Source organism: Hemitrygon akajei, chromosome 6, assembly GCF_048418815.1.
Source record: "Hemitrygon akajei chromosome 6, sHemAka1.3, whole genome shotgun sequence".
In the NCBI taxonomy this organism is placed as follows: domain Eukaryota; kingdom Metazoa; phylum Chordata; class Chondrichthyes; order Myliobatiformes; family Dasyatidae; genus Hemitrygon; species Hemitrygon akajei.
The window spans coordinates 71,402,242-71,690,599 of NC_133129.1; the positions used below are offsets into that span (position 1 = coordinate 71,402,242).

The 288,358-nt window shown below is 41.3% G+C and overlaps 1 protein-coding gene across 2 annotated transcripts; it reads right to left on the reverse strand.

Annotated features, from left to right (window-relative positions):
- Window positions 1-3,659: 3,659 nt before the first annotated feature.
- Window positions 3,660-191,245, reverse strand: grin3a (glutamate receptor, ionotropic, N-methyl-D-aspartate 3A). 2 transcript variants are annotated; one of them, XM_073048632.1, is made up of 9 exons: window positions 190,320-191,245; window positions 127,429-128,027; window positions 89,188-90,232; window positions 64,067-64,212; window positions 38,107-38,222; window positions 28,648-28,799; window positions 9,950-10,114; window positions 6,920-6,993; window positions 3,660-4,751 (listed from the first exon to the last, which is right to left on the reverse strand). In XM_073048632.1, the coding sequence occupies exons 1-9, from the start codon at window positions 190,893-190,895 to the stop codon at window positions 4,415-4,417; spliced, it is 3,210 nt and encodes a 1,069-aa protein (XP_072904733.1). In that variant the 5' UTR covers window positions 190,896-191,245; the 3' UTR covers window positions 3,660-4,414. The 2 variants fall into 2 exon arrangements, with proteins under 2 accessions (XP_072904733.1, XP_072904734.1); XM_073048633.1 differs by lacking the exon at window positions 190,320-191,245 and adding an exon at window positions 144,042-144,146.
- Window positions 191,246-288,358: the final 97,113 nt, after the last annotated feature.

Sequence of the window (288,358 nt, forward strand, 5' to 3'; positions counted from 1 at the left end):
ATGTCTCATGGTGGTGAATTTATTTCACTGAGGATCATGGGAATCTCATGTGGCAAGGCTATTATTACAACATCTCTATGGATGTTTCCACTTCTGGCTGGGTTACTTAATTGAATGATGAATGGTTCTCAGGTGCTTTGATGGTGATAAAGTCAGTCCCAGCTGTTTTAGTAATGCAAAATGGAGAGTGCCTATTGAATCTTAAAATTTATAACATAAAAGTTACAGAAGACAAGTATGGTATAAATAAAAAATTAAATTTGATTCTCCCTTGGTATATGCTGAAATGTGTAATACAAAATGGAAGTCTGTAAGACAAGCAACATACACAAAATGCTGGTGGAACGCAGCAGGCCAGGAAGCATCTATAGGAAGAAGCGCTGTCGATGTTTCGGACTGAGACCCTTCGTCAGGACTAACTGAAAGAAAAGATACTAAGAGATTTGAAAGTAGGAGGGGGTGGGGGAAATGCAAAATGATAGGAGAAGACCGAAGGGGGTGGGATGAAGCTAAGAGCTGGAAAGGTGATTGATGAAAGTGATACAGAGCTGGAGAAGGGAAAGGATCATGGGAAGGGAGGCCTCGGGAGAAAGAAAGGGGGAGGGGGGGAGCACCAGAGGGAGATGGAGAACAGGCAGAGTGATGGGCAGAGAGAGAGAAAAAAACAAACAACTAAATATGTCTGGGATGGGTTAAGAAGGGGAGGAGGGGCATTAACTGACGTTAGAGAAGTCAGTGTTCATGCCATCAGGTTGGAGGCTACCCAGCCGGTATATAAGGTGTTGTTCCTCCAACCTGAGTGTGGATTCATCTTGATAGTAGAGGAGGCCATGGATAGACATATCAAAATGGGAATGGGACGTGGAATTAAAATGTGTGGCCACTGGGATATCCTGCTTTCTCTGGCGGACAGAGCGTAGGTGTTCAGCGAAACGGTCTCCCAGTCGGGTCTCACCAATATATAAAAGGCTGCACCGGGAGCACCGGACGCAGTATACCACACCAGCCGACTCACAGGTGAAGTGTCGCCTCACCTGGAAGGACTGTCTGGGGCCCTGAATGGTGGTGAGGGAGGAAGTGTAAGGGCAGGTGTAGCACTTGTTCCGCTTACAAGGATAAGTGCCAGGAGGGAGAACGGTGGGAAGGGATGGGAGGACAAATGGACAAGGGAGTTGCATAGGGAGCGATCCCTGCAGAAAGCAGAAAGATGGGGAGGGAAAAATGTGCTTGGCAGTGGGACAAATGGTGTCAGCTTGGAGTGTGGCAATAGCCAGAAGATGTGCATGGATACACATCCTTGAGATTAAGTACTGATGAAGATTGGTTTCTTCTTTGTAGACCTGTTATCCTGTTACTAAGTTCTGTGCCTAGGCCAATGGTAGCAAGAGTTAAGGAGGTACAGGCTGGTAGCACCAGGAGTGGAAAAGTGAAAAGTACTGGGTTTAAAAACTATTTTAGATTTTTGATCATTTTGTGTATGTTGCTTGTCTTACAGACTTCCATTTTGTATTACACATTTCAGAGGGAGGGAGAGAGAGAGAAAAGGAGAGAAGGGGAGATGGAGGGAGGGGAGGAGAGAGAGAGAGACTTGAAAAGCCCTCGGACATTTGTCGTTCCCTCTGGCACTATACTATTTGGCGTGGCTCAATGATTGGTTGATAAGTATTATTTTGTCTCTTTTACTACTTCATTAACCATTTTCTTTGCTTTTTTATTTGTTCTTTATATAAATTTAATAAAGAAATTGCTATGAACTTGAATAAATATACAGTGAATCTTCAATGGATACCTCTTGCTCTTGGTTCAGGAAAGAACCAGGAACAAATTTAAAAATATTTTCATAACACCTGGATAAAAATAAAGCCATGTAGTTTCTCTAGAATACAAAACCCAAGGGAAATTAGTGTAATACAACCTGGAGTTTTTCGTTTGTTGGTCTTGATGGCCAGTTGCTGGTTTCATGACATTTCTAGTGGGTCACCACTTAGCAGAGTGGACCAACACACATCAGTCCAAGCCAGCACCGTTGTCTGGCTGAAATCCTTTCAAACATTGCCCAGTTGCATAACAGTCAGTGTGATAACTTCCCAAGAACCTCAACGGATAGAAAGTAATCCTGACCTAAAATTAATCTCAAATACAATCTTGGAGAAATTACCTTATGACCTCTATGTTAGCATTTTTGGGAAGAAAGACCAGAATGAAACAACCATTCAAAATCATTTAAAATACCTTATCACATACCCAACAAACAATCCCACTGGCCATCCCGGAAAGGAATAGAACTTGCTGAAATAAGTAAGGACAGGACTATGGAGATGCATCCAACTTATACATATGTGGAATATTAAGGAATCCTTACCTTACAGGTCAGCAAAGTGGCACTGCTAGTAAAGCTGTGCCTCACAGCTCCAGCAACTCAGGTTTGACCCTGACCTTAGGTGTTCCTTGTGTGGAGATTGTACATTCTCCCTAATGGTGTAGCTTTCTTCTGGTGCTCCAGATTTCTGCCATTTTCCAAAAATGCGTCAATCACTCAGTCAATTTAGCACTGTAAATTGTCCTAGCATATAGATGTGAGGAAAAAAATCTAGGGTGGAAATTGCTGCAAGTATGGAGAAAGTAAAATGGGTTAAGGTGGGATCAGTGTAAAACGTAATATGGGTGCTTATTGGCCTTGCAGACTTGGTGGGCTGAAGGATGTGTTTCGATGCTCAGTCTCTATAATCTTATGTGTGGCAAAGTCCAAACGTCAGACTGAATGGTCAGAGCACCAAATTTCTAAAAGAGGATAAAATAATCATAACTAATGTTTAGTTTTTTTAGTATTTTGTGAGACTATTCTGTTGCTATGCTTTTGCCATAACATTGCATGTTAAGCTACCATATTCCAAAGGTGCACAGGGCTCAACCTTCGTGGTTATACCCTTCTATAATTCTTTGGCAGTGGAGGGGTGAAAAGCGGTAAAGGCTTCAATGACTCCAGGAAACAGTGTAAAACAGTCAAGAGATTATTTTGACGAGACTTATTTGCTGGTGAGAATGTGAAAATCAAGAGAAAATTATGTTTCTTAACATTATTTAACAACAGAGATTTTAGTAATAAGATGAAGATAAAAACTGTATTTCCTTTCTCTTCTAGATGCACAGCACTGACATGTTCTCAGTGTCTTGTGTTATTCTTCTGGTCAAATGTATCAGATGGAATCAAAGGCAAGTTCTCTGCTTATATCACAATTCTAGATAGCAATTCTTGAACCATGATCAACAAAGAAACGGCACCACACTGTCAACCAAAGCTCCTGCCACCTTCCAAAAGATAGCTAAGAGTATTCTCTGAAGAGTTGATTCCTTGAGGGAGTAATAACAGTGAACTATATTATACTTTCTGGAAAGTCTGTCCCATGGAAGGCACACTTCAAGCAATCATTCACTTGAAGAACCTGCCCTGATATACTGTCTCTGGGAATAAGTCCCTTGGAATGAATAATGACTGGGGCAATCATTCCTAGGGAAGAAGGTCTCCTAGCAGATGCCCACAACAGGTCCAAATCCCCCTACAGTGGACATGTTAGATACAAGTGCTTCTGGGAATAAATCAGAGTTAGTGAGAAATCACAAAGTTTGTGAGAAAGTTGGGAATTTGTGCAGACAATGAATTAATACAAATCAGGGCTTTACTTTCAAAACCATATACAAATTGACACTTTTCACAAAGATTTAATGACTTCCAGGAATGTCCTCTTTGCTTTACAATGTGACAACAAAACATCAATAGACGGATTGTCAGGAAAGATTCACGTCCCCACAGACTGTCAGGCAGGTCAATATGAAAAGCTACACAATAATTTAAAGCTTTCATTGTTTCCAGTGTACAACATCCTACACAAAGTCTTAAGGGACCTCATTAGTCCTGACTGGTGGTTCACTAAAGAGATGGGTTTCACTGATCCAACTTGTAAGTTTCTGGCAGTGTACATTGCTTTGACCGAAGCTCACCAAATGTTACAATCAGTAAAGAATCTATGGTGTTTACAAAATAGTCCAATATCATCTTGGCTGCTTCTTTTCTGATCACCTGATGGGAACTGAGAGGTTTTAGAAAAGGCTGCACCTACAGTGCAGGTTAACTAAATATTAATTTGTGACCAAGCTGTATATAATTCCCCACAAGATCTCTTCTGCTAACCTTGGTGTTTATGGGTCTTTTGAGATGAATAAGAAGAAATTAAAATCGAGAGTGGAATTCTGATACGAGTTCTAGCTTCTCCTCTTGGACAAGGCAGTGACTGCATTTGTTGGGGAGAAACTGACTATGTATCATGGTTTTTATGCCAAATACAACTCTACAAAGAGGGGAAAGTTCAGAAAAAAATAGAGTTTTTGTCAACATTTATTTTAACCAGTTCCCATTTTATGGTTCTGCTTTCTTGACTGTTCTCTGATACTCCTCCAATTCATTTTTCCTATTCATTGCTTTTTGTAGTTCTTGTTTGATGAGTTGAATCTGCTGCTCTAATTCTGTCAGCTCATGAATGACTGACTGCCTGGCTTTCACAAGTGGCTCAGGTTTGCCATTGGAATTGATGGCACGAGGCAGCTCTTTTGCCAGTGATGGCAGAACCTCAGCCTCGGAGGACTTCAATCTTATTTCAGGCTGTTGATCGTCTTTGAAAATATATTTCTGTTTGTTCCAGCTTGCATGGGTGGCTGTGTTCCACACAACTTGCCGGTTATTCCTTACATTACACCTGAAAATGAAATAAATCTGTTTTGAATCAGTCCTAAACCAGAGAGGCATGTCCATAGAAGATGCATTATTGTACAATACTGCTGCACACACAATGTGGGTTTTACTTCTCTCTATCTCGGTAACCCTCTCCTGCTTCACAACTCTTTTGAGATATCTATGCTCCTTTAATTTTAACCACTTGATCATCTGACTTCATAGTGGCAACACTGGTGGTTCTGCTTTTGCTAGCTAAAACTCAAGATATTAAAGTTTCCGCTCCAAACTTGCCCCCTTCCTCGCTCTCTCTTTAACTGGTGCTTAAAACCTCTAACTCTTAGTCACAAAATCCCTTTACATAGCATAAAATTGAAATTTGTCCTATAATGTAACTATCACCATTTTGGGACATTAACTGTGACAAGGCAGACTAAAAGATTATGCAACCACAAATAACATCTCCAATAGCGACATACTGAAATTCAATTAACTCTACAGTATTTCTTCCCATGTGCAAAAGACTTTGCATAACATGGAGAATTTTGACCCAACAAACTCTTTTTCTGTCTCAATATAAAAATGCATGAGGAATTTTATTGACTGAAATCATAGGGTAAATGGAACACTAACTTTGTAATTTCCATACAGAAAAAATAACTCAGTTACATAACTCTGCACTGTATAGATCTGTTTATAGATATGAGCATTGCTACTGATATTTAAGAACAGCTTACAACAATCTTTGGTCTGGTAATCTGTGGTAAATTTATGTTCATGTAGCAAAAGGGATTCATAAGGACATGATGCATCTCCGGAATTACATCTGTATCAGAGTTACTGTCCATTCATTGTACAGAACTGCAAAAAAGAGCCGGTTTTAAAATTAAGTTAATCTCCCCAAAGGTCTATTTGATAAAAAGGGGCATATAACATCATCAGGAAGCCAGTGTTTATTCTCTCTGATAATTGTAAGAATTTCTGCAAGGAAGTGAGAAAAATACTTGTGAAATTTGTTTTCATTATTATTATATTGAATAATAAAGAATTTTAGAATTCTTAAAATTAATTAAGATTAGAATAAAAAGGACACATATTGTTTTTCAATAAAATTTGGCAATTTCATTCAAGTGAATAAATTGAACATGTATTTGAGCCAAGCCATGTGTAAAGTTAACGTAAAGTACAGCCAGCTTGGAATGTAGCCGCTCGAACCTGAACGTGAGAGACCAGTGGTGGGACAGGAGGTCAGGCGCGTTGTTCACTGCATCCCGCTTGTTTCTGCCTTTCATAAGAGGGTCAGGAACAGGCTGACCTGCCACTGCAGTTAACCAATAAATTATTCTCTTAAAATGCATTACATTCCAGACCATTGTTCAAGTTGCTATTTTTAAAAAGTTTCTAAATCTCCCATATTTTGTTGGTTTAATGTCTTTTTCAAAATAAATAATTCCATTTAAATTTATCATGGCTCATTATTCATTCCACCAGTGGGATTCCAGCCTCTCAAAGACTAATATATGCTTGACTGCTAGCAATTCAGTTCTCTCTATTTATAGCATTCTGATTTTAATCATCTGCTTTTCCTATTTACTACTATTTAATAAATATTTTGATAGCTTCCCATTTCTTTACAAATGAGGCTATCATTGATCTGAATTATCACATCAGAAGAGCTTATTAATTATTTTAAACACTTCCCACCAACAATTTCTAATTGTCTGTGCAGTAATAGCAATTTTCATTCATATAAAACCTTTAGCGTGGAAGAAAGAGCCAACAAGATATTTCACAAAGTCACAAAAAAAAGTAAGAAGACATTATGGGTAGTGTGGCCAAATGCTTGCATAAGGGGTGAATTTTCAGCATCTTATGTATTGAGAGGGAACTCCAGAGGCTACTTAACAGGCATAGCTGAGAGTGGTGAAGAAAAATAAAGGGATTGAACAGGAAAGAGACCAGGTAAATATAGAGTTTGACTGAGGTATCAGAAATGGACATGGTGGTTTCTATATGGTTGATATTGGTGAAGGCACACTAGGAGAGAGCTTCAGCCACTCAAAGCATTGGCATGCTACCTACACTTCCACTGTAAAACAAGCTCTTACCACTTCTTTGTCTGCATTATTAAGCAGGTTTATTAAAAAGAAATGCAAGTGCATTAGAGCTATTGACATCACCAAGCTTTCTTACCTCTTTTCCAGTCGATTCAATTTGTGCTGAAACTCTTCATCATTGAAGGACGTATTCAAAGCACGATGAAATCTCTGAGAAGCATAGAAACTCTGGTTAGAACCTAGGCTTTCCTTTCATATGCCCAGAGGATGAGGTCAACACTTTGATGGCTAGTGTTTATTGGCTTAACCCAATGGCCCTGAGAAGGTGACAATGAGTAATGTTTTATAAACTGTTGCCACCCTTCTGATGAAGTTACTCCTCCAGTCCTGGTGGGTAGAGCGTAAGCTGGCAAGCACCCATTGACATGGTTCCAACCCCAGCAAGCGTAAAACTTGGAATGAAAATCTCAGAAGGCAGCATTCCCATCCAGTGTCCTTGTCTTTCCATATGGTACAGGAGAACAACTTGAAGGTGCTGCCAAAGAAGCCTTAAAGAGTTGCTCTAGTGTACTTTGTGATTGGTACACACCAGCAGTAGAAGGAGAGAATAAATAGGACACCGACCAAAGAGGGTGTTTTGTCCCAGATAATACTGCACAATATTAGTTTTACTCTAATAGGGCAAGTCAAGATTGTTCCATTACATATCTATGTATATGTGGAGATCTGAGGGGAGATCTGATAGAGGTTTATAAGATTATGAGAGGTATAGACAGCTAGCATCAATTTCCCTGGGTAGAAATTTCTAATAGCAGAGGACATGCATTGAATGTGAGAGGGGGTAGGTTCAGAGGGGATGTGAGGGGTAAGCTTTTTACTCAGGGAATGGTGGTTGCTTGGAATGTGCTGCCTGGTATGGTGGTACAGGCAAATATATTAGATGCTTTTAAGAGACATTTAGTTGGACACATGAATGTGAGGAAGATGGAGGGATATAGACATTGTTTAGGTAGAAGCAATAGGTTTTTGAGGATTTTAATTTAATTTTTAGCTGGCCTAACACAACATTGTGGGCCAAAGGGTCTGTTCCTGTGCTGTACTGTTCTATAGGTGTGATAAGTGTGAGATAATGCACTTTGGGAGACAAAATTCTTGTAGAACGCACAAAGCATATGGTAGGGACTGAGGAGAGTTTACATACAGGGAGACCTTGGGATGCAAGTCCATATCTTTGAAAATGTTGTCACAGAAACTGAAGAAGGCATTCAGTATGTTTACCTTCATACACTAAGGCATTAAGTATAAGAGATGCGATGCCATGTTGCAGCTATATAAAACTTTATTTAAGCAATATTTGGAGTATTGTGTGCAATTCTGGTTGCCATGGTTACTATGGGAAGGATGTGGAGGCTTTGGGAAGGGAGCATTATACTACCTTAACTGTAGTTATAAGATAAGATTGGATGATGGGTTGTATTTATTCTCAATAGAATGTAGATAGTGGTGAGGAGAACCCACAAAGATTCATAAAATTATGAGGACCATAGTTAGGATAGATAGTCAGAATTCTTGTCCCAGGGCAAGGTGGCCTTGAACTAAAGGTCACATATTTAAATTGATAGGGGAGAAATTTCAGGAGAACTGAAGGGTAAGCCTGTTATTCAGAGGGTGGTGAATATCTGTCAGAGAAGGTAGTAAAGACGGGTATAATTATACTGTTTAAAAGGCATTTGGACAGGTACTTGGATAGGGAAGCTGCGGAGGTACGGGTGCAAATGTAGGGAAATGGGATTCATGTGAATAGGCATCAAGATTGGCATGAATGAGGTGGGCCCAAAAGGGCCTATTTCTGTTACTTATGGTTCATTTATAGTGCCGCTTGTGTCTTCCTGCGGGTAGAAAGGCTTTGGGGAATAATTGAATGGTGGAACAAGTCCAGTGGCAAGCTTCTACTTCTTGTGTTCTTGTAAGGAGACATTGGGGTACAGCACCAAACTCTTTGGCAAAGTTGGAATCTCAAAAAACGATAGAGAGATACAGAGAAGGAGATACTTCGCGAGGGATCACCAGAACCAAGTTGCCAGCTAAATATTTAGCTGTCAAGTGTGGAACAAAAAAAATTGAAAATGATCAAGAGGGTAAAATTAGAAAAGCTGAGATACTGCAGTGGGTTCAATGGTAGAAAGAAGACATTGAGGTGGCGATGCAGTAAGCCGTGAAGGAGTTTGAATATGTAGAGAACTTTAAAATTGGGCCATTTCTTAACCATGACTGATTGTACAAAGTGTTGAATGAGTTGCAACAGCAGCAGCACATGTCAGAATAACTAAAAGTTGGTGAAGAACAAAATGAGGGAAGCCACCAAGACTGTGCCTGCTCAAAAGTTCTCAAAGGCCTGAGTGAGCCAAGGTAGAGCTTATGTCAGGAGATGTCCTGGTGGCTGAAATAGAAAATCTCAGCAACATGGTGTGAGGTTCAACTTGGGGTCCAATATGTCATCAAAGTTGGGAACACATAGGTCTGATAACAGACCGAATTAAGATCAGTGCTTTAACTGGGGCAGAAAAAGAATTGTTAAGAGATATTCTAAACAGTAAATGACATGAAGGCTTGGGGAAAGCTCCAATAGTGTCGCATTAGGTGGAAAAATTGTGTGTAGAGGATGTTGTGAAATTATACACTGATGAAAGCTTTGAATTGATAATTTTAGAATATTTTCCTTTTAGATTTGAGATGGAATTTATCTAATTTCTCATTCAGGCCAGGTAAAGTCATCTCCTGGTTGTACTCCCTTGATAATTTTTTGACAGTTGGTTCTCTACTATATCTGTTACTTTCTAATTTCATAGAAGTTGCTTTATGTGTATCCAAAAATAATTCATAAAACTATCACTGTACAGAATCTCTAAGGGTGTTGTGTTGTATTTCAGCGAGTGAATTCATCACAGTTATATCATTTCTGATTTCTACCCTAGAAATACACACAAGGTCTAAAAATGTTCCTGAACCTGTTTCGTTTCAAAGGAAATTACAGAAATGCTTGCTAAGAAATGCAGCCCCATTTGGTGGCTATCCTCCACTTCTAAAGTTCTGCCTAATTGAAGCTGATGGTGAACACCAGCTGCTGTTATCAATAGAGGGCAGATGCATTTACACTGGAGCATACCTGGCTTGTATGGAGCCAGTACTTCAGCCTTGGCTTCCTCTTGATCCGTGGAAGAACTAGCCTATAGATGATGTGCTCGCCAACTGTTGCGAAAAGGGAACCAGCAACGCCAATACAAAGCATCACAAAGAGGCCGGAGAAATGCTTGATACCCATTTGTAAAGTCTGTGGACAGAAAGGAGATTTTACTGTCAACCTTGGTTTAATTACTGCATATATAAGAGGTTTGCCATTGTGCATTAATTTGCTGCGCCCAAACTTCTACCACCTCAACAAATCCCTTCAAAAAAAAGCTTCAGTTACAGTGGTAGCCACCTAACAATGCATGGCTGAAAGAACATGTTGGCTGAATTAAGTTTTAGAGGACTGTGTTAGATTTGATCATATGCAATAAAAAAGTAAGACCATAAGATATAGGAGCAGAATTAGGTCAGTTGGCTCATTGAGTCTGCTCTACCATTTCATCATGGCTGATCCATTTTCCCTCTCAGCTCCATTCTCCTATCTTCTCCCTGATAAGATCATAAGACATAGGAGCAAAATTAAGCCATTTGGCCATTGAATTAGGCTATCTGGATGATCGATTAAGCCATTTAGCCCATTTTTATCCATCCCAATGAAGCAGCTGATGGAGTTGCTTCCTGAATACCATTACCTCTTGCAAAGTTGAATTGAGCGGCAGATGAGCAAAACACCTGTTATGCTCACTTTGACCATCAAAACATGGAGGAACTGTCATGAACTCGCACAGATCCTGATGATCCTGTGATTTCAGACTCTGAGGCCGACATGCGAGCAGGCTTTAGGAGGGTAAACCCATGAAAAGCATTCAGTTCTGATGGGACATCTGGCCAAGTACTAAAAACCTGTGCTGATCAACAGGCTAGAGAGTTCACTGAGATCTTTAACCTCTCGCATCTGTAGTCTAAGGTAACCACCTGCTTAAAGCAGGCATCAATTATACCAGTGTCTGAGAAGAACGTGGAACCTGCCTCAATGATTATCATCCAGTAGCACTTATTGTACATCCACTCTGAAGAAGTGCTTTGGACAGGTTGGTGAAGCAAGATATCAACTCCTGCCTGAGAATCAATTTGGTTTTGCTGCAATTCGCCTACCAGAGCTACAGGTCCACAGCAGGTGCCACTTCATCGTGAACATTTGGACAGCAATAATGCATGCAAAAGGATGCTCTTTATCAACTTCAGCTCAGTGTTCAATGCCGTTACCCCCTCAAAACTAATTTATAAGCTTCAAGACTTTGTCTTCAATACCTCCTTATGCAACTAGATCCTCGATTTTCTTACACGCTGACCCTGGTCAGTTTGGATTGGCTACGACATCTCCTCCACGATCTCCATCAGCACAGATGCATCACAAGGCTGTGTGCTTACCCACAGCTCTACTGGCTTTACACATATAACTGGGTGTCTAACCACACCCTCAATACCATATTAAAATTTGCCGCTGGTACCACTGTCGTACGCCAAATCAAAGGTGGTGATGATTGAAAATCTGGCTGAGTGGTGCCATAACAAAAACCTTTTGTTCACTGTTAGCAAGACCAAGGTGCTGATTATTGACTTCAGGAGGCAGAAACCAGAGGTCCACGAGGTCCTCATTGGAGAATCTGAGGTGGAGAGAGTCAGCAACTTTAAAGTCCTGGGTGTTATTCTTTCAGAGGACCTGTCCTGGGCCCAGCCCGTAAGTGCAATTATGAAGAAAGCATGGCAGCCCCTCTACTTCCTTAGGAATTTGTGAAGATTCAGCATGACTGCTAAAACTTCAACAAACTTCTATAGATGTGTGGTGGAGAGTATATTAACAGGCTGCACCACAGCCTGGTATGGAAACACCAATGCCCTTGATTGGAAAATCCTACAAAAAGTAGTGGACAGAACCTAGTTTATCACAGGTAAAGCTCTCCCCACCACTGAGCACATGTATACGAGACATCACAGGAAGGTATCATCTATCATAGTGACCATGACCCCCTTCACCCAGGACATGCTCTCTTTTCACTGTTGCCATCAGGAGTAAGGTACAGGAGCCTCAGGACTCACACCACCAGGTTCAGGAACAGTTATTACCCCTCAACCATCAGACTCTTGAACCAAAGGGAATAACTTCATTCAACTTTACTTGCCCCATCATTAAAACGTTCCTACAACCTATGGACTCATTTTCAAGGACTCTTTATCTCATGTTCTCAATATTTATTGTTTACTAATTTCTTCTTATTATTTCTTTCTTTTTGTATTTGCAGTTTGTTGTGGGTTTCATCTAGATAGTCTAGTTTCCATCCATCTCTCAAAGACATGCAAATTTGTAGGTTCATTAGCCACTAAAATTTGTGCAGGTGAGTGGTATTTTGGGTGGTGGTGAGGGAGTTGATGGTAAAATGGGGAGACTATAATGGAAGCAATATATATAGGTGTTTGATGGTTGGTGTTGATGCATTGAGCTTCAGGGCCCGTTTCTGTATTGTGTAGTATCTCTCTCAATTTAGTCAGCCAAGCCTGCAGAAGTGTAGTAGAAATCACAAAGTGGAAACAGAGATGGAGTGTGCAGAATTACAGATAAATACAAAACAGAAATAGGCAGACATGTTGAATAAAAGATACAATATAGAGGAAGTTAGGAAGCCACTCATGACCCTGTTTAAAGGAGAGAGCCTTTCAACTCATCTAGACCTCCTTAAGTGCTTTACAGCCAATAATATTCTTTGAAATATAAACACTGTTGTAATGCAGGAAATGCTGCAGCCAATTTAGGAATCTTCCCCAAAACTAATATGATCATCTGTTTTAGTGATGGTTACTTGAAGAACAATTATTGGGAAGAACATGGAGGATGCCCCCCACCAGCGTGTGAAATAGTACCATGGATCTTAATCATCCAGTAAAGAATGAAAATGGAACTACACTTTAAATTCTCATTCAAATGACCTAGCTGTCAGCAAATTGCATTTCAGTTTGAATGTATAAACATAAGAAAGTCTGCAGGTGCTGATAATCCAAAGCAACACACACAAGTATTTTTCCCGTTTCATGGTTGTAGTTTTAAATTTATACGGAAGGTGGCAGCAAAAGCTCTCCACACTGACCATATACGAACATTATTTTACATGACAGCAATTAATTGATGCAGAGATACAGCTGGCAGCGATAAAGTCAAAGAGTGCAAGGAAATAAATGGTTTGCCCAAGTCAGTGCAGCAGCAGAATTTAATTTTTGCACTTTGCATTGGTAATGAATGCAACCCTACTAGATATTCCCACCTGCTACTGAAGAAAACAAATATCTGACAGAAAAAGTAGAAGAAATTTGGATGTGAGCACACTGAACAATTTTTGCATTATTTAATGCATTATATGCATTGCAGCTCATTATAAATGTTCTGCACCCAGGTTCAAGAGCCATATATGAAAATTTCCTGCTGTAACTTTGACCAAAATGGGTGTAAAGTTTGGTGTCTGTGACAATTAGAAGCAGAAGACGTTTTTTTTTTGCTGGCTGTCGGGGGGTGGCCTGGCATGGGGGTGTGAGGGAGCTACTAAGGAGAGAAGTTGCCATTTTTATCAACTTGCTTTGAGTTACACTTATTCTGAATTACTTATTTTAAAAGCAATTTTCTGGCATCATTACATGGCAGGCATTCCTACACCGGCACACAGCGCAAGAACAATTTGCACTGGTAACTTGGCTTGGCTAAGTTTTATTTTAGTGACACAGAAACCTGTTGCTGAGGAGATACACATATTTTCCATTACAGGATACAGCATCACTAGTAATGCCAGTCCTAATTGGCCTAATATCTAGTATGCGAGGTCATTTCAGAGCTTAAGAGGCAACCTAATCACTGTGGGTCTTGAAACAAATAAAAATCAAAGCAGGCAAGGACAGCAGATTTCCAGCTCCTAGTGCACTAATGAGCCTGCTAGGCTTTTAACATCAGTGTCTTTTCAGTTCTAGATAGATCCATCCCTACCACTGGAAGTATCTGTACGAGATGCTACCTCAAGAAGGCAAGATTTGCCATCAAAGATCCCCAACGAATGGATCATTGCAGCTTTTGGCAGTTACCATCAGGCAGGTAGTACAGACATTTGAGGCTCCATATTATCAAGTTCAAGAACAGCTACTTCATTTCTCCCATTACATTTCAGCAATAAATGACCATTTCAATCACTTCACCCTAAAATGGACTTTATTTGTTCTAACATGTAAAAAATGGATATAATTTATGTTTTTCTTGTGAATGCTGCTTATGTGATGTTCAGTGCCTATGATGCAAGTAAGGATTTCATTACACCTATGCATACAAGTACTTGTGTATATGACAATAAGCCTGACTTTGATCATTTACTGAATTGCCAATGATAGAATTTGCACCTGTATCACCATATATTTAATTGAAACCTCTTATTGAATACTCCACATTAAATATTCCTTCCTTTCACAAGTGGAGCACATATCTCCTAAATGCATCATCTAGACTGCATTCACTCATTAAGAATACTTGGCATCATCTCTCAAAATATTTTGTATGACCATTGCAGTTTCCAAAATTCACACAGCATCCTAGTTAGAAAATAAATGCCAGACCCTTCGTTGAGCTGGGTCAAAATTCTCAAACTCCCCATCTAGCAGTACTGTTGGAGAACCTTCATTCCAAAGCTTGAGGGGTTCAAAGTGCTGGTTGCTCAGCATGTTCTCAAGGAAAATTAGAAGATGGGCATTAAATTCATTTCTATTAGTGATATCTGCATCACATTCTTAAGGAAGAGTGTAAAATGAATGTTAGTGTCTGAGAACCCATTTTACAACCTTCTAGGTTTTTGTCTCCGTGAACTTTAACAACACACCATTGAGGGCTATTAATGGGGTAGTGTAGTTACTGGGATGATTATTTTACTCTGCAAACAAGTGATCTTGAACTTATATTAGTATTAAATCCATAAATAACAAGAATGAATGCAATTGAGTTATCAAACTCACTTAGCACTCTATATATAGTGACTTTTTTCTTAGATTCATAATAATTGGCCGTAACCACTCTAAGATGTTATGATAATGGTAAAAGAACATGAATAGAACAAAAACAACTTGTGCATAGCAAGCTCCAGAAGGAATATGAGGTAATAGCAATTCTTTTTAATTTTCGTTGAGAGAAAATGTTGACGTTGGTGGGAAGAGTCTGATTTCTCATCTGAAAAGTTCCACCTCCAGTAATATAGTAATGCTCCATTGAACTGTGAGTACAAGTTATACTCTCACATCTCTTTAATGAGGGTATCGCAGCCACATTTCTTTTCTGAGCAAATTGGAGAATGCAATCTGAAAATGATCTCCAATTGCAATTAATTAAGCTTAATTCCAGTGGTTGATTCTGCTCTTAAAATTCCATCTATACATTGGTACTGAGTGCTGTATAATTTTGAAATGTGCCTGCCTCACCACAAAATGTCTGTGCGGTATTGAGCACAGGCTGTGCCTGTCAGTAATTTCAAGCAGCCTATTAAATATTTTGCAATTCTTTAGCTGGCTGAGTTTCATTTCATGGGCTGAGATGGATAGACTATATTTTGTTCAAATGCTCTGACTTTCACAGACTAATAAACATGTTTTTTTGTCTATTTTGATGTGAAGTTCCTTGCAACCCTTGCTACCCTTGTTTAATCCGGGGTGAACAAACCTTACTGAAGCTCTTGTGTGTGAGAAGAATTACTTAGAACTCTCAGGGGCCTGGTGAAAATTCTCTTTTATGAAGTTCAACCATGCTGTAATTAAAACAAATTTTGATAGTAGCACACCTGGAGCTATGGATTATGTCCAGGTCAGGTCAGGTTCACCTAAGTGTCACACAGACTGAGTTCCGTCCCAGCGTACATGGAAAGTAAGGGCACCCTATTGTGGTTTCAGATGTATCTGGCAGTGTTGGAATACCAAGATCATGAAGGTACCCCAAACCCTTTCAGGTTTTTAGGAACATGAGAACTTGAAGCTGACTGAGCTAGCTAAAGGTTAATTTGCTCTTTACCCATTTTCAGGATGTGAGAATTACTGGCAAATGTGAGCATTTATTATCCATCTCAACTTGCTCTAGAGAAAGTGATGTTGAGCTGCCTTCATTAAAAATTACTGACCTTCCTTGAAGGTCCTTTAGTAGTTCAGGTAGGAAGGAAACTCCAGCGTTTAGGCCAGTGATCATAAAGCAAAGGGCATATGTTTTCAAGTTCCTGGATGGTGGGGGTTCTTAATGATGTATTCCACCTTTGTGAGGGATCGCCTTTTGAAGATCTCCTTGGTGGTGGAGAGGCTGGTGTCCATGAATTTACAACCCCCTGCAGCAATTTCCAATACAGTGCATTGGGGCCTCCACACCAAATAGTGATATAACCAGTTAGAATGCTCTCCACTGTATATCTGTAGAAATTTGCTGAAGTCCTTAGTAACATACCAAATCTCTTCAAACTCCCAATGAAATACAGCCAATGGCATGCCATTGTAATTGCATTAAGGTGTTGGGCCCATGTGTGTCTGCATTAATAGTCAGTGAGGAGATACGTTATTTTCAGTCCACACTGACTGTGGTCCGCCGATGAGGAAGTCGAGGATCTAGTGGCAGAGGGACCTAGTTGAAGCTTGAGGATTAATGCTGAGGGGATGATGCTGTTGAACGCTGAGCTGTAATCAATAAACAGCAGCCAGGTGTAGGTATTGCAGTCGTCCAGGTGGTTCAAGACCGAGTGGAGAGCATGCGAGATTGCATCCACTGCAGATACTTTGAGCCAGTAGTGAATATTGCTAACTCTGACCTTATGATTGATAGAAACTGTTGACAAAGCAATTGAAGATGGCTGAGCCTAGAATGATTGTCCGGGGCTGAGATAAAAACACAATCACCCTCCCCCGTGCAACAGTGAATTAAAGTGCTTTTGATTCCCATTGACTAGAGGTTTACTTGAGTTCTACTGTGCTACACACTATGTTCAGAGAAAATTTCAGCACTGATAATATCTAACAGCTGAACATCAATCCTTTGTGGTAGAGAAGTGCACAGACTTATAATCATCTGTGTAAATGTTCGTCTTCTCAATGTGAGACTGTGCCCCTCCAGCTTCAAGAAACAGCATCTAGCCATTTATTCTGTCATTCATACTCAGAATATTTTCTGTCTCAATGAGCTCACTTGGTATCTCCTTCCACTCTAAGTTGCCATAGGCATTCCTCCTCTTAATGCTGAATCATTCAAAATTACTAAAATTAATTGAACTAAAGTAATGGCGTCAACATTTTCCAGGCCAGCTACCCCTGCAGATAAGTTGACAGCATAAGAACTCACTTCCTCCTTTAAAGATGTTTTCTTAAATTCACCACTCCAAAAATGCAATGGATCATTTTTGGTCAAAAAGTCAAATTAAATTTCTGCTCCAATTATCTGCAATTACATTTTGAACCTCAACAATTAAAATTATAAATAGCACTATCAGCACAATAAAATTTGTGAGCAACATGGTGAGGTATTATGCTTTAGACTCCATACTTTTTTCCAGGATTAAATCCTACTAAAATAATTGTCCTACTCAAAGGGGGAAAATACCAAAGGCAGTATTGGGTTTTCAGTGACTGGAGAACCAATCAACCATTACCATTGTCCCACTTCCATCAACTTCCATCTGCTAGGTAACTGTTGAAGATTTAACTCCTGCTCTTCTACCTCTATATTTCTTTCATTCCAGGCTTCTAAATACTACATGTGAAACAATGATTTACTTGTATTCTTTTCAATTAAATGCATCTTGTTTACTACTTATGATGCAACCGTTCTCTGTTGGGGAGACAAAATGCAGGTTTGCTGATTCGCTTGTGGTCACCTTTGTTTAGGCTGCAGGGGCAACACTGGACTTCCACTTGCCTGTCAGATTCACCTAATTTTGCTAGACATAAAAGACCAAGATCACATGGTAATACAGCCAATCCAGATACTGGCATTGTCTTACACTATTAACTTCATCAACACTCAGAACCAGGAACCCTCTCAGAAATCCCATTATGATGGTAACCTCCCTGTTTGCTGGAGAAATTGTGGAAATCAAAATGCAAATTATTATCATACTTTTTGGGACTGCCCTGTTATCAAAAACTATTGGAGGGGGATACACAATGCCCTACAAGACATCTTTAAATGTGAAATACCTTTGGAGAGTAAGACCATATATTTTGGATATATACCTCAAGAATGGTTGAAAAGAGATAACTATTTAATGAATATACTGTTGGTGGCTGGTAAAAAGACTCTTACTAGGAAATGGTTATCACAGGAGAGCCCAACTTTAAATACATGGATGGAAATTACAATGGACATTTACAAAATGGAGAAGATAACAGCAGCTGTTAATCATAAGCTGGAACAATTTGGTTCATACTGGGAAAAATGGTTTAACTACATAATGCCTCATAGGCCTGATTTTATTCTCACAAATCAATGAATCTGTTGTACAAAAAAAATCACTCCCTACTTGTACATAGTTCTTTCCTTTTGCTTGTTTTTTCTTTCCACTCTTTTCTATAAGTGTATACCCCAGATAAATACTTTGTGGAGATTTTGTGATATATATGATTATATGATGTATATGTACAATGTCTGGAATACATCTTATGGAAATGCTTGTTTGATGAACTTCAATAAAAAAATAAATTACAAAAAAAAAAGAACCATGGTGGCAACAGAAAACATATTTCAGGAGAATCGGTGGTGAAGCTCTCAGAGCCAAAGCCTCAGAAATAACCCAGTGCCTCTCATACAATAGGAGCCACATGTTATTCAGACCATTCGGAGAGCTCTGGTACCCAGCCTAATTAGCTCCTGTGAAGAGATTCTTGCTTTCTTCATCAGAAAACACCAGGATTGATTAGATGAAAATGACCAGAAGAGCTAGTGCAAGTATCTTGGTTTGGAAGCTTTACCTCTTTTCAAGAAAAGAAACAACTCTTTAAGCAACCAAAGGCTGTGGACTAATAGAAAACCAGTGACCTAAATAACAAGTGGGTGGAAAGAGTGCAAACAATCCAGAACTTCACTAATAACCATGACATTCTTGGATTCTTCAGCAATGTCAAGGTTACCTACAGACTAAATATCCAAATACCCCACCCCCCCGAGAGCCAAAGATGGAAGTGAAGTGATCTAGGAGAGAGAGGCAGTCAGAGCCCACTGTAAAGAACAGTTCACAGCACACAGTGAACTCCTTAACTGTCTTTGAGATGAGTACCCTTGACTTCCCAAGCCACATTTCAGTTTGTTACACTCAGACAAGGCATTGAAAAGTGACTATGCCAACTGAAAAGTAACAAACCCTCTAGAGCAGATGCCACATACACACAAAATGCTAGAGGAATTCAGCATGTCAGGCAGCAACTAAGGAGGGGAGTAAGCAGTCAATGTTTCAAGCTGAGACCCTTCATTGGGACCGGAATGGAAGGGGAAGAAGCCAGAATAAGAAGGTGGGTGGAGAGGAAGGATTACAAGCTGGCAGGTGATAGGTGAAACCAAGTGAGGAGGGAGGTGGGTCAGGGAGGGGGAGTAAAGTGAGAAACTGGTAGATGATAGGTGAAAAAAGTAAAGGGCTGAAGAAGATGGAATTGGATAGGAGAGGAGAGTGGACCATGGAGAAAGGGAAGGAGGAGGGGCACCAGAGTGAGATGATGGGCAGGTGAGGAGAAGAGGAGTAAGAGGGGAACCAGAATGGGGAATGAAAAAAGAAAGAATGTTGGGGGGGGGGGCTGCAAAATTACTGGAAGTTAAAGAAAGATTAACAGAGCAGTTGGCATCCCTGCATTAGTGCTACAACTTGGCAAAGTTTGGTCACGCACCACAATCTCATTGTCTACTTCTGGGATGAGGAGGACCTACCCGGTAATTCCAATATGGTGCCACTATGACTGACTTTAAGAAAGGTGGCATCTTGTATTTACAGAGATGTCTCTCTGCTATGTGCCACTGGGAAAGTCACCATCAAGTTCCTCTTCAATCAACTCCTCCTAGAAAGCAAGTTGCTGGTCTATGAATATGATGTAGATTCCTCCCTTCTAAAGGCACTATGGATATGATCTTCACCATACCTCAACAAGAGAAGTGCAGGATGCAGCATCAACTGCTATATATGGCACCTTTTGAATAGCGCCTCATTTTCTGATTGTGCACATTTCTGCCTTTTGGACTTTGCACTGAGTTTAACAATGTCAGAGAAAATGCATTGTTTAGCTTTTTTTGGATTGCAATATTCTACAATATTTTTCTTTTCTCTTTCAGATTCTAATTCAGTGTTGTTAATTGTTTCTCTGGTGAATTGATATTGTCTCCTTCAGTCATCTTGTACAGTATCTTTTTTATGATTTCATCTCACCTGATTCACCCGAACATGAAATTTCCCTTTCATTTCATTCTTTCTCACCTCATCAACTGTCTTTGCATTTTAATATATATTGAAAGGTCATGAAATTGAAACATTACCTTTGTTCCTGTCATTACAATGATAACATTATAGTAAGTATTGGAGCTATTAGTGACACCCAAAACCAATAAATCTTCAGGATTTGGTTCCTGTACCTCAGCATCATCTGTTAGAAAAGAATCATGCAAATGTACAGTCAACATGATTTGTGGAAGAGAAATCATCTTTCACAATCTGTTAGGTTCTTAGGGCTGTAATCAAATGTATAGATAAGGAGGAACAAATGGATTTAATATATTTGGATTTTCAGAAAGCCTCCATAAAGTGCCACAGAATAGGTTATCAAACAAAATTAGAGCATATGTTCTATTATACTGATATAGACGAGGAATTGGAATAAATGGGTCATTTTCAAGTTGAGAGACAATGGCTAGTGGGATGCAACAGGGATTGGTGCCATATGCAATCTATGCCAAGATTTGGATGAGGGGACCCAGTGTGATATATCCAAGTTTACTGATGATACAAAACTTGGTGACAGTAACAGGTAATGAGGAGAATGTAAATAGATTTAGAGGGATTATAGGCATGTTAAGAAAATGAGAGGCATCATGAACGATGGAAAGCAACTTAGAAATAGAAAAAGGTCATCAGCATTAGTACAGAAATAAATGGAAAAATGGACTGTATTTTACACGGCAGTAGACCAAAAGTTGTCAGTATTCAGAGGGACCTGGGAGTCCTTATTCACAAGTCACTGGAAGTTTACATGCAGGAATAGCAAGCAATTAGGAAAGGAAATAAAGAAGAACATATATCATTGAATTTATATTTGGCTCCTGTGCATTTACACTGGAAATTTTATGTATTGGTCTCTTCCCTATTACAATGGCTCAGTAGATTGATTACTGGGATGAGGAGACATTAAGCAGTTTCTGTCTCTATTCTGAGTTTACAGGATTTCATTGAGGTAGTAAATATTCCTGTGTGGCTTTCTAGGTTTGTCACAGAGCTGAAGATGAATTTAGGAATCTCTGATTAGGGAGATGGCTATTCAAGACTGAGACCTCTTCAGCTAGATGGTAGTGAATCTTTGGATTCTCTATCCAAACAAACTATGGAAGCTGTATATTTTATAATGAAGATTGCTTAGAGTAACGATTGCATATTCAGAATCTTCATGGGATACAGGGAAATAATGCTACTGAGGTAAGAAATCAGCTGAATTCTGGAGAAGGGTTAAAGGTTAAGTGCTTATTCCTCCTTCTATTCCTCATGTTCTTCTAGTCATAGAAAAATACATTTGGAACTAGTTCAACCTAAATTCCTCAGTTTCACTTTATACTTTTGAACTGGTGCTTCACAGCAACAATCTTTGGCAACTACTTTTGGCTTCTATCAGTAGAGCAGAAGGTGCAGGCAATGTTTAGCTCAATGCCATACAGCATTGTCGTGTGATTTCTCGGCATGTGGCTCACCTTTGGGAATCCAACAAACAACACCAACTGTACTTGAGCAGTTTGCTTGAACAGGGAATTGGAAACACACTGTCTTCAATAAAATGCAATGCAACTCATCTGCTCACAGGCACTACATCCTCTCCTTGGAGACTGAAGGTCATGGGGTCAATACACAGTTCAAGGACTCTGCTCTGCTAGACGAACTGTCCTACAAGAATGATTTTAAACTGATCTGACAGGTGAATCCATGAGACCTCAAGGGAATATCTCAAAGAAGTGTAGGTGAGGTTTTGCTGATGCCGAGTGATACAAATCCCTTGAGCATTATCTCTAAGACTGATGCTATGGTTCTGGTCATGCAAGTGTGTGTAAGCCGACAGCTGCTTCTCCAGTACTATAACAGTGATTGCACCTCTGAGTTGCTTCATTGGCTTTCAAATGCTAAGGTAATAGGGAATGAGTTTTGGATGAAAGATTGTTATCTCCTGAGATTTTAACATGCACTCCTCTGGGGGGGGGGGGGGGGGGGTGTGTGTGTGTGTGTGTGTGTGTGTGTGTGTGTGTGTGTGTGTGTGTGTGTGTGTGTGTGTGTGTGTGTGTGTGTGTGTGTGTGTGTGTGTGTGTGTGTGTGTGTGTGTGTGTGTGTGTGTGTGTGTGTGTGTGTGTGTAAAAGTCAGTAAGCTCAAGGATAATGAGTGAATGGGATATGATGAAAATTAGGAGAGGAAGAGCATAATTTTTAGATGGCATTCTAGCTCTTTGTCATCTAGCAATTAGATTGGTCATTGCTGTAACTGAATGATTGGTCTCAGTGAACTCTTTAAATTTGATGCATTAGCCTGCTTAGGCTACATAGAGGTGTTACTGTTGGTACTGAACGAAGAATTTACCAGATATACATTGACCAGCCTTTGACAGCTTTCAAATCCAATCCAGGTCATTTTACCTGGGAATGCAATAGATTGTAGCAGAAATTCAAACTACTATAGCTTAATGCCAACCTGTCAGTCAAGGCTGCAACAGAGTTCCCTGTACAGGAGAAATTATCTCTGAAAGAAGCCAGCTCCCTGTTGCCTCACAAAGCACACGTTGTACGATCAACCTCCTCCCAGGCACCATCCCTCCTCGAGGTCATCTCTTCTTCTTCTCCCCTCCTGAGACCCAGGCCATGAATGACTACATCACTAAAGCACTACAGCATGGCTTCAGCTGAACATCTCAGTCCTCAGCAGTTGCAGGATTATTCTTTGTCTAAAAGAAAGATGGGGGACTCCATCTCTGCATTGAATACCATAGACTCAATAAAATCATCATTAAGAACCTTCACTCTCTCTCTTAGATGGATAGCACATTCAAAACACTACACAGAGCCCAGATTTTCACAAAACTGGATCTACAAAGCACATACGACCTGATCTGCATCCGCCAGGGAGATGAGTGGAAGATGACATTTATAACACCCCTTGGCCACTGTGAATATTTGATGATGCCTTGCAGACTTTCCAACAGTACGGTCATTTTCCAAGTGTTCATCAATGAGGTCCTTCAAGACATGCTACACAGGTATGTGTTCGTCCACTTCAACAAGATCGTCATCTTCTCCAATGACCCCCAAGACCACTTCCTTCCTGGGTTGCATCCTTTCATCCCAATACATAATCAGAGAAGCAGATAAAGTGTGTGATGTCGTTTAATGGCCCCAAACGTGCTCCCTCAAAGAGCTACAGCATTTCTTGGACTTCACCAACTTCTCCCTGCAGTTTCATCTACAGCCAAATTGCCCCCGCTCTTACCCCCCTCACCAAAACACTCACCTCCTGGATAACCTGGTCTGCTGCTGTAGACTACCCTTTCAAGGATCTTGAGAGATTCTTCAACACCGCTCCCATTCTACCCCATCTGAACCCCTCAGGACCTTTTGTGGTTGAGGTGGATGCATCTGACTTGGGCACCAGGGTCATCCTCTCCCAGCAAGGACTTCATTATGGATCCTCTCCCAGCATGGATTTCATTATGGATTTGCCACCTTCTGCCAAGGCCATAGTGATCATGACAGTGATGGACTGGTTTTCCAAGGAGGTCCACTTTATTGCTCTCCGCAATATTCCATCAGCCACTGAATCTGTGGATCTGGCTCTCCAACATGTGGTTCACTTCCACAGTGTCCCTCAGGACATTGCGTCAGATTGGAACCCACAATTCATTCCCCGCTTTTAGTGAACCTTCTGTTCCTTCCACCGCGCCTCAGTGAGTTTCTCCTCTGACTATCATCTGCATGCCAATGTTCAATCAGAAAAAGCCAACCAGAAAATTGAGAAGTTTCTGCTGTGTTTTGCCACCTCTAACTCTTCCACATGGAAGAAGTATCTGCTCTGGTCTGACTTGTCTCAAGATCTACACAGCTCCTCTGCCACAGGATTGTCATCCTTTGAAGTGCTTCATGGCTTCTAATGCCTGTTGTTCCCCACAGAGAAGACAATGGTAGAGGTCTCATTCAGGTTCAAGGTCCTGGTTTATTGATGCTGGAACGTTTGGAAAAGGCCACAGAGGGCCATTCTAGCTGCTAATTGCACTTACTGTAACCAGGCAAACCAACATCAGCACCCATCCTAACTATTTTAACCTGGGGACCGTGTCTGTCTGTCTACCCGAGATCTGTCCTTGTGTATTGTCTCCTGCAAGCTCTTGCCCCAGTTCATTGGTCCATTTAAGATGCTGTCTTGAAGAGGCTGCTGGGTTCAAGTCACTTCCCTCAGAGAGGCCGCTGGGTCCTGATGCTCTCGGAGATGTTATCAAAAGTTTGTGATTTATGGATTGGACTGCAGTGCTTATTGACTTCTTTCAGTTCTATGTATTTTTTTGTGTTCACGTCCATCCTTTGTAATTGGCAACTGGCGAGCAGGGGTGGGGTTTAGGTGATCAGGTAGTTTTGTGCGAGGAAGGGGTTGGGGGATGGGGTTGGGATTTGTGAGTTTTTGTTTCTTTTTCTTTTCATGCTGGGGGGTTGATTGATGTCTTTCTTTCAACTACTTCTGGTTTCTATATTTTATGGCTATCTGGAGAAGACAAATCTCAGAGTTGTATTCAGCATACATACTTTGATAATAAAATGAACCTTTGAATCTAGTCACTTACACAAGAAAATCTGCAGCTGGTGGAAATCCGAATGCTGGAGGAATTCAGCAGGTCAGGCAGCATCTACGTAAAAGAGTAAACAGTCGACGTTTTGTCCCTTCTTCAGGTTTGAGATGGAAGGGGGGGATATGCCTGAATCAGAAAGGAGACTAGCTGGAAGGTGATGGGTAAAGTCAGGTGGGTGGGAAAGGTCACAAGGGCTGGAGAAGAAAGAATCTGACAGGAGATGATAGTGGACTACAGGAGAAAGTGACCCAGAAAAAAATAGTAACCAGGTGAGAAGAAGTAAAAATTCAAAGTGGGGAATAGAAGAAGGATTGGGGAGGGGGGGGGTGAATTTTGTTCACCGGAAGGAGAAATTGATATTCATGGCATCAGGTTAGCAGGTACCCAGGTGGAATAGAAGGTGTTGCTCCTACACCCTGAGGGTGGCCTCATCCTGACACAAGAGGAGGCCATTGGTTGACATTTTGGAATGGATATGGGGATCAGAACTAAAATGTTTGGCCACTGGGATGTCGTGCTTGTGGTGGATGGTGCGGAGGTGCTCGATGAAGCAGTCCCCCAATTTACAGCGGGTCTCACAATGTAGAAGAGGCTACATTGGGAGCGCCAGACACAATGGACAACCCCATCAGATTCGCAGGTGAAGTTTTGCCTCAACTGAAAGGTCTGTTTGGGGTCCTGAATGAACTTGAGTGAGGAGGTGTATGGACAAGTGTAGCACTTAGTCCACTTGCATGGGTAAGTGCCTGGAGGGAGATTAGTGGGGAGACATGAGGGAGGGAGTGACTGTAATTAATTGAAACACCAACTATTACCATCCTAGTTGATGCCAGTATATGGAAAATGGAGGAGATGCGGGAGAAGGCAGCATCAATAATAGAGGGAGTGAAACCCCGTTCTTTAAAGAAGGAGGACATCTCTGATGAACTGAATGGAGAGCTGCATCCAGAGAACAGGTGCAGTGGAGGAGAAGACACTGGGAAAATGGAATTGAATTTTTACAGGAGATAAGGTGGGAAGAGGTATGTATAGTTTAGATAACTATGGGAATCAGTAGGTTTATAAAAGATGTTGGTTGACAGTTTGCCTCCAGAGATGGAGACAGAGAGATCAAGAAAGGGGAGGAAGATGTTGGAGATAGCCCAAGTGAATTTGTCCGTGTGGAATTTAGAGGCAAGGTTGATGAAATTGCCAAGGTCAGCATGGGTGCATGAAGCAGTGTCAAAGCAGTCATCAATGCAGTGGAAGAAGAGTTGGGAGTATAACTGGGGAAGGCTTCGAACATAGACTGTTCTACATAGCAATCAATCTCCTTCCACCATCACACTCTTCTGTCTGACAGAACTGGTTCTCATACTGAACTATTTTCCTTTGGCTCCTCCCTCATTCTCCAAACCCAAGAGATAGCCATGACTACTTACATGGGCCTAAGCCACACCTGCCTTTATTCAGCTATGTTCTCAGGATGTGACTCACTCTATCTTCCTACTGTAGTAATAGCTATAGAGTCCCTTTTTTCCTTATTCTACCATCCCATCAGCTTTTGCATCCAACGTTATCCTTCACAACTCCAAAGTACCATTAAACATACCTTCACCTACCCTCTCCACTTTCCATTAGGATTACTTCCTCCAATTGTCTCTCCACACTTATCTCCCTCCAGGCACTTATTCCTGCAAGCTGTCCAAGTGTTACATCTGCCCATATCCCCTCTCTCACCTCAATTCTGAGCCCCAATCAGTCCTTCTAGGTGAGGTAACACATCACGTGCAAATCTGATGGGCCATCTACTGTGTCCAGTGCTCTTAATGCAGACTTGAGACCCATCATAAACTGAGGACCCTTCATCAAGCACCTCAGTGTTATCATCCACAAGCGAGACTTCCCGATGGCCTAACATTTTAATTCTGATCCCCATTCCCATTCTGACACATTGACCCATAGCCTCCTCTTGTGCCAAGATGAGGCCACAGTCAGGGTGTAGAAGCAACACCATTTATTCCGTCTAGGCACCCTCCAACCTGATGGCATGAATATTGATTTCTTGTACCGTTGAACAAATTCCACCTCCCACTTCCTCTATTTCTCACTCTGACCTTCTCACTCTTCTCACCTGCCTATTACTTCCTCCTGAGTCCCCTCCTCCTTTGCTTTCTCCTATTGTCCACTCTCTTCTCCTATCAGATTCCTTCTCCATCCCTTGACCTTTCCCACCTACCTGGTTTCACCTGTCACCTTCCAGCCAGTCTCTTGCCACCCCCCTCACCCCCACGTTTAATTCAGGCATCTTCCCTCCTTCCATCTCAGTCCTGAAGAGGAGTCTCGGTAGGAAACATCAACTGCTTGTTTTTCTCCATAGATGCTGCCTGACCTGCTGAGTGTTTCCAGTATTTAGTGCGTGTTACTTAACCTAGTCACTTACCATCTCCAGCTGCCATGGTCCCTCAGGGTCACACCTACCTTCCATGTGTCCTGCTTCACGCCTGCTGTCCATGGACCACTCACCCCAGCTGAGCCTGCACCTCCGGAACTAAGGATGGTGGAAGGTGATCCAGTGAACACAGATTGCTGTTTGATGGATTCATGTCACCTTGGATGGGGTGTGCAGAGCCTGGTCAACTGGGAAGCAGGAGGTCTTGAATGCAGACTATTTTCATTATGCATCCATTTTTACCTGAGGAGTTCTATTGGACTCATCTGGTTTGTCATAGGCCATTAGGAGCTGACCATTAGGGGCAGGATCGCTGTCAAACTTGCACAAGCAAGCACCTCACAGTCTCCACCCTGCGACCAGAAATCACCTGCCACTTGTTTCCAACATATATCCTGCAACCTATTTAAACCCAGCCCTCAGTCAGATTTCTTTGTTCACCCATCAAACCAGCCAGCCTCAACCAGTTGCTCTTAGCCTTCAGTTAGCTTGTTTCCTTATTGTGTTGAGCATCTGTTCTCTTCTATTGTGGCCCATTATGGCTTGCCATCTTGCAGTTTATTAGTTACGTATCATATATTGCTAAATTGTCTCTGCTGCTCTGCATCTGGGTCAAACTTCTTCTGACTGCCTCTACTCTCATACTCTCATCCACTTGCAAATCAATGCATGATGCACCTTTTCTATTCCTTCATGGACCAATATGTTAACTTTCCTAGGGTTACCTTTCCTGGTACAAACACACCTCTTTATTTCTGGACACTAGCATGTTATATTACTTACCTTTGAAGAAATACCCTTTTTTTCTATCAAAATGAATGATAACAATTTTTTCCATGTTATACACATCTGACATGTCCTCACCCATTCACTTAGACTGTCTATAAACCCCAAGGTCTATCTCCATTCTCCGTATTGTCTATACTACCACCTTGGTTTATCCTGACCTAACTTCACAGTAACAGCTAAAAGGTCAAACCTTAACTAGTCTCTAAATGGGTTATTCACTTAGTTCAAAGGTGATTATGAATGAGTAATAATTTTTTTCTCTGACATGTTAGGTCCCTATCTTTTGGATGAATAATGAAAAGGAAATCCCAGTCTTTCGGAGTGGCTGCCACAGGTATTAATATTACCAACCCTTCTGCAATAATTAATAATGTCTTTTGAACCCAGCACATTGATTAATCTCAAAAATATTACTCACCTCCGTCACAGTAAAGCTTCTTTTTCCACACGGCACAACTTTATACCATTTGTCATGAAGCACATCCATAAACCCGTCAGACTTGTACTGGCTAATTAATTCCGAAATGTTTGATGTCAATGGGGAATTCTGCAAAAGGCCAATTCCATACCCTAGGAATAGGAATCACCAAAGAAAGCAGGAAAATTAGTTGCTATGTGATGTCTGGCACTGTAAGTGAGTCATCTCAAAGATATTGAGGAAATAAATGAGTAATAATGCCTAAGAGAATAGTTATTTCAATGGATCAGGGAATACATGATAACTGAGTAATTATGCAGCAGCAATTACATTCAGACAATGCGATTGTACAGCTCACCATGAGAGTAAGGCTACAGCAATTTCCTATTATTATCTTATACTGAGATGAGAAATTCCTTAAGGAAGCAGAGTAGGTGGCTAAGATAGTTAAGAAGCCACAAGGCATGCCTACATCTATTGACTGAGAATCAAAACAAAAGAGAAGGGCCGTCACTCTAAATTACTTGACTAATAATCGACACAGCTGGACCAAATATCCAGACGCCTGAGTTCAAATCGTGTGAGAGTTTAGGATTTTAAATTCAGGCAATGTTCTGAAGAGGAAAAAATCCAGGAGTTAAAATGACTATGGAAGTACAGAGTGTCTTAAAAACATATCTGATTCACTACTTCCCCTTATGGGAGGAAATCTGCCCTTTTACTCAGTCAGGCCCACGTGCAACTGCAGACTAAGTTATGTGGCTGACTCTTAATTGCCCACTTCAGTAACTTAACAGGATTCTCAGTTCAATGGCAATTATGGATGAGTAGGAATTACTGTCATTTATTAGTTTCCACTAAATGAATAAGTAAATTAATCCATAACCAGAATTTCATCCCTAGCTGGGTGACACTGCAGTACTGCAGATACTTATGGTCACTGGACAATAAGAAAGACATCATAACAATAGAAAAGGCCCAGAAGAGATTTAAAAGGTTGATATTAAGACTACAGGATTTAATTTATGAGAAATATTTGGTGAGGTTGGGATTGTATCTTACTAACAGCTGCGATGAGGGTGAACAAAATGAAATTCTACAGATGCTGGAAATCCAGAGCAAGACATTCAAAATGCTGGAAGAACTCAGCAGGTCAGTCAGTATCTACGGAAATGAATGAACAGTGGACATTTCAGGCTGAGACGCCTTCTTCAGGACTGGAAAGGAAAGGGGAAGATGCCAGAATAAGAAGGTGGGAGGGGGGAAGAGAAGGAGGATGAGCAAAAAAGGTGATAGATGAAGCGAGGCGGATGAGGAAATTAAAGGGCTGGAGATGAAGGAATCTGATGGGGGAGGAGAGTGAACCATGGGATGAAGGGAAGAAAGAAGGGCACCATAGGTGAGAAGAGGTAAGAGGCCAGAATGAGGAATAGAAGAGGGAAGGAAAAATCAGTAGTCCTGCCATCAGGTTGGAGGCTACCTAGATAAATTATGAGGTATTGTTCCTCCATCCTGAGAGTGGCCTATTTCTATTATTATTGAAGTCAATGGATATAGGTAAAGTTATTTAAAACGTATAAGGTTTAGAGAGGAGTTGTCAGCATTTCTTTGTGGTGGTGATGACAATTGCTTGAGAAAATGGTAAAAACAGAAATCTGTTTGACACTTACAATGTATCTGATGTTTTATAAGACTGCTGAGAGTGAGATTATTTATTTTTTGGATGACATGCATGCAATGGATTTAACTACTATGCATTTCAATGATCTATTAAAATTTGAAGTTACAGCAGGGACCTTTACAATATTGTGCACAAGTCTTAGGCACCCTAGATTTTTATATGGTTTCAGATGATATGGCCTCCACAGAGCCCTGAATTCAGATTACTGAGGCTGTCTGGGATTACCTGGAGAGGCAGAAGAAAGCAAGACAGCCAGCGTCTATAGAAGAACTGTGGCAAGTTCTCCAAGATGATTGGAACAACCAACCAGACAATTTTCTTATAGAATTGCACGGCAGTGAATTGATGCAGTTTTAAAGGCAAAGGGTGGTCACACCAAATATTGATTTGATTTAGTTTTTACTGTTTACTGCTCTTTGTATGTCTTTCTCTTATTTAGGAGCTTTTCATTTTGTTATTTTTGAAAGCATCTTTGTTTCAGAGAATTTTTTTACATGTGCCTAAGACTTTTGAACAATACTGCATATAAAAAACTGAAAAAGACAGTTTTATTCCATTTGGGTCTCTTGACCCTGGTGGCTAATGGTCCATGTGAAAAGTACTAATGTAAGGTATGAAGAGGAAATTGGTTTTGGAGAATGTGTTAATAAACACAGCAAATATTATCACTAAATGGTGCAAACTGTTGACATCAGGAGAACAGCAGTGAGGTCAGAGGCTGTTACTCAGGATGATTCTGGAGATAATCGCAGACTGGATTACATCTGTGTAAATGATACCCTATGTTAAGGGTGTAAGGGAAATAATTTGACAGTATCTGGCATGGTGAAGTAATTAAAAGTCTTGTTTCAAATACGTCAGCTTCTGAAGACTTCAGTTGTTGCTGGCTGCTGACTTAACACAAGACTGCATCCCTTCAGTCCCAGTTTGATATAAAACCACTTTGAATTTACTCAGGCTAGATAGGGAAAGCCAGCTTGGACTCCTGCTTCCCTGGAGTATTGATCGTAGGTGGTGGGTGAGAACATGGCTGGGTTTTGCAGAGCTTCAGCCTCAGCTGCACAGGGCAGTATGGAAACATTTTCAACACCCATGCTACAAAACGAAAGCCAAAACCAGTCCCTTGGGAACAGGAGGAGAAAAGATACAGTTGGCTGAACAATGTTGACTGTCCTATTCAGAACTTGGCCTTTTCTTCTTGGAGTGACAGAGGATGAGGGGTAACCTGTTTGAGGTGTATAAAATGATGAGGGACATTGATCATGTGGATAGTCAGAGGCTTTATCCCAGGACTGAAATGGCTAGCATGAGGGGACATAGTTTTAAGGTGCTTGGAAACAGGTATCAAGGGGATGTCAGGGGTAAGTTTTTCACACAGAGCATGGTGGGTGCATGGAATGCACTGATGGTGGCAGTGGTGGAAGTGAATATAATAGGGTCTTTTAAGAGCCACTGAGATAGGTACATGGAGCTTAGAAAAATAGAGGCCTATGCGCTAGGGAAATTCTAGGCAGTTTCTAGATTAGGTTACATGGTTGGCACAACATTGTGGGCCGAAGGGTCTGTAATGTGCTGTAGATTTCTATATTCTATGTTCTATGTTCACACAGCCTTCCAAATGTTTGTGAGTGGATAGGGTCTTGCTTTTCTTCTCCCTGTCTATTTATGCTGCTGCTGTTCTTCCAGTAGTAACACCGCTGGCATTTAGGGTAGCAAAGAAGGTTCTCCATCTCTGTCTGTCTATACTGTCACACACAGATGAAGTAGGTTCTTTCATTGCTATTTCCATAACAATTTTTTTGTCCAGTCAGGGTTGTTAGCCCTGAGCTGAAACCCCAAACCTGGAGGACCGGTGTTCCACTCCTAGTCTGGCCTCTACTCTTTGATCTATTTGACATGGGTGACCCTACCAAGCGTCAAAGTATAAAGCTCTGATTCTTGCCAAAACAACTCATTGAGGCACACGAGCCTCCAAACTCTACGACAAAGTTGTGGCTCTCTTGCATTTACAACTAATACATTTCCAAATTATACACTGTATAGCCACTTTAAACTGTTGTGATAAGTCAGCAAGTTATGACCTAAAACTCATGTGATTTTTACACTACAATAAAAATACATAATATACTTACCTGGTGACTGTTTGATATTTACCCAGTTATTACTAAAACAAAATGGGGACCTTACACATTTGTATGAAGACGTCAACTTAAAACTGCACGCCTTCATTTTAACTAAACTTTCAGACTAATTTCATTCTGGACCACACTATTATTTTTATTGGTGTCTTAAGGTGAAAGCAAACAACCTCACTTTTGATAAAGACCCAGCGGTGTTTTTTGTGAATCCTTCATTCTATGTATAATACTCTTGGGAGATATTATGGCTAACAATGAATTCATTTCCTATCATCTAGTGCTTGGCTGAGTCATGTCTACCAGAGTTAAATCATAAAATTTGAAGCTTCAATACTTCTATATCTATGACATGAATCAAACACATGCCACAATAACAGTGAAGCATTCCCATATGTGATCCATTACAAACTAGGATTCTTGGCAGCTTTGTGATAACAAATGCGCTAGACCATCATTTTCCAACTACAATAAAATCAAAACTGTCTAAAGGAGATTGAAAAAAAAATTCCCTACAGATTAAAGAATATTAACATATTTTCCTTAAAGGGCTGATCTACAGAGTTATATTAAAATATATAATCAAAGTTGCCTGGTTCCCAGAGAGAGACAAATTAGCTGACTTTATCTCCCTCAGCTCCCTTCAAAGCCTCAAACAGTCCTTCCAGGTGAGGCAACACTTCACCTGTGAGTCTGCTGGGGTGATCTATTGTGTCCAGTGCTTCTGATGCAGTCTCCTCTATACTGGTGTGATCCGTCATAAATTGGGGAACCGCTTTGTTGAGCACCCCCGCACTGTCTGCCACAAGTGGGACTTCCCAGTGGCCAAACATTTTAATTTCCATTCCCATTTCTGTTTTGAAGTGTTGATCTGTGGCCTCCTCTAGTGCCTCAAGGTGCAGGAGTAACACCTTATATTCTGTCTGGGTAACCTTCAATCTGATAGCATGAATATCAATTTCGCCTTCCGGTAAACAGATTTCTCCCCTCCTCCTCTATTCCCCATTCTGAACTTTTACCTCTTCTCACCTACCTATTATTCCCCCTGGGTCCCTTCCTTCTCTCCTTTCTCCTCTGGGCCACTCTCCCCTCCTATCAGATTCCTTCTTCTCCAGCCCTTGATCCTTCCCAGCCAACTGGCTTCACCTATCACCTTCGAGCTAGCCGCCGTTCCCCCGCTCCACCTTTTTAATTCTAGCATCTTTCTCCCTTTCTTCTCAGTCCTGAAGAAGAGTCTCAGCACAAAATGTTGACTACTTGCTACCTGATCTGCTGAGTTCATCCAGCCATTTTGTGTGTGTTGCTTTGGATTTCCAGCATCTGCAGACTGTCTCTTTAGCTGAGAACCCCTTTTCTTTTGAAGATTCTATCAAGCATGTTTCAATTGATTAAGACTGTGAGTGGACAGAAATAACCTTACTTTGTCATGGTCCAGTCCGAAACCCGCATTCCGGTTCACAGTCTGGTCCGCGGGCTCCAGACTCCGGGTCCTCCAGCTGTCCCTTGTTTTGGTTGGACTTAACCATAAACACCTGATGCTCATCTTGAGGCTGGGAATATAAGTGGCCCTAGGATTGTGTGTGGTTGGGGGGGGGTTGTTTTGTCAAGATTCTCTGGGAGCAAATAGCTGGTGGAAGGCTAGAATGGCCACTTGCCATTTTTAGGCCATGTTGGAGAACCATGGCTTCTGGGAGCCTTGCTGGTAGTAGTTGGAGCGGTCATTGCGGTATGGATTTGGCTATTTTCCAGGCCAGCTGGGTGGCTGTCAGCCACTCTGAGCTAGGTAGGGATCTGGTTGTTTCTGTAGCCAGCCAAGATTGCTGGCTGTAACTGACTTGGAGCAACCCTGATGCAGAGATGGAACTGTCTGTTGTTCTTTGGTGTTTGTCTCTTCCTGTCCTCACCCTGTGGGGTAAGTCAGGCTGTTCTGCTGTTACCTAATGGATGGACCTGCCCCACCTTGGTGTGGAGTGAAAGTTGAGTCCTGGCTTGTTGAAGGAGAAGTCCTGGCTCTATGTTGATGTACAGTTCCTAGTCTGCCTCCAAGCCTCCAGATCCAAGAACCCAGACCTTGTCATGTCTTCACCTGGTTTGGGGTCTGAGTCTGAGTCAAGACCCAGGTTCTGGATCCTGGTCCAGTCTTGGGCTTGGAGTCCACACCCAGTCTCCTTGTTCCCAGTCCCTTGTCCTGGTCCTGCTTCCCTAGCCTAGTCTGTGACCTGTCCCATCCTTTAGTTTTGTCCTGTCCTGTTCCTAGTACTTCAGTGTCTGTGTCCTGCATTTGGGTCCATTCCCAACCTCCCCCCCCCCCCCCCTTTATGACATACTTGGATTTTTCATGGAAATGATTAGTCTGTAGAATGCAAAGCATTATAATTCAGGTTCCTCTTATTCCTGTAGCCAGATTATTAGTTTAGGGTATGATCTATTTTCACTTCTGGCATTTTGCACTGAGTGAGGAGTTTAGAGTGTAACCTCCATCGAACTTGGTGACTCTATACAGAAATAATACCATTCAATATGACACCCATTGGAAAGAGGAAAAAAAATAGAGTTGGTGAAAATTTAATAAAAGTTGAGCATGGAATTCACTGAATTGTGGCATTGTTATAGCACAAGGGGAGGGCATTTGACCCATCGTCTCTGCTGGCTTCCTGCAAATTATTCCAGTGACACTCACTATCATGTTCTCTGCACTTATTCCTGTAAATAATTCACCCTTAGTGTCTCTTTGATTTAATTCCGAGAGCCCAGCCTGACTCTACTTTCACATCACAGAGAGGGAAAATCAGTAATTGGTGGAAGAGCTTTTTCCCTCACATTCACTCCCTATTGATGACTTCTTTTTCTTTCTTACGTCGACTTAGGCCTAGGGGGCAGGCGTCAGGCACAATGATGGACTCTCCACTCCTCCCTCTCCCTCATCAGTGTGTTCAGTTCATCTACATTAGCTGCACTGCTGTCTTCTAGGATCGTGTTGACCATAGTCTTGGGAGGGCACCCAGTGATCATCCTCCCATGCTTGGGCTCCCATGTGATGACTAGGCTGGCAGGTAGCTCAGGGTGGTGTAGACAGTACCCTGCTAGTTGCAGTCTTCTCACCTCAGTTTTAGTAGTGAGTATTGGTAGGTCATCATAGAGCTTGATGTTTGTCATGTGCTGTTGCCAATTCATGTCAAGAGCCATCCAGAGCATTCGTATATATTAAACATCTATTGAAGGCCTATAACTTTAAACTTGAGTTGCCTGGTCATCAAAGTATCTGAAAATGATCTAACTTTCTCTGCTTATCCTATCTAAAAATTAGATTAGATGAGCTTTATTTGTCATGTGTATAAAGAAACATACAGTGAAATGTACCGTTTGCGTCAATGACCAACCCAGTTTGTGGATGTGCTGGAGGCAGTCCACAAGTGTCACCAGGTTTCCAGGTGACAACATAACATGGCCTCAACTTATTAATCCTTATGAACCCATATTCCTTTGTAATGTGGGAGGAAACCAGAGCACCTGGAGGAAACCTGCATGGTCATGGGGAGAACATACAAACTCTTTATAGATAATGGCAGGGGTTGGAATCCAGACACTGGTGTTGTAAAGAGTTCTGCTGGCTGCTACATTACCTTACCTACACTCATCATAATCTGCATTAATCTATCAAATCTTCTAACAATATTTCTTTACACTAAAAAGAACTTGTCCAACTTCTCCAGTCCAATAGTAGAATTGAAATCCCACACCCCTGAAACAATTCTAGTAAAATCATTTCTGAGACCTTTACATCTTTCTTAAATGGACACTGAGTGTGGCATAATGAGTGTTTTAAGAAATGCTTTTGTACTGGGAACCTCTTTTACTCATAACTCTATCACTATATTTTGCAAAGATGTATACACATTTCTTCAAAGGTTCCTGCACACCTTTAACATGTTGAAATATAATCTGAATCATTTTGCTCCCCAAGGGTAAAGACTATGCAATTATAATGTGTCAAAATCCTATATGGATCTTCCATTATAGACACGGTGACTAGAACAGATAACGACTGGCAAAGTAGCAGAGAAATAGCAGTGCCACAGTAGTGTAGTGGTCACCGTGACACTAATACAGCTTGGGGCCTTCCAGAGTATGGGGTTTACTCTCAGCATTGCCTGTAAGCAGTTTGTATCTTCTCCCTGTGAACCACATGGGTGCTCTGGATTTCTCCCACAGCCTAAAAACATACATGTTAGTAGGTTAACATAGCGGTTACCTGAAAACAAACCAAAGCAGCTCTGAGACTAATTATGGGAATTGACACTGTAATAATTCCAAACAACTGAGCTCCAAGTCAAAAAAGTGTGTTCATTTCTTTAATGTGAAACCAGCAAAGCCAAGCGATCTTATAATGATTTTTTAAAAAACGAACAAAACTAAAATTAGCAATATCGCAGAATAAGAGTAATTGGTGTAGCGAAGGGTAAATAAATGAAGTATGTACAACAACAAAATAACATTCCCCAGTTGGCTCTCTCAACAGACTCACTAAGACAAAGTGATAAACATAACTATACTCATTTGCTTTGACCACGCCCCCACCCATGTGACAAATTATCCATAATAAATGTGCAACTCAAGGTACAATACAGACAGGCAGATGATGGATACGTGGCTCCTATGGATCATTGTAAATTGTCCTGTGATTAGACTAGTGATAAATAGGTGGGTTTGTGGGCAGAGCATTTTATTGGGCTGGTAGGGTCTGTTCCTCACTGTATCTCTAAATAAATAATAAAATAAAACAAGGTGCTATCTCACAGGTCCAGTGATCAGCGTTCAATCCTGATATCTTGTACTGTTTGTGGAAGTTTGTATGTACTTTGTCTGCATGGATTTCCTCGGAGTACTTCAGTTTCTCCCCACAACTCAAACACATGCAGATGCCAGATTATTTGGCTACTATTAATTGCCCCAATGTAATAGGTGAGTGGAAGAACCTGGAGAAGGAGTAGCTGATGAAATGTGGAGGGAATAAAGAAGGGTAAGTATGGGGTTAACATAAATGGGTGCTTGAAAATTAGCACAGACTGATTGTACTGAATTGACACTTTCTATGTCACCAAAACATGCACATGCTTGTGAACAACACACACAATATGTTGGAGGAACTCAGCAGGCCAGGTACCATGTATGGAGGCCAGTCTGGGTGAAAGATCTTGGCCCGATATGTCAACTGGTTATTTTGCTCCATAGATACTGCCTGACCTGCTGAGTTCCTCTAGCATTTGTGTGGGTTGCTCAAGATTTCCAGCATTAGCAGAAACTCGTGTCTCATAAATGTTTCTGAAAATGGTGATGCCATGCACTATCATTTTGTAAAGAAATTGTATGCATGCCTGGTTCAGATTTTCAATATACTGAGGATACATGCTTTTACTTTTTAAGGGAAACAATGATTAAGTTTTTTTTTGAGAAACCAGTTGTAAATTATACTCAATTCACTGTCTGTTGAGAGACTTATGAACAATTTTCCAATTAATACTTCCTTGCAAAAGTGACTTATCTTGAGCAATAAATGGATGAATAAATTATTCATTTTGAAGACTGGCCAACACACATTTTACAGATTCATGAATTGAGGTAAAAATGGATTGGCATGCATACCTTCTATAGCAAAAGGTTTTCCAACAGTTAGAAGCCTGCAGTCAGCATCAATGGAGACTTCGTAATCCAACAGCGCTTTGTCCATGATAAAGGCATCAAGTTTTTGAGGATCATTTCTAAGTTTAAAGGTCAGATTGCTGATTAGAAGCACATAATTCATCTTACTACAACACAGATAAAGGCAGGCACATCTCTCCCAACCATCTAAAGATCAACATGAGGTGTTGCTTTAAGAAGACAGTATCTATTATCAAATACCCTCATTACATGGGTCATGTTATCTTCTCATGGCTACCACTTTGCAGAAGTTCCACACCACCAAGGTCAAAAAGAGCTACTTCCTTTTAACCATTTGGTCTTTGAGCCAACCTGCACAACCCTAATTACCACCTCAGTGTAGCACCACTTTACACTACAATGGACTTTGTATTTGTGTTCATCCTTGTATAACTTATGTTTATCTCATGAACGTTGTATCTCTGATGCCATAAGTTTGTGATTCTACTCCAAGTACAGTAATTATTTTACAGCGCCTATGCATACGTGTACTTGTGCACAAGAAAATAACCCTGACTTTGTTTTTTTTTACTTTAACTTTGACATTCCATCCTGGATACTATCTCAATATTTACCCTTAGGTTTGCAGCCTATTCTCTCTCTCATGTTCATTTACTTCCCTTTGGTTATTTTAATACTTAGCCACACTAGAGAATGACGCATAGTGGCCAATTAACTTGTCCGCGCATCTTGCGGATGTAGGGAGTGTCTTGGGGAAACTCATGTAGTTAACTTGCAAACCACACAGAGAGTGCTGAAAGTCAGGATGAAATCTGGATTGCTGGAGCTATGAAACAGAAGCACCAACTCTTATTGCACCATGCGTCTGCCATTACTGTCACTGCACTCATGAAGGTGACAGAACTCCAAACAAATAAAACAAAATAATGGCCTAGTCTTGCTATAAAATTTGTTTTAAAATTTGTTTTAATTTCAATGCATTCCGTATTAATGTATGATGTGGGTCAATAAATTGAAGTCTTTAAAAAATGTTGCTACTTAACAGGATTAAATAATTGACCTACAGCATTTACATTAGTAGTAAATTGTTATGGAGAGGTGCTGATCTTTTATCAGCTACAGATTTACTCCATGTAAGGCAGCTGATTTATCAGGTCTAAGAAATTCAGAACTTGAGAAACAGAAGGAACAATAAGCCAATCTTTCATTCATTAAGATTTTGTCTAATCTACCTCAGCTCCATTTTTCCACACTATCCCTCAACCTGTACCTCCCTGAATGTTCAGGAATTCGTTAACCTACCCGGTACATGCTGAATGAACAAGATTATTTAGTCTCCACACCTCCTTCAGTTGAAAATTCAAACAGCTCAGCACCATCTGAATGAAGAATTTTCTCAACCCAGACCTAAATGTTCTGGTCTCAGCTAGGGGAACAGCCTATCAAAATTTTGTAAGTTGTGATGAGATCTTTTTCCCTTTTTCTAAACTCTGGAGAATGCAGTCCCAAACCCTGCTCAAGTGGCAAACTTATAATCCATGGGACCAGTCTAACAATCCTTTGTTGCACTCTCTTTACAACACGCACTATCTCTTTTAGGTTAGGAGACTAATAATCTAGGTGCAGTTTTACCATTACCCCAAACAACAACAATGTGACATTCTTATTTTCTAAAGGCTAACAGAACATTTGACCTTTTAATTTCTCACTGCTTCTGCATGTTGGGTTCCAGTGACTTGTGGAAAACACACCTACATCTCTTTGAACATGACCGTTACTCAATGTCTTACCATTTAACAAACATACCAGTTTTTCCTGATATATGCACCAAAGTGGATAACCTCACATCTTTCCACATTACCAAGTTCTCACCCCTTCACTCACCTCTTCCAGAATCTCTCATTCCATTGTCCTCCAGACTTACAATTCACACTTATTTTTGTATCATCACCAAACTAGAAATTTGGACCCCTTGGCAACTTGTTGATATAGGTTGTGAAAAGCTGGGGTCCAAGCACAGTTTGTAGAGAACCACTTACCACAGAAAAACCATAGAACACACAGCATAACCAATATGAGATTAATCCATTTATTCCCACTTTCCTTACCGTCTGATAATAAATTCTTAATCCATGCCAGTATATTATCCCTAATCTTGTTGACCAACTTACTATGCTAAAACTTACTGAACACTTTCAGAAATAAATAAATACATTATTTCCTTAGGTACCCCTGCCTATTCTATGAACTCCAGCAATTTTTCCTTTCATAAACTGATGTAGTTTCTGTACAGTGTATTATTCTGCCCAGAGATGCTGCTATGACATCCTTAATTGCAGATTTCATTATTTTCTCTTCTGCTCCCTAGACAGACACTTAAACAGGCAGAGAAAAGAGGGATATGAACCATGTACAGGCAGATGGGATTAGTTCAGATTGGCCTCATGGTTGGCATAGATATTGTGAGCTGAAGACCTGTTTCTGTTCCTGTACTGTATGTACAGGCACGCCCGGGATCCTCTTCAGTTTGCGTATAAGGAGAAGGTGGGAGTGGAGGATGCTATCACGTATTTGCTGCACAAATCCCTCTCTCACCTAGATGGGGTCAGTGGCGCTGTGAGGATTACATTCCTGGACTTCTCTAGTGCCTTTAACACCATCCAGCCCAAGATCTTAAGGCACAAACTAACGGAGATGGGAGTAGACTCTCACATGGTGGATTGGATAGTGGACTACTTGACAGAGAGACCTCAGTATGTGCGGTTGGGAGACTGTAGGTCTGACACGGTGGTCAGCAACACAGGAGCGCCGCAGGGGACCGTGCTCTCTCCGGTCCTGTTCACCCTGTACACATCAGACTTCCAATATAACTCGGAGTCCTGCCATGTGCAGAAGTTCGCTGACGACACGGCCATAGTGGGGTGTGTCAGGAATGGACAGGAGGAGGAGTATAGGAAACTGATACAGGACTTTGTGATATTGTGCAACTCAAACTACCTGCGTCTCAATATCACCAAGACCAAGGAGATGGTGGTGGACTTTAGGAGACCTAGGCCTCATATGGAGCCAGTGATCATTAATGGAGAATGTGTGGAGCAGGTTAAAACCTACAAGTATCTGGGAGTACAGTTAGACGAGAAGCTAGACTGGACTGCCAACACAGATGCCTTGTGCAGGAAGGCACAGAGTCGACTGTACTTCCTTAGAAGGTTGGCGTCATTCAATGTCTGTAGTGAGATGCTGAAGATGTTCTATAGGTCAGTTGTGGAGAGCGCCCTCTTCTTTGTGGTGGCGTGTTGGGGAGGAAGCATTAAGAAGAGGGATGCCTCACGTCTTAATAAGCTGGTAAGGAAGGCGGGCTCTGTCGTGGGCAAAGTACTGGAGAGTATAACATTGGTAGCTGAGCGAAGGGCGCTGAGTAGGCTACGGTCAATTATGGAAAACCCTGAACATCCTCTACATAGCACCATCCAGAGACAGAGAAGCAGTTTCAGCGACAGGTTGCTATCGATGCAATGCTCCTCAGACAGGATGAAGAGGTCAATACTCCCCAATGCCATTAGGCTTTACAATTCAACCGCCAGGAGTAAGATATGTTAAAGTGCCGGGGTTGATTGTATTTAATGTATCTAAGTAAACTACTTAAGAACTTTTTAAAAGCTATTATTAATGCTTTTTGAGAGAGTGATTTAGATGCATATCATATTTTTACTGAGTAATTTATGTAATTAGTTTTGCTAAAACAAGTGTATGGGACATTGGAAAAAATGTTGAATTTCCCCATGGGGATGAATAAAGTATCTATCTATCTATCTATCTATCTATCTATCTATCTATCTATCTATCTATCTATCTATCTATCTATCTATCTATCTATCTATGTGCTATGTTCTACTAGAATTAGGCTAACAGGTTAGTAAGTCCCTGTTTTCTCTTTCCCTTCTTTCTTAAATGGCAGGTTCAGATTTGCTGGAATTTTCTGGAATTGCCTGTTGAAACAATTCTAGAATCTGTAGATTAGTGTTGCTATTGGCTTATCATTGTCACATGTACCAAGAATCAGTGAAAATCATGGTTTTGTAAGCCATTCATCCAGATCGTTTTGAAATACTATTAGTTTGAGGTAGTGCCTACAAGAACAGAATACAGTACATTGTGTCACAGTTTCAGATGTGACTCTCTCTCCGGGGCTTGTGTACAAACTTAGCTCGTTGGCTAACTCTAATAACAGCCACGTGACTCCATAAGCCGCACACTTCTAGAGTCGGTTTGATTTGGGTCCGATTAAGGAACATTGATTTTAGTGAATTGTGTGTAAGTACTGCCCCATAAATATTTATCTTTTGCCAAGAAATGACAGATTGTACACCAGCATAAAGTTACAAAGAAAGTTTATTTATCAATTTTCAACTTTAACAAACAGTTAACAGAAAAAGAGAAGAAAATAAAAGGCTACATTACAGTTAAACCAGTCTAAATGTGCACATATGTGTTGGAGCTTGTTTCTATAGTAGTTGGGCCTATCTCTTTACTCATGGCTCTGAATTCCTATCACCAATCACAGGTAGCACTTCCCTCCTTGGGATCATTCACTTTGCAAAGCACTCCTTGCAATAGTGTCTCCCCTTCGGGTGGGATCCTCAAAGCATCTTCCCTTATGCTCTTCTCTCCGCACCTCCTGACCCAAAGATCCAAACCAAATCACCGCCCTTCAGAAATCTGATCCCACCTAGCACCCTTAAACCTTCCATTGCATCTCACTGGGCAGAAAGACAAACCCAATTGACTGACACAACATTCCCAAATTAGACAAAATTTCTCCTTATCTTTAACCGTAGCCAAACCACTCTTACTAACAGGACATACTACTGTTGCAGAAAGCTGCTAAAATAAAAATTCCTCACAGCATGACAATAGAAATTCTAACCAAGGGCATTACACAGAGAAAAAACAATGCAGTTAGACAATAAGATGCAAGAGCCTTGATGGGATAAACTGTGAGACGAAGAGTTCATCTTCATTGTACAAGGCCCCGTTTAAGAATCTTATAACAGTGGGAAAGAAACCTGGTGGTGTATGTTTTCAAGTTTCTGTATATGCTGTCCAATCGACTGGAGAGAAGAGAAATTATTTGTGCTGGGAATAGTCTTTGATTATGATCAACACACACAAAATGCTGGTGGAATGCAGCAGGCCAGGCAGCATCTATAGGAAGAAACACTGTCAGTCCTGATGAAGGGTCTTGGCCCAAAACGTCGACAGTGTTTCTTCCTATAGATGCTGCCTGGCCTGCTGCATTCCACCAGCATTTTGTGTGTGTTGCTTGAATTTCCAGCATCTGCAGATTTCCTCATGTTTTCGTCTTTGATTATGATGGCTCTGCTTTGCTGAGGCACTGAGAAGTGTGGACAGATCCATGAAGGGAAGGCTGCTTTATTGTGATGCACTGAGCTGAATCCACAACTCTGCAACTTCTCGTATCTTGGGCAGAGCAGTTGCCATACAGTGCTGAGGTGCATCCAGACAGGGTGCTTCAGGATGCTTTTAATGGTGCATTCATAAACAGAACTCGAGAAGTGTACGCTATCTCTAAAATCGCCCCTTCAAAACATTTTCAAAACAGATTTCCTGCACAAAGAGTAATTAATTACTTTTAGTCAATACATAATCTACTTATGTTGAACAATAAATTATGAAGAGTGAATGTTTCCTCTCATTTATTTTTAAAACTGTTGGCTGCAGCAGAAAATGTCAAAATGCACAGCATGTTCCATCTATAGTAAGCCTTAGGGCTACAAAGCACTTCTGGCTGAGTCTAACCATATCAGCAGATATCCTTACATCTTATTCGTCAAATCTGGAAAACTGTCACATAATTAATACTTCTTTTGCAGAAAAACTAAACTCAGAATGCAATTAAGTGATTCAAATTATGTCAGCTACAGGTTAAAAGAAGCACTTTCACTTCTACATGACAAGCTTATGTGAACAAATCCCATTGCAGACTCTCAGTACAAAATATAGACTTGCACTATTGCAAGTCATCCTTTCCAATGAGGTGCTGAACCCTGGCCGCTCCGTTACCTCAAGTGGGGGTAAAAGATCAGATGGCAAGAGCTTGATGAACTGAAAATTAATATTTCAATCAACATCACACAAAATAATGATCATAATCCATTGTGGGATTTCCCACATTATGATTATCGTTAATTTCCATTTCATAATAACACATGAGGAGGCATTCAGACCATCTGGTCCAAGTCACTTCCCAGGTGAGCCATCCCATTAATTAGACCATAAGGTATAGGAGCAGAATCAGGCCAGGGCCCTTCATGTCTGCTCTATCATTTGATCAGGGCTGATTTTTTTTTTTGCAACACCTTTTTCCCACCTTCTCCCTGTTACCAAGAATCTATCAATCTCTATCTTAAGTGCACGCTATGACATGACCTCCACAGCACCTCTTGGCATCAAATTCCACAGATATACCACCCTCTGATGGAAGAAATTCCTCCTCATCTCAGTTCTAAAGGGATGACCCTTTATTCTGAGACTGTGCCCTCAGATTCCAGACTCTCCCGCTATTGGAAGCACCCTCTGAGCTTCCGCTCTCTCCAGGCCTTTCAGTTTCTTTCCTCCGTTACTTCCTTGCAACATATTCTCTCTCACTGAGTTATAGATCAATCCAGCACTGACACAAGCTCTTCAGCTCAGCCTGTCCTCCTGACCAGGGTACCCACTGAACAAGGCACAAATTCCTGCATTCAGCCATATCTCAGTGAGCTCTGCCCCTCCTGAAAGGACACTGCTGTATCTGCCTCATTCACTTCCTTTGGCATCATGTTTCATACGTACACCACCCTCTGCATGATACAGTTATCCCTCGGGTCCCTTTTAAATCTTTCCCCTCTCAACTAAAACCAACGCTCCATTGTTTTTGACTCCCCAGGCATGAAGAAAAGACTGTTAGCACCCACCCTACCTAAGCCTCTCATAATTTTAAACACTTCTATACTGTAGCTCTTCATTCTCCTATGGTCCAAGCAATAAAGACTCTACGCTGGCCACTTAGGCCCTCTTAAATGATAATGGTGCTCTACAACTCAGGCTCTCTAGTTCTGGCAACATCCTCGTAAATCTTTTCTGCACTTTTTCCAGTTTAACCACATCTGTACTGTCACACTGTGTTCAAAGCTGTGCACAGTACTCCACGTTTGGCCTCACCAATGACTTATACAATTGCAACATAATATCCCAACTCCTGTACATGGTGACCTGACTGATAGCAGCCAGCATGCTAAACGCCTTTTTCACCTCTCAGTCTACTTGTGACACTACTTTCAATGAATGAGGCACTTGCATCCTTTCTGTTGCATTACACTCCCTGGTGCCTAACCATTCATTACGTAAATCCTTCTCTCGTTTGACTTTCCAAGATGCCTCACCTCACAATTGTCTCTTTTGAAAATCACTTGCCACTGCTCAGCCAGCTTCCTTAGTTGATTGATATCCCCCTGTAAACTACGCTCAGTGGCTACTTTATTAAGTACCACCCGCACACCTCTTTGTTCCTGCAAATATCTAATCAGCCAATCATGTGGCAGCAACTCAGTGCATAAAACTATGGAGGCGTACTCAAAAGGTTCAGTTGTTGTTCAGACTAAACATCAGAAAGGGGAAAAAATGTGATCTAAGTGACTTTGACCATGGAATGATCGTTGGTGCCCGACTGGCTGGTTTGAGTATCTCAGAAACTGCTGATTTCTTGGGATTTTCACACACAACAATCTCTAGGATTTACAGAAAATGGTGTGGCCTACCATTAATCACTGGCCTCCATTTTCATTTTCAAGTTCAAGTTTATTGCCACCTGACTATACATATACAACTAAATGAGACAATGTTCCTCCAGACCACTGTGCACCCACAAAACATATACCACACACAGCACCGAACACAAAATATAATTCAAAGTCCATGTAGTATGCAGCACAGGGAAAGTGCAACAGTAAACAGCTCAATGTCCTAGTGATGGGACTGTGGTGGTGGCAGAGTAATCATTAGTTACACAGCTTTTGGGAAGAAGCTGTAACCCAGTCTGGCAGCCCTACTCCTGATCCTCCTGTATCTCCTTCCTGATGGTAGAGGGTTGAAGAGATTGTGGGATGGGTGGTAGGGATCCTGAACAATACTTTGGGACTTTAGATATAATGCTCAGTAAGTGTCACAAATAGTGAGGAGGGAACTCTGGTGATGCTCTCAGCAGCTTTACCATCCTCTGTAGGGTCTTAAAACTGGACGCCTTGCAGCTTCCATACCACACAATGATGCAGCCAGGCTGGACACACTCAAAGGTGCCCTTGTAGAAATTTGGTAGAATGGTGGAGGCAGCCTTGCATGCCTCAGTCTCCTCAGAAACTGGAGACATTGCTGTGCCTTCTTGAATAATGAGGAGCTGTTAGGTTGTCCATTATGTGCACTCCAAGGAACTTTGTGCTCTTCACTCTCTCCTCGGCAGAGCCATTGGCGCACAAAGGAGAGTAGTCCACCTGCTCCTTCATGAAGTTGACTATCATCTCTTTTGTCTTGTCTATGTTGGAAGTCAGATTGTTGTTGTCACATCATTTGACAAGACTCTCTACCTCCTCTCTGTATGGTGACTCATCAATGACATTGATGAGACTAACAACTGTTTTATCATCAGTGAACCTGGTTTGAGTAGTGTGGTGAACTACATATACCTGTCTGGACACGCCCCCTGATGACTACTCCTGTGGCTCCTCCCACAGACCCCTGTATAAAGGTGATGGAGGTCTGAGCCCGGCCTCTCAGTCTCCAGGATGTAGTATGGTGGTCACTCACTGCTCGTTCCTTCTTCCAGTCAATAAAAGCCGATATCTCGCTTTTACGTCTCAGAGTGAGTTATTGATGGTGCATCAAGCAGGACCAGGCCATTGTTAGTAGCATGAACAGCATATGCCATGAGCCCCGCATTAAATGCTTGCAAGCTGCAGTCTGGTGAAATCGGCATCTCACTGTATTCTCACGACGATCTGGCAACTCTGTTGTTTTCACGTCGGGGGAGCTGCATGCTGCATGGTATGTGTATGCAGGCGTGTGCTGGCTCCTTGCTGTGTCATGCTGACCCTTGTGCTATCTCCCACACTCCCAAGCCACTGCAGCGTGCGCTGCTACGCCACTGGAAGGTGCGCCACCGCGGTGAGCTTGCGACAAGGGATGTGCAACTCAACAGTTTTATGTGACCCAGTTCATGATTCCTAATTTTTTTCCTGATATCAGGTAGTCCGAACCAGCTCAGGAACATACAAGATTGGATTAGACTATGAGCTTCAATCTGTACAGTATTTCCCAATTGAAATGAGTTTGTAGAAAGCCTGAACACATTTTTTTTGCTTCTACTTATCGGTGGGATCTCCTTTCTGCTGCATTATCTGATGGTGGTGCCCGTTGTGAAAGGAATGTCAGATACCAGGTGGTCAGCTCTTGCAGATGCAACAAAAGCAATTTTACACAGCTTTTCTGCAATAAAGCAAGTCTTGGATGACATTTCAAATGACAATGATGAGAAGCCAGAGTGTCGACAACAGGCTCGTGGACTACTTTCAACCATGATGAAGTTGGAAACAGGAATAATGGTCATATTGTGGGATCAAGTATTACAGCATTTTCAAATGACCAGTGCTTCTTTGCAATCTTCTGGCCAAGACTTGAACACAGTTTATGCACTCTATGAATCCTTGCATGGATATATTCAAGCTATGCAGTCTACTTTTTCAGACATTGAGCAAAATGCCAAGGATCTGAATAAGTGTGAAGATTATCAACAGCAAACTCAAAAAAAACACAAGCAAAATCGCACGTGTGATGATTTCAGTGGTTCTAGCACTCTTGATCCACTTGTTGAATCTCAAACACCTTCTCAGAAGTTTAAAAGCCAAACATTTCTTGCCTTTATTGACAACTTGCTTTCTGCTCTGTCAAAAAGGCAGAAAGCTTATCTAAAAGTGAATGGTGTTTTCAGATTCCTTCATCAGTTACAGTCATTTACACCTGAAGAGATCGTAAAGAGGTCATCAAATCTTATTAAGTCATATCCGGAAGATCTGGAAGAAAGTCTTGATGAAGAATTTGTGCAGTTTACCGAACTGTTGAAAACTGATCTTGCTTCTCATATTGGTACCAAACAAGACCTTGTAGAGGTACAGTTGTACCGTTTGATAACTGACGATTCTTTGGAGTCATGTTTTCCAAATACAGAAAATGCCTTGTGCATCTATTTGTCACTCATGGTTAGCAACTGCAGTGGAGAATGCTCACTTTCAAAACTGAAAAGGATTTAAAATGAACTAAGGAGCACCATGGGTCAAAACAGATTGAACATTCTCACTCTAATGAGCACTGAATATGAACTTCTGCGTGAAATAGACATTTCCAGTATCATCAACAAATTTGCTCATGCTAAATCTAGAAAAAGTAACTTTTAAATTGCAGTTTTGTTACTTTTGACATTTGAAACTGATACCTACATGTAAGTAATACTATTACTGAAGTGTCAGACATTTGTTGTATTATCTGGCTGTATAGGGAATGAAAAAATTGAATTACTTTACTATGCAAGTAAATAATTTATGTTTTAAAACTTAAGTGCATTTTAAAAATTTAGGGCCCCTTTATAACATATACTACAGGCCCCGCACTAGCTGAATCCGGCCCTGATCTAAGGTAGTACTTTCTAGTTTGGAAGTGGGGAATGAAGAGCCAAGACTATGGCATCACAGTGCACCGGTTTGAGCAGTAGGCAAATTGGGAAGGGTTCAATATAGTTGGAAGGTGGGATTTTATGCGATCTATTACCAGCTGTGAAAACGCTTCATATTTATTGAGGTTAGTGCCATTGGGCAGTAATCACTTAGACCAGTTACTGTCAGTGGGTTCAGCACTGGAATTATGGTGGCTGCCTTGAAGCCTGCAGGACCAGTGGACTGTTGCAAGGAGATATTAAAGACCCCTGTTAGCTGGGCCACACTATCTCTCAGCACCTGACCAGGTATGTTTCCTGGCCCCACAAATTTCCATGGATTTACCCTGCCTATGATTCTCCTCACCTTAGCTGCACCCAGACATGACCTTCAATCACCTTCGGGCAGCGACCTTCAACCACCATCCTCTGCCTCCTACCTTTGAGTCAATTTTGAATCTACCTAAATAGCTCTCCCTAGATTCTATGGGTCACAACCTTCTAAACCAACCTTCAAGTGGGATCCTGCTGAAGGAGTTTGCAAATTCCAAATGTATATCATCCACTCCTCTGTCCCCATCTATCCTTTTTGTTACCTCTTCAAAGAATTCAGAACGATGTGTCAAATATAACTTCCTACAGACAAAGCCAAGCTAACTCCTTCTAATCAGACACAGTCGATCCAAATGCCAGTAGATCCTGTCTTTCAGAATTCCATCCAGTAACTTCTCCACCACTAACATGAGGCTGACTGGCTTGTCCTTGCTATCCTTCTTAAACAATGGAACAACGTTCGCCAACTTCCAGTCTTCAAGAACTTCACCAATGGCCAACAACAGAGCCAAGGGCTGCAAGGGACACTGCAACTTCTTTCATTTTCCAACAAATCTGAGGATGAACTCAGTCAGGATGGAGTTTTATTCATCTTATTGTGCAATAAAGCTTCAAATACCTCCTCTTGTAATATGTATGTCCTCCAAATAATCACCTCCTGTTTTCCTTATCTCTTGAGCAACCATGATTTTTTTCCTCAATAAACATCAATGAAAAATATTCATTAAAATTCCTACCCATTTTCTGTGGCTCAAGGCAAAGGTGGCCATGCTGATCTCTGATTGGACACACTCTTTCTCTGGCTACCTGTATCCTCTAGCCATTTCTCATGTACCAATCAGCTTTTGCCATTAACTTACATGGAGGGGTTTCTTATAGTGGGCAACTAACACATTTAGGATGTGGGTGAAAACCACAAAACTATAAGACCATAAGATATGGGAGAAAAATTAGGCCATTTGGCCCATTGAGCCTCCTCCGCCATTCCATCATTGCTGATATGTTATCCTTCCCAACCCCATTCTCCTGCCTTCTCCCTGTAACCTTTGGCACCCTGAATAATCAAGAATCTATCAATCTCTGCTTTAAATATACCCAATGACTCGACCTCCACAGCCATCTATGGCAATGAATTTTGCAGGTTCATTACCCGGGGAAAGAAATTCCTCCTTATCTGTGTTCTAAATGGATTTTCCTCCATTTTGAGGATATTCTCTCTGGTCCTAGATTTTCCCATTACAGGAAACATCCTTTCCATGTCCATTCTGTCTAGACCTTTCAATACAGAATAGGCTTCAATGAGACTCCCCTGCATACTTCTAAATTCCATTGAGTACTGTCACGCCCAATGTTGAACTTGAACACACGTGAGGTCATCAGTCGCCTAAATGCAGTCATACCCTCGGGCCAGGGATCACTGGTTGGCCTTGGGTAACCGGCCACCTTGCACGGCCGGCGAGAAGTGCCGTTGCTACTGGCCTGGAGCGTGGACAGATGGGCGCCGCCTCTAAACCTGTTTAGCACATCGAATGTTCGTGGGGAACCCGGTGCTAAAATATTCGCTGACGACCTAATTCGGGTTCAGGTTTTCATAAGTAGCAGAGCAGCTACCTCTCTGCGATCTACTGAAAGTCATCCCTCGAGCCAAACTTTTGTCGGCTGATAGATCCTATCTACCTACAAGGGGGGTGGGCATGCACCCTGTCACGCTCCTCCCTCGGTCATTCGCTCTCTCCGGCCTGCGACCGCCACGGCCCCGGTACGGGAACCTCCAGCCCTTACCTAGTTCTCTCATTGGTGTGTTGCAATGATTTTATATGTTCATACGAGGAAAATATGCGCTGTGTGTTTAAGATCCAAACGTTACTTAATATGTTATGATGCTATTTATTTATAAGTGAGTTATAATTGACTTATCACTATTCATGTGAGGAAAACATGTGCTGTGTGTTTAATATTAAATATGTTAGATAAACCCTTTTAGAAATGAAGTTAAGTGTATTAGCCACTTATAAGTGATTTATAGTTGACTTATCATCTATAATCTTTTCCTTTCAGTTAGTCCTGATGAAGGGTCTCAGCCCGAAACGTCAACAGTGCTTCTCCCTATAGATGCTGCCTGGCCTGCTGCGTTCCACCAGCATTTTGTGTGTGTTGTTTTTGAATTTCCAGCATCTGCAGATTCCCTCGTGTTTACCTATAATATAGGTCCTATATTCCGGTCGTGATTAACAACCACCCCACCCCCGTCAGCCAGTCCGCAAGAATATTGTCAATATTAAACCAGTCTGCAGTGCAGAAAAGGTTGGTGACCCCTGCTCTGGACCCTCTCCAATGCCAGCATACATTTTCTTAGAGAAGGGTCACAAAACTGCTCACAATACTCCAAGTATGGACTGACCAATGCCTTATAAAGCCCCAGCATTACATCCCTGCTTTTATGTTCCAGTCCTCACAAAATGAATGCGAACATTGCATTTGGCTTCCTAACCACTGACTCAATCTATAAGTTAACCTTTAGTGAATCCTGCACGATGATTTCCAAGTTCCTTTATGCATCTGATATTTGAATCTTCTCCCCAGGTAGAAAACAGTCTATGCCATTATTCCTACTCTCTAAGTGCACTACACTATATTCCATCTGCCATTTCTTTGCCTATTCTCCCAATCTGTCCTTCTGCAGACTCCCTGCTTTCTCAACACTAACTGCTCCTCCACCTATCTTTGTATTGTCAGCAAACTTGGTGACAAAGCCATCGAATCTGCCATCAAAATCACTGACGTACAACGCGAAAAGTGGCCCTAACATCGGCGCCTGTGGAACATCATTTGTCTATAGCTGCCAAACAGAAAAGACCTCATTTATTCCCACTCTTTGCCTCCTGCCAGTCAGCTAACGCTCCAACCATACAAGTATCTTTCCTGTAATACACGGGCTCTGATCTTTTTCAGCAGCCTCATTTGTAGTACCTTGTCAAAGGCTCTCTGAAGACCCAAGTGAACAACAACCACTGACTCTCCATTGCCTATCCTACCTGTTATTTCCTCAAAGAATTCTAACAGATTGTCAGACATGATTTGCCCATGAGGAAACCATTGCTGACCTTGGCCATTTTATCATGTGCCTCCAAGTTCCTCGAAACCTCTTCCTTAATAATGGATTCTAACATCTTCCCAATCATTGAAGTCAGACTAACTGGCCTATAATTTCCTTTCTTCTTGTCTCCCTCCCTTCTTAAAGAATGCATGCAGTGACATTTGCAATTTTCCCATCTCTGGGATCATCCCAGAATCTGATGATTTTTGAAAGATCATTATTAATGCCCCTACAATCTCTTCAGCTGCCTCTATCAGAACTCGGGGGTGTAGTCCTGAATGGTCATACAGCATGCTCGGAAAGCCAGCAAAGAAAGCATTTAACACATCCCTGGAACTGTGAAGCAATTTCTTCTATAGTCCTGTTAAGTCAGGGAATTTTGCTTTTGGCTACATTTACAGGAAGTTCACCCAGCTGTAGCTCTGGGTCAAGGAACTGGGTGCTAGATCTGGAGTTACTCAGGATCATCTGGAATGTGAGGGCTCTGTAGATGCGGCTTTTACTGGGGTGGTCACACCGAAGGTACTACATTCAGATAGGTGGATGGTTACCAGGAAAAGTAAGGGGAAGAGGCAGTCAGTGCAGCGTTCTCCTGTGGTTCTTCCACCCAGGAACAAACATACCCCTTTGGATACCACTGAGGTGGATGTCCGATCAGAGCATGGCAACAGCAGCAAAGTCAGTGACACTATGGACACCACTGAGGCTCAACAGAAATAGTGATAGGGAACTCCATAGTTAGGGAACAGGCAGGAGCTTCTTCAGCCGTAAAAGAGACAGCTGGATGATGTGTTGCCTTCCAGGTGCCAGGGTCGAGGATGTCTCAGAGTGGCTACGGAGCGTTCTCAAGGTGAGGATGGGCAGCCAGATATCATTATGTACATTGGCACCAACGGCATAGGCAGAAAGGGAGAAGAAATCCTGCGCAGCGAGCATAGGGAGTTAGGAAAGAGGCTGAAAAGCTGGTATTTGAAGCTAGTAATCTCTGGATTACTCCCATTGCATGTGTTCATCAGGGTAGGAATACAAGTATAGAACCGATGGAAAAAATGACTGAGAAAATGGTTTCAGGTTCTTGGATCACTGGAATGTATATTGGGGCAGGGTGACCTGTCCAAGAGAGATGGGTTGCTCTTTAACTGGAGGGCCAGTCAGTATCTGGGCCAGGAGGTTCACTATTGCTACTCGGAAGAGTTTCAACTAGCTTAGTAGGGTTATGGGACCCAGAGCACCAGATCAGAAAGTGGAGAGACTGAGGGGAAAATATTTATCATGACCAATAAGAACAGAAAGGAGCAAGGTAATAGACATAATGAGATGGATGTGCTGATGTGCATATATTTTAATTCTCAGAGTCTAAAGGGTACTTAGAGTAGGTGTCAGAATGGAACAATGATGTTGAGGCAATAAGAAAAGACTTGGCTGAGAGAAGAAAAGGAATGGATACTTAATTTTCCAGGGTTTCGATGGAAATATAATCAGGAAAAATATCACAGCTGCATTCAGATAGGGCATAATGGAGGACACATCCGCTGAATCCAGAAGGGTAAAACTTAAAAGTAAGAAGGGTGCAATTATTCTGATGGGATTGCACTTAAGACCCCCCCATCATTAGTCAACTGGGACATTAATGAACAGATATACAGGCAGGTTAGGGAAAGGTATATTGTAGTGAGAAACTTCAACTTCCTTGATATAGACTGGTTTAGACAAGGCAGAATTTGATAGGTGCATCCAATAGGTTTTCTTAAACTGATATGTAGATAGTCAAACAAGAAGAAGAATAATGGTGTTGGGAAATGAGTCTGGTCTGGTGAATGACCCTTCAGTGAGAGAATACTCAGGGAACAGTGATCTCAACTCTTTCAGTTTCAAGATAGCTACAGTAAAGCTATATCTGGTTCCTTAATGTTGTTATGGCTGGAGGTGGTAATGGGGACAAATTCCCTCCAACTATTAAATGCTCCCAATGGTGTGTGCTTCAAATAACCTCTGACAACTAAGTCCAGCTCCTGGCTTTCACGTGTGGCTTAGCTCCTAAGCCTGGCAGAACTGTTTCTACTGACAGGAGAAGGGGCAAAAGTGGGGCCTGGTGCTTTAAAACCAGTTGCCTTATGCAGATGGAGCTTGTCAACTGTGGTTGGCAGCTCATCTAGAAGGAAAACTCTGATCTCAAACCTCTGCTGCTTTGTGGCTATACTCACTCATGGGGAAGGCTTTGGGAGTAAAGTCCAAGGGAAAAGTCCAGAGCTGGGGTCCCTAAGACAGTCCTATGTTGAGTTCAATGCGGACTGGCAACTCCTGTGATGTGGCTGGTGCCAAACTGTATCAGTCTCTGCCGTTCCTTTGGGTTTATCAGATGTATGGAGAGGGGATGTTTGCTACATGGGCAACAACTGGCTCTCCATATCATACTCTCTGGCTTGTGTACCTGGACAGCCAGGGTGTGACATCCATGGTCAACCCTAACCAATGGAGGCCTCAACTCAATAGTTAAGGCTAAATACGAACCTTGCAGGAGAGTATTAAATTGCAGCAAAGCAAATAATGCAAGTATTTGGCATGAAATTTGTAGAGTTGTAGGGCAAGTCCATATCTGACATGCTGAAGGTGTTTAAAGACCAACTGAGCCATATCTGACATGCTGAAGGTACTTAAAGATCAACTGAGAAGAATACAGGATAGGAAGAGAGAGAGACAAGGATGGTAAAGCAAAGGAATTGTGGATGTCGAGAGAGGTAGTGAATTTAGTCAAAAAGTAAACAGAAATGTACATAAGGTTTAAGAAGCTAAAATCAAATAGACCCCTTGAAGATTATTAAGAGGTCAAAAAAGGACTCTTGAAGGGAATCAGGAAAGTCAGGCAGGGTCATGAAAAATCCTTGGCAAGGAAGAATAAAGATATTCTAGAGCAAGAGGATAACTAGGGAATGGGTAGGGCCACTCAAGAATACAGGAAGGAACATTTCCTTGGTTGCAGAGGATGTGGGTGAGGTCATAAATGAATACTTTGAATCAGTATTTACCAAGGAGAAGCAAGTGGAGGATAGGGAGATAGGTGTGGATCATGCTAATTTGCTAGGGTATTTCAAAATAAAGAAGGAGGTAATGTTGGGTCTCCTAAGGACCATCATGGCAGATAGGTCTCCATGGGCTGATGGGATGAACCCCAAGATATTGAGAGAGGCAAAAGATGAGATTGCTAGGGCCTTGACAAAAATTCTTTGACTAATACAGGCAAACATATAATTTTCCTTTTTTATCCCTGTCACAACTAGGGGTCATTTTTAAATGAAAAAGAAGAGATTCTTTTTCAGTGAATATATGTATTGTATTTTCTCATTGTCACCTTGTGGGTATGCAGTGTTCCTTGGATTGTTTACCTTTTATGTCTCATTGTTTGTCTTTGATCTGGCTCTGGGTTTCCACTTTGTGTTGCAAGTGTCTCATTTGGTATCATAGGAACTGTTCATTTATTTAACACTTTTATTCAATTTGGGATAATTTAATTAGCATGGAATTTTCAAAGCCTTGCATTGTAGTTGTTGGTTTTATTTTGTCTGGACAACTATGTTATCTGATTGGTCCTGAACTCTTATATGCTCCAGAGCGTATTTCAGAGGGGTGTGCAACCCCTCTTCACTCGGTCATTGTGGTTCCTCGTTTGACAGAACTCAGATAGAGTTCTTCTGTGTATTGTGAGGGATTACAGTTCTTCAGGATTCTGTATAGTTTGCCTGAGCTCTTGTTAGTTTTGCTGGTTAATTTGTGTAACAAATCTTTTGTTTTGTTTGAGTTGCTGAAGTCTCTGTGATTTCTGCACTTGAGTTTGCTAGTGACCCTGACAATCCCACCCTATCAATCTGTGTAGCCAGTTCAAGTGAGTTATGGATTTGCATCCTTCAGCACATCCATACTGTTAAGGGTCTTGCTATTAAAAGTGTAGTTTCTCTTTACAATTAATCTCCCAAAGAGCAACACTACATATTTGACCATGTTAAACACCTTTTGCATTTTCTCTTCCCATATCTGCACACAATTTACTATATCCCACTGTATTCTTTGTCAATTTTCTAAGCTATCCACAACAGCAGCAGTCTTCATATTGTATTCAAACTTACTAGCCTATATATAAATATCAAGTTTAATGTTTTATGTATCATAAACACCACTAGTCACAGACCTCCAACCAGAAAGAGTCTCTTCAACCACTACCTTCAGTCTTCTATGGGCAAGTTCAATTCTGAATCCAAGAAGCCAATTCAGCATGGATCCCATGCATCTTAATGTTCTGGATGAGCCTCCCACGAGGGCTCTTGAAGGACTAAAATTCCTGTAGACAACATCTGCGGTTCAATAATCAATCATAGTCATCACCACCTCAAAAAGTTCAATCAAATTAGTAAGAAATAAATTCACCCACACAAAGTTAAGCTGATTGTACCTTATTAGCCCATTCTTTTCCAATTGCACACAAATCATCTCCCTAAGCTCACTTTCTTTTGTAGATTCCAGGATTATTGCTATTTCCTTCCTTGAATAATGGGAACATTTCAGCTATTCTTCAGTCCTCCAGGACCTCACCTGCCTCTAGAGATCATATCTGCCCTCTAATCCAGACAGCATCCTGGTAAACCTCTTCTGCACCCGATGCAAAGACTCTACATCCTTCCAATGATGGCTTGACCGGAACTGAATTCAGTACTCCAGATGCAGCGGAAGTAGAGTTTTATAAAACTTATTAAATAACATAACCTCCTGACTCTGCAGTCTTCTGGAACTTCACCTGTGGATGGAGTTGAAGCAAAAATCTCTGCAATTTCTTCTCTAGTTTCTCACAAGGTTGGATAATGCATGTGGTCTTGCCCTGGGGACTTATCCACCTTAATACCTTTAGTTCCTCCTCTCAGTTAATTCATACGTGGTCCAAGGCAACACCACACATTTCCCCCATTTCCTTAGTTTCCATTGTTTTCTCCATAGTAAAAACTGATGATTCAAAGCATTTAAAGTACATTTACTATCATAGCATGTATGCAGTATATGACCCTCAGAGTTGTCTTCTTCACAGACAGCCATGAAACAAAGAAAACCATGGAACCCTTTCAAAGGAAAACATCTACCCTCCCACATGCAAAAATAAACAAATCGCACAAACAGCAACAAGAAAGGACAAGTGAAAACACAGAAAATAAAATCAAAAGAGTCAATATTCATTTCAGCTCTGCGTTCATTAGTCCAATCCACAAATCACAGACCCAGAACATTGGTACCATCCTGCAACAGCATCAAGGGAGAGAGACCATTCGAATGCAGGGACCATCCCTTGGGAGCAGCAAGCGAGAGAGACCATCACATTCAGACATGGGAGAAATATTCATGAACATTTCCTTTGGTTCTACACACAGACAACCATGCTGTTATTTAATATGACCTTAAAAAGCAAACACAAGGAAATCTGCAGATGCTGGAAATTCAAGCAACACACATAAAATGCTGGTGGAACGCAGCAGACCAGGCAGCATCTATAGGGAGAAGCACTGTCCATGTATCGGGACGAGACCCTTCATCAGGACTAACTGAAAGAAGAGATAGTAAGAGACTTGAAAGTAGGAGGGGGAGGGGGAAATGCAAAATGATAGAAGACCGGAGGGGGTGAGTGAAACTAAGAGCTGGAAAGGTAATTGGCAAAAGTGATACAGAGCTGGAGAAGGGAAAGGATCATGGGAAGGGAGGCCTCGGGAGAAAGAAAGGGGGAGGGGGGAGCACCAGAGGGAGATGGAGAACAGGCAGAGTGATGGGCAGAGAGAGAACAAAAAGGGGAGAGGTGAAAAAAATAAATAAATCAGGGATGGGGTAAGAAGGGGAGGAGGGGCATTAACAGAAGTTAGAGAAATCAATGTTCATGCCATTAGCTTGGAGGCTACCCAGACGGTATATAAGGTGTTGTTTCTCCAACCAGAGTGTGGCTTCATCTTGACAGTAGAGGAGGCCATGGATAGACATATCAGAATGGGACATGGAATTAAAGTGTGTGGCCACTGGGAGATCCCGCTTTCTCTGGCAGACAGAGCGTGGGTGTTCAGCGAAACGGTCTCCCCGTCTGCGTCGGGTCTCACCAATATATAAAAGGCCGCACCTGTTAACGCCCCTCCTCCTCTTTTTACCCTATCCCTGATTTATTTATTTTTCCCCCTCCCCTTTTTTCTCTCTCTGCCCATCACTCTGTCTGTTCTCCGTCTCCCTCTGGTGTTCCCCTCCCCCTTTCTTTCTCCCTAGGCCTCCCGTCCCATGATCCTTTCCCTTCTCCAGCTCTGTATCCCTTTGGCCAATCACCTTTGCAACTCTTAGCTTCACCCCACCCCCTCCAGTCTTCTCCTATCACTTCACATTTCCCCCTCCCACCTCCTACTTACAAATCTCTTACTATCTTTTCTTCCAATTAGTCCTGACGAAGGGTCTCGGCCTGAAACATCGACAGTGCTTCTTCCTATAGATGCTGCCTGGCCTGCTGCGTTCCACCAGCATTTTGTGTGTGTTGATTTAATATGACCTGTTCTTTACCTACCCACTCTTTTATGTACCTATAGAATCTAGAGATTTTACCTTACCTCATCTGCCACGCCCTTCTCATATCCTCTTTTCTCCATTTTAACTTCTGTTGTGCACTCCTACACTTCTTGTAGTGAACAAGGGATTCACAGATTTTAATCACTTCTGTACAGTGTATGCCTCCCTCTTTTTCTTAACAAGAGCCTCAATATCTCTTATCAATCAGGCTTTCTGAAACCTGCCAGACTTGCTCTTCACCCTGTCAAGAACACGCAGGTCCTTAATCTTAACATGGCACTTTTAAAGGCATCCCACTCGGCAAGCACTCCTGTCCATGCGAACAATCTCGCCCAGTCAGCCCCCACAGGCCATCACCTAATGGCTCCAAGATTTGCTCCGTGCCAGCTCAGGATTTTAAACTGTGAACTGGTCACTTCATTCTCCAGAATTATTTTATAACTAATAGAATTATGGTCACTGGACCAAAAATTCTCGATGCTGCTCTTTGCCCTAATTCACTTCTGAGGAGAAGGTTTAGTGTCGTACCCTCTTTAAAGGTTAGATCTATAAAGAAAGTTTCTAGGACAAGCTTCACAAGCTCCACTCCATCCAAACCTCATTACATTATGGCTGATATGGTCAATATTAAGGAAATTTAGATTTCCAACTAATATTACCCTAATAGTGACTTGGATAGGTTAGGTGAGTGGGCAAATTCATGGCAGATGCAATTTAATGTGGATAAATGTGAGGTTATCCACTTTGGTTGCAAGAACAGGAAAACAGATTATTATCTGAACGGTGGCCGATTAGGAAAAGGGGAGATGCAACGAGACCTGGGTGTCATTGTAAACCAGTCATTGAAGGTGGGCATGCAGGTACAGCAGGCGGTGAAAAAGGCAAATGTTAAGTTGGCATTCATAGCAAAAGGATTTGAGTACAGGAGCAGGGAGGTTCTACTGCAGTTGTACAAGGCCTTGGTGAGACCGCACCTAGAATATTGTGTGCAGTTTTGGTCCCCTAATCTGAGGAAAGACATTCTTGCCATAGAGTGAGTACAGAGAAGGTTCACCAGATTGATTTCTGGGATGGCAGGACTTTCATATGAAGAAAGACTGGATCGACTAGGCTTATACTCACTGGAATTTAGAAGATTGAGGGGGGATCTTATTGAAATGTATAAAATTCTAAAGGGATTGGACAGGATAGATGCAGGAAGATTGTTTCCGATGTTGGGGAAGTCCAGAACGAGGGGTCACAGTTTAAGGATACAGGGGAAGCCTTTTAGGACCGAGATGAGGAAAAACTTCTTCACACAGAGAGTGGTGAATCTGTGGAATTCTCTGCCACAGGAAACAGTTGAGGCTGGTTCATTGGCTATATTTAAGAGGAAGTTAGATATGGCCCTTGTGGCTAAAGGGATCAGGGGGTATGGAGAGAAAGCAGGTACAGGGTTCTGAGTTGGATGATTAGCCATGATCATATTGAATGGCGGTGCAGGCTCAAAGGGCCGAATGGCCTACTCCTGCACCTATTTTCTATGTTTCTATGTTTCTAATATAGTAACAACTAGCTGCAATCTCTCAAAGCATCTGTGCCTCTAATTCCTGTTGAAAATTGGGTCGTATAATACAATCCTATAATACAAGTGATGCAAAGACTATAATTCAATTATTTTAATCCAGAATACATATTCAAGATGCTCTGTATCAATATCTCTCCATTAACAAGATAAAGCAGTGAATTCAAAGGCCCTTCTTTTAAAAGTCAAATGATGCTCTGCAAGAAGGACAAACACTGTGATGGGTTTTAGTGTTCTTAGATTAAGGTTGTTAATCTGTTGTTGGCGGCTGCAAAAGGAGGAGGGTTGGGCATGGGGCTAGCAAATCCATCTGTAAAGAAACAGCGCTACAGTAGAAACTCTAAAGATCTCATCCTTGGGAGAGGAAGGATCTTCGTCTTGCGGATGTATGAAGTTGTGTGCAGAAAGCCTCAAGTCCACTGGAAGCCACAGGGCCAATAATGTTCAGGCCAGCCAAAGAACACCTGGTGAGGTGACCTTGAAGGTGGCACCAAGAAGATGGGCTACCGGATTGGGGAGCAACCGGATCGGGGAGAGAGAGCAACACACAAAAATGCTGGTCTCCGCCCAAAATGTCAACTGTACTTTTTTCCATAGATGCTGCCTGGCCTTCTGAGTTCTTCCAGCATTTTGTGTGTGTGTTGTTTGGATTTCCAGCATCTTCAGATTTTTTCTTGTTTGGGGAGAGAGAGGAATACTTTATTGCATTTTCTATTTGCTGATAATCCTGGGCACCCTAATGATATTAGTCATCAGATTTCACTTTAGAGGTATAAGCATTGGTACTGACTTCTTACAGTTAAGGGAAGGCAGCAAAAGTGAGACATAAACCTTTGCGTAGCAATAAGAAGAAGGGCGAAGCCATTGTGTATGAAATTAAAAGTAAAAGCATTTGAATGATGGAGAAACACAGATCACATCAATAAGAAAAGCTTCTTAAAGCCATACATTTCTGCACAGCACTGTTGTAATGTGTGGTTATTTGAGTTACTGTTGCTTTCCTGTTAGCTTGAACTAGTCTGGTCATTCTCCTCTGACCTCTCTCATTAACAAAACATTTTAGCCCACAGAACTGCCTATCACTGGATGTTATTTTGTTTTTTTGCACCTTTCTCTGTAAACTCTAGAGACTGTTGTGCATGAAAAACCCAGGAGATCAGCAGTTACTGAGATACTCAGCAAAGACCATTCCGTGGATAAAGTCACCTAGATTATATTATGGTGAGCATTTGGTCCACAATGACAGATGAGGAAGTTCTTTAATTTTAACAACAATTTTTATTGTGGTAAACACAGAACAGACCGGGTACCATGACCCGGAGAGACAACCCAATCGGTCTCACACCGATGGGGGAGGTGACCATCACACACCCCGGTTGCAGTTAGGGTGACCCACAAATACACAAGCAAATAGCTGTATAACCCGAGCTAAAATGTAACAACAAATGAACTGGAACTTCCTACCATAGTCACACAAAAGCATTTTAACACAACAACAATAAACTGAACAGGTTATTAGAAATGCAGGGCTGGCCTGTCATCCACGCCCCCACCCAGAACATCACACTGCTCCCACCCAAGGGGGTCAGCCATCTCTGGCAACCCCAGAATCCATGTAATACTTTCTTTTACTGTGATCAACCTCTCTCCTTCGAATCTACCCAAATTCTGCAACCCACCCTCTCACTGTAACCCATCCTGTCCCTCTAACACATTCTTCTGCTTTAATCCATTCTTTCCTTATAACCCAATCAATGGCCAAACCCACCTTTCCTCCCCCTGTAATACATCCCCCTATCGCAACTCACCTACCAGCTATAACCCATACTCCCTCAGTAGTTATAACGTGCCCTCACCCCGTAACCCACCTTCATGCTGGAATCCAAGATCCTCACAGAATCCAGTCTGCCCCAATAACTGACTTATCCACAGTAAATCATCCATCTCCTATAACTCATTTTCATTTTTATTTTTTTTTATTGATTTTTAAACAAAGGAAGAGATACAAATCAGAGGAGAAGTTATAGCAAACAAATAATGCAAAAAATGTACAAACAACAAAAGGGACATATACTGTCAAAGTCATATAAATATAATATTAAGCTATTGTATATAAACAAGAAACCACAATTCCTCTTGGCAAATCATAGAAAAAAAAACTGGAATTTTTTATAAAGAGAAAAAAAACCTGCTAAACTAGCCTAAAACAAAAAACAAGAGAGACTGGGCAGTCCATTTGAGGCTAAAATTAGAAAAGAAAAAAGAAAACATCCTTCTGGTCAGATCTGAACCATTACGGATAAAGAGGAACAAAAAGAAAAAAAAAGGAAGAGAAAAAAAATTTTACCTAAAAGAAAAAAAAGAGAAAAAATATTTAAGTCATATGAAAATATTGAATAAAAGGTTGCCAGGCTTGCTCAAAATTAAAAGATGTGTCAAACGTCCGGCTTCTAATTTTCTCCAAACTTAAACAGGACATAATGGAGGAGACCCAATGAAAAACAGTAGGTGGATTAGAATCTTTCCAGTATAACAACATAGTTGTCCTAGCCAGTAAAGTTGAAAAGGCTATCACATGTTGAGGGAAGCAGGAACACTTCCTGTTTCCTCTGGAATAATCCCAAAGATTGCCGTAAGTGAATTAGGTGTTAAGTCCACACCTTTGACTTTTGATAGCATTCTAAAAACATCCCTCCAAAAATTGTTTAACTTTGTACAAGACCAAAACATATGAGTTAGAGTAGTCACCTCAGCGTTGTATCTGTCACAGGTGGGGCTTATATTAGAGAAAATATGCACTAGTTTATCTTTTGACATATGCGCCCTGTGTACTATCTTAAACTGAATTAGGGAGTGACGTGCACAGATAGATGAATTATTAACTAGATAATAAATTTTACTCCATTGATCATGGAGAATTTTACTCCATACATCTCCCATAACTCAACCTTTCGCTTTAATCCACCCTCCATGTATAACGCACCCCTTGCCAATTATCCAACACCTACTTGGAAACCAGTCCCAGACTCTGACCTACCTTTTGGTTGTAACCTTCCCCAGCATCTCATCATCTACCCACTTCATCTTGGCAAGTCAACCGATACAAATGTATTTTTTATTTTATGTTATTTACGGAGACACGGTGCAGAATAGGCCCTCTGGCCTTTTGAACCATGCTCCCAGCAACCTCCCGATTTAATCCAAGCCTAATTACAGGACAATTTACAGTGACCAACTAACCTATTGACCAGTATGTCTTTGGACTGTGGGAGGAAATCAGAGCGCACGGAGGAAACCCACGTGGTTATGGGGAGAATGTACAAACTCCTTACGAGCAGTCATGGGAATTGAACCTGGAACGCTTGTGCTGTCAAGTGCTAACCACTATGCTATGGTGCAGCGCTCAACCAAGTCCATAAGCTGCACACCAAGTATTTTTGGAAGTCATGAGTGAATTTGCTCCCTTTACCTTTTCTTACACTTCACTGTGGTCTTATCCCTTGTGGTCAGGTCCGTAGAGCATTTCTTTGCTTCAGCAACCTGCCCTTCTATTGAGGCACAACTAATACACTAATAGACTAACAAATGATAAATATTATACAAATGATAAACTACTTACTTCAAGTATTTCACACCATCTGGTGTTGTTGGTACATTGTACCGCCTCATATATTCATTCATCTCTGGAAAACTCTTCTTCACATAATCCTCTGCACTGCTTTCCCGAACTGTTCCAAAACGGAAGCCTTGGGATGGGTGATGAAGCTTCAAAATAAAGTAAAACCACAGAAATCATTTTTAAAAAACTTGCACACAGTATTTCTAATGTTAGCCTAATTATACTGCAGGTGTCCAGAAAGAGCATTATATTTTTCAGTTAACAGAAATGGTGTATGGACCATGCAGTTTTAACAGCAGCAGAACTAGACCAATTGCCACATCCGACAAAGAGTACGGACATCTTAAATTGAAAAGCTAGTTGCACTTTGTAACATGACCTCCTTCGGGAGAACAGGTCTGCCAATCTTAGCTGCAAGGATGCTTTTAATCTTAATGTTATTAACTTTCTTAAAACTTGAATTATTGTTGTTGTTTTAATTTGTTAATTTTTAATTTGTTTAATTTGTCAATTGAACTGTCTTTTAGTGAAAGTTAAAAAGAGTTCATATGACTTTGATAGTTGTATGCTGTGCGAAGTTGTCAGACTGTTCTGCTTTGGGGGTGGGATCTCAGGATCCACACCTGAGGCTTAGGCACTGCTCACCAATAGACAACTCAATGGACTACAAAAATATGCACACAACAAGCTTGGGTGGTAGGTTAGATTAAGCACTATTTGAAGGTGGAACATTCCATTCTGTATCAAGATGCTGACAAAACTCCAATGTGAACTATTCTCTATTGCAATATTTGTTTTTGAAATGGCCACAATGCCAGAACAGAACTCAGGAAGGGAATTAGGAAAGCTAGGAGGGGCCAGGATATGTCATTGGCATGTAAGATGAATCCCAAGGCGTTCCTCCTTGAGAGCAAGAGGATAACTGGTGAGAGAGTAGGGCCACTCAAGAATAAAGGGGAGAACACTTGCTTGGATGCAGAGAATATGACTGAGGTCTTTAATGAGTATTTTACTTCAGTATTCAATATTACTTCAAGGAAAAGGACATGGGGGATTAGTGCTGTGTGCATAAATATGTTAGGGTGTTTAGAGGTCAAGGAGGAAGTAGTGTTGGGTCTCCTAATGAGCATTAAGGTGGATAAGTCTCCAGGGCCTGATGGGATTTACTCCAGGTTATTGAGGGAGGCAAGGGATGAGATTGCTAGGCCCTTGACCAGTGCCCCTGTATCCTCTCTAGGCATAGGCAAGTTCCTGGATGACTAATGAGTGCCTAACATTGTACCTCTATTTAAGATTGGAACCAGAGAAAATCCTGGGAACTATAGACTGGTAAGTCTCATGTCAGTTGTAGGGAAATTGCTGGAGAAAACTCTTAGGGATAGGATACATGAGCATTTGGAAATTCATGGCCTGATTAGGGAGAGTGAGTATGGCTTTCTGTGAGCAGGTCATGTCTTACTAACTTGATTGAGTTTTTTGACAAGGTGATGAGAGAGATTGATGAATATAAAGCAGTGGATGTTGTCTACATAGATTTTAGTAAGGTATTTGACAAATCCCTCATGGGAGGCTAATCCAGAAGATTAATCCACGGCCAATCTGCTGTTTGGATTCAGAAGTAGCCTGGGCATAGAAAGTAGAGGGTAGTGATCAAAGGGACTTATTTGAGCTGGAGGTCTGTAATTAGTGGTGTTCTGCAGGGATCTGAGCTGCTTTCTATATCTAAGAAAATTAGAAACTTCTTGTTAGAATTTTCCACCTTAGAACACTGAGGTTGCAAAGAGAATGAAGGAATGAGGGAATATTGTAGGAAGCTGGAGTGGGGAAGCAGGTAAATTGAGATCCTTCTCAGCAAGCTTGAAGGGCTGAATACCCTTCCATTGCTTCTATTTCTCATGCTTTTAATATGCAACATTTGCTTCCACGATCCTATATCTCAGTAGAAAGTCTTTGCTATTTGTTTTTGTGAAATATCCAATGTCGCCTAACTTTACTTACACCCTATACTCTCTGCTAATCAATAGTGCAGCTTCTTTTTTAATTAATCAACTTTCTGGATCAGTGAACTATTAGCAAGATCAATTTTTTTTATCTTGTTCAGATTTCTCCTGGAAAGGAGCTGATGAGCTTTCTTCTTCAACAACTATAGTGCTTCCATTGAAGATACTTCCACACTGTTGTTAGAAAGAGAACTCTTAGTAAGGATGAAGGAATGACAATGTATCTCCGAGGCAGTCTGTCCTGTTATTATTCCCACATGCTTGGTCCACTTGTCCTTCTTGGTGGTAGAAATGGAGGGCTTGAGATGTCATACTGGAGTAGGTTTGGCAAGGAACAGTTGCACGTTTTACATGGTGAATTTAACTTGCCATATATCAAACTCCTACCTGAATATTGCCTAGGTATTCTATGGAGAAGGGTGAAGCTTTGTTTGCTGAGCTGTTGAATGGAATTGAACAATGTGTGATCATCAGTAAACTTTTGACTTAATGATGGAACCTCCAAGAGGACTACAACGCTTGTCATAGGGTTTGGAGGCTTGCGTCCCTCAATGACTCAGAGAGCTATTTTTGGCTGGAGTCAGGACCCTGTGATTTGGCTTTTGGTAGGGTCACCCATCCCAAACATGTCTAATGGTAGAGGCCAGACTAAGTGTGGTCCACCCTATTTTACATGTTTGGGGGGTGGGGGGGGGGGTGCGGTTCAGCTCAGGACTAACAACCCTGACTGGTCAAAAAATGCTACAGAAACAGCAATGAAGAATCCTTCTATATCTGTGTGCAACTGAAGACCGTGAACCACACCTGAGGCACAATAGAGAAGATAGTCAAGGATAGGCAGAGATAGAGGACCTTCATTGCTGCCCTAAATGCCAGTGGTGTAACAGGCAGCAAATTAATGATAAAAGATGGTAATTGATTAAGCAATGAGACTCAAATTACATTTCTCTGAGGATCGCCTGCAGCTAAACTTGGGCTGGAATAAATGAATACCAACAACAATAACTATCTTCCTTTGTGCAATGTATGATTCTGACCACTGGAGTGATGTCCACTGACTTAGGATTTCAGAGGACTCCTTGACACTGCACTTGCTCAAATGATGCCTTCTCGGGATGAGTATTCAGTTTTGTCTCATCCTGGAAATTCAGCTCTTTATCACTGGACTAAGGTTGTAATAGGGTTTGGAGCCAAATGATACAAGTGCAGCCTTGATATGAATAAGCAGGGCAGGATTGGCAACAACACATTCCATTGCTCTGATGATGGACAAACTAGGAAAGTGGTAATTAGTGAGATTGAAATTGTTTTTCACTTTGGCAAAAGAACATTCTCAGATATTGTTTCAGATCAGATGAAGGGTCATGACCCAAAACATTGACTGTCCACATCCCTCAATAGATGCTCTCTAGTCCTTCAGTATTTTTGTGTGTTACTTTTGGATATTGTTGGTTAGACGCCAGTGTTGTAACTGTATCCAAATAGCTTGGCTAGAGATGCAGCAAGTCCTGGAACATGCCTGCTATAGCACAGCTGAGATGTTGTCTGGCCCCATCACTTTGATTACATTTGGTGCTCTCAGCCATTTCTGGATATTGATTGGAACAAATCAAACTGATCTATGACTGGCTTCTGTCACTGTAGGGATCCCAGAAGGAATGTGAACTGGATCATCCACTTGGCTTTTCTGGTGGAATGCGGCTACATAGATGCCAACCTTGCTTTTAGCATTCGCATGCTGGTCCCCATCCTTGCTAATGAAGAGGATGCTCTTGAATCCTCATCCAGTTAACTATTCAATTATTCATCACCTTCACAATGTTAGTACTGCAGAACGGATTTATCTCTGTGGGATTGTTTATCTTTGTCTATTGCATACTGTTTTCTCAGTTTGGCATACACACAGTACTTTATTGCAGCTTCAATAGATAGGCACTTCAATTTGGGTACACATGGTGTTGCTCCCAGTATACTCTTCTGCATTCTTCACTGAACCATGGTTAATGCTGTAGCTTGATAGCAATGGTTGAGGGATGTGTCAGCGTAAGAAGAAATAGAATGGATTCTTCTAGGATAAATTACAACCTTTCTAACAGCTTTCCACTGCACTGCACTGAAAGTACTCTATGCATTTCATCCTTATAACAATGTACAGACACAAAATTGAGCGGGTTTTAAAAAAATATAAAGCAGCAGGTTGTCAGCAATGTGACAGCTCTCAGTGACTTTATCTTGAAGTGCTGTATTAACATCTTACTAATTTTTAGGACAAACCATAGTTTATTTTACCTTTCATGTGTACAGTGTCTGAGATTAATCTGCATTCATTAACTACCTGATCTCTTAGGCTGCACAGGAAAATTAAGGAAAATAGATGTTGCTCTGAGCTCAGCAGTCATATTAGATTAATAAGCATCTCCATCAATCTTTGACCTTGAACCATCTGCTGTTAATAATTTTAGTCTAGATGCTTTGGGGGAATAGACGACAGCACTCTGCGGACATAACTTGGGACTAATGTACATATACAACTATTAACCACGGGATTCTTAAAGGTATTTGGGCATATTTTGGAGTTATGGTATATAACAAATACTAAGTTCAACAGCAGCCAGTCTTCAGACCTGAATATGGATTGTAGATATAATTTAAAATGCAGCTCTGAACAATGGTCTTCCTGGAGCTACATTTTGGGGTTGATTGCAAACAAAGAAACACTCTATTTGACCTCAGATGCCTGAATATCTGTGAATGTAGCCCAATGTCAGTGGAAGTTAACATTTATTTTGTGTGTCTGGAGTGTGGGCGTGAAGATGGAGCTTTTTGAAAATTATATGTAATTCAAAGAAAGCATTGTAAATACATTATAACCATAGAATTATCCTGCCATTTCCTTTGATTTTTAGCATATAAAAATGTCATGCAATATTGAGTTAGGCAGGCGGCTTCTTCCAAGAGTGTCTCAAATATGATGCCTGCTGCTCATTTTGCTGAATAAAGACTTCCATATCCACTAGCTTTAGTGTCTCTCCAGTGACTTTGTTCACAGTCACAACAAAGGAACTAGTGGGAATAATATTTTCTATATTTGGACCAGCGGATCTGTCACTATAATACTTCCAAGTAGCCTGGTTGTAGCTACAGAATTCAGTATAAGCTCAATTGACAGCACCCAATGAGAATATGTGGAGGAAGGTAAAAATTGTTCCCATGATAGGGTTTCCAAGACAAGAAGGTATAGATTTAAGATCTAGAAAGTTTAGAGGGTTTTTGAGGGGAGGTTTTATTTACCCATTAAGAATGATTGGAACCTGGAATGCATAGCCTGAGGAAGTAGAAACGTTTACAGTTGACCTCTAGTTTAGTCTATGTGAAGTTCATCCTGAGTACTCCTAGATAGAATTTATCTAGATAAGCATGAATTGTCAAGGCACAGAAGGTTGTGGTCAAATAATGTGGATAAATGGGATAGATTATATGGATGCAATAGTTGTCATATACTGTATATATAGTAGGCAAAAAGGCCTATTTTTGTGGAGTGTAACAATAATTCTATTACTCTATGACACCTCATGGAGGTAGGGAATGCAGCTGGGATCTGAGAGAAGAGCAGACATTCCAGATAGAACTTTGTAATAATTTATTTATATCCCATTCATCATCAGCCATAGACTCATGAATCACCCATCCTGAAGAGCCTGTTCCTGTGCTGTGCTGTTCCCTCTTCACCTTAGTTCCTAGCTCAATATTGCACTTGATGTACAAAATCTCAACAATGCCTTCTGTAGCCTTCATTCCCATCTCTACCACCCCCAAGATATCTGACCTTTCCACCCCTTCTCTCTCCTACATGCTCCTACAGGATCCATTGCTCCATCATTCCCTCTTGTGCTCCAGTTGCCAGAATTACAAACTCTGAAATTCCCTTTGCCCACTTACGATTCTATCCTTCTTCAAGACATCTCTTAAATCCTGCCAAGCTTTCAATCTTGGTCGAGATCTATTAAAATATTTTTCTAATTCAAAATCAGTTTTTTGCAGGTATTACTATTGTAGAGCATCTTTAAAATGTTCTACGATATTATAGGCACTTTATTAATGCAAAATGTTATGTTTATTCATTGTGATCCCATTTTATTATTAAAACAATTTCCAGGCACTCTTTAAAATTGTCACTATTTCAATGCATTTAAAGTGCTAATTCTTCAGAATGTTTAATAAATCTCAACATGAGCCATATAAAACATCAATTATCCAAAGGCCCTGCTTCTATTCAGTGGGCAATGCCAAATTGTGCTCACTCTCATATAAACGGGTTTCCAATTAGAAGCCCGCACTGGAGAGAAATAAATGATAGTTATCTAATCAACACACCAACAATTTTCATGACCTTAGAATTTTCCCAGAATATCTGCATCTTTCTGTTACTAGGCCATGAGAATAATACCTGACAGATGTTATTCTCTGTAGAATTTAGTAGGTTTAAGTTGCTGTCAATTTGAATTATGTATGCTCAATATTGCAGACCTGCTCTGGGAGTTGTAGGCCTTCAAGGTCCATAAGTACAGTATGTTGAGGAAAAGCAGCAGAACGCAGAATCCATGACCCAGAGAAAGGAGAAGATAGGTGGCCAATCTTTGGCACTGATCATAGTATGCAATTGCTGATTTTATAAACATGTCACTCTTCAGATCTACCTTATTGTTGCATTACTAGCAAATACAAATTTTTAATGGAATAGATTTATCTGTGGAAAAGCAATTTTACAACTTAATTCACCTGGAGATAAGATTTTTCAGTTAGTTGACTGGTTGGCTTGGTGAACAAAGTTGGTTTGGATTGGCAGTACTTCAAATGAAAATAAAACAATTGATTCGATTGGTTAGTATGTGGCCAATATTGAAGCTAGAAAAAAAAATCTGGGCAACCTAACTGATTTGGTCTAAATAGCTCCATTTGTAATTGGCAGTTTTTCTCTCGAGTCTAGTGTTGAATGTATCAAACTTACAGCATTACTTATTTGAACCACCCTGAAAATGAGAGGGACAAATCATGCATTAGACTTACTTTAAGTGTTAAAAGTACATTTAAAGGAGGAAAACACAATTTCAAAGGATCTTCATTGAATACTATTAATTAAACTGGATTGAACAGTTGGACTAAAGTGGTCTCAGTATCACTGAGGTACCATAATGACTGCTATTAAACAAAGTTGATGTGGACATCATGATACAAATATGTTGGCATATTGCTGAGGTTCCTTTGATAGGAACCTCCAAAGTCCACAGTCTCTTCCATTCAGAAAATCAAGAACAGCCAAGTGCAAGTTTCCCTAAAAGGTATACATCATTCTTGCTTAGACATATATCATTACCTGATCATTTGTTACCAGCTCAAAACATTGGTTAGGGTTAGGTCTAAATGTTGTTTTTCCCAGCAATCCCCACCTCTGTAAGCGTATTTTAGAAACACATCACTAAGAAAGGAAAAGGCATAGATTTCATCGTGTGCTCACTCAGACAAGTACCACACTAATGTGATACTTGTAATGTAGAGTGATACTTCTACTGTGCACTCCTCTGTGAATTTCTCTGTGCTCTCTCCCCATATGCAATGACAAGTCATATCTTATGCTGGAATGAAATCTGCCAGTTCCTATGAGTGAATTTTGAGCTTCTATTCTATTTATGGTTGTTACCATTCTTCATCTAATCACAAGGAGGAATAAAATTCTCTGTCCTTTGTGGTCCACCTCATCATAAAACTTCTAGATCAGTATTATTACATTTCCCTGCAAACACAGTGCCATTAAAAGCTGAAGATTTATTTTCTAAGATACCTACAGCGAGCAGGTGAAACACTGAAAGGCTCCTGTAATTTTGTGGACCTCAGTCACAGAGAAGGTCACAAGCATGAGAAAATCTGCCAACGCTGGAAATCCAAAGCAATACACACAAAATGCTTGAGGAATTTGTCAGGTCTGGCAGCTTCCATGGAAAGAAGTAAACAGTTGACATTTCAGGCTGAGACCCTTCTTCAGGACTGAGAGGGAAATGGGGGAGACACCTGAATTAAAAGTTGGGAGCAGGGGAAAGAGGTTAGCTGGAAGGTGATAGGTGAAGCTAGGTGGGTGGGAAAGGGCTGGAAAAGAAATAATAGGAGAGGAGAAAGGGAAGCAGGAGGGATCTTAGGGGTAAGTAATAGGTAGATGAGAAGAAGTAAAATGTCAAAGAGGGCAATAAAGGAAGGGGGCAGGATGTATACATGGGGAGAGTATGGGGGAGCAGGGAAGAAGGTAGCAAGATACATGGAGTGAACTAATAAAATATTTTATCTGATCATTCAGTGAGTCAGCAAGCCCTGTTGCCATCTTTTAAAAGGTAATACTTAACTGATCATAGACCCCATGTTCCCAAAGTGATTCTTCCCTGCTCACAGACTCAGGCACCCATCAAGGAGCTTGAGATGGAATGAAACTGGTTCTGTGGCTTTCCCAGCTACTGCTGTCACCACTGATCCAGACAGGTCGCCCAATCCTACACATCAATGGTGGGCTGTCTTTCTTGCCCTGTTTGGCCCTTGGATAAGTCCTGGAAAGGGTATGAAACCATGTTGTGGCATGGACAGAGGCATTGGACTGCAATGCCTATGAAATCAAGGGAGTTTCCATTCCCATTAGCTCTTCTGAGACTGAGTTTACAAACAATCCTTTCTGAACAAACATGTTGAGTTCAATCATGTAGTAGATGCTGAGCAAGATTGGTTGAAGTTATTATTGAGCAGCAAGTCAACAAGATCGTTCCAAAAAGCATTAACTGCATGACTTACACCAGAAGGGTGCCATGTTGTGTATGACATCTGATGTCCAACATCACAGGCTATTGTGAATTTAACAATGGGACCAATACCCACACTTATTGAGTTATGTTCACAAAAACATTATACATATCACTTCCTCCCTCCTCATAACTGATTGACTTACTATTATGGTTCAATACTTCCTGCTACTGAACTAAAAGCTAGCTCACAAGATTCCCTGATATTGAAGATATGCTACTGTCACAGACCAGATCATTTGCAGTTTTGTATAAATAAGAGATATAACAAGTGCATGATGTCAGAATCAGAATCTGGTTTAATAGCATCAGCATATGTCATGACATTTCTTAACTTTATGGTAGCACTACAATGAAATACATGATAAATAAATATAGAGAAATTAGTTACATTAAGTATATATATCGCTATTAAATATTTAAGTTAAAATAAGTAGTGAAGAAAAAAAACATAAATAAAATAGTAGTGAGGTAGCATTCTTCAGTTCAATGTCCATTTAGAAATTGGATGGCGGAGGGGAAGAAGCTGTTCCTGTAGACTAGTACTCACGATAGAGCTCAGTAACTTTACAACTTTCTGCAACTACGTTGATCTTGTGCAGTAGCACCTCAGCCCCATACCAGACAGTGAAGCAGTCAGTCAGAATGCTTTCCATGGTACATTTGTAGAAGTTTTTGAGTGTTTTGGTTGACAAATGAAATCTCCTCAAAATGAAATCTAACTGCTGTCTTGGCTTGTTTATAGCTGCATCAATATGTTGTGTCCAGGTTAGGTCCTCAGAGATATTGACATCCAGGACTTGAAATTGTTCAGTCTCTCCACTTCTGATCCCTGCATGAGAATTGGTTTGGTTTCCTTCGTCTTACCCTTCTTGAAGTCCACAATCAAATCTTTTGTCTTGCTGATGTTGAGTGCAAGGTGGTTGCTGTGACACCACTCAACTATATTTTAGCTATATATGGTATTTTTTACTTCTCTATATTCTTTTGTCAGCATCTGAAATTCTGCCAACAATAATTATATCATCAACAAATTTATAGGTGACATTGAGCTATGCCTAGCCACACAGTCATGGATGTAGAGAAAGTAGATCAGTGGGATAAGCACACATCCCTGCGGTGTGCCAACGTTGACTGTCAGCAAAGTGGAGATTTTATTTCCAATCCACACAGGTTGTGGTCTTCCAGTTAGGAAGTCTAGGATCCAGTTGCAGAGGGAGGTGCAGAGACCTAGGTTATGTAGCTTTTTGATCAGGACTGCAGGAATGATGGTGTTAAAAGAGGTAAACTAGAGTTAATTACAAGCAAAAGAAACTTGACTTATGAAGTAGATTTTCACTTCAAGTCAAATTCACTCCATCCAATTTTTCATTTTTCTTATATAGGAGTTTGTCCAGGGGCCAGCTCTGATACTTTCAGCCTCAGGATCTCATTGATGTATATATATATATACCTCTACCCTCTCTCTCCCAACACTGGCTGAGCAGATAGCAGTTAGAATCTTTGGCTTGAAAGCCCTGGGTTTGAGTGTGCAAGTTCAAAATAAATGGATTTTTTTAAAAATTGCTGGCTAGCAGTCATTTTCAATAGTTATACTGGTAGTTGCTAAGCTTGTACCATTACCAACATGACTCAGTAAAAATGTTTAATCATACTATTCCATTGTAGTTCTTTCTCTGTGTGTATGTTAGCAGATTAGGACAAAATAGCAGAGCTTAGAAGAATGGGATGTAATCTGCTTGAAACATGTAATGTTTTTATGGGCTGTGCAGGGTAAATGCAGGGATGTTTCTAATGGCTGCGGCACCTCAAACCATGGGGTGCTGTTTAAAATAAGAACCTGGTCACTCAGGACAGAGACAAAAAGCAATCTCTTCACCAAGAGCTTTTGTTGAGAGAAATTCTTTTGGAAATTTGCACCGAAGTGCTCTGTGGAGAATCTATTACTGAGTATGTTGAAGACAGACCAATATGCAGTGGCACAGCTGGAAGAACAGTGACAGCGATCCAGGTTCATTTAGGACCTCTGTTATTGTCTGCATGGACAAGGCAGGTTCTTGCTGTAACTAGCCTTTTTGCTAAATTCTGGGAGTGTGTAGGCAGAGTAGGTAGAGAGAAATTATTCCTACTGATAGAAGAAGATGGCGTCAGTGAATTCTCAGGACGGTTTATGAAACCACTCCTTTCACTAGTTTACTGTCTTCCTTTTATTTCAAATGTGGTTCTGCTACTGTTGTAACCCGTGACCTACATTCTGGCGATGTGTTTTCAGGCCAATCACGTGATCTGGCACGTCGTGGTCTCAGAGTGGGATCAATGAGGTTGCAAGTGAAATGGAGGCCAGGAGGCCAGGCACAGGCTCATGATCGGCCGTATTCCTCACCAAATGAAGTGCCGAGGAAGACTGAAATCATTGAGTCAGGTACAGAGGATGAGCGAGTGTTCAGTGCTGCCTAACTGCCTCTCACGTGCTGCTGCTGGAGGAGGGTGTCTACGTGTAATGGTTCCTCTCACCATCTCACTCGCTGCTCCCAAGGGAAGGTCTCCTATTCAAATGACCTCTCTCTCTCTCTCTCCCCCCTCAGTGATGCTGGAGGATGGTGCTGGAGCAAGGTTTAATCAATGCGTTTTGTGGATTGGACTCAGTATTATGTGTTTCTAGTTTTCTGGTTGCTCGTTCGAGTGATTTTGAATTGGGGTGGCCTTCAGATAAGGAACACTTAGCTGAACTGAAACATGCCTTTTGATTTTGTGTTTTATATTCTGTTTTTGCTTGTGTTTTTTAATTGCTGATTGCGGATTTGTTTTTTACTCGAGTGGGGGGGGATGTTGTTGGCTTGATGCTTTTTTCTCTTTGAACGGATTTTTTTGTTTTATGGCTGTCTGTGGGGAAGGCGAGTCTCAGGGTTGTGTGCTGCATAACATACTTTGGTAATAGATGTACTTTGAATCCTTTGAAGATCTGAAGAACGTAGGATGAAGGAGACTGGCAAAAGGACCCGAAATAAAGTACAGATAAAACTTACACAGCATGTGGTTCAGTTCTGGAATGCAATGTCGGGGATAACGGTGAAGTCAGTTCTAGAATTCAAAGGATACAGATCTGAAAAGAAAGAAATTGCTGGGTTCTGGGGAGAAACAGGGGAGTGAGACTCCCATAGTGCTCCCTCATAGACCCATGGCAGGCTGAATGGCCTCCTGCTGTACTGTATTCTATAATTCTATCTAATCAACCGGATTCCTGCAACAGCATAGAAAAGAAATGCTCAGTTTCTAACTTACAGATCTAAAACAAAAAAGATCATTTGTAACAATCACTTAAATGACTGGGCACATGGAACATTCACATTCAGCTACCTATATAAGTCAATATATTGACTTATGTTAGCTTCTGTTTCTCGGTGAAATTCTGTGAAAAGTATTGTTAGAATGAAAATTATTTGCGGCATTATTCTAAGCATGTCCATTCAAAGGTATTTAAGAGCAATAAATGTGAAATAGTTACACCTAATTATGCCACAAGGTGCTTTCTTTTTATGGAATGCTTGTTCCTGTCTTGATTAATGCTGGTAGTAAATTAGATCATCGACGGACCGTTAAATATAACCTTTCAAACTGATTGATTTTTTTCAGCAATAAATAAGGCAACTCATATTATTGATGATCACTAAATTTGGATAATGACAGTGAAGGTAGTCAGGCAGGCACGGGCAGTGTTTTGCAGGACAAAATTGTAAAATTTCAGAACATCGTGGACTGAATTTTGCTGGAAAATTAGTGCAAGTGTTAATAAATAAATTAGCAAGCAAATTCAGGAAAGAGATAAAAGCAAAATGCAGCAGGTGTTGGAAATGAGTTTACAAAAAGGAATGCTGGTAAAACTCAGAATTTTAGGCAGTATCTGTGGGCAGAGAAACAGTTAATACTTTAGGTTGATGGTCAGTCATCGGAACTGGCTGTTTTCAGATGCAGGAAGAAATGAGAAAGACGGAATGCAGAAGCACTGTCTAAGAAAGTGTGTTAAGCAGGAAAGATGAATTGGAAAAGGGTTGATGGTACACAGCCAGAAAGTAAGTCATAATGGGGCAAGTACAGAAGACAATGGTAATAAAGGGCAGAAGTAAGGCAAGCATGGCCATTGTTTTGCAGGTTCAAATTGTAAAATTAGTCCAGAAGAGGTGAGAATGCATAAAGCAAAGTCGGTCTTTGTTGTTCTCAGTTGTTCCTGGAAGACTGTAACATTCCTGGTGGAAAGATGACGTCTCGTTCCTGTGCTTGGGAGATTTCAGTGGAATATTGAGGGTTAGGCAAGCAATGTTGTTTGCTGATCTTCCAAACCGCCTGACCAATATATGCTGCCCCACCCCACTGTATGTTTTGCATAAACAGCATCTTGCCTTAAACTCCAAGGTTTTTAAGAAGTCACTGGATTTTGTGCTTTTAAAGCCCATTAAATTTAGACCATAAGACCATAAGAGATAGGAGCAGGATTACACCATTCAGCCCATCGAGTCTGCTCTGTCATTTCATCTCAACCCCATTCTCCCTTTAGCCTTTGGCCCCTTCACTAATAATGAAACTATCACCTATGCTTTGAATATACTCACGACTTGACTTCCACCACTTTCTGTGGCAATGAACTCCACAATTTCACAACCCTCTGGCTAAAGAAATTTCTCTTCATCTCTGTTCTAAATGCATGTCCCTGCATTCTGAGGCTATGCCTTCTAGTCCATGACTCCCCCACCAAAGGAAACATCTTCTTCACATACATTCTACCTGGGCCTTTCTATATTCGATGGATTTCAGTGAGATACCCCTTATTTTTCTAAATTATAGTGAGTACAGGCCCACCGCCTTCAATCACAGCTCATACAATAACACTTCCATTTGTGGAATCATTTTTGTGAACCTCTTCTGAATACACTCCGATGTCAGCAAATCCTTCCTTAAATAAGGGCCCAAAACTGCTCGTAATACTCTATGAACCTCACTAGTGCTTTATACAGCCTCACAATAAATCTTGCTTTTATATTTTAGTCCTCCTGAAATAATTGCTGACATTGGTCACAGGTAGATAGGGTAGTAAAGAGAGCTTTTGGTACATTGGCCTTTATAAATCGAAGTATGGAGTATAAGAGTTGGAATGTAATGGTGAGGTTGTATAAGGCATTCGTGAGGCCGAATTTGGAGTATTGTGTGCAGTTTTGGTCACTGAATTACTGGAAGGATATTAATAAAGTTGAAAGAGTGCAGAGAAGGTTTACAAGGATGTTGCCGGGACTTGAGAAACTGAGTTACAGAGAAAGGTTGAATAGGTAGGACTTTATTCCCTGGAGCGTAGAAGAATGAGGGGAGATTTAATAGAGGTATATAAAATTATGATGGGTATAGATACAGTGAATGCAAGCAGGCTTTTTCCACTGATGCTAGGGGAGAAAAAAACCAGGGGACATGGGTTAAGGGTGAAGGGGGAAAAGATTAAAGGGAACATGGGGGGGGGGCCTCTTCATGCAGAGAGTGGTGGGAGTGTGGAATGAGCTGCTAGATGAAGTGGTAAATGTGGGCTCGCTTTTAACATTTAAGAAAAACTTGGACAGGTACATGGATGAGAGGTGTATGGAGGGATATGGCCCAGGTGCAGGTCAGTGGGACTAGGCAGAAGAATGGTTCGGCACAGCCAAGAAGGGCCAAAAGGCCTGTTTCTGTGCTGTAATGTTCTATTGCATTCGACTTCATCACCACTGATTCCACCTGCAAGTTAACCTTTAGGGAATCCTGCACAAGGACTCCCAGATCCCTTAGCAGCTCAGATTTTTGAATTTTCTCCCCTTTTCAAAAATAGTCTATGCTTTTATTCCTTCTACCAAAGTGCATGATCATACACTGTATTGCATTGCCCGCCTCTTTGCAGATTCGCCTAATCTGTCTAAATTCTTCTGCAGCCTCTCTGCTCCCTCAGCACTACCTGCCCTTCTACCTGTCTTCGTACTTTCCTAAAACTTGGCCACAAAGCCATCAATTTCACCATTCAAATCAATGAGGTACAACCTAAAAAGCGGTCCCAACACAAACCTCTTTGGAACACAACTAGTCACTGGCAGCAAACCTGAAAAGGATCCTTTATTCCTACACTTTGCCTCCTGCCAATTATTCGATCCTCTTCCATGCCAGTATCCTTTCTATAATACTTTGTGCTCTTATACTTAGCAGCCTCAAGTGTCAAAGGCCTTCAGAAAATCCAAGAATGCAACATCCAACAATTCTCCTTTTTCTATCCTGCTTGTGATTTCTTCAAAGAATTCCAACAGACTTGTCAAGTTTTATTTGCCTTTAAGGAAATCATGCTGACTTTGGCTTATTTTGTCATGTGCCTACAAGCACCGCAAATTCACATCTTTAACAATCGATTCCAACATCTTCCCAACCACTGAGGTCAGACAAATTGGCCTATAATTTCCTTTTTTCTGCCTCCCTTCTTCTTGAAGAGTGGAGTGACATTTGCAATTTTCCTGTCCTTCAGAACCATGCCAAAGTGTACTGATTCTTTAAATATCTGTAAAAAAAAACCTTTGGTGTCATATCTAAATGGAGAGAAGATTCAAACATCAGAGGTGCAGAGGGACTTAGGAGTCCTGGTGCAAGTCTCCCAGAAGGTTAATTTACAGGTTGAGGCTGCGGTAAAGAAGGCAAATGTAATGTTGCCATTTATTTAAAGGGGAATAGAATATAAAAGCAAGGAGATAATGCTGACCCTTTATAAGACAGCAGTCAGGCTGAACTTTTGGGCCCCATATCTCAGAAACGATGTGTTGTCATTGGAGAGAATCCAAAGGAGATTCACGAGGATGGTTCTGGGAGTTAAGGGTTATGAGGAGTGCTTGGCAGCTTTGGGCCTGTACACATGGGAATTTGGAAGAATGCATGGGGGTCTCATTGAAACCTACTGAATGTTGAAAGGACTTGATAGGGTGGATGTGGAGAGGATGTTTCCTATGGCGGGGGTATCCAGAACTAGAGGGCACAGCCTCGAAATTGAGGGATGACCTTTTAGAACAGAGGTAAGGAGGAATTCTTTTAGACAGAGAGTAGTCAATCTGTGGAATGCTCTGCCACAGCTTTCATTGGCGTCAAATCCATGTGTATATTTAAAGTGGAAATTGATTATTTCCTGATTGGTCAGGGCATCAAAGGATCTGGTGAAAAGGCAGGTATATGGGGTTGAGTGGGATCCAGGGTCAGCCATGATGGAATGGTGGAGCCAACTCAAAGGGCTGAATGACCTAATTCTGCTTCTGTGTCCTATGGATTTATGGTCTAATTCCTAGCTACCAACTCATTAGTTTCCCTTATGAGCCAAGGTTATTGAGTTGCAGCTCCAGTTCTTCAGCACATTCTTTGAGGAGCTGCAGTTTGGTAAACCTGGTGCGGAGGCTGGAGGTCTTCCAGAATTTCCACATCTTACACAAAAATCAAAACTCAGCCCCGGAGCCATTTTAACTGCCATAATGATACAAACTGTACATCTACAGATGAAGAACGAGCAAGAAAATGCTTACTAGATACTTAATGTCATCCACGCCTGTTATTTCCTTAGCCGAAACCAAAAGTCATCCCACTCTATCCAACAATGGCTAACTCTCTTTGCCCCTGCCTTATTTTTAATTTGACCACGCTAATGAAACCTAACGTCTGACTGGCCATTGTTCAAATTCTGAAATAACAGCTACAAAGCGCTGATTTTTAAAGCTCTCTCCTAGATATGGGTGAAGACAACATTACTTTTTGCTTCTAAACTCCGATTGGCTGTTATTCATACTCAAAAAAAAAATCGGCTACAAAGTGCTTATTTTTAAAGCTCTCTCTTCAATAGTAAGAGTGTAATTATCTTTTTAAAAGGAGAAATAATTGTTATTACAATTAGTACCTCAGAGAGAGAAAAAAAATACTGCTGGTACTCAGCTCTAAAATTCAAGAGTGGTTGGGACAGATCATGCCAATATGTGTGGTATTTAGCTTTAGACCTTCCCAAAGAGTTTAATCTCATGATAATGGTTTTCTGCGCTATGCGTTTTTTTTTCCAGAATGCCATAGACTCATTGTGCCACTCAGTGAATTGTTGGGAATGACGGTGTTTCTCTGGGCTCACAGCTGTCACTTATCCAGCAAATGTGAATGAGTTAGTCAGAAATCAAACAGTGAAACAGACTGTATGACCAGAAATGTGGCAACTTCACCCAGTAAGATCAAGGTAATTTCTCCATTGAAATGCAGCATGTTCAGGTTAATAGCCTACAAATTATCAAGAGATATCAAGTTCAATCACTGAAAATATGCTTGACTGTAAAGGAATAACTTCATCAGCCTTAATGTAGCAGGCACAGCACAGTGAACTGGTGTAGCCTTCTTCCCTAAGGAGCTCCATGCAGTGATATTCTGGGGTAGGATGATTGACCTTTACCAAATATAACCTTGTTGTGCAAGGTACAAGACCAACCATAGGAATTTTATCCCCTTGATGCCCATTGGCTTGATTTTAAACAGGCTCCTCAGTGCTATGCTTTGTCAAAAGCTGCCTTACTGATTGTGCTGTCACTCATAGCTAATCACCAGAATTTAGTTCTTTGAACCATGTTGAGCTGTGATGAGGTCTGTTGCTGGCAGCATTCAAACATTCATTGGGGAATAAATGTTGCCTGGCAGTACTGTCACCAACACCCTTCTGAGGGTAGACAGACAATGCAGTAATCAGCCTCATGGGATTGGTCCTGTTTGGTGTAGATGGGCACACTGGACAATTGTCTATGTTGTCAACTAGACTGCCAAATGTTTCTTCTGCAAAATCCCCCTCTTTGTATTCTAGCAAAATGAAAAAAAGCCGGGCTTAGTGGAACACCACAACCAGCCATTTCCCCTTAATGAAATGCCACCTGATTTGGAATTATATCACTGATTTTTCATTGATGGAGAAAACGCCCTACAACATCTTCACAATAGTGGTTCAAGATGGAGGCATACTACCATCTTCTTAAGGGAAACTAGGATGAGTAATAAGTGGCATCTGCATCCCATAAGTGAATAAAGAAAAGTGACATTATGTTTCACCACTATCCCAAGCCACAGTGCAGATGATTGCATCATTTCCATGTTAATCGATTAACCTTTCTGACCATACTACTGTAAGTACATCATTCGTAAGTACCCATCCTTCAGTAACTGCTTTTATTTTGCAGATGTTACCCTAGTTTTATTGGGGAATTATTGTCACAAATTCTGTTCCTTCAGTAATTTAGATAGAATTCACTTCATGAATAAAATAACTAATACTGTAAAATTGACTATTTACTATAAGGACAAGTACGTCCCGTGTAACCTCATCACTGTTTGTGTTGTTAAAGAATGTCCTGAATAAAATAAATACTACAAGTTGTCCTTCAGAATTTTTGATGCATCTTTCAATAATTTTTTTCCTCAGCTATACATTTGAAATAAGCTGTAAGTTATTAAAAATCTTTGCATCCATAGTCAGAGGAATAGAAATTTGTCCTGAATCACTTGCTCTAAATATGCAACAGTGATAAATGCCTGACATTCTCCACGTCTTCTGCAATCTGCTCTCATTGATGAAATTGAAAATAAATCTTGCATATTATAAAATAATAATACTGGGCACAGAAATGTTGAAAGCCATTAAGCAAATGTGTGAAAGTGTGTATTTTCTGGAGCATTTGATTGCAGACATGACACCTTCAGCTAATTTGTGTAGAGAGCAGGAAACATTAGCATAATAATTAATGCAATACCATCACTTTATTCATTCCAATCCTTGCAAAACCTTCATGTTTACCATTAAGTAAATCAACTAAAAGCTAAAGGTTCAAACTCCCAGTTGTTTTCTGGTGTTTACAGGATGGAATTAAAAAGGTGGCTAAATGCATAACAGCTTTTTCCTCTGAGTAAAAATGTCATGTTTTCAAGTATCAGTACAGAAACATGAAACTAAATGTTCAGTTGTTATTCCAGTATAAAGGGAGTGCTGCATTGTTAACGAAGTTGACTTTCAGATGAGATATTAAATTAACACCCCAAGTGAATGCAAAAGTTCACCGGATGCTATTTTGAAGAAGTAATAGCTGTCTGATCAGTGTGTAAAAAAAACTGGAAAGCTGACCTCAATCCACCTTCACAATCCCATTACCGCTGATGAGGAGCACAAATCCCCTCTGATCTATTTGCCTCAATTGTAGCCCCTTGGCCAAGATACTTCTATTATGGGAATAATTTGACAACAGAACTTGGGATGTTTCATATCTGACACAGCTCAAATACACAACAGATATTACTGTGAGTTAATGAAAGAAGGCATCTCCTGAATATAACCAAGCAAACTTGCACCTCTTGAAACCCAATGATATATCATGCACACATCAAAAGAACAGTAAGTCTATTTGTGTATTAAGTCTTAGTTTCTGTGACAGCCTGAGTCTCCCACTCAGTATTACATTGTTACAAAACAGGCATACCACTTGATTCTCTTATTCTACATGATTACAATATCGCCAGTATGCATGGAGTATGTTATGTCCAAGTATATAGATACACATGAATGCTCTCTACTTTAAAAAGTATTCTTGTATATATCGCTTCTGTATTTTTAACAGTGAGGTAGTAGTAACTTTTTTCAAATAGCTATTTTATATGGTTATAATTGGATTTATTTCTAAATTTGAAATAAAAATAGAAAATGCTGGAAATACTCAACAACTCAGTCAGCCTCTGGAGAGAGAATCAGAGCATGTTTTACGTCAATTACCTTTCATTCAAACTCATACACACTGGAATGACTGGTTATCTGAAGTGATTGAATTCAGTGTGACTTATACTCTGTAACCAAAGGGCTAAACTTTAAAGGCAGGTTCTCCAGTAGCATGATAGGGAAATAAAAGTCCATCTTACATCTCAGGGATTTATTTTGAATGAAGGAAATGGAAGCAGATGGTTGAATCAACAAACACCCAGTGTTGAGTTAATTGGCATTCATGAAAGGAAAGGTTATTAAACTAATGATAGATACGGTACAATGGAATAGATGGATGCTCTTTACCAGCCCTTTGAATGGATGATTTCAGAATCATGAGACAGGGTTACTTGAAGGCTAGAAGAGAGCATATAAAAGGACTCTTAAAGGTATCAAAAGTGAAATCCCATAAGCAGTCATCACAGAAACTCAGACTTTGACCCATTGAAGTGAGCCTGTCAGGTCATTTCACATAGGTAGCCTGTAAGTCCAAACTGTGAGTCTTATGATTGAGTGAAATAAATATCTAAGCACTAATACAGATTCAGCTCAACTAGACTTTAGTTGAAGTACCTTTTGTCTAAAACTTCAATTGCCAGCTATTGGAGGTAAGAGTTTCAATAATTCTGAGGGCCTCAATGTGCAAAACAGTGAAAATTATTCCCTGAGCATTCACTGAAACAGTGGGTGAGACCAACCAAACAGTGGGAGCAGGATGGAAAATTAACACAACAGACAATTGGATACTAAAGAACACCCTTGCAGAGTTGGCAGAGATGTTCTTCAAAGCATGCACCCCATCTTCAAAGGTTTCTCCAATGTGTCCATATAGTGAACACCCAAAATATTACATAGATTGGAAAAAAGTATAGGGGAATTTCTGCTTCACCTGGAAAGGGTGTTAGGTCCCTAGAAAGTAAGAAGGGAAGAAGTAAAAGAGCAGGTATTGTAACTCCTATGGTTGCAGGGGAAGTTGCCATAATAAGTTGACTGGGTGTTGATGGAAATAGAAATATGATGAAGGGAATGGTCCCATTTGATTAACTGAACCTAGTATAGTAATAGGCTTTTGCAATCCTGCTAATGTCCTGGCAGGCTTCAATGTTGACTCAATATTTGGACTGTTTGTTTTGGATTTAAAATCAAATTAGGTTTGTTTCTTTTTGGCAGACTTGTATGAATTTGTTCCTTCACTTTCTCAAGTCAGCATTTGGACCGAATCAAACATACCTTCAGACTTCAGTGAGAGATGTATGAAGTGAACATTTACATTTGATTTATCTCTCACAGACATCATTTAACCAACATGAACACATATTTTGTCACTGATTTCAATCTCTTGGTTGAGTAATTTTCAATTGTGTCTGCCTTCTATTTGCATCAATTCTACTCATTGGGTGAGCTAAGAACATGAATGAGTTCATTTTGTTTGCAAATACATCATGTTTAATAAATGTCTTTAAATGATATTTGCTCAATTGCACTTATACAAACCGAGACACCAACTTTGAACTGGAATCAGGTGTGATCTCGATTTCTCTTTATCAACTCTACAGTTAAACACTCTAAGGCTGGGCAAGGACTGCCTCTATACTGCAGCAGGAGAACACTCAAGGAATAGTTCATTCTGGCTTTTATGCTGCAACTCTTGTTTCCTTACAGCTCCTTTAACTACCTTGACCGATTGTCCAAATGCTCCGTTTGAAGCTGCATGATATGAAGGTGTGTGGACATGTGTTGCGTCATACTGTTTCATAAAATTTTGGAACCAACCACATACAAATCACAACTGCTCTATAAAATGATCCATAACAGTAGGTGTTTGCTTCAATCCATGTTGAATGAATATTAAGCAGAAAGGGAAAAGTATCCTATTCACCGAGAAGGACTAATAGGTCATGAAAATGACTGCAAAATAGATTTTTGATGGATTGTACTGAACAGCTTTGGTAAATATTGCATCTGCTTTCTAGTAATTCCAGATCACTGCCCAAGTAGTGTCAATAAACAAATCATTTTGCTATCAATTGCATACTAATTATTCCTGTGAGTTTGGTGTGAAGCTTGGTCAAATTCCTTTCTCTCAAACCAAAATGTCTCACTTCCTCATGAGAACACTTACCATGATGGCAATGAAGTGTTTTCAATTCCTCATTAATACACCAGTAACATTTAGTCCATCCTTTCATCAGCTATTCAGAGTCCTTTCAACATTAGGTGTTTCTGCATTTTAGAAGCAGTCATTTTAAATTCTCATTGTGTGACTTAATGTGTTAATTTTACTTTCACTTACAACCTCAGAATTCCTTTTCAGTAACTACAACAGTGCATTTGCAAGGATGTTTGGTTTGAAATTTCTTCACCTAATGGTGACAATATATGATAACAGGACGATTGCTCATTATTACACGTAAAGGCATCTGAGGGAATATTGCTGAAGCGGTGGTGAATGGCTTGTCACTAATGCAAAGGAACTGTCCATTAAAATGAGAAGGAATTTGTTGATTTCAAACATTATTCTAAGTGCTTCTTGAGAGTGCTAGAAATTAAAGCAACAGATGTCTTGTGCCAATATTTGATCACCTGACTTTGCATGGGACCAACACTGTAAACTGATACATCATATATCAATTACAAATTGTGCATAGCATTATAATCAACAGAGAGAGCCTCATGTTAATCCTTTTTTATGCTTATCCTATCCACCTTTCAGTGTATGGACTCAGAGTCAATGAAGTGGACTTTGCCAATGCTCTCTCACAAGGGACTATTAACACACTAACTTTTTGTAATGGACAAAATGTTCTTGCCTGCTTGAATGCCACTTCTATCAATATGGTAATTTTGTATGTCAGATAGTGTATTTTCAACAGCTTTGACTGAATTTGTTCATCTACTCGTCCACACACTAATTTATTGCTCAAGGGACAGTCTGAAAAGGCCCATAATTGCAATGAGAAGGTAACTGTTTTTAATGAACTAATGTCCTTACTAATTGTCTCACTCTGTTTCTGGCTCCCTGTCCCAAAGGTACAGCTCTGTCTAACAGTTTCTGCATAGCATTGCTGAAAAAGGATGTCCTCTAATTTGCACAGGACAAAAGGACTCAGTGTGCCTTTGCTTTGAAGTGTCTGGCCCAATCTCCATCAAGTATACTTTTATGTTTTATGTTTGCATATCATTTTGTTTTGTTCTCTCATAATAAATATAATCTTTTTCATTAATTCCTGTCAGGGAAGTAAATTGCATGGTTGCATGGTGTTTATATCACTATATTAATAGCACAGAATCAATGGTTGAAAACCTTTACAAGCAGACACTGTCAGTAACATTGAGCATGGAACTGAGAATATTGTAGAAGCCCCATCTGGTTCACTTATGTTCTTGAGATGCACATTTGATCCAGTAAGATGGTGGCATGCTCAGACACAGTGTCATCTCAGGGGCCAAGCAAAGGTGGTTTTGTCTTTTTTGAACATCTTTTTTGTAACTGCAGACAATGTTGGACATTAAGAACTTCAGGTATTGCAGATCTACCCCATCAGTGAGTTGCTCATTGGTGGAGGAACTGGACTTGGTGCAGATCACTTTACCGTGTGCTGTAGAAAGGCATTGGAGTCAATGTGCAAAGTTAGCATGCAGTCTAAAAGCAAGTAATTGTCTTGGATGTTTCTCTTGCAATCACAAGACCTTGTTGGGCATTTATCATGTAAATTGCTGCAAGTACAGTTCCCTTGTTTATTGGTGAGACAGATGGTTGGGGGGCATGCGTGGCTCTGGCTGTAGTGAGGACTAGGCCTTAAGCCAAGGGCTTGCCTGTTGCTGCAGTTCAGGAGTGGAGACACCGGAGGCGCTGTAACATGGTGTCCATGCTGGAAGCTGGCCCCTCCTGTTAGTGCTGCCCCTCAGTGTTCGATCAGTGGAATGACAAGCTGGATTGCGTGTGTGCATGCGCTCATCTGTGGGGAACTGAGAATTGCTTGTCTTGCAGACAACACCCTTGCACTATCAATTTATAGGACATATCACTCAAGAACTTATACCGTATGTATGTATTGTTTTTTTTGTGTGACTGCATGTTTACTTGCTATTTTATCTGTGCCTTCTGCTGTGTATGACTGTTTGTACTGTATTTTGAACCTCAGCTCCAGAGTAATTCTGTTTCATTTGGCTTTATTCACGGGTTGTCGTGTTATGGTTGAATGCTAATTAAACTTGAACTTGATCTGCTTTAAATAATTCCAAAGAGACGGCAATGGGCTTGACCCTTAACTGCTTTGTGGAAATGCCCACTTAATACAGGGATGTGCTCTAACTGCAGGTACTGCATGCAAGGATCACATCTCCAGAACGCACTGAACTTATAACCACCTTAACTAATTATGGATGAAAATTCAATGGTAAAGTATTTACCATTGTAACACTTTTTAATGTAACACATCCATTTCCAAGAATTGAGCCTTTTCAAGCGGGAGATCTGCACAGGGTATTTATGTTATTTGAGCAGCAGTGTCTGATTTAATTTGTATGATGGATCATTTTAGTGACCTTTCTTATAGCGTCACAATTTGTAATATACTGAAGCTGTAGTGATGCAGAAACTAAACGAATGAATGTCTGACTGTCATTTTAATAAAGGTTCTATCATTCAAATGATGCAGAGTATCGGTAACATGAGAATCAGTAAAATGGTAATCCAAGGCATCTCATACAGTATATGCAGCCAATGTCCTATATTCAAAACCAAAGCATTTTAATGTTATTATTTTACAGGTGCATTGTTAAACAGAAATTAAACTACACCACATTAGGATAGATGATCGAAAGCCCATCGAACAGATAGTTTCTGGGGAACAGCTTAAAGGAGGAGACAAAAAGATTGAGGAAGGAAATGCTCAGCTGCCAAAGGCATTTATCAGGGATGATAAAGGCATCAGAACTGGAGGGTCAGATAATCTCAAAAGATCTGTGAGGCAGGAGGAAATAGAAAGAGACAAGTTGATGGAGGGGTGTGAAAAGACTGGAGGGGGATTTTCAAATTAAGGCTTTCTAATGGAAATCCAAAAGGACCTTCTTTGCTATGCATTCTACTTAACAGAGGAGAAAAGGTTGATTTGTATTTCTGATTTTTTATAATGAAATCCATTGTTCCATTCAGCCTATGCAGTATTTTTGAAAAAGTGTAGGTACTTGTAATGTGTGCAAGCTCCCATAAAACACAGTACAATAATAATCAGATGATCTGTGGCTGCATGGCTAAACATTAGCCTGAACACCAGAGATAACTCTTCTGAGATGGCCTTCCAGAATCTTCCATATCTATCTGAGTGAGTGGATGGGGGTTTGGTCTCACGTAGTATCCAAAATACAACACTACCCAACATTCCAAGTCACCAGAATGACACTTGCACCACAACCTTTCAACACAGACTCAAGAGTACAACCACTAAGTCATAACCAGTGACAGGAAAATGATAGTTCTCTTACCTTAGGGTCGTGAATTCCTGAAAGCTCTTCATAAGTTTTCTCCCCTACCATTACAGCAGCAAGATTAGCTGTATATGTCGATAAACAGAACAGGCAGAATATAGCCCACAGGTTCATGAGAAACCTTCCTGTCCAACACTTGGGGGTTTTGATGGCTGCTGTCCTGCCAAACAATATAGCATAGCAGACATTGAGGGCTGAAGAGAAGGAGAACACCTTGTTTCTATTTCTTCCTTTTGGAGTCATTCCAAAAGGACTCTTCCATTCGTAGAGCGTGAGGAATAAAGCGGTGACATGGAGAGCCACGAAGATCCCCACCCACATGGACCAGTGCAGAGGCCACATGAAAGCTCCGATGGGGGCGGCCGTGTCTCTTGATCGCACCAAGATACCCAGACTGGTGGAGAAGAAGGGGCTGGTAAAGTCAATCACTTTGCTTCTGGCCGAGTTGATGCTGAAGGAGGTGACAGCTAAGTGTGCGGCGTTGCTGAGCAGATCACCGACCAAGCCTGTCCAGCGGCCGTTCTTCCAGCCACCGTACTTCCCGTCACCGACAATGTACAGATCAAAGTCAAAGTTCATATCCTCTGCCAGTTTCTCCAGGAGGTCGATGCAGTAACCATAGCAGCACTTCTTGTACTCCATAGGCACGGAATCATTCCCTGACTTTAAGTTCTCAAAGAGGCTCTCGATGACAGCACTGTCGTTTGTGAGGGCGTCCAGGCAGAGCTGACCAGCAGGACAATGGCCATCATCATCCACACTCCGAGTGAATACAAAAGGGTGTTCAATGAGTGTTACCACTCTCAAGTGCAACCGAGATGTGCCACTGCCGTTCTTTTGCTTCTGCATCTTGTTGGGCCAGATCCCATGGTCCATGACAACTTTTCCCTCATGCCATCTCCCGAGGCGAGTCCACATGGGCTTGCCAATAGGATCAAGCTGTAGGTTCCAGATGTAGTAATGACTGTCTGAAGTGATAACAGATGGGTCTGTTACTTTAATATAACCTGTTACACCATCGAAGCTTGTGTTTGCTAAAAATCTGAGGGCAGGAAGAAATAACATTTGGTTTAGTTTCTACTTTTTGAAAATAAGACTTCAAAATCTTCTGAATCCAATCACAAAATAAATTGAATAGACCTCAGTAATAAATACTGCTGAACAAGTAATGTCAGTTGCTATTTAATCATGTACATCTGACTATGTTTGGGGGGTGGGGGCGGTGCAAATTGAGATATGCACTGTGACTAGTTAATAATCTTCTTTAAAGTTTTATTTATAAACTTAGGCCCGTAAACTATGGAAACATCAAAATAGAAGTACAACGTTTGTACATGGTCAACACATTTTCTTAGATAATAAAAGAAATACAATATTTACTCCCAGTAATTGTTTGGCAGAAGAAAGATGGGAGGTTGTGAAGTTAGGAGGTGTAGCTATCAATCTACTTCCTGCCATATCCCACTCTTTGTCTCTGCTTCTCTCTCAAAATGGGCTGTGTGCTGTGTTTAATTCCAGTGTCAATATTGTGCATTGATTTCATTCAGAGAAAGCACGATTAGAATGCAAGATTATCTGCCCCTCCATGGCATGAATGAAATCACTCCATTAATATTGCCATCTGATTATAACTAATGACAATATTTTAAGTACACTATTGAAGGTCATAGTGGAATTGGCTCCTTAATTGATTCAACGCATACATCCAATAAGAAACATCAGAACACATTTAATGTGAACTAAGAATGGCATTCCGCCATGCAGTGGAAATGAGAAAGCAATAAAAAGTTAGTCTCTCAGATTTGGGGAAGGCAGGAACAGATCCACTAGAACAGTGTCAAGACTTCAGCTACTTAAACAGACTACAGATATAATAGAGCTGTTTAAAATCATTCAGGCTTTGAAGGGACTAAGCAAGGAGAAATAGTCTCCAGCTGCAGAACAGCTGGTAACGAGCAATAGAACCACAGGGAAGAGAAGGAGAAACTATTTCGTGCTGTGAATTGTTTGGATATAGTGGGAGGCTTGATGGGGAGCATATTCAATGCTACCTTTCAAAGGGGAACTGGTACATTGCTTTAAACTGAGAAAACCTGCTGGGTCATTGCAGGCAACATGGAAACACCACCGCCTGAAGATTCCCCTTCAAACTGTGCACTATCTGGAAGTGAAAATACATCACTGGCCCTTCACTGTCACTCGGTCTAACCCCTGGAATTCCCTACTTAACAGCACTGAGGGAGGCTCTTTAGCAAATGGACTGTGGCATTTCTAGAAGGTGACTCACTACTAACTTCTAAAGGGAAATTAGGGATGGGCAATAAATGCTGGTCCTGTGGTAATTCTCATATCCTGTAAAATGATTGAAGAAGGAACAAAGCTGTTGTATTGATGGAAGAGTGCATGCTTTAGACATATACAGGCATGACTGGGTCCTTCTGTGGTGCACCATGCTATGAAAGTGCACTTTCTATTTATGGCCCAATGATAATTATTGGCCATGTTACTGTTTTAAATATATTCTCCAAGGTTATTGTCTAATTGTCTAGATGCTGTTTACACCACCCATTTCTTCCTTCTGCTATGGACCACACACAGGGAGCTTTCAAACAGACAAACAGAAGCTACAGGGGATAGTGCAAGTCTTGAATAATGGAATAAATCCTGAAACATGCAGATACAATTACTCCTGGAGGTAGAGAACTTCATGAATGCTCACTTGTAAGATGACAATGAAAATCATTACTAGATTGTCACATCATTTGAACTGTTCCAACAATTCAGGTGCATTTCATATCTTTTAACAATTTCAGGTTTTAAATTACTACAACTTATCAAACAGTCATTTGAGAGACACAAGGTAATATTTTCTCCCTATGGATTTCCTATTTACTGCACCCTGCATTGGTACAAGTAAGTTTTCATGCTGAATGAAGTATTTATCTTAGGCAGAAGAAGACTAATATTGATAGTTGCTCCTTACATCTCCTATAATTCTATTCACCCTGTCTGCGCTGCTTTCACATATTACAGGGATTGTTGAAAACTGCACAAACAGATACAGAGGAATTTATAGCAAACCGTCTGATACTGACTCCCTTTCAGATTATCTTTGAACTGATAACTAGCATATTTCCTTCTGTTCAGTTGTGCTCAATCAAAATCATAACCTGTTCACACAAAGGAAGTTAAACAGTTCATCTGCTCCCGTACAGAAATGGACGTTTTTGAAATCTTAAGGAAATATAGATTATGCTAATTTAATCTATCTCTCAGAAATTCACAATGACCTTTTCTTTAAAGTATATAACATGATTTTTATTGTATTATGCCTTATGCAAAATGGAATACAGTAACTGAAATATGCCACATGTATTATCCCACATGCTAGTAATTATATGTAAATATTAAATTTAAAGAAAGAAGCCTACTAATTTCTAAATGTTGGAAGTTATCGCTGAGAAACTGGAAGTATGTTGTTATTCCTGTGCTGAAACTCAAAACATCAATGTCCAAAACTCAAAGATGATAAAATTGTAGAAATACATGTTTACTTTGATCAACTGTCCCCTTAATGCTCTTATTAAAGATATTTCTGAGGGTTAAACTCTCAATGAATTCCTCAGTTCATGTTGTATTCTGAGAGACTTTTAGCTTAATTTGTATTGCACGGTCAAAATGTGTAGACATTTATCTTTAGATGGATCACTGTCACTCAGTCAGCTGTCCTGGTGAGATATTTTACTTCATTGTTGAGTAACTGCAAGCTAACAGATTTCAGAGGCAACACCAGGGCGTGGGTTATGTCATCATTTCAACAAAATGAGATCCTGAATGTATATTGAAAGACAAAAATCGTTAGTGCTTGCATTACGCAGCACATTTTGCTCCTCTTCCATATTATATAAAATTGAGTTGGAGAAAACTGAAGAAAAAAGAAAAAAAAAAGAAGAAATTACAAGGAAAAGCTGTGTGGGGGTGGGGAGGGGGGTGGGAGAGGTAGATTTAGTATTCCAAAGTTGAAAACTTCAACGTAAATTTGTTATCAAAATACATATATGTCACCTTATACAAACCTGAGATTCAATCACAGTAAATACAAGAAACACAATAGAATCAGTGAAAGACCACATTCAACAGGACAGCCAAATAATCAATGTGCAAAAGACAACAAGCTGTGCAAATAGGGGAAAAAAATGAATATGATAAATAAGCAATAAATATCAAGAACATGATACGAAGAGCCTTTGAAAGTGAGTCCATAGATTGTGGGAACAGTTTCATGATGGGGTGTATGAAGTTGAGTGAAGTTATCCCCTATGGTTCAAGACTCTGGTGGCTGAACGGTATTGACTGTTCCCGAACCTGGCTGTGTGCGTCCTGAAGATCCTGTACCTTCTTTCTGATGGCAGCAGCGAGAGGAGAGCATGGCCTGGACAGTGGTGGGGGGGGTGGGGGGGTGGTGGTTCTTGATGATGGATGCTGCTTTCCTGTGACAGTGCTCTGTGTAGATGGGCTCAATGATGGGAAGGTCTCTATGCCTCACGGACTGGGCCGTATCTATTACTTTTTTCAAGTTAATATAAGTAACCTAGCGTAGAATTAGGGTCAGCAATGAATGATCAGAGGTTATCTTCGATTACATATCCACTTGCCTGCAACTTGCAGGATTTTTGCACAACCCATGGTAATGAGGGAGCTACCATCACCGGGGGAACATGAATGTGAATATGAAGAAGACAAGCTGCAGCAGAGCTCCTCAACCAATCAAATTGGAAAATTCTTCAGACATAAACTAGGAAATGTAACTTGGAATATTTAATGCATGGAAAATAAGAAGTATGAAGTAACCAAAAGAATTGGCTTAGCATTTCCAAGAATAATAAAAACCTGCTGAAAGTAAGTTTTATATCAATGAACATAAGTTTTTAAATCCAGAGACGCTGTTTGGCAGTAAACCTTATCACACTATTATAACTGAATGCATTGGGTCTAAATTTCTTGCAGCACATTTTGTAGGTATTTAATGGACAAGTAAAGTTAGAGATTCAAACAGCATGGAAATGGGCCCTTTGCCCAATTGGTCAGTGCTGACTATGATTCCATCTAAGCTTGCCCCAGTTGCCTGTGTTGGGCCCATATCCATTTAAAGTTTTCCTATCCATGTACTTTTAAATGTTGTTAATATATTTGCCTCGACCACTTCCTCTGGTAGCTCATTCCAGAGGCAGCCCTCTCACCTTCAACCTATGCCCTCTAGTTTTTGATTTCTCAGCACTGGGAAAAAGATTGTATGCGTTTACATAATCTATGCCTCTCCTGAACATGCACACTCTATGTACTACAATTCTGCTGAGTAGAATATCTTGTAATATTGAATATTCTGGTGATAAAGCAGTGCACAGAAATTCAGTAAGTACCAGGGTAACTCAGCAAGCATTTTCCTGAATTCTATACTTAATTCTAATTGGTTCCTTAAGGTTGTCATAGTTGGAAGAGGTAAACTACCTATAAAATGCTCTCAATGGCTTTGACTTCCCTTGTCAGCCATGGTGTACTACTTTACCATTTGAGTATTTCTTCATTTTTGGAATACACATGTCCTTCACCTTCCTCATTTTTCCCAGAAACGCACACCATTGCTGCTCTGCTGACATCCCTGCCAGCAGCTCCTTCCAATTTACTTTGGCCATCTCCTCTCTCATACCACTGTCATTTCCCTTACTCCACTGAAATACGGTTACATCAGACTTTTCTTTCTCTCTATCAAATTTCAAGTTGAACTCAATCATATTGTGATCACTGGTTCTTAAGGGTTCTATTACCTTAAGCTCCCTAATCATCTGTGGTTCATTACATAATACTGTTACGTTCCCCAGTAACCGGGTGACTTACCAGCAAAGATAGAGAGGTCCGCTGAAGCCTGGTGCTACTATTTTCAAACGTTTTATTTATAAAGGGGCACAAACATATGGTTAATACAAAACATTCAGATCATATACATCGTCAAAACTCAATCTAAAGCACAGGTGTAGTAATAATCAATCAAAAATGAGCTCTATCGTTGTCTAGAGGATACTGAGTCCAATTGGATATAAGAGTCACTCAAAGTCTGCAGGCTTCCCCGTTTCGGGAACCGCTGGCATTTCACATGTTAGAGAGAGAGAAAAGGAACACTTGCCCGTCGTCCTTGCGAAGCAAATCCCTGCTGATAGTTAAAGCGGTTTTTCCTTTTGGGTCCAGCCACAGACTCCCGATCCGGAATCTAACGCACGTGGCTTCCTTCAGAATGGCTTCCTGCTCCGACGGGAAGCACTATCGTGTCTTCTTCGTGTGTCTCCTTGGTGCGTCTGAGGCCCCGCCTCGGCAGCCCACCCTTTATCTGGACTGGCAGGGTTGTAGATGTCAATCAGGGTGGGGGCGAGGCAATCTTTCCCCCATCACCCATCTCACATTGCCCTGAGGGTTTGCACGTAGGCCAGTTCCTTATTCCACAAAGGTGTCTCCCAAGACAATGGCTATGTCCAAGGCTTTTGTCTTGCTGAGCGACCAGCCCACATTCCAAACCGTAAGGCTCTCTCTCTCTCTCTCTCTTGCGATTCTCACAAAGGAGGGGGCTGAGGTCATGACAATACCCTAATAGGCTCAATGACAAACTGTGCTAAAAAGCCATCTCTTAGGCATTCAACAAACTCACTCTCTTGAAATCCATTATCAACCTGATTTTCCAAATCAACCTCCATATTAAAATCTCCCACGACTACCATAATATTGCCCTTTTGACTCGCCTTTTCCATTTCCTGTTGTAATCTGTGGTCCACCTCTCAGCCCCTGTTGGGAGGCCTGTATATAACTCCCATCAACGTCCATGTACCCTTGCAGTTTTTTAACTCAACCCACAGGAATTAACATTTTCCAGTCCTATGTCACATCTATCTACTGATTTGATGCCATTCTTTACCAGTACAGCCACAACACCCCCTCTGCCTACCTTCCTATCCCTCCAATATAACGTGTAACTTGGACATTCAGCTCCCAACTACAACCATCCTTCAGCCACGATTCAGTGATGGCCACAACATCATACCTGACAATCTGTAATATTGCAACAAGATCATCCACCTTATTTCTTATACTACGTGCATTTAGATACAACACCTTGAGTCCTGTATTTGCTATCCTTTCTGATTCTGCATCCCTAATGATTTGATACTCAGCCTGTTGGCTGCAACTAAGTCCCATCACCTGCCTGCCCTTCCTGACAGTCTGACTGCACGTTATCTTTACTCTTTTACCATCTGTCCTATCCAGAATCCCTTCATGCTGGTTCCCACCCCCCTGCCAAATTAGTTTAAACCCTCCCCAACAGCTCCAACAAACCTGCCTGCGAGAATATTGGTCCCCCTCGAGTTCAGGTGCAAACTGTCACTTCTGAACAGGTCATGCTTCCCCCAGAAGAGGTCGCAGTGATCCAAGAACCTGAAGCCCTACCCCGGGCACTAGCTTCTCAGCCACACATTTATCTGCCAAGTCATCCTGTTTCTACCCTCACTGGTGCATAGTACAGGTAGCAATCCAGAGGTTACTTCCCGGGAGGTCCTGCTTCTCAGCTTCTACCTCACTCTCTAAGTTCTCTTTTCAGGACCTCATTGCTTTTCCTTCCTGTGTTATTGGTACCAATATGTACCAAGAAATCTGGCTGCTCCCCTTCCCTCCCCAAAATGTTGTGTTGACCACAGCAATATCTAGAAATCAAATAATCTTCTATATTTCTTCCTTTGTTTGGGGAACATTACAGCTTTGCAGTTCCTTCGTCAATGACAAGGAAGATCATCTTCAATAGAAATGAATTGCAGAAACTAGCTGTCGAGTTAAAGCATCAAAATTAATAAATGCTTTAGGTGCAAACAAATCAGAAGCAGTTTCTTTCCCATAAAACTTTACCACTGATTGTTATCTCTATATTTTCTGAAAACATTTAATACCCAGTTTATGATGTTGAAGAGGGGAAGGACAGCGTGGTATCTACATACCTCATGCAGAATTTGTCCCTGTGGTATGTTTTCAAATGAGAAAGTATCTTTCTTTCACTGCCATATTTCTAGGGGATGAATCTACTAACAAATGACCTAGGAACAAGAGCAGGTCCCCTGGTCCTTTGAGCCTCCTCTACCATTTAATAAGATAATAGCCAATGTGATTGCAACCTTAATTCAACACTCTTGATTATCACAATAGCCGTCCACCCCCTCATTTATGAGGAATCTATCTGCTTCACCTTTAAAGTGGTTCAGATTCTGCTTTCACCACTATTCCATGAAATAAGTTCCAGAATCAAGCAAGGTGTTCTGCAAAAATCTTTCTTAAGTGAGTGACTCTTCATTGTTAGTCAATGAGTCCTTGTCCTAGGTTCTCCCATAATGGAAAGATCCTCTCCTCATCCACCCAATTGAGAACCCTTAGGATCAAAAATTTTCAACCAAGTCACCTCTCACTCTTCCAAAATCCAGCCTGCTAAACTTCCTCATAATACAAAGGATCTACAAGAGCTTATTTCTTTTCTTCTTAAAAAACTCAGTTTTGAGTTGCTTATAAGCTCAAATAAATTTATGACATCAATAAATATGTATTGTGGAAAGCTTCAGAGCCTTCCTATTTCTTATTCTGTTAAGCACCAATGTTGAAAAAGTCATCTCAAAATTTTACATCTGCTTACTCCTATTTTCTATAGCTGATCCTGAATCTTGTCTAGGTAAAATTCTTTGATCAGCAATGTCCAATTATCTGAAATCCCCCTTGTTTGTCTCCAAGATTAGTTACAGTATTTTCAGTGGGCATTATGCCTCTACGTTTATGCATATATGTACAATACATAAAACATAATGTATATCTCCACCTGACTGAGAAGATGTATCTAAGCTTTTCAAATAAGCAGCACCATTTGTATTTGATATATAATGACAGCAAAAAAAAATTCTTGAATCTTTAGTTGCATTGCTAGTTACCCAGTGAGTTTCTCCATAGTAATTTGAAGATAATGTCATGGCTTATGATCACATACAGAAAAGGTTTTTACAGCTTTTTTAACTCAATGGCTTTTTTTTTGCAGTAGTAGCATGCACTTATATAGTGCTTTAACAGTCTCAGATATGCTCCAAGGCACTTGATGCACACAACTCTGGAATCAATGGCCATCCCTTCAATGCTGTGTTGTATGTGTCAAGGCCAAACGCAACTTTAATCAAAGTTGAATGGGCAATTTATTTTCTAGTTCATCCACATTTCTTTAATCCACAGTGCTAAAAATACAGTTTTCTGAAGACATTGTACAGTGATCTTTGACCCTACATGTTATGTATCCTTGGCAGGTAAGAGAAGCTTTTTTAAGTTTAGTGACTCACTTAATAGTATGAAGTCTTTGCAGCAAAAGAACAGACCATTCAGCTTATGATGCTTATGCTGTATTGACTGTACTTCTCACCCACCGCTGCATTCTTCAATTATTTCCACCGTTGTGTTTAGACTGTGTTAACTTAAATGTGTCATTTTACCTGCTACTTTTTAACATTCTTTGATTAAAAAGTTCCTCTTGAATTCACAACTTGATTTATTAGCAACAATTTGCATGGGCAACCTCCTGTTTTTGACGCTTCCATAGGTGGAACAACCTGCTCTGCATTGATTCCATCCATTCTGTTGTAGATCAGAGCAATTATCAGTTGTCATGGCTGCTTGTATAGCTTTCATGTGTTCATTTTCCCTTGTTTAATCTTTCTCCCTCCAACCTTAGTTTCTCAGTTCTTTCTAAATTTAGTCAAGCCAGGAGTCTGGAATGAGAGTTTACAATTATATTCCTACTATTAAGTTCTCTCCTATCTCTGATGGTGACTAAAGAGTGATGCAGAGAGATCAAGATCAGCATCTTGGGGTTCAAGTCCATCTTGTCCCATTCTCCACCTCCATCATTCCCATCATTTCATAAATTACCACTGCTTCCGTCTTTGATGGAGGCTAAATCCCAGCAGCATCAAGCCCTCCTCCTTTATCTTTGCAACCGCTGTGCTTTTATTATGTGAGTGTTTTTTTTTGTTGTGTGACTGATAGCGTATTGAGTATTGTCGCCTTCCTGTCAGCTTGGACCAGTCTGACCATTCTCCTCTGAACTCTCTCATTAACAAGACATTTTAGGCCACAGAACCGCCACACACTGGATGTTTTTTTCTTGTTTTTTGCACGATTCCCTGTAAACTCCACAGACTGTTGTGTGTGAAAATCCCAGTAAATCAGCAGTTTCTGAGATACTCGAACCATCCCATCTGCCACTAACAATCAATCCACAGACAAAGTCACTTAGATTATATTTCTTCCCCATTCTGATGTTTGGTCTGAACAACAACTGAACCACTTGATATTGTCTGCATGCTTTTATGCACAGAGCTGCTGTCACATAATTGGCTGATGAGAGAATGAGCAGATGTACCGGTAACAGAGTTACCTGTAACAGGTAACAGAGTAGCCATTGAGTGTAAACCACAGCACTGGACATGAGGAGGTACCCATCCTCTTATAAGGAGGGCCTTAGCTGGGAGGTTCTTGGGTATTTGGTGAGGTTGTTCCTGAGTGGCTGTATAAAACAGAACACCGTGAAATATGGACTGTTTCCAAGGATGTGCAATGCGGAAAATATTGCTAATGAGAGAAGATCATCACCTTGATGAAAGACACATTTTGCTCTGCCTAAAACTCCTCCACAACATGGACAGCAGCAGAGTCCTGAAAATTGGCAGGGAAATATAGGACTGAAGGTGTTCTGTTTGAGTGCACACAGTATGCAAAATAAAGTAAGTGACTTTGCAGAAATTGATATGTATGATGTTGTTGGCATTACTGAGTCGTGGCTGAAAGAAAATCACAATTGATTGCTAAATGTCCAATGATACACATTGTGTTGAAAGTGCAGGCAGGTGGGCAGAAGGGTTGGAGTGGGTGATTTCAAAATGAGGGTAAATTGAGGAAAATCAGTTTGGTACTGGATCCCATGAAAAAAAACCTGTCAAATGTGTACAAGAAGGGTGTATGGAACTGCTTGCGGTCAAGCCGACTAGAGAAAAGACAATTCTGGAATGGGTGTTGTGTAATGAACCAGATTTGATTAGGGTCTTAGGATAAGAGGCAGTGATCATATGATAAAATTCATTCTCCAGTTTAAGCAGGAGAAGCTAGAATCAGATGTATTGGTATTCAAGTGGAGCAAAGGGAAATACAGAGGCATGAGAGAGGAGATGCCCAATGTTGATTGGAAGGGGACACTAGCAGGGATGACAGCAGAGAAGCAATGGCTGGAGTTTCTGTGGGCTTTTTGGAAGGCATAATATTGATCCACTCAAAGAAGAGGAAGCAGGCTAAAGGGAGGATGAGGCAACCATGGCAACAGGGGAAGTCATAGACAGCATAAAAGCAATAGAGAGAAGAAGAGTATACTTATCTCTGTAGAACATAGCAAAAATAGTTGGAAGTTGGAGGTTTGGGTGGCTTTTAAAACCAATGGAAGGTAACCAAAAAAGTTGTAAAAAGAGCAAAAAAGTTGAAATATAAAGGTAAGTTAGCCAATAATATAAAAGAAATTACCAAAAGCTCTCTTTTGTAGATTATTTGTGTAAAAAAAAGTGGCAGGGTGGATATTGGACTGCTGGAAAATCACAAATATCATTCCACTATTTAAATTCAAGTTCAGTTTATTCTCATACAACTGTGCAGTTGTATACCGCCAAACGAAACAATGCTCCTCTGGGGCAAGGTGCACCACACAGTACCTATTCAAATAAAGCAATATTATCAGAAGGAAATTGACAAATAAAAAGATCCATTGATGACACATGCTAAAAATTAAACAGTATAATGCCACCTGTGCTTCATAAGACCTGCGTGGTGGCAGAGAGTTCAGTAACTTACAGCCTGGTGGAAGAAGCTGTTTCACATTCTAACAATTCTTGTCCTGATGCTAAGGTACCTCCTGCCCGATGGTAAGGGATCAAAAACATTGTTGGACAGATGGGGAAGGGGCCTAGGGTGCTATGTTAGCAGTGCCCTGATAAGTATCTCTGATGGGTGGAAGAGGGACCCTGACGATCCTCTTTGCAATCCTCATAACCCTTTGTAGGGACTTGTGGTCAGATGGCTAGCAATTCCTGTACCAGGCAGTGATGCATCTGGTCAGGACACTTTCAATGGTGCTCCTGTAAAAATTGGTTAGAATGGAGGGGTGACTGGAGGTCTCACTTGCCTCTATATGCTCAGGAAGTGGAGACTTTGCTGTGCTTTCTTGACCAAAGAGGTGATGTTAAGGGACCAGGTGAGAGCGTCCTTTATGCGCACTCCAGATACTTGGTGCTCCAAACTCCCTCCACAGAAGAGCTGTGTATGGACAATGAGGAGCAGTCAGCCTGCCTTCCTAATGTCCACAATCATCTCTTTGGCCTCTTTGAGACTCAAGTGGTTGTGCTTACATCATTCTACCAGCTGTTTTACTTCCTCTCTGTATACCATCTCATCGTCATTGCTACTGAGGCCAGCCACTTCTGTGTCATCAGCGAACTTGATGATTCGGTTTGAGTGGGATCTAACAGTGCAGTCATCCATCAGCAGTGTGAACAGCAGTGGGCTGAGCACAGAGCCCTGGGGGCCACCGTTGCTCAGCTTGATAGAGCTAGAGATGCTTCTGCGTACACAGTCTGACTGTGGTCTTTCTGTCAGGAAGTCTGGGATCCAGTTTCAGTGAGAGGTGTTGCCATCCAACAAGGACAGTTTACCCACCAGCTTCTGAAGGATAATCACATTAAATGTCAAGCTTAAGTCTATAAACAGCATCCTGGCATATGAGACACCATTTTGCAGGTGGTACAGGATGGAACGGAGTACTGAGGCTGTGGGAGCATCAGTGGATTGACTTGAATGATAAATGAACTGGAAAAGGTCCAATGTAACAGGAAGGTGGGATTTAATGTGATCCATAACCAGATGCTGAAAGCACTTCCTTGTTGTGGGGGTCAGTGCCACAGGACAGTAGTCATTGAAGCAAGTTTCTGTCACACTCTTGGGCACCAGGATAATGGGGGCCACCTTGAAGCCTGAGGGGGCAGTGGACTTTTCCAGAGACACATTGAAGCTGTCTGTTAGAGCCCTTGTTATCTGGGCTGCACAATCCCTCAGCATCCCATCAGAATCAGAATCAGGTTTATTATCACCGGCATGTGACGTGAAATTTGTTAACTTAGTAGCAGCGGTTCTATGCAATACATAATATAGAAAAAGAAGAAAAACAAACAAACAAACAAATAAATAAGTAACAGTATATGTACGTTGAATAGATTAAAAAGCATGCAAAAACAGAAATAATGTATATTAAAAAAGTGAGGTAGTGTTCACTGATTCAATGTCCATTTAGGAATTGGATGGCACAGAAGAAGTTGTTTCTGAATCGCTGAGTGTGTGCCTTCAGGCTTCTGTACCTCCTATCTGATGGTAACAGTGAGAAAAGGGCATGCCCTGGGTGCTGGGGGTCCTTAATAATGGACACTGCCTTTCTGAGATACCACTCCTTTAAGATGTTCTGGGTACTTTGTAGACTAGTACCCAAGATGGAGCCAACTAAATTTACAACCCTCTGCAGCTTGTTTCAGTCCTGTGCAGTAGCCCCACCCCCCTCCCCTCCACCATACCAGACAGTGATGCAGTCTGTTAGAATGCTCTCCACGGTACACCTATAGAAGTTTTTGAGTGTTTTTGTTGACGTAACAAATCTCCTCAAACTCCTGATGAAGTATAGACACTGTCTTGCCTTCTTTGAACTGTTTTAACTTGTTTAATTAGTGGTCAGTATGCAGGAATTACATAAAGAGGGAATCAAAGGAACTATCACAACATAATCCAAGGGAATCCAAGATGAGGACTGGGAGCAGTTTTGTATGCATCAGGGATGTTGGAAGAAACTAGGTCTAATGTGGTAGCAAAGTCAACATTCTGACAGATTTTAGGCAGGACTGTTCTTAAGTTAGCGTGGTTGAAGTCGCCAGTAACAATAAAAAAACTTTGGAGTGTGGTTGGCAAGTCACTGATGACAACATAGAATTCACATAGCACTTCCTCAGCATTAGCATGGGCGAGTGGGGGTGATGTATACAGGCACACTCACAATTACAAAAACTCCTTCGGTAAATAAAAGGCCCTGCATGTCACTTTTAAGTCAAAAGACAGGAAATTTTAGGCCAGTTAGCTTGAATTCAGTGGCTGGCAAGAAGTTCGAGTCCATTGTTAAAGATGAGGTTTCATGGTACTTGGAGGCAAAGCCAGCTCAGTTTCCTTCAGGGTAAATCTTTCCTGACAAAATCTTCTGGAATTCTTTGAGAAAATAACAGGTAAGATAGACAAAGAAGTATCAGGGTAATTTGCTTACTTGGATCTTCAGAAGGCCTTTGTCAAGTTGCTGCACACGAGGCTGCTAAACAAGAGCCTGGAGTACTACAGGAAAGATATTAGCATGGATAAAATATTGGTTGACTGGCAGGAGGCAAAGTGTGGGAATAAAAGGGGCCTTTTCTGATTGGGTGCTGGTGACAAGTGGTGTTCTGCAGGGGTTGGTGTTGGGACCGCTTCTTTTCACGTTATATGTCAATTATTTGGATGATGGAATTGATGGCCTTGTGGCCATGTTTGCAGACAATAGAAAGATAGGTGAAGGGGTAGATGGTGTTCAGGAAGCAGGGAGTCTGTAGAAAAACTTGGACAGATTAGGAGAATGGGCAAAGAAGCAGCAGATGGAACTGGAGGGAACTGTATGGTCATGCAGTTTGGTAGAAGGTATAAAGGTGCAGACTATTTTCTAAATAACCATATAACATATAACCATATAACAACTACAGCACAGAAACAGGCCATCCCGGCTCTTCTAGTCCATGCCGAACACTTACTCTCACCTAGTCTCACCTACCCGCACTCAGCCCATAACCCTCCGTTCCTTTCCTGTCCATATACCTATCCAAATTTTTTTTAAATGACAAAATCGAACCTGCCTGGTTCGAAATGGGTCATAAATTCCGAAATCGGAGGTACTAAGAGACCTAGAAGTCCTAGTGTAGGAATCCCTAAAGGTTAACTTGCACGTTGAGTTGGTAGCAAGGAACGAAAATGCAATATTAGCATTAATTTCAAGAGAGCTAGAATGCAAAGTACCGATGTTATGCTGAGGCTTTATAAGGCACTGGTTAGCCTGTATTTGGAATATCATGAGCAGTCCTGGCCCCCTTAACAAGGAAAGGATGTGCTGCCACTGGACACCAACGTTTCAGAGGGTTTCATTTAGGCCCAACACTGCTGCAATCCTCAAGAAGGATTGCCAACAGCTCTAATTCATTAGGTGTTTGAGGAGACTGGTATATAGTGTAATCAAAGAATCTTGCAAATATCTGCAGACATACATTGGAGAGCATTCTGTCCAGAATGAAGCCTCCAATGCACAGGATGAAAAGAAGCTGCAAGGGATTCATCAGCTTCATCGTGGGCAGAACTCTCCTCACCATTGAGGATATCTTCAAGTGGTGCCCCAAGAAGGCATCATCCAATTCCAAAGTCTATCGCCATTTGGGACATGTTCTTCTCATTCGTACTATCAAGATGCAAGTACAGGGGCCTGAAGACCCACATGGAACATTTTAGGAAAGGATTTTTCCACTCTGCCATCAATTTCTGATTGGTCCATGAACTCGACCTTGTTATTTCACTCTTGTACTATTTAATTTCTTTAGTACCTTAGAGCAATTTTTATATCTTGCACTGAACTGCAGCTCTAAGACAACGGATCTCATAACAGGATCCTCTTGCAGGATCTGGGAAGGCAGGGAGTTCTCCAGTGTCCCTGACGACTATACCTGTGCAAAGTGCATCCAGCTGAAACTTCATACAATCTGTATTACGGAGATGGAGCCGGAACTGAGTGAACTCCAGATCATTCAGGAGGCCGAAGGGGTGAAAGATAGGACATATGGAGAAGTGATTACACCCAAGGTGCAGGACACAGGAAACTGGGTGAGAGTCAGGAAGGGGCAAGGGGTTAAAGAGCCAGTGTAGAGTTCCCCTGTGGCTATCCCACTCAGCCAAAGGCATATCACTTTGGATACTGTCAGGGGGATGACCTAACAGAGGAAAGTCACAGTGGTTGGGTGTCTGACACTGAGTCTGCCTCTGTGACTCAGAAGGGAAGGGGAGAGAAAAGGCACACTGTGATAATAGGGGATTTATTAGTTAGGGGAATGGACAGGAGGTTCTCTGGGTGAGAACGAGATTCCCAGATGGTTTGTTGCCTCCTGGGTTCCATGGTCTGGGATATCTCAGATTGAGTCCTCAGTATTCTTAAGTGGGAGGGTGAACAGCCAGAAGTCGTGGTCTATGTAGGTACCAATGACATAGTAGGATGAGTGACAAGGTTCTGCATAGGGAATTCAAGGAGTTAGGTGCTAAGTTAAAGGGCAGGACCTCCACGGTTCTGATTTTAGGATTGCTACCCGTGCAACGTGCTAGTGAGAACTAGGAAGATTATATGGTTTAATACATGGCTAAGGAGTTAGTGTAGGAGGGAGGTCATAAGATTTCATGATCACTGGGCTCTCTTCCAGTGAAGATGGGACCTGTACAGAAGGGACAGTTTGCACCTGAACTGGAGGGGGACTAATATCCTAGCGGGAAGGTTTATTGATGCTGCATGGTGGGGTTTAAATTAGAGTTGCAGGGGATGGGAACCAGTGTGCCAGAAGAGTTAGTGGAGAGGTTGTGGGGGCAGATGCTGGTAAGACCTCAGACAAAGTTAGGAATCAAAAGGTTAAGCATGGTGTGACTAGCGTCCTGAGCTGCCTGTATTTCAATGCAAGAAGTATCGTAGGATAGGCAGATAACAGTGCCAAAGATGAGGTCGATGGTTTACAAATAGGGGCAATGTGTAGTGAGGAGAGGCTGTTGATAGGGCAAAATTGCAGTCAATAGGATGAGCTGCAATGTAAAAGTTGGACAAAATCGAAAAGAGTGAATACAGGACTGAAGGAGTTGTATCTGAATGTGTGCAGTATTCAGATTAAGGTCATTTAACTTCCGTAGGCTTCACTGAATCATGGCTGAAAGATTATAGCTGGGAGCTTAATGTCCAAGGATATACACTATATCAAAAGGATAAGTAGGAAGGTAGAGAGGTGGCATTGCTCTGTTGAGAAAAAATGAAATCAAATCATTAGAAAGAGGTAACATAGGGTCAGAATGCATTCAATTATTGTGGACAGAGCTAAGGAACTGCAACATTAAAAAGACTCTGATGGGGTTTGTATACAGACCCCCAAACAGTAGTAAGGATATGGCCTACAAATTACAACGGGAGATAGAAAATGCATGCCAAAAGGGCAATGGTACAATAGTCATGGGGGATTTCAATATGCAGGTAGACTGGGGAAATCAAGTTGATGCTGAATTACAGGAGGGGGTATTTCTTGAGTGCCTATGATTTGGCTTTTTAGAGCAGCTTATGGTTGAGCTCACTAGAGGATCAAGAAGATGATCTTCTTGTTCAAGAAGAGAGAGAGAGAGAAGCTGAAGAAAGGAAACTATAGGCCAGTTAATCTAACCTCAGTGACTAGGAACCTGCTAGATTATTAAGAAAGATGTTTCAGGGTGCTTGAAGGCACATGATAAAATAGGCCTTAGTTGGCATGGTTTCCTCAAGGGAAAATCTTGCTTGATATATCTGTTGGAATTCTTTGATGAAATAACAGGCAGGATAGACAAAGGAGTCAGTGGATGTTGTTCACTTAGATTTTCAGAAGGCCTTTAGCAAGGCATCACACATCGGGCTGTTAAACAAGATAAGAGCCCATGGTATTATAGTGCATGTACTAGCATGGGTATACGGTTGGCTAACTGCAGGAGGCAAAGTATGGGAATATAGGGAACTTCTAGTAGTTGGCTGCTGGTGACTAGTGGCGTTCCATAGGGATCAGTGTTAGGACCACTTCTTTTCATTTTATACTGCATGTCAATGATTTGGATGACAGAAATGTTAGCTCTGTAGCCAAGTTTGCAGATTATACAAAGATAGGTGGAGACAGATAGTGTTGAGGAAGCAGGGAGTCCGGAGAAGGATTTAGGTGGATTAGGAAAATAAGCAAAGCAATAGCAGATGGAATATAGTACAGGTAAATATATGGTCATGCACTTCGGTTCCCTAAAGGTTATCCTGCAGGTTGAGTTGGTAGCAAGACAGTTCTTTCCCCTTGCTCCGCAAAATATTCTCTCTCAAATGTTCACCAAAGTAATTAATTCTATTTCCACAGCTCTTGTAGATTGTGAAATTCAGATTCTAAGTACTCCTGAGCAAAAATATACTTTCTCAAATTCTCCTCATAAATTTTGCCCCAAATTTGGAGTTGTTCCCCAACTCTTTGAAACATCTCCTAATGGATGCACCTTCCCTTTTTTCACTCCATGTAAATGAGGCTTGATCTTATTCAGCCCCACGAACACATTGAGGAAGCAGCCAGGGAACAGGCTATTTTTGGTTATGGTGTTTTGCAGTAAGACAGGAATAATTAATCATCTCATAGTAAAGTATCTCGAGGGAAAAATGAGAATAGTCTGGCAGAATTTCAGATTAAACTTGAAGGTGATAGACTTGTGTCTTAAACATAAATAAGGGCAATTATATGGTATGAAGACAGGGTTAGCTTTAGGCAAATGGAAAATATAAAATTAGATGCTAGATCACCATTGGGAGACATTTCAGGGGATATTTCATAAAGCTCTACAAAGGTATATTCCAGTGTGAAAGGATATCTAAGCAGAAAGATGCACCATCTGTGGTACACTTATGATGCTCAAGGGTGGAAATTGATTGATAAGAGTATACATTCAATGTTTTAGGAACTGCATCTCATATTCCACTGGCATAGTCTACATCTCGATGTCATGAACATTGAATTCTCCAGTTTCAGGTAACCTGCTCCCTCTCTATCCTTTTCTCTCTGCTCCTGATCTACCTGTTCTTCCTATATCCACTAGTCATCTAGACCCTGTAACTCTATGTCTCACAGCTTCTTTCCCATCCTGCACCATTTTATCTGCCTGTCACCTACACAGTCCTCCCATTGGGTCCTCTCTCCAACTGTTCCCAATGTCTTCCTTGCCACCCTTATTTGGTTTCTTGCCCTATCTTCCTTTGCTATCAGATTCCATCACCTGCAGCCCTTTGTCAACTCTACCTATGATCTACAACAATGTCACTATTTCCTCTCTTCTCAATTTACCTATCACCCCTCCTCACCTACATCCACCTATTGCATCTCAGATCATGCTCAGCTCCTTCCCCTCACCTCTTTATTCTGGCTAAATGCTCCCTAAACTTCAGTCCAGATGAAAGGTCTTGGTTAAAACCATCAACTCTCTATTTCACTCCACAGGTGCTGCCTGGCTGCTGAGCTCCTCCTGTAGTTTGTATTGAATGACAAATCCCAGCATCGTTGGTACCCAGGACATCTTCAGGGAGCGGTGTCTCAGAAAGGCAGCGTCCATTATTAAGGACTTCAGCACCCAGGGCATGCCCTTTTCTCACTGTCACCATCAGGTAGGAGGTACAGAAGACTGAAGGCACACACTCAGCGATTCAGGAACAGCTTCTTCCCCTCTGTTATCTGGCTGGTGGCAGATAACAGCATTTTATGTCACCTTGCATAAGGTGCTGCAAGGATTAGCTGTAGGCCAACAGAAATTATTAAAATTAAAGTACTAAGAGGGAAGATACAGATATAATGATATTAAAAAATAGAACAGCTTCTATTGCTATATAGAAATCCAGTAAATCCATAGAAAGAGGAGACATAGATGTAGAATCCTTGTGGATAGAGTTAAACAGCAAGGGTAAAAAGACCCTGATGGGAGTGATATACAGGCCTCTGAACAGTAACCAGGATATGAAATACAAATTGCAATGGGAGATAAAATTGGATTTGATTTGGAAGCTAAAGGTAAAGGAACCCTTAGGAAGCAGTGATCGAAGTATAAAACTCACCTTTCATTCTGAGAGAGATAAGTTAAAGTCAGATGTATCAGTATTACTGTGGAGTAAAAGGAATTACAGATGTATGAGCAAGGAGGTGAACAAAGTTGATTATAAGAGAACATTAGCAGGGATCATGGCAAAGGAGTTTTTGGGAGTGATTCAGAAGGCATAGGATAAATACATCCCAAAGAAGAAGCAGAAGTATTCTAAGGGCAAGATAATGCAACTGTGGCTGACAAGGAAAGTCAAATGTAACAGAAAAGCAAAAGAGAAGGCAAAGTAATAGAGCAAAAATAAGCAGGAAGTTGGAAGATTGGAAAGTGCTTAAAAAACAACAGAAGGCAAATTAAAAAACCATAAAGGGGGTAAAGATGAAATATGAAGGTAAGGTAGCCAATAGTATCAAAGAGGACATCAAATATTTTTTTCAGATACACAAAGAGTACAAGAGAGGTAAGAATAGATATCAGACACAAAAAATTGTACTTGAGAGGTAGTAATGGCGGACAAAGAAATTGTGGACAAGCTGAAAAAGTATTTTACATCACTCTTCACTGTGAAAGACACTAACAGTGTGCTGCAAGTTCAAGTGTGTCAGGGGGCTGAAGTGAGTGCAATTGCTATAACTAGGGAGAAACTGCTTGAGAAACCAAAATTTCTTAAGGTATATAAGTCACCTGGAACAGATGGACAACATCCAAGTTTTCTGAGAAAGTTAGCTGAAGAGATTGTGGCAGCATTAGTAATGATTCTTCAAAAATCCCTAGATTCTGGCATGGTTCCAGAGAACTGGAAAATTACAAATGTCACTCCAGTCTTCAAGAAGGGAGGGAGGCAGAAGAAAGGAAACTATAGAGCAGTTCCCTGAACTCACTGGTTGGGAAAACGTTGCAGATAAATGATAAGGTTTCAAGGTACTTGGAGGCACATGATAAAATAGGCCAATCTCAGCATGGCTTCCTTAAAGGAAAATCTTGCCTGGCAAATCTGATGGAATTCTTTGAGATAATGACAAGCAGGATAGACAATGGAGAATCAGTGGATGCTGTGTACCTGGATTTTCAGAAGGCCTATAACAAAGTGCCAAAAATAAAGCTGCTTAACAAGATAAGAGCTGATGGTATCACAGGAAAGATACTAGCATGGACTGTCAATTGGCAGAAGGCAAAGAATGGGAATAAAGGGAGACTTTTCTGGTTGGCTGACTGTAACTAGTGATGCTGCACTGAGATCGGTGTTGGGACTACTTCTTGTTACATTATATGTCAGTGATTTGGATGATGGAATTGATGGCTTTGTTGCCCAGTTTGAGCATGATACAAAAATAGGTGGAGGGGCAGGTCGTTTTGAGGAAGCAGGAAGCTGCAGGATTAGACAGATTAGGAGAATAGGTAAATAAGTAGCAGATAGAATACAGTACTGGTAGGTGAATGGTCATGCACTTCGGTAGAAAGAATAAAAGCAGAAACTATTTTCTAAAAGTGGAGAAAATTCAAAAATCCGAGGTGTAAAGTGACTTGAAAGTTCTCGTGCAGGATTCCCTGAAGGTTAACTTGCAGGTTGAATCAGTGGTAAGGAAGGCAAATACAATTGTAAGCAGTCATTTCTAAAGGACTAGAACATAAAATTAAGGATGTAATGCTGAGGCTTTATAAGGTACTTCTGAGGCCTCACTTGGACTATTATGAGCAGTTTTGGATGTGCCGACATTGGAGATGGTTCAGAGGAGGTCCATGAGAATGATTCCGGAAATGAAAGGGTTCTCATATAAGGAGCATTTGACGGCTCTGGGTTTGCATTCACTGGAATTTAGAATAATGGGGGGTGATCGCATTGAAACCTATTGAATATTGAAAGGCCTAGGGAGAGTGGATGTGGAGAGGATGATTCCTATAGTGGTGGAGTTTAGGACCAGAGGGCACAACCTCAGAATGGAGGTATGACTTTAGAATGAAGATGAGGTAATTCTTTAGCTAGAGGGTAGGTAGTTGTGGAATTTGTTACCACAGGTGGCTGTGGATGTTGTGCTCATTATTGAGGGATAGTGCAGAGCACACCAGGATGCCAGCATGCAGGATACTCAACTGAACTTTAATTGATAACCCTGCTTGTATAGTATGTGAACTCCTCCCATGTGGGAATGGCTAACTGGGTGGCATACGAGTTACACTATTAACTACCGCTATACCTCCCCTTCTTGAGAAATAAAGAAAAACTAGGTATGTATTTCTTGTCTATAGAACTGCATTGTAGTCACTGAACTTGAGCAATTCAATTCACTTTACCCATAGCAAATAACTTATGCTTCTTATATAAACACAAAAAAGAATTTGTCAACTTTATAAATGTCTTTCTCATTGCTTTTAATGGTTTCTCTTTCTCTCTCTTTGTTTTCCACTTTTTTTCCACCAATCCCTTTTGTTTTAAGAGAAGTTACATTTTATGAAATGTTTTCAACATTAGAACTTTCTTTTAAAAACCACTAATTCTTATGGAGGACAGGGTAGACTACTTGAACACTTTGGCAAAGTGAGAGGATTATTCTGCCTCTTTGGTCAATTGCCCTAAGCTATTAGGCTATGGAGTATATCTCTGCGGTGAGACAGATAAATGACCAAATTTGGCATAGGCTCCTGTAAGTTTTGGAGCAGATGGAAATTCTTGAACAGATGCATCCACCTCACATATCCTCGTCATAAGGATCAGGCCACTCTATTTCTTTCTCTACCTTTCGTGGGTTTTGAAGGTGCACAAGCACTTGCCTGTTCCAACTTACTTTACCTTGTGGTTTTCTGATCACAAACGATCAAGGTGCATGCTGCCAGACTATTGTTCCTTGGTGAATTGGTCTGAAACCCAAACACCTTCACCACTCCTGAACAGCGACAAAGATATTGCTCTGTGTCTGAGATCGTGCATGTGCTTCATTTTCTCACGCTGTGTTGTCTCAAAATCTCTCAGTTTGTCCAGTAAGAAAGCTTGGGGAAGGGAAGGAAAAATGGGCAAACTTGCTCTCAGCCTCTGGCCCATTGGCAACTCTGGTGGACTGTAGGCATTCACAAGAGGTGTGGACCAATAAGCTATAAGTGCTTTGTAGGGGTCTTTTATATTCAGTGGGAGACTCTTAACAGTTTGCACTGCTCATTCTGCTTCTCCATTTGCCTGTAGATATTGTGGACTGCTTATCTGGAGTTTGAACTCATAGTCCCTTGCAAAGGCGTAGAATTTTGAGCAGCTGAAGTGTGGATGGTTGCACTGTGTAACACAAATGTCTCTGGTATTCCATGGTGAGTGAATACAGCTTTCAGCTGCTGTATAACGGCTGTCGAGGATGTAGAGGACAGCTTGGGCACCTCAGCATTCCATGAGTAGTAATCCACAGTAAGAAAATATTTGTCTCTTTTCAGCTTGAAAATTTCTGTGCCTGCAATCTGCCATGGAAAGTCTGGGAACTCTGTGGGATAAAGCTTCAGCATGATTCTTATGCAGTTTTCGGCATGCTTCACATAATCTCCCAGTTGTATGCTCGGACCGGGCCACCGCACAGATCGCCCTGCTGTTTGGTGACTTTTTTCCATGCCTTGATGTCCTTTGTGGATTTGACTGATGATTCTGGCATGCATAGAAGCAGGAATGATGCACCTGGAGCCCTTTAGCAGCAAACTGTCAAGAATGGTGAATGTGTCTCTTTCAAGCCAATGAGGCTTGATAAGAATGGTAGTGTACAAGATCCATGGTGCACAAAGGCTGTTGTAAATCTAGTCAAGAAGAAAAGAAGAGCTTACGAAAGGTTCAAAAAACTAGGTAATGATAGAGATCTAGAAGATTATAAGGCTAGTAGGAAGGAGCTTAAGAATGAAATTATGAGAGCCAGAAAGGGCCATGAGAAGGACTTGGTGGACAGGATTAAGGCAAACCCTAAGGCATTCTATAAGTATGTGAAGAGTAAGAGGATAAGACATGAGAGAATAGGACCAATCAAGTGTGACAATGAAAAAGTGTGTATGGAACTGGAGAAAATAGTGGAGGTACTTAATGAATACTTTGCTTCAGTATTCACTACAGAAAAGGATCTTGGCAATTGTAGGGATGACTTGCAGTGGACTGAAAAGAATGAGAATGTAGATATTAAGAAAGAGGATGTACTGGAGCTTTTGGAAAGCATCAAGTTGGATAAGTCATCAGGACTGGACGGGATGTACCCCAGACTACTGTGAGAAACGAGGAAGCGAGGGAGGAGATTGCTGAGCCTCTGGCAATGATCTTTGCATTATCAATGAGGACGGGAGAGGTTCTGAAGGATTAGAGGGTTGCAGATGTTGTTCCCTTATTCAATAAAGGAAGTAGGGATAGCCCAGGAAATTATAGGCCAGTGAGTCTTACTTCAGTGGTTGGTAAGTTAATGGAAAAGATCCTGAGAGGCAGGATTTATGAAGATTTGGAGAGGCAAAATATGATTAGGAATAGTCAGCATGGCTTTGTCAAAGGCAGGTTGTGCCTTACGAGCCTGATTGAATTTTTTGAGGATGTGACTAAACACATTGATGAAAGTAGAGCCATTGATGTAGTGTATATAGATTTCAGCAAGGCATTTGATAATGTAAGGAGGCATGGGATCCAAGGGGATATTGCGTTGTGGATCCAGAACTGACTTGTCCACAGAAGGCAAAGAGTGTTGTAGATGGGTCATATTCTGCATGGAGGCCGGTGACCAGTGGTGTGCCTCAGGGATCTCTTCTGGGACCCTTACTCTTCGTGATTTTTATAAATGACCTGGATGAGGAAGCGGAGGGATGGGTTAGAAAATTTGCTGATGACATAAAGGTTGGGGGTGTTGTGGATAGTGTGGAGAGCTGTCAGAGGTTACAACGGGACATTGATAGGATGCAAAACTGGGCTGAGAAGTGGCAGATGTAGTTCAACCCAGATAAGTGTGAAGTGGTTCATTTTGGTAGGTCAAATATAATGGCAGAATACAGTATTAATGGTAAAACTCTTGGCAGTGTGGAGGATCAAAGGCATCTTAGGGTCTGAGTCCATAGGACACTCAAAGCTGCTACGCAGGTTGACTCTGTGGTTAAGAAGGCATACACTGCGTTGGCCTTCATCAATCGTGGGATTGAGTTTAAGGTCTAAGAGGTAATGTTGCAGCTATATAGGACCTTGGTGAGACCTCTCATGGAGTACTGTGCTCAATTCTGGTTGCCTCACTATAGGAAGGACGTGGACACCATAGAAAAGGTGCAGATGAGATTTACAAGGATGTTGCCTGGATTGGGGAACATGCCTTATGAGGATAGGTTGAATGAACTCTGAGTTTTCTCCTTGGAGTGATGGAGGATGAGAAGTGACTTGATAGAGGTGTATAAGATGATGAGAGATATTGATCGTGTGGATAGTCAGAGGCTTTTCCCCAGGGCTGAAATGGCTAGCACAAGAGGGCATAGTTTTAAAGTGCTTGGAAGTAGGGGCAGAGGAGATATCACAGGTAAGTTTTTTACACAGAGAGTGGTGAGTACGTGGAATGGGCTGCCAGCAGCGGTGGTGGAGGCGGAAACGATAGGGTCTTTTAAGAGACTCCTGGGTGGCTACATGGAGCTTACACGGCTATAGGTAAAGCCTAATTAGTTCTAAGGTAGGAATGTGTTTGGCACAGCTTTGTGGGCCGAAGGGCCTGTATTGTGCTGTATGTTTTCTATGTTTCTCTTTTCAGTGTTTCTATGTTTCTAAGCCAGTAAGATCTCTGAGTTCATGAGTTGATTTTGGAATAGCTATCCAGTCATCCATACTCACAGTATTGCATGATCTCACTGCAGATTTGGACCTTTTTCAACTCAGTGAGAATTTGATCCCATTTACTCTGTGATGTAGGAAAGTTTTCATGTACCTGAGCTAAGTAGATGTTGATATCTTTCATGACGGTGGAGTTAGCTTCCATCCACTGACTTTTGCTTGCATGGAATCCTTGACAGAATACCTGGTGTGAAAGATTTGCCAGGGACATGTTCAATGTCATAACAATTTGTATAAGCCTCATTCTGAATCTTTGCAGATGTGGCGGTAAGTCATCCAAGTGTTTCAAGTTGAGGAGCCTGACAAGTGGCTTGTGATCTCTTTCAAGTGGGAATTTAATGCCTATCAAGTAGCAGCTGAGGACTTCACAAGCCTACACAAGAGCCAGCATCTCCGTTTGATATTGGCGTAATGCTGTTCAGTATGAACCAGTGCTTTTGTTGCATATGCCACCGGTTTCCGTACACCACTGCAGTATTGCTTGAGCATGTCCCCTAGGCCAAAGGTCAAAGGCCAAAGGTCTGTTGAGATCTTGGTTGCTTTGCTTGGATCAAAGAATGCCAATGTTGTTGGAGAGATAATCTCTGCTTTAAGTGATGAGAATGACTTCTTCTGTGATGCATCCCAGGTCCAAATGTTTCTCTGAGAGAGGAGGTCACATAGTGGCTTTGGTTCCTCTGTCAAGTCCAGAATGAACTTTCCCAGCTGATTTACCATGCCAAGGAAACTGCTGTGGATCTCTGACATATTTGTAGTTGGTTCCCTGCTCTGAACTCCTGCGAGTTTATCTGAATCTGGTTACCCTCTCTCTGAGGACAGTTGGCGGCCTAAGAACTTCACCCCCAACTTTGCAAATTCATATTTCTTTTTGTTTAGGGTGATTCCAGCCCACTTCAGTTTCTCCAAGACAGCTTCCATTCTTTTACCATTTTCCTCACTTAAGCATCTGAAGATGATTACTCTTTCCAGACACTCCAAAATTTGATCCATCCACATCGGTATGAGTTTAGGGGCTGATGAGATGCCAAAACAGAGTATTTTGTCAGCATAGGATTCATATGGTGTGATAAAGGTTGAGAGCTTTTGTGACCAAGGAGCTGAATGGATCTGCCAGAACCTTGAGTATGCATGTAGTTTGGTGAAACACTTTTGTCCACCCCGCATACCAAATGTGTTCTCAACAGAGGGCAAAATAAACTTCTTCCACCTCACCGTATATCCAGTTTTGTTAGATCAACACAGGTTCTCACTGTACCATCTGGCTTGAGAAGAGGAACAATACCTGCAATACCTGTCAGTAGGACTATTCACTCTCGTTATGATGTCATGCACCTCCATTCTTTCAAGTTCAGCTTTGACCTTGTTTATCATTGAGACTGGTATATGCCTCGCTGTGGTCAGAGAAGAGGGTGTCACTCCTGGCCTCAGTTGGATAAGGTACTCTTCTTTCAGTACCCCCAGGCCTGTGAACAACTCCAGGTACTACTTCTGCCACTGAACACTGTTTACCAAATCCAATCTTGTAATGAGGTTCAGCTTCTCAATGGCACGCTGTCCCAGTAGTGGTGAGAAGAGATTCCGAACAACAAAGGCATCCTCTTTCAACTGTTTTTCATTTTTATGCATTCCTTTCACACTGAATTTCCTTGGCCCCTGAGCACTTCCTTCCTTGGGTTTAGCATAACACTTGTTTTCTTCATCAGTTTTATGAGCAGACATTCTGGGATGGCTGTGATATCTGCCCAGTGTCCATTTTGAATGTCACCGCCTCATTTTTCAACTGAACCATAGTATACCAGCTTGGTCTATTTGAATCTAAAGCTCCAAGGAAAGCTCTCTCTTTGTCTGAATCATGATCTTCCTTGATCTCCTGAAGAATTGTTTTTGAGTGACATTGGCTTTTAATGGCCAGCTGTATTGTATTGGTGGCGTTTTACTTCTTTTGCTGGACAGAGCTCTTTGATGTGGAATGCAAACTTGCTACATCTCCTGCAGTTGGACATTTTACCTGCTCTTTGTTTAGCTTGTCTGTTTTGGTTGCGCTAAGCTCTACTATCACTTCTTTCTGTTGTCCTTCTGACTGCACCTTTTCATACCCTTCTTTTTGTACAGCTTCTAGCCTTCCTTCAGTTTCATCTTCATGCCTGAGTTCTATCTGTTACTGACAAACATTCTCACTCTGTTGGACCATAGTAATACTTTTCTCTAGTGTGAGATTTGCTGCAACTGAAGTCTCTCTGATAATTTGGTGTCTAGTACCTTGACGACAATGCTGTCTCTAATGAGCTCATCTCTCAGATTTCAATATGCACAGTTGTCTGACAGGGCATACAATGCTGTGATGAAGTCATTTAGACTTTCATCTGGCTCATTTTTTTCAGAGTTAAACTTTGCCTTCTCATATTTCTTTGAATTTGTACTCCTTTAGCTGAGCATCTGTCAGTCCTAATCTACCCGCTTTGTCACCAATGCGGTATATCAGTGTGCTTATTTGATTCTCTTCTGAAGCCCGAGTGAGATTGCTTGAACCCCTAAATCTCTCCAAGTGTCTGAGCCATCTCTCAAAGTCCCCTGGTTTAGAGAAATCAAATGACTCAGGGGACGGGGACCTTATTAGGTAAATAGATTAGCTATTGCAGGTATTTGCTCCATTCTCCTGCTTGTTTGTTATATTATTTTATTTACTTGGACTACAAAAGTCTTCTTTCCTCTTCCTGAGAGTTTGACTATCTTCCTTGACTTGTCTAATGTGTCTGTGTCTTTGTGCACTTCTGCAGGCTATTGGCCAACATGAATATTACAATGTATCCACTTTTGGGTATAGCTTGAAGGTGTTGCCTAGCAAACCAGGCCCTTTCTCAACTCATGCCTCAAGGTTAGCAAACTAGCATAGGCAGTTTATGTTGATAAATCTCTGGATATTTTTCATAGATATATGCAAACAAGAAGAGTCAATGCAATTTCTTTCTTGCTGGGGATTTCACATGATCTGTAGCACCAATTCATTGATGATCAACCACTTCTGACACCATGTTGTATTCATTATTGAGGGATAGTGAAGAGCACACCAAGTCTGCAGCATGCAAGAAACTCAACTGAACTTTATTGACAACCATGCTTGTACAGTATGTGAACTCCTCCCATGATTGTGACAGCAATATTTTATATTCCGTCTAGGTAGCCTCTAACCCAATGGCATGAACATCAATTTCTCCAACCTTTAGTAAGTTCCCTCATTCCCTGTCCCTCTTCTTTTCCCCACTCTGGCCTTCCTCTTATCTCTTCATCTCACCTGCCTACAATTCCCTCCTTTCCTTTCTGCCGTGGTCTATTCCCCTCTCCTATCAGATCCTCTCCTATCAGGTGCGTAGGTGGAACAGGTCAAAAGCTTTAAGTTCCTCAGGGTGAATATCACAAATGACCTGACTTGGTCTAACCAAGCAGAATCCACTGCCAAGAAGGCCTACCAGCTCCTTTACTTCCTGAGAAAGCTGAAGAAATTTGGCCTGTCCTCTAAATCCCTCACTAATTTTTATAGATGCACCATAGAAAGCATTTTTCTAGGGTGCATCACAACCTGGTATGGAAGTTGTCCTGTCCAAGACCGGAAGAAGCTGCAAAAGATCGTGAACACAGCCCAGCACATCGCACAAACCAATCTTTCATCCTTGGACTCACTTTACACCGCACGCTGTCGGAGCAGTGCTGCCAGGATAATCAAGGACACGACCCACTCAGCCAACACACTTTTTGTCCCTCTTCCCTCCGGGAGAAGGTTCAGGAGCTTGAAGATTCGTATGGCCAGGTTTGGGAACAGCTTCTTTCCAACTGTGATAAGACTGCTGAACGGATCCTGACCTGGATCTGGGCCTTACCTTCCAAATATCCGGACCTGATTTGCACTAGCTTACTTTCCCTTTTCTATTTTCTAATTATGATTTATAATTTAAATTTTTATTATATTTACTTTGATTTGTACTTCAGGGACCGCGAAGCGCAAAATCAAATATCGCTGTGATGATTGTACGCTCGAGTATCAGTTGTTTGGTGACAATAAAGTAAAGATCCCTTCTTCTCTAGCCCTTTAACTTTTACATCACTTCCCAGCTTCTTACTTCATCCCACCCCCCTCTTTACCCACCTGGCTTCATCTATCACTTTCTAGTTTGTACTCCCTCAATTTCCCCCACCTTCTTATTTCTCATTCCTTTCCAGTCATGATGAAGGGTCTGGCCTCGAAATGTTGATTGCTTATTCCCGTCCATAGGTGCTGCCTGACCTGCTGAGTTCCTCCAGCGTTTTGTGTATGTTGCACCAGTGAAGGTTGCTTACGTGGATTTTCAGAAGGCCTTTGACAAGGTTCTGTACTTGAGGCTGCTAAAGAAGATATGAATCCATGGTATTACAGGAAAGATACAAGCATGGAGAGAAGATTGGCGGACTGTCAGAAGGCAAAGTGTGCAAATAAAGGAAGCATCTTCTGTTTGGCTTTTGGTGATGAGTGGAATTCTGCAGGGGTTCGTGCTGTGACCATAACCTTACACATTAAATGTCAATAACTTAGACGATGTAATTGATGGCTATGTGGCCAAGTTTCTGGATGATATGAAAATAGGTGGTGAGGAAGCTGGGAGTCTGCAAGACTTAGATAGATTAGGAGAATGCGCAAAGAAGTGGCAGATGGAATATTGTGTAAGGAGGTGTATTGTCATGCACTTTGGTAGAAAGAATAAAGACATATACTATTTTGTAATTGAGAGTAAATTCGGAAATTTGAAGTACAAAGAGACTTGACAGCCATCATGCAGGATCCTCTACAGGTTAACTTGCAGGTTGAGTTGATAGTGAGGAAAACAAATGATATGTTAGCATTCATTTTGAGAGGACTAAAATGTAACAGCAAGAATGAAATGCTGAGGCTTTATAAGGTGTAGATGAGACTGCATTTGAACTACAAATCAGCTGAATAGCCTAATTCTGCTCTTATTACTGATGGTCTTATAGTGTTGTGATTCCATCTACAAAAAGGTGTAGGATAGATTTCTTGCAGCGCATTTCTATCCAGATTATTCCAACCTAATACTTTGGAGCGTAGAAGGTTGAGGGGGGACTTGATAGAGGTATTTAAAATAATGAGGGGGATAGATCGAGTTGACGTGGATAGGCTTTTTCCATTGAGAGTAGGGGAGATTCAAACAAGAAGACATGATTTGAGAGTATTCTAATAAAGTCTTTCTTCAAAGTTGCCTGGCCTATTCCTGTTTCTTATGTTCTTATCCTCATCTAGTCTGAAAGGGTAGGCAAATGGTGAAATTATGAGCTCACAGTCTGGGATTTCTATTTATTAAGTTTATTCGGTAGGACAGTGACTCCCGAGATGGGCTGGTAGTAGCAATACTCTCACCAATAGAGCACATTCAGGATGTTAACGTGGTTTGTGGCTGGCTCCAAGTGTAACATTTGCTACTGCATCTGAAGTTGCAGCCAGTCCATTTCATTTTAGTTAAGAATGTGCAGAGGAATGCATTTGGCCAGAAGCACTGCTTAAATGGACGGAGAAAAATTGGTTGACAATTGGCCAAGGTCCAAATTCAAATTGGTTCCTTTCAGCCATCCATTATAAAAGGAGATCATTAAAAATCAGGCCCTCTTTACTTAACATTCCATTCAGACCAGCAGGTGATGCAAGAATTAGGTTGATGCAACATACAATGATTTATTACTAATGTCTGGAGTAATTATGAATTAAGATGACAGTGTAATCACAATGAGCATCAAATTAATTTCACAGACACTGATTCCATCTATTAAAAGATGCAGGACTGCCTGGATAGCATTTACAGCCCAATTATTTCAGCCTAATATTTGTCTATGTAAGTCTTCTTTTGAAGTTACTGAGCCAATTCCATACCATTGTTTTTCTGCTGAAATTATCTAACAGCAGAACTTGATGCTGGTGCAGACTCAGAATCAATGACAGATTTTTTTTGTCTGTGCTTTTGAAGTTTCCTTCACATAAGAAGGTTGCCTACCTAAGGAAAGGCATACATTTGTATAACACCTTTCATAATCTCAGCACTTCACAAGGTACTCTACTGTCAACTAAATTTTCACTTTAGTGTGGTCTCTGTCAAAAGGTGGGAAGGGCAGCAACCAATTAGTAGACAGCAGAATTCCACAAATAACAATTTGATTAATCTCCAGAGACTAGCACTCTGAAATGTCAGAGAAGCTACCTTGGTCGGATGAGTAAAAAAAAAACAAGAGGATTACTTAAATGGAAAGACTATAGAATGTTACTGTACATTGGGATCTGAGTTTGCTGCATATAAAACACAGAAATGTTTATACATGGTAAATGGTAGGGCATTGAAGAGGGTAGTAGAACAGAGTGATCTAGGAATAATGGTGCGTAGTTCCCTGAAGGTGGAATCTCATGTGGATAGGGTGGTGAAGAAAGCGTTTGGTATGCTGGCCTTTATAAATCAGAGCATTGAGTATAGGAGTTGGGATGTAATGTTAAAATTGTACAAGGCATTGCTAAGGCCGAATTTGGAGTATTGTGTACAGTTCTGGTCACTGAATTATAGGAAAGATATCAACAAAATAGAGAGAGTACAGAGAAGATTTACTAGAATGTTACCTGTGTTTCAGCTCCCAAGTTACAGAGAAAGGTTGAACAAGTTAGGTCTTTATTCTTTGGAGCGTAGAAGGTTGAGGGGGGACTTGATAGAGGTATTTAAAATAATGAGGGGGATAGATCGAGTTGATGTGGATAGGCTTTTTCCATTGAGAGTAGGGGAGACTCAAACAAGAAGACATGATTTGAGAGTTTGGTGGCAAAAATTTAAGGGTAACACGAGGGGGAATTTCTTTACTCAGAGAGTGGTAGCTGTGTGGAACGAGCTTCCAGTAGAAGTGGCAGAGGCAGGTTCGGTATTGTCATTTAAAGTAAAATTGGATAGGTATATGGACAGGAAAGGAATGGAGGGTTATGGGATGAGTGCAGGCCACTGGGACTAGGTGAGAGTAAGCATCGGCACGGACTAGAAGGGCCGAGATGGACTGTTTCCGTGCTGTAATTTTTATATGGTTATATGTTATCACGCAGATGCAGGGTGGCAGGGTGGAGATATTTATCTACGAAAGGAGGTGTAAGGCACTCCTTCCCTCCACTAGCCAGCATGTCACCCTTTGGCAAGGTGTGCCACCTGTTTGGCCCCCCAATCAGGGTCACATAAAGTCATGGGAACAGGTCCTGGTTATGCGACCACTGATGCCAGGCAGACAATCTCTAAATGGTATTGATAATGGCTGGGGTCACCCATCTTCTAAAGTCACTGCCCAGAAGAAAGCAATGGCAATCCACTTCTGAGCAAAAATTTGCCAATAACAATCATGGTCATAAAGATCATGATCACTCATGTCATGACAGGGTACATAATGATGATGTTGATGACAGTAACTTATTGGGATGGCAAATGGTTTCACAGAGGTTGGAGAAAGAAAATGGGAAAGTTTCTTCCGTGTTACGGAGCATTGGTACAATCACACCTGCCGTACTTCAGTTTTGGTTTTCAGATTTAAGGAGGTACTTAGTTGCAGTGCAATCAGTACAGGGGAGGTTGAGTTCTGGACTGATGGGATGACATGGACAGAAAGGCTGAGTAAGTTGGATTTTATATGAATTAAATTGGATATTACTGAAACTTGAGATTCTGAGGGCATCCAGCAAGGTAGATTTCACACAGGTAGTGGATGTTTCCCCTCTTGGAGAAACACAGAAATGGGAGATATAGTTTCTGCTCCTAGAGGAATATAGAACTGGGAGATATAGCTGTCTCCTTCTGGAAGAATACAGAACCGGAAGATATAGTTACAGAATAAGGTTTCACTGATGTATGAAGATCAGGAGGTATTTCTTCTCTCAGAGGATAATGAATATTTGTACTTTCTTACCTCAGAAAGCAATGGATGCTGTATTGTTGAATACACTCTAGACCAAGATAAACATTACTTTGGTCTATAGGGAAATCAGGACATAATGGGGAACAGACAGGAATGTTGAGCTTTGTGAAGCATGATTTCATTAAACAGCACAATATGTTCAAGAAACCATATGGCCTACAGATGTTCCAATTTCTTATCTTCTTATAGATAATCTGTTTTTAAGATTTGATAATTCAGGAGAGAATTTTGCAAATAGTTTAAGAGAATAACATTTAAAGAGTGCATGATGAATGTTGGTCAGGGAGCAAACTGAGTTTTGACCAGGACAATGTGCTGAATATATACAGGGAACTGATGTGAATCATCATCATCAGCGATCACTTGTAGTCGAGTATGATTCTTCTCCTGGGGGTTGTCCTGCTCATTTGTAGGCCTTGAGATGACTGAAGAGGTGGTCCACAAGTCCTATTGAATTGTTGGTAGGTGTAGGTCATTGAGGTGGTGGATGTGGCTGATTGGGCTTTTCCCAGTCTGTCCTTACGTTGAAGCTGCTTAGTCTCAGCGGCACAGAGAAGGTATTCTTCGAGTTGTGCAGTCCCTTCACGGATACTCCATCTCCAGCTTCCCCTACCCTGTGCTAATTTCTCCCATTCATTCAGGTTGATGTGGCACTTCCTCAGGTGTGTCTTGACATTGTCCTTGAACTGCTTTTTCTCTCTTCCAGGAGTGAGCATACGGATGATGTGGCCAATCCATTGCAGTTGGTGTTGAGTCACAACTGTAACTATGGAGCTAATGTTAGCTTCCTCCGGGATGCTGGAGTTAGTATGCTTGTTCTTCCAGCTAACTCTCAGAATCTTTCGGAGGCATCTTTGTTTGGAAGTTTCTAGGAATTTGATGTGCCTGCTGTATGTTGTCCATGACTCCACTCCATATAGCAAGGAGGGAAGGACTAAAGCTTTATAGACCAGAAGTTTAATGTTGGTCTTGATATTCTGATCTTCAAAAACCCTCTTTCTCAGCCTGGCAAAAGTTCCACTTGCACAACCTATTCAGCAATTTATTTCAAGGTCAATGTTGGCTCTTAAAAAAAGAAGGCCGCCAAGATATGGGAAATGATGAGTGTTCTCCAGGGGATGTTGTCAACTTGAATGGTTGGAGGTTTAGGAGCTTGATCTGAAGCAGGTTAGTACATGTCTTTTTTTTTTGACGTTTAGATCAAATCTCAGGAGCCTGTATGCTCTGGCAAGAGCATTCATTATGCACTGCAGATCCTCCTCAGAGAGAGCTATGAGGACATTGTCATCTGCATAATGGAAGTAGTTGGCACCTTGTTGTTTGCCTTGAACCTGATAAAGTTAAAGAACCCTCCATCCATCCTATGGAGAATCTGGACTCCTTGTGGGAGGTTTTGGCCTGTGAGGTTACAATGGTTACAATGAAAACGGCAGAGTTGAGCGAATGATGCACCCCTTAAAAGGTGCTATTCAGAGCCGCTGTTGCTGATGACTGCTGCACTCATGTTATTGTGTAAGAGCTGCAGGATCTTGAGCTATTTCTCAAAAACACCCAATTTTGGACAGTACCACCCAAAGGACAGGATGATTTACAGAGCCAAATGATTTTGTAAGGTCTATAAAGGCCATATAAATGGGAGTTTTTGTTCCTGGGCCTTCTCCTGCAATTAATGAATTGTAAAGGTCATGTCAGATGTCCCTCTGACTGGATGGATGTGAATAAGAGGCAGGCACAGGATGAATGTTAGCCCTGGAGCTAAACAAAAGTTGGGATGAGATTGGGTAGGACACCAGAATTAATGTTGCCTGGGTAATGGAGAAAATGCTGGCCAGGGTCCCAGGATGAATGTTGTTTAGGGCATTGTAATGAAGGTTTCCTAAACCACAGGACGAATGTTGCTTACTGTATAGGGGGAATGGAGAATGGAATGGTACCCAGGGAGTAGAACAAATGTTGGCTAGATCACTAAGTGAATGTTGGACAGGGTACAGAATTCAATATTGTAGAATGGATGGGCTAAATCTTACCAAGAGAACCACAACAAAAGTTACCACAAAGTGCAGGATGAATATTCCTGAGATGAACCACCCTCAAACTCAAACTTCATACCGGACTGAAAGGAAATGTATTATTCAGCAAAGGTCTCAAGTCCCATTCGAAAGATGGCACCATTGAAGATTACAACAGTCGCTTCATACTGCATGGTGTCAGCTTGTCTTAAATACTCAAGTCTTTGCAATGGCGCTGTCCACACATTACCTCTTACTACCCAGGCTGGATTCACAACAGAATTGAAGCCACTTTTAACTCCACAGAAGTCGTTGCATTTAATGAGCAAATCAGCTAACTAATCCTTTCATGTTCTTTGAGTTGTAAATAATGGAAGACAATATGGCTTTCAAACACATAGTGCATGTAAAGGACTTCTGAAATTACAGTCTTCGTTACAATATAAAAAGTTGAAAGTAATGATAAAAACTCCTGGAACCATTAAAAGTGACAGATGATGCTCGGGCATCAAGCCAACTATGACAAATCAGTGGCAAGATTTACATCCCCACAGAGCTCCCTTGCAAGCTGTTTGGGGAAATAAAAAGATAATCAAAGTTACTTTCCTATTGAGATTGGGAAATTAATGATGCTGGAAATATATGCACCATGTATTAAACCAACAGAGAAAATGAACAGATTTGGGAAAGCAACACTGATAATAAATAGTCCTTAAGACAAAAAGACTTGAACCACATTTTTTTTTCAGTTTATTTTACAAAGCCCATTATGGGCTGATAAAGGACCTTTGACCTAAAATGTTAACTCTGTTTCTCTTTCTACAGTTCCTGTCTGAACCTCTAAGGCCCTCTAGCACAACCTATGCTTCTTTCAGATTTTGAGCATCTGTTGGCTTTTTAGATTTTCATCGAAAATGTACTTATTCAATCCCCACCAAATTAAATGACTGATCTAGAAAACTGGACAATTGTATGTACAGACCAAATATTTATTGCATGCTAGTTGCAAATATCAACTTGATTCAGTGTCTTTTGCCGTTAAATTAGATAGTTGCACATTCAGATTAATTTGTAACTCAAACTGACACTTCTGTTCAGCAGTGATGGTTGTGCTATATCACCACAGGAGATACCCACCTTGCAAGATATTCAGTGGAAGCTCTGTTTACTTATTCAGGTTATCAAGCAAATGACACAGTTTAAAAAAATTAAATTTTTGTTGATGTCCTGACCAAGAGTTATACCTGACCAAAAATAGAAAGGGATAGTATTTCATCATTACCAATCTGGATAAAAGGAGAATTGTATTTCCATTCAGGCAAAACCAACTTAGTTTCAGAGCAATGAAAACAGGATGTAGACATGATATGATCTGCTAGGGTAAATGAAAACTTCTCAGACTAACTGGACTTTTAGCTCATTATAATTAATGGGACCTTGCTGTGAGTAATTGGCTATTGTAGTTCTAATAATGTAGCAAATACTCTTCAAAAGTAGGTCACTGACCAGAAAGCACCTTAGGACATCCTAAGAACATAAAAGTCAGCAGCTAAATGTAAATTCTTTCTTCATCAGATCAAGCTTAATGGTCGAAATCAACTAAATTTGGACTTCATCTAATAAATTTGTAATATATCCCAGAGCTTGTTTGATATAAACTTTTTTACTTATTTCTCAATCCACTTCTTCAAGAGTTGAATCTGTGAGTCTGGAGTAATAATTCAGTAAAGAAAACCGATCTTCAGCATGATCTGAATTTCAGACCAATTAACAATAAATTTTCTTATTGATTAGTGCTAACCACTAGTGGACTGATATGTTAAGGCCAATGATTTCCTTGTAGTAAAAGCTCAAGGAGTTAGCTGTGCAACCAAATAAAATATCAGAATCCAGCAGGTTCCGCTACAACAAAGAGGAATTTGTAAAAGAGGGACCATAGGATCCAGGTAGTCTGAACATACACAGAGTAGATGTACTCACTCCCAGTATTGGCAAGCAATAGCCATGCCACTGAGAAAAGAATCCCATCTCTCAATGCTGAGAAATCACACCACCCACCTCCAGCTCTCACTAAGCTGTGGGCAGTTCATTGCTGGAATCAAACCAGCTTCCTGACACAGCAATGGGGGGGGGGGGGGCTAGACTCACCTCAGGTTCCCTGCACAGCAGTGCTGCCCGTAACACACCTCTGACCTCATGATTGTTTCCAATACTTGTTTTTTAACCTGAAATTTTAATTCTGTTTCTCTCCACAGATACTGCCTGACCTGCTGAGTATTTCCAGCAATTTCCAGCATCTGCTTTCCACAAAATTTCACTTATCATGGTGACTCTATGATTAATGCCATTACTAATTACACTCTTCAAGGCAGTGAATCTTACCTTGAAAGAAACTGGCCTGATGTTATGTTAATTTCTTCCCAATGCATGCAGTTCGTTGTAGTTGGAATGAGTGCCAAATCTGGTCTGACATAGGCTGCAGTGGTTACTGCTCTGGCTATCAGTTCCAATGCATCCTGTACATAGTTGTGGAAAACAGGTTCAGTCGTTTTACCATGGGCCAACAGACCCATGGGAAATCCCTCAGTCCTTAGCTGCTCCACATTTTGAGAGTCACCTAGAATCCAATGGTGTTCTGCCAGTGTCAATCCGTAGTTTGCTGCCAACTGGAAAATCTTTTGGAAGTGGTCAATATCACAGCCAAAAGTGATGATGGACAAAGACACCTCTTTAGCTGCAGCCAAGTACCCTTGCAGGTAACTGAGAAAATCATTGTCATCACTGTCTTCTGTGATGTTGAAAATGGTCCCGAGGTGAAACTTGGAATTGTTATACAAAAGGCTGAGGAAGTTGGTCACATTCCACTCTTGGCACAGAACCAGGCTGACGTCGTACCAACTATTCATCGTCAGGAGAAAAATAAGAATGTCTGCGTGGGTGGGGTGAGAATTTTCCAGGCTCATCTGCAGATGGAGGGGATTCTGTATCAATCAATAAAAAGAATAGATCAGCACAAAAAAATTAAACTTCCAGTGTGTTTTTAATCTGTGGAATTCAAACCAGTGTAAATTTGATTGAGTGGATACTGTGACGATTCTCCCTTAGATGGCGGCTAGGTGAGGGAACACATGGAACAAGGTTGGTGGAGTGGAGCTAAAATTAAGAGCCATAGTCTAAGAGGTAAGGGAATGATCTTTTAAGGCTGTACTGTACCTTCAGAACTGCAGTTGAGAAATATTTGGATTATCTGCAAAAGTTATAGGACTGGAGAAAGATTAAATAAACTACGATCTTTTTGAATGGTAGGACAGATGAAGTAGCTGAATGGCTTACCTCTGCTCCTATTTTATGTTTTTATGAATGTTTTTGAATTAATTACTAATATATCTTTAATACCCCTGTGTACTAATGATGCCAAAGCAAATTTTGATTTCTATAAAACTGTGTTATATTAGATTTTGTAAAACATTCACTGAATGTCTGGAAGGTCAAAATGACAATTAAGCTCTTTCTGAACTCTTAGCATCCAGGGTCAATTCTCTGTTAGTGAGAAATGTTTGCCGAGTGTCTGTCAAGTGTTTTGATAGTTGGCTTGATAAATTGGTTTTGTTTGGATTCAGGCTTATTGTTTATATGTAGACATTAATGTTCTTTTGTAAGTCCAAGGGTATGTTGTGTCCAAAACATTTGATGAATTAATGGTTGAAGAGTGACCATTAAAATGTCTAATTGATTTATGAGGGTAAGCAGAACACAGTGTTTAATGGATACAGGCTTGAAAATAAAAACAGGCCGAGTTAGTGTAAGAAAAAAGAGTTTGTCTATTTCTGCATCTCTCTGCCTTGTGAAGCTTGTGAATATATTGGGTTGCCTTTCCCGGTTTTGTTGGACTTCACCAAGGGCCAGAGATCACAATTGGCTCCTGGGACCCAAGGGTTGTTTCATGTGTGAATTGGAGTTTAGAGATCCCTGACAACAGCAACAGTGAAGTGATGACAAAGAATTGTGAGCCTTGACATTTTTTGTGCCTTGCAGCAATCTTTGTGGAAATCTTTAAGACTTGCTATTTTGTGTGGTTTATTTTTGCTTTCTATTTTATAATAATAAATTAGGCTTAGGTTACTTTGTTATGGTTGTATGCTTATTACAACTTCTCCTGAACTCTTGAATTATTGGGTCTGGCTAATCCAGCACATCACACTTTGGCACTATGAGCGGGTCCAGAAAGCTGTGGAAGTGGACAAGCAAGTCGAGTCAAATCATACCCAAGACTTATCAGGTCCCTGGATGGATGGATAACTGAGGATTGTGGATCATTGGTTAATGTTCTGGCATATGGAGTCCTCTTAAAAGTTGGAAGAAGGTATTTGTTGAATTGCCTGTGCATTATCACAATGCTTTAGGTGTAAAGCTTTTGCTTCAAAGAGGAATTCTTATCTCAAGTGGGGTGGATTTTTTTGACTGCGAGGGACTTCCTTGGTCTGACCCGGTGCTCATCCCCAAGTACTTGAAAACATTTTGGGAATTGATTTGTTAAAGTGAACTTCCGTCATGACACCCTTTGGCAAATTTGCTTTTTTTGTATTATTATAATATTATTATATTTTATATATATATATTACAATCTTATTATAATAAGATTGTGTCTATTCTGGTTGGAAAGGCAAAATGGGAATCTGTCTTTATACCCTTGTCATCTCAAATAGCAGTTGTCAAGCAATATCATATCCTGTGAGAGCACAAAGAAATCATTCAGACAGTCAAATTCCTTTTAAACTTGGGGAGGGGGGCTTCGAATTGCCCTATCTCCTTATAAAAGCCCTTTATAGACAGTTCAGAAACCAGATGGTTCATAACATATGACAATTGATTATTGCCAGTTAACTTGGTTTGCCCCTCCACTGGCCACAGCTATTCTAGACATTGTGACCCTGATTGAGGACCTTTCCAGTGGGACTGACAGTTATTATGCTGTTATTGATTTGGCCATATTGACTGCTCAGCAATAGGGATTTCTCCTCCATCCCTATTGCTGAGCAGTCCCAAGATCAGTTTTACATGGAAGGGCCTTCAGTTCACCTTTACACAACTTCCACAGGGAAATGTCCATAGTCCTACTGCTTGCCATAGTGTGTTGGCATGGGATTTGCATGAGTATGTTGTACTCCTCAGCATTAAGGTAGCTGACTATATAGATTATGTGGCATTGCAGGGATCCTCTGAAACTGAGGTTTCTGAAGCCCTTTATACTTTGATTGATCACATGCAATTCAGGGATGGGGAAATTAACCCCCATAGAATACAGGGCCCAGCTACAATGGACTAAAGCTGTTAGAATAATTCTGATAAAGTCAGAAATAAGATCCTAGACATAGCACCCCCTATGACAAAACAAGAAGCCAACGTTTTGTTGGACTTTTGGGATACTGGGTGGCATCACATATCCCATTTGATTTTGCTCCTCCAGCCCTTGTAAGCCATGACCAGAAAGACATTTTGTTTTGTATGGGACCTCGAGCAACAATCAGCTTTTGAGGCTGCAAAGGAGGCTGTCACCGCGGCCTTTCCCATCGCCTCATGAGTGGGCCTCCCCTTTGAACTGCAAGTTTCTGTTAAAGATGATGTGGCTTTCTAGAGCCTGTGGCAGAAGTGTGAAGGAAAAAAAATATGGCTTTGGGTTTTGGGTCCTGATACTGCTACCTGATACACTGCATCTGAGAAACAACTTCTTGCCTGCTACTGGGTTTTGATAAAGACAGAAACACAGATGGGAGATTCTCTCATCCCTCTCCACCCTGACCTTCTCATTATGGGATGTGTACTCTCTGACACACTCACCCATAAGGTGAGTGTGCAATAGAGTTCAATTGTCAAGTGGAAGTGGTATTTCTGAACAAGCATCAAAGAGACTGGACAGAATTAATAAAACGCATGAACTAGTTGCTGAGTCCCCTCAGGCTATGCCACCCGTGGCTGATCCTAGTCTGGTTGAAGTTTTGCCTGTTCCATTTTATCTTTATGACCCCTGCTCAGCATCAGCAGGCTTGTTTCATCAACAGCTCTCCGATATGGAAGAATGGTCATTGTTGTTTGAAGGCTGTTGCCTTTAACTCCTCACCCAACAAGTTCCTTAGGGGGAAGGTTCTGATGGGTCAAGTCAATATGCAGAGCTTGCAGCAGTGCATAGAGATATTATGTATGATACCAAAGGAGCCCATATTAATACTGATTCTAGGGCTGTTTCTAATGGGCGTGCTGTCTGCTTACTCCATTGAAACCAACAGTTGTCTACTGTTATGGAGCGCCTATTTGGGGAGCAGAGTTATGGAAAGACATTTAGAATCAATCATCATCCAGTACCATTGCCACTTACCATGTCGATGAACATATGAAAGATGATTTGCCAATGACAAGGTTTGGCAACAGCGCTGACAAACTCACCTGTGTTGACACAGTGACACCTCACTCTCAGCTAAGTGCTACACTTGTCCCTACACCTCCTCTCTTACCACCATTCAGGGCCCCAAAGTGAGGCAACACTTCACTCGTGAGTCTGTCGGGGTCGTCTGTTGCATCCGGTGCTCCCGGTGCAGCCTGCTCTACATTGATGAGACCCAACGCAGACTGGGGGAGCGCTTCTTCGAGCACCTCCACTCTGTCTGCCACAACAGACAGGATCTCCCGGTTGCCACCCACTTCACATTCCCATTTGGATATGTCCATACATGGCCTCCTCTACTGCCATGATGAGGCCAAACTCAGGTTGGAGGAGCAACACCTCATATACTGTCTGGGTAGTCTCCAGCCCTTTGGCATGAACATTGAATTCTCCAACTTCCAGTAACTCCCTACCCCTCCCTTCCCCCATCCTAGTTTCACTCTGCCTCCTCCTCCAGCTGCCTATCACCTCCCTGATAGTTCAGTCTCCTTCTACTACCCATAGTGCTTTCCCCTTACATTCCTACTTCACCTTTCCTGGCTATCCCCTGCCTACTTCCCCTCCCCCACCCCTTGATCTTTCCCCTTACTGGTTTTTCACCTGGCACCTACCAGCCTTCACCTTCCCACCCTCCCCTCACCTTCTTTATAGGGTCCCTGCCCCCTCCCTCTTCAATCCTGACAAAGGGCCTCGGCCCGAAACGTTGACTGCTCGTTTCCTCGGATGCTGTCCGACCTGCTGAGTTCTTCCAGCGTGTTTTGCGTGGGGGGTTATTTCTTCCCAATGATGTAGCTTATGGGCTATGTTTAGGAATTAAGATCCAACAGTTTTTATAATGACCGTTGGCTAATATTCGCCCGGGACGTGCCCCTGCTCAGATTTGGTAAATAGATTATGATGGTCCCCTTCATTTACAGAAGCAATTCCAGTACCCCCTCTCTGTGGTAGACACTTATTCTGGTCTTTTGATGGCAATCCTTACTGTTAAAACTAATCAGGATGGTACCTACAGAGATTAAACCATCTTGTTTCTGTATACATTATTCCCCTTGAAATTCAATCCGATAATGACTTTAATATTTTGGGTTCCGTGGTACAAGAGTGGGCTGTCTATAATGGTGTTTGGTGGGTCTTCCATGACTGTTATTATCCTCAGGTAAGTGGTCTGATTGAACAAATAAATGGCCTTTTAAAACAGCAAATTTGTTTACTTATTCTAACCATACCTTACCTGGATGGTTACCTGTCCTTCTCCGTGATTTGTATAATTTGAGGAACAGTCCCTTGAAAGGAGGTACTACCTTTTCGTTGATGACAGGACAATCTATTCCTTGTGTTCCTGATGGCACAACTGAATGCGCTGATAGAGAGTCGATTCAATTCTGCAAGGGGGAGGGTAAAGTGTTTCTGACATACCCTCTTCCGCTCCAATGGAGGGTGAGATTATCACCCATGGACAAGGAAATATACACACTGGGTGATGGTATGAGGACAGACCCATCATGTGTATGTGGATAATAGTAAACTGACAGACATAAAATGAAAATATTTCTACCTCTTTGTGTGCTTATGATTTTAAAAGTTCCTGCCTAAATGTTTTCATTTTAATGCTTGTTTTGTGTTTTGTTGGACACCAGACTTCTGTTGAGACCCAACAAGCCACAGCCAACCTTGTTATTTGTGAAAATTATGTTCGTTTTGGGGCAAGGTATACATTAGGTGATATATGCTAATTGGGACACCTTTAAGTGTGAGGGAATGCTGTAAACCCAGAGTAACTGGCCTCATAAGACATTTTCCTATGAAACAAGCAAAGTACCAATTTGATTGTAATTTGACTCTTGCATCCCTGGTCACAATGTAGAGTTTGTAAATCTTACTCATTCTGTTTGAATTGTCAATGAAATGTTCTCAATATCTCTTAGGGATGAGGGCATTAATATTTTAATGTGAATGCTGAGGTTAATCCTTGGATCTGTATGATTTCTCATATTTTAATAATGGTCATAATCTTAGTTTTAATCATTCAAGGAATATTAATAAGTATTCTTCATTTTAAGCAGAAGGAAGAGTTCTATGTGTTTTTAACCTGCCAGACATTCAAGGGATGAAGTATGTTCTATAAGGTTTTATAAAACATTAGATGAATGTCTGGAAGGTGAAAATGACAGTTTAGACCCATCTGAACTCTTAGCATGTGGGGTCTATACATCTGTTGGTGAGTAATGTCGGAAAAGAATAAACAGTGGACGTTTCTGGCCGAGACCCTTCATCAGGAACGTTGACTGTTTCCATAGATATTGCCTGGCCTGCTGAGCTCCTCCAGCATCTTGTGTGTGTTGCTTTGGATTTCCAGCATCTGCAAATTTTCTTGTGTTGATGGATTCTTTTGTGGATGAAGAGTGATCATTAAAATGTCTAATTGATAGATAAGAGTACGCTGAATATTGTCTTAATTGACAAGGATGAGTTTGAACAACAAAAACAGACTGAATTAATATAAGAGCAAAGAATTTATCTGTTTCTGGATCTCTCTGCCTTATGACGTAAGTGATTATATTGGGCTGCCTTTCCCAGTTTCATTGGACTTCACCAAGGGCCAGAAATCATGATCAGTGCCTAGGACCCAGGGGTGGCTTCACAAGAGTCGGAATTTGGAGTTGGAATAAAGTGGTGACTAAGAATTGTGAGCCCTGAAATCTTTGTGCCTTGCAGAAACTTGGTATGTAGTATTTAGCATGGTTTATTTGTGCTTTCTATTTTATGATAATAAATTAGGTTTAATTTACTTTGTTGTATGTATATGCTACCACATTTCGTGGACACTTTTGGGTCTGTTTAATTCAGCCTATTACAGTAACACAATGAGTTTTATGTCTCATATGTTGCTAAATTAGGAGACTGTGATCTTTAACCAATATTAAACCATTTACATTAGTGTATTTTCCTCTTTGTGTTAGGCACTCAACCAGTATGAGCATTGAATAGGTTGTCATGAAAAGGAGATGAAGAGAGCAACAGACAAAGCTCCCACTGGAAACTAATGCATTACAACGGGTGCAAAATTCAGATAACTTTGTTAATTCTTATTTGAGTCTCTTTTCAGGAATTATGCTTGATGCAGAGAGAGAATCAAGAATGAAGATAATCATTTTATTTTACAGAGTCAGAAAATGATATGAAGAGTCTGAACAATTTTATCAAGTTAATAGGTATTTATAGCAATGAGATGTTCCCTTTGGTCTTTGCCAGCGTTTGAACTTTGAGGTCATTAAAATATTTTCACAGGCTGGAGATGTTATCTTCAAGTCAGCATTTTTAATCCTAGAAGTGAAGTGGGTGGGGCTGACAAAAATGGCAAGACAGAGAGGAGGTTGGCCATTCACAAGTGCACTTTGGAATAAAGTGACCCAATTTCTAGCAGCAATGCTCTAAAACAGCTTTACAATCAGAATGATGCAATTATGCATGCACCCAAATTGAAAAACACATCATCCACGGACACCATGATTAGTGACAGAACGTGTCTGGTCGAATGTACAGATGTACAGGATTGAGTGAGTTGACCTGACGACCAGCATTCAAGATCAAAAATATTGATTTTCTATGATGTAGTGCTGAAAAAGACAGTGTTACAGTGACCTAATTTCAAGGTAATTACCTTCCTTGAATAGATCACTTCCTAAAACAACTGGGAGCGAGCTCCATATTTTAACTTTCCTTGCACTAACACACAGTTTGTACACATAACTGCTGATGTACATTGACAGTAGAATTTCTCTTTCCATTGAGGAGTGTTAATAGTTTCAATAGTACCTTGCAATTGTGCAACTTGAATTAAGAGCAGTAACCCTATCAACTTGAACTTTTCATTTAGAACAAATTGCTCAGGACTTTATCTGACCTTCCTTTATAAAGATCATCTGTACTTCCAGGACAAAAGAAAATAATTGTGTGCAAGATAGTTTCTCAGGTGTTAAGAACATCTGTTGTCATTGTATTTGAAAGCTGGTGTGCCTGCAAAAGCACAGAAAGAACACATCAATTATTTCTGTAAGTTTGAAATGGATTTTCTTAAATAAAAGCATTCACTTTCCTTGCTACTGTATCTTGCTCTCACAAGTATATGTGTGTCCTTTTTAAGGGTTGACTGAATGTTGAATTAGTGTCATTGGAAAAGATCACCCTTGGAGATATAATTTTAGAAATTGTTCACATTTAAATATTTCCCAGTGAGATTTTTAACTAGTCTCAAAAATGACCCATACTTAAAAAATGTACTTGACCTTTAAAAGTCCAAAGAATGGTGTTGTAATGATTCAATGATTTGAAGGTTAGTTCCATTTTAAAAATCATGCTCACAGCAATGTGGTGCTTAAGTGGTTATGACAAAAGATGAGGCCTCAGAAAAAATGATTAAGGGAATTTATGCAAACTACCAGAAACTCTGTTCTGACGAAGAGTCATTAACTTGAAAAGTTAATTCCGTTTCTTTTTCCACAGATGTTGTTTGACCTCCTGAGTGTACCCAGCATTTTCAGCATTTATTTCAAAATCCTGGGGCAAAATTTGTTAGGTCTGTCCAGAAAGAATTCCTGACACAATATGTAGAGAGGCTGTCTGGAGAGACCATACTGTATCTGGTAATAGACATTGAACCTGCAAACTTCAGATCCCTCAGGGTTGAGCATTTCAAAGACAGTGACCACAGCTCCATGACCTTTACCATAGTTTTGGACAGGGATAGGAACAGAAAATATGTTTATGGGAAAGTATTTAATTGAGAGAGAGTGAATTGTGATGCTATTTGGCAGGTATCTGGGAGTGTAAATTGGAAATAGATATACTCAGTGAAATGTACAATGGGAATGTGGAAGCCCTTTAGGGAGCACATGCATGGGGTTCTTGGTAGAATTGTCCCACTGAGACAAGGAAGCGATGCTAGGACGAAGGAGCCATGGTTGACAAGAGATGTAGAATATCTAGTTGAGAGGAAGAAAGATGCTTGCTTAGGGTTTAAAAAGCAAGGATCAGACAGAGCTCTTCAAAGTTACAAGATAGCCAGAAAGGAGCTTAAGAGATAGAAGGGTTCATTAGAAGGCCTTGGTGCATAGCATTAAGGAAAACCTCAAAGCGTTTTACAGGTACATGAAGAACAGAAGGATGAATACAGTGAGAATAGACCAATTAGGAATCATGTGCTTAGAGTCAGAGGAGGTAGGGAAGGTCTTTACTGAAAACTTTGCTCAGTATTCACCAGTGAGAGGGATCTTGACAAATGTGAGGTCAACGTAGAACAGTCTAATGAACTAACATATCGATGTTAAAAAAAATGATGTGCTGGAACTTCTGAAAAACATTAGGATAGGTAAGTCATAAACACAAGAGATTCTGCAGATGCTGGAAATCCAGAGCAACACGCACAAAATGCTAGAGGAACTCAGCAGGTCAGGTAGCATGTATGGAAATGAATAAACAGTCAACATTTTGGGCCAAGACCTTTCAACTGGATAGGCAAGTCCCCTGGCCTGAAAAAGATATACACGAGGTTAGTAAGGGAAGAGATTGCTGTAACATTGCAGATGATGTTTGCGTCCTCATTGGCCACAGGAGTAGTGCCAGAAAATTGGTGGGTGGCAAATATTATTCCTTTGTTCAAGAAAGGTGGAAGGGATGATCCTGGAAGTATAGACCAGGGTGATTTATGTAAGTGGTGGACAACCTATTGGAGGGATTCTTTGAAACAGAGCATTTGGAAAAGCATATTCTGATTAGAGATTGTCAACATGGCTTTGTAAGGGGCAGGCGTGCCTTACATGGATGACTGCATACTTTGAGTAAGTGACAAAACATATTTAAGAAGGTAGAACAGTAGATGTGGTGTGTATGGATTTTAGAAAGTTGCTTGACAAGGTTTCCCAGGATAGGCTCATTTAGAAAATCAGGAAGCATGGGATCCAGGGAAACCTGGCTGCTTCGATTCAGAATTGGCTTGAACACATAAAGCAGAGGGTTGTACTAGGTGGAGTGTTTTCTGCCTGGAGGTTGGTGACCACAGGCATTTGTTCTGGGACTCCTGTTCTTAGTGAGGAATTGGAAGGGTAGGTTAGTAAGCTTACAGATGACACAGACTTGTTGGTATTATAGATAGTGTAGAAGATTGTCATAGGTTACAAAGATGCATTGATAGGGGAAAGAGCTGGGCTGACAAGTGGCAGATGGAGCTCAATTCAGAAAACTGTGAGTGATTGAGTTTGGAAGGTTGAACTTCAAAGTAGAATACAGGATTAATGGCAAGTTTCTTAACAGTGTGGAGAAGCAGAGGGATCTTGGGGTTCATGCCCACAGGTCCCCAAACATTGCAGTGCAAGTCAAGAGTGTTGGTAAGAAGTTGCATGGAGTGTTGGCCTTCATTAATCAGGGACTGAGTTCAAGAGGCACAAGGTAACCCAGTAAATTATAGACCAGTGAGTCTTACTTCAGCAGTGGGCAAGTTGTTGAAGATCCTGAGAAGCAGGATTTATGGCCATTTGGAGAGACATAATCTGATTAAGGATAGTCAGCATGGCTTTGTCAAGGACGTGTCATCCCTTACAAGTCTGATTGAATTCTTTGAGGATGTAACAAAACACACTGATGAAAGTAGTTAAGTGGATGTAGTGTATATGAATTTCTGCAAGGCATTTGTAAGGTCCCCCATGCAAGGCTCATTCAGAAAATAAGGAGGCTTGGGATCCAAGGAGACCTTGCTTTGTGGATCCAGAATTGTCTTGCCACAGAAGGCAAAGGATGGTTGTAGATAGTTTGTATTCTGCATAGAGGTTGGTGACCAGTGGTGTTCCATAGTGATCTGTTCTGGGACACTTCCTCTTTCTGATTTTTATAAATGACCTGGATAAAGAAGTAGAAGGATGTGTTAGTAATTTTGCTGATAACACAAAGGTTAGGGGTGTCGTGGATTGTCTGAAGGGTTGTCAAAAGTTACAGCGGGACATTGATAGGATACAGAACTGGGCTGAGAAGTGGTAGATGGAGTTCAACCCAGATAAGTGTGAAGTGGCTCACTTCAGTAGGTCAAATTTGAAGACAGAATATAGTACTAGAGGCAAGACTCTTGGCAGTGTGGAGAATCAGAAAGATCTTGGGGTCCGTGTCCATAGGATCCTCAAAGCTGCTGCTCAGGTTCTCAGTGTTGTTAAGGAGGCGTATGGTATGTTGACCTTCATCAACTGTGGGATTAAGTTCAAGAGCTGTGAAGTAATGTTACGGCTCTATAAGACCTTGGTCAGACCCACTTAGAGTACCGTGTTCTGTTCTAAACACCTCACTACAGGAAGGATGTCAATACTATAGAGAGAGTGCAGTGTAGATTTTACAAGGATGTTGCCTGGATTGGAGGGCATGCCTTATGAGAATTGGTTGAGTAAACTTGGCCTTTTCTCCTTTGAGCGATGAAGGATGAGAGGTGACCTGATAGAGCTGTATAAGATGATGAGAGGTACTGATCATGTGGATAGTCAGGAGCTTTTTCCCAAGACAGAAATGGTAAAAAAACGAGGGGTCATAGTTTTAAGGTGCTTGGAAGTAGGTACACAGGGGATGTCAGGGGTAAGTTTTTCCCACAGAGGGTGGTGGGTACGTGGAATGCACTGCCTGCAATTCAGTTAGACACGGAAACAATAAGGTCTTTTAAGAGACTCTTAGATAGGTACACGGAGCTTAAAAAAATAGAGGACTCTGCAGTACGATAATTCTAGGCAGTGTCTAGAGTGAGTAGGTTACAAGGTTAGCACAACATTGTGGGCCGAAGAGCTTGTATTTTGCTGTAGATTTCTATGTTCTATAATGTTGCAGCTCCATAAAACTCAGGTTAGATCACATTCGGAATATTGTGTTCAGTTCTGGTTCCCCTATTTAGGATGGATGTGGACATTTAAAAGAGGTTGCAGAAGAGATTTACCAGTATCTGCCTAGATTGGAGAGCATGTCTTATGAGGATGGTTTGAGTGAGCTAAGAATTTTTCTCTTTGGAGAGAAGGAGGCTGAGTGATCACTTGATAGAGATGTACAAGATGATGAGGCACAGATAGAGGGAGCAGGTAGAAACTATTTCCAGGTGGAAATGGCTAATATGAGGGGATATTTCTTTAATGTGCTTGGAGGGAAGTATAAGTGAAATGTCAGAGGTAGGGTTTTTTTTCACACAGAGAATGGTGGGTGCATTCAACACGTTGCTAGGGTTGGCGGTAGAGAGAGATACGTTAGAGACAGTTACAAGAATCATAGGCACACAAATGATGAAAGAAAAATGGAGGGCTATGTGGTAAAGAAAGGTTAGATTTTTCGCAGTTAGATTAAAGGACTGGTTCAACATCATGGGCTGAAGGGCCTGTACTGTGCTGTACTGTCATATGTTCTAAGTAACTTTCTATTTAGAGACTCGCAAACGACTGAAGATCTGGAGAACGACAAATATGCTGAAGGAACTCAGCAGGCTGACCAGCATTTTTTATGAGCAAAGGAATTGACAATGATCCAGGTCGAAACCCTGCACGAAGACAGAGTGGAGATTTGAGATGGCGGGTATATAGAGGAGAAGGGGAGTGGCTAGAAAGGACGCTGAGGCAATTGGTGGACTGAGAAAGGGTGCAAGATGACAGGCAGTTAGTGCCAGGTAGGGGAGGTGATCATGTTTGGAGCTAGAAGATAGTAGCAGGTGACCGACAGATAGAGGCAGACAAAGAGAGAGACAGAGAGGAGAAAGAAAATAAATCATCAGCTGGAACATGGCTGAGGAAGGGGAATGCAAAGGTGTGAGATAGCTGTTGGAAGAAAATACACAGGTACATGAAGCATTTCCAGAACCGGATTCAGATTAGTAAAGGAGGTAAGGAGAGGAAACATTAGAGGAGAAACGAGAGGTAAGTGACAATTGGAACCAAATGGGGGGATGGCCGGTAGGTGGGTTTGGGGTAACCTGTGTATGAATTGGGTAGATGGAATCAGAATGGGTAAAGGGGCTAGGGGGAATGTGGGAAGAGTATCAGAGCACCTATGTGTGGGTGGGAATGGAGAAGAGGGAAACAGAAGAGAAAATGGGAAGGATTACCTAAAATTGAAAAATTCAATATTGATGTCATTGGTTTTGTTCCTTCAGTTTGCACTGGGCTTTATCTTGGCAGTAGAGAAGGCAAAGGATGAACAGATCACTATAGGATTGAGAAGAGGAGTTGGAATATTTGGCAACTGTGAGCTCAGGATTGTCAATGGAGATTGAGTGTACTGTAGGTGTTCTGTGAAGTGGTTGCTGAGTATGCACTTGGTCTTTCTGATACAGAGCAGGCCAGGTCAGGAGTACTGAATGCAGCAACTAATGTTGGAGGATATGCACATGGACCTTTGCATCACCTGTAAGGACTGCTTAGGTGTCTGGATGATGGTGTTGAGAGCGTGGAAGGACAAGTGCTGGGTAAGTAATGGATAGTGTGGAGGGATGAGCAGACCAGGGAGTCACGGATGCGGTGGTCCTTGTGGAAGGCAGAAGTGGTTGTGGAGGAGAAAATGTGGCTGTTGATTCGATTATATTACAGACGGTAGAAATGATGTGGAGGATCATAGGACCAGAGGAACTCTATCTCTGGAAGTGGTGGGGTGGTGGTGGTGAGAGCAGAGGTGTGAGAAATAGCTCCCAACTACACCCTCTCCTCGACTCCCAGGCAGCAGCACCACACGTCATTCCATCTCTCTCGGTCTCCACTCCACCACCAAGGTTTCCTATGCTGTCTACACCCTTCTGCAAGCCACATTTTACTTGAATCTTAAAGGTAAAAGGGCATCAATCTCAACTATTTCTTTCCCCTTATTTGCTGCTGGACTGAGTATTTCTAGTATTTATTGCTATTATTTCAGATTTCCAGCATCTGCAGTTTTGTTTTCTTTTTCAGTAAATAATATAAAGCCTCACCGCAAGGTTTCTAGAGGGTGTAGGCTTGATGTTACAAAGTTAGATTGAGGCATTCTCAACTGAAAATGGGATTATTGCTTGTGAAATCAAATTAACACAGAACATAGAACAGTATTGCACAGGAGCTGGCCCTATGGTTCATGATGTGCCAAACTAATTAAGTTTGTAATTAAATACCTAAACTAATCCCTTATGTCTACACAATATCCATATCCCTCCATTCTCTGCACATTCATTTGCCTATTTATGAGTTTCTTAAATGCCTCTGTCATATTTACTCACACAAGCATCCCTGGCAGAGTATTCTAAGTACCCACCACTCGGTAAAAACATTTCCAGCACATCTCCTTTGAATTTAACACCCTCTCATTTGAAATGGAAGCTCTCTAGCATTAAGCATCTCAATCCTGGGAGACAAGATACCAGATGGCTACTTGATCTATGCCTATCATAATCTTATAATCTTTGATCAGGTCTCTCCTCAGCCCTCGCCGCTCCTGAGAAAAGAACTCAGGTTTATCTAACTTTTCCCTAAGCACATGCCTTCTGATCCAGGCAGTAATCTCATAATCTCTCTCTGTTATATCTTCTCTAAAGCTTCCACATCATTCCTATAATGGGGCAGCCAGAACTGAATGCAATATTCTGGGTGTGGCCCAAATAGAGCTTTATAAGGCTGCAATATAAATCCCAATAAATAAAGACAAGCATGACAAATGTCTTCTCTGCTACCCTATCAACTCAGCTCAAGGCTTGGACCTCAAGATCTCTTTTGTATATCAACACTATTAAGGGACTTGCCTTTAACAACATACATTGCTTTATTGTACTGCCTGGGACATATTACCATCCCTGAATTGTATTATACAATGTTATATTCATGTGATAATTTTTTCCTATTTTCACATGGCACCGTGGTTCCAAAGGCAGTACTGCAATCTCACAACTCTAGCAACCTGAGATTATTCTGAACCTTGAGTGCTGTCTGTGCAGAGCTTGGAATTAGAATTGGAAATAGATTTGGAACCAGTTTGTTATTATCACACATACTGATATACAGTGAAAAGCTTGTCTCGCATGCTGTTCATCAGGTCAGATCATTACATAGTGCATTGAAAGAGGGCAGGGTAAAACAATAACAGAATGCCGAATAAACAGTAACAGCTGCAAATTAAGTTCCCCGCAGGTAGACAATGAGGTGCAGCATCTATGACTACATGGCTTTCCCCTGGATGTCTTGGATTTCTTCTGCATCTAAGGGTGAGAGGTTTGGTGTGCTAATTAACCACCATAAATTGCCTGGTATAGGTGATTAGCTGGAGAATCGGGCAGGAGTTTCTGTGCATGTAAGGAAAAGTACATTAGTGAAAAATAAGTGGGGGAAGGAACTGATAACATTGTTCTTAGAAATTGTACATCACATTTAAAGTAGGCATAGTAACAATGCGATGACAGAAATCAATTACAACAGCATTGACATTAAGCTAAATCGTTCCTGTTTATATCAACTACCAGGATAAAATGAAAAGAGTTTTGGCACTTGGCATGCTGCAATGCTGCGGCAGGAACAGCAAGTTGGATTTTTTATGAAAGTATTTTATGGAAATGTTACACATCTAATCTCAGGCAATCTGCTGAAGGTAGAATCATGGGGTTAGATTTTAACAATGAGATGTTAGGACAACTGAAGGGATAGAGATGAAGAGAGAAAGTAAGTAAATTCAGTTGGTCCTGCTACATCTGTGGGAGGAAAGAAACTATCAGCACTTAAAGCCATAACTTTGAGAGGTTTAATATAGGACTCCAAAGCCCAAGACACTGGAAATTAGAGGCACAGATGCCAACGGTGGAGCAAGGGTTAAGTTTAGGGTTAGCAAGTTGTGGGGTTGCTATATTGGCACAAGGAGTATGCAACACTTGCAGTCATCACCCAGCACATCCATGGACTGCTTTGGTCATTGACACAAATGACACCGTTCACTGTACATGTGACTAGTAAAGCTAATCTTTCTCTTTAAGTAAAATCGTAGATGATCAACAGACTAGAAACAGAGGGTTTTAGAGCTGGACATTTCTATGTGACTCCACTGTCCACTCATCCTTCCCCAACAGATCTCCCACCTCAATCATGACAAGTTACATGAGGGGTAGAGATAAGGTAAATGCAAGCAGGCTTTGTCCACTGAGGTTGGGTGGGATTACATGGGTTAAGGGTGAAAGGTGAAAAGCTTAAGGGGAACATGAGAGGAAACTTCTTCGCTCAGAGGGTCGAGAGAGAAAGGATCGAGCTGCCAAAATCAGTGGTGTATGCAAGCTTGATTTCAAAACTTAAGTGAAGTTTGGAAGGGTACGTGTATGATAAGTGTACGGAGGACTATGGTCTGGGTGCAGGTGAATGGGTGTAGCCAGTTTAAATGTTTTGGCACTGACTAGATGGGCCAAAGGGCCTGTTTCTGTGCTGCACTTTTCTATGACTCTATGACTCAGTTCTACACCTGTCCCTTCATGTCCTCCCTCACCATCATTCAGAATACAAAGCAGTCCTGCCAGGTGAGGCAGCACGTCACCCATGAGTCTGTTGGGGTCACTTACTGTATCCGGTGCTCCCAGTGCAATCTCCTCTATGATTCAGACCAGGTGCAGATTGGGGGCACCTTTGCTCTGTCTGCCACAATAGGCAAGGTCTCTAGGTGGCTAACCACCTCAATTCGACTTCCCATACTCACACCAACACGTCTGTCCTCTGCTGACACAATGAGGCAAACACTTCATATTCTCTCTGAGTAGTCTCCAATCTGATGGCACAAACATTGATTTCTTTAACTTCCAGTAACTATTCCGCTCTGTTTTCACCTTCTCCCCGTTGATTTTGTTTCTCCTCCTTCTGGTGGCCCTCTCACCCCTTCCCTTCCCCTCCTTTGCCTAATGATCTACCCAGCACCTCCCTCTGGTTCTCCACATCCTTCCCTTTATTCCATGGTCCACTGTCCTCTCCTATCAGATTCTTCCTTCTTCAACCCTTTATCCCTTCCACCTGATACTTCTCACATCATTCCACTCCCTCATCCAACTACTGTACTTCACCTGGTCTCACCCAACCACTACAAACTTGTACTCCTCCCCCCCCCCCACCTCACCTTCTTATTTTAGTTTTCTTCCATTGATGGCAGCTGCTGCTTGATCAGCTAAGTTATCGCATCAACTTTGAAGCAGGAAGCATTTGCTTGTTTTACAAACCAATTTTGCCTGTAAGCTCTCCTGAGTGATTCTGATGTCTCATTTAAAATGCATAAAGTGCCCAAGCTTTGTAAATGGAAAAGACAATTAAAATCCAAGTCAGTAACCCACAACTATGTTGTCTAATTATGAGTTAATTAGCTTTTTGTTTGTTGGTACACACTTGGTAACAGACCTACAGAAAATAACATTCTATTACTGCGGCAGTGTTCGCTCATTCTCAGACCACAGTAGACTGGGTAAACATTGTCACAAAATTGAAGTTTATTGGAGATTGAAGTTGATTAATATCAACAATGCTCCCATAATGCATTTGATGGCTTCTAGGACTAGCAAATGCAGAAGAATCTCATTTTAAATAGCCATAAAGAGAAAAGATTTAATTGTGATTCAACCCATTAAGAGTTTAAAAGTGGCCTGAGAGGGAAAACGGGACGGCAAAATGAGAGTATGAGCTGCATTTGGCAGGCAGGGTTAAAGATAATCCCAAGTAGTTTTTCAGTTCTTATAACAGTAAAAAAATGACAAGGGAGAGGCTAGGTCCTGTTAAAGACCATCAAGTCTGCCTACGAGTGGAGCCACAGGAGATTTTTAAATGTCTATTTCTCCTCAGTGTTTACAAAGGACAATAGAATGATTGCCAAAGAAATTAGGGCAATAAGCAGAGAGGACCTCCTTCCTTGGTCAGGCATTACAAGGAAGGAGGTCTTGGCAGCCTTGGTGCACCTAAATTGGGCAAATCCCCAAAGCCTGACCAAATACAGCCCTGAACCTTATGGGAGATGAGGGAAGGTTGCAGAAGCTATTTTAGAGATACAGTATTTGAATTTGCAGATATTTGAATTTGCTGATGATACTAAATTAGAGGGTCTTGCTATTGGTCACAATGAACTACAAAGTAATCTTGATCAGTTAGGGGAGAGCGCTGAGGAATGGCAAATAGATTTCAATTTAGAATAAGGTGATGATCTCACACAATCAAAGCAGGTATGACTTGAACAGAGAATGGCAGGGAATTGACGAGTGTTGTGGAACAGAGGAACCTGGGAGTTCCAGTGCACAGTTTGTTGAAAGTAGATGTGCAAGTAGACGAGTTGGTAAAGAAGAGTTTAACTGCTAGCTTTCATCAGCCAGGGCATCAGGTTTAGAAGTAAGGACATTATGCTGCAGTTATGTAAGCCATTGTAGAGACTGCACTTGGGAATACTGTGCACGTTTTTAGTCACCCTTTTATAGGAAAGGCTTTGTCAAGCTGGAGAGGGCACAAGTTGGCCATGCTATATCTTAACTCCTTGGATCATGGAAAATGATTATAGAAACCTCATAAAGTCTTGAAGGCTATGGATGAGGTGGACAGTCATAGTTTTCCCCAGGGTTGGGCACAGAGACAAGAGCGAGGAAATTTAAATGAGTCCTGAAAGGTAACTCCTTCTCGCAGGCGTACTGAGTACTTGGAATGAGCTGCTGGAGGAAGTGGTTGAGGCAGGTGCAATTACAACACTGAAGTGGCATTTGGATAGGTACATGGAGGAGAGGGGCTTGGAAGGTATGCGGCTGAATGCTGGAAGGTGTTGTGGTCTGCATGGAGCAGATAGTCTGAGGGGTCTGTTTCCATGCTGTCTCGCTCTAACTAACAGTAAAACACTTATGAAGTGTATTGTACACATGGACAAAACATTTATGATTCTTTTAGAATTTAAAGAGGTTTGTATGAAGTTATTGTCACTTACCATTAGGTATGTTATAATCAGAAAAGTTCTAATCACAGTTCTCATTTCTTTCAAAATCAGTTATTGTTCCCTCTCCAACCCACCTCACCCCAATCCTTCCTAACCCTACCTCAGAACATGGAGTTGAACCTCCGCCTGTTTACAAAGCCATTTAAAAAAGCTGTAAATAATCTACGTATGGTCTTTGAAACTGTGTGCTAAAGTGTTATAATTGTCCAGCCTATGTGTGTGAGAGCTATGCTTGGGTGAGAACTCCATCTCAATAGGAAGATCTAAAAGCCTTTCAGTTTTTCCTTGCACCAATGCCGAGCCAGTTCCCCCTTGGTCACCTTCCTTCATCTGAATGTATACATCCAACAATTTCTTTTGTTCCACAAGGGGTGAAAGCAACTTCTAATTTTACTGCTATGCTTGTGTAAATTTATTGCTGGTGTGGTTGGGTCATAAACATAGTTTAGCCACTTCTGAACAGAATGTCATACCAATCTGTACCAGCTTAGTTCACCTTTCAATTCCCTCACTTCTCCCAATCTAAAATACTGCATAAATCCAAGCTGCAGGGATATGTGGAACAATGCTTTATCACCTCCTTCTCTGATACACTAATGACTCTACTAACTGGGAATCCAGATGAAGGATCTCAATCCAAAGCATTGACTGTCTATTTACCTTCTTACATGTTGCTCGATCTGTTGAACTCCTCCATCATTTTGTCTTTTCGTGTCCACTCTATCACAACCATTTTCTTTGTTGTTTCCACACCACCTCCTCTGAAACTTAAAACAGCTTTTGATTCTCTTTCCTCTTCTCTGATGAAAAACCATCAGAATGAAACTTTAATTGAATTTCCCTCCACAGAAGCTGCCTGTTTTTATATTGTACATGATTAAACTGATATTGACTGAAGATTATCTTTACATGAACAAATGAATGAGGTCTGATGTGTGACTATGCATCATCATCTTTCTGTGGAGGAGGTTGAAGGGCCAAATGGCCTTCTCCTAATCTTATTTCTGTTTCTCAATATTCTATGTTTCGATGGGCCACCAAAATTAAAAGGGTAGCCTTAATTATGAGACTGATAACAATTTCTTAACCAAATATGGAGAAGGGGTTGGTAGATGGGAGATGGATCATAGATTAATTAATCATAAACTTCAAACAAAATGCAAAGTTCAGCAGCATCTGTGGAGAGGGAGACCAAATTACATTAAAGGAATAGAACCTTTCATCATCTTATTGAACAGCGGAATGAGCTTGAGGGCTGAGCAAACTAATCCATCTCCAACATGATTTGTCTTTGTCTAGATGGGAGCTTCATTTATGTCTTATTTCAACTGGTCAAGTCAAATCAAGTCAAGTTCATTGTCATTAACTCTATCCATGTATACTGTCAAACAAGATGTTTCTCCGAACCAGGGTGTGAAGACTGTAACATATATAACAATAACTTGGGAAAGCGAGGATGAAATCTACAGATGGACTACACATGAGTAAACAAACTAAAGTGCTTAAATTAAATATTGTAAGGTGCTGAACTGTTTAACCATTCACACTTTGAATGTGATGTGGCAGGGAGTTCAGAAGCCTGAAGGGAAAAAACTGTTTCCCATCCTGACCATTCCTGTTTTTATGCATCGGAGTCTCCTGTCCGATGGTAGAAAGTGAAAGAGGATTCTAGATGGATTGGTAGGATCCCTAATAATACAAAGGCTCCTCTATGATCCTCTCAGCCATTCTCACATCCTTCCTAAGGGGTTCTCTTCCGACGCTTGGCTTCTCCTATACCAGATGGAGATGCAACTTGTCAGGGCACTCTCAATGGTGCTCCTATAAAGCACAGTTAAGATGGAGGCCTCAAGTTCATCAATCTCCTTAGGAAATGAAGAATGCTGCTGTGCCTTCTTGTTCAGTGGGGTGATATTAAGGTGAAATAATCCGTGACTTGAACCTCCAGCAACACGGTGCTCTGAACTCTCTCTACAGAGGAATCCTGTATTTCCAGAGGGGGATAGTACATCTGCACCTTCCTGAAGTCCACAATGATTTCCTTGGTCTTCTTCATGTTCAGATTTAGGTTGTTCTTCTCACACTGGTTCAGCAGCCACTCCACTTCCTCTCTGTACTCCGACTCATCTTTGCTGGTAATGAGGCCAACCACTGTTGTGCCATCTGCAAACTTGATGACACGGTTTGAGCTCAATCCTGTGAAACAGTCATGCATCAGCAATGTGCCGAGCACACAGCCCCGGGGAGCCACAAAGTGATGGGACTAGAGATGTTGCTGCCCACACGGACAGACTGTGGCCTTTCTGTGAAGAAGTCCAGGATCCAGTTACTGGTGTAGGTTTGTTGATGACTCCTGTCACCATGAGCTTACCTCTCCAGTTGTCATGAAGCACAGAGATGTGGAGATGATACAACATTGCAAGACTAAAGTGCATGAATACTCAGGAAAATAACAAACAGCGTTTCACAACCAATTCATTATTTAATGTAATTGTTCTGAGTATACAACATACAGTAAGGAAGAGCAATGATAATAATTGGAAGGATGGAGAAATGCATTTTGACTAAGCACAATTCACATGATCTTCCCAAAGAATAAAGCCTGATGCCCATAATAAGCTGCTTTTGGATACATCAATTGTGCAGAAAGGGTAAGGAAATGCCTTGCTTTTTACACAAAAAACATTATATTTTATGGATGCATTAAAGAACTGATGAATTGTTAACTTTACATTTGAGGTGATGTACTTCAGGAGGTCAGATGTAAGGAGAAAGTATACACTTAATGGCAAGACCATTGACAGCATTTTCCAAATCCATCTTTCCTCAAAAGTGGCACTGCAAGAAGACAGGGTGATGAAGAGGGTGCAGGGCACGCTTGCCTTCATTACCTGGGGCAATGAGTACAAGAGTCAGGAAGTCATGTTGTAGCTATATAAACTTCAGTTAGGCTGCACCTGGAGAATTCATAGAGATTCTTGTCATCCCAGAAGGATGCAAAAGCTTTGGAAAGGATACAGAAGAGGCTTACCAGGATAAACACAAGTGATTCTTCAGATGCCGGAAGTCTTCAGCAACATACATAAAATGCTGGCGGAACTTAACAAGTCAGGTATCATCTATGAACTTCTTGGGACTTAACCCTGCAAGTGGCTCAAGAACTACACCTGCCTATTCACCTCCTCCCTCACCATCATTCAGGGCCCCAAATAGTCCTTCCAGGTGAGGCAATAATTTACCTGTGAGTTTATCAGGGTCATCTACTGTACCTCGTTTTCTCAATGAAGCCTCCTCCATGACACCTGAAGTAGATTGGGCAGAGGTGGGGGGTGGGGCGCATTGGTTCATTGAGCATCTTCGATCCATCTGCCACAAAAGGGAGGGATCTCCCAGTGGCCATCTATTTCAATTTGATTTCTCATTACCATTTTGTCATATCTGTTCATGGCCTCTACTGCCACCATGAGGCTATATGCAGGTTGGAGGAGCAACACCTTTTATTCTGTCTGGGTAAGCATCCAACCTGATGGCAAGAACAGTGATTTCTCTAACTTCTGGTAATGTTTTTCCTCCTTCCTCCTTCTCTCTTTTCCATTCTCCATTCTGGTTCCCATCTCACCCGCCCATTACCTGCCTCTGGTCTCTCTCTTTCTTCCCTTTCTTCTATGGTTCTCTGTCCTCTTCAACACTTTACCCCCTCCACCTATCACAGTCCAGCTTCTTACTTCAACTGCCTCTCTCACCAACCCACCTTCCACCTCACCTGGTCTCACCTATCACCTACCAATTTGTACTCCTTCCCCTCCCCTTACCTTCTTATTCTGGCGTCTGCCCTTTTCTTTTCTAGCCCCTCAGCATCTCAGCATGAAATGTTGACTGTTTAATCACCTCTACAGGTGCTGCCTGACTGACTGAGTTTTGCACTTGCTGCTCAGGCAACCCAGGATGCTGCCTGGATTAGCGGGCATGAGTTAGAAAGAGAGTTGAACAAGCTTGGGTTGTTTTCTCTGCGGCAGTGGAGGATGAGGGGAAACCTGTAAGAAGTTTGTAAGATTACGAGAGGTAAAGATGGAATAGATAGTTAGCATCTTTTTCTTAGCATGTCTTTGGAATCAATTCTCAGAGAAAGAGCTGCAAGCAGATAGGGACTTTTAAGAAGCTTTTGGACAGAGACACAAACATTAGCAAAATGGAAAGATAAAGATCATGTGGGGCAGAAGAGATTTAGCTTAATTTGGCATTTTGTGTGGTACAGCCTGTGGGATGAAGGGCTTGTTCCTGAGCTGTACTATTCTCTGTCCTATTACTTAATATTTCATTTTGACATTGAAGGGAACTCTTCAGCCAACTGAGAATTTGCCAGAACTCAGATCAATCCATTCAATACCAATTCTCATTTGTTTCTCTGAAACCAGTGCCTGTGAACTCTCAGGGAATTTGCCTTCCATCCACATCCTCTGTGAATAATTTACACTGGCCAATTAATATAGCAGCGTGTGATTGGACACGAGTATCAGGGTAGTGATAGCAAGTCATGATTGAACTCAGATTACATGACCGTTAGGCAACAGCAGTGACAAAGTCCATGCCTTCATTGTGCAGCCTAATGACTTGCTTCGGTCAGTTACCAATCACTGGAAGCATCTCAGACCTAATGGAGGAACTGGAAGATGAGCTTTCTTTGAGATTCTATTTGCTTTCTCTAGAAAGGTAAAGTTCTAGCGTGGGGATGAAGGAAACCAGATGGATACATACAAAATGATGAAGGTCCCAGGTAGGGAGGATGGCAGGAAACTTTTCCCCTTAGTAGAGATGTCTAAATACAGAGGACATACGATTAGATTAAGGTGTAAGAGGGGTTCACAGGTGATCTAATGATCACCTCTTACCATCCACCTCAAGTGGGACTTCCCGGTGGCCAAACATTTTAATTCTGATTCCCTTTGCCATTCCAATACGTCAATCCATGGCCTCCTTTTGTGCTAAGATGAGGCCACCCTCAAGATGGAGGAGCAACACCTTATATTCTGTCTGGGTACTCTGCAACTTGATGGCATGAATATCGATTTCTCCTTGCGGTGAACATATCCCTCTTCCCCCTTCCTCTATTCCCCACTTTGACCTTTTACTTTTTCTCACCTGGCTATTACTTCCTCCTGGGTCCCCTCCTCCTTCTCTATCTCCTATTGCCCACTCTCCTCTCTTTTCAGATTCCTTCTCCAACCCTTGACCTTTTTCACCCTCCTGGCTTCACCCAACACCTCCCAGCTAGCCTCTTCCCCCTCCCCCTACCTTTTTATTCTGCCATCCCCCTCCCTTCTCAGTCCTGAAGAAGGGCCTCAGCCTGAAAGGTTGACCATTTACTCTTTTCCTTAAATGTTGCCTGACCTGGTGAGTTCCTCCAGCGTTTTGTATGGGTTGATCTAAGGAAGATATTTTTTATCACCCATAAGATGGGTAGAGTTTGGAATATTGGAAATAGAATTGAAATTAGAATTAGTTTATTATTATCACACACTTACGGAGATACAGTGAAAAGCTTGCCTTGCATAATGTTCATTCAGATCAAATAATTACACAATGCATTGAGGTAGAACAAGGTAAAACAATGACAGCACAGAATAAAGTGTAACAGCCACAGGGAAAGTGTACTGCAGGTAAACAACAAGGTGCCAGCTCATAATGAGGTAGCGTGCGAGGTCAAGAATACCCTGCCTAAGGGGTTAACCTACCCCGTACACACTACACAGGCCAATCAGCGTTTTCAGATTTATACACTCTGGAGAGCATTTTAGAAAACTTCAATTTTCAGGGGAGGAAAACACCGTTTCAGTGTGAATGGAGGGTCAAAATGAAGAGAAAAAGCTTCGGTTACGGATTTATCCGGTCTAGTGTGGATGTTGACAGGTATCTAGGTGAGCATTCAAAAGCAAAGGCATAGAGGACTATCTCCAAGTGCTAGCGAATAAAATTAGTATAATTGTATAGTTGCTTCTTGGCAGTGAGATTGTGCACCAATGTACCTGTTACTATGTTAAGTGGCTCTGAAAATAACTGCAGCAGCCTTGCTAAATAAGGATAACTTAATAGAATGCAATAAGTGTATGGGTTTCACATTTATATACACTTTGCAAGTGGTGTGTACAAAACAGTAACAAGCCATCTGAGTGAATGAAGCAGAGATCTATCATTAAAAAAAATCTGGGTTCAGAGAGATCATCATGGTTAGGAGCACTGAGAAATGCTCACCTTTGAACGAACTCAACTCCTGAGGAATGTTAAAATTGAATTTTATTTATCTGTTTCTGTGGAATACACTGAGACTAATAAGATAAGTGATTTTGTTTTTCCAGTCTCATCATGGCTACTGCAATGTATGTCGTCATCCACCATAAGAATGTACAGGCAGAGTGCACTGCCTTGTGGGATTTAGCTCCATTACCGTATGAACATTGCTATGCGGAGCATTCTTCCAGCACAGTTTCGATCAACGGAGAGACCTGGTTTGAATAGTCAACTTCTTTAATGATCGGCTAGTCACTTTGCCAACCCACTGCATATTCTTGGCACCACAAGCATCAATGAAAGATCAGCATCCTCACCTCTGAGAAAAAAGTTTGAGGGTTCAGGTCCAGTGCAGTACTGAGGGAATACTGGAGATACTTGCATCTCCAGTCAATACTGTTGTTACAGACACTAGGTCAATAGAATGTATTTAGGAGACAAGAGTACAATAGCTGACACCACAATCACTAGGATAACATTGAAACTGAGACACTGTCTGTCTTTGCAGTTGACACAGAAGATCCTAAGGGACAATTTCACAGAGTATCAGGAACTTCTCTTTGGCATCTTTCCAAATACCAATTCACGCCACAGAAACAAATGGGTAGACCTTCCTTGATGCTGCATTCGCCAGTCAAATGGTCACTGGTTCTGAATGCAGACTTCATCTGGGAACTTGGCTCTCTACACACCCATGCAGCTTGGGTCAACGTGGGCCTCTCCCAAACTGGTGGCCAGCTACAGAGACAATGGGGCTAACAGTGGAGATGTCCTCTTCTCAGCTGTCAAACCCACTGTTTAACTTGACTGTCTGTGATTACCATCATCATTCACATTTACCAGGAGCTGTCCAAAATTAAAAATTAAAATTAATAAAAATAAGTGTTAAAGTTAAAGGAATAATTAACACATTAGGGACGGTACTAAGTATGGACTCAGTGATAACCACATCCTGAGTTATGAATAAAACATCCTGAAAGCAATTAAAGCATTTAAGCTAACTCCATTCAATCAAATTAAAACCTTTACCTTGCTCTCAGCAGCCAGTCTCTTTCATTGATTTCAGTGGGGCTGCTGTGTTGGCACTGTGTCAACTTGTGGAAATCTTGGGCAGTAAATGTTTCACTGTTGGAAATTCACAGATGTTTGGGCTGTCCAATTGGATCCCACGAAGAGTCTGACCAGGCAGTGCAGCAATCCCACAGTCGTTGTTCAATGAGTGAAAGACTTCACTACGACCCTGCTTGGGAACTGTCCAGTGATGGGCATATCCGCGTAACAGAAGCTGGGGTATCCTGTGTTGAGTGACTTACTTCCTGACATTTACAGGGCATTTTCACCATCAACAAGGCATAAATTAGGACTGTGACGGAACAACCTTGGATGAATAAAACACTGACACTCATTAAGTTCAACATTAAGCCAGAAAAAAAAGTGATTGTTCACTTTCAACCACCTTGAACACTCATTCTGTCCCCAACAGCAAAGACCGGCTGCAATGTGCATCCAGTTCAGATTCAAACTAATTTATTGTTGTATACATCAAGGTGCAATGAAATTCTTTGCTCGCATGAAGTTCACAGAGTTAGCAGTATGCATGGTGATAGTAAATACCATGGTGCAAAAACGCGGAAGGATGCAGAAAACTGCAGTGCAGATCTGAAATAGTGCAAAAAAGAAAAAAAAACTAGAGCAATAATAATGGAATAACCAAGAGAGGCAAGTTCAAGGGTATGAGAACATGGCAGCACCACTGGGAAGACGGTCAGATACAGGCCGAAGTTAGTCCAAAGGAAGTTCCCAAACTCACAACCTTTACTACCAAAGGCAAGGGCAGTAGGTGCACAGAAACACCTATAACCACAGGTTCCTTTGGGTCTAACTCCTGGAAGTCCTTACCTGATGGTATAGTGAGAGTACTTTCACTGGAAGGACTATAGTGGTTGATGGGATCAAGCTCACAGCTGTTTCTCAAGGGCAATTGGGAATAAGTAGTAAATACAGAATTCATCAGTGATTCCTTAAGAGTATATGCATATTATAATGGTAAATTCCAGAGTTTGGGAAAGGATAATTAGATCATAATCTCAGTGCTAATTTTTGCATATCACATACTTTCATACAACACAGGAGACTATCTTACCCATTGAGTCTGCGGTGTCCCATAGAGAACTATGATCCTTACTAATTTTCCCTGCAACCTCTTCTCTGTAACCATATTCCCACCAAGCACACCATCCCAAATTGTATCACCCACCCATAGTAAAGGCAATTTACAATGGCCAATCTGTATACCAATCAGCAAGTCATTGGGATTTGTGAGGAAGCCAGAGCATCCAATGTGGTCACATGGAGACACAGGAGCCTGCAGGTGGTGGAATCTGGAGCAACACACAAAATGCTGAAGCAGCCGAGCAGACCAGCAGCATCTGTGGAGGGAAATGTACACTTGACTTTTCAGGTCAAGACCTTTCACTTGGACACTTCTTTCATTCGTCCATTTCCCTTCAAGGACGCTGCGTGACCGGCCAAGTTCATCCAGCATCTTGTTTTGTTGCTCACAGAGAGAACGTGCAGATTCCATGCACACAGAAGTAGAAGCCAGGACTGGACCTCGGTCACCGAAGACTGAGGCAGCAACTTAACCCGTCACATGCGGACGCTACCCAGGTCAGATTACAAATGCCAATGTTTCAAAAGACCTTCTTTGCTTATAACTGTACAAGTGCCACTGAATGGAAATCAAAGCCTTTTTGTCCTGGAGCTCAGTGTCTTGTGGTAAGTATCAGATGAGAAGTGGTTCTATTTGGTACAACACAGGCAAAGGACAATTCAACACCAAATTGACCATAACTGTTGCAGGTAAAAAACAATGTAACCATTGGAGACAATCCCATTTAAAGCTGGAGACCTGCCTGGATGAGAAGGTATGTATGTAATTTCTTTCTGTTCCCCTGAGCAACACATTTTGAACAACATCTCTTGATGATTCAAATTCTCCGCTGGAAGTCGCACAGCACCTGCATTACAAGATGGAAATCTTTGCAGGAAAACCTGACGATCACAACAAACAGGTCAAATATATTATTTAGGCGGCAAGGGTACTAGGAAAATCACCAAAAGTATCTGACTAATCAGAACCCAGAGAACGGACAACTGATTCCATCTTAAACAATCAGATTAAATTAATTTCACCACCAACAGCTAAAGGATATACCTAAAATAAAAACAAATTTGCTGAAAATACCCAGGTTAGGCCACATTGTCATTTTAAATTTCAATTATCTAATGGACAGATATATTTCCAGCTTCTGCAGGTTTTATTTTTTCATTTTCACTAAGTAGTGCATCCTTCAGGGAGAAGGAACTAAAATTAGGCTGGAGCAAAAAGGCATGAGGCACACGGTGCTGAGGTCATGCATGCAGATTTATCTGCTGTAGTTATTGAGGATTCCCATAGGTGGGTGAGTTAAGTGCATCATACTCTTGCAAAGTTAGAAAGGAAATGTAGAAAGAACAATTGTGAATCAATTATTTTAAACTTGATTTAAGCTAAAAGTTCTGTGTTGAGTTTCTTGGAAGCCATGTTTTGAAAGTGACTGTAAGTAGATTGGAGTAAGCAATGCAAGAACATGCTGAGAAAGATGGATGAGCATTTGGCATGAAGCAAAAAGCCAATAACTCATTGATGAATGAATTTGTGACTCCTGCAAGTCTACTTAATGTTTGCATGCATTAAAAACTTGTAAATGATCAATGTATATCTTGAGGCTGTTCACAAAACTAAGTTACTTAAAGTGCAAATCGTGCTAGATTCTCTGTAACAGTGATGCTTTATTCTGGTTAACTGGTAAATTGGTTTATTATTGCCATATGTACTGAGACACAGTGAAAAACCTTTGCATGCCGTCCATACAAACAAACTGTTTCATCTTCAGTGCATTGAAGTGGTACAAGAGGAACCAATAACAGATAGTACAATAAATGCTAGTTACAGAAAAAGGGCAGTGCAGGTAAACAATAAAGAGCAAAGGTATAATAGATTATGATGTCAGGAGTCTTCCTTATCATACTAGGTGACCGTACATTTTTACAACAGCAGGAAAGACATCCTTGAGCCTGGCACAAAGGCCTTCTGCTCAATGAGAAGGGGAGAATAGCGAATGTCTAGGGTGGGAGGGATCTTTGACTGAGGTAACATATCCATTGATTATAAATCCATTAGCTTCAAGATTGTTATGGAGAAGGATAGGTTTGGCCGTCGAGTTGAGATTCTGAATTGTAGGAAGGTAGAAAGGATCTAACAGGTGTAGATTAGGATAGTTTGGGACAGATGGCTTTCTGGCAAAGGGGCGTTTACTACATGGAAGGTCTTCAAGAAATGCAATATTGAGAGTACACCATTTATATGTTCCTGTAGAAATAAACGGCAAGGCTAAGAGTTTTAGTGATCCTTGGTTTCTGAGGAATATTGAGGCACTGATTAAGGAGATGCACAGCAATTATAGGCAACAAGGAACAAATGAAGCACTTGAGGCGTATAAGAAATGGGGGGGGGGGGGGGAACTCTTCAGAGCCAGACAAGTCATAGAGCATTTCAGCACAGAAACAGGCTCTTCACTGCATCTAGTCCATGCTGAATTGTTACTCTGTTTAATCCATTGACATGTGCTTGGTCCACAGCCCTCCATATCCCTTCCATCCATGTACTTATTCAAACTTCACTTAAATGTTGAAATCGAATCTATATCCACCACTTCCACTGGCTGCTCATTCCATGCTCTCACTACCCTCTAACTGAAGTTGTTCCCCTGCAGGATCCCCTCAAATATTTAACCTTTTGCCCTAATTCTATGACCTCCAGATAATATCAAATCTCCTCTCATTCTTTACGTGCTCAAGAATGAAGTCCCAATCTATTCAATCTTTTTCCGTAACTCAGGTTCCAACGTCCTGGCCACATCCTTGTAAAATTTCTCTGTAGTTTTTTCAATCTTATTGACACCATCCCTGCAGGTAGTGACCAAAATTGCACACAACAGTCCAAATTAGGCCCTACCAATGTCTTATACAAGTTCGATATAACATCCTAACTCCCTTACTCAGGACTATGATTTATGAAGGCCAATGTGCCAAAAACTTTCCTTATGGCCCTATGATGTGACTTTAAAGGAATTATGGATCTGCATTCCCGCTACCACACTCCTCAGTACCGTCCCCTCACCAGGTACTGTAAGTCCTACCCTGGTTTGTCCTCCCAAAGTGCAACACCTCACACTGTTTGCATGAAGTTCCATTTGCCATTTCTCGGCCCATTTTTCCAGCTGGTCCATATTCCATTGCAAGCTTTGATCGTCTTTCTTGCTGTCCACTACACCCTCAGTCTTGGTATCCTCCATATATTTGCTGCGCCAGATAACCACATTATCATCCAGATCGTTGATATACAGGAAAATAAAAATGAACCGAGCATCGATCCCTGGGGGACCTTGACAGAGCCTTGCTAACGTCCATGTAGGCAACATCCACTGCATTGCCTTTATCAACAATTCTGGTAAGTTCCTTGAAAAACTCTGTAAGGTTGGTTAGACCTGACCAGTCATGCACAAAGCCTTGTTGACTATCCCTAATCAGTCCCTGTCCATCCAAATAATTATATATCCAGTCGCTAAGAATACCTTCCAATAACTTACCCACTACTGATGTCAGGCTCATTTCCTGCTTTATTCTCAGAGCCTTCCTTAAATAAGGGAACAGCATTAGCTATCCTTGAGGGAACACCTTTGGGGATTTATCCACCCTAATTTGCCTCAGGACAGCTAACACCTCCTCTTCTATAATCTGTATGTGGTCCATGACCCCACTGCTGCTTCGCCTTACTTCTATACACCCTGAGTCCATGTCCTAAGTAAATAGAGATACAAAGAATCCATTTAGGATCCCCCACACCTCTTTCGGCGTCATGCATAGATAACCACTCCAATCTTCCAGAGGGCCAATTCTGTCCCTTGTAATCATTTTTTTCTCAATATATCTATTGAAGTCCTTGGGACTCTTCTTCATCTTGTCTGCTAGTGCAACCTCATCCATTCTTTTAGCCCTTCTGATTTCCTTCTTAAGTGTTATCTTGCATTCCATATACTCCTCAAGTACCTTATTTGCTCCTACTGGCCTATACCTGCTAGGCACCTCCTTTTTTTTTCCCCTCTCAGGGACTTCAATATCAATCAAAAACCAAAGTTCCCTAAACCTATTATCCTTGCTTTTTATTCTGACAAAAATTTTCAAACTTTGTACATACAAAAGTTCACTTTTGAAGGCCTCCCACTTAGCAAGTACACCTTTGCCAGAAAACAAACTGTTCTGTATGTTTTTTTTTTAAATATTTTAAAAGTTTTTTATTCTTTTTTTTCTACAAACAACAAAAAAATACAGCACATCCACATGCTGTTCTATATGTTAACGTGTAGACTCAATACACACCAAAACAAGAGGCAATTATTATTAGAGTCCCTCTATTAATAAGAGCATACTGAAAGCTGCATCAGCAATATAGCTTGCAATTAAAACATGTAGCATTTTGAAAACTTAGACCATAAGACTATAAGAAATAGCAGAATTAGGCCATTTGGTCCTTTGAGTCTGCTCCTTCAGTTCATCTTGGCTGATCCAATTTTCCTTTCAGCCCCAATCTCCTGCTTTCTCCATGATTCCCTTCATGCCTTGACCAATCAAAATCTATCAACATCTGCCTTGAATATACATTAAGTCTTGCCTCTACAATTGCCTGTGGCAATGAATTCCGCAGATTCATCAACGGCTGGCTAAAGAAATTCCTGCCCATCTCCATTTTAAAAGGATGCCCCTCTATTCTGAGGCTGTGTCCTCTGGTCATAGACTCTCCCGCCATAGGAAACATCCTTTCCACATCCACTCTGTCAAGGCCTTTCACCATTCAAAGGTTACAATATGGTCATCCCCTCATTCTTCTGAATTCCAGTGAATACAGGTCCAGAGCCATCAAATGCTCTTCATATGACAAGCTGTTCAATCCTGGAATAATTTTTGTCAACCTCTTTTGAACCCTTTCCAGTGTAGTCACATCCTTTCTAAGATGAGGGGCCCAAAACTGTTCACAATACTCCAAGTGAGGACTCACCTGTGCTTTATAAAGCCTCAATATTTGGGTAGCTTTATAAAAAAAAATGAACCAAAGCTGTTGCCACTATCGTGATAACACATTCCATCTGAATACTGGTTTAGGCAAGCAAAATAACACTCTCAAGACAAAAGAGATGATAGTGGATTTCAGGAGACATCCCCCCGCTATGTCTCCCCTCACAGTCCTCAGCAGCCCTGTGTCCACCGTGGAGAACTTCAGGTTCCTGGGAACCACCATCTCTCAGGATCTGAAGTGGGAGCAGAACATCAGCTCCATCCTGAAGAAGGCCCAGCAGCGGATGTATTTCCTGCGGCTCTTGAGGAAATACGGTCTGTCTCAGGAATTGCTGCTGTAGTTCTACACTGCAGTCATTGAGTCTGTCCTGTGCACCTCCATCATTGTGTGGTTTGGAGCCGCCACCAAGCAGGATAGAACCAGACTACAGCGCACAGTGAGGACTGCCGAGCGCATCATTGGAGCCTCCCTGCCCTCTATTGTGGACCTGTACTCTTCCAGGTTGAAGAAGAGGGCGGGGAACATCATAAAGGACTCCTCCCATCCTGCGCACGGACTGTTTGATCTGCTTCCATCTGGTAGGCGCTTCAGATCCCTCCAGACTAAGACTAATAGGCATTGGAGAAGTTTTTTCCCTACTGCGGTCACTTTGCTGAACAGTTAGCTGCCGGTTAACTGTCGGCTAACTATTACTTGGATTGCACTACCTGTATGTATAATCTATATTTTCATTTATATTTATCATTATTATTGTTATGAGCAGAGAGACAACATCTGCCGGAAGTAAATTCCTTGTATGTGCATAGGTACTTGGCGATTAAAGTCTGATTCTGATTCTGATTCTGATGTGTAGGTTAAGAGGCCACACAAATAGACCTTTGAGAAATAAGCAGAAAGTTGAGAAAACAAAAGGAAAATAATAATTTGAAAGATGTTCAATATTCCCAGTTTTTCATCACTGAAAGAAAGCAAATGACTTTAATGCAGAGGTGGTTTTCTGAATGTTAATAAAAAAAAGACTGACTTACAAAAATGGAAGCTACCAAATGTGCTCATGAAAATTTTACTGATAGGGACATGAAGTCTGAGCTTGCTGCACCATTACATTGATGAAGAGAAGGCGCGTGCAGCCGGGTAGCTAGAAAGCACTATCAATGCACATATTTATCAATATCAATATATATTCTTTATCAATATAAAGAATTGACATATTTAGGGTTGCTGACATGACAGCAAAATAGCAAAATCAGTAAAGCCTTTCTGCCAGCTGCTGTAGATTGATCCAGCCCCGATCTCTTGGGGATTCCCCTGGGCTGAAGAAGGCACATAACATTAAGATAGGTGAGGCTGGTACATTACAGGAGGTGCGAGGGAAACATGTCGCTACAACAGGCAGATTGAAAGGTGCTTAAGCCAAAATTCCTAACGCTTCACTATGATTCTTCAAGCCAAGATCAGGGCCTTGAAATGAAGACTGGAGGCAGAAATGGTCAGACTTCTCAGAGAGAAAATAAGTCAGTATTGTTAACAATTTTTGAATGGGCCACATTCATTGTGCTAATGTAAAAGCGTGGTTTGTGCAAATTATAAACTGAGTATTAATTGAGCCTCATCCCTGGAAGAGCAGCCAATTCCTAAAATAGAAGTCTTATTTACAGTTTTGTCTGGGCGTCAGCAGTTTACTAGGTTAGATATTGCTCATGCATATCAACGGAGTGTAAGTACTTCAGCATAATAGGTTTTTGACTGTCAGCACACACAAGGGCTTGTTCACACATAACTAACTATCCTTCAGAGATTTCTCTGCACCTGCTGTCTTTCAGAGGCATTCTCAGGGCCTCATCCTTTGCATACTTGGATGATGTCCCATTTGTGAATGATGAACACCTGCAGAATCCAGAAGAAATGCTGAGCAAACTGGAAAAGATAGTTCTGTGTTTAAAGAGAAGCATTAAGCAAGTAAGCAGAGTTCTATAGACACTGTCTGGACACTATAGGACTCCACCCAGCTCAAGGAAAATTTAAAGTCATTACGTATAGTTACTTCAGTTCATTGATATGCTTATCCATTTCTCAAAACAGAATTAATTTTACCTTGCAACACAGCAGCTAATGTTAACACACAGAAAATGCTGGAGAATTTTTGTGAGCTAAAGCTAATAGTCCCACCTGAAGGAAAGTGGTTCTGAAAAGCTAATAGGGATTATGGGGACTAAATAGGGACGAAAGCTGACTGCTGAAGAGAAACATGAGCACTAAACTTCCTTCATCACTCACTGTTTTATAAAGAAGGATGCAGTCATAGTGCCTGAAGTACAGTGATTCTATAAGTCTGTTTATGGCTATCACTTCGACACTATATAGATCTCAAACTTGATTTTCCTGTTCCATGCATAAAGCCAGTGCATCACAGCTTTAAGGAAGGCTTTGACCTTAAAAGCATATAAATATACAATGTCTTCCAAAGACAGGGAAGGCTCTGGAAATAGAGCTGCTCCACAGTCATCTTGCCGATGAAAGAATCTAAGGTCAAATGCTGAAGATAGATGATTTAGATTCTATCTGCTAAATCAGAGATTGTGCAGTTAAAGATCTCGTACTGTTTTAATAAGAGTGCAAGTGGCCCTTCAGTGAAAGGGGACTGACAATAACTTTGAAAACTTTATGATGTATTATCTTTGGGAGTCTGGAATATGCATACATATAATAGTATGTTTAATTTACATAGTATATGGAGTTGAGTGCATCTACTCACACTTTACTCCAGAGGTGAGCATAGACTTGACAATGCTCGTGATTATACATTTCAGAGAACATCAGCACAAGTCTGTCCAAACTCAACTCGAAACGGATTCAAGACAATGTTTAAGTAAGAAAAAAAGTTGTCCTGTTTCAGTTTTGCATGTGACAACCAATATCAGACCATTAACCATCCTGTTTCCTCACTCAAAGGCCTAACTAATATGCTCCAGCTCAGTTTTGTAAGATGTTAAAAGTACAAGTTGTTACAAACTGTAAAAGTTACTGAATATTTTATATTGAGGATTATTATAAGAAAACTTAATCTACACTAATTTAAGTGATTTCCTCTGATGCTGCAGAGGTACTGACAACAGCTAAGGGTGTTCTGTGTTAATCTACACAGAACATCTCTTTGGTGGCTGTCACTTTCATGGTGAAATGTTTGTGAACATTAATATCTTTGTTGTTATGTTCTGTAACTCCAAAATCTTCCAGTTTCAGATGGCGCTTTCGAAGATGTTTAACAGCTTTGTAAGGCAATCATAAGGCAAGAAGAGTAAAAATACTACCGATAACTTCCTTCATGAAGCAAGTTGTGGTGAACTATCGCCACAGACAGAGAGGAGGGAGATGGAGCTGAGGCTGGTTCGGGAGATGAGCTATGCTGGGGCATTATGAGACTCGATGGGTTTGAACCTCCAGGTCCGCAGATGCGGTTCATATTGCTACCAGAGATGGAGTGAGCGATTTGGAGAGGAGTTGATGTGGAAGAGGTTCGATACCCGTCCTCCTAACCTGGTTGCGAGGTTGGATTGCTCCAAGCACCGATCTGATTTGGTGAGTGATGCACCATCAATAACTCTTGGAGACGTGAGGCAAGATATAGGCTTTTATTGGCTGGAAGAAAGAACAAGCAGCAATTGACCACCACACTGCATCCTGGAGACTGAGACTGGGCCGGAGTTCCCAATCGCCTTTATACCAGGGTCCGTGGGAGGAGCCACAGGAGCAGTCAGCGGGGGGGGGGGGGGGGGGGGGCGTGTCCAGACAGGTATATGTAGTTCACCACAGTGAGATCGCGGAGAGCTTCGGGGAGGGTGGCCCAGGCATACTGGGGCACTGGGATCCAGGTCCTAGAAAGTGGCATGATGCGGTGCTTGGATAATTTAAACATTGGCACAGATAGACTGGAAGCCTCAGTATCAGGTACGGAAGCAAGGGTTCACTCTCCTGTGAGTGTTCATTCCTTTCTCCATGGCACTGAGGCCGTGAACTAATTTAGCTGCTGTGCGTTTCTGCCTCGCTAGTGTGAAAACTGGGGACTGAGGCTTGGCTCAGGCCTACTCCAGCTGCTCTGGGAGCGGATCTGGGACTGGGTCTGGTTCGGGATGCTGTTCTATTGTTTGTACAATGCATTGTTTTTTTTTTCTCTCTCTCAGTCTCTGCGCATTGGTTTTTGGACTTTTTAAAAATTTGGGTTATTCACGTTTCTTGCTTTATGGCTGCCTATAAGCAGACAAATTTCAAGGTGTATAATGTATATATTCTTTGATAATAATGTGTTTTGAATCATTGAAAAGAAAAACTCAAGAGCCGGGGATAAATATATCTACTTCGTTTTACCTTAGTGCCACACGCGCGTATGACATGGTGGCGGAATGATGTATGTCATTCACATGCTTTTGCATACTGCACAACTCGCATTTAATTATGTAAACAAAGAATGCTTAATCAAATAATATGTTTACAATATTACTCAAACATTACTGAAATATTAAATAAACAAGATTTGTCATCACTTCCAGTACAAAGTCTAGACTTCCCTGTTACATTGGTTTAAGTTCCATGGTGTTCACAACTGTGGCCACTCGCAGAAGCAGAAAGCATACAACACCTCCGTAAGGTGCACTGGCTGTTAATTAGAACATATGAAAATTGCTTTAATAGCTGGAGAACATAAACGCTTTGCTTGTGATTCTTCTGAACAGATAAGCTTGAGTGGAGATTTAATAAGAGCTATTCAAAATTTTGATAGAATAATTAGGGAGAAATGATCTCCACTGGTTTTAAGAAAAGAGAAAAGAATTAAGATAATTAACAAAAAAACCAAAGGGACTGTTTCAAACTCATTTAAAACGGAAGCCAAAGGCCACTTTAATATTGCTGATTAAATACATTGGAACAATAATCTATTTAGCAGCAAGCGTCAAATGTACATTATTCCAGTTGCCAAAGGAAGACAAGTATTAGTGAGACCCGAGGTGAAGGACCTGGACCCAAGCAGTCAAAAGTGTTATGATTATGAAGTATTTGTTAGGAAGAGTTACCACTTGATATAGTGTTGGAACCAAACACATTGGCAAATGAAAAATTATAGTATTAGACTTTTGCATATTCTTACACAGCATATCTTGAAAAATAATGGGAATTAATGTCGCACAGATTTAATAAAGATAATATTGTCTACCCAGCAGAGTATAAGTGAGCCAATTAAAGTTTACATTTTTGTCCCAACTGGCCTAAAGTAAAGTGAAAGAGCAAGACTGTAATAATGGCAGCATGTGACAAAGGTCACAAATCCACTGAGACAGAAGCAGTAGTATTGCTGTGCTAAGGAAAGAAAATACTTGCACTAATTGAATGCCTTTTATGGTGTTCCACCGATATTAATCTTGAAATGTAGTCACTGTTGGAATGCAAACATTCTGTAAGCCAATTTATGTACAGCAAACCTCACAATCAGCAAATGATTATGACAGGAATATCTGTTTTGTTGAAGTTGACTAAATACATATTGGCCAGTAGACAGAGAATTCCCCAGATCTTCAAAATGGTGTTTTACTGTCACTAAAATGGTTTGATTTAAAATTTTGCATGAAAGACACATCACTAACAACATACTCTATACCTTACTAAATCATGGGTTCCCACCCTGTTGTCCACAGACTCCTTGGTAGGGGTCGATGATAAAAAAGAAGTTGGGAACCCTGGTCTAAATTAATGTCCCAGGTGTGGGATTTGAACCCATAATTTACTGACACGAAAGATTAATTCCTGCTATAATGCAAGTTAATCACTGATTCAGTAAGGACATCCATGGATATAAGTGACTGAGCCTACCCAGTGCACGGCAATCAATGAACTGTGCAGGTACAACATAAATATAATTATCAGATTGATTATTTATTCATGCAGTGATGTTATTACCAGTAATGTATACATTGATATTCTCCTCTTCAAAGGATTACAAGTTAATAGCACCTGTCTTGTGGAATTTAATAGGGCAATTTTAAAATGGCAGTTGTAAGGCATTTAACTTCTGTTGACTCTGTGATTTGCAATTAGGTCAATGAGAAGACAGCTGCAATAGAGCTCCTGGCACTTCTGTTTAGGCACTTAATTGCCACTTAACTGGTATAAATAATGAAGCTATTCTTCATCCATTTGTGGGTTGCCTAACTTCTGAGGGGAGAACATCTATGTGATGTTTTTGATGCATGAAGTTTGGGGGGGATATAGGAAGCAAAGGTCTGGCCAATGCTTTTCAAGGTTCTAATTAAAAGGAATGTGTGCTGAGGAATGTAACATATTTTCAAAAAGGTGATTTCACTAACTCAGTTATCAGGTCTGTAACTTACAGCAGTAGGAGAAAGTATAAACTACACGCAAAATGCTGGAGGAACTCAGTAGGTCAGGCAGCATCAATGGAAATGAATAAACAGTTGGCATTTCAGGCCGAGACCCTTCTTTAAGCCTGAGAAGGAAGGGGGAAGACTCCAGAACAAAAAGGTGGGGGAGGGGGAAGATTAACTAGAAGATGATAGGTGAAGCCAGGTGGGTGGTATTAACTACAGAGAGAGCTACTAAAGATTAGGATGCAGAAAACGGTAACCAAAAGAAGTTGATGGAGATTTTGGAAGGTTAGGATTGGGAGATAACAAAGTTAAACATCACAGATGCAGGATATAAGGAATCACTGGAAATACTCACCAGGTCAGATACATCTATGAAAGCAGAACCAGAGAGACCAGATATGGTATCACATCAACAGCCTGAAATGTTAACCCTGTTTGTCCCTTCACAAATGCTGTCTGACTTGCTGAGCATTTCCAGTGCTTCTTGTTTTTATTCAAGGATAGAAGAATTCTTTTGAATCAACAGACAGGTTAAAAGGGTTAAATGCAATTGTTTTGATTTGTAAGATCTTTTAACATGCCTATGGCAAGGTGATAAAGGGGACACCTCTAGAGAAAATCAAAGATTCTAAAATTAGGAACAGGGAAACGAAAATCAAAATAGTAAGCAGAGAGAACTGGAGTACAATGTGCTGATTAGGTGGCATCATTATAAGAAGAATTCCATGTTGCAGTGTAATACAAGGAAATATAGACTTGAAAAATCCCACACCTTTTCATATGCAGAGATGTTTAACATTTTGGATATAGCAAGAAAAATAAGTTTTTCAAATGATTGATCTAGGACAAATAGATCATGAATACAATATTTGTTAACAAAGGAAAAACTGGCATTTCTCCAAGTTCGTTTATAGCCTAAACCTCCCAGATGAAGTCAAAGCACTGCAGATGTTGGAAACACAAAACAAAAGCAGATAATGCTGGAAACACTCAGCACCTGTGAGAAATAGAACTAACATTTCAGGTAAAAGTCCTTCTGTTATAGTTCTGACAGAGGTTCTTTGACCAGAAATGTTAGCTTATTTCTTTCCATGGATACTGACTGACCTGCAGAATATCCATGTATATTCTGTATCATAGCTAAAGTGCAATTGAGGTGTAGTCACCACAGTAATGGAGGAATCTGGCAGCCAATTCATGCACAGCAGAATCCCAACACAGAAGTGGAAAAAAATGGCCAGATATTTTGTAAAATTTACCGTAATACAAGTATTGGTTCAGCATTCCTTGTCAAAAATTACGCCAAGTGGGCAGTCATTCCATCTGGTGAAATGAGTGGGGATGCTAACTCTGTGCAGGCCCAATTGGATGTAAAATGACTGCAGGGATTCCCTGCCACAAGCAGATGGGAATTGGGGCAAATTTATGTTCACACTCACCACCCAGGGCATTGGACTCATTCAGAAGTTTGCAGAACCACTGCCAGCTCATGCAGAAATCCCAAACATGCTCACAGTTGTTTGGAGACAACGTTGCTCCTCTCTGAATTCATCCTCGGAAATAAATCTTTAGATCCTAATATTGTACTGGAAGCAACATGATGAACAAAATACATCTTCATCTGTAAGCCAGATCAGTCTTCAAGGTATGTTTCAACTAAAATATCTGTAAAGCTTATTCTGTTCAATACACTACATAAATGCAAGCTGTTGTCACTTCTTATGTCATAGATCAGGGGGACGTCATGTGATGACGTAGGATCAAGACGTGGAAATCCAGCTCTCCCGTAAAAAAACAGTAAAATAATGATTAAGTGAAGAAAAGTTAGTAAATACTTTTTAAAAATTACTTATAAACTACTCAGGATTGTCTTAAGATATGCCTCCCAAACAGAAGCAGAAGAAAACTACTACTTTGAAGACAACCCAAGTTGGAAAAGAATCAAGGCCGGCAGCCATGAAAGAGCCTCGGGCTCAAATGCATTTTACCTCCGGCGATACAGAACAGGAAACTGCGGCAACATCAACCGTTTCCAAAAAAAAAGAGCAACAGGAATTGCGCATGCGTGAAGGAAGGGGCATGCGCAAACACGAGCAACCCAAACTACAAATCCCAGTTATGATCAGAACTGAAAGTGAAAGTGAATATGAGGTGGAATCAGATTCTCTGGATAAATCAGATGAAGATGAAGAGACAAACAAAGAAGAGCAACAGGAAGAGGTTGGAGGTGATATTGGAGACATAAAAAAATCTTTGGTGCAAATAATGCATGAATTAAAAGCATTAAAAGTAATAAAAAAGATATTAAAAATATGAAGATTATGTTTGATAAAATGCTGAAAAGACAGGACAAAATGGACAAGAAAATTATAAACTTGGAAGAAACAACGGGAGACACCATTGATAGAGTTAATAAAATGGAAGATAATATTTCTGCCTGGACATCAGAAAGAAAACGGTTGTTGGAAAAAGTGTATGTACTTGAAAATTTTAGCAGACAAAATAATATTAAGATTGTTGGACTTAAAGAAGGTATAGAGGGAGTGGATCCAATAAATTTTTTTCAAAAATGGATTCCGGAAATTTTGGAAATGGAAGAAGGAACCCAGTTAATTGAAATTGAAAGGGCTCACAGAGCCTTAAGATCAAGACCTCAAGTTGATCAAAACCCACGATCAATCTTGATAAAATGCTTAAAATATCAAGATAAAGAAAAGATCCTGAAGGCGGCTGCCCAACGTGCCAGAAAGAGAAACGGGCCATTGATGATAGAAGGGAAAACAGTTCTTTTCTATCCTGATATAAGTTATGACCTTTTGAAGAGAAAGAAGGAATTTAACCTAGCGAAAAAAGTTTTATGGGAAAAGGGTTATAAATTTATACTGCGCCACCCGGTAACCCTGATAATTTTTTTGGATGATGGAAAAAGAAAATCTTTTACTGATTATCGGGATGCGGAAGAATTTGCACAAGAACTCCCAAATATTTGCTAACCATAGCCAAAGATTTAAAAGTGAAACGAATTAAAGATGAAGACAGGGACAGTGAATGGAGTTGATGGATGTTTAAGGACAGAAGAATATTTAAGTATATTCTTAATTGTATGATACAGGGGGAGAAAGGTAAAAATTTGAGAAATATTAATCGAGAGTAGCGATATTATTTTTTGTTCTCTTATATATACTATTTTTATGTTACGGGGGAGCTGGGGGAACTTCGAATCGATTGCTACGGGATTCACGTGTGTAATCGTGGCGATTACCATAACCCGTACAACGAAGGGGGGTAATGTTGTGTTTTTTTTAAATTCACAACATTAGTAAGGGGGTATTTTGTTATTTTTTTCTTTATAATCTATTTTTCTTTAATCTTTCTTTCTTTGCCTGGACAATCGGGGGGGGGGGGGGGAGACACATAGCAACATGGAGAATTTTAAAAAGATTCCCCAAGGTACTCCGAAAGTTGAAAAGTTAGGTATTACTATAGACTGGAGTAACCCTGTTAAAAATAATGACTAATTTACTGAATTTTTAAAGTTTTAATGTTAATGGGCATAATGGACCGGTGAAAAGAAAAAGAATTTTAACATACATTAAGAAAATGAAAATAGATATAGCTTTTAGCTGCATTCCATTTGAAAAAATTACTTATAATTTAAGAGATAAATACGAAATATTTCTGAAAATTTGGCACCCTTACTTACAAAAGATAGGATTAAATATATACGTGCTCTGAAGATAAAATTATTGGTTATTTGGGGAAAGAAATAAATATATATACTAAAGTTACTATGAACTTCCGATATCCAGACATTCTTTCTTTCTTTCTTTCTTTCTCTTTTTTTTTCCTCTTTCTACAGGGATATGTTAGGGGGGAGGGGTTAAGGGGAGGGGGGAAGGGTTGATAATTTTTTTTTCCTTCTGTAACCATTTGAAAATTCAATTAAAAAAAATTATTTAAAAAAATCATGGATCAGGCTGCTTTTTGGTGCCTCATACAGCCATTCTGCTGACAGCCAGTGTTTAGGGGGAAGAAACCCCTCAGGCTAGTTGCTGCAGAACTCAAAACAATGGTCAGAATGTGAGCTTTGAACAATGTGGACCCAGTTTAACTGGACAGCACTGGCTGTCAAAATGGATGTCTGTCAATCAATTTCACTTCTCCTCATAGGTCCCATAAGAACTGTAAATGATAACCCCAAGCTAAGACAAGCACTGATGTGACAATCTGAACCAAGGAAGAAGGAACAGAAACAAAAGACAGTTAATAAATGCATCTCTCTGAATTTCATAGCGACAAGCATCTACTTATGAATATTTGATGAGGAAGCCAATAATTTGACAATAATAAGGCACCTGAAATTAAAAGCATTAATTTTGATCAAATATACGACATGAGGTCGAAACTATCTTGTGCGTCAGTTGTGATAAAATTCTCCTAACAAAGTGATCTGGTCTTAAGTGATACAGAACTTGCAATAAATTCCAAATCTGTGCTTTTAACAAAACATTTATGGGTTTTAATATTGTCAATGATCTTTTCTCCCCTGCCATGTAATGATATCAGGTTAAGTCAATTGATATGCAAAACAGTGGACACTACAAAAAAGAGTTTCCTTACATTTGATATGAATACTTCGAAAATCATACTGAATATATTCCATGTCCACTGTTATAATTAATACCATGTTCTTGAGGGCCAATCCTGTTATTGCTTGATGATGATGCTGTGATAAAAACAAGAATCCAGAATTTCATACTCTGCAATCATTTTATATGATTGAATTACACCGGTTTATTATTGTCACATGTACTGAGGTATAGCAAAGAAACCTTGTTTTGCATGTCATCCATACCGGTCATTTGATCACATCAAACCATTGAGGTAGTACAAAGAAAAGCAATAAAAGAATGTAGAATAAAGTACTACAGTTAAAGAGAAAGTGCAGTGCAGGCAGACAATAAAGGTGAAAGGCCATAATGTGGGGTCAGGAATCTAATTTATCATACTAAGAGACCTTTTTAATAGTCTTCAAACAGTGGGACGGAAGCTATCCTTGAGTATTTCTGCCCGTCCATACTGTTTGTTAAGAAGTCAAGGATGCAGCTGAAAAGGAAGTGAGTTTGAAGGATGAGGAGGTTGATCGGAATTATTGTACTGAAGGTAGAACTGTAACCAATAAACATTAGTCTATTGTGTGTGTCTTTACTGACCAGATGCTCCAGATACGAGTCCAATGAGGCTTGCATCTAATTCCTCCCCTGTGGGACAACCTCCTACCCATTGCAGAAAACTACCTATTTAGGCTTCAGGGATCAATGAATACAAGAACAGAAAACAATAGGAGCAGGAGTACAACATCTGGCCCCTCAAACCTGCTCCACCATTCAATAAGATCATGGCTGACCCATCCATGAATTTACCTCCACCTTTTCCCCAGAACCCCAAGTTCCCCTGTCATGCAAAATCCTATCTAACTGTGATTTAAATCCTATCTAACTGTGATTTACGGTAAAGATATTTAATGACGTGGCCACTACTGCATCTGGTACTCCAGGTGCAGCCTCACCAGCACCAGGTACAGTTGCAGCATAACCCCCTTGCTCTTAAATTCAATCCCTCGAGCAATGAAGGCTAACATTCTATTTGCCTTCTTGATAATCTGTTGCACCTGCAAACCGACCTTTTGAGATTCATGCACAAGCACTCCCAAGTCCCTCTGTACAACAGCATGCTGCAGTCTTTCTCCATTTAAATAATCTGACCTTCTATTTTCCCTTCCAAGGTGGATGACCACACATTTACCAGCATTGTTCTCCGTTTTCTAGATCCTTATCCAATCACTTAACCGATCTTTATCTCTCTGCACTTTCTGGATCCTCCACACAATTTGTTCAATTTTGTGTCATCAGCAAATTTAGGTACACTGCATTCTCCCTTCTTCCAAATTGTTGATGTATATCATGAACAGTTGATGGGCCAGCACCAATCCCTGCAGCACTCCACTCACCATTGATGGCCAACCAGAGAAACACCCATTTATTCCAACTCTCTGCCTTGTAGTAGCTAACCACTCCTCTATCCATGCTAATCCATCACCCCCAACATAATGCATCCTTTTCTTATGTATAGGTCTTTTAATCGGCATCTATTGAATGCTTTCTGGAAGTCCAAGTATGCAACTTGTTCCCCTCTATCCTCTGAGTTCATTATATCCTCAACAAACTCTGGTAAGTTTGTTAAACAAGACCTACACTTCCTGAAACCACTTATGTCTGCCTGATAGAACCAGTTCTATCCAGATGTCTCACTATTTTTCCTTCATGATAGCTTCAAGTATTTTGCTGACTATAGATGTAAAGCTGACTGGCCTATACCTACCCACAATTCACATACATCTTTTTTTAAACTGTGGCATGACATTCCGGTCTTCCAATCCACTGAGGGTCCAGAGAATTTTGGGAAATTATCACATGTCTGCTATACTTTCTGCCATTTCTTTCAGTACCCTGGAATGCATCCCATCATGAGTAAGAGACATCTACCATTAGGCCCAAAAGTGCTCACCACTGCCTCTTTGGTGACAGTGATTATAATGAAGTCCTACCTCCCAATGCATCCATCACATTTCTCTAAGGTACGTTAGACATGTCCTTCATTGTGAAATCCACAGAAAATAGTTGTTCAAGGCCTCAGCCATTTCCACATTACACAATATTAATCGTCCTTCTCATCTTCTAAGGGATCTACTTTCACTATAGCCATCCTTTTCCACTTTATATAATTATAAATATTTTTACTGTTTGTTTTAATTTACAATGGATTTGGTTAATTGGGTCATCAGTTAACCAGGGCAGCCACTTACTTGGGATAACTCTTAAAGAACAAAAATGTACTGAGAAAATCGCCAGGAATCCCTTCATTTATTTGGGATACTATTCCCCTTAATTCAGGCAGGAGACTGTTGCTGGAGAGATTGGAACTATGGGCAGGTGTGAACACTTGTGTGACCATCAGCTGCTACACCATGCTTAGAGTAAACATTTTTTAAGTAGTGTCAGTTGTTTGTGTTTATGTTCAAAAAGTAGTGATTTTTGTTACTGATGGTTGGTGAGAAATAAGCAGTGACAATTCTGAATTGTTTTGCTCACCGCAGTTTCAACCATTTGGGCTTGGAGATGCCAGAAGTGATCAAGAGTGGAAAAGAAACAATTTCACTTCTTCAGCAAGTTAGGACTTTGAAGAATTTTAGGTACAGACAATCATCTTGAATGTTACAATGAAAATGAAGATTTGGAGGATGCAATCATTGAAAGCACTGTAGGAAGGCAGCCCACTATTTGCACTAGGTGTCTGCGCTGATTTCGTTCACTGGATTAATTCTTCCATTGAGTACTATTAGGAACTAATACACAGTTTTATGGTGTTGTAGTACTATTGGTAGTGTTCTAATTTGTTCTGATTTTCATTTAAATACGTCATTTAATACTCAGTTTGTCTTTTTACATCTTTTTAACTATTTCCATGAAACTTGCTTAATTGGGCCAAAACGTCCCAATGTGTCCCAATTAATCCGAATTCACTGTATTTACTAGTTCACTTTCGTAATCTATTTTCTCTTTCCCTGTGGTTTTCAAAGTTGTCCCTATCTTCCAGTTCCCCACTATACTTGGAAACATTGTATGCATGAACATTTAGTTTGACGCTTTCTTTTACTTCTGTAGTTATCCAAGTCTGGCTCTCCCCACCCTTACTGCCTTTATTTTTAACTGGAATATACATTGGTTGAGCACTATGAAAAATTTATTTGAAAGTTTTCCACTGTTCCATCAACAGTCCCATGATATAAGCTGTGTTCTCAGTCTATGCTGACCAGCTCCTCAAAGATTCAAAGTACATTTATTATCAAAGCATGTATGCAGAGATACATGTCTGCAACCTTGAGATTTGTCTTCTCAGATTCTATTGTACTCTCTCTTGATTAGGCATAATACATTTGTTTTAGATTGACCTATTGCACCCTCCATTTGTATGAGAAATTCAATCATACTGTGATCATTACTTTCAAAAACATCTTCAGTGAAATTTCAAACATACAATTTATATTTCTGCACAAAGACGATCTGGGGTTGAGGGTTTTATTAAATTGAAATATTTTATTAATAAATCAATAGAAACTATTACAAAATATATTTAAATCCAACACATTCTTTTTTTGTTTAAAAGTTGTTTTCTAAACTTTTAGTAATTGTTTTTATGATGTTTTTCTCCTTTTCCCCAGATCCTAGTCCTTATTGATATTTTGTGCTTCTTTTTAACAAGTTTGATCCCTTGTGCTGAAGCTGTGATTCATTGGAAGCTATTCTGATGTTTGGATCAGGACACTGCGAGTTTAGCTCCTAGACCAGAGGCTTGAGCCTGAAAACCACTGCAGGAAGGAGGGAGTGCCAGCCATTGTTGGTGGTTGCTGCCTTTCAGATGAGGTATTAAACCAAGACCCAATCGGTCCGCACAAGTGACAGCAAGGCACTATTTTAAAGAATAAAATGTTTTTCCTTGATCAACATTTACCCTTCATTAGTAACTAAAACACATTATGACATGGCTGATCAAAAACTGCACATGCTGTACGGTGACTACTTTAGTTCTTGTATTACTGCAAGACTGGATTTTTTTTAAAAAAGTGGGTGGAAAAGGTGCACTGGGACATTGATTAATATAAGTATGTAAATGCAAATTCATCCCTTGCAAGGGTTCAAAAAAAAGGCCATAAGGTTTTTACCAGTCTTTCACTCTTTTGATAAGAATGACAGTTCAGATTTAGCTCCACGGCAGGAACAACAATTAAATTGCAGATCCTTAATTGATCTTGCCCACATGAATAATTTCTGTGTGGATGATTTTAAAATGAAGAAATGACATCTCCTGGGAATGAGAAACTCTCAACACTTTTATCTATCGTCTTACAGAGATTAGGAAAGATATTGGATGAGGAGTATCACTGACCCCCTAGAGTACACTTCGCATTAACTTATGGGCTATAATGCAGACTCAACCAGTCCCATACTTTAATGAGAGGATATGCGAGTCTGAAAAATTACAGCAAGGGGGTGACCAAATGGTGAGCCATAACCTAATTAAGGAACTACGCTATTACGACATCTGCATTTAACACCCTGCCCTACTTTGAGGGAAACAAGAATTTCAATTAAAAATTCATGGATCACTCCCACCACAATTCTGATATTGTAACAACATTAGTCCCACTCTATCTTAATTTAATTCATCTGTCAGAAAAGGAGCTTGAAAAATGTAACCTGTTTTTACAAATCCAATAATCATCTTAGAAATGCAACTACCTTTGAAATTTTCACAAGGTTTGGTCTTTGCTGATATTTTTCTCTTAATACCAGCTGCTCAATTATTGATACTGTAGAATTTTTGAGAAAGTCGCTAGTATGGCTTTGTTGAAAGCACTTGCAAAATCCAGGAGTTACATTTGGGAAGGCACAGAAGGCAGCCAAATGGCCCAGTGGGTTTCAGCAGATTCTTAGAACAGCAATGTTGTCAGTTATCATTTCCCTCATCTTTTCCCATAAATCCACAACAATTCTCTCATATGACTATTCAATTCCCTATAAAAGTTTCTATTTCCACTACCCTTACAGACAGATTTCATATTAGCATTAATGATTTTTCTCAGTCCCCTTATAACTTTTAAACCTGTGCCACCATCTATTGAGCTCCATCTCAATGCCATTATCCAGCCTAACGATACCAGATCTCCTCTCAATTTATATGATACAAAAGAGAATGACACCAACTTATCCAGTCTAACAATATAGTTGCAATCTCTCATCCCCAAAACCTTCCTACATCCTCTCGAGGGCCTTCACTTCCTTACCAAGTTTATACTGGTCACAATACTCCACTTTTAATTGATAGATTCTGTACAGCTTTTATGTTTCTAAACTCTTTGCCTCTATTTATGAAGTTATGCTTTACCTTCTGCTCTCCCTATATCCTGCATTTTCTCCTCCTCCTCCTACTGCCTGTTTAGTATTCACGGGCCTGTGGAAGCATCCTGGACGATCTCACATTTCCTATGCCCCCTTTGCTTACTCCCTTCTTCCACTTGAAGTACAAGGGTTGCAAATACAGGTGAATGTGACCACTTGGTAGTTGTTCAAGTTGCACACCACCCAGATATGGCAATAAATCACTCTTCCTCCATCTGCACTGAGCAAAGTTCCTGAACCCATTAATCATCTGTAATTTAACTATGAAGGTGGTATCAACTTAATTTTAAGGCAATTTAAAGGTAATAGGTCCTGGCATTACTGGTGAAAACCACATCCTATTTACAAATAAAAATCATTAAAGTATTTGAACAAGTTTTCATAGCAAGAACATTATACTGAGTGGTAATTGGTTGGCAGGTTAAGAGACAAAGCACCAAATAAATAAACTGTTTTCTTTTTGGTGAATGTGATGTGACGTTCCTCAGGCGTCCTTTTACCGTGTATATCACTGATGACAGAATCATGAGTTTTTTTAGTTCTAAGTTTGCAGATAACTCCAAGCTAGAAGGTACAGTAAGTTATGCAGGTAGTTACAGAGCTACCCAAGTGGACTGAGAGTGCAGACAGAACATAAAGGTGTCTGAGAGCATACAGCTTAGATCATAGAAAGCAAATTGATAATTTTGTTATAGGTTAGAATGAGGAGGAGAAATAGAGTTCAATGACATAAATTAGTCCAGGGTGTACATTTGCTTGGGGATTGCTTGCAGCTGTGCTAGCAGATGATCGTAGGGGGAGAACTGATTTTACCAAGTGAAGGAAATAGTTAAATTTGATTCCTCCTTGGTCATGCAAAATGGAAGTTTGTAAGACAAAATGGTGTTAGTTTGATATGTGCTAACAGCCTGAAGATGCACATGGACACACATCCTTGACCATAGGCACTGGTGAAGAATGTTTTCTTCCTTGTAGACCTGTTGTCCGTTTCCAAGTTCTGTGTCTAGGCTGATGGTTGCGAGAGATAAGAAGGTACAGGCTGGTATCATTAGGGATGGAAAAGCAGTGGGTAAGAGTAATGTTAGATTTTTGACGGGTCTTGAAGTGTAAGAAAAGCAGTGCCTTCTTGGTGCAGTAGGTGAATCTTCTCTCAGGCTGAGTCGTGACGTGCTCAGAGCTGGAGATAGAGACAAGAATATCAACAGGGACAGAGAGGGAGATCTGGATGATTACAGCTTTAGTAGTATTCTAGAAGCACTACTTTATTAACACTTTTCTTTCTTTGTGCATTTTATTCTTTATAGAACTCAAAGAAAATAATTTCCTATAATGTTTAACATGCATATAGTGCCTCCTCTGTTTGCTGATATCCCTTGCTGCTGAATCCGAAAAGAACAAAGAATAGATTTTTAAATATTTTCATTACACCTAGTCCCAGTTAGGCAGGAGGGTTAATATTCACTAACGTTTCCCAGATCCTTGTGAGGATTTGTAAAAAGCCCAGTTATAGACATATACAGGAATGGCCTCACTCTAAACTTCCACAACCAACACACTGGAAAAGACATGCCAGACAACATGTGACGAATAGAGTGCCAGATTGCCAATATAAACTACTCTCACAGTTTCTGGAATATAAACTGGACAATGTCAAGTTTATTGTCTGTTCACTCTCCAGTCAGTTAATCATTATTATGGCCATCATAGAAACTGAAATAGCGGCAGATATTCTGACAACTGTAATAGTGCCAGTTTTGGATTATTGATTAAATCAAATTAAATACCCATTGTATATTGCTAATATACCAACACAAAACATTTGTAATATAATAATATTTTCTGAGATGGTGTAATCCTATATTTGCTTACCTCAGGGAAATGCCCTAGGCCCAGCCACCTTCAATTTCCTCATCACCGACATTTCTTCTACCAAAAGGTCAGAAGTGAGAATGTTTGCTAGCAACTGCATAATGTTTAGTTCAATACACAGCAAATGAAAAAAAAAGACAAAATTGACCTTCTTTCTGTGTTGGTATGTGACAAGTAACAGTTGGCCACTGATGTCCCAGCAATGGCCAGCAACTACAAGAGAGATTCTAACCATCTTTCCGTTATATTCAGTTGCATCACTTTTGTGAAACACCCAACCATCAACATCCTAATGGTCACCAATTATGAGAAACGTATTTGGGTCAGATACTGGGTATCCCACAATGTGTGAGTCACCTCAGATACTCCAGGAATATGATGGAATAATCTCATGATGGAGACTGGTTAAGTGTAGCTTTAACATGACTCCATCCAGCACAAGGCAGTCTTCTTGACTGTCATCTTATCAACCACTCTGAAAATTCAATGTCTGCACCACTAGTGCACAGTGCCTACAGTGTATCCCATCACCATGTCCTCACTCAGTCCACTCCAAGAGTTCCCCCTTAACTTGCTACCTCCACAACAGGAATTTCTAGAACAAAGCCACACCACTGCTTGCTGAGTCTCATGCAGGTCACCCACCAGCCTGATCTGGAAATGCGTATATCAGTCGTTCATTATCAAGGATCTCCCGCACCTGAAACACAGCAGGGACACCTTCACGCCTGAGCTCACTGTCACTTTCCCAAGCACAATTAGGGATGCACAGTGAATGCTAAGGCTTTGTCAGCAGCATTCACATCCTACAAAATGGATAATTAAAAGAAAAGCTGTGGTCATATCACAGGTAACTCAATGGGCCAGGTCTTGCCTTCAGTGTGAAATGATGCAAGTGTCACTGACCTTGAATAAACTTGGCCAAGATGATCCACAGTAAGGTGTTTCTGGTGTAAGATACTGTTCAAAAGGATATTGTCAATCAACTACACAGTGACAGCAGAAATAACACTGCATTGCAAGTCGCGGTGATGAATTCTCACAGGCGGGGAACTAGATTCCTTACTGCTTTTTTCCTCTCACCAACTGTCAGTGACAAAAATCACTGCATTTTGAACTTAAACACACAAAACTGACGCTATTTGAAGACTGTTTGCTCTAAGCAGAGTTTAGTGTCTAACGGCCACGCCAGTGCACATGACTGATGCTGGTAGAAGCTGTTCAGCAATACAATATTTTAAAAATTAATCATTTTTTGGAATGCAAGATAAATATGAAAATACTGAATCTGGATAGATGCTGAAGGATCAGCTCAGGGTTTCCATAAATAGCTGGCAGCTTCACTCAGAACTGAAATCATTAACCACTGTAATGGTGAGAAGGTTTGGGGCTCCCATACCAGTAGCTCACGCTGTATATACAAGCCCTGAGCTGCGCACCACTGTGATCATCCACTCCGATATTGAGGTCTTTATGGAGCTTGGTGGAGCACAATCCTCCTACAGTTTTCCAGCACTTAAGATAGAAAATCTGTACATTGATTTCACATTAGTTAACTCTGGCACAATTTAGCAACTCTACTCATTTCTATGGCATTGAACAGCTTCTAATTGAGAGACAAAAAACACAAAGTAACTTATATAAAAGACTAAATTGTGTTGATTTATGTGTATTTATTTTCTAGTGTTTTTATTACTTCTTTTAAAAAAACAGAATTGTAAATGTTTAATGTACTGTGAACTCTGGTTAATTGGGGCACATTGGAACCAGTACATTTTGCTCTGATTAGCCGAAGTTTCATGGAAATAGTTAAAAAGGTATTAAAAAAAAGACAAACTATAGTACGAGAGAAAATCTGCAGATGTGCAAAATCCAAGGAACACACACGAAATGCTGGAGGAACTTAACAGGTCAGGCAGCTTCTCCGGAAACAAATACAGTCAACATTTCAGGCGGAGACCCTTCATTGGACTGAGTTATGTTTATTAGAGTACCATACAACTGAGTAACAATTTATGTATTCAAGTGAAATACTGAACAAATTAGAACACTACCAATACCTCTACTGTATGCATTCCTAATAGTTACTGACAGCAATATTCATCTGCCGTGTTCTTTTGATTGAGTAAATGAACAAAGTCAGCACAGACGCCTAGTGCAGATAATGGACTGTCTTTGAACAATGCTTTAGATGACCGCATTCTCCAAATCTCCATTTTCACTGTCACATTCAAGAAGACTGTTGATACCTTCAAATTCTTTGTAATTCCTAACTTGTTAAAGTAGTGAAATAGTTTCATATTTACTCCCGGTCATTTCTGGCATCTCCAAGCCTGAACGCTTGAAAACAAGGTGAGCAAAACAGTCCAAGTTGTCTTACTGCTTTTTTTTCTCACCAACTATCAGTGACAGAAATCATTGCTTTTTGATCACATCACACAAAACATTATTTAAAAAAACTACAAGCATAGTGTAGTGTCTAATGGCCATGGAAGAGCACGTGACTGATGCTAGTTAGAAACTGTTCGGCAACAGCCTCCTGCTCTAATTAAGCAGCACAGTGACCAAATAAATGAAGGGAATCCCAGCTACTTTCTCGATTTAGTCTTTGTCCTTTGAGAGTTGTCACAAATAAACAGCTGTCCCACTTAACCGATGGCACAATTAAACAGAATCCACTGTATATTATTTATTTGTCCACTTGTTGTGGTCATCATTAGGAAGCTCAGTACTCATTGTATGTTCCCAATGTGGATTTCCTTCTCTTAAAGCCTGTGGTTTTATATAACTTCATGGTCGCTATTACAATAGTTGCTGCTTATTCTCAATTACTTGAATTTAAATTCCCCAGATACAACACTGAGATTCAAAGACGTGCTTCCAGATCAATAGCTAAAGCCCCTGGAGAGTAGCCCAGTGACTTAGCAAGCATTCTAAAAGGATATGAGAGAAACTTCCAAATCCTCATGCTGCTTATGAACTTTGACAGCTGGTTCAGCCCGAGGGCACATTTTCACCAGCTGTCACAATGGTTCTGTGGATTAATAATTGTAAGTTCCGTGCTGCCCAAGACTTCCATGCTGATCTGGCTAGAGCCAGTGCCACGGACAAAGTTCTCACAGAGGGAAATGTCAACAGAAAAGAACAGACTTTGGTGGGAGGGCAGGCAGTGAACATGAGTACTGTGAACCTCCAGGCCATTATAAATAAAAATAAAGCTCCCTTTCAAAGGGATTAGCCAAAGTTTCCACTGTGATCATCCACTCCGATATTGAGGTCTTTATGGAGCTTGGTGGAGCACAATTCAAAAGCATGAAACAATGTCAATCCAAGTTTTTGTCTAAATGAGTTGGTTAAGCAGTATTTGTGGCCTAGCATGCTGCTTAAAATGTAGCCACAACCTGTAACGTTTTCACGAGTATTTTTCACAACAAGGATAGTTTATATTTCCCACTGTCCCTGCCTGTTCAGTAGGTTTTAAAGATTACACGTGATCGCAGTTCAAGACAGTATATCTTGTGGAGGAGCAGGGAATCAATGGGAGTTCATTTGGATTTTGGTGTATGGTTGTGCTCCTGCGCACTCCAGCCGTTCCTGTCAGTTTCCCCTGTGTCATTTTGGCAAATGCTGACAGTTTTGCTCTCATGACAGCACAAATTCTGGGCCAATGCTGCATCAGGCCCACAAGAGGCCAATAAACTATGTGTTAAAGAACTGAAAAATGCGGCCTGTAAAACTCCTGATTCCAGTTACAACATAAAAAACCGTTATTCTTTCCTATACTCCATGGTTAAGGAATGAGCTTCAGTAGTAAACATAGCTTAAAGTTTCATTGTGTAATACAAGTATCCATTGTGCCCCAAAGGATTTAGGTATTTTGACTAAACCTGTTAATATTGAGAAGTCTGGGCTTCTATCATTGTTGAGTTCTACATTAAATACATAGAACATAGAAACATAGAAAATCTACAACACAATACAGGCCTTTTGGCCCACAATGCTGTGCCGAAAATGTACTTAGTTTAGAAATTACTTAGGGTTACACATAGCCCTCTATTTTGCTAAGCTCCATGTACCTATCCAACAGTCTCTTAAAAGACCCTATTGTATCTGCCTCCCCCACCTATGCTGGCAGCCATTTCACACATTCACCACTCATTGCGTTAAAAAAAAATTATATCTGACATCTCCTCTGCACCTACTTCCAAGCACCTTAAAACTGTCCCCACTCGTGTTAGCCATTTTAGCCCTGGGAAAAGCCTTTGACTATCCGCACAATCAATGCCTCTCATCATCTTGTACACCTCTATCAGGTCACCTCTCATCCTTCTTCACTCCAAGGAGAAAAGGCCGAGTTCACTCACCCTATTCCCATAAGGCATGCTCCCCATTCCAGGCAACATCCTTGTAAATCTCCTCTGCACCCTTTCTATTGTTTCCACATCCTTCCTGTAGTGAGGTGACCAGTACTGAGCACAGTACTCCAAGTGTGGTCTGACCAGGGTCCTATATAGCTGTAACATTACCTCTCAGCTCTTGAACTCAATCCCACGGTTGATGAAGGCTAATGCTCCATATGCCTTCATAACCATAGAGTCAACCTACGCAGCAGCTTTGAGTGTCCTATGGACTCGGACCCCAACACTGCCAAGAGTCTTACCATTAATACTATATTCTGCCATCATATTTGACCTACTGAAATGAACCACCTCACACTTACCTGGGTTGAACTCCATCTGCCACTTCTGCATCCTATCGAAGTCCCGCTGTAACCTCTGCAGCACTCTACACTATCCACAATACCCCCAACCTTTGCATCATCAGCAAATTTACTAATCTATCCCTCCACTTCTCCATCCAGGTCATTTATAAAAATTACGAAGAGAAGGGAGTCCCAGAACAGATCCCTGAGGCACACCACTGGTCACCGACCTCCATGCGAATATGACCCATCTACAACCACTCTTTGCCTTCTGTGAGCAAGCCAATTTGGGATTCACAAAGCAAGGTCCCCTTAGATACCATGTCTCCTTACTTTCTCAATAAGCCTGGCATGGGGTACCTTATCAAATGCCTTACTGAAATCCATAGACACTACATCTACAGCTCTACCTTCATCAATGTGTTTAGTCACATCCAAAAAATTCCAATCAGGCTTGTAAGGCATGACTTGCCTTTGACAAAGCCATGCTGACTATTCCTAATCATATTATGCCTCTCTAAATGTTCATAAATCCTGCCTCTCAGAATCTTTTCCATCAACATACCAACCACTAAAGTAAGAATGACCAGTCTATAATTTCCTGGGCTATCTCTATTCCCTTTCCTGAATAAGGGAACAACATCTGCAACCCTCCAATCCTCCTGAACCTCTCCCGTCCCCATTGATGATGCAGAGATCATTGCCGGAGGCCAGCAATCTCCTCCCACGCCTCCTCCCATAGTAGCCTGGGATATATCTCATCTGGTCCCCGAGACTTATCCAACTTGATGTGCTTTCCAAAAGCTCCAGCACATCCTCTTTCTTAATGTCTATATGCTCAAGTTTTTCAATCCACTGTAAGTCATCCCTACAATCACCAAGATCCTTGTCCGTAGTGAATACTGAAGAAAAGTATTCATTAAGTTTCTCTGCTTTCTCCTCCGGTTCCATACACACTTTTCCACTGTCACACTTGATTGATCCTATTCGCTCATGTCTTACCCTCTTGCTCTTCACAGAAGCAATTGTACAAGGAACAAGAAAGATAATGCATTCATTCATGTCATGCATCTTCCCTTTTCCTGACAAAGCCAGCATTTATTATCCGTCTTTAATTGCTCTTGAATTGATATGGTTACTAAGAGGGCAGACAGTGTCAACAATTTTACTCTGGCTCTGGTGTCACACAGAGGGCAAACCAGATAAAGAAAACAATTCCTCTTTTCTGTAAAGGGCATTTGTAAACAGATAGGATTTATTTAATGGACACTTTTGAAGATGTCGAATTTTAGCTTGCTACCTTAAACTTCACTTAATTCTCAGCATATTTATTTTATAGGAGCAGCATTGTTAATAATTATCAGAACATTGTTTAAGAATATTAGGAATGAAATCCTTTGAGTACAAGTATTCCTTTCATTTTTCACCCTCCCTGTCAGCTAATATTGATAATAAATCTCCTCAGGCATTTCATTCATATCTGACATTGCCAGTCCCTTCTGCTGGACAAAACCAGCCTTAGTCACCACAGTCCTCACAAATACCTGCTCAACCTCCCTTTCTACCAGGGCTTTAATATGGTAGACCACTTCTGGTGCCTCTCCACATCTTGCAACTGTGTAGAAGCCAGCAGGATCCATTCTTATACAACTGCAGCAAGAGAATCTCTCCATAGTCCTATACTAGTACCTCTGGAGTACTACAAAGATCTCTCCACAGCCCCCTCCTAATTCACATCTATATGCTGCTTCTCAGCATCATCTAAAACCAGTGTTAGATTCCATGTTTGTTTTGATGATATACAACCACATTCGGCAAGCAATTCCCTTGCCCAGACCATCTCCCAGAGCACCAGCCACTCATTGTGCATTACTGAATGCCTAACACTGGCAGAAGTTTCTCCCAGCTTAATATTAGGATGACAAAATTAATTCTCCTTGTTCCCATTATAAACTCAGTTCTCACATCACCACCATTTTCCTCTGTGGCCTGAAAGTGAACCAGACAGTTCCCAGCTTTGGTCTCACATCTTCAGACCACTTGCCAACTCCATTGGCAAGATTACTACCTTCCATCTCAGTGACATCCCCTGCCGTCAGCTTACCTGCTGGTGAAACCCTAATGATTCACTGATTTTTACCATTTATGTATGCCATTTCAGATGCAGTCCTGGCTACCCTCCAACCTTCAATTCTCCACAAATTTGAAGTCAAACTGTATCGTTGCTGACATAAAGAGTTGTCTGCCCATCAGTCATGTGAATATTTGAGTACACTGGCTTTCCGCCAGCAATAATTCCATCTGAAAAATATTAACTCTTTCCATGAAAAGTTATATTAGATACACAGTCTCTGCTTATATCTGTAATCTTCTCAGACTCAGTTCTTGACAATCCTGAATTCTAACCACTCCAAGCTTAGCAGAAGAACCTTCAGTATATATATCCTCCACCTGGAATGAGTGGGTTTTTCCCCAATGCTCCGGTTTCCTCCTACAGTCCAAAGATGTACCGGGTAGGTTAACTGGTCATTGTAAATTGCCCCAGATTTAGGTTAGGGTTAATTGAGGGTTGTTGGGTTGTTGGGGCGGCATGGCTTGAAGGCCAGAAGGGTCACTCCATGCTGTACAAATACAAAAGTGAGTGAGAGAGAGAGGGGTAAGAGAGTTCCTTCAGCCAACTGAGTCCACACCTACTTTTACGCATTTTATTCTCTCCGCACTCCCAACAGTTTTCCCCCAAATTCTGCCACCTGCCCCTGCAGAAGGGGCAATTTACAATGGCCAATGAACCTACTAACCTGCACGATATCAGGATATGGAAGGAGTGCTCAGTGGAAGCTCACACCACCACAAGCAGAATATGCAAACTCCACATAGACAGCAAGATTGAATTCAGGCCACTATTTTAATAGCTCATTCAGTACATTCACCTACTTCTACAACAGTACAGCACAGCTTGAGCCCTTCTGTATTGTCTTTCCTTGACAGGAGAAAGTACCTTACCACTGGCCATTGCATTTCACTGTTAGACTATATGACATGGTACTTTGCTTCCATCTGTCATTTCAGCACTAGTTCAGATCACTAGAAAATTATCCAAAATGTATTAACAAGATACCACATTTCTGACAACAATCTACTATTAATGGAGGGTTACGGGGTAGTGTGGGTTTAGTACGTTTTTTTAGGATTATATGGGTCGGCACTACATGGAGGGCTGAAGGTCCTGTACTGTACTGTTCTATGGTTCTAAGTATGCCATGTTAATTCTACACAATAACATTAAAGATTTATTGATTTACAACGTTATCAGAGATCCTGTTAGTCATTTAGCATTATGCATCTCCAAATTCATTTCCAACTATTACTGTCTTGCAAATCTCACATACAATTATTAATTGAAACTGTATAATGTTAAACAATATATCAAATGTGGTGCTATAGCGTGTATCCCTGTGTAACTTAAATTGCACCTGAGGTTTTTTGGAATTGACAGATATTAACCCTTTCCCCTCGGCTCCTCGTTACCCTTAGATGGCGCTATCTGCACAAAATGACATTTTCCAAAGACAACATAGAACTTGCAAGCAGGGAACGTGGCTCGCTCCAAACGTTTTACTGTCAACACTGTATAAAATGTGCAGATGATTTCTGAAACTTACTCGCATGTTATGGGACAGGAAGAAACATGACCCCAGCTACCAATCGGCCAATACATAAGCATATTCATGACCCGCTACTAGAGAAATTTTTGTACAATGTGTTTGAATCATTCCACCCCAGCCTCGCCTTCTTCTACCCCAATCAAACGGCTGCAATGTCATGGCAAAAGGTTACATCAGCAATAAGCGGCAGGTGGGTTTAAACGAGCCCGCCAAAAATAATGTACCCCAGGTACTTTGGAGCTTTAAGGAAGAGTGTCGATGATCATCATACTGAGGCGGGTGGCACTTTTTGGCAGTTTGGGTCATACAGTGCGGAACCAGACGCTTCAACACATCCAGCCCCAGCTGACGATGAAGCTCTCCCACGATCACTTCAACTCTGCCACCCCGTTCCAAACCCCCAGCATCCTACCACTGACCAACATTCTAGGGGCAATTTTCCAGTGGCAGTTAACTTCAGAACCCAGATGTCACCGGGATGTGGGAGGAAACCGTGGCATAGCGGAGAAACCCACTTGGTGTTAAGGAGATCGTGCAGACCCCTCACGGACAACGCCCGAAGTCAGGATTGAACACGGCTCACAGAAACTGTGCAGCTCCAGGAGTTGGGACGCTGTGCCGTCCATTTCCTTGTTGGAACGTGTTTCAGTGATTTCTACACTTACCGCCTTTAATCGTCAGCGGGGACAGACAGCAAAGTTCAGGGAGACATTGCCGTCGGTGCAAAGTCAAATGATGGGTATTCTTGTCAAGCCCTTGTCCGCTGAAATAATCGCAGATGTCACCTTGGGCTGAACACATCTCTGAGCTTCACCAGCATAGAAGCCCCCCCCCCCCCCTCTGCCGACCCCAGGCAGAGTAATCCCCAGGCAGCTTCTACCGAGGGCTCTAGAAACTTGCTCTGGACCTGGCAGAAAGGGGATGGTACCGTGATATGCATCGCTACCGACAACTGTATTCCCAACATCACACAAATGGTTGTGGGACTTGACCTAGCTTTTCATTTCACCCGACTCTGTTACTTTACGCAAAGGTTCCTGAAACTTGCTTTAACACACACCAGAAAATGAAAGAACCTACTCCCCACTCGAATCCTGCACACAATTCACATGGGTTCACATTCACATCCTCCACACAAATGCAACTGAACCAGATGTAGATGAATTCTACTTGAGGCTATCTGCTCCATTCAAGCGCCTTCTTAAAGGAAGCGACCACAGGTGGGCTCACTGAACTTCGCTGACATTGAGCCGCATAACCTTCCTTTGCGGGCGGTACGGAAGGGAGTTCCATGTAAACTCATGTTGCCGTTGCCCATTTAATAGCTTTGCTAACTGCTGTCCTCACGGAATACACGAGCACGTCATTGTGCAGAACAGCCATCACCGGCTGCGTGGCTCTCAAGCTCCCCGGATCCCGATTCGTGACGTGTAATAGTCACACCGCCCGACACGCTGCCATTTGCCCCCGACCAGTGTCTCCGCCGCGGCTCATTTCGAAGGGACAAATGTCTTATTCTTAATCAGCTGTGTTCAGTGCTCTGCGAACGGCGGGATAAAAAAAAAGTTACTCAGTTTTGTACCCGCTCAAAGCTTCGAGTCAGAGCGCAGAATCAGATCATTCAGTCCATCGTATCAATGCAAGCCCTAAACACCAATCTAAACTAATCCCATCCCGGGGCATCTAAATAGTTAATGATCGAGAAGATCGGATGATACATCAGGATCTCCCCAATGTCCTCCCTCTCCCAACAGAAAACATTGAATGCTAACAATTTCATGATCTTGGTAAGCAGAAATAATACCTCGGGGAGGACGAGTGGAAACTGTCAGGGAGATTGATAGCTTTCTTTTGCACTGATCTCAGATCTGTCATTCACTGCAGGAGCTGAGTGAGGGCTAATGATGGTTACAAACGTGAGTGTTGTTTCATGCTCCCTGGTCAATGGCATCAGGGCGCAGTATTCAGTTTTGACGGCCAGCTGACCGATGAATTGTGCAATCATTTTCAGGTTAATCCCGGTCACGAAATGTCTTGATTTCAAAACTCACCTTGTTTACTGATCCCTCCAGAAATCGATTAGATATTTTCCAAAGAGGATTAACCTGCTTTTGAATCATTTACATTTTAACTACAGCACTCTCCCAGTCTTCACCAACGGCTCCAGATTTCTAGGCCGGCAAGTTCTGCCCTCTTGAACACCCCTCAATATTATCATTGCACCTGTCGTGCCAGACACTTCATTTGCTTCAGCTCTAACTTCTGTATTTCCTGCCTGAATATCTTCTATTCCTTCACCTTGTCTCCATATGCCTAAAATGCCATATACGAATAAATGGTTAAATATGTGACGCGGTATCAAAATGTCTCTGTTCGCTTGCAGACGCCTTAAACAACATTGTTAATTTACTGTAGTTTAAATTAAATTCTATTCTCTTCCATGAAGGTTCACACTTGAAAATGCCAGTCGTTTCCAAGCCTTTTACACTTCCCAAGTGTAACTTGCTTAACTTTTGCTGTCTAAATTTCTTTTGACACAATTTACAGGAATCCGAGTGAAATGATTAGAATGATCACCAAATCTACCTCTGCAACACGGATCTTTCCGAAGTTTTCCATTAAAAAAACTTCCAGCTTATAAAATGGTTGATCCCCTGCCAAATGCAACTTATCCGTCCATAATTATTCAAACTTAAGTTGAAAATATCTAAAAGCGGATGTGTTCCCACGTAATGAAATGAATGAACGCTTCAGGTAGATGCTATCATTCGAATGCTAATCTTCGATCCAGTTGCACACAAGGTAGTGAGTGATAGGATTGAAGTTCCCGAAAACCCTTTCCCTAAGCCTATTAATAATGCTATTTTGAAGATGGTAATTTCTCTACATGTAGTTGAAATATAATTCGCTTGCATTATTAAATTTAACTGTTAACTACATAAACTCCTTGTCCAATAAACATTGTTCTGCATACGTCTCTTTGGGGAACCATTGCTTCTGGGGGTGTGTGTGTGTGTGTGTGTGTGTGTGTGTGTGTGTGTGTGTGTGTGTGTGTGTGTGTGTGTGTGTGTGTGTGTGTGTGTGTGTGTGTGTGTGTGTGTGTGTGTGTGTGTGTGTGTGTGTGTGTGTGTGTGTGTGTGAGAGAGAGAGAGAGAGAGTGAGAGAGAGATATTAAGGAAGATATGGGATTTTTTGGTCGAATAAATTTCAACTGCTTTCAACCTAAGCTTTACATAGGCGTCTCAAACCTCTATTTTTCGTCTTTCATCACGCATCACCGCACGATTGTGCAAATGTATCTATCAGTTTGTGGACTCGTAAGTAAAACTAAGGAGATATGAGAAATTATCGGTAAACTTCAGTTTTTTTTAGAGGGAGGAGGGACCTTCTCTTCTACTTCTCCACACCCACCACCTACCAGATTGATCTTTTGGACATGGTCCCTTTCACAACACACAGCCAGACATTCGGCCCTCTAGCGCGGTGGTAGCTTTTCGGCAACTCTACTCTGTACTTTGCTGTCTTCCAGCTCCAAACAAGTCGACTCAAAAACTACGTATCACCCAACCACTTTGACATTTTCGTGCCGGGGAACAAAATGAAAACACTTTTAGGAGAATAGTTTGGCCATGTACAGCAGGGACATGATAGCTGATAATATGCCAGGGCAAATTCCAAACGGGAGTCAATCCTACCTTCCTCCTATCCCAACCACGCAAACCCTTGATACAGCAGGCAACCAGTTCCCCTTCCGAAAGTTGAATTGAATTTGCTTCCGGCAGTCTGTATGTGTGGCTTACCTTCGATTTTCTATGATATTCCTTTGCTACGATGCTGACCACGGGGATTTGGATGGTGGAAGACAGGAACTCCAGTTGTAACAGTTCCCCTGTCGTCTGCGGGAAGGCGAGAATTGCCGTGACCCCTTGCACCACCACCGTATGGCAGACACTCTCCAGGAAGGACTGCGGGTCCCTGCGGGAATCCGGGGGTACGCTGAAGACCGGCAGCTCGCCCAACCCCGTCTCCATCCCCATCACCACCTCCACCGACAGGTTGTAAGGCAGCATGCCGTGCCTGGCGTTCAGCTGGCGGGCGGCGCGCAGCAGCGCTTCCCGGGCGTCCTGGCGGCTGTGGGTAGCGGACAACCCCAGCCCCTGCTCCTTCTCGCCCCTCAGCTTGTTATTGGGCAGAGAAGGCAGCAAGAGCACGGCTCCCAGGCGCACCGTATGTCCGATGCGCTTGAGAATCCGGCAGGGCTGAGGGTGGCTCCGAGAGGCAGGTGCGCTGCTCAGGAGCAGTAAGAGCAGCAGCAAGGCGCAGAGAGGGAGGATAAAAACCCCCGGGAGCACTCGGCCACCCTCCAGCACTCTCATCACCTCTGAGCAAGGGGAGATGCAAGAGGAAACAGTGAGACAAATAACAAACAATCTTACAAATAAAGCAACTGAAGCATCCCAGCAAAGAAAACAACGACAGAGCACTGGAATGCAAAATGCTGATGCCGGCTGTTATATCAGTTTGGAGTGCTGAATAAAAGTGTGGAACGAGCTTTCCCCCCTTCCCCCCGAGTGCATCAGAAGCAGGCAGGAAGCCGCAGCGCAAGGCATCCTCCAAGGAAACTTGTTGCGGCTTGGAGCGCAGTTGCAGCGACTCGCGCTGGGCAGCGCCACATTCCGCCATGCATCCATCGGCCAAGCGCAAGGGGGTTTGGAGAGCTGGTGGCATGGAGAGGGGGGGGGAGCAAAGGGAGGGACTGCGAGGTCGATGCGCCTGCGCGGCAGACTCCGCCTTCTCTCCTCCTCCCCCCCCCCCCCCCCCCCGGTAGATAAGCGCCGATTTATTTGCAATTGGCTTCCTATATGGAGAGCTTTGCTCGGCGCGGCAGTGTGGGACGAAGAGGGGGCTGCTTCTGCAGGTGTGCAGGCGATAAGCCCGAGACTGAATTGCAAGAAGGGAAGGAACTAGAGCGTGCATTTTGCTGAGCGCCGCAGAAGAACTCTCAGAAGCATACTGCAGAAGGTTTTCACGCAGAGCAAGAGTCCATGCAAAACAATGGGATAGCGGCCAGGAGATTGGGTCTGTGTGGCTGACTGGTAGTTAGTATTGGCTAGCACATCGGAGGTGTTCCCTCCGTTACTCTTTTTAAAAATAGTTTCTTGACATCTTCGGTGTTTGTGTGATTCAGCAGATGGAGTCTGGTTAGTATCTTGTATGAAGAATGCATTTATGGCAAAGTAACTCGGTCGGTACTGCAGATAAGTGTCAGGCAAGAATTTGATGTTCAAGTGTCTCAAGCTGGACTTAAATCCATAAGTTTCTGGTGGAAGGGTGAGGGTATCACTCCGAATCAAAGAGTTGTTTTCCCTCACGCACCTCACTGCTAGGTGTTCAGGTGTCCTGCTGGACTCCATCTGTTCCCTCTCCAGGGCAGTCAGGCACAGACATTGTCACGGATGAGGGGCAGGCAACGTGAAAGATTAGCAGCTGGATAGTTTTGTCTATCACCCTTAATTCTCTATCAGAATATTGTGACTTCTATCCCCACCAGAGACTCAAAAATAAAAATCTAGACTGATAGTTCACTGCAGTTTTGAGAGTGCCACTCTGCCGTAGATGCAGGCTAGTAATTGGTTTATTATTGCCACATGTATATGTAGATATAGTGAAAACTTTGCTTTGCACGTTAGCCATTGCTGTCTGGTTTGTTACAGCATCCTCTCACAACATACAAAATCTGTAGCAAATTGTTAGGTCTTTGGCCGCAGCCTAACATCACTGCAGGACTTGTGTGTGTCCAGGACAATGAAGCAGGCAGGGAAAACCATTGTGGACGCAACACACCCTGCAAACTACCTCTTCCAAAACCTTCCTTTTGGAAAGTGCTGTAGGGCAATTAAACCGAAAACTTCCCACCTTTCTAACATTTTGGTCCCCCAGGCAATTAATCTGATCATCCATTGAGCACCCACCCCCCACTCCCACTATCTGTTACTTCTGACATTGCATTGCACTGTGAACACTTCTAACAACTCTTCATAATGTTGTTTACATTGCAAATATGTAATAGTGCTTATGTATTTATGCACATATTATTCCATATCCATATTTTAATCTCTAAATTTATTTTAAATCTTTAATTCATTATTCCTCAGAACTGAATGCTATTACTATTTTGTTGCATGGCATGCTCTGACCAACACACCACAGTAACTTCCTGACACATACAAGTGTATCTGGTGAATAAGGTTGATCCTTGATCCAGACAAACCAGTCCATTTCAGGTACATTGAGGTAGAACTAAAGGAAAACTAATAACAATGTAGAATACAGTGCTACAGTTACAGAGGAAGTGCAGTGCAGGTAGACAGTAATGTGCACGTCCCACAATGGAGAAGGTGAAGGCCGCAAGAGTGTTAAATCAATGCCCTGCCTACCTTCCTTAAAGTATTGGTGACACCACACCAAAGAGGAGGACAGTCATTCCCATTACTGTGTATTCTTTTGTGAATGTGTTTCTGGCAACTTATGTATTAACGCACATATGCTGCCTATTTTTAGGCATTGCAACCATGTCGATACATAATTCCTACAAAACTGACTGGGCAAACTGAGAAACAGGTACACAATACAGATGCAAGACTTCCGCTTCTTCTAATGTGACTTGAACATTCTGCCTTTAAAATTCAGTTTAGGTGTGTGAACTTCAGTGCTAGTGTCAAAATTTATTATCCATATCTTGAGTTGACGGTGAACTATTTTCTTGACTTACTGCAGTCTTTCTGCTGAATGCAGCACTAAGTGCTATTAGGTGCGGATTTCCAGTGTTTAGACCCAGCGACAATGAAAAAATGGTAATATACCCTCAGTGGCCACTTTATTAGGTACCTCCTGTACTTAATAAAGTGACCCCTGAGTGTATGTCAATGGTCTTCTGCTGCTGTGGCCCATCTGCTTCAAGTTTTGAAGTGTGTAGTGCATTCAGAAATGCTCTTCTACACACCACTGTTGTAGCATGCGGTTATTTGTGTAACCGTCACCTTCCTGTCAGCTTGTACTAGTCTAACCATTCTCCTCTGACTTCAAAATTCGAATTCAAATATTGTCAAATTACATACATGTCACCATATAGAACTCTGAGATTCATTTTCTTGCAGGCATTCACAGCAAATACAAATAAAGATAATAGAATCAATGAAGAACTGCACACAAGGTAGACAAATAATTAATGTCCAAAATACAACACACTGTAAATACAAAAAATGACAAACAAAACAATAATAATAATAATAATAATAATAATAATAATAAATAAGCAATGAATATCATGAACATGAGATGAAGAGTCCTGAGAAGTGATTCTGTAGATTGTTGGAATTGATCAGTGTTAGTGTGAGTGAAGTTATCCCCTCTGGTTCAAGATCCTAATGGTTGCATGGTAATAACTGTTCCTGAATCTGTGAGTCCTGAGACTCCTGTACCTTCTTCCTGATGCAGCAATAAGAAGAGAACATAGTCTAGATGGTGGGGATCCTTGATGATGGATGCTGCTTTCCTGGGACAACACTGTGTAATTGTGCTCAATGCTGGGGAGTGCTTTACCTGTGACAGATTGGGCTGTATCTACTACATTTTGTAGGCATTACCATTCAAGAACATTGGTGTTTCCATTCTATGCAGTGAGGCAATGAGTCAATATACTCTACTGCATATTTCTAGTCTCTCATTAACAAGGCTGTCTTGCCCACAGATCTGCTGCTCATTGAGTGTTGCTCTTTTTTTTTGTTTTTCAAACTATTTTCTGTCTGTAAAATCTCAGGAGATCAGCAGTATCTGACATACTCAAAACACCCCATCTGGAACAAACAATCTTCCCATGGTCAAAGTAACTTAAATCACATTTCTTCCCTCATTTTGATATTTGATCTGAACACCAACTGAACTTCTTGACCATGTCTGCATGTTTTTATGCATTGAGTTGCTGCCACAAGATTGGCTGATTAGATATGTGCATTAACAAGCAGGTGTACAGGTTAACTTAATGAACTGGCCACTGAGTGTTTTTCCAAACCAGACTGCTGTGCAACCTGAACATCCTTGGATGAGGAACTACAGAAGCTGGTGTCCTACATGTCCTAAACTCACCACATATTGCATTCTTACAAGGTCCCTCCTTGTGTCGCCCTTTAAGGGTGAAGACTCCAAGTTTGCTGAATCCTTTTAAGTAGGATCTGCAGGAATAATATTTAATTTTTAACAAAAATACAACCTCAGTTTATATGCTCAGTGGCCACTTTATTAGTGACACGTACAGCTGCACGTTAATGCAAATATCTAATCAGTCAATCATGTGACACCAACTCAATGCATAAAAGCATGCAGACATGGTCAAGAGGTTCAGTTATTGTTAAGAACAAACATCAAAATGGAGAAGAAATGAATGTAAGTGACTTTGACCATAGAACGATTATTGGTGCCAGACGGGGTGGTTTGAGTATTTCAGAAACTGCCAATCTTCAAGGATTTTCATGCATAACAATCTTTAGAGTTTACAGAGAATTGTGCAAAATACAAAAAAAAGCATCGAGTGAGCAGCAGCTATGTGGGAAAACATCTTGTTAATGAGTGAAGTCAGCGGAGAATGGCTAGACTAGGTCAAGCTGATAGAAAGGCAACAGTAACTTAAATAACCATGTGTTACAACAGTGGTGTTCAGAAGTGCATCTCTGAATGCACAACACATTGAACCTTGAAGTGGATGGGTTACAGCAGCCGAGGACCATAAACATATGTTTGAATTAGAATCTTAATGGAAACTCTAAAAATTTTGGAAATATATAACACATTTAACACCTATTGATCATTCAGAAGGCCATGTTTGATAATATAAATAAAAGTAATGAATGTGATTTTGACATTTTGATTCCTTATGAACTTTGCATTGAATTTTGCGGGTTTGCTTTATAAAGTAAAAGGTTGACTAGCTTCTTGTACTGTTTTCATGTCAACTTCCTCTGAAGGGAATGCTACCAGCATCCAAACCTGATTTGGAAATGTTACTCTGAAATGCAGTCGTATCACCACACTTACCTGGTCCTTGCTTCACTTGTCAGTTTTGAGAGCTCTGAAGTAAGGACCTTTGATATTTTTAAGGAAAGATTGGAAAACCATGTGAAACAGAGCAAGATTCAGCCACACAGTGAAAACAGAAGCTGTGGTGTTAGTATGGTCCTGCGTTAGGAAAGCACAAAGACAATAAATTGAAATTCCTCCTCCAGTGCTCTATCCTTGTATGGTGATGTTCTTGAGTTTGCCTGCCTTAGTGTACTGTGCTACTCAGTCCAGGCTCATTATGCAATGGACCACATCATACAGCTGTGGCTGACACTTCCAAAGGGAACTGCCTGCAGTCGACTATTTGAATCAAAGTAGGTCGTAGATATATGCATGTTCAGTGAGACCATGGCTCACTGACAGCTTTGCAAGGCTGAATCTGCCATTTCAGCTCCCCATTGAGTCAAATGGGGAAGGAGAACAGTTTTTCTGGGTTCCGCATCTTTACACAGGTAAATTATTTCTCAAGCATGGTTTAGAATGTGAAACTTCATTGATATTAGAGAGATTTCTGGGCTGGCAGGGAAGGAGGTAAATTGATGATAAGCTATTGTTTAAAATTAGTTTTCTTACTCTAATGATTTTGACTATTGCCAGTTTTATGTCTTTTATAGTGTTTTATGATTTTTCTAGTGCCTTCAATACCATACAGTCCTCATTGCTGAGGGGAAAAGCTCCATTAAATGCAGGTTGGCACTTCCATTTTATCCTGGATAATGGACTATCTGGCTGGCAGACCACAGTTTGTGCAGCTTCAGAGCTGTGTGTGAGGCATGGTTATAAGCAGCACTGGGGCCTGATAGGGGACTGTACTTGCTCCCTTACTGTTTACCATGTATACTTCGGACTTTAGATACATCACTAAGTTACATCATCTGCAGAAATTCCTCTGACGACTCAGCAATAGTTGGATGTATAAAAGGAGGACGAGGATGAATACATGCACTGGTGGAGGACTTTGTCAAACAATGCAAGCTGAATTATCTGCAGTTCAACATCAGTAAGACAAAGGAGAAGGTGATGGACTTTAGGAGGACCAGACCTGCACTGCTCCTTGTTACTATTGATGGTGAGGACCTACAGGTACTGTGGGGTGCACCTGGACGACAGACTTGAGTACAGCACCAACTCAGAGGCTGTGTACAAGAAGGGCCAGAGTCGCCTCTACTTCCTGAGGAGACTGAGGTCATTTGGAGTATGCAGACTTCTCCTTCACATGCCCTACCCATCTGTTATCACCAGTACAATGCAGTAGTGTGCTACAGCAATGGTATCAACACAGTTGATTCCAACAGGCTCTTTAAACTGATTAGAAAGGCAGCTCTGTTATAGCAGCCAAATTGGACATTCTGGAGGCAGTGGTAGAACAAAGGACCCCCTAGAAAATCCTGACAATTCTGGACAATATTTCTCACCCTCTACATGCCACCTTGGCTGAACAGCAGAGCATTTTCTAAAATTGGAGCAGTGCAGTTGTCTTAGTCTATTTTAGAAAGTGCTCCGCAGGCTAGAAAGTGCTCCAAGGCTAGAATAGCGCAGGCTATTCTTACCCTTGGCCATTAGGCTTGATAATGAGTCAATCTATAGGGGGGAAGTAATGAACCCCTCCTGATAGATTGTTATTAACCTCTGTTTAAGCTTTGTTTAGTTCTGTTTACCATACCATGCCATCACGGACACCCTGTGCAATACTACCATCACTTCTTACCTGGAGAGTGTGAATGTGCACCCATTACTGTATAATATTACAGTAATTCTTGCACTACCATCTTATCAGAGTGAACTTGTAAATATTATAATCTTTGACTTGTAAGTCTTGTATATCTTATTTTTAAGGTGATTTATTCTTTCTTACTTCTAATATATATATCTGTGTACTTGTAATGCTACTGTGACCGATTTCCTTTGAGATCAATGAAGTATCTATGTATCTATCTAAATTTTTCCTAAACTTCTTAAAACTGCTTACATCAATTTTAATAGTTTTGTAATGTCTCCAAATGCAGGAGATATTTTAAAAAACTTAACATATGTGACAACTTTAGCAGAAGATAAAGTCTCTACCTTCTGACATGCATTATCAAAGGGCAAATTACCCCACTCTGAGATCTATTTGCTGCCTGACTAAAGCACCATCACGGTCAGAATCGGCTCAAGTAAGAGCAAGTACATGGGGATTGCAGAGGTAGTTTACACAGTGAGCTGAGTGTGGCAGGGCCTAATTCTGTTTACTTCTCTCTCCTTTTTTTAAGTTCTGCAGTTAAATGCCATTTCTCCTCTCTTGTTCTCTGCAAGTTTCTAACTACATTTGGCAGGTAGGATTGTTTGCAAGCTGCTCTGTCTAACTTTCACTGAGCTAAGCGCTACAGTAGCAAGTACTGTCCAAAGGTAATCATTACTGAGGGATGAGAATGAATTTGCTTTCTCTAGAGTGGTTTGCAATGACTAAGAGAAAAGCTGACCTAAGATTTCTCAATCATAAGACTCTGTAGCTGCTTGATGGATGATTGAATTTGCCCAGAACCCATTGCTTTCTGAAAAGAAAAAGAGTTAGATTGCTATTTAACTCTGAGTTTTAAGGTATTTCAATTCTACCTGTTGGAGGGCAGGTGGTGGAATAATGACAATACTAATGCACATAAAATAATTCCTGATGCATTTACTTTGTTGTGCATCTGGCATTTTTAATGTATTTTGATTATGAGACTAAACAAAACAATTACTGATAAACTGAATGAAAATACTTTGTTTTATTAGTCCCTTTTCTCGGTTTTTCCAACCAATTAAAATATGTGTAGCTGAATATATTTAAACATCTAATCAATTAGGAGGAGATTTGCTTTAGATACATTAAATTTGTTTATCACTCAGTCACTTTCAGGAATGTTATAAAATAATCAATTTGGTGAGAAAAAGTAACGGAGGTGAGTTGAATCAATATTGTTGAATATACCAACATTAACTGTCACATATTGAAACCAAAAGATAGAAGTAGTTTAAAGACCACAATGAAAAATGTTTCCATCAAATGTTTATTGTTAACAAGGGAAGCTTCATTCATGCATTTGTTTCCTCCAGAGTTGAATGGTGCAAAATACATTTGGCCAGCTCTCCATGAAGCTTCATAAGCTTAAGGTAATCAAAAACTCTATTCTCTCTATCCTACCTCATCTCATCTCATCCACAAGTTACCTTGCTGACTTCTCCCAGCGACCACCTGAGCAATACCTTTTAGAAATTTTAAGCACTCGAGGACTTGCATTTTTGGTGAGGTGGAGAGGAAATAATGGAGATGATGAAATTGTGTTTAGCCAGAGGGTTGCAAATCTGTGGAATTCATTGCCACAGACAGCTGAGGAGGCCAAGTCATTGGGGGTATTTAAGCAACACACACAAAATGCTGGAGGAACTCAGCAAACCAGGCAACATCTATGGAAAAAGAGTACAGTCGATGTTTTGGGCCGACAGATTTCTGTAGGACTGGAGAAAAAAAATGAGGAGTCAGAGTAAGAAGGTGGGGGGAGGAAGAAACATTAGGTGACAGGTGAAACTGGGAGGGGAGGGAGGTGTGAAGTAAAGAGCTGAGAAGTTGATTAGTGAAAGAGATATAGGGTTGGAGAAGGAGGAATCTGATTGGAGAGGACCATGGAAGAAACAAAAGAGGAGAAGGGAAGTGATGAGCAGGTAAGGAGATAAGGTAAGAAGAGGGAAATGGGAATGGGGGATTGGCAAAGGAGAGGGCTGGTGGCATTACCGGAAGTTCAAGCAATCGATGTTCATGTCATCAGGTTGGAGGTTACCCAAACAGAATATAAGGTGTTGCTCCTCCAACCTGAGTGTGGCCTCATCACGACAGTAGAGGAGGCCATGAACTAACATGTTGGAGTGGGAAGTGGAATTAAAATGGGTGGCCTCTGGGAGATCTTGCTTTTTCTGTCAGTGCTCAGTTAACTGGTCTCCCAGTCCGTGTTGGGTCTCACTGATATACAGGAGGCCACAGCGGGAGCACTGGATACTGTAGACGACCCTTACAGACTCAGTGGGCAAATGTTGCCTCACCTGGAAGGACTGTTTGGAGCCCTGAATGGTAGTGAGGGAGGAGGGTTTTCATTCCAGAACTAAGAAGCTGTCCTCCTTCAGAGATCGGGGCTTCCTTTCCTCCACCATCAACGCTGCCCTCAACCACAGTGCTTCCATTTCGCACGTGTTTGCCCTCACCCTATCCTCCTACCACCCCACCAGGGATAGGGCAGCTATTGTCCTCACCTACCACCTCACAAGCCTCTGCGTCCAGCACGTAATTCTCTGTAGCTTCCGCCATCTCCAGTGGGATCCCACCACCAAACACCTTTCCCTACACTTTCTGCTTTCCACAGGGATTGCTCCCTACGCAACTCCCTTATCCATTTGTCCCTCCCCACTGATCTCCCTCCTGGTACTTACCCTTGTAAGCAGAACAGTGCTACACCTGCCCTTGCACCTCCTCCCTCACCACCATTCAGGGCCCCAAACAATCCTTCCAGGTGAGGCAACACTTCACCTGTGAGTCTGTAGGGGTAATCTAATGTATATTGGCGAGATCTGATGCAGATTGGAGACCGTTTCATCGAATACCTATGCTCTATCCACCAGAAAACTGGGGATCTCCCAGTGGGCAACAATTTTAATTCCATTTCCCATTCCCATTCCAACAGGTTAGTCCATGGCCTTCTCCATTGCTGTGATGAGGCCACACTCAGGTTGAAGGAGGAACACCTTATATTCCATAAGTGGAGCCTCCAACCAGATGGCATGAACACCGATTTCTCGAACTTATGTAATGTCCCCAGCCTCTCCTTCATCATTCCCCAATCTGATTTCCCGCTCTCATCTCATCTCCTTACCTGCTCATCACCTCCCTCTGCTGCTCCTCCCCCATTCTTTCTTCCATGGCCTTCTGTCCTCCCCTACCTGGAGGCTTGCTTAGAGCCTCAGTGGCAGTGCTGATGGCTCTTCTCTTTGCAGTCCCCATAATGCCAAGGGGAGAATGGGTTCTACACAGTGAGCAGCCAGCAAAACCTCTACACCCCACCTCTGTAGGCTTGCATCATGTCCCCCACCCCTATCTCTGGCACTGCTCACAAGCTCTTGGTATTTGGTCTTTTCTACTGGAGCAACTCCTTAATCTGGTCTTCTCAAGGCACTATGAGTTCTACCCTGACCTCCTACTTTGAAGTTTCAGACAGAATGGCCATGGCAGGCCTCAGTGATGATGCTGGGATTAAGTCAGGGAACTTTAATTGCTTGCCAAGATCGGCTTTCAGTTGCCAGTCAGATGCCATGGTGAGCAAGCCAACTGGAGATCTGGGCTGAAGCTGTTGTTGGTCTCCAGCTTTAACAAATGTAATAGGCTTTCTGGGATGGTGCAGGTGCTTAATGTTGTTAATGGCTGAGGAGCTACTTTCTGCAATTGCCTTCAGCATCTGGGCATGGCGCCCGGGGTGGTGGCCTTCTCCTAGGATTCTGGGCAGCTCCAGGGTCCCTCTGCAAGGGCAGAGAGAGCATGATGGTGCCTCACTTTTGCCCTGAGCAAAAGATTCACTGGACTAGACAGGATGTCGTATTCAGCCTAGATCATGAACTTGGGGGTCTGCTTGCTAGATGTTGGATCTTTTGGTTTAGTGCACCATCCCACCTTGTCCAAGCTCCATGCAGCACCATCCCTACCACCCTGGTGGCATGCACTTCCTCTTCCTGGACCAGTTTGCATCTGTCCCTGCCTTAGGTCAAGTTGAAGGGAAGCTGCCCAGCTCTGCATGACCAGACACCAGTATCCCTACCAGATTCCTGTGTCTCACGCATGACTCAACCATCTCTACAGCATCCTGGACCTTCTACTTTCTTCCTGTCCAGACATCAATGCCTGTTGCCTACACTTCATGGTCACTGGAATGTCTGTACAGCAGCAAATCTCTTGTATGGGAAACCATCAACTCCTCATTCAGGCTACTGAAGAGAAACTTCGGTTTATTCTTCTTCCTGTACAGAGCAATGCTGCTTAGGCTACGTGGGGGGCTTGCCATCTTTGAAGATAGCCATTGATCTTTCTTTCAAGAGCCTCAACTGTTGACATGGGTGCCTCATATAGTAGCATTGGCCAGTGGATTCATGAGAGGATGGCCCGCTGGTAGATCCAGGCCTTGAACTTGCTAGGTGATCCTGACTTGTCCACATTAGTGAGCCAGACTAACTCCCTGCTGCCCTTCAAGATCTCTTAGGCCACAGTTAAAGACCTTCCACAGGCTCTTGACTGGTTTCTCTGAGATGGATAGGATAACAACACCATCCAAGAAGAAAAGGATCTACACCAGAGACCTGGATTTCTCTGATTTAAAGCTCATCCTTGCTCAGGTGATGATCCTCTCTAGCCCCAAAGAATCCATCTACTGCCTGGGACGGATGTAGTGTCACCGTGAAGTCATCCAGGTAGGCTCAGACCTGTCTTAGTCAGAGAGACTCTACACTCGGCTGCCTGAACAAGCATGTTCATTATCAGGGAGAAGAAGATCACTGAGACTGTAAGATCATCCAGTTATAATACCCTTCTCAAGCCAGTACAAGCCTGATGTGGTTCTTCCTGAGGAGATTCTCAATCTGAAGCTCTTGAAGTAGTCGAGGATGAGATCCTTTACCTTCTTCGGAACATGATGTCAGTTCAGCGCGATCTTCACCAGCTTATGTGGTAATAACCCCATATGTGTTGGCAAGGTCCAGCCATAGTACAACTAGTTCTCACTTTACTTTGCACACTTATCTGATCAGGCTCTCTGGGAATCCCTCATTTCTGTACAAATGTATCAGTATCAGTGCAACCAGTTTTAAGGAGAAACTCATTCAGGTGACGGGAAATGACACTGAAATATACCTTCTCTTCCACACTGAGCAGGAAGATGTACGTAAATTGCTCAATGTCCTTAGAGTTCTTCTTTCTGGGAATCCAGACTCCCTCCGTTCACCTCCATTGATCTGCAAGCTTTCCCCTATGTCAGATACCACAAAGGAATTTCACAAGGAGTTGGAGGAGCTGAGGACAGTGTTTGTACATTTTGTAGTTAGTCTGCTGGGACCAGGGGCAGATCTAGTTCTGGCTGCTCTGACTACTTCCTGGATCTCTGTCTAGCTGGGCTCCTTGCCATTGAACCCAACTGCAGGAGGAGGAGGATTTACTAAGGTGCTATGTGTCCTAGTTCTCACTTGCTCTCTGAGTCACTGAGGGAGTTCTGAAGGTGTAGATCCATCTCTCGTTTGGAGCATGCTTGGCAGCTTCTATCCTAGCAGCTGCTTAGTGAATAAAGGCAGCTCGTTTCCTGGCTCTCTCTCTTCACCATCCTTTATGCCTTTCTGCCCTACGCAGTGTCATAAGTTTATTTTTGAGGATGTTACAGAGTTCGGCAAGTGGTGGTTTCTCTTCTTCTCTTGCCCCCCACCCCCCCACCCCCCATACTGTTTAGTCAGGGATTGGAGCTCTTGATGCAGCTGGAGTATTTTGGCCACCCTATGGTTCATCTTGTAGGGGGATATGCTGGCCTTCTTCTACACTAGGCCAAATCTCTCAATAGCAAAGCTGACAAAGATACTTGACATGGTCTGGAGTTGTCTTTCGGCATCTCCCTTGGCAATTGTCTCAATGATATCAATTACATCCTCCTCAGACTACAGCCACTCCCTCTGGTGGCTTGCTAGAGGCCACTTGACCTTCTGGTCACCTGCTACTCTGCCTGGACTGGGAGTTTCTGGCACTTAGAGGTTCTAGGCACCATGGAGTGACTCCTGCGTCTCACCAGTAGTGAATCCTGAGCACTGCATTGCTCTCTATTGCTCCAGGCATTTCATCTTGGCCTGATGTATTTTTAGGCCACACAGGTTCTTGTGTGGTGTCAAATCCTTCCACGATTTCACTCCTTGCCAGTTCTCCAATGTTTTCTAGTCCTATAGTCTTCCAAAATTCAACTTTGTTTAACTCTAGAGTTTAGTGTGTGCTCAAATTTAATTTGATACTTCTCAGTGGCTCACACTTCAGTTGTAAAGGGCTGAAGACTTGGAATTTCTTTCAGAAGTTCTCTACTTCTTTCCACAATGTTATCTCTTTAAAACCCATTTTCCAAGCCCTTGGTCACCTGCCCTAATGTTTCTTCTGTGACTTGCCATACATTATTTTCTGATTATACATTGCTAAGTCATATTGAGTCATGTCTTTACTGTGGTAGAACATAATGTAAATTAAGATTGTTGTTACAGTACCACATTGGTTATGGGCAGCTGAATTCTTCATACGAATGATTACATTATTATGGCTGATATTGTTAGTGCTGTTTTTGATAGTGGGGCCTCTTTGAAGGGAACAGAAGCCCCTTCTGCATCTCAGTGCAGTCTCAAAGTTTAGATATCTGGGCGAATGATCGGGAATGAAAGCCTTGGACATTGTGAAAATTGAACTGATTCAGTATGAGATGCACTTTTAATGTGTACCAGCTTTATTTTTGCAGAGTTTGACCTCCTGAATCCAACCACAGTAACTAATTGTGGGGCTGAGGTGGAGGGTGTTGGGGTAGAGTGAAGAGAGTTCTTTCAGTCTTTGAGAGGTCTTGGGATAACTCACAAAAAAAATGAGTCCAATCAATTTTCAGGGTGCTGGGATTTGGATATGGCAGTATTGGAGTAAGGATGAAATGATCTTGGCTCCCCGTGAAATATCAGGTACTGCAGCTTTTTAGCCTCTGGATAATGCATCGGGTTATTTCCAGCACTGAAAGGTAATGCCACCTCCAAAATTCTCCCATCTTTATATGTTCTCATGAAAGGACATTAACCTATAGCTCCAAATCCTTTTCCACAGATGCTGAATGTTTGCTGGACGTTTTCAGTATCTGTATTATTTCTGCTTTTGTTCCTATTTTTACCTCAATAGTGCAGTTCTTGACTGGGATTTTTCTGCAGAAATTATTAAATATGAAAAACCAAAAGGGCTGCATAGTTTTTTCATGTGCTTATTTCAAATGCAAGGGATATAAAATATTTTTTTTCATTTATTTTATAGTATTATAGCTTCTGCTTTAATCACATTTACCTATACCATGTTTAGCATTCTCAAATGTTTTAAAAAGATTTTATTCCTTTTCCAGTTTTGCAGCCAGTGAGAATTCTCTAAAGTGATTGGTTGTTCTACCACCTTGATGACATCATGGTTGTTAGTGTCAGAAACTACTTCAAACCATAGCTAGACAGCAGTAGGTGTTTATAAAGGCAAACAGAAAGGAATCCATGGTTAAAATCTTAAGCAATTTTCTTCCATTAAAATGATACTTTTGAGCCAGTTTGATAATAAATTGAAGCTGGCCCAGATTGTTTAAAATAAATTGTCAGTCCTTTAGTAATTCAATTCAAGAATTTTTTTGAGTGCCTTTTAACTGTTAGAGAAAAGGAAATGTTTTCCCCATCAATCTGGACTGAATTGACTCTTGGTTGGATGAAAGAACATGATTCTAGCCTTGTCTGTCGCTCAGAGCTTTTTCTTTTCTTCCATCTGCTATTATTTCCAAATGAAGTATTCAATGTTAATAGGTACCAGTGTCCTGTCATGTGATAGGCTCTTTGTTACTGCCTATCTCACAGCGATGGGAAATGTCAGAGCAGATTAAAGCAGATATTTCCTGCATGAGAAAGTTTCAAGGGCAGTTCTCAGGAGTTAAAAGTTACCTCAAACTCTAAAGCGAAATCATGAAGAAAACAGATTTCAGATCCAGTTTGCTGTTATGCTGTGTATTCATTTAAATGATCAAATATAGAAGATAAGAAATGTATTTGTAATACAGTAATGAAACAAGCTCTTCAGCCCAGCTCACCCTTTTTGGTGAAGATTCCATCCAAGCTGGTCTTGTTGCCTGTATTTGGCCCACATCCCTCTGAAGCAAGGGTTCACGACCCGGAGTCCAAGTTCCCCTTGGTTAATGGTAGGGGTCCTTGGTATAATAAAGGTTGGGAACCCATAGTCTAAACCTTTCTTATCTATGTACCTGTCCAAATTCCTTTTAAACATTGTTATTGTAAAGGGATTTAAAGGGATTAGTTTTATATGTCACATGTACAGTGAAAGGCAGTGTTTGTGGCAATGACCGAGGATTGGCACAGTCCAAAGATATGCTGTGGGCATCTCGCAAATGTTGTTATGCTTCCAGCTCCAACATAGATTGCCCAAAACTTACAAACCTCTACATCTGAATCTGAATCTGAATCTTTGAAATATGGGAGGAAACCAGAGCAGTTGGAGGAAACTCACATTGTCACAGGGAGGACGAACAAACTTCTTAGAGACAGTGGAGGGAATTGAACACCGATCGCTGGCGCTGTAAAGCTACACACCAGCCACTATACTACCATACAGCCTAACGTTAATGTGCCGTCCCTCCCCATGCTACTATGCAGCCATCACACTATCACATTCCACCTACACCAACCACTTTCATCCATATACACACCGCCTTCTGGGTGTAGAAGTTGCCTCTTGTGTCTGTTAGAAATCTTTCCCCGTTTAAATGCTAGTGAGTGGGAGAGGAGCAGTGCCACTCATTACGTCAAGAATAAGGGACCTTGGGAAAGAAAGGGACCATCCAATAAAGAAGGAATTCTCAAAATACCGGTCCTCATAAAGGGATCAAAGTTGGAAAGGGTGAGCAATTTCAAGTTCCTGGGTGTCAGTATCTCTGAGGATCTCTCCTTGGTCCAACATATCAATGCAGCTATGAAGAAGGCACAACAGCAGCTTCATTTCATTAGGAGTTTGAGGAGATTTGGTTTGTCGCCAAAGACACTCACAAACTTCTGTAAATGTACTGTGGAGAGCATCCTAACTGGCTGCATCACCTTCTGGGGAGATTACTGCTCAGGACTGAAATAAGCTGCAGAGAATTGTAAACTTAGTCAGCTCCATCATGGCCACTAGCCTCTGTAGTATCCGGGACATCTTCAAGGAGCAATGCAGCATAGATCATTAGGGAACCCCTTCACCTAAGATGCGCCTTGTTCTCATTGCTCCAATCAGGAAGAAAATCCAGAAGCCTGAAGGCACACACTTAGTGATTCAGGAACAGCTTCTTCCCCTCTGCCGTCGGATTTCTGAATGGACATTGAGCCCATGAACACTACCTCACTACCTTTTTATTTTTACTTTTGCATTACTTATTTAACTTAACTATATACTTATAATTATAATACTTACTTATAAATATACTTATAATTCATGGTTTTTTTTTCTGTTATTATGTATTGCATTGTACCGCTGCCGCAAAGACAACAAATTTCACAACAGTTCGTAAACCTGATTCTGCTTCTGCCAGTTGCACCATTCTGGGAAAAAGTACCAGTCAAGTTCTGCAGAACAGATTTGCAAATAACTGAGAGATAAATGATCATCTAAACTATGTGCTGGCTTTTGTTGCATGTTAAAGGTGACTGGTAGAGCTATGATACTTCTTAAATATCTATGAGAACAGGTCGAAAGGTTCTTGATGTAACACCTTGGAATCACTTTCAGAATGCATCACTTTTCCCTTGTACTGCACTAAGATACCAACCTATGGTATCAGTGCTGACATCTGAGAGAAACTTTAATCTTCTGATTCACAGACAAAAGTGCAAATGCAGAGCCACAGTTGACACTTTGTGGATGGTATTGGGAAGATCTGTAATAATGTTTGACACTATGTTAAATGAGTCTCGATATTTTCAATATGTACCGAGACAGGTTTGCTGAATAATGATGTCATTGTGGATGGTGTTACAGATTTGCTACCAGTTATCTGTTAGCTAATTTAAGTTTGAATTACTGATCTTGAACACAGTAACATTCACCATCAGTCCAAGTTATACTGCAGTGTTACTGGTCTGCCTCCAGCTCTCGTTCACCTTTTTGTGTAGCTTTCCACTGAAATAATCACATTGCAACACTATACTTCTGATGTTTTATCATTCATTTGATAATGCAGTTGTTTGTTTTCAAGGACGAGAGGGAATTTACAAGTCTGAACTTTGTTGTAAGCACGAGATGTGAGAAGGGGATAACAAGAAAAAGCACAAAACAGCGGTAGCAATAGTGGAATAGATAAGCTTTTTAATGTTATTTCTGAGTTGCTAAATTCTAATATATAGGAGGGTCCATTTATAATTATTCCAATACAGTAAAGAACCAGGAAGAGATTGGGTGAAAGAGAGAAGGGAAACAATATTTTTTAAAACACATAAAGCTCAGGACCTCTGGTTGACTGGTGGAACTAGTCAATAACATGTATGAAACACATCAATATAAGAAACTAGGTAATCAATTTGCATTCAGCAAACTCCCAGGAGAAGTGACAGGGCAATGATCAGATCACTTATTTTCATGGTGCTGGATTGAAAGTCAAGTATTGTCCAGGACACTGAAGAAAATGTTCTTGTTCATTGGAATAGTGTCACGTGATCTTTTCTTTTCATCTGATAGCTTATGAGTCTCATTCTGATGTTATATCTGAAGGGAAGACTTTCTGATAAAGCAGCATTTCTTTGTCCTGCCTTACTGCCAAGATAAATGTGAGCAGGTACTTTGAAGCCCTATACATCACAGCCATGGAGAACAGCGGATCCTTATTTCCTGGAACATACAATACCTTCTGGCACGAATCATGATGACAGGAGATTAAATACACTGGTGGTGGGATTGAGAGGGCAGGGGAGATTTCAGGGAAGGTGGTAGAAGCAATGGGGTTAATTAATACCAGCTATATTAAAGTCAGGTGAAGTGAAGACTAATTAGTTTCAGCAATAACAGGTAAGATGCAAATAATTCCAAAAGTGTCTTAGAATGCATAAATTCATTAATCTGGGACCAAAGCACTCAAGGCAAGTAATAGCCAAGTTACACTGAGCAGATCAGGATGTTCATTTAGCTCATCGGCAGCTAGGTGGCAGCAGAGATGCTACAATAGGCCACAGCATCCTGTCACGAGCGTGAAACAATAAAAATCACCAGAAAATATTTGGGTGGGGTGGGGTTGGTATTCCGCAAGTTAGGTAGCATCTGTGGAGTGAGAGATAATGTCTCAGTCTGATAATCTTTCATCAGAATGTCTACTGAGATGAAGAATTGGCTTTGCTTGTCTCCAAACAGACATTGCATCTGGAGCGGAAGTTCCAGTTTTGTGATTGGCCAGTTCTAACTGGAGGGATATTACACTTCTTAAAGCCAGCATTACATTTTTAGGTCACTGCAGCAAGTGCTGAGTCATTGAGGGGGTGAATAGGACTTAACCCAGGACGGGTAAGGATGTACCCCACAATTTTCAGATTCTATACCAGAGGTCGTGCTGGATGAAAGATGCCCTAAAGACCTTCTGATATTGAAGGCAATGGAAGGAAACAGCAGTTGAGGTAATTGCCAGTAGCAAAATTTGCAGCTAGAATAGCTTAGGAATTTATATGACCTCAAATAAATAGTCAAAGTGCATGGAGAGCATTAGGACATTGGTCTGTGGTATACCAGGGCCAACAAATGTAATCAGTAGACAACTCTTTTTTATGTTTGCAGACCTGTCCATCATGCAGCACTTGAAGACAGCGGTATTGGCTTCCATTGAAGCAGAAACAGAAATCTGGGATGTGCAGTGCAAGTTTACTGCCATGCCTGCTTGGACCACTATGACCAGAGCTTCAGGCCAGTGTTCAATAGGGCTTGCAGGAGGAATGCAGAGAGTTGGTGAATGGGTGAAGTGACACTGTTTCTTATTGGAAGCACCATCTGCTAAGTTGGTCATGGACAACCATTCCAGAAGGTGGCTGGCAAAGCTTCCAGTCCTCTGGCTCTATGGCTGCTCAGCAGGCAGTTGGAGCCAAAGACCGAACTTTCATGATGATGAGAATATACAGTGTGCATGCTGCCACTTCAATGAGGAGTTTTTCATGTATAGAGTGACTCTGATGGCCCTTGACAACACTGTTATTGCACCTCATAGTTACATGACCCCACTAAGGAGCACCAGGCCACTATCTCCTATACCATCACCATCCTTATCAGCTCTGGGGATCTCCCATCCACTGCCACCAACCTCATACTTCCCACACCCCACACTTCCCGTTTCTACCTCCTACCCAAGATCCACAAACCTGCCTGTCCAGGTAGACCTATTGTCTCAGCTTGCTCCTGCCCCACCGAACTCATTTCTGCATACCTTGACACTGTTTTATCCCCCCTTGTTCAATCTCTTCCCACCTATGTTCGTGGCACTTCTCACACTTTGAATTTTTTCAATGATTTTAAGTTCCCTGGCCCCCACCGCCTTATTTTCACCATGGACGTCCTGTCCCTATATAACTCCATCCCCCACCAGGAAAGTCTCAAAGCTCTTCGCTTCTTTTTGGATTCCAGACCTAACCAATTCCCCTCTACCACCACTCTCCTCCGTATAGCAGAATTAGTTCTTACTCTCAATAATTTCTCCTTTGGCTCCTCCCATTTCCTCCAAACCAAAGGTGTAGCCATGGGCACCCGCATGGGTCCCAGTTATGCCTGCCTTTTTGTTGGCTTTGTGGAACAGTCCATGATCCAAGTCTATACGGGTATCCATCCCCCTCTTTTCCTTCGCTACATTGACGACTGCATTGGCGCTGCCTCCTGCACGCATGCTGAGCTCGTTAACTTCATTAACTTTGCCTCCAACTTTCACCCTGCCCTCAAATTTACTTGGTCCATTTCTGACACCTCCCTCCCCTTTCTTGATCTTTCTGTCTCCATCTCGGGAGACAGCCTATCCACTGATATCTACTATAAACCTACAGACTCTCACAGCTACCTGGACTATTCTTCCCACCCCGTCTCTTGCAAAAATGCTATCCCCTTCTCACAATTCCTCCGTCCCCGCCGCATCTGCTCTCAGGATGAGGCTTTTCATTCCAGGACGAAGGAGATGTCTTCCTTTTTTAAACAAAGGGGCTTCCCTTCTTCCACCATCAACTCTGCTCTCAAACGCATCTCTCCCATTTCCCGCACATCTGCCCTCACCCCATCCGCCCGCCACCCCACTCGGGATAGGGTTCCCCTTGTCCTCACCTACCACCCACCAGCGTCCAGGTCCAACGTATAATTCTCCATAACTTCTGCCACCTCTAACGGGATCCCACTACCAAACACATTTTTCCCTCCCCCCCACTTTCTGCTTTCCGCAGGGATCACTCCCTACATGACTCCCTTGTCCATTCATCCCCCCATCCCTTCCCACCGATCTCCCTCCTGGCACTTATCCTTGTAAGCGGAACAAGTGCTACACCTGCCCTTACACTTCCTCCCTCAGCACCATTCAGGGCCCCAGACAGTCCTTTCAGGTGAGGCGACATTTCACCTGTGAGTCGGCTGGTGTGGTATACTGCGTCCGGTGCTCCCAGTGTGGCCTTTTATATATTGGTGAGACCCGACGCAGACTGGGAGACTGTTTCACTGAACACCTACGCTCTGTCCACCAGAGAAATCAGGATCTCTGAGTGGCCACACATTTTAATTCCACGTCCCATTCCCATTCTGATTGTCTATCCATGGCCTCCTCTACTGTCAAGATGAAGTCACACACAGGTTGGAGGAACAACACCTTATATACCGTCTGGGTAGCCTCCAACCTGATGGCATGAACATTGACTTCTCTAACTTCCGCTAATGCCCTTCCTCCCTGTCTCACCCCATCCCTGACATATTTAGTTGTTTGTTTTTTTTCTCTCTCTCTGCCCATCACTCTGCCTGTTCTCCATCTCCCCCTGGTGCTCCCCTCTCCCTTTCTTTCTCCCTAGGCCTCCTGTCCCATGATCCTTTCCCTTCTCCAGCTCTGTATCACTTTTGCCAATCACCTTTCCAGCTCTCAGCTTCATCCCACCCCCTCTGGTCTTCTCCTATCATTTCGCATTTCCCCCTCCCCTCCTACTTTCATATCTCTTAGTACCTTTCCTTTCAGTTAGTCCTGACGAAGGGTCTCGGCCCAAAACATCGACAGTGCTTCTCCCTATAGATGCTGCCTGGCCTGCTGCGTTCCACCAGCATTTTGTGTGGACTGTTATTGCACTCTCATTTTGATCATGGTGCTTATCTCAGTAACTGATCCTGTAGCATGGATGCCTTGTGCATTATTTCTCTCTGAGGTTCTCTAACAATCCTGGGTAAATATGGCTTTCTCTCCCCCCGGTTCTTCCTTTTTGAGCAGTGTGCATGCTCTCTCCTGATTCTCCAATTTTTTTGAACTCCTCTGGGAATGGCCACTGAATCACGTGGGTCTGAGAGCCACTGGTTTCTGAAGAAGCCAAGGCAACCTTCTTCATCTCAGCACACACCAATTCCTTGTGGGCTGAGCAACTTGAAAAGTGCCTGGAAATTTCAATCAAAAGCTGAATCAAAGCATGGTTCAGTGGAAATCAATCGATAGCTAACCTGCAAACTGTTTATAATCCTTTTAAATGATTCTATTGTTGGAACGCATATTGCCACCTGCTGAGTGTGCATTCAGTTGTGAAAGGTTAACATGCAACATCAGCTATGCCAATGAGATCCAGTGCTAATGTGAAATTGGTGCCAATGCCTTTCCAGAGCAACTGTGACATGTGGAACTACAATTGTGGGAACGTGTGCTTTGAAATCCATATCTATTGTATGGCCCAATCCTCAGGAAAAGAAGACATGGAAACCAAAACAGAAAAAAAAATCAAAACTTAAGTAAATTGCTCAGCAGTGAATGCTTATGCATGCACATATTACATGATTGTTTTTACATGTACAAAATAAAGTTATTGAAATTTGCCAGAGGTTTTATTTATTCCCTTGTTATTTAGAACAGTTGTATTCAATTAAAAGTAGTTTATGAGTGGTTAACATCCTCAATAGAGTTTATAAATGATTAATTTATATTAATGAGAATGGTAAGAATAATTTTTGGATTTAATTACAGTATATTTCTTCGAGAAAAATAGCAGATTGATTCAGTTATGTAAATGTGCCTTGAACCAGGATCTGTTAGGTCTAAAAGACAATATCGATTGGCTGTTTCAAGATTATTTTAATTTGGACTATCTGGCATCTTTTCTTCAATACCCAAGGGAAAGCAGTAATTTAGATGTGCACAAGGAAACCAACCATTAATTAAACTTTACAGCCAGATAACTCAAATTCTGTCTATCTATACAACAAAGCAAAAAGCATGAAACTGAGTTCAAATTACTGGCTTGGAGTCTATATCAATGATTCCAAACTATGCAGACTATATATACTTAGTATAATCAGTGAAGACTTGTAGATTGTTCAAACTGCACCTAGGGAAAACAAGATGAATAAAACAAGTGGCTAAAACAACATTAATGCTTGAAATGTACATTGAATTTGTGATGTGAAATTTAAGATCATATAGTTGTGTATTGATTGGCAGAGAATAATAGGAACAAAATTACCTGCAAGTTGTGATAATAAATGACAAATGAAAACGAAGGAAAGGGAAGTGAGATATGCATCAGGAAAGCTGAGAGATTGGCAGAAGAAATATCTGCAGAGGCCTGTGCCAGAATATAAAAGCAACATCACTACAGATAGCATTTTATTTGGATTTAAGTAGACGTCTATCAGGAAAAAAATGCAAGTCAAAGGAAATCAAATGGCCCAAGGGGCTGAATGGAATTGGCAGAAAATTCAATGGAAAACAATCAATCAGCATTTGAACATCTAATAAACAAGTGCCTTTAGGGAACCATGGCAGGTTCCGTATCGCCACAATAGATCACTGTGGTTGTGATCTCATTGGCTCTTCATGCAGCCTTGGATCAACTGGACAATACTAATACTTACATCAGACTGCTGTTTATTGACTACAGCTCAGCGTTTTACACAGTTTATCCTAGTGTTCTGATCAGAAAGGTCCAAAACTCGTGCCTCTGTACCTCCCTCTGCAACTGGATCCTCGACTTTATCAATGGAAGATCACATTCTGTGCAGATCGTAAATAAAAAACAGCTCCTATAACACTGATAACACTGGACAACAAAGATTATGCTTCCCAGATACGTGTGTATCTTACGTAGTTTGGGCTGCTGTTCATGAAAATCACCATGAAATTTCTCTATCACTCACTATTTTTAAAAAAATCACCAATATTTGTTATTTCAACTCAAGTCAATTAAATTTTCCCCATAATGTGAGCTGAAAAGTTTTCTATTTTGTCCAGGCATGCCTGGGCATGCTTAGGCAGGGTGGATGCTGTCCAAAGCCACCAGAGACATGGAGTCTAGAGAGGGCAAACAAAGATGTCATAATGCACAAGCCAGGAATGGAAAACGACAATGATACTGATACAGACTTTGAACCCTTTATGTTGAGTGAGCCTCTAATGATAACTCATTCTGAGTTAAATGACCTGGTCAGAGACTTGTATTTGTCAAAGACAAAAACAGAATCACTGTGTTCAAGAATGTAAGGATGGAATCTGCCATCACTGGGGAAAAAAAAATTCTGTGAAATATTTTGATATTTGAGCCAGATGCTTCCCAAAATAATTGATGCCAAGATTGAGGAAGGCATTTTTGTTGGAACAGGTCAGTAATAACAAGTAATTTCTAAGAACCTTTAGTGGAACCAGAGAAAATCACATTTGTGAACTCAGTCAGCTCCATTATGGGCACTAGCCTCCCCAGCATTCAGGACATCTTTAAGGAGCAATGCCTCAAAAAGGCAGCATCCATCATTAAGGACTTCCATCACCCAGGTCATGCTCTCTTCTCATTGCTACTTGCTACTATCAGGGAGGAAGTACAAGAGCTTAAAGGCACATGCTCAATGACTCAGGAGTAACTTCTTCCTCTCTGCCATCTGGTTTCTAACCGGACATTGAACCCATGAATACTACCTCACTACTTCTTTTCTCTCTTTTTGCATGCTGTTTATATGTATATATTTCTTAGTGTAATTTAAAGTGTTTTATTATTATATATTGCAATGTACTGCTGCCGCATAACAACAAATTTCATGAGGTATGCCAGAGATGTATTTAACCTGATTCTGATTCAGGTTTGTTCAACAAAACAGTGTGACATGTTGGAACCAGAGTCAAAGTCTCAGCAGTTAGGATGGAGAAAAGAGGAAATTCATCTCTTGGATGTCTGTGAATCTTTGGAATTCTCCACTGTCAAAGGTCTTTGTGGCTGAGATACTGAGTTTGCTTTAAAACTGTTGCTGATTTTTAGAGATTAATGGAACCGGGCTATATGTGTATGGGATTGGAATGAAAGTTTAGCCGTGATACTGAATGATGAAGCAGACTCCACAGTTCATGTGGCTTTTGCATTTCCCTGCTTCTATCTTTTTGTAAGGCAAGCTCTCAGCATTGAATGTTCACTCTGGTTTAGTGGGCTTCTGATGGCTGCTCAGGTCAATGTGAGACCCGTATATTTTCCATTGATTGGACAGGAGGTGGCTGATGTTAGCTTGTGTGATAGTGCTTTCCTTCTGCTGCTCACGCTGAGTTTTTGCAGTTGTAATGCATGACCTTGGGTTTCTCAGTACAATCCCAAATGCTGTTTATCCACTGAGTAGGCATAGGCCAGAGGTTCTCAGGAAACATTAGGAATAACATACTTCTTCAAGAAAGTTTTTTTTATGTACTTGAAACATTTCCTTTTATGAGGCTGGTAATCTCTTCCCTCACCCCATGTTATGCCCGTTCAAGTAATAACCCTTGCAGAATTCACAAACCACTATCCAAAACTATGAGTTGCGGACTAAGGTTCACTCTGGGGAAATTTATAAGGGGGAAAAAGTAAATAAGTAAACATGTTTTCAACCCTTATCTTTTGATATTTTTGCAGATGAAGTGGCATCATGTTATGAAATATTCTGATAGGGTCTCCTTTTCTAGGAACGTAACTCACCTGTAATTGTTTTATATATTGACGTATTGCTGGTTTGTCAGCAGTATGTTGTAGTGTTGACTAATTAGCAAAACCAAGTTAAACTGCTGGTTTCATTTTGCTCAATGCAGAGCCTGCACACAGCTCCAACAATGTGGTCAACTGCCGGTCATATATTTTGTTTATCATTGCTGAGATTCAATGGGGCAGTTTTAGAGTTACAGTCTCTTTCAGAGCATTTTACAAGATACAACTAATCTTTTTCATTCACTCACAGGCTGCAAGTGATGCTGGCAAGGCCAGCTTTTACTGTTGACCCTTAATTTCTCCTTGAAAAGAATGACTTGCTTTGCATTTCAAAGTTAAATCTCAGCTAGACTGCAACAAGTCCAGATGTGTATTTAGATCAGAATCAGACAGGGACAGCAGATTACCTTCCCTAAAGGGCCCTGATGTTTGACTGGGTTTTTGCTATAATCCTGTGGTTTCATGAGAACCATTACTGATACTCAGCTTCTGATGAGCAGATTGGGATCTGAAATGTTAACCCTATTTTTCTCAATGCACAGCTGCTACCTGACATGCTGAAGACTTCTTGGACTTTGTGTTCTTATTATTGACACAAAGTTAATGAACTACCGTCAAATTCCCCAGTAACCCAGTGGATTATGAATTTTTATTATTGCTTGTTGGTCCCTTTGGCAGATTAGCAGATCAGTAACAAAGCCATCATGTACCTTCTTCTCCTTCTCCTTTTCCCATCCAATCCCCAAACGTCATGATTCTTTTTGCATGTCCTTGAATGTCCATAATGAATAACCATTCATAGACCCCTTTGGCAGTGATTTCTATAGATATTCAACTTGGTCAATAAAGATATTTCTCTTCAACTCAGTCTTCAATGGAATATGCATGATCTTAAGAATCACTGCCCCTTTTTAATGTAAAATGCCATTAATTGGCTCAGCAAGCAAAATAATGGTACATCACAGCAGTTGCTGATGTATGGATGTACGCTGGATGCCATATCTAATGGATTTGGATCTGGGCTGTCTGTCAGATTGTGCCTACCATTCCAAGTATTCTGCCTGCCAAGAATTCAAACTCTATTGAAGATGTAATTTAACTAATTTGAACAAAGCTCACTATTTGCTGCTGATTAAGCATTTAAATAATTCCTCAAGAAGATCTTGATAAATGGATGGTATTACCAATAACATTAGTAGGTAGAGTAAATACCATAAAAATGAATATATTCCCTAGATTACAATACTTATTTCAATCACTACCAATACAATTACCCCAGAAGTTTTTTCAAGAGCTAAATAAATATGTGAGGAAGTTTCTTTGGAAAGGTAAGATGTCAAGAATAGTGTTGGAAAAATTGACATGGAAATTTGAGCTAGGAGGGTTACAACTTCCAAATTTTAAGAATTATTATAAAGCAAATCAACTTAGATTTATTGCATCTTTTTTTGAGAAAGATAAACCGGCATGGATTAGAATAGAACTAGATAAAATAGGAGAAAACACACCAGAAGATTTTATAGATAAATGGGAATCTAAATGGATACGGGAAAAGAAAGAATCTCCTATATTAAAACATTTGATTGATTTATGGAATAAGATAAATGTTGACGATGAGACAAAGAAATCCTTATTAGCAAAGAGATCTTTAATTCAAAATAGACTTATTCCTTTTACAATGGATAATCAACTTTTATATAACTGGTTTCATAAAGGGATTAGATATATAGGAGATTGTTTTGAAGGAGGTATATTAATGTCATTCGATCAATTAAAGAATAAATATAAAGTATCAAACAACACTCTTTTTTGTTACTTTCAACTAAGGGTTTAGTTAAGAGAAAAATTAGGTCAAACAATGTTATTACCGAAATCCAATGAAATAGAAACTTTAATTCAAAAAGGAAAGATTAAAAAATTTATCTCTTGTATGTATAATTTGATTCAAAAACAGGCAATTAAACAAGGAGTCCATAAGTCAAGACAAAAATGGGAAAGTGATTTGAATATTAAAATTGAAGAAAAAAATTGGTCAAGACTATGTCTTGAGAGTATGACAAATACAATAAACGTCCGATTAAGATTAGTGCAATACAATTTTTTACATCAATTATATATTACACCACAAAAAATAAATAAATTAAACCCAAATTTATCTGATCAGTGTTTCCGATGTAACCAAGAAATTGGTACTTTTTTACATTCTACTTGGTCTTGTTCTAAAATTCCACCTTTTTGGACAAATTTAAGAGTTTTATTGGAACAAATTATTGGAATACAACTTCCACATAATCCAATATTACTTTTACTAGGTGATATTGAAGGGATAAAACCGATATCCAAATTGAATAAATATCAGAAAGAATTTATAAAAATTGCATTGGCAGTAGCCAAAAAAGCTATTGCAGTTACTTGGAAATCGGATACATATTTAAGTATAGATCTTTGGAAGAAAGAAATTTATAGCTGTATTCCACTTGAAAAAATTACTTATAATTTAGAGATAAATATGAAACATTTTTGAAAATTTGGCGCCCTTATTTACAAAAGATAGGATTAAATATATAGGTGCTCCGAAGATGAAATAATTGATTACATGGGGAAAGAAATAAATATATATACTAAAGTTATTACGAACTCCATGGAGCATGTGGGGATCTTCCAATATCCAGGCATTCCTTTTTTTTCTTTCTTTCTTTCTTCTTTTTTTCTATAGGGATGTTAGGGGGGAGGGGTTTAATGGGAGGGGGGATGGGCAACACATATTTTCTTTTTCACACACTTTTATTCTGTAACTATTTGAAAACACAATAAAAAAAGTTTAAAAAAAAAGAATCCTCCTCACAGAATGTTGCAACCAATGCCCCTGTTTTTTTTATTGTTTTATAATAAAGATGCTTCCAGATGGGTAATAAATCTTAACTTTAGGAAAATCCCTTTGCTTCAACCACATTTTGCTGTTACACATGCTAATGTATCTCACTCTCCAGTTCTGTTAATTGGTCCTTCAGCTGGAACATTAACAGTTCCCCTTTACACAAGTGATAACCTGTTTACTTTTTGTAACATTTACCCTTTTTTGTTTTTGTATCACGTAGACTTAGTTTCTCTCATCCTACTTGGCAGACACCGCCACTTTATCATTTCAGTAGGAACAAAGGTAGGGGACGATTGTGTACAAGAAAGGGGAAACCTGTGATTGGAGGAGTTAGAATAGTTTCATGGCAGCAGTTATTCGCCACCTGCGCTCCTACTGAAAACTAACTTACATCTTTCTCTTTCCCAGTTCTGATAAATGGTCATAGACCTGAAATGTTGAAGATTTCTCCTTCCACATATGTTTTTCTTTCTGATCTAGAATGCTTATTGGACTAAACTGAATCATATTCATGTTTATTAATACTGACTTATATGATGTGAAATGTGTTGTTTTGCAGAAGCGGTACAGTGTAAAGACATAGAAATTACTGCAAATTACAGAACAAATAACGCAAAAAAAAAGAATAATGAGGTAACATTCATGGATCGTTAGCCTGTAAGAAATCTGATGGTGGAAGGGAAAAAGCAGTCCTTGAGCTAGCGAATTATCATTGTAGTTTGGATGCTTCCCCAATGCATCTTCAAGGAGCAATGTCTTAGGAAGGCAGTGTCCATCATTAAGGATCCCCACCACCCTGTGGTGCCCTCTTCACACAGTTGCCTTCAGGAAGGAGGTACAGGAGCCTGAAGGCACACACTCAGTGATTCAGAAACAGCCTCTTCCCCTCTGCCATCTGATTTTTAATTGGACGTTGAACCCACGAGCTCTGCCTGATTACTTTTTTATTTCTGTGTGTTTTGAACTGCTTATTTTAACTCCCGGTTTTGTTATCTTTTCCTGGAATCCTAAAATGTGAGAAATTCAAGGTACCGGAGGAAGTTATTTAGCACACTCTGCAATCCAAAACAGAACTGCTTAGGCTAATCTCCTGTTCATGTTCATGGCTCCTCAAGTTCTCTTTCAAGCTCGTTTTAAATGTGAAAAAGTGAGATCTCCCAGTGGCCACACATTTTAATTCTGCTTCCCATTCCCATTCTGACATGGTTGGTAATACCCTCCTCGTCTTCTCTATTCCCCATCACCTTTCCCTCTCTCACATTATCATCTTGTCTGCCCATAGCCTCCCTCTGGTGCTCCTTCCACTTTTTCTTTCTTCATTGGCCTTCTGTCCTCTCTTATTAGATTCCCCCTTCTCCAGCCCTGCATCTCTTTCACCCAAACAACTTCCTAGCTCGTTACTTCAATCCCCTCCCAATTTCACCTATCATCTTGTGTTTCTTCATCCCCCCCCCCCCCCCACTTTCCCCTACTATCTTTTTATCTCCAGTCCTGCTGGAGGGTCCCAGCTTGAAACACCGACTGTACTCTTTTCTATAGATGCTGCCTGGCCTGCTGAGTTCATATAGCATTTTGTGTGTGTTGTTTAAATGTAATAGTTTTGTTTCCACCACCGTCTCAAGCAATGAGTTCCAGACCCCATCCATCATTGGGTGAATTGTTCAAAGTTCAAAGTAAATATATTATCTAAGTACATATTTATTGTATATGTCACAATACATTGAGATACATTTTCTTGCAGGCACTCACAGTACATGCAAAAACCACAGTAGAATCAATGGAAAACTGTACCCAGGACAGAAAACAAAAATCAATGTACAAAAGACAACAAATTGTGCAAATATAAAAAGAAAAATGGATGGATATCATATGCAGGCAGATGGGTTTAGTTATTTGGCAACTTGGTTGGCACAGACACTGTAGATTGAAGGGTCAGTTCCTATTCTGTATTGTTCTGTCTTCTATGTGGAATTACTGCTGTGGATTTTGAAAGGCGATCATCTTGGCTTCAAGTCATCACTGCAGATGTTCCTAGATCAAACATCTTTCCTCTACTATGATATCAAACAGGCATGCACTAATAATATGCTCACGTTTCATTTGCAAATCTCTAATGACCCAGCCAATGCTTTTTGGTTGATGAGTAGCAAATAACATTTATGACAGATAAGTGTCAGGTAATGACTATTTCCAAGAGGAATGAGGGTCACCATGTCCACAGGTATTCAATAGCATTAACTTCAAATGATTCGCGTGTGATGGAATGGGCTGTATCTGCCAATTTCTGTAGCCTTTTCTGTCCTTAGGCATTGGTATTTCCATACCAGACTAGGAAGCAACCAGAAAGGATACTCTCCACTGTGTATGTTTGTCAGAGTTGCAGGTAACATGGCAAACCTACGCAATCTTCTAAGAAAGTAGAGGTGCTGTTATGCCTTCTTTGTAATGGCAATTACGTGCAGGTTCCAGGACAGATCTTCTGGATATGATAATACTAAGAATGTAAAATTACTGGCCCTCTTCACCTCTGATCTCTTAATGAAGACTGGCTCATGGGCTTCTGGCACTTTCTAACTGTAGCTGATAATCAGCTCTTTGGTTTTACTGACATTGACTGAGGCATGTTGTTTTAGCACCATTCAGCCAAATTTTCAGTCTCCCTCCTTTATGCAATTCACCACCACCTTCAATTTGGCAAACAACAGTGGTATTGTCAGCAAATTTAATTATGACATTGGAGTTATACTTAGCCACATTGTCATAGGTGCAATGCGAGGAGAGCAGGGGTCTAAGCACGTAGCCTTGTGGTGCCTCTAAGCAGATGATGATTATGGTGATGTGCCCCTATGCAGATGGTGATTATGGTGAAGTGTTGCCACGTCTGTACTGACTGGTGTCTGTAAATGAGGAAATCAAGGAACCAGTCAAGTGAATGCTAACATTGCATTTGCCTTCCTTACTACCAACTCAAGCTGCAAGTTATCCTTAAGAGAATCTACATGTGGTTCCAGCATTATACAAATCACAGGAAGTTATTTCCTTTGTTCTGTAGTGCAGCCAACATAATCAAAGACCCAATCCAGCCACCATGACTATTCGCCCTTCTCGCCCGTCAACCCCAATCAGACAGAAATACAAAAGCCAGAATGTACAGATCACCAGGTTCAAGGTTAGCTTCTGTCCTACTCTTATAAGACTATTGTACAATAAGATTGGATCTCAACCTCACAACCTATCTTGCTGTGGCCTTGCATCTTATTGTCTGCTTGCACTTCAATTTCTCTGTAACTGTAACACTTCATTGGGCATTCTGTTATTGTTTTCTCTTGTACCACCTCAGTGCACAGATGTGATGAAACGCTCTGTATGGATGACATGCAAGATAAGGTTTTCACTGTACGTTGCTACGTGTGACAATAATAAACCAATTCCCAATCCATTTCTATTTCTAACTCCAGCTCTGCACTGACGGCACTCAAGGTTGAGAATAATCTCAGTTATGCTAAGTTGCAGTACTGCCTTCTGGACCACTGCGCCATGTGAAAATAGGAAATAACTATCACATGAATATAAACTATAACATGAATATATAGAAGAAATAAATGTGTAGACTATTTTCCAAATGGGGAGAAAATCCAAAAATCTGAGGTGCAAAGGAACTTGGGAGTCCTTCTGCAGAACACCCTAAAGGTTAACTTGCGGGTAGAGTTGGAGGTGAGGAAGGCAAATGCCATGTGAGCATTCATTTCAAGAGGTCTAGAATACAAGAGCAGGGATGTGATGCTGAGGGTTTATAAGGCACTGGTGAAGTCTTATGTTTTAGAGGTCAGTAAGTCAATTTTGTTCACAAATTGGGAGATACTCAAAAATCCCTAAATATGGTAACCATTTCTGCATAGCTTTGTAGTGCATAGGACAAAGCCAATAAAAGAAAGAATAATTGCTAAAAATGGAGAGAGAGTGAAAGAGAACAAAAGAGAGAGGGAGAGAGAGAAAGTGAGGAAAGACTAATTACTAGGAAAAATTAAGTACTAAAAGTGGCAAGAGAGAAAGTGAATGAGCGAATGAGAGAGAAAAGAAAGAATAATTACTGAAAGTGGAGAGAGAGCAAAAGAAAGCAAAGAGAGAAAGAGAGAGAGAGAAAAACTAGTCTGACATTTATAGCAATGAATATAAACATGTTATGTCAGAGATAGAAATTTAATCATCCTTAAAAGATCTTTAACATTGTGCAAGACATGCTGATATTTAAAATTTTGGCCTCTAGTTCAAGGGCAAAGTTAGATTGCCATCTTTCATTTGTATTGCTTCTGCCTTTTGACCTTCCTTTCTTCAACTAAAATAGTTCTGTTAATCTTTTCTCGTAACTTAGAACCTTGAATCTGAGGGTTATTTTTTATCTGAACTCTCAGTGTTACTTCAAAGGTATGTTTCCCTAAATCTCTCAACTAGATTCTGGAGCTGATGTAATACCAATCTATATGTGGTTAGAATAATATGCCTATATGCAGAGAAATTAGCTTGACATACATTTGACAACTTGATTGGATTTTTTGATTCTTTGCTCTACATTCATACCAATTTTCAACAGATTACCACTTATCACATCGATCCTTTTTCATATTTTCTAATTAAATCTTAATTCTTGTTCTCTGGCTTTAATGCAACCTGTTTCACAAGTTCAAGGTGATTATTGGCTAATTCCTATTTTCTGCGTTCTTAAATTGTTCCTGCTTTTCTGCTTAATTGCTTCTGGATACTTTGAATGTTAATTATAATTAATGTTATAATGTTAATTATAATATTTCTCAGATTTCTTCTGACCACTTTCAGGTTAAAGGTAATCTTAGATCCTGACTGAAGGTTTAGCAGTATTTTAGGTGCTCCATCATAGTAAAGGTTTGCCGGTTTCTTGAGGATTAAATGGAAATGCATCACTTTTCCATTTTTCAAACACAATGATGCAATGCAGATAAGGGACTGCCCTCTCAAAACTGAAATGCATTTATTTATTTAGCTATATTGTACAGAGTAAGCCCTTAGAGCCACATCATCCATCAACCCGCGGCAAACTTGATTAACCCTCACCTAATCGTGGGACAATTTGCAATGACCCAACCCTGTACATGAAACCGAAGGAGCCGGAGGAAACGCACACATTCCGTGGGGTGGATGTACAGAGGCTCCTTTCAGAATGGCAACGGAATTGGACTCTGAACTCCAGGATATCCCCAGCTGCAATAGCATCATGCTAACAGCTGCACTTTATTTAGAATTTCACGGCGTTAAACAGCACAGAAACAGGACCTTCAGTCTAACTTAACCAAGTTGGTTATGCTAGTCACTGCATTTAGCCCAGAGCTCGCTAAACCTTTCCTATCTAAATGTCTTTAAACATTGTAACTACCTCCTTCTCTGGCAGCTCATTCTATACACCCACTACACCATGGAGAAAAATATTGTTCCTCAGTTCCTCTCTAAATCTTTCCCCTCTCCCCTTACAACAATGCTGTCCAGTTTTAAGTTTCCCTACACTGGGAAAAGGACTGTGTTTATCTACCTTAACACTTGAGCATATAGATATTAAGAAAGAGGATGTGCTGGAGCTTTTGAGAAGCATTAAGTTAGATAAGTCACTGGGACCGGATGTGATATATCCCAGGCTACTGTGGAAAACGAGGGAAGAGATTGACGAGCTTCTTGCAATGATCTTTGCATCATCAATACGGATGGGAGAAGTAGAGATAACGCAGGAAATTATAAACCATTGAGTCCGAGGTCAGTGGTGGGCAAGCTGTTGGAGAAGATCCTGAGAAGCAGGATTTATGAGCATTTGGAGAGACATAATCTGATTAGGGATAGTCAGCATGGCTTTGTCAAGGGTAGGTCATTCCTTATGAGCCTGATAGTATTGTTCGAGGATGTAACAAAATACATTGTTGAAGATAGAGCAGTGGATGCAGTGTATATGAATTTCAGTAAGGCCAGGTTCATTCACAAGAAAGGAGGCATGGGATGCAAGGAGACCTTGCTTTGTGGATCCAGAATTGGATTGCCCACAGGGGCAAAGGGTAGTTTTAGGTGGTTCATGTTCTGCATGGAAGTTCCACAGGGATCTGTTCTGGAAACTCTCCTCTTTGTGATTTTTTGTAAATGACCTGGATGAAGAAATAGAAGGATGGGTTAGTAAGTTTGCTGATGACACAAAGGTTGGAGGTGTTGTGGATAGTCTGGAGGGTTGTCAGAGGTTACAGCGGGACATTGATAGGGCATAGGACTGGGCTGAGAAGTGGCAGATGGACTTCAACCCAGATAAGTGTGAAGTGGTTCATTTTGAAAGGTCCAATTTGAAGGCAGAATTTAGTATTAAAAGTAAGTCTCTTGGCAGTTTGGAGTATCTGAGGGAACTTGTGGTCCATGTCGATAGGACACTCAAAGTAGCTACACAGTTTGACACTGTGGTTAAGAAGGCGTATAATATGTTGGTATTTATCGACAGTGGGATTGAGTTCAAAAGCCATGAGGTAATGTTACAGCTTAGTCAAACACCTTTTGGAGTCTCGTGTTCAGTTCTGGTCACCTCACCCGATAGGATAAGGATACTATAGAGAGAGTGCAGAGGGGATTTACAAGGATGTTGCCTGGATTGGAGGGCATACCTTATGAGAATAGGTTGAGTGTACTTGGCCTGTTCTCCTTGGAGCAATGGAGGATGAGAGGTAACCTGATAGAGGAGTATAAGATGATGAGGGGCATTGATCATGTGGATAGCCAGAGGCTATTTCACAGGGCTGAAATGGCTAACATGAGGGGCATAGTTTTAAGGTGCTTGGAAATAGGTACTGGGGGATATCAGGGTAAGTTTTTCACACAGAGAGTGGTGGGTGCATGGAATGCACTGCCAGTGGTGGTAGTGGAAACAGATACAATAGGGTGTTTTAAAAGCCTCTTAGATAGGTACATGTAGCTTAGAAAAATAGAGGGCTATGCACTAGAGAAATTCTAGGCAGTCTCTAGAGTAGGTTACATGGTTGGCACAACATTGTGGGCCAAAGGGCCTGTAATGTGCTGTAGATTTTTATGTTCTATGTTCTACAGTATGTTGTATAAATGTTATAAACTTCTGTAAAGTCACCCTTCAGCTTTCTTGGCTCCAGGGAAAACTATGCTGGTGTTGGGGTTAGGATATTTGAGGGTTCTAGACGCAGACTTAATCCAGTGCTTCTGCAACTTTTAGTGCTTTGTCCAACTGGAGGAGCCCTGATTCATCAACTGAGGGAGGATTATGCTGGCATCTAGAAAGATGTGTCCTAGCTGTTTATCGACCCAGTGCAGTGAGAGTTTCTGGGGTTAGGACTCAATAGTTTGAACTTCCTCTCTGTGTCCTATTGTTCTCCCTCTTTCGTGACTCTGTCCTGTTGGCAAGCAGATCCTCAGCAGGGATTGTGATGGAGAAGCCTGAAGAGTCCAAAAGTAGCTGCATTAGTATATTAACTGACTGATTTGTGGGACATCAATCTCTGAATAGTCATAAGGGGAATTTGCAAAGTTGATTGTGTTAGGTGAGGAAGCTTTGCTGCATCTGAACTCAGGTTGAGACTGGATGTTCTGTTAGTTTTATTCTTCCTTTGTTTCAGCTGAAGACACACTAAGTGTCTTGTTAGTTCATTGTAGAAGGCATTTAAGAGTCAATTCCAGAGCAGTGGAGGTCATACAGACTTGACTTTTGCAGGGTATTACTGAACTAAGTGGAATCCCTTGTATGATTTTGTGGTTATCACCATTTATAATGGGTTTGTTTCTTAAGAATAAAACTAATTTACAGCCTGGATCTAAATTCCATGCTGGTATGGTGTGACTTGCATTTAGGAATCTGCATTTTTAAGTCTGGCCTCTGAACTCTAGTCTGATAAGTTAGTGACCTCACTGTTATCATTCCCTGTGATTGAGTGGGGGTCAGTGCAATGGTCGTGGCAGATTTATTTAGCTAGACACTTTCTGGTGGCCTAGAGTTGTTTGCAAAGTGCTTTGGATTAACTTGTACAGTTTTGGAGTAGTTTGTGCATCTTGAGAAGAATTCGTGGAAATAATGATGTCTCAAAAAATGCTGAAGGTTTGCTTTTCTCTTTCCAGGCTTGCTCTTGCTTTTGCAGAGTGCACTGGTGGGGTGGGGTCTTTCTTTATACGCCATCACATCACTTAATATCACTTAAGGATTCCAAATGAAAGAGGGAGAGCTGAAAGCATGTCAATTCTTTGCTGATAGGGTGAAAATGCATCTAATCTGCACTCTGCAAGCCAGGAAGATTGTAGACAGACTCTTCAGGAGAAAATCTTCCTACATTATGTGAGCCACTTAATGTATCTGAGAGCTGAAGTAAATGGCGCTAGTGAACAACACTACCAAGGGCAACATCCTTCAGATGGTTCACAAGCTACTTCTTTCACTTATATTCTGTCTTCTTTTACTTTCAGATATGTTTCTATTACAGTTGGTGCCCATAATTTTACATTTTGGTGGTGTGTTTTCGGAGCAATTGAGTCACCTGTCACTCTGCTGTCTCTGAGGATGTTTGGTGAGGTTTCCAGTGAAGCGTGTGGCTTGGAAGCCAGGAAACCTGGCGACGGGGTGTGAGCCCTTGATTGACCACCTTTTCTTGCCGATCTCAGTGATTAAAGCTTCGAGGATTATTGAAATCACCGAGGTGAGAACGAACGACGAACAGCTGTTGGGCACTGACTACTAGCCTCTCGCTCAGTGCTGCCAGAGGAAGGTGTCTGTGTGTGGCAGTCTCTCTCTCTCCTTCAATATTGTTGAAGGATGCTACTGGAGTCCTGGGTCTTTGGAAAGGTTTAATCAGCATGATGGTGGATTGGACTCTACAGTTCACATCATGATGCATTTCTGGTTTCTGATCACACCTTTTTTTGGTGTTATTTTGTGTAATTTTGATCGGATCGGCCTACAGATAAATAACAACACAGTGCTAGATTGATCTGATCTGAACTGAACTGAATATGCCCGGACTCTTTCGATGATGTTGTGGGTGGGCTTTTTACATTCTGCACTTTTTGCTCTTTTTTTGCTGTTTATGTGATTTAATGTTTTTTTGCATGCAGAGGTGAGGGAGGCTTTAAATCTTTTCTTTGAACAGGTACCATAGTTTTCTTTGTTTCGTGGCTGTTTCTGGGAAGATGTATCTCAGGTTTGTATACTGTATACATACTTCGTTAATACATGTACTTTGCATCTTTGTGTCAATATTCCTTAGGTCTTAGGAGGAGATTTGGGCTTTGGCTGTCTTCAGCCTCTGCTGCTTTGGGTTGCAACTTTCATGTGTACGATTCTTGAGTCACTGGGAGCTGGGATGTAGTCATCAAATATTTATAATTCATTATGTTAGCCAGCTATGAATGAAATAAACTTGAGATGTGCTCAGTCAGAACTTACATTTCTTCCACTCACTGGGCAGGTGAAAATTGTCTAGCGAATCTAAAATATTTTCTACATTGACTTCTTTCCTATTGTTCTCAACTTTATCTGCCTCATCCAATCTGCCTTACAATATTCAAAATTATTTGCCATTATATTTCTCGGTTGAGAAGCTTAGATATTTGCTCATTGAAGTTTAAAAGAATAAGAGGAGATCTTCATGCAGCAAAGGAGACTTGACAGCACAGTTGCTAGGCGTTTTATTTTCTCTGTATTGAGAAAAATGGAATTTTAGAGCAAGGGATTTCCTCACTTGCAGCCACAGTCAGTTTAGATTGGCAACATCTACTCCACGATCACCATCAGCACCAGTGCACCCCAAGGCTAGGTGAATAACCCCTTGATCTACTTACTTTATAATAATGACCTTGAGGCTATGTACAGCTATATAGATTTGCAAATGACACCTGTTGTTGGCCAAATCAAATGTGGTGATGAACGGGCATATAGGAGGGAGACTGAAAATCTGGTTAAATGGTGCCATACTGACAACCTCTCACTCAATGTCATCAAAGCCAAATAGTCAATTACTTACTACAGGAGCAAGAAACTGGAGTTCCATCAGCCAATCCTCATTAGGGGATCAGAGATAGAGAGGGTCAGTAACTTTAAACATGTTGGTGTTATCATTTCAGAGGATATGTTTTGGGATCAGTATGTAAATGCAAAGAAGACATGATAGTGCCTCTACTTTCTTAGAGGCAAATTTGTGCAAATTTGCTATGTCATCTAAAACTTCGAGAAACTTCGAAAGTGCCCAGCGGAGGGTATCCTGACTGGTTACCTCATGGCCTCATACAGAAGCACCAATGCTCAAGAATGGAAAAGCCTGCAAAAAGTGGTGGATACAGCCCAGTCCATCACAAGAAAAGGCCTCCCCACCACTGAGCACATCGACAAGGAGTGCTGCCATAAAAACGCAGCACCTATCATCAGACATCCCCACCATCCAGCCCCTGGTCTCTTCTCACTGCTGCCACCCGGAAGGAGGTACATGAGTGTTTGGTTCCACACCACTATATTCAAGAACGGTTGATACCCTTCAATCATCAGGTTCCTGAATCACCACGGATAACTTCTCTCACCTGATTCCACAACCTTTGGACTCTCTTTCAAGGACTCCATAACTCAGTATTATTAATTTATTTATTATTTGTTTTTCAATGTATTTGCAAAGTTTGTCTTCTTTTGCACATCGGTTGCTTGTCACTTTGTGTGTAGTTTTTCCTTGATTCTATTGTATTTCACATGCCTGTAGGGAAATGACTGTCAAAGTAGGATATGGTGACATATGCATTCTTTGATCACAAATTTTCTTTGAACTTTGATCTTTGAGCAGATGTTTCTGCCATTGACTTTCTCTGACCACGATTCTCCTACTGTAATGGGGATGTTTCAATGAGATTTTCGAGCTCAGAGATGTAGTGGGATCTTAGCTCAAGATTTACAAATGTGCAGGTAAATCAAGTCATTAGGACAGCTAATGGAATGATATTGTTTATTGCTAAGGGAATTGATCATGATTAGGGAAATCAAATTTAAGTTATTTAGAGCATTGTGAGATCATATTTAGTGCATTGCATAGAGTATTGATCTCCTTATTTAAGGAAGGATGTCAATGTGTTGGAAGCATTTCAGAGAAGGTGCAGGATTGTTGTATCAAGGAAGGCTTGAACAAGCGATGTTTGAATCAGTTAGAAGAGTGAATGGAGACTTGATTGAAAAGGATATGATCTCAACATTTCATGCCAGATGTTGCCTTTTAAGAGAGAATCAAAAACTAAACAGTAAAATAATGCTGATAAAATGGGGTAGGTCAGATTAGTGTAAAAAAGGGTCAGCATTGGCACAGTGGGCTGAAGGCCTTTTCCATCCTGTTCCTATTAAGTTGTCTCTCATTCTTTTAAGTTTCAATGTATGAAAGTACTCAATTGAGTTGTGAAATAATAAGATAAAGCAGACAAGATGACAGGATCACCATGAAGATCAGCTTGACATCCTGTTCACCAATACATTGAGGCTTTTCTCTCCTTTGGCATCTCCACTGAGTACATCATAAAATCACATGAATGTTTGGCATAGAAAGAGGCAATTAAGACCATGGTCTATATGGTCAAATGAACCTTTTAGGCTCATCTCACTTCTAGTGTTTTGAACCAACTGAGCACTCACATGGTTACCAAATGTCTTCACCACCATTTCAGGGAATAAGCACCCTTGAATTTCAACTATTTTCATTAAGCCTGTAACCCATAGTTATTAACCCCTCTGTCAAAGAAATAAGCTCCTCTTCCTGCAGTCAGAGCATTGTACACCTGGACTAAATCTCCAGGTCAGCCTCACCTGACACAAAAAGAAATCTCTAGTCAAAAAAAATCCTACCTTGCAATTAAAATTCTCCATTTCTGGAACCATCTACGTAATATCTTAACTGAACTTAATTAATCAGCATTTTCATTCAGAAATCTCTATCAAAGCTTCAGATTAATTTTCAATGGTGAAGATGTTCTTAGTCTGACAGCAGCGACGTATCTGTTAGTGATTATCTCTGTTACAAGTCTGAACAAATAGACATCTTTAGAAAAATTGAAACTTTAAATTATTTGGTAAAACAGGAACATGACCAATCTGTGATTTGATAAACTTATTTTACATAACTTTAAGATAAATTATGGTAAGATTTTATATGATTTGCTATATTTAGTACATTTTACAATTAGTTTCTCCATTTTAGCTTTCACTCTAACTTGGTATTTTGCTTTGAACCCTCAGTACAAAATTAAATGGAAAATAAATGTCATTTCATTATAACAAATGACCCTTAATGTGGCATTTTAATTATGTTCTACATGAAGATGCAACAGCATATAAACTCAAGCTACATTTCATTTCAGCATTTATCTTAATAAAGTTAAAGCAATTAAAGTGTTTGTCCATTGCAAAATGATACTGATTGTTTATTTTTCTTACAATAATCTAATCAACAATAGCAGCAACGTACAGTTTATATTGTGTCTTACAATCAGAACATCCTATGATACTTTTTTGGAGAATTATCAAACAAGATTTAACACAGTGCTCTAAACAGATATTACGGCAAATAAAAGAAAAATAATCAGGCACTAAGGTTTTGGCACATCAATAAGTGGCAGGAAGGTGCAAGTTAAAATCCATAGCTTAGGGTTTGGCGGCTGAAGGCATGGCAATCAATGGTGAAGTGTCTAAATTCTTCGATGGTCAAAGGGCAAACATAAAGGTCTTTTGGTTAAAGAAAGGAAGAGGTTGCAGTGATGGCGTGTGCATGATATCATTACCATTTGATTGATAACAAAGTACAAAACTACCATTTAACATTAGCATAGATATGAAAATTCTGCAGATGCTGGAAATAGCATACAAATAACATTAGCAGATGTTTTAGGATATCATGCAGAAAAAAAGAAATCGTAGGAGGAAGATTTCATCTTTGTCTTTAAACTGTAAGCCCATTAATAAGAAAAATACATCATTTATGGAGAAAAACCAAACTTTGCAGAACAAGCCCTGTTTCATTGTGATCTACTTTAGCCTATTATTATTCATTAATAGATGCAATGTACATGTATTGGTTCTATTGTTTTCGTGATTGTTCATCATGAAGGGCATAAATCAGGGTGTCTTAAGCCATTATCATGTATTTAAGCTGCATAATTTTTAATTTTCTTCTGACAGAGTTCCATTCTATTAATTATATGTGCAAAAGTTCAATAACTATGGGCTGTATATTATGAATATTCATAATTTTATGTCATCTTCCAAATAGAATTTCACAAACTTGGCATTCAGATTAATAACACTGTATTCTACTTTCTCACATGTGTTTAACTAAGTAGGACTAGTAGATTAAAAATACCGGCTAGCGCATTCATTTGGTGTTAGAATCGATTAACTTAGATAATTCTGTCTCTTTCCAATATATTAAAGACCTGACAACACCATCCCTTAAATTGAACCTGACTTTATTATCCCAACACTCTTAAGTCAATATGTTCTCTGTCAATCGATTTGCACATTAGAGACAATTTATCAGGTAAAATGTTTAGGGGAAGCTAGCATTGTTACATTTTAGGAGGCAAAGTCTAATGAATGTTTAATAACATTGCTAATTTGTGCACTTTCCTGAATGAAGCTATTTGCATTTCCCAAAAGAATACTGAAATGGATTCTCCATTGACGACACCATTGCACTGTGAGAATTTAAGTCCATTTGTGGAGATGATGCTGGAGCTTTATTTGCTTAATTAGAATGAAGAGTAAATAAAGACATTCTTATTGGACAGAAAGTTTAAGGCAGATCATCAGGAGCTGGACAAAACCTATATTCATATGAAATCAAGTCTTGAGGCACTGTGTAAGAAGGCAAATCTCAAGTTATAAGGGATATGCGTACAGGTTATCTCAAATTATCCTGTCTATCAATATTTAAAATGTTGACAAAAGGATATAGTTTATGATATGCACAAAACTAATGTGATTCAGACAGAATGGTTAAATAGGGACAATTCCTTTAAAAGCCATTTTGGCTTGTCTAGAGCAAGGGTGCTTCCAACTGCATTGCTGTGTTATTGGAAATTCAGCTCATCATATAACATGCAATGACATATAATACCTAATTGACTATCAAGTGTTCAGGAGGACATCTGGTCATGTGGAAATGTTTAAATGCACATGCCCGGCATCACCAGTGCCGCTCCTGTTCAATTAGCTGCTGAGCCAACATTATGGCTCTAGAGAAGGTGGCAATTATAAAGATGGTTTTCTTTGAACTTCAAAATATTTTCATTCCAGCAGAATTTTAGTCTAGACACTTATGATGAGGAGTCTATTGAAAGATCCGTAGACGATGGCCGCAGGTGTGATATTGCTTCACGGTTAGACAGGAGTCTTGTAGATTGAATTTTGGGATTTATTTTTTCACCTACAGAAAGTAGGAGCACACCTTCTGACCCATTGCCATTTAAAATCACTTGAAATTAATGACTACCAGTGCATGTGAGACCCAACATTGAACCAAGCATTAGCCCTTCACTATCAAATAATTGCATCTTTCCTATGTGACGTGAGATCTATAATTATGAAGTTTTTATATTTCAGATTTAATATGGTAAACTGTACAATACAAATGAGACTCCATAAATAATACAACACAGAACAAATTTTACAGTTCTCCTGAGTGCATTAATGATAGAATGCAAACAGGTTCCTAACGTGTTCCAGTTTGATCTTTAAGCTGGAGATAGACATAGATATTGAAAACAGAAAAATGCCTAACAGGTCAGATGGGGTCTATGCTGGGATAAAATCAGAGTTAATGCAAGTCAATGGCCTTTAATTGAATTAAAATAGGTTAGGATCTGGTTATGGTGCAAAGGATGGGGAAGAAGTGACCAAGGTTGAAAGGGAAGTGATTGAATGGAGAAGGGAGTAGAGATGCTCAGTAAAATGGAGAAGATGTTATGATTTGAAGTAGTGGCAAAAGATGGGAGGTTAAAATGGCTGGAATAGAAACATTACCTGAGGTTATATATTTTAGTAATGCATATTAAAACTACAAAGTGCTTGGTCAAAGATAGCTGCTACTGAGCTTGTGTTAAGTTAATTGAAACAGTGCAGGAAAGAAGATGCAGTGATGCTAGGTTTATGAGCCCTGTAGAATTTTCTCTATGTATGCATAAATATGTGATCAGATTTTCACTTGTCCTAAAACTAGATAAACAGAACCCAATTAAATACATTTTAGGTCATTCTTACGCCGAATAAGAGAAAATTCTACAGGGTTCACAAACTTTCTAGCACCACTGTAAGTGTGAATGGGATGGAAGATTATCATGACTTGCACTAAAGATGTCAGGTATTGAGTGGATGTGATTTGCAAAGTGTGGGTCAATCTGAGTGACCTCAACATTGTAAGTGAGACCACATCATTAAATGTAAATATTTCACTTTAAGTTGAAAATACAAGTAGATCACTATTTCTTTAGCATCGCAGAACAAAATCAGTGTATCTTAAATTGTGATTTGATGCATGAAGTAACCTGTGTGAATAAAACTCAGGAGAGCAATTTGGAAAGATCGATGTCATATACAACTGAAAATAATCCTACTGGGAGGCAGTTGGGGATTTAGCAGATGGAAGTGTGGTGGGTTTTGGAACACTGGTGTGAACTGGTCTTCCAGTTCTTCAGTGCACAATAGATGATGATGGTTACTTTACTCATTTCACACCATGCTCCATTTGCCTCATGTCTCTGAACAGTAGAAATAATGACTTGGGAGGTTTTGGCAAATTCTATCAGGCTCATGTGAAAGTACATGATGCTGTAGTGATAAGAATAGAATGGGAGGGTGTGTGTTCCCACCCACTTATCCTAAGACTAGCAACGAAGGTAACTTGTCCAGGTGACCTCAAATTTTACTGACTTTCTTTAGCAGACGAGCATTAGATTAACATTGTCAAGTTAAGTCAAGTCAAGTCAAGTCACTTTTATTGTCATTTCGACCATAACTGCCATGTACAGTACATAGTAACAATGAGACAATGTTTTTCTGGACCATGGTGTTACATGACACAGTACAAAAACTAGACTGAACTATGTAAAAAACAACACAGAGAGAAAAAAAACAACTACACTAGACTACAGACCTACCCAGGACTGCATAAAGTGCATAAAACAATGCAGGCATTGCAATAAATAATACAGGACAATAGGGCAGTAAGGTGTCAGTCCAGGCTTCGGGTATTGAGGAGTCTGATAGCTTGGGGGAAGAAACTGTGCATAGTCTGGTCATGAGAGCCCGAATGCCTGAATCTTAGCTATGCTCTAGAGCTCAATGCGTACGGTGTGCATGGGTCAGGAGGATTATTTTCATTATTTAAGGGATTTTTTAAACGTAATCTTTTGTACATCCGTATTTTCTCACAACATTGCAGGAGGCCATTCAGCGCCTTTGCCACCATTGTTGTGTGGCTGGTGGAACTGCTGCCTCATAGCTCCGACAGCCCGGGATTGGTCCTGACCTCTGGAGCTGTCCGTATGGAGCTTACACACTCTAACTGTGGACATGCAGGTTTCCTCCAGAAGCTCTGGGTTTCTCTCGCATTGCAGGAATGAGTGGTTTGGTTCATTGATTAGTCACTGTGGGTTTCCCTTGGTATGTGACTGAGTGGTGGGGTTCTGGGAGAGTTCATGGGAATGTGGGGAGCATAATATAGCACCTGTGTTGGAATGAATGTATGGGCTGATGATGGTTGGTGTTGTCCCTGTGGACCTGGGGTCTGTTTCTGTGCTGCATCTCTTTATAACTTTATAGCTATGATGGAAAGTTAGGCTTGATGCTGAGTTAAACCAAGGTAAGAAAAATGGCCCTTAATTGATTTTCAAGATGAGATGAATGATCATTTTAGGTATTGTTGGTACTTCACTGCTAAATCATATCCAGTAAGTTTATGTGCAGAGAAGATGTATAATAAGCATTCAAAATAAATTACTCATAAACCAGTGAAAGATTTCATACTCTCATAATTTGGTATAGCAATTTCAGCAACTGGGAGACTTGCTGTTACTTATTGGAGATCTAATATTATGGCTCTATCATTCTAACATTGGTTTATTGATGTTATATGTGAAATGTTTATATTCATGAGAAATTGTTCCTCTGGGGTATTATTTGATACCTAGCACAGGCCTTTTGAAATCCTTTTTCCGCAACAGGTGCAGTCAGTTGACTGAAGTTTCCTGAGAAATACTGGCAGTTCTTTGTGTCTATCAATCACAGGACTGGAAGTGTAGAGCTGGATCAGGTATGGACTGGGAAAGTCCTGGTTAGGCCAAACTAATGCGTTCGGTGTGAGCACTACACCTTAGAGTCCAAGGGTTAAATTGCAAGGAGAGTTTTCACAAAGAGAGATTTTCATTCATTGGAATTTAGAAGGCAGTGATGTTATGAATATATAGTTATTATTTCTGGTTTTCAGATGTCAGCTTAAGGGGCATTCTGCAAAAACTAGTGGCAGATCTTTCAGGGGTGGTGAATTCTGGTAATGCGTCTGCACTGGGAGTGAACGGGAAGTTTGGGAGCGTGTCCTACAAATGACCATTGCCATGTGGTCCATGTCCATTTTAATCGTGAGATGGTGCATTTTTGTTAAAGGACAAAATCTATAGATGTAAGGCAAAGGAGTGAGGCCACAGATTGGCCATGATCTCACCAGATTGCTGCTTCTGCTCCGCTGCACGAGCTTCTTAATTCAAGAGAAAAAAATTCTCTCCTTGTTGTATTTAAACCTAAGTTCTTAATCAACAGTAAGTTGTGCTGATTCAGCTACCCTCCTGCATCTCTGCAGAATTTCTGTCCTTGAAGTAATCAGCTTTTCAAGCCTCAAGTTTCAGTTTCAATTTCTTTTCCATAATTTTCAAATTCAGAGGATTCAAAGTGCATTTATTATTAAAGCGTGTATGCAGTATACAACACTAAGATTCATCTTCCCCACAGACAGCTGTGAAACAAAGAAACATAATTGAACCCGTTCTGTGAAAAATCTTCCCCTTGGACCCTAATATGCAGAGAAATAAACTCATGCAAACAAGAACAAGAAGAGTGAAAACACAGAATATAAAACACAAAAGCAAAAGGCATATTCAGCACAGTGTTCATTATCTGCAGGCCACCCAGATTCAAATATCACCCAAAAAAATCAGAACAAAAGTGTCCAGAAACTAGAACACATCATAAAGGAGAATTAGAGTCCACAATCCATGCTGATTAATCCTTGCTCTGGCACCATCCTCTGATACTGGCGAGGGAGAGAGAGGTCACGCAATGCAAGGATCTTCCCTTGGGAGTGTGAACGAGAGAGACAGAGAGACCATCACAAGCAGTCACCCTCCTCCGACAGCAGTGAGTGAGAGGGTGGTAGATGCAACTGAACACTCGCTCGTCTTCTGCACCCGCCTCGATGATTGTCCTCTTTCTTGGTGCTTTATTTGGCGAGATTGGCGAGAGATGGAGTTGATAGAGTTGTGCCCCATCTCCAGGCTTCCTGGCGTCCATGCTGCATGCTTTCCTCGCAGCTTCATAGAACCTTCTCATTTCGAATTATAGTTGGTGACTTTAACCAGGCCTGTCTGAAGAAAACTCTGCCCAGTTATCACCAGCATGTAACCTGCTACACCAGAAGTCCCATCACAGTAGATCATTGCTGCACTATGATAAGGAATGCCTATTGTTCTTTTCTGCGAACTCATTTTGGCAAGTTGGATCATTTTGCTGTACTTCTGCTACCAGCATACAGACAGAGCCTGAAGAGCAAGGCTCCAGAGATCAAGATAACTAAGAGGTGGCCACAGGAGGCAGAGGAATGGTTACAAGATTGCCTTGAGTCAGTGGACTGGTCTGTGTTCAAGTACTCATCTGAGGGCCAAAGTTTTTACACACTTTATTGAAACAGCTGTGGATGAGTGTGTCCACACAAAATAGTTCAGGGTTTTCCCCAATCAGAAGCCCTGGATGAACAATAAAATCTGGAACCTGCTGAGAGCCAGATCAGAGGCATTCAAATCTGGAGATCAAGAATGCTATAAGAGGTGCAAGTATGATCTCTAGAAAGCCATCTCTCAGGCAAAGTGGACGAGACTGGAATCAATAAGAGATACTCAACAGCTGTGGCAGGTTTAAAATGCTATAACCTCCTACAAAACAAATCTTGTGATATAGGAGACAGCAGAGCTCGCTTCCTGGTGACCTCAATGCCTTCTATACTCACTTTGACCACCAGTACAGGAACGACCAATCATGCACTCCCATGTCTCTCAATGATCCTTTGGTCTCAGTATCTGAAGATGATGTGTTAGCTGCCTTCAGGTGAATGAAGTCAAGGAAGGTATCCGCTCGAGACGGAGTACCTGGCCGAGTACTGAAGACCTGTGCTGACCAACTGGCTAGTGTATTCACGGATATCTTCAGCCTCTCACTCTGGCAATGTATGGTACCCACCTGCTTCAAGCATACTTCAACCGGTGACCAAGAAGAAACTGGTAACCTGTCTAACTGACTATCGCCCAGTGGCACTTACATCAACAGTGACAGAATGTTTTGAGAGGCTGGTGATGAAGTATATCAGCTCCTGTCTGAATGGTGATTTGGATCCATTCCGATCCACCTACCGGAGCTACAGGCCTACAGCGGATGCTATCTTGTTGGCTTTTCACACAACCCTGGAACATCTGAACAGCAAATATGCATCATCCGGATGCTCTTCATTGATTATAACTCAGCATTTAACACCATCAACCCCTCAAAATCAATCAGCAAACTCCAAGACTGGACATCAATACTCCCTTGTATAATTGGATCTTGGACTTCCTCACTTGTAGACTCCAGTCAGTTCAAATTGGCAATTACATCTCCTCCAAAATCTCCAAGAGTACAGGAGCATCACAGGAATGTTTACTTATCCCCCTGCTCTACTTACTTTACTCCTTTGACTGTGTCTAAGTACAGCTCCAACACGATATACAAGTTTGAAGGTGATGCCACTGTTGTGGGCTGTATCAAAAGGGGTGATGAATCAGCATGAAGGAGAGAGATTGAGAAGTTGGCTGAGTGATGTAATAATAACAGCCTCTCACTCAATGTCACTAAGATCAAAGAACTGATTGTAGACTCAGGAGAGGGAAACCAGAGGTCCCTGAGCCAGTAATCATCAGAGGATTAGAGGTGGAGAGTGTCAGTAACTTTAAATTCCTGGATGTCACTATCTCAGAGGACCTGCACTGGACCCATCATGTAAATACTTTTGTGAAGAAAACACAACAGCTCTTCTACTTCCTCAAGTGTCTGTGGAGGTTCGGCATGTAATCGAAAACTTCTACAGATGTGTGGTGGAAAGTGTGCTGACTGGCTGCATTATGGCCTGGTATGGGAACACCAATGTCTTTGAGTGGAAAATCCTACAAAAAGTAGTGGATTTGGCCCAGTATAGCTTGGGTAAAATCTTCCCAACCATTGAGCACATCTATCGTACATGAAATGTTGCCATAGAAATGCAGCATCCATCATCAAAGACCTTCACCATCCCGTGCATGCTGTCTTCTCACTGCTGCCATCAGGAAGAAGGTGCAAATGCCTCAGGACTCTCACCACCAGGTTCAAGAACAGTTACTATTCCTCAGACATCAGGCTCATGCACAAAACTGGATAGCTACACTCAGTTAAGAACTCTGTTATATTGTTATATTGATAGATGTTATATTGTTATTTCCTGTTTGTCATTTATTGCTATTTATTTATATCTGCATTTGCAGAGTTTGTTTGCAGTTACTGTTCTATAGATTTGCTAAGTATGCCTACAGAAAAAGAATCTCAGGGTTGCATGTGGTGACATGTATGTACTCTGATAATAAATTTTACTTTAAACTTTGAACTTTGAGACAGCATCGTAAGATTGCCCTATTGGCCTGAAAACGCATCGCCAGAATATAGATAACAGGCTCTAAGAGTAGCAGAATCACTCCTGAGATTAAAAGAATTGAAAGGAGTGTATTGAGTTGCTTCAAGAACCGTCCTGAGGATGTTGCCTTCGATGGTGTTGTTCACTGCCACCATCTTCTTCCAGAACATAATCAACATTTTCTCATGGGAGGAACATTGAACTTCCTTTGGTTTTGACTTCATAGTCTATAAAATGCAACCCTTTACAAATTTCACAATACATTTTCTCACACAACACTGACTGCAAGGGAGCATAGATACTGATGCATTGGTAGAGAATAAAACCTACAGGCTGTACACCCAGAGGCAGATGGATGTAAAATGTAAATATGACATCATCAAATTATCCTCGTGCAGCCTCGTCTACATTGGTGGCAATTTGGGGACTGCTTTGTTGAGCACCTCCACTCCATCCACCAGAAGCAGAGATTCCTGGTGGCCAAATATTTTAATTCCCATTCTGACATGTCAGTCCTCAATGTGGAGGAGTAGCACCTTATATTCTGTCCAGATAGCCTCCAACTTGATGACATGAATATTGATTGCTCCTTCCAGTTGAAAAAAAATCATCCCCCCAACTTCCTTTATTCCCCACTCTGACCTTTTACTTCTTATCATCTGCTTATCACTTCACCTCAGTCTACTCCACTTTCCCTTTCTCCTGTGGTCCACTCTCCTCTCCTATCAGATTCCTTCTTCTGATTCCACAACCTATGGACTGACTTTCAAGGACTTTACAACTCATGTTCTCAGTATTATTTATTTTCTTATTTATATTTTATTTGTCTTTTTGCAAATTAGTTGTTTGTCAGTCTTGGCTTGTGTGTAGTTTTTCATTGATTCTATCGCATTTTTCTGTTCTACTGTGAGTACCTGAAACAAAATGAATCTCAGGGTGGTAAATGGTAACATATTCATACTTTGATAATAAACTCACTTTGAACTTTAAATGTTGAAGTCCATTCTTTAACTGCTTCCTGGCTACCCTGTAACTCTCTAGACCCCTGTCTGATCCTTGCTTCCTCGTTCTTGAATAAGCTTCTCTCTTCTTGCCTTGGTGTTCCACATCTCTTGCTAGCCATGGTTCCTTCAATCTTCCATCCTTTCCATGTCTGAATGAGACAAACCTATCCAGATCCCCATGCACGTGAAAGAAGATTAGCTTTCTTCAATTCAATGCGCACAGCAAGCTGAAGGAACCCAGCATCTATGGCAAGGGATAAATAGTTGGCATTTCAAGCCAAAACCCTTCATCAGGATGGGAAAAGAGGGTGAAAGAAGTTAGAATAAGAAGGTGGGGGAGTTGAAGTCAGGGAGTCAGGAAGTTGGATAGTTCTTGGATCTTTACCTCTACTTACTTCTTATTCTGGCTTCTTCTCACTTCCTTTCCACTCCTGATGAAGTCTTGGCCCAAAACATCGACTGTTTATTCCTCTCCTTAGATGCTGCCTAATCTGCTGAGTTCCTGCAGCATTTGTTTGCGTGTTGCTCTGGATTTCCAGCATCAGCATGATTTTTTGTGTTAATGATTCTCTTGAGTTAAATCAGATTGATTGAAATGACTGGCTTGGCTTAAATCTGACAGCAATGAGGTGATTTATTTGACCTCCAAAGACTCTGCTGAGCTGATAGATGGACACTGAGTTGTAGATTTACTAGTTAACTCAAATTGACATCAGACTAAGTAATACCTCAAACTTATTCTTTGCTTTCATCATGGCCTTACTATGTTTAGCTCAGTAACACTTGACGATCTGTCCACTGCTCGAACTCTGACCTCTTGCCCATCAGGAATTTAATTCCGTTATTTCTGGCTAGTGGCAAGACCTTTTCTATACCTTAGCTCCACTTTCCTTTCCTCAAAAGTCTTTCACAATGTTTCCTGGACTGAAATTTGGATGAATTACTTTAATATCTTCTTTTGTGGCTCAGTGACACAATTATTTTTTCTTTGGCAATCCTCCAAAAAAGTGCCTTGGGATGTTTTTATGAAATCAACAATGCTGTATAGATAGAACCAATGAGCCACAGTTTGCTGTTGGGATGAGCTCCCATCCTCCTAGCTGATCCATGTGGTAAGTAGGTAATATTGTGGATTTGTCCTGCAGATTGTCTGAGATAAAAGGTTAGATAGGCTATAATCTTATAAACAGTGGAGTTCAGAAAAGTGAGCGGGGATTTGATTGAAACATTTAAGATTCTAAGGATGTGGAAAGGATAATTTTCAAGTGCCACGATAGTGCAGATAGTTCTGCTTCATAGCTCCAGTGACCTGGGTTCAAACCTAAGCTCTGGTGCTGTCCGTAAGGAGTTTATATATTCTCCCTAGAGTAGAAGCAATAGCAGATGGTCAACATAACTCAGTGGGCTGAAGGGCCTGGTTCCATGCTTCTTTCTCCATGAATAATTGCGACCTAAATTCTCCATTCCTGCTACCCTGCAGTGACCCTTCATCTCTCTGTTTATCAAGTATCCATCTATTGCTTCCTTAAAAATATTCATGATATCTGCTTCCACAATCCTTTGAGGAAACAAACTTAAAAAAATCAGCAACTGTTGAGCAGGAGAAAATATTCCTTACCTGTCTAGAATAGATAAGCCCTTCGTTTTTAAACAGACTTCTCCCGCATGCTTTCGTTCCTTCCAAATCACAAAGGTCCTGAAGAAGGGTCTTGGCCCACAACTTTGGCTATCTATTCATTGTCACAGATGCTGCCTGACATGCTAAGATCTTGTAGCGTTTGTGTGTGTTAATTTGCCACCATGGGTTAATCCCTGGGTTAGTTTGCCCCCATAAATCCACTCCAGTCTGCTGCTGTAAAAATCTGAGGGATAGTTGACAGGGAGTATGGTGTGAATCAAATGGTATTTGTGATATTGGTTTGGATTCGGTGGGCTGAAGGGGCTGCTTCTGTGCTGCACAACTCTGATTTTTGTTGAAGTTCTGAAATAAAGGTCACAGTTTAAAAACGAAGGGCTTATCTATTCTAGACAGGTAAGGAATATTTTCTGCTGCTCAAAAGTTGCTGATTTTTTTGGAGTTTTCTTCCTCAAAGGATCGTGGAAGCAGATATCATGAATATTTTTAAGGAAGCAATAGATGGATAGTGCGGCACGTGGCCAAGTGGTTAAGGCATTGGTCTTGCGATCTGAAGGTCATGTGTTCCAACCCCAGCCGAGGCAACGTGTTGTGTCCTTGAGCAAGGCACTTAACCACACGTTGCTCCAGTCCACCCAGCTAAAAATGGGTACTAGCGAAATGCTGGGGGTTAACCTTGTGATAGACTGGCGTCCTAACCTGGGGGGAGGGGGGAACCGGCAGAAGCACCGGCCTGATGAGACTATAAGGCACGGGACAGACTTTATCATTTCATAGATGGATACTTGATAAACAGATCAATGAAGTGTCACTGCAGGCCTGTCATGGCCCCTTCTGGCACCTGGCAATCTTCCTCAGGAATTGGGCCTCAATCAGCTCACTTAGTTCCCAGTCATTCCCAGGTTCCACTAACTACAAACACCTGCTTTCCATCAGCAAATGCAGTATAAAAATCCTGTGACCACAACGAGGAGCTGCCAGTTCATTGGTCAATGTGTATGAGTAACCTTGTTCCATGGTTCTTAGGACTATCAGTTCTAAGTCTAGCATTGTTCCTGAATTCTCTACTAAAACTAAGACTCCAGGTAAAGACTCCCTTGGCACCTATTCCACGCTTGCTATGATTGTAACGCCTCCTGACTCGGCCTCCACGCCCGTGTTCAGCGTTTGGGTTTGATCTACCACCACTTCCTTGTAACAAGGCCAGCAGGAATGCAGAATTTAGCTCACAATTAGTCATGGAGGAAGAAGCACGGAACCAGGCCCTTCGGCCCACTGAGTTTATGTTGACCATCTGTGATTGCTTCTACTCTAATCCTACATGATCCTCATTTTTATTCTCTCCCCACCTTCTCATCAACACTGTCCAGACTCTAACACTGATTTACAATCTAGGTGCAACTTAGAGTGGCTAATTTGCTAAAAAGCTTGGGACTTCTGCAGAGCGTCATGGAGTCATAGTAAGGTACAGCATAGAAGCGGGCTCTTTCTTCTATTTACTCCATGCCAAACCATTTAAACTGCTTACGCCCATCAATCTGCATCAGGATTATAGCCCTTCATATCCCTACCATCCACGTACCTATCCAAACTTCTGTTAAGTAATGAAATTGAGGTTGCATGCATCACTTGTGCTGGCACCTCATTCCACACTCTCATGACCCTCTGAGTGAAGAAATTTCCCCTCTGATGTCCCTAAACTTTTCACCTTTCACCCTTAACCCATGACCATTAGTTGTAGTCCCACCCAACCTCAGTGAAGAAATCCTGCTTGCATTTACCCTTCATAATTTTGTATACCTCTATCAAATCTTCCCTCAACCTTTGGCATTCCAAGAAATAAATTCCTACTTTATTAAATCTTTCCTTATAACTCAGGTCCTCCATTCCCAGCAACATTCTTGTAAATTTTCTGTGTACTTTTTCAACCATATTTACATCTTTCCTGTAGGTGGATAACCAAAACTGTACACAGTAATCTACATTAGCCCTCACCAATGTCTATACAATTTCAACATAATGTCTCACCTCCTGTGCTTGATACTTTGATTTATGAAGGTCAATTTGCCAAAAGCTTTCTTTACAACCCTATAAACCTGTGCTGCCATTTTGAATGAATTGTGGGTCTATTTTTCATGTCTGCTTGCTCTCAAGGTGAGCTCTCCAGTTTCATTTTCCTATTTATTTTCTCGTGAACAATTCTCTCATTCATGCCAAATAACTGCATTTGTTTCCCCTGCTACCCACTGACAGAGGGGCAATTTGAAGTGACCAACCAACCTTTCAACCCACGTCTCTGGGATGTGAAGGGGGACTCTCATATTCAGAGGAAGTGCATGTCATCACAAGAAAAACATATCAAATTCATATAGAAAAGCTGGCATTTTCCAGCTTGCTCTGAACTGTTGCTGTTATTGGTCCTTTTAGGCTCAGAAGTTTAATTTTGTGAATTATCATTCTTCCTGACTCTCTTCTTGGTGGAGTCTTAAATGAAGAGTTCCTGCTGAAATGTATTTGCAGAGCCTGCATTAATGAAAGTTCAAAGTCCATTTATTATCAAAGCATTTATGCAGCATACAACCCTGAGATTTGTCTTCCCCTCAGACAGCCACAAAACAAACTATGGAATCTGTTCAAAGTAAAATATCAACAGAAAAATGCACAAAAATAAACAAATTGTGCAAATGGCAACAAGTACATCATCAGCCCCCCATGTGCAAATAGTAACAAAAATGTTGATGCTCCATGCACAAACACACAAATCTTGCATATTACAACAAGAAAGAATGAACAAAAAGACAGAATATCGAAACACCAAATTGATAGAGTCCAATCCACAAACCGCAGATCTGGAAATTCAATACCACCCTCTGACAGCATCAAGGAGAGGGAGACAATCATATGCAAACACCTTCTTTTGACAGCAGCAGGTGAGAGGGTGTTAGATGGCACTGAACGCTTGCTCACCTACTGCACTGCCCTTGATGTTTGAAATCTTCTTCAATGCTTTAATCGGTGAGAAATGGATTCAATCATGGGCTCCTACCCTGTCTTTAAGCTTCTTGTCCTCAAGACTTTTCACCTCCTGGAACCTTCTCGGAGACAGCAAAGCACCAGATCACTCAATCGGCCTAAAAACAGACCATCAAACTGTAGATTACAGGCTGCAACAGTATCAGAACCACATTTCAGAGAAAAAGAAGACATTGTGAAAGAAAACTTTTTGTGAATCATCTGGAAGATGTCACCCGAGTTAGTGTTGTTCGCTGGCACCATGTTGATCAGAGTTAACATCGATGGAGTAGAGATGAAGGGGACTGGGTAATCCCACTCAGCTGGAGAGGTGATGAGGACAGCAACCATGTCAGAGATTACATTAACAATAATAAGGAAGAGTTTGTTTTCAGCTTTTTGGAGGTCAATTGCCTTGTCATTTGCAGTAGTGATTTAGTTATTATGACTATGGTGAACATGTGGAGGAAACATTTCAGATGTTGAGTTCTGGGAGAGCTGGGTACAGGTTTGAATGTCATGCTCTATCAAGATGACCACCCCCACCCCCAAGGGCTGCGTGTTCAGCCCACTGCTGACACATGACTGGACCGCTAGATTCGGTTCAAACCCAGCCATCGGGTTTGCCAATTACACAACCCTGGCTGGCCTTATCAATGACGATGAGAAGATGTAGAGAGAGGAGGTAGAGCAGCTGGGAGAGTGGCATGAGCACAGGTGAAAAAGACCAAGGAGATGATTGTGGACTTTAGGAAGGTGCAGGCTGATTACTTCTCACCGCACATAAATAGTTCCTCTGTGGATGGAGGTAGGAGCACCAAGTTTCCGGAAGTGCACATTATAGGTGATCTCACCTGGTTGACTCACCTCTCGCATTCTAACCAATTTTTACAGTACAGAAACACTATTGAATGTGTCCCGACCAGTTGCCTCACCGATTGGTACTGGAATTGCAAAGTATGGGACTACAATTTTCCACAAAGGAATGTAAGGACTACTGAGAGGATCATCTGGATCTCTCTATCACCCCATCCAAGAGTTTATTAGTAGTGCTGAGAATGCAAGGCCCTTAGCATTTTCAATGATGCTTCCCATCTGTCCAACAGTTTATATCACCCCCTACCATCAGACAGGAGGTATCATAGTATTAGGATAAGAACTGTTAGGATGAGAAACAGCTTCTTCATCCAGGCTATAAGACTACTGATCTCCTGGTCACCACCCAGGTCTTATCACTCATCAGGCACCAGTAACATTATATTGTTTACTTTGTAACTTTCGTAGTAAATGCAGCTTATTATTTGTTGATATATTTGTGGTAATATTACATTACGTGTTGTGTGTGGGTGAGTTATATGTACTGTACCATGCACCTTGATCCAGAGGAGCACACAAACTCAGCAGGCTAGGCAACATCTATAGAAAAGGGTAAACAATCAACATTTCGGGCTGAGACCTTTCATCAGGACTGGAAATAAGAAGACAAGATGGTGGGGGGAGGGAAGGAAGAAATACAAGATAGTAAGTAATAGATGAAACTGGGAGAGGGGAAGGGCTGACATAAAGAGCTGGGACGAGATTTTTTAAAAAATGGATAGGTATATGGACAGGAAAGGAATGGAGGGTTATGGGCTGAGTGCAGGTAGGTGGGACTAGGTGAGAGTAAGCATTTGGCACGGACTAGAAGGGCCGAGATGGCCTGTTTCCGTGCTGTAATTGTTATATGGTTATATATGGAGATTGGTGAATGAGATAAAGATAAATGAGAGAAGAGGACAGGAGAGGACATAAGGCCAGAGAAGAAAGGGAAGGGGAGGAGCACCAGCGAGAGGTGATGTGCAGGTAAGGGGATAAGGTGAGAGAGGGAAATAAGAATGGGGAATGATGAAGGAGAGGGTGGGATCCATGTATACAATACCTTGTATTCCATCAGGGTAGCCTCCAACCTGATGGCATGAACATTGACTTCTCAAATCTCTAGTAAATGCACCGTCTCCCTTCACCATTCCCCATCTCCATTTCTCTCTCTCACCTTATCTCCTTACCTGCCCATCACTTCCCTCTGGTGCTCTTTCCTCCCCTATCCTTTTTTCCATGGCCCTTTCTTCCTCTCCTCTCAGATTTCCCCTTCTCGAGCCTTTTATCTCTTTCATCAATTCACTTCTCAGCTCTTTAGCTCACCCCTCCCCCTCCCCTGCTTTCACCTATCACTTACTACCTTGTATTTCTTCCTCCTCTCCCACCATCTTCTTTCTCTGACATCTCATCTGTTTTCTCCAGTCCTGATGAAGGGTCTCGGCCTGAAACGTTGACTATACTCTTTTCCATAGATGCTGCCTGGCTTGCTGAGGTCCTCCAGCATTTTGTGTGTACTGTTTGGTTTTCTAGTATCTGTAGATATTCTTTTGTTTGAGATTGATCCAGAGGAGTGTTGTTTTGTTTGGCAATATACCTGTGTAGAGTTGACTGACAATAAACTGAACTTGAACTTGAAGGTGTTGAGGGAGACTGGTACAAAACTGAAAGGATGATGCAAGCTCACTACAAGAGTAGGGGAACCTTTAAGAGGTTTGGTCCAGTGAACAATGAGAGGGGAAGGAAATAGCAATGGGGCATGATGGGATGCTCTCAAACACTTTGACAAAGTTCACCATGATCTGCTCACACTTGTCAGAGGAAAGGGTTGAGGAGACAAAGAACTGTGTTTTAGACAAGATTTGTGGAAGACCAGGGATTGTTTTTGCAATCCAGGATGATCTTGGAATAATTTTTTTTTGGATTAAAGATGGGCTATATTGTGTTCTATATCAGCCTGCTGTATCTAATGGTAGATATGTAAAGCATTTCTCTGCCTTATCATCTTAACCTTGATTCTCTTAGCCCTGAGAAAGCAAAGACAGATGACGCACTGGGATGAAGGAGGAGCGAGAGAGAGACGAATTGCTTCAATCACAAACCTATTGTGAGTACGGTTGGACAGGTCAGTGCATGCAAGGTGGCACGGTGTTTGGTACCCAAAGTAAATTATCAGGCAATTTTATATCTCTGTCATTTACTGCCATATGGTGAGATCAAGGACATGTGAGCTGAGCACATTAGGATGGTTGGTGTGTGTATAGAAAAGAGAGTTTAGAAGGAGGGAGAGCTTAAAGGAAGGACACAGGACTGTAAACTGAGATACAGCATATGGCTGGGCCTCAGAGAACACCCTGAGGAACTCTGCAAGCAGACCCGTAGGTCTGGGATAATCGACCTCCAACGTCCAGTGTTCTTTTTGTACAAGGTATGGCTCCAGGCAGCAAAGTCCTTTCTCAACAAAGCACTGTATTTTCCAAGCTCTATATCACTGTCGTCAACTCTGCTTGCCAGGGAATATATATATGCATAATTTAGTTGGACCAGGCAGACTAAGGGACCTAATTTTTAACTTAACAATTAACATGATCTTTGCCCAAAATATAATCACAATGGATATCATACAGATGTTTCCAGAAGTTATGAAGAGTCCTTTGTGGTATCAAAGGCAAGCTTAAAAGGTTCTCATCCAATATTTAAGTGGGAATTATGGTTCTTTACCAGTGAATTTAAACTTAAAATTTCTTTATTAAGTTTTGAATACTTTGAATGTTATGACATCAAACAATGATTCCTATTAATGAAGTTCAAGCAATGTTATCAATCAAGATCACCCAGAAAACAAAGCCACTGTTGGCATCCTGTCCCTCTGGTCATGTACATAATTATCACCTGACAATCAGTGCATTTCCTGTCTCAGAAGACAGATGAAAGTCAGAATGTATTTAATTGCAGATCTGCTTACTCTCAAGTAGAAAATGGGAAGCTGTGTGTTCTCTACTCAGAAAGTGGAATACATGTTGATTTTCGGGTGACAAGAAGACAAAATGTTGATATCCTCATCAGGCCTTGCAGCATCTGTGGTGACAGAGAATGAGTTGTTTCTGGTATGAGACCCTTCAGTAGCACTGAGAAAGAGAGAAAACTGATACTCTTCTCTGCAACTGAAAACTAAAATGTTCTCTCTCTCTAGATGTATAGCGGATCTTCGATCAAAAATGTTGACTGTGAGTCTCTCTCCACAGAAGCTGCCTGACCTGCTGCGTATTGGTAGAATTTTCTGTTTTAATTTCAGTTTTCCAGTATTTGCAGTATTTTTTTTAATTTTAGTCCTGCTTACCTGATGCTTGTTAGTTGTTGAACAGTGAATATCACTCTTGCTTCTGAGTAGGAGGTTGTGAGCACTAAGACCCACTCAAGGACAGTACCAGAAGAGTTCTGAATGGCTGCAGATACTGATTTTTGAATGACACATTTGGCAGAGGTTCTCTGACAAAAAGGATCCTATAGTATTCAGAAAAAGAGAAGTGGAGTTGTCTCTAGTCTCGTGGCCAGTATTCAACCTCCAGTTATTGTCACCAAAAGGGATTAGGTATTACTTTTCCATTGTTGTTTGTTGAAAATTGCTGTGTAAAAATAGCTTGGTACATTTCCTAAATTACAATAATTTTACATTATTGGTTATAAAAGTGTTTTTGGGATTTTCTGAAATGAATATGGAAGGTACTATACAAGTTTTTTTCCACACCAAGTATCTAGACCAACAGATCTGGCAACCAACAGGTACACAAGGACAACAATGGACAATAGGAAATCCTGTATTTTGAATTGAATTGAATTGAATATCGGTTTATCATCATTTAGAAACCACAACTGCAATGCAGTTAAAAAATGAAACAACGTTCCTCCAGGACGATATCACAAAAGCACACGACATAACAGACTACACCAGAAAATCCACTTAACGTTTGGTAATCCCCAGATCCAGAGTCCAGAGAGGCTGCTGCATATTAATATCGCACTACCATCTTAGCGCGTTCCCCGGGAAGTTTTCTTACTATCCCCTTATTTCAAAAAAGAAAGAAAAACTAATACCAATCAACTGACCAACAATGACTACATATTTTAAACATTTGCTTCTAGAGTCAGGTTAAAATAGCCAAGTTCATACTTTTTTGTGGCAACATGTATGGTGTGATGATTCCTACATATTTCCATCCCCAATTTTTAAGCTCACCTAAAATTCTGCTGCCCACTCTTAAGTTGCACTCTTCAGTCACCACACTGTGCTTCCTGTACACAGTGACCAAACATTACTTCAGTTTGAAAGTTCTTGTTTTCAGCTCCTTACATGGTCTGGATTGTTCTTATTGCTGTAGCCTTCTCCACTCTTACAATGGTGAGAGATATTTGAAGTCCACCACCTGTAGTCTCTTCTGTGTTCCCAAGATCATCGTATACGCATTAGAGGTTGTGGCATCTATTGAAAGGGACCAGAGTTCTGAAATTCCCTCCTTAAATTTCTCTATCTTGCTATATTTCTCTTCTCTTTCAGGAAACATCGTGTCAGTATGCAGTCAGCTCTGCTTGGAATCAAATTTTATTTACAGTAGTTATACACTTGTGAACCAATTCATGGTGTTTTACTATGGTAGGCACTATACAAAAGCAACACTTTGTTTTAACAAAAGGAGTATTAATACCAGTTGTCCATCATTTTTATTTAAAACACATGTCAAGGTTTTGTTTATTATCTGTTCATTGCTATGATGCTTCTCAACCAGTCTAAATACATAAAGAACATGGGGAAATTTAAAATTAATGGCAGTCATTTATATTTGATAAATTGATAACTGTAAATGGAAATCTTTAGTATCCAAAGCTTTTGTGCATTTGGATCAGTAAGTAATAAGAAACATATTGCTACTTTCAACAGCTATGCAAAGAAATGATACCAAGAAGGTTAAAATGATTTTTTTTTGCCAGAGATTCTACTGTAATTGACATTTTTATACGATTACTTCTCGTGGATAAAATGAAACGTGAATTAAAAGTGAATCAATGGCCATTTCAGAAAATACTTCTTCCTTGGTCAAAGATGTCCCAATGATCCTGTGCTAGAGTTGACAAATATTGCAGTTGTATGATAGCACAATTTAGAAATCAATAAAACATGAATGGGTTGCAGTGACTAAGTGTTATAAATATTGAAAGCAATTTTAAAATATTTCTTTTATGTGACTTTAATGTTTCTGTCATTCAAGAAAGATGCAAGGACCCATTATAACTATTTAAGCCTTGCCAAACCCTTTGATTGTCAGAGGTTACATAAATACTGCATTTTGTATGAATGCCTTCAATTAAAATGGCATTTAATCAATATGTGCAGTGTGTAATGCTTTTGAAATATACTGTACTCTGGAACATGGCTGTCACTGCTGAATTTTACGTATCCTGTAGTTGGCAGAAAACATTGGAAGCATTTGCACCTCTGAGTGAGAAATTTCTGGGTTCTTTCCTGGGAGCAGGTATTGCTGCTTGAACTTGCATTGAACTTCACTGAAACAGTGTAGGAGGTCAAAGGAGGAGGAAACAGAGTGGGAGCTGGAAGGAAAATTAAAGTGACAGGCAGCTGGAAGCTCAGGGTCACCCTTGCAAAACAAAAGGAAAATCTGAAAAGCAGTCACTTAATCTGTTTCCCATTTGGTATTAGTTTGACTACTGATGCACCATCAATAACTCACTCTGAGACGTAAAAGCGAGATATCGGCTTTTATTGACTGGAAGAAGGAACGAGCAGTGAGTGATCACCATACTACATCCTGGAGACAGAGAGGCCGGGCTCAGACCTCCATCACCTTTATACAGGGGTCTGTGGGAGGAGCCACAGGAGCAGTCATCAGGGGGCGTGTCCAGACAGGTATATGTAATTCACCACAACTACTCCCTGTCTTACGTGGATTCTACCAAAAAGCAAAAGAAAAGCAATATCATCCACTTGTAACTAATGTGCATTTAATTTTGTGTGCAATATTGTGTATAAGACATTACGATCTGGTTATGCTTCTGATGTCTGGACATGAAATTAATTGGAAAAGATAAAGGAAAAACCAGTCTGCATCACACAAACAATCTCAGATTGCTTGTGAAGGAATATAATCAAACTAATACAGCATGAAATAGCTCTGCCTTTCCACAGATAACTCTTCCTGAGGCTTGGGAATGCAATGACAAATATGAAAGGCAAAATGCACCAAAGATGATGTATGTATGAATTTCAGACAATGTATCCACCAACTGTGTGGTGCCGATTACTACAGCCAAAAGCAAGTAAAGAAGTATAAAGAATCCACGATGTGGAGAAGTAGAGCAAAACACAAAGAGGAATGAATTAAAGCTGAGGCTTGAAAAAAACTCCTTGCAAAATAGTAAAACTGCTATGATGGAATATTATCTCATGTAGAAATGGAGCAGAAAATAATATTGAAGTAGAGACATTCATCAATATTTTTAAGTCCCTTACATTCCGCTAATCCAATGATGAAGTGACAAAATTTTACCCAATCACTTAGAAGTTGTTCTAAGTTCAAAGTAAATTTTATCATCAAAGTCCACACATCTCACCATATAAAAACCTCAGATTCATTTTCTTATTTTCTTGTGGGCATACTCAGCAAGTCTATAGAACAGTAACTATAACCAGAGTGCAGAAAACAACAAACTGTGCAAATACAAATATAAATAAATAACAATAAATAATGAGAACATGAGATAATGAGATAAAGAGTCCTTAAAGTGAGATCATTGGTTGTAGGAATATTTCAATGATGGTGCAGGTGAGTGTAGTTATCCCCTCTTATTCAAGAGCCTGATGGTTGAGGCAGAATCTGTTCTTGAACCTAGTGGTGTGAGTCCTGAGGCCCTAGTTCCTTTAACCTGAAGTCAGCAGCAAGAAGAGAGCATGACCTGGGTGGTGAGGATCCTGCTTTTCTATGACAGGGTTTCAGGAAGATGTGCTCAATAGTTGTGAGGGCTTTACCTGTGATTACTGAGCAGAATTGATTACCTTTTGTAGGTTTTTCCAAACCAAGCCATGATTCAGTCAATCAATATTCTCTCCGTTACACATCTATAGAACTTTGTCAAAGTTTTTAGATGTCATGCTGAATCTATGCAGACTCCAAAGAAGTAGAAATGCTGGCATCCTTTCTTCTGGCTCACTATTCTATATGTGTGTGGGCTTTTAGTCTGAAGCAATTCTGCTTTGTCAATCAACGACTGTTCAGTAGGAAAACACCACAATGAACTGTGCACATGCACAAGATCTCAAATGTTAATGATAAATAAGTAACTAATCTATTTTTAGTGACGTAGGTTAAAGAAATTGTTTTGGCAATTAACCTGCAGAGTGAGATTTTACCTCCAAGAGGACCCCAAACTTGTCGTAGAGTTTGGAGTCTTGGATGCTTCAGTGACTCAGAGAGCTATGTAGGCTGGACTAAGGACATTATGCCTTTGACTCTTGCTAGGGTCGCCCATGCCGAACAGGTCAAAGGGTTGAGGCCAGACTAAGAGTGGTCCACTGGTCCTCCAGATTTGGGGGTTCAGCACAGGGCTAAGAACTCTGAGAGATAAAACAAAATTATTATGGCAACAGCAATGATGAATACTTTTACATTTAAGTGCAATGATATTCCTAAGTCTCCACCCGGGATTTATCTGACTGAGAGTAGAGAACTCTGAGAGGAAGCTACTGACATGGTGAAGGAAGCTGGGAATACTCCCAGAAATACCTTTATTGTTGTCCTAAATAGGCAGTAAGTAAGTAGTATAATTTTAGCATTCGATTGAACTCTGGAAAACACAAAAATTTTGTTTCACGTTTTATTATCTGCAATATATCTCTAACATGGCAGCGTTTGAAATTTGGGATGACCTATTCTCCCCACATTCCCATCAATTCTTTCACTCATACCACACTAATGGTAACTTATTTGGCTATTTACTTTACCAACCTGAACTATGGAGGAAAATGGACAATCAATCTTTCACCTGCAGTCTGGATGAAGGGTCTTGCCTGGAAATGTCGAACGTCCATTATACTGTGTAGATGCCAGCCGATTTGCTGAGTTCTGCCAGTGATTTGTGTGTTCTTCCAGATTCCAGCATGTGCAGTCTCTTGTGACTACTTTAAGGAGGACGTAGTGCTAGGTCTTCTGAAAAGTATTAAGGTGGGTAAGTCCCCAAGGCCTAATGACCTATTTTCCAGAGCACTGAAAAAAAAAGCAAGTGAAGAGATTGCTGGGGCTTTATCAAAATCTTTCACGTCCTCACTTGCAACAGGCTAGATCCCAGAGGGCTGGAGAGTAACAAATGGCATGCTTTTGTTCAAAAAGGGAAATAAGGATTAGTCAGGTAAGTATAGGTCAGTGACTCTCATCTCAGTGGCTGGGAAACTCTTAGAAAGGATACTGAGAGATAAGATTAATGGACTTTAGTAAAGGCAAAACCTGGTTAAGGACAGTCAGCCAGACTTTGTTTCTGGATAGACCATGCCTTACAAACTTGATGGATTTTTTTGAGGAGATGACCTGTGAGCTGGATGAAGGTAAGATAGTGGGCATAATCTGCATGGACTTCGGTAGATCATAAATAAAATCCCTCATTGTAGATTGATTCAGAAGAATCAGAATCAGGTTTATTACCTCTGACGTATGAACATAGAACATAGAATAGTACAGCATATTACAGGCCCTTCGGCCCACAATGTTGTGCCGACATTCAAACCCTGCCTCCCATATAACCCCCCACCTTAAATTCCTCCATATACCTGTCTAGTAGCCTCTTAAACTTCACTAGTGTATCTGCCTCCACCACTGACTCAGGCAGTGCATTCCACACACCAACCACTCTCTGAGTGAAAAACCTTCCTCTAATATCCCCCTTGAACTTCCCTCCCCTTACGGTAAAGCCTCTTGTACTGAGCAGTGGTGCCCTGGGAAAGAGGCACTGGCTATTCACTCTGTCTATTCCTCTTAATATCTTGTACACCTCTATCATGTCTCTTCTCATCCCCCTTCTCTCCAAAGTGTAAAGCCCTAGCTCCCTTAATCTCTGATCATAATCCATACTCAGCATCCTGGTAAATCTCCTCTGTACCCTTTCCAATGCTTCCACATCCTTCCTATACTGAGGCGACCAGAACTGGACACAGTACTCCAGGTGTGGCTTAACTAGAGTTTTATAGAGCTGCATCATTACATCGCATCTCTTAAACTCTGTCCCTCGACTTATGAAAGCTAACACACCATAAGCTTTCTTAACTACCCTATCTACCCGTGAGGCAACTTTCAGGGATCTGTGGACATGTACCACCAGATCCCTCTGCTCCTCCACACTACCAAGTATCCTGCCATTTACTTTATACTCTGCCTTGGAGTTTGTCCTTCCAAAATGTACCACCTTACACTTCTCCGGGTTGAACTCCATCTGCCACTTTTCAGCCCACTTCTGCATCCTATCAATGTCTCTCTGCAATCTTTGACAATCCTCTACACTATCTACAACACCACCAACCTTTGTGTCATCTGCAAACTTGCCAACCCACCCTTCTACTCCCACACCCAGGTCGTTAATAAAAATCACGAAAAGTAGAGGTCCCAGAACAGATCCTTGTGGGACACCACTAGTCACAACCCTCCAATCTGAATGTACTTCCTCCACCACGACACTCTGCTTTCTGCAGGCAAGCCAATTCTGAATCCACCTGGCCAAACTTCCCTGGATCCCATGCCTTCTGACTTTCTGAATAAGCCTACCGTGTGGAACCTTGTCAAATGCCTTACTAAAATCCATGTAGATCACATCCTCTGGACTACCCTCATCTATATGCCTGGTCACCTCCTCAAAGAACTCTATCAGGCTTGTTAGGCACGATCTGCCCTTCACAAAGCCATGCTGACTGTCCCTGATCAGACCATGATTCTCTAAATGCCCATAGATCCTATCTCTAAGAATTTTTTCCAACAGCTTTCCCACCACAAATGTAAGGCTCACTGGTCTTTAATTACCCGGACTATCCCTACTACCTTTTTTGAACAAGGGGACAACATTCGCCTCCCTCCAATCCTCTGGTACCATTCCCGTGGACAATGAGGACATAAAGATCCTAGCCAAAGGTTCAGCAATCTCTTCCCTTGCCTCGTGGAGCAGCCTGGGGAATATTCCATCAGGCCCTGGGGACTTATCCGTCCTAATGTATTTTAACAACTCCAACACCTCCTCTCCCTTAATATCAACATGCTCCAGAACATCAACCTCACTCATATTGTCCTCACCGTCATCAAGTTCCCTCTCAGTGGTGAATACCAAAGAGAAGTATTCATTGAGGACCTCGCTCACTTCCACAGCCTCCAGGCACATCTTCCCACTTTTATCTCTAGTCGGTCCTACTTCACTCCTGTCATCCTTTTGTTCTTCACATAATTGAAGAATGCCTTGGGGTTTTCCTTTACTCTACTTGCCAAGGCCTTCTCATGCCCCCTACTTGCTCTTCTCAGCCCCTTCTTAAGCTCCTTTCTTGCTACCCTATATTCCCCAATAGTCCCATCTGGTCCTTGCTTCCTAAACCTCATGTATGCTGTCTTCTTCCACCTGACTAGATTTTCCACTTCACTTGTCACCCATGGTTCCTTCACCCTACCATTCTTTATCTTCCTCACCAGGACAAATTTATCCCTAACATCCTGCAAGAGATCCTTAAACATCGACCACATGTCCATAGTACATTTCCCTGCAAAAACATCATCCCAATTCACACCCGCAAGTTCCAGCCTTATAGCCTCATAATTTGCCCTTCCCCAATTAAAAATTTTCCTATCCTCTCTGATTCTATCCTTTTCCATGATTTTGCTAAAGGTCAGGGAGTGGTGATCACTGTCCCCCAGATGCTCACCCACTGACAGATCTGTGACCTGACCCGGTTCGTTACCTAATACTAGATCTAGTATGGCATTCCCCCTAGTCGGTCTGTCAACATACTGTGACAGGAATCCATCCTGGACACACTTAACAAACTCTGCCCCATCTAAACCCTTGGAACTAATCAAGTGCCAATCAATATTAGGGAAGTTAAAGTTACCCATGTTATTTTTGCACCTTTCCAAAATCTGCTTCCCTATCTGCTCCTCGGTATCTCTGCTGCTACCAGGGGGCCTATAGAATACCCCAAATAGAGTAACCGCTCCCTTCCTGTTCCTGACTTCCACCCAAACTGACTCAAAAGAGGATCCTGCTACATTACCCACTCTTTCTGCAGCTGTAATAGTATCCCTGACCAGTAATGCCACCCCTCCTCCCCTTCCCCCCCTCTATCCCTTTTAAAGCACTGAAATCCAGGAATATTGAGAATCCATTCCTGACCTGGTGCCAGCCAAGTCTCTGTAATGGCCACTACATCATAATTCCATGTATGTATCCAAGCTCTCAGTTCATCACCTTTGTTCCTGATGCTTCTTGCACTGAAGTACACAAACTTTAGCCCTTCTACCTTACTACCTTTACACCCTTTATTCTGCTGCTCTTTCCTCAAAGCCCCTCTATATGTTAGATCTGGCTTTACTCCATGCACTTCTTCCACTGCTTTATCGCTCCAGGCCCCATCCCCCTTGCAAATTAGTTTAAACCCTCCGGAATCATGCTAGCAAAACTACCAGCAAGGATATTGCTCCCCCTCGAGTTCATGTGCAACCCATCCAATCTGCAGAGGTCCCACCTTCCCCAGAAGAGATCTCAATGGTCTAAAAATCTAAAACCCTGCCCCCTGCACCAACTCCTCAGCCACGCATTCAACTGCCATCTCCTCCAATTCTTACCATCACTATCACGTAGCACTGGCAGCAATCCTGAGAACGCCACCCTTGAGGTCCTGTTCTTCAGCCTTCTGCCTAGTTCCCGAAACTCACACTTCAGGACCTCATCCCTCTTCCTGCCTATGTCGTTGGTCCCAACATGTATCACGACTTCTAGTTGCTTTCCCTCTCGTACCAGGATGTCATGCACCCGGTCAGAGTCATGAAGTTTGTTGTTTTGTTGTCGCAGTTACAGTGCAATATTTAACACATACAACAAATCAGCAGAGAAAACTGTGAGTAGTTTTAAATTCCTGGGAATGCATATATCATGCAACCTCTCATGGCCTTGGTACACATCCTACACAATCAGGAAAGCCTCTAGATTCAGATGAGGCGGAAGAGAGTTGTTATATATACATCTATATTCACGTCCTTCTACAGAAATGCCGTTAAGAGCATCCTAACATGCTGCATCACTGCATGCTATACAAACTGCACTGTGGAGGACAGGAAGTCAAAATTGCCCAACACATCATCAGCATTAGCCTCCCCGCCATCGAGGACAAGTAAACAGAAAGGTGCTGTAAAACAACCAGGAACATCTTGAAGGATCCCACTCCACCCTGCTCATGGACTGTTTATCCCACTCCCACCAGGGAGGGGCTACATAGCATCTACATCAGCACCAGCAAACTCAAGAACAGTTACTTTCCCCAAGCAGAAAGGCTGATCAATATCTCCTCCCATTAACCCACCCTCAACACTCCGACTGACACTATTTTATCCCTTTCTGTAGGAGTCAACTTATGTACAGACAGTCCTGTGTCTAGCGTCACTTTATGGACATACAATCTTATGTATATAAGCTATCTTATGTATTTATAAAAAGGGTGCTAAAGTATCGAGGTAGTGTTTGTGGGTTCATGGACTGTTCAGAAATCTGATGCAGAGCTAAAGAAGCTGTTCCTAAAATGCTGAGTGTGCATCTTCAGGCTCCTGTATCTCCTCCTCATTGGTAGGATTGAGAAAAGGACAAGTTCCGGTAACCAACAGGAATTCAGAAATGCGGCTATGATCTATGTAAGTCATCAAGGTGGCAAAACGACAATACAGGGACAAGATCCAGACACAACTCTCCACCAACAACACAGACAGTTTACGGCAAGGTCTGCACACCATCGCAGACCTCAAAGCTAAGTGCAGTGATGCTGCCAACATCGCTGCCTCTCTCCCAGGTGAGCTAAATCTTTTTTACACTCGGTTCAATGTTGTCAACACTGAGTCCCTGAGGAGAGCTGACGACGCGACCTGCAGCTTGGTCATCTCTGAGGCTGAAGTGTGCAGGTGCTTTCAACGAGTGGAGAGTCTCAAGGCTGCATGAGTGGACAGCATCCCAGGGCAGGATGCGAGCAGTGCAACTGGCAGGTGTGTTTACAGACATTTTTAATCTCTCCCTCTCCCAGTGCAGAATGCCCTCCTGCTTCAAAACATTCACCATTGTTCCTGTCTGGTGATAAAAGCACAGCAGCGCCTCTTTCACCTCAGACAGTTGAAGAAGTTTGGCATGAGACCCCAGATCCTGAGGACTTTCTACAGGGGCACAATTGAGAGTATTTTGACTAGCTGCATCGCTGCCTGGCATGGGGACTGTACTTCCCTCAATCACAGGACTCTGCAGAGAGTGGTGCAGACAGCCCAGAGCTTCTGTAGATGTGAACTTCCCACTATTCTGAACACTTACAGCGACAGTTGTGTAAAAATGGCCCGAAGGATCATTGGGGACCTGGGTCACCCCAACCACAATCTATTCCAGCTGCTACCATCCAGGAAACAGTACTGCAACATTAAAGCCAGGACCAACAGGCTCCAGGACAGCTTCTTCTACCAGGCCAGCAGACTGATTAATTCATGCTGATACAATTATATTTCTATGCCATATTGGCTATTTATTACAAATTACTATAAATTGCACATTGCACATTTAGACGGAGACGTAACGTAAAGATTTTTACTCCTCGTGTATGTGAAGGATGTAAGAAATAAAGTCAGTTCACTTCAGTTCTGGGTGGTGGGTTTCCCAAGTAATGAATGACACCTTTTTGAAGCATTGCCTTTTGAAGATGTCCTTGATACTGTGGAGGCTTGTGCCCACAATGGACTGGGCACTTTGGCTTGGATGCTATTGAGCCTTCAATGTGGGACAGGTAGGTTTTGAGTTGCGCCTATAGACACAGTTGTTTATGTGACTGTTTCAGCTCAATAGTAAGCCTTTTGGTACGTTAGCATACAGCAAGCAGTTAGAAAGGTAAAGTGATGATCAAAGTGGTTGTAGAAACAATATTACAGTCTTGTAGTCTGTTGGTGATGGTGCGTGTGAAGTATATATAGCTTTGAACAAAAAAAAAGAGCTCCTGGACGAACTCAGAGTGTAAGGTAGCTTCTATGGAGGGAATTGAATAGCTGACATTTTGAGTAAAGGCCCTTCATCTGGACTGACACTGTAAAATGGGTATAACTAGTACAAAAAGATGCGAGGAAGGATGGACGAGTGATAAGTGGATCAGGTAAGGAGGGCTTGATTGGCAGATGGAATAAGGTGGGGGAGAGCCAGATAGAAAAAGTGACAGAGCTTGGGAATTGATAGATGTGGGCAACAAGTGTTCCAGGTGATGGAATCTAATAACACAAGGAAGCAAATACAGGAGGTATAAAGTTCTACAGTGTTGATACCATTAATCAAGGAGATTTAGTCCAGAAGAGATTAATTTGGCTGATGAAGGGACTTACATTTCATGAATGTACTAGAGATTGGATCTGTATTCTCTGTAGTTTAGTAGAATCTTGTTGAAATATAAGGGAACATGACAAGCTTGAGGTGTTTCTAGTAGTGGGAGAGATCTATTCAACAGAATGTAGTTGCAAGATAAAGGGGCAGTCATTTCAAATCAAGGTGTGTCAGCCTTCCTTCTCCAAATACTTGGAATTCTCAACCTCAGAAAGGAATATTGGAATAATGGAATTGTGTAGCAGTGGCATAGGGGAGGAATCAAGACCTGGATTTGAGTCATGTTTGCTTTGAATAGTGAGGCAAACTTGAGAGGCTGTGTAAACCACATTCCTGCTATTTTCTTGTAAGGATGGCATTCTTATTGAATCTAAGGGGTAGATGATTGATTGTGCAGATGCTGGAATCTTCCTCCCTCATTTTCATGAATTCCTATTGATCCTCCACATCTCTCCCTTGGTTCCATCCTCCACCTTCCTCTCTTATCAGATTCCATCATCTTCAGCCCTTTGATCAAAGTTCAAAGCAAAATTATTGTCAAAGTACATTTTTGTTATCATGTACTAACTTGAGATTTATTCTCTTGCAGGAATTTATAGAGAAAAAGAATTTTACAAAAAAACTGTACATAAACAGACGAAGACTGACAAACAACCAATGTGTAAAGCAAGATAAATTGTGCAAATAAAAAATTAATACTGAGAATATGAGGTTTAAGGAGAACTTTAAAGTGAATCTATAGGTCATAGAATCAATTCAGCGTCATGGCGAGTGAGGTTTTCCATGCTGCTCAGAAGCCTGATGGTGGTTGGGTAATAACTGTTGCTGAACCTGGTGGTGTGGGAGCTAAGACTTCTGTATCTCCTGCCTGATGATAATAGTGAAAAGAGGGCATGGCCTTGATGGTGGGGGTCTTTGACGATAGATGCTACTTTCTTGTGGCAGCACTCCAAGTGAATGTATTCAATAATGGGGAGGGCTTTGCCTTTGATGGATTGGCTGTATCCACCACTTTCTGTAGACCTTTCTTTTCCTGGGCATTGGTGTTTCCATAACAGGTCGTGATGCAGCCAGTTAGGACGCTCTCCACTGTGCATCTACAGAAGTTTCTCAATGTTTATGGTGATTTGCCAAGTCTACAGAAACTTATAAGAAGTTAAAGGCACTATTGTGCCTTCTTTGTGATGACACTTAAGTGTTCATCCCAAAATAATTGTTGCATACACCATTTGCCTCCTAGTGTATTGACCCTTACCTTGGTCAAATAACTTAGGTTAGGTAAATGATAACACAAATTTAATTAATTCAAACCACTCACAAATTTAATGCATCAACTTTATTCTATGCAATGCAAAGATCTACATAACTATGTCAATGCTAATGCATTTCCTGAGTGCTATTGTTCCTTTCGTACTTGTACTTACCAAATATGTTGCGTTAATTATGTCACCAGAGACAAGTATTGATAGACATGAAGAGAGAGAGGTCTGTTTGACCCAGCACTACACACCATTTCAACTGCTAAAGGTCAAAAAGGTCAAAGAAAATCTCAGGACAATACAAACAAATCCATACCAACAATACTTCCTTTGAACTACATGTAACTGTTTCAAATGCCTGGATGTTTGCACCATCCCAAAATAAGTGTGAATTACTGTTGTATCCATGCAATGGGATGGTGTTTGGGTTTGTGCATATGTAGACAATTAGCCAAGTGCCTGTTTCCTGGTCGATCTGGTCTGCATTTTAAATTTAATCATCAATGCATATGCAAATCTGAAGATTAGTAGCTGAAGTCAGGTAAAGTTATTTGTTACATGTGCTAACTCCAAAAATTTCCCTAACACTTAATTAGGTGATCTCCTGTGGGTCAGATGATTGATCCTGGGCATGGAGGTCTGCTTTGTAGTTATCCTCCAGAGTTCTCATTGCTCTACCTTTGATAACCATTGTTATTCTTTCTTCTTATCAGTTCTGCACAGCTATGCATCGATTCTGTTACCTCTGATTCATTGGGCCAGTCTGTGTCCACCCCTCATTGGCTGCGGCCCAAGGTTACATACAGGTGGCTCCACCTCACTGCTAGTTCTCCAAACAAGGACATGCCTCTGATGTCAATCCTATGTTTTTTTGCTGTATCAGACCACTTTACACCAATTATTGCCAATTCAAATCAGACACTGGGCTCAAATTGCCACAGTTCATGATCAAAGACTTCTGTTTTTTAAGCCCATGTTGATAGTTCTGCTTTATCAAGGTGTCCCACAAATAATTTCACAGGTTATTGCTAGCGCCATTTTTATGTCAACTTTGAATTATTTCAGTCCAGAAAGAGTTAATTCAAAAACCCCCAACCTCCACTTCTTCTACCATCTGGCAAGAACTAAGACATTTATTTTGTCTACTCAACCAATGTGCTTGACTTATTCCAGACAGCCGTTCCGCAGAGTTTTAATTTCTTGAGGCCAACAGTTTCTGTCACAATTTCCATTCTCTCCTCTCTCATCTGTCCATCACCCTTCCTCACCTAGGTCCACATATTCACTTGCTAACCCTTGCTCAAACTCTTCCCTCCACTTTTTTTATACTGGCTATCTCCCATCTGTCTGTCAGTCCAGATGAAGCGTCTTGACCCAAACCATCAACTGTGAATTTCTCTTCATAGATGCTGCTCGATCCACTGATCACCTCCACCAACTTGTGTGTAGATTATATGTTGTGTGCAGGTTACTAGAAAGCACCCACTGGTCTTTGTAATATGTCACACAAAAGACAAGCAGGGTGTCAGTTTAAAATCTCAATGAAAAGATGACAACACTGCACTGTTTCAGTACCAGGCGTTTGTGCTGATGTCTGCATTGGGACTTGAACCCACAGCCTTTGAACCTGATGTGATATGGTTCACATAAAGTTTGCAGCATTAAATGAGACATCTTTGTTTTTGGGGCATCAAGTCAATGCAGTTGTGGAATTACAACTGTTCTTTAACATTTGCCTATGCATCTTATGAATATTTATTGAGGTATAATGTAAATTTGAGCATCTGGTGAAGTAAGATTTATTCTGAGAACTACATATAAGCACATAAAGACACTTAAAACAGAAGTAGGCTTAGTCACATCCTATTTAGTGTTCAAAAGAAATATGTAAATATGAACAATATTGCCCTAAGAATTATTTGCAGGCATCTAAATGACAAAGGGTAATAATTCATGCTTACTGGACTGTAACTACAGCTGGACTCTAAAGAATGCCAAATACACACCAGAGGTAGCTTTGATTTTTAACCTGATTCTCTGTTAATGCATCACAATACTTTAGTTGTTTACCACAACTAAGCACTAAGCAATCTCACTGATTTGTCCTTTATTGCCCTGACATCACTTTCGCCTACACTGCATCATATGTAAGCAAAACCTAGCCTGTGTAACACTTAAAACCTGGGGGAAAATGTGCAGAACAATGATCTTTCTGCTTGTCTATTTTATCTCTTCTACCACCGGCTGTTGTGCCTTTCATGTCAAGCCCCAAATCTTCTCCGTTCAACTCTCTGCATTTGTTTCTCTTTGACTAAGCATATGATCATTTCTCCGGACATCTCATTCAGTGAGCTGCTGTCAAATAATTTACTGATCAACCTCTTGTGAAGTGACTCATTATTCTAGAGTGAAATGACGTGAGAGCAAGTTGCATTGCCCTAGAGCGGAAATTTCTGTAGTCATCCTCAGTGAGTTAGAGAAGAAGGAGGCTTGGTCTCACATAATTTTCCTCAAGTTTTCAAGCAAACTTGGTGAATCTGGTGAATCTGTAAAGATGGAAGAGTCCAGAGATTCTCTTCCATTGTGGATTCTGGATCTGGAGATTTATTCTTTGATATATATTGATGATTTTCAGGTAGAAGAAATACAGCAGCTTGCAGTTATATGCCTAGGGCATTACTGGAGGCTGCATCAGAGAGTCATACAAGACAAGAAAGGCCCTTCAACCCAACCAGTCTATGCTAACCATAGAGTCACAAAGGACAGAAAAAGGCCCTTCAACCCAATCAATCTATGCCAACCAAGATGCTCTTTTATGCTCGTCCCATTTGCCCCCATTTGGTCCATCCCCTCTAAAGAGTTTGTACCCATATACCGATCCAAAAGCATTTTAAACGCTTTTATTTTACCTGCCTCACCTCTTACTCTGACATCTCATTAGTTATATGCACCACCTTCTGCATGAAGGAGTTTACTCTCGGGTCATTTTTATTTTTTCCCTTCTCAGTTTAAACCTGTGCCCTCTAGTTTTTGATGTCCTTGTCCTGATAAAAAGACTATGCATGTTTGCATTATCTATCCCCCTCATGATTTACACCCTTCTATAAGGTCACCCACATCTCCTTCTATCCAAGGAAGTCCTAGCCTCCCCAACTTCTCCCTGTAACTCAGACCTTCAAGTCCTCACAATCTTCTCATAAACCTTTTTTGTTGCACTTTTTCCAGCTTAATGACATCTTGCCTATATAGGCAACCAAAATTGTACATATTACTCCAAGTGTGGCCTCACCAACCTCAGCTGAATCTTCAACATAACATCCCAACTCATCTGCTAATACTATGAATGAAGAAGGCCAGCATGCCAAATGCCTTCTTCACTCCCTGCCTACCTGTGATGTCACTAGAAGCTTTGTCTTTAACTGCTATGCACTAAATTTCCAGAATTCCCTCCCAAAGCAGCTTTACCTCCCATTAAAGTAGAGCTCAAGTCCAATAGGTATGAACTACTTGTTGCTCATTTCTACTTAATATTTTCTTACAGTTCTTAGAGCCCACCTTTGATTTGTAAGACTCCTGTGAGTTTTGTAGCTTTACTGTGAAGAGCACATGGACCCAACATTATCCTTGCTGACATAGCACTGCCATCCAAAAGTTTTTTTTGCACTATTTATGTATTTTGTATTTTATAGTAATTTTACGTCCTTGCACTGTACTGCTGCTGCAAAACAACAGTTTTCTCAGTGATACATATAGAAATAATAAGCCTGATTTTGATTTGATATTAAACCAGATGTAAATGCCTTTGGCATACTCTGAAGTGATCAGCTAAGAATTTTTGGAAAGTACTTATTTTTGGGGTGATCTACTGTATCTGCGCTCCCAGTGTGGCCTCCTGCATATTGGTGAGAGCTGACGTAGACCGCTTCGCCGAGCAGCTATTTGCTCTGTCCTCCAATTCCACTGCCAATTCCTATTCTGACATGTCAGTTCATGGCCTCCTCTAATGTCATAATGTGGCCACAGTCAGGTTGGAGGAGCAGTGTGGAGGATCAGCAAAATCTTGGGGTCCATGTTCATAGGATACTCAAAGCTGCTGCGCAGGTTGACAGTGTTGTTAAGAAGGCACATAGTGTGATGGCCTGCATCAGCCGTAGGATTGAGTTCAAGAGCCATGAGGTAATGTAAGACCTTAGTTCGACCTTACTTGGAGTACTGTGTTCAGTCTTGTCACCTCACTACAGGAAGGGTGCCGATATGATAGAGAGAGTGCAAAGGAGATTTACAAGGATGTTGCCTGAATTTGAGGTTCAACCTTATGAGAATAGGTTGAGTGAACTCAGCCTTTTCTCCTTGGAGCGATGGAGGATGAGAGGTGACCTGATAGAGGTGTATAAGATGATGAGAGGCATTGATCATGTGGATGGCCAGAGGCTTTCTCCCAGGGCTGAAATGGCTAACACGAGCACACATAGTTTTAAGGTGTTTGGAAGTAAATACAAGGGGGATGTCAGAGATACGATTTTCACACAGAGAGTGGTGGGTGTGTAGAATGCACTGCCAGCAACGGTGGTACAGGCGGATACAACTGGGTCTTTTTAAGAGACTGCCCATGGAGCTTAGAAAATTAGAGGGCTATGCAGTAGGAAAATTCTAGGTGGTTTCTAGAGTAAGTTACATGGTCAGCACAACATTGTGGACTTAAGGGCCTATAATGTGATGTAGATTTCTATGTTATATGTTCTATGTTCTTACATTCCCTCTGGGTAGCCCCAAACCTGATGGCATGAACATCAATTTCTTGAACTTCTGGTAATTGCTCCCCACCCCTCTCCTTCACCAGTCCCCATTCTTCTTTCCCTCTCTCACCTTATCTCCTTACCTCCCGATCACCTCCCTCTGATGCTCCTCCTCCTTCCCTTCTTCCATGGTCTTCTGTCTTCTCCTATCAGCTTCCCCCTCCTCTAGCCCTTCACCTCTTTCACCAATCAATTTCCTAGCTTTTTACTTCAGCCCCCCCTTCTCCCATTTTCACCTATCACCTGCCAACCTACTTCTTCTCCAGCAACCCCCCCCCCAACCCCAACTTCTTACTCTGACATCATCTTTTCCTTTCCAATCCTGAAGAAGGGTCTTGGCCTGAAACACCAACTGTTTGCTCTTTTCCATGGATGCTGCCTGGCCTGCTGAGTTCCTCCAGCATTTTGCGTGCATTTTTAGAAACATTGGCCAGGGCATCCTTGCTTATCTGAGCCTGGTGACACAGATTTAATCTTATATCTAAAAGATAATGGTACCACTTCCAAACTCCTCACTGAAATGCCATTATAGATTGTGAGCAGGAATGTGGATTTAGAGGGTTCAATGGGATATAAGCAAATTGAGTAACTAGACAAAATCAAGACAGATGTAATATAATGTGGAAAAATGTGAATTTATCCAAACAATAAAAAAGCAGGATTTTTTTTTTAACAATCAGTATTGTTGAAGCTTAAAGTTACTGAAACTCAAGATAAAGATAAAGTGGAAGATAGATAATTTAGAGATTGTGAATTCAGGGATTGTGGATGCCCATTGTAAATGAGAGAAAGAAGTGAAAACAAGAGAAAATTTGCAGATGCTGGAAATCCGAGCAACACACACAAAATGCTGGAGGAACTCAGTAGGCCAGGCAGAATCCATGGATAAAAGTACAGTCAACTTTTCCTGCCGAAGCCCTTTGGCAGGACTGGAGAAAAAAAAGCTGAAGGGTAGATTTAAAAGGTGGGGGTAAGGGAGAAAGAACCACCAGGTGATAGATGAAACCTGGAGGGGGAGGAATGATGTAAAGAGCTGGGAAGTTGACTGGTGAAAGAGAGAAGGCCGTGGAAGAAGAAAAAGGGGTAAGAAACACCAGAGGGAGGCGATGGGTGGGCAAGGACATGAGGTGAAAAAGGGAAAAAGGGATGGAAAATAAGTCATGTTCCTTATTCTATTGGGACTGATCCAGTTAATGTGCAGTTTCAGGAACTAATTGTATAGAAACATGGTGTGTAAGAAGTGTCACCGCCAGTTGTTGTCAGGGTCCAGTCCGGTCCGGAATCCGCGTTCCGGGTCACGATTCGGTCCGAGGGCTCCGGACTCCGGGTCCTGCAGTTGTCCCTCCCATCATCCGTGATCAAGTTAGGACCCTCCTGGCTCAAGGAGGCACACCTGTAACTCATTGAGCTGCAGGTGTTTATAAGGAGCTTGGGACTGGGACCTGACGGGTGGTCGTTTCGTTCTGTTTCCTGTTTCTCCGCCGGCTCCGAACTCTTCTCTGCATTCTGTTATCCTGCCCGGGCTCAGATCCACTCCTCATCATGCTTCTCTGCCCCGTACCAGTACTGCCAGGTTGGTCCTCTCCCCCACCTTTCTTCCCATGCGCTGGTTCCACTTCTCTGCTCATTTGTTTTGTTCACGCGGTCGCGCTGTCTGCCGGCCATTCCCGATTTTCCCGCTATCATGGCTGTTGTGTTGGTCACCCTGGACCTATGCCCGTTCCTACCCCTTGCCTCCGTCGGGCAGGCCCGGCCGGTCTGCCGCTGCCCGGCGGGGGTTCTGCCCCGTCCTTCTCTTCCACCCGAACCCTGGGATTGTGCCCCGCACCTGCCTAGGGGTCCGCGTCGTGCCCAGGCCTCCGGTGTTTCCGCCTGGGAGGCAGCCCTACCCGGGATATATGCAGCCCGCCCAGGGAGGGCTCTCCGCTAGCTTATCTAGCCACCTAGACCTGCCTGCCTGCCTGAACCCCGGGGACTTGTCTGTCTGAACCCTGGGGACCTGTCTGCCTGCCTGCCTGAACCCCGGGGACCTGTCTACCTGAACTGGAACTCCAGGAGCCCGCTCCGCTCTGCCCGCCTGACACTCTATCTACCTGAACCCCAGCTTTACCCTTAAGTGCCATGGCATCCCCATCCTGTCCTCCCCCTAGTACTTCAGTGTCTGCGTCCTGTGTTTAGGTCCATCTGGCTGCGTTCCTGACAGTTGTTTGCTTGATGTGTCAAAAAGGTTCAAATGGTTCAATTTACTATCAGCTAATGTATGCAGTATACAACTTGAAATTCTTACTCTTCACAGGCATCAACAAAACAAGAAACCTCAAAGAATGAATGATAGAAACATCAGAACCCCAAACCCCCTTCCATCTCCCCTCGCATAAGCAGTAGAAACATCAATCCTCCCCCTCCCTCCCACTTATGCCAGCAGAGGCAAAGACCCCCCCCCCCCGCAAGCAAAAGCAAAAGCCCCTCCAAAGAGATCTTGACCTAGAGTCCATCAAAAACTACAGTCCATAACCCAGCTCCTCGGTATCTCAGACAGGATGTGTCTCACCAATGAGGGATAAAGTGATTGCTTCTGCAACAATGAGATGGGAGACCAGCAGCTTGCCGACCCGCTGCTATTATCTTCTGTGTTGCTTTTACAAGCTCCCTGACTCAAGGACTGACAGGTTCTCACTCATATTAAAGAGCGAGAGAGAGAGGATCGCTCAAGTACTTCTTCCGACAGCAGCACACACCGCCTGCTGTCTGGATGTTTCAGTGTCCCAATGACACTTCCGTCGGCAAAATCAGCAAGGAACTGTGTTGTCTACGGAGTTGCTCCCCGAAGGTGCACATGTCTTCCAGCTCTTTTCCAGAGACAGCAAAGAGCTAGACCACACAGCTGGCCCACTGTTTCCAAAGTACCACAGTTTGAACTGTAGTTTCCAGGCTCCGCCAGAAACTCATCTATCTTGAACAGAAAAGAAAGACATAGAAAAGAAGAATAAGCTGTTTCATGGACGAACTGGAAGTCATCTGGGTTTACAAAAACTGCTGGTGTTATCTTTCCTAGTTCCTCCTCCTACTAAAAGTGAAATTGAGTCCACTAGTGTCTCATGTAGGGCTTTAATGAGACCCCTAACAGGAGTATTGCATAGTGTTCTGGTTTTCTTGCCCAAAATACTGGTCCTAGGGGTGACAGGGATGTGCTGTTATTGCACAAATGTAGAGGGAGAGACACTGAAGTGGATGAACAGTTCACTGACTTACAATAAGAACTGTGCAGAATTAAAGGAAAAGCAATAAACGCTAGGCTAACAGGGTCTTTAACTAAAACTCTCAAGCTGAAAGTTAACATTGACACCGCAGGTCGGAAGCAGTAGCTTAATACTAAATAAATACCACTCCTTTACAGCATCATTCTAAGAAGTAGTCTTTTTTGCTGGGAAAGTCCAAAGGTAAGCAGGGAGTGTTGACATCGATGTGCCCACGGTCAATATTTGAGAAGACTGAAATGAGAGGTATGGAGTTAAATACAGTCACAATGAAACACTAACTGGCTGCAACATGCATTCTCACGAGTGTGGTTGCCAATCCTGTTCAGCAGCCCATCTGCAAGGGCATCCAGATCCTGTAGCAGAACCTGTGCTTGTGACAGAGCCCACCTCCCAAGGTACCAGAGACCTGTGCCTGCTGGAAGTCCTGGATGAAAGTCGTGTCCAGAATGTCATGGGCCAGAACCCAAGAATGTTCCTCAGAGGAATGCCGAACCCCTCCCAATCCATGAGATACTGGAGACTATCCCGCACCCAGTGTGATGCCAGGAGGTGCTACTCAGAATAGACTGAATGCCCATCTATCAAGTGGGGAGGAGGGGGAGGGGGTTGACTGAAGATAAGGGGAGGAAGTCACTGACTTGAACTGGGAAACATAGAACATTGGATGAATCTTCATCTGTGATGGTAGGTGCAGTCTTTCTGAGAATTTGTTGATAGCCTTCTCCACTTCAAATGGTCTCATGTAGCGTGAGGCCATCTTGCAGCTCTCAATTCTCAAAAGAAAATCTCTAGACACCTGCCAGACCTTCTGTCCTGGTTTGAGATGACTCAGCTGTTGGCGGAGTTGATCAGCCTGCCAAGCATGAGTGTACAGCAGAGAAGCCCTGGGCCATCTCCATGTGCGTTGGAGCACTGGCCCAGCTGTTCAGCAGCAGGAGCTCCCACATCAATCCCTTGATCAGGTAAGAGTGGTGACTGGAATCTCTTCTGGTATTTGAAGGGGGACATGCCTGTGGAGGTCAACTATAGGTTATTGTGGGCAATCTCTGCCTAAACCAGTTGGAAGCTCCAGGTCATGGGTTTGGAAGAGACAAGGCAGAGCAGATTTGTCTCTAGTTCTTGCTACACTCTCTCAGTCTGGCCATTAGGGGGTGGAAATCTGATGAGAGACTGGCTGTGGCTCCCAAAAGTGAACAGAAAGCCTTCCAAAAATGTGATTTGAACTGTGGTCCTCAATCAGCAGATGAAATTTACCAACAGGTGGGACCACTTCAAGAGCAGGGCGGTCATGCTGCAACTGTACAGGGTACTGGTGAGGCTGCACCTGGAGTACTGTGTGCTGTTCTGGTCTCTATACTTGAGGAAGGATATACTGGCTTTGGAGGCAGTGCAGAGTAAGTTCACCAGGTTAATTCCAGGGATGAAGGGGTTAACCTATGAGGAGAGGGTGAGTCGCCTGGGACTGTACTCTTTGGAGTTCAGAAGAATGAGAGGAGTTCTTATAGAAACATACAAAATTTTGAAAGGGATAGGTAAGATAGAAGCAGGAAAGTTGTTTCCATTGGTGGGTGAGACTGGAACTAGGGGACATTGTCTCAAGATTCAGGGGAGAAGATTTAGGATGGAGATGAGGAGAAACTCATCTTTTTTCCCAGAGAGTGGTGAATCTGTGGAATTCTCTGCCCAGGGAAGCTGTTGAGGCTTCCTCACTAAGGATATTTAAGAAACAGTTAGATAGATTTTTACATAGTAAGGGAATTAAGGGTTATGTGGAAAAGGCAGGTAGATAGAGCTGAGTTTACGGAAAGATCAGCCATGATCTTATTGAATGGCGGGGCAGGTACAATGGGCCAGATGGCCTACTCCTGCTCCTATTTCTTATGTTCTTATGACCAGGGGTGGTAAGGCAGAGGCAGTGGACAGATTAGACCCGTAGGGCACTGACGTGACCTCTTGTTCTGGGCACAAGTGGGGCAGATAGAGATATTCTGGGACATAGACCCCCACCAAAATCACCTCTTTATCAATTCCAGAGTTTGTTGAATTCCTGGATGGCCAAACCAATGGGAAGGATAACCCTATTCTGGGAACACAGTGGCAGAAACAAACAATTGTTTGGGAAGGGCTGCCCTCACCTCCATCTCTATTCCCCAAATCACTGGAGCAACAATGCACATGTGAAGAAGGATGACTTCTGGATTAGCATTATCCTCCAATACTGGTTTGAGAGAGCATCAGCCTTGGTGTACTTACTGCCGGGACAGTTGGTCAGGGTGAAATTAAACTGCGTGAAAAAGAGAGCCCAAAGGGCTTGATGGAAGTTAAATCTCTTGGCGTCCCAAACATAGGAGAGGTCCTTGAGGCCTGTCCATACCAGAACGTGGTGTTGTATCCCTCCAGCCAGTGTCACCATGCTTCCAGGGTCTTCTTGGCAGCCAGAAGTTTTCAGTTCCAGACATCATAACTACACTCAGCAAGAATCAAGTGTCGGGAATAAAAGCACACGGATGTAACCAATTATCCATAGAAGAGCACTAGGAGAGCACAGAACTGGTGAAGCATCACTTAAGTTTTGAGAATGCCTGGTCTGCTTCATCTGTCCATAGGAATCCTGCAGAGGGCTTCTTGGTGAGTGCATTTATGGGGGCCATAATGAAACTGAAGTTTTTGATGAAGTGGTGATAAAAGTTTGCAAACCCTATGAAGCACCTCACCTGTTTGACCATACTCACTTAGCAGGTCAATGGTACAGGATAACCATTTGTAATGGGTCCTTTAAAATAAGATAAAGATCTCCTTATTTCAGACAAAGAATACAGTTTAATATCAGGACTGCAAAATGTCTCAAGTGGTTTATTGCTGATGAAGTACTTTTGAATTGTAGTCAATGCTGGAAAATTTGAAATATGGCAGCTAACTGGTTCACAGCATGGTCTCATTACCAACATGTGAGAACAAGCAGACGCTTTGCTTCGATGACGAGAAGCTAAGTATTAGCCAGGACAACAGGGTTGCTCTTCACTGAATTCTGTATATCTACCTGACATGGCAGGCAATTGAATAAGTGGAAAGCCATTCAGTATTGTCAGAAGGATATCCAGAGGACAATGAATTTTCTTTTGGAATCATTACCAAGACATGCTGCGGAGGCTGTTATGACTATATTCCAGACTAAAGTTGATAGATGTTGAGACATTGATGTAATTCTGTGTGTGGGAATTGGTGGGGATGGGGTTAATGTAAGAAAGTGTGCTGAGGTAAGGACTCAGCATGATCTTTTTAATTGGCAGAGCAGGCAAATCAAAACCCTACCCCTTACACTTCTTGTGCTCTAGCATTATGTTCTGAGCATCTTCCCAAAAATATTGCGACTTTGACAATGCATCATTAAAATAAGGCTTCAGCCGATACTTTTCTGTTCAACTTTCTAGATTGGGACTTGAACCCATGATCATTTGAAAGAATAGTGCTGTCCACTGAGATCTAGCAGATACTGATCTGAATAGCAGTCTGACACATGTCTGCACCTCTCATCTTTATACATGTTTATACATTGACCTTGTTTTAAAACCAAGCACCAGAACAGCTCTTTTATTTCAAAATTCTTTGTGTGTTCAAAATGCCCTGAAATATAACTACTGTAAAACCATTGTTATCTAAGGTATTGCTTTTTCAACTGTCTCAATACTTAAGCTCTTTAGTTCACAGTTTGAATGAATGCTCTATTAGAGTAGAATAATGATATTCACTGGATTACGTAGCTCATGGGGCATGGATGATTAATAATACCATCAAATTGAAAACTTAATTCTTCTCTGCCCATTGATAATGGAGTAGACTTTCTAGCCAAGAATAAAGAAGACAGCAAAGAAGGAATGGGTCTGAGTAAGATAAATGTAGAGCCACATCACGAATAGTCCTCTATTAAAGCTATGCACCTGTAAATCCATCCCCAGCTGGTAGCAGTAAATGTGCCCTAGAGTTGTATCAGTGTGTTCCGCCAAAGTCAAAGCAACGATTTTCAGAAATATTGTACAATGCACTAATGTCATTATGTGTAACCTTTAATGATTGCACACCAGAGATGACTTTGTAGCCAGTAAAGGTGAAAATTCCTTATTTAAAAGGACAGCAAGGACTAGGTTCCAAATGCTCAAACATTTTTGAAATTCGAGTTCAAATTCAACATTTATTTGATCATACACATGTGTACAGCAAAACAAAACAGTGTTCTTCTGGGGTCAACCCAGTTCATAACAGTCACACACAGCGCAGAGCACAGAGAGTAACGATTGTACATACAGTCACAAAATAATGTTAGCACAAGCTCTTGAGTGGCATCAGAATCAGTATCAGGTTTCATATCACTGGCATATGTCATGAAATTCATTATTTTTGTGGAAGCAGTACATTGCAGTACATAATAGTAAAAGTTGTAAGTATATATATATATATATATATATATATATATGTATACACACGTAACACTCTGTAAGGTTTCACTACCAATGAGATAGATAGATAGATAGATAGATACTTTATTCATCCCCATGGGGAAATTCAACTTTTTTCCAATGTCCCATACACTTGTTGTAGCAAAACTAATTACATACAATACTTAACTCAGTAAAAAATATTATATGCATCTAAATCACTATCTCAAAAAGCATTAATAATAGCTTTTAAAAAGTTCTTAAGTCCTGGCGGTAGAATTGTAAAGCCTAATGGCATTGGGGAGTATTGACCTCTTCATCCTGTCTGAGGAGCATTGCATCGATAGTAACCTGTCGCTGAAACTGCTTCTCTGTCTCTGGATGGTGCTATGTAGAGGATGTTCAGAGTTATCCATAATTGACCATAGCCTACTCAGCGCCCTTCGCTCAGCTACCGATGTTAAACTCTCCAGTACTTTGCCCACGACAGAGCCCGCCTTCCTTACCAGCTTATTAAGACGTGAGGCGTCCCTCTTCTTAATGCTTCCTCCCCAACACGCCACCACAAAGAAGAGGGCGCTCTCCACAACTGACCTATAGAACATCTTCAGCATCTCACTACAGACATTGAATGACGCCAACCTTCTTAGGAAGTACAGTCGTTTCTCTGTAGCAGCGATGTTTGGGCTATGACTAGAGATAACTGCCAGATGGAGTGGACTTGGAGTGAGGGTCTGAGGGTTGGCGATGCTCGGAGGAGATCGATGGGGAACGAATGGATGGAACGGTGAGCTCCAGTGTTGTGTGTTAGACTGTTTCATGAGAATGGGCCCTTTTCCTTTTTTGTTTCTTTACTAACCATACAGTCAAATTAAGAATTCTAAAGCCCAATCATTTAATTGCATATTGTGTACTATTTGTTATTACATGGCCTGAATATTTGTGGAGCATGGGATGCTATTTTGGAGTCATGCTTCTGCAAAAATGAGCATGGGTCGGCCGCAGGCAAAGGCAATCAGACTTGTCTTCCAGGAAGTGAACACAGGAGAGCAATAGCGACTGGAGAACTGACCTGCAGGGGCCAACCCCTAAAACCAGCACAGATTCCAGTGCACCAGTTGTATCTATCTTCTCTCACACCGCTGCCAGTTGAATCGGTGGCATGAGGCCCTGGTCCATGCAACAACTGAGGCCATGCTGCTCCACTGCCATCATTCTGGCCAATGTCCCAATCAACTGAACTTGCAGTATTTTGTATTACTGACGTCTAACGGGCTTTTCTGATCACAAGTAAAATGTTTAAGACAAGCAATTGTTGCAACCCGGAGAGGCTGCTGCAACCAAGTGTGCTGCCATCTTACTGGAATTCAGGGGCAGATATATGGCAAGACATTGCTTTTTAACAAAACACACAAAATACTCAAAGAACTCAGCAGGTCAGAATCTCTGGAGGGAAAGAAGCAGTCGACGTTTTGGACCAAGACCCTTCACCAGGAGTGGAAAGGAAACGGGTGAATCCAGAACAAGAGGGCGGGGGAGGGGAAGTTGGGAGGTGATAGAATGAGACTAGGTGAGGGGGAAGATGAGTGGCTTGGGAGAGGAATGATGTGAGAACCTTGGAGGTGATAAAGGGCTGAAGAAGATGGAACATGATAGATTATGTCAGGTTGGACTAGATTTAGATTTACACTATTTATGTTTGTTCATGGTGTTCTGCTGCTGTAGGCCGTCACTTTAAGGTACTCTTCTACACACCACTTAATATTACAGTGTTATGTGAGTTATTGTCACCTTCCTGTCAGCTTGAACCAGTCTGGCCATTCTCCTCTGACCTCTGTCATTAACAGGGCATTTTCAACCACAGAACTGCCACTCACTAATTTTTTTTTTTGTTTTTCACTCCATTCTCTGTAAATCCTAGAGACTGATGTGCATGGAAATCACAGGTGATCAACAGTTTCTGAGATACTCAAACCACCCTGTCTGGCACCAATGGTAAGATACTGGCACGGATAGAGGAATGGCTGTCAGGCAGTAGGCAGTGATTGGGAATGAAAAAAAGGCCTTTTCTGGTTGTCTGCCTGCCACTAGTCGTGTTCATCAGGGGTCAGTATTGGGACCGCTACTTTTCACATTGTCAATGAATTGGATAATGGAATTGATGGCTTTGTGGCAAAGCTTACGGTTAATACAAAGATAGGTAGAGGATTAGGTAGCGCTGAGGAAGCAATGCAATTGCAGCAGGACTTAGACAATTCGGAAGAATGGGCAAAAAAGTGGCAGATGGAATACAATGTTGGGAAATGTATGATAATGCATTTTGGTAAAAAGATCACTAGTGCGGATTATTATTTAAGTGGGGAGAAGGTTTTCAGAGGTGCAAAGAGACCTAGGAGTTCTTGTGCAAGACCTCCAGAGTTTAATTTACAGGTTGTGGCTGTGGTAAAGAAGGCAAGTGCAATGTTGGCATTTATTTCAAGGGGAATAAAATATAAAAGCAAAGAGATAATACGGAGCTAGTCAGGCCACACTTGGAGTATTGTCAATAGTTTTGGGCCGCATATCTCAGAACGGATGTGTTGTCATTGGAGAGGGTCCAGAGGAGGTTCACAGGGATGATTCTGGGAATGAAGGGATTAACATATACGGAGCATTTGGCAACTTTGGACCTATACTCACTGGAATCTAGAAGAATGTATGGGGATCTCATTGAAAACTGCCTAATTTTGAAAGGACTAGATAGGATGGATGTGGAGAGGATGTTTTCCTATGGTAGGGGCATCCAGAACTAGCGGGCACAGCCTCAAAATTGAGGAGTGACCTTTTAGAACAGAGGTAAGGAAGGATTTTTTAAGACAGAGAGTAGTGAATCTGTGGAATGCTCCACCACAGACTGCGTTGGAGGCCAAGTGTGTGGGTATAATTAAGGTGGAAGTTGATCATTTCCTGATCAGTCAGGGTGATAGGCAAGAAGGCAGGTTTATGGGGTCGACTGGGATCAGGGATCAGCCACGATGGGATGGCGGAGCAAACTCGATGGGCTGAATGGCCTAATTCTGCTCCTGTGACTTATGGTCTTATGAACAATCATCCCACAGTAAAAGTAACGTAGATTATATTTCTTCTCCAGCCTGAACCTCTTGACCATGTCTGCATGCTCTTATGCATTGTGTTGCTGCACGTGATTGGCTGATTAGATATTTGCATAAATGACAGGTGTACATGTGTACCTAATAAAATGTGCACTGAGTCTATATGCACTTGTAGGCAGGAAAGAATGAACAAGGTTTGTTTCACTGTTGTTCCTTTGTTGGTTGTATGTTCTCTTTTGTTGTGTACTGTGTTGTTTTGCCAAGCACTGTGAGTATGATACGTTGGTGTTGGAATGTGCGGCAACCTTTTCAAGATGGCAGCGCGATGCAGCTTGCAGCGGCCACTCCGGAGCTGATTATCTGTTATTTGTGAAGTGGGGTGCCGTGCACAATCATAATCGATTGAAAACGGACGTGGGAGCACGGAGGAACATCTGGATAACTCCAGGAAGACCTTCTTCGTTGCTGCTGCTGCTGTGAGGTCCGGGACTCTGCTGGGAAGAGCAGGTCCCCAGTCCTCGGGGTCACATTGCTGATGGCCGTTGGCACCATCTTAATACGCTTGGCAGAGGATGATGCTCGGAGAAGCTGTGCCAGAGGGGGATGGTCATCGGCTCGGAGGTTCGACGGACTTGGAGTCTGCTGCGGTCAGGTCGCTTTCGGTGTGTGCGGCGTCCGCGAGGCTGAGTCGGGCAGCGTCGTGGAAGTCTATAGTGGGGGTATTCCCTTCTGCAGCCGGCGTGGGATGGCGAGTCTGTCGGGACCCTGGGGACTTGTGGAAACTCTGTGGTGGTTTCTTTTGAACTTTAACATCTTTGGACTATTTTTACTGTGCCCATGGTCTGTTTTTTATCAATTATGCTATTGTTTGCACTGTTGTAACTATATGTTGTAACTATGTGGTTTTGTGCAGGTCTTGTAGCTTTCTTTTTTGGTCTTGTTTTGTCTGGTGGATTTGGAGCTCCTTTCCGGGGAACGCGCTAAGACTGTAGTGCGATATTAATACGCAGCAGCCTCTCCGGACTCTGGATTGGCGATTGCCAAACGTTATGTGCATTTTCTGGTGTAGTCTGTTTTGTCATATGCTTTTCTGATATCATTCTGGAGAAACGTTGTCTCATTTTTTTAACTGCATTGCATTTGTGGTTTCTAAATGACAAAAAACTGAATCTGAATCTGAACACTTGCAGGCTGCCCCCAGCGCATACTTGATTATTAATGCAAATGACACATTTCATTGTATGTTTCGATGCACTGTATATCTGATAAATATGTACACAGTCCTATAAAGGCTCATCTTCTTCGACCTCCAGTGGACCCGTGATTTTGCAGGCACCAGGTCCTGACTTCCCTAAGTCATAACGGTGGAGAAGAGAAGAAATGGGGTGAGAGGATCAGCAGAACAGGGGAAAACCCATAAAATGGTCGGGTAGGAGGAACAGAATAGAGTGGTGACCAGAAGTTAGCAAAACTGATGTTCATGCTATCAAGTTGGACACTACCCAAACGGAATATGAGTTTCTGCTCCTCCAATATACACTTGTTTCAACATGGCAAAAGAGAATGCCATGGACAGACACGTTGATGTGGGAATGAGAAGTCAATAGACAATAGGTGCAGAAGTAGACCATTCGGCCCTTCGAGCCTGCACCGCTATTTTGAGATCATGGCTGATCATCTACCATCAATACCTGGTTCCTGCTTTGTCCCCATATCCCTTGATTCCCCTATCCATAAGATACCTATCTAGCTCCTTCTTGAAAGCTTCTTGAAATCGAATTAAAATGGGTGGCCACTGGGAGATCTTATCTTTTGCTGCAGAAAGAGTGAAGGTGCCTGACGAAGCAGTCATTCGATCTGCGTTGTGTCTCAGCAGAGTGCTGGGCATTGGCATTGTTTCTTTGGGCAATACCAGTCCACCACTCCAAACATTTATTTATTCAGATACAGCATGGAATGGTCCCAACCGACCATTCAAGCCACCCCACCCAGCAATTCTCCATTTCGATCTTAGCATAACATGGAACAATTTACAATGACCAATTAACCAACTAACCAGTACGTCTTTGGACTGTGGGAGGAAGCCCACCAGTCTCGGGGAGAATGTACAAATTCATTACAGGCAGTGGCAGGAATTGAATACAGGTCACCTGTACTGTAAAACATATTAACCACTACATGCCATCCCCCAATTATTGGTAGAAGGTGACAGGAGAATATGCGGAATCTCAGCAACAACCAGTGACTCCAGGGATTTGGTCATCCTCCCAATCCCCATAGCAAGGCATTATATGTGAATCATGTGCTGTATTTCCTTTGAGGATATGTTGAGTAGAACAGATAAGGGGGTTCAGGAGGATGTGGTGTATTTAGAACAAGGCTAGAGCATGTGAAATTGGGAGCAATACATTAACATGAATTGTGATTGGACTGAAAGCAAACAATGGAAATAAAAGGGAAGTTCTCAGTTTGTTAGCTGTGACAGTGGGCTCCTGCAGGGTTCAGGGTTTTGGGCCCAGCTATTTATACCCTGCATCAATTACTTGGATGGGAGAAACTATCATACATTCAAGTTCGCTGATGTTCCTAAACTGGCTGGGAATATAAGCAGGCAGAAGGATGCAAAGTGGTTTCAAGTGTATGTGGGTGAAAACGTGGTTGACAAAATACATTATGAAAGAATGGGAGGCCATTCACTTTGGTAAATGCAAGTGGAAAACTAACAACTCAATGGTATGAGCCTCCAAATCTTCCTTTTTCAGTTTACCCATACTCATCTGCCCACCTGGTTTCTCATCCTTTTGTTTTCCCTTCCCCCTTCCCCTCCTGCAGCTGCTTCCATCTCCCCCTTCATTTGGTTCCACCTATCACCCACCAGCCTCTGTCCCACCCCTCCTGCATATAGGCAGTACATGGACTATGTAAGGGTTCTTTCCTAAAAGCTCTCCATAAACAAGTTTCTCTGTAAGTCAGAACCCTCGCAATCACTTGACCTCAAAATCTACCTTGTGATCTTGCACATAGTTATTAACCTGCCCTGCACTTTGTAGCTGCATTGTTATTGTTTTACCATGTATCACTTCAATGCTCTATGCAACGATTTGATCTGAATGAACAATATTCAAGACAAGTTGTTCACTGTATCTTGGTACATGTGAGAGTAATATACCAATTCAATTTCCAATTCCCCCCTTTTCTATTGTAACCCATGCCCGCTGTCATTTTAAATACACTGCTTACAATTCTTTAATTTGATGAACAATCCTAACTCTACCATAATTACTCTAATGGATGTTCTGTATCCAGTTATTAATGAATATTATGAAACATTTTATTATTAGAACACTTGGAGTTTTTATATATACCTGAGAGAATAGATGGCCTCTATTCCATACATCACTGTGTAGCATTGTCTCAGCAGTTAGATTATCTGTGTATGAACAGGGTTGTGGAGTGGCTGGTTCTGACTGTACAAAATGTAAAATCACTTTAAGGGTTATTAAGAAATGAAATGTATGATAATACCTGAGTGAGTGAACAACATGCATATGTGTTCAATTTCTCTTTATTCTTCATATCATAATTACTTTTCTTCCTCACTGTTATGTTAGTCTTGAAAATATAATTGTTCTATCTTACATTTCATTAAACTAAATTACTGAATTATGTTGAGAAGACTTTGATCAAAATTAAAAGGAACAATGAGCTTACTAAGCAATGCTATGTAGATTTATTCAAAAAAACCTAATAGGAATCTTCCCTTGAGGAACCAGATATGATCAAGAGGAGGTGGAACCAAATCATCAATCAAATGTTAAATAAAAAAAGTGATTCATCAGTGATGTGCCTCAAATTATTCACCTATTCAAAGCAAGATGATGAGATTTTTAAATTTCAAATCCCATTAATTTGAGGAAAAGTTTTTGCATTGATCTAGCAGCTTCTAGAACATTGCAAAATGATCTACAGCCAATTAGACATTTCTGAAATTAATAGTATTAATCACAATATAATAAAAATGGCAGACAATTTACACTGAACTTCTACAGCATCTAAATAGCACAGTAATAGTATATGAAACACATATACTGTATATTTTTTTCACAATTTAATTAATACCATAAAATCACCACTGTGCCATAGATAATGTTATGACTCTTCTTCAGAATAGCATAATCTCATTCAAAGGCAACATCTCCGAAGGTGCAGCGCTCCTCATTGCCACACTAAAAAATTGGACGACCCTTTTGTGCTTCAGCGTTTAGAGTGAAACTTGAACCCATAACCCAGCAGTCAGATGCTTAGCAACCGAGCGATGTTGAAAACTGACTGAACAAGGAAACTTCAAGCTCTCAAAAGCATACTAATATTTATCAATGAGATGTGTAGACTTAATTTTTTTCATGATTCTTGTTAGCAGGGACAACGAGGTAGTCAAAAACTCTGCTCATTAAATAAGGTCACATTGTCTCTTCAGTTAGGCTTGCAAAGCGTTTTGATCAACAAGGATGTGAACGGTTTGTATTGAGCATTGTCTCATTATCTTCAGAGATGATATTGAGCCAAGCACTGACTCAGGCAGTAGGGATTGTGTAGATTAACTTGGCAAGAATGCCACCGCGCTTCATATAGACGGGTGTCTTGTTTTGAAGTGAGTTTTGTGCTTGCTCCTCATGACGGCCAACCATTAATTTAGTGCTCTAAATTCGCAGTATCTTTGCTGAAATTCGCAGAAAAATTACTTAAGGGAAAATTAAACCATTCGCATAATTATTGGTGAATAACCATCAAGAGGGTTGAACTGTATTGCAATGTAAGCAATGTGGATGAGGAAAAGAAAGACTCCATGCTTCTTGGCTTAATGGGTGCTAAAATGTATGGGCTCTTACAAAACTTAGTAACTCCTGAAAAGCCAGCAAGTAAGACATTCAACAAAATTGACAAAATAACTTGCGTCCTAAGCCGGTAGTAATAGCTGAGAGATTTAGATTTCACAAAAAGGAAGCAGCCAAAGAATGAAAACATTTCTGAATACTTTGCAGAACTGTGCAAACTTTCACAATACTGTCACTTTAGAGAAAAATTTTCTGATGTATTAAGGCAGGCTTCTATGTGGTATATATAGTCAAAGCATTTAAGCCTACTGTCAGAAAGTGACCTACACCTAAGAATGGGCACTGGTCTCTGAAATATTGCTGGAGACAGCAGAAAATGAGGCATGACTGTGCAAGCACATGGACGTCAGCGAGTTAGACCAATGGGAAGAGTTTAAAAGGAGACAGTTTTTTCTTCAGCGGTTTGATCAAGGCACGACTGCGCAAGTGAGTGGACATCAGCGAATTAGACCAGCGGAAAGAGTTTAAAAGGAGACAGTTTTATCGAGTGGGCATCGGAGGAGTGGGCGACAGAGTAGAGGGAGACAGAGTAGGAGGGCTTTGGCTTAACGGCGCTTAGACGACAACAGGTCAAGGCGAGGTAAGTTACCTGTGCAGAATAGAAACAGGAAGTATGTCTGTGAGGCCGATGTTCTGTACTGGGAAGTCTGGGAGAATCCCAGCCTCCTGGACGGCCACATCTGTGGCAGGTACATCAAGCTGCACTCGATGACCTTCATCTGGTCAGGGAAAGTGAGGAGGTGATAGAGAGGAGCTATAGGCAAGTAGTCCCACCAGGACCTCAGGAGACAGAGAAGTATGTAACAGTCAGGACAGGGAAGGGCAAGAGTCAGATACTAGGGAATACCCCTGTGGCTGTCCCCCTTAACAATAAGTACTCCTGTTTGAGTACTGTTGAGGGGGATGACCTACCTGGGGGAAGCAACAGTGGCTGCGCCTCTGACACAGAGTCTGGTCCTGTAGCTCAGAAGGGTAGGGAAAGGAAGAAGGCAGCAGTAATAGGGGACTCTATAGTTAGGGGATCAGACAGGCAATTCTGTGGATGCAGGAAAGAAACACAGCTGGTAGTTTGCCTCCCAGGTGCCAGGGTCTGGGATGTTTCTGATTGCGTCCATGATATCCTGGAGTGGGAAGGAGAACAGCCAGAGGCCGTGGTACATATTGGTACCAACGACATAAGTAGGAAAAGGGAGGAAGTCCTGAAAACAGACTACCAGGAGTTAGGAAGGAAGTTCAGAAGCAACACCTCAAAGGTAGTAATCTTGGGATTACTGCCTGTGCCACGTGACAGTGAGTATAGGAATAGAGTGAGGTGGAGGATAAATGTGTGGCTGAGGGATTGGAGCAGGGGGCAGGGATTCAGATTTCTGGATCATTGGAACTATTTTGGGGCAGGTGTGACCAGTACAAAAAGGGCAGGTTGCACTTGAATCCCAGGGAGACCAATATCCTCGAGGGGAGTTCTGCTAAGGCTATTGGGGAAAGTTTAAACTAGAATTGCTGGGGAGTGGGAACCAAACTGAAGAGATGGAGGAAGAGGTGGTTGGCTCACAGGATAGAGACAGCTTGGAGACAGTGTAAGAGGAAGGATAGGCAGGTGACAGAGAAGGGATATGCTCAGAGCGATGGTTTGAGATGTGTCTATTTTAATGCAAGAAGCATCATGAACAAAGCAGATGAGCTTAGAGCATGGATCAGTACTTGGAACTGTGATATTGTGGCCATTACAGAGACTTTGATGGCTCAGGGGCAGGAATGGTTACTTTGAGTGCCAGACTTTAGATGTTTCTTGAAGGGCAGGGAGGGAGGCAAAAGAGGTGGTGGGGGGTGTGCACTGCTGATCAGAGGTAGTGTCACGGCTGCAGAAAAGGAGGAAGTCATGGAGGGATTGTCTACAGAGTCTCTGTGGGTGGAAGTCAGGAACAGGAAGGGGTCAATGACTCGACTGTTTTTTTTTATAGACCACCCAATGGTAACAGGGACATTGAGGAGCAGATAGGGAGACAGATTCTGGAAAGATGTAATAATAACAGGGTTGTCATGGTAGGAGATTTTAATTTCCTGAATATTGATTGGCATCTTCCTAGAGCAAGGGGTTTAGATGGGGTGGAGTTTGTGAGGTGTGTTCAGGAAGGTTTCCTGACACAATATGTAAATAAACCTACAAGAGGAGAGGCTGTACTTGATCTGGTATTGGGAAATGAACCTGGTCAGGTGTTGGGTCTCTCAGTGGTAAAGCATTTTGGAGATAGTGATCACAATTCTACCTCCTTTAACATAGCATTGGAGGGGGATAGGAACAGACAAGTTAGGAAAGCGTTTAATGGAGTATGGGGAAATACGAAGGTTGGAACTTGGAAGCATAAATTTGGAACAAATGTTCTCAGGGCAATGTATGGCAGAAATGTGGCAAATAATCAGGGGATATTTGCATGGGGTTCCGCATAGGTACATTCCAATGAGACAGGGAAAGGATGGTAGAGTACAGGTTCTGTGGTGTACAAAGGCTGTTGAAAATCTAGTCAAGAAGAAAAGAAAAGCTTACAAAGATTCAAAAATTAGATGATGATAGAGATTTAGAAGATTATAAGGCTAGCAGGAAGGAGCTTAAGAATGAAATTAGGAGAGCCAGAAGTGACCATGAGAAGACTTTGTTGAGCAGGATTAAGGGAAGTCCCAAGGTATTCTACAAATATATGAAGAGCAAGAGGATAAGACGTGAGAGAATAGGACCAATGGAGTGTGACAGTGAAAATGTGTGTATGGAACCAGAGGTGATAGCAAAGGTACTTAATGAATACTTTGCTTCAGTATTCACTACAGAAAAGGATTATAGGGATGACTTACTGTGGATTGAAAAGCTTGAGCATACAGACATTAAGAAAGAGGATGTGCTGGAGCTTTTGGAAAGCATCAAGTTGGATAAGTCTCCAGGACTGGATGAGATGTACCCCAGGCTACTGTGGAAGGCAAGGGAGGAGCCTGCTGAGCATCTGGGGATGGGAGAGGTTCCGGAGGATTGGAGGATTGCAGATGTTATTCCTTTATTCAAGAAAGAGAGTAGAGATAGCCCAGAAAATTATAGACCAATGAATCTCCTTTCAGTGGTTGGTCAGTTGATGGAGAATTTCCTGAGAGGCAGGATTTAAGAACATTTGGAGAGGCATAATATGATTAGGAATAGTCAGCATGGCTTTGTCAAGGCAGGTTGTGCCTTACGCATCTGATTGAATTTTCTGAGGATGTGACTTAACACATTGATGAAGATAGAGTAGTAGATGTAGTGTATATGGATTTTATTTTGATAAGGTACCCCCATGCAAGGCTTATTGAGAAAATAAGGAGGCATGGGATCCAAGGGGACATTGCTTTGTGGATCCAGAATTGGCTTGCAATGGATGACAAAGAATGGTTGTAGACAGGTCATATTCTGCATGGTGGTCTGTGACCAGTGGTGTGCCTCATGGATCTGTTCTGGGACCCCTTCTCTTTGTGATTTTTATAAATGACCTGAATGAGGAAGTGGAGGGATGGGTTGGTAAATTTGCTGATGGCACAAATGTTGGGTATATTGTAGATAGTGTGAAGGGCTGTCAGAGCTTACAGCGGTTACAGAGATTAAAGCAAAACTGGGATGAGAAGTGACAGATGGAGTTCAATCCAGGGAAGTGTGAGGTGGTTCATTTTGGTAGGTCAAATATGATGACAGAATGTAGTATTAATGGTAAAATTCTTGGCAGTGTGGAGGATCAGAAGGATCTTGGAGTCTGAGTCTATAGGACACTCAAAGCTGCTACGTAGGTTGACTCTGTGGTTAAGAAGGCATATGAAGCATTGACCTTCATCAATCATAGGACTGAGCTCAGGAGCCGAGAGGTAATGTTACAGCTAAATAGGACCCTGGTCAGACACCATTTGGAATAATGAACTCAGTTCTGGTTGCCTCACTATAAGAATGATGTGGAAACCATAGAAAGGGTTCAGAGGAGATTTACAAGGATGTTACCTGGATTAGGGAGCATGCCTTATGAGAATAGATTAAGTGAACTCTCCCTTTTTTCCTTGGAGCCAAGGAGGATGAGAGGTGACCTGATAGAGGTGTTTGAGATGATGAGAAGCATTGATCATGTGAATAGTCAGAGGCTTTTTCCCAGGGCTGAAATGGCTAACATGAGAGGGCGCAGTTTTAAGGTGCTTGGAAGTAGGCACAGAGGAGATGTCAGGAGCAAGTTTTTTTATGCAGAGAGTGGTGAGAGAGTGGAATGGGCTGCTGGCGACAGTGGTGGAGGCAGATATGATAGAGTCTTTTAAAAGACTCCTGGATAGGTACATGGAGCTAAGAACAATAGAGGGCTATGAGTAATCCTAGATAATTTCTCAAGTAAGTACATGTTCGACACAACATTGTGGGCTGAAGGGCCTGTATTGTACTGTAGAATGTGTTTCCATGTAAAATGATGTGTCGGAACTACAGAAAAAGTGTTGAGGATGTGAAATCCACAAAATGTCCTTGAATGTTGCAAAAAGCCAAAAATGTTATTGATGTGGCAAATACTCCCATGATGCAAATGGCTGTTGGTTCAAAGGAAAAATTTGCAGAAAATGTCACAAAAATGGTCATATAGAGAGAGTGAGCAAGTCAGCCAAAACACAACCAAAGAGTAAATCGCGCAGAGTGAGAAGTTTCAAGTACAAAATTAAACAAATGGATAAAGTGACTAAATGGGAAACAGAATCATATAACACAGCGTATGACAAAGGTGAGTGGTCATGCCTAGAACTGCATAGCAAAATCCTATGGATCACAACAGATGTAAAACTGAAAATAGAGGTGGATACATGGTCAGCTTTGTCTATAACTTCAGATGCTCACTACACCTTTGCTTGCTTTCTGAGCTACCACTGGAAGAGCACGGAGATGCTAAAGACCTACACAGGTGAAAAAGTCTCCTCCAAAGACAAACTGAAAGTGAATGTGATGTACAGAAGCCAAACACAGCAGTTATAGTTTTATGTGTTGAAAAATGGAAGACCAGCACTTTTCAGATTCAAAAGGTTGAGAAAAATCCAACTGGACTGGCACACAATCAAAGCTCTCCATGCGTCATCAACAGGCTCAAAGAGTAGCACTGACCAGAGACTGTCACAGCTGCTTAATGCTAATGAGAAAGTGTTTTTTAGAAGGGTAATGGTAAACTCAAAGGCATAAAGTCCAGAGTCAAACTGGATGAAGCAGCAACACCAAGATTCTATAAAACATGTCCAGTGCCTTAAGCACTGTGTCCTGAAGAGGATGCTGAACTTCAGATCTGGAGGCATCTGGCATTCTCTCCAGTACTGAGTGGAGCAATTAGGCCATGCCCAATGTCCCAGTGATCAGGAATGTGAAGGCCAGAGTTGTTCGCATATGTGGGGACTTCAACGTGAGCACCAACCCAATGTTGTGTACTGTGCAGTATTTCCTGCCACAAATATAAGACATTTTTACATCTTTGACAAGTGGGGGGTAGTTTAAAAGATTGACTTGTCACAAGCCTATCTGCATATGGAGATTGAGGAGTCAAGCAGGAAGTTTCTCAAAATCAACACTCACAAGGGATTGTTCCAGTATAATCCTCTCACTTTTGGCATCAGATTGGCTCTACCAGTTTGGCAAAAATCAATGGACCAAGTGCTCCATGATGTTCCAGGAACACAATATACTTTAATGACATCATTGTGTCTGCCAAGAATGATGATGAGCATCTCCAGAATCTTGGTAAACTGCTTACCAGGCTGAGTGAGTATGGTCTGCATGAAAAGAGAGAGAAAAGTAAGTTTTTCAAGAATGAAATCTCAGATTGTGGATATGTCATTGACAAGAATGACTTACATAAGTCATAACAGAAAGTTGAAGCAATGCTACAGGCATCCAAACCAGAAACTGTGTCACAACACAGGTCATACTTGGGCCTGGTAAACTACCATCAATGGTTTCCATCGAATGCACTGTTGCAGGCAGGAGCAAAGTGGGAATGGTCAGAAAGATGTG

What these genes read in the sequence shown, in the direction of transcription:
- grin3a (XM_073048632.1), bottom strand. Translation starts at nt 190,895, where the DNA reads ATGAGAGTGCTGGAGGGTGGCCGAGTGCTCCCGGGGGTTTTTATCCTC. An exon ending in TCAGGCCAGTTTCTTTCAAG is followed by an intron (nt 90,233 to 127,428) that starts GTAAGATTCACT and finishes TCCTGCCCTCAG; the next exon opens with ATTTTTAGCAAACACAAGCT. An exon ending in CAGGAATTCACGACCCTAAG is followed by an intron (nt 64,213 to 89,187) that starts GTAAGAGAACTA and finishes TTTATTTTGAAG; the next exon opens with CTTCATCACCCATCCCAAGG.